General features: G+C 35.9%; 5 protein-coding genes and 1 long non-coding RNA gene across 19 annotated transcripts; 1 reads left to right on the forward strand and 5 right to left on the reverse strand.

Moving 5' to 3' along the window:
* Positions 1 to 12,702: 12,702 nt before the first annotated feature.
* Positions 12,703 to 55,092, reverse strand: LOC141517609 (coagulation factor XI-like). Of its 6 annotated transcripts, none has more exons than XM_074228795.1 (15): positions 51,495 to 55,092; positions 49,734 to 49,792; positions 46,769 to 46,931; positions 45,751 to 45,857; positions 43,228 to 43,387; positions 38,599 to 38,708; positions 31,805 to 31,964; positions 30,494 to 30,603; positions 30,176 to 30,338; positions 29,969 to 30,075; positions 28,912 to 29,080; positions 26,569 to 26,741; positions 24,487 to 24,582; positions 22,455 to 22,594; positions 12,703 to 21,745 (listed from the first exon to the last, which is right to left on the reverse strand). In XM_074228795.1, the coding sequence occupies exons 2-15, from the start codon at positions 49,789 to 49,791 to the stop codon at positions 21,587 to 21,589; spliced, it is 1,875 nt and encodes a 624-aa protein (XP_074084896.1). In that variant the 5' UTR covers position 49,792; positions 51,495 to 55,092; the 3' UTR covers positions 12,703 to 21,586. The 6 variants fall into 6 exon arrangements, with proteins under 6 accessions (XP_074084896.1, XP_074084897.1, XP_074084898.1 ...); XM_074228796.1 differs by having other exon boundaries at positions 49,709 to 49,792; XM_074228797.1 differs by lacking the exon at positions 49,734 to 49,792.
* A 117-nt stretch (positions 55,093 to 55,209) lies between these two features.
* Positions 55,210 to 84,726, reverse strand: LOC141517611 (plasma kallikrein-like). Of its 5 annotated transcripts, none has more exons than XM_074228800.1 (16): positions 84,588 to 84,726; positions 83,350 to 83,408; positions 79,604 to 79,766; positions 74,797 to 74,903; positions 73,194 to 73,353; positions 71,855 to 71,964; positions 67,466 to 67,625; positions 66,774 to 66,880; positions 66,104 to 66,266; positions 65,852 to 65,964; positions 65,302 to 65,470; positions 63,889 to 64,067; positions 63,025 to 63,114; positions 61,014 to 61,153; positions 58,075 to 58,272; positions 55,210 to 55,399 (listed from the first exon to the last, which is right to left on the reverse strand). In XM_074228800.1, exons 2-15 carry the CDS (start codon positions 83,405 to 83,407, stop codon positions 58,111 to 58,113), a joined length of 1,881 nt encoding a protein of 626 aa, XP_074084901.1. In that variant the 5' UTR covers position 83,408; positions 84,588 to 84,726; the 3' UTR covers positions 55,210 to 55,399; positions 58,075 to 58,110. The 5 variants fall into 5 exon arrangements, with proteins under 5 accessions (XP_074084901.1, XP_074084902.1, XP_074084906.1 ...); XM_074228801.1 differs by having other exon boundaries at positions 55,210 to 55,464; XM_074228802.1 differs by lacking the exon at positions 55,210 to 55,399 and adding an exon at positions 55,449 to 55,538.
* Positions 84,727 to 105,746: 21,020 nt separating this feature from the next.
* Positions 105,747 to 139,069, reverse strand: CYP4V2 (cytochrome P450 family 4 subfamily V member 2). Its single transcript, XM_074228806.1, has 11 exons — positions 138,387 to 139,069; positions 133,476 to 133,588; positions 125,990 to 126,075; positions 124,667 to 124,857; positions 124,206 to 124,275; positions 118,045 to 118,171; positions 115,564 to 115,743; positions 112,764 to 112,866; positions 111,367 to 111,501; positions 111,084 to 111,263; positions 105,747 to 107,328 (listed from the first exon to the last, which is right to left on the reverse strand). Exons 1-11 carry the CDS (start codon positions 138,601 to 138,603, stop codon positions 107,168 to 107,170), a joined length of 1,563 nt encoding a protein of 520 aa, XP_074084907.1. The 5' UTR covers positions 138,604 to 139,069; the 3' UTR covers positions 105,747 to 107,167.
* A 17,084-nt stretch (positions 139,070 to 156,153) lies between these two features.
* On the reverse strand, positions 156,154 to 234,336 carry FAM149A (family with sequence similarity 149 member A). Of its 5 annotated transcripts, XR_012476910.1 has the most exons (16): positions 233,080 to 234,333; positions 193,513 to 193,623; positions 190,291 to 190,429; positions 189,165 to 189,307; positions 187,450 to 187,572; positions 185,146 to 185,295; positions 183,447 to 183,637; positions 181,398 to 181,552; positions 173,743 to 173,834; positions 172,497 to 172,715; positions 166,990 to 167,110; positions 164,526 to 164,576; positions 163,843 to 163,971; positions 163,678 to 163,756; positions 161,234 to 161,513; positions 156,154 to 156,921 (listed from the first exon to the last, which is right to left on the reverse strand). XR_012476910.1 is itself a non-coding variant. In XM_074228807.1 (15 exons), exons 1-15 carry the CDS (start codon positions 234,243 to 234,245, stop codon positions 161,440 to 161,442), a joined length of 2,943 nt encoding a protein of 980 aa, XP_074084908.1. In that variant the 5' UTR covers positions 234,246 to 234,333; the 3' UTR covers positions 160,764 to 161,439. The 5 variants fall into 5 exon arrangements, 3 of the variants coding, with proteins under 3 accessions (XP_074084909.1, XP_074084908.1, XP_074084910.1); XM_074228807.1 differs by lacking the exon at positions 156,154 to 156,921 and having other exon boundaries at positions 160,764 to 161,513; XM_074228808.1 differs by lacking the exons at positions 156,154 to 156,921; positions 163,678 to 163,756 and having other exon boundaries at positions 160,763 to 161,513; positions 233,080 to 234,336.
* Positions 234,337 to 252,226: 17,890 nt separating this feature from the next.
* Positions 252,227 to 271,136, reverse strand: TLR3 (toll like receptor 3). Its single transcript, XM_074228810.1, is given in 6 exon segments — positions 252,227 to 253,817; positions 257,096 to 258,602; positions 258,605 to 258,947; positions 262,669 to 262,860; positions 266,611 to 267,063; positions 270,990 to 271,136. Coding segments are annotated over 5 exon segments (2,715 nt in total). The 5' UTR covers positions 267,055 to 267,063; positions 270,990 to 271,136; the 3' UTR covers positions 252,227 to 253,588.
* On the forward strand, positions 262,545 to 267,089 carry LOC141517615 (uncharacterized). The gene is made up of 3 exons (XR_012476912.1): positions 262,545 to 262,722; positions 265,385 to 265,425; positions 266,982 to 267,089. It is a non-coding gene; the product is annotated as an uncharacterized LOC141517615 (long non-coding RNA).
* Positions 271,137 to 288,358: the final 17,222 nt, after the last annotated feature.

Raw genomic sequence — 288,358 nt, forward strand, 5'->3', positions numbered from 1 at the left:
TGGTAGAGCTATAAACTGATCCAACCATTTTGGATAGCAATTTGGAACTATGCTCAAAGGACTATAAAATGGTACCTTTGATCCAGTAATAGCACTACTAAGTCTTTATTCCAAAGAGATTAATAATAAAAGGGGAAAAGAACCTAAATATGCAAAAATGTTTATATCAGCCCTTTTTGTGGTAGCAAAGAATTGGAAATTGAGGAGATTCTCATCAACTGAGGAAATACTGAACAAGGTATGGTATATGAATGCAATAAGAAATGATGAACAGGCAAATCTCAGAAAAACCTGGAAAGACTTGTATGAACTGATGCAATGCAAGGTGAGCAGAATCAAGTAAATATTGTACATAGCATCTGCAGCATTATGTGATGATGGACTATGAATGACTCAGCTCTTCTCAGCAGCACCATGATCCAAGACAAGTACAAAGGACTCAGGAATGAAAACGCTATCTTCATCCAGATAAAAAAAATCGATGGACTCTGAATGCAGATCAATGCATACTTTTTTCATTTACTGTATTCTTTTTTATCTTTTTTTCATCCGTTTCTTCTTTCACAGCTATAACTACTATGGAAATGTGTTTTACATGATAGCACATGCATTTTTAGAAAGGGACAGGAGGGAGGAAGGGAAAAAATTGGAACTTAAAACCTTGTAAATATGAATGCTAAAAATTGCCTTGAAAAGAATATGCTATTAGAATAAAAAAGAGAGAAATACTGATAATAATGGTAGAAGCTAGAGGCTGCTGGGACTTCATTGGAAGACTTCACCTATTAGTACAGATGGTACCTGCTATGCAATGTATAGTCTCAAAGAATTGCCCCTCACACACTGAAAGGCTATTTGATTTGCCCAGGATTACATAGCCAGGATGTGATAGAAGTGGACCCTGAAGTCAAGTCTTTGAATGTCAGTTCTTAATCCATTGTGCCATGGTTCCATAGATTGTATATAGGATTTAAATCTAGTACACAAATAGTAGCGCTAAACCCAAGTCTCATAACTGTGTTATACTGGTAGATATAGGTACTCTTCTCTCTTCCACTTTTGCCTCCAGAGATTTTATTAGAAAAATATGTTGCAACAATTGACTTTATTAGCCTAGAGGCAACAACCATTCGGTCTAAATCTTTATGTCTTGTGCTCTACTATTTCATGAAATTTATATTAAATGAAAATTATAGGTACAATCCTAATTACTCAGTGCCTTCAGTTAGAAAAATTCTTAACATTTAAGCTGAAATTTGGCCCTGGGCTTAATATAAATTTGTCTCTAGCTGTCCCCAGCCCCTTTATAACTGAGGCAAAATTCAGGGTCCCAGAAATATTTCGGTAAAGAAGCAGTCAGAGAATGGGATAGTGTCTGTTGAAAAGTACCAAGAGAGGGAAATTGAGAAAAGAGAAGACTTTTTTGGGGGGAACTTCTCTCAGTCTCTGGGTATAACTAATTGGCTTAAACCTGAATTTACTACTCTGAGAGACTAGTAAGACAGATGTCCCTTTTCAACCTCTCCCTGCTGTGCTGCAATTCGATTCTACTTTTTTCCTTTCTTTTGGTCTGTGCCATTGATTCTTTCTGGCTCAGTTCCTGGACTCCTCAATTCTTCCTTTCCATCTATCTTTTTTTTCCTCTATAACTCTCTTTGACAAAGAAAGATTTTTAAATTCCTGCTGTGATGAAGAAAAAAAGTTCAGCCATCAGGTCCAATTTGTGATAGTTTCCTCTTTTCACTGCAAAGAGGAAAGAAATCTGGAGGGAAATAGCACATCCAAGATCTTTAATCACTTAAGTAACCCTCACCACATAGCCAATTCACATCTTGATGAAATGACTATTACACCTATAAATAATAAGTGTATTCTTTAAGAATTTGCCAACTATTTGGCAGAAACTGATCAATACCTCTTTCTCTTTGGTCTCTCTCTCTCTCTCTCTCTCTCTCTCTCTCTCTCTCTCTCTCTCTGTCTATCTTTATCTTTCTGTCTTTCTCTTTCTCTCTGTCTCTTTGTGTCTGTCTCTCTCAGTTTCTCTGTCTCTGTCTTTTTCTTTCTGTCTCTGTCTCTTTCTGTCTATCTTTCTCTTTCTGTCTCTTTGTCTCTCTCTCTCTCTCTCTTTTACTCATTATTTGGGCACTTTTAGCATGGAATATGTTAAATTTATTTCCAACATATTTATTTAAAATTTTATTTGTTTCTGACTGCAGATACTAGATCAGATACAAAGCATGAGATTGAATTGTCTTGTGCTTAATATGACTGTATGCAAGCAGTCTGCCATGAAAACAGCTACAGCTTGGGCACTGATGTCCATTTCAGAGGATGAAGAGGAATCTTATAAAGAATTTCACAACATTTTAAGATAACTTTTAATCTGGTATTCAATACCTCCAATCCAACACAGGTGAGAACTGTGTTAGAAAAAAATAAAGTCTTGGATCAAGGAATGAAAGAGAATTAAGGTCTGATGCTATTCAGAAGCTTTACTCCAGATTATCATGAATATTTTATTCAAAAATATAATTGGGGGGTGGCTAGGTGGTGCAGTGGATAAAGCACCGGCCCTGGAGTCAGGAGTACCTGGGTTCAAATCCAGTCTCAGACACTTAATAATTACCTAGCTGTGTGGCCTTGGGCAAGCTACTTAACCTCATTTGCCTTACAAAAAAAACTAAAAATATATATATAATTGGAAAACATTTTGATGGAAAACTTGAACATCACATACACTCATATATATATATGTATATACATATATATACATATATATATATATGCACAAATACACAAATAAAATTGACTACAAATTAGCAGGCAGAAACCAATTGGTTGCAAATGTTAGCGGTCATTTCAGAATTAGCTGTCTGTGTGAAGTCAGCCCATCTGCTAGCTGGAGCAAAGGTTAAAGTAAACAGGAATTTATAAGGACAAAAATGTGAGAAAGACTGTGTGTTGTGGCAGCTCCACAATGACCTGTGTAAATGAGTTGGTGACTCCAAAAAATGTGAGATAAATAAAAGCAAGGGCATGGCCTCTATTCCAATTTTCAGTTAGATTTGACTGTGATAGAACATCCTTTGAAGAAGAGGTCAAAGAGATCTGGGCAAACAATTCATGTCCTTGCCAAGTAGAGAGATATGGTAGCTAAGGACATTGGCAATACAGAGTATAAACTTGTTGCCAAAACACTGTGGGAAAAAATGACAGATTATGTACAGCAATGTCTCACCAACCAGTAAGAAGCAGTCAAATAGAAAACAAGCCAGCACAGAAAGTTTTTTTGTCCAGGAGCATTTAGAGATGAAACTGGAAAGAGGAAAATTAACAAACATAGAATGGTATCCATCTGTGCCTGTTTTTATAATGACTTGTTCTCATCAATCACCAAATGTGAAACCACATTTGGATTCTATATGTCCATCTGTATGCTGTGATTTGGGAGGAAGTGGCACTTAAGGAAATATAGTTATGAAAAAGAACTAGACCTAACCAAGTAAGTACATGGAGGAAAATCCATACTGGTGGTGGCACACTTGCCGTGGAGGGCTCCTTTGAATGTTATCCCAAGTTCAAGGTCCATTTAGGACTCTTTTCTATTCAAATTTCATAACTCAAAAGCCTCCACCAATATCCACCATAACATAATAAACCATAGCAAAAGATTTTAATTAAATATATTGCAGAATGATTTTAAGTAAATCCCCTCACTCACACATGGATTCTATTGTAGATGTCCACAATATTACTGGAGTTGACCTCATACTGTGGTCAGCTGAATTGAACTCCATAGCACTATTTCCATTGTGTTGGTCTATGCTAGCATTTGCTGATATTCTATTGGGTTGCAAATTATTATTCACTTTTTCCTGCAGAAAGCACCTTAGATCTTTTCTTCCTGCAACCTCCAGCCATGAGCTTGGCCATATTATACCCAGAATCACTAGGAGACCTGAATTAATATTGAGATTCTTTTAGTTCTTTGTTTCTGTTTCACCTGCCACTTCCAAATCCCAAGCTATTATCTGACATAGATTGAGAAAATTTCATTGAACTCCTTTAAATACCGAAGAAGATACTCATGGGTTATGCAAATCAGACAAGAAGCTTTAATTTAAAGAGAAAGAAAAGGGTTGGATGTCTTTTTGTCCTATTCCCTCTAACCTAAAAAACTGCTGTCCTCCCTAAAATCTCAAGGAAAACACAAAGAAAAGATTTAGAGTACAAGCTTTGGAGCCAGAAAACTGAGTTCAAATCTTAAATCTTCTAATTACTGTTTAACAAATCATTTAATCACCTTAAACCTCAGGTTCCTCATCTATAAAATTAGGGACTAAATCCTTTCAAAAAATTCTTTCCTGTTCCAATTCTATGATCCTATGAAATTCCCATAGGTTTGAAGTTCATAGTAAGTTAGATTACAGTAGGAAAAATCATTGAATTTAGAGAAAAAAGAGCCATTTTAGCACTGCTTTTAACTATTTTCATAGCCTTGGGCAAGTCACTTAATTTCTCTTGGCCTCAATTTCCTCATCTCTAAATTGAGGAAGTTTCATTGGTTGTCCTTTAAGATACTTTTCAATGTTAAAATTTTGATTCTATAAAAAGCCATCCCTAAGATAAAAGGAAGCAGGCACATTAGTCATTTTGATCTTCCTCAGGTAGTTTCTTGCTACTATTTCAGCCTCTTTGGCATGACTTTACCAAGGAACTTTGTCATCTGAACCATAGACCTCATCCCTCTCTTCCAGGGAGGAGGATTTCTCTTAGGTCAAGAGATTATCCTTTTGATGCCCTGTGATATGACCCCACTGCTATAGTGACAATTGTAATGTGAGTCAAGATAATCATCAACAAGCATTTATTCAGTGTTTTACATAAGTTCTAAAAAATATTTTCTAAACACTGTGCTAAACAGTGGGGATATAAGGAAAAATGAAAAAACAAAACAAAACATGGTCCCTTATTTTAGTGAGGAAAAAAATATACACACAATTTTGTATTGTCAAGCTATATACTGGGTTACTGTTACTGAGGTAATCTCTGAGGGAAGGCACAAGTAATGGAGGGAACTGAGAAAGTCCTATAGAAGTAGGAATTTAAGTGAATTCTTGAAGAAAATCTGGGAATCTAGGAGGCTGAGGTGAGGAAGGAGATTGATTATGTTACAGAATGAATCTACCATCATTCAGGAAGTGAACTTCTGGCACTGATAGCCAGTTTCTATGTCTGTTACTGGAACTATTGCCAGTCCTGAAGACTTTTTTTCACTGAATTAATAGTATACCTCCCCATTTCCTACAATGACAGTCATTCTCAAACATTCATTCCAATGAATTCCCCATGTCCCAAGGCAGTAAAACATTTATTGGTCCCAGCAGTCTGCTGGTTCATTCTCTACTTCATAGTGAATTTCTTCCTTCCTTCCTTCCTTCCTTCCTTCCTTCCTTCCTTCCTTCCTTTCTTTCTTTCTCTTTCTTTCTTTCTTTCTTCCTTCCTCCCTTTCTTCCTTCCTTCCTTCCTTTTCTTTTTTCTTCTTTCTTCTTTCTTCTTTCTGCTTCCTTTTTCTTCTTTCTTCTTTTTTCTTTCTGCTTCTTTTTTTCTTCTTTTTTCTTCCTCTTCTTCCTCCCTTCTTTCTTTCTTTCTTTCTTTCTTTCTTTCTTTCTTTCTTTCTTTCTTTCTTCTTCTTAGTCCTTCTTTCTTCTTCTCCCTTCTTTTTTGGCAAGCTGTATTTTTTCAAATTATATATTGAAATAATTTTAACTTTCATTTTTCAAAATTGTGAATTTCAAATTCTCTCCCTCTCCCCCTTCAGTTATATGTAGTCCTGTAAAACAATTTCATTATTAGCCATGTTGTAAAAAAACAGATGAAAATGTTAAAAAAATATTTTTTAAAAATTATATTTCAATATATATTCAGATTCCATCAGTTCTTTCTCTGGAGATTGATAGCATTTTTCATCACAAGTTCCTCAGAATAGTTTTGAATCATTGTATTGCTGAGAATAGTTATGTCATTCATAGTTGATCAATGTATGATATTGATCTTACTGTGTACAATGTTCTAAGTTCTACTCACTTCACTTTGCATCAGCCTGTGTAAGTTTTCCAAGTTATTCTGAGAGCACCTGCTCATCATTTCTTATAGTTCAACAGTATCATATAACACAACTAGCTTAATACTTCCTCAATTGCAGGGCAACTCTTGAATTTCCCATTCTCTTCCTCCACAAAAAGATATACATAAATATTTTTTGTACAAATTGGTCATTTTTGCCTTTTCTTTACTCTCATTAGCATACAGACCTTGTAGTGGTATTGCAATGTCCAAAGATTTTATAGCCTTTGGGGCATAGTTCCAAATTTTGTGCTCCAAAATGATTGGCTCAGTTCTCAATTTCACTGAAAGTTCATTAATATCCCATTTTTCTCATATCTCCTCCAACATTTGCCATTTTCCTTTTCTGTTATATGTCAATATGATAGTTGTAATGTGGTATCTCAGAATTGTTTTAATTTCCATTTCTGGAATCAGTACTTGTTAGGGATCCTTGAGAACCACAGTTGTGAAATGACAAAGGTTTAAGGTTTAAAAACCCTCTTGGCCTCTTGTTGTTTTGCAAACATACTGGCTCAGTTTCTCAGGAGACCAGTATGGCACAAACCCCTTTGTTTTTCCATAAGATCAGCATGACCTAGTTCCTTTGTATCTCCTGATACTGATCAAGAATTGCATTATAGCAAGAGCAATGAAGTATGCATAAGAATGTGTAACTGTTTAACCAATATGCAATGATCTAACCAATGTGTCATCTTTAATATGTTGGTGCTTAAGCTGGTCATGAGTTGTCCACAAGTATGGAAGTAGACTAGGATATAAGCTGCTGTGTGACCCTAATAAAATCTCTGCCTTCCATCTCATTCACTGCAAGCTGAGAACAGTCCTTTGCTGGCCAAAGGACTCAAGCATCCAGTGCACCTATCAAGGAGTGATTTAGAACATTTTTTCAAATGACTATGGAAGTCTAATTTTTTCTTCTGAAAACTGCCTGTTTATATCTTTTGGTCATTTATTTATTGGGGATTGATTTATACTTTTATAAATTTCATATAATTCTCTTTATAATTGAGAAATGAAATCTTGTTCAATTTCTTTTTAGAAACAGGATTATATAAGTATTTAATTTCGTCTTTTACTAATCCAGGAAATTTATATTTTTGTAAATTACTATGTATTTGAGAAAATTACTCCTAATTTTTTCATCTTTATTGGAGGGGTAAATTCACCTTTTTCATTTTTAGTACTGGTAATCTTGTTTTCTCTTTTATTAATCAAATAACAAATGGTTTATTTTATTATATTTTTTTTATAAATCCAGATCATCTTATTAATTACTTCAATGATTATATCACTTTTACTTTTATTAATCCCCTCCTTTAATTTTTAGAATTTCCAATTCTGTTATTTAATTGGGGATTTTAAAAATGTTCTTTTTCCATTTTTAGTGGTAGTATTGTTGCTGCATGTCCAATTCACTGATCAGCTCCTTTTCTGTTTTATTGAAGTAAGCTTTTAGAGCATTTTCTCCTAAGTACTGCTTTGGCTGCATCCCATGAAGTTTGGTATGTTTTCTCATTGTTGTCATTTTCTTTAATGAAATTATATATTGTTTCTCTGATTTGTTCTTTGATCAAGTTATTTTTTATGGTTAGATCATAGTTTCCAAAAAATGTTAATCTATGTTTCTATGACCCATTTATTTAATGTAATTTTTTATTGTATTATGATCTGGAAAAGATATATTTAATATCTCTGCTTTTCTGCATTTGGTTGTCAGGATTTTTTGCTCTAATAATAGTCAATTTTTGTGTATGTGCCATGTATCTCTGGGGGAAAGATGATATTTGTTCAGTCACTGCAGTTGTGTCTGCCTTTTTGTAATCCCTTTATGGTATTCTTGACAAAGAAATTGGAATGGTTTGCAATTTTCTTCTCTAAATCATTTTAGAGTTTGGTTAGTTATTGTTCTTTGTTTTCAAAGAGGACCAAAGTGGCATCACTTTGTTAGAGTTAAATTAGAGTATCTGCCTGTGACCTACCATAGGTAGGAAACAATTAGGCCTTGTAAACATTTGGGGTGGATGCTCTAAATATGAGCATCTTACATTTTACAGATGAGAAACTGCGACTTGTTTAGGGTTACCCAGCCACTAAGTTTCTGAGTCCAGATTTGAACATAGAAGGTTAGTCTTCCTGATGCTAGGTCCAGTACTCTATCCACTGGTTCAGAGGATAGATTGCTAGACCTGGAGACTGGAAAACTAGAGTTCATTTAACTTCTGATTTTCCCTGGTTAAGGAAATGGCAAATGAGATGGTCCATGTGGTTATGAGTTGAGCACAACTGAAAAAAAGATTTGTTCCTTACTATTCTCTTTCCATTTTCTCCAGACTTATAATTTCTAACTTTGCTAAAATTCTATATATTTCCTTAACTTCCTTCTTATTTATTTATTTTTGATAGATCTATCTAGATCTGTAAAGTGAAAATTGAGGTCCCTCTTTTTCTGATTTTTAAGTGCCCTTCGATAAATTTTTGTGCCTTTTTTAAAACCATTTGGCCTATTCTTTTTTTAAAATGTTTTGTTCAGTTTTTTGTTTCTTCCTTACCAAGCTGTTAGCTCGTTTTTATGATTTTCTTGTATCATTTTTTTCTCTCTCAAGTTTTCCTCTACCTCTCTGATTTTTAAAATCCTTTCCCAGCATTTCTATTTCTCATTTTTCTAAGGTTTTGTAAAATAACTACTTCATTTGGTTGTCTTCTTCTGAGTTTATGTTTTTATCTTCCCTATCATACATGGTCCCTTTCTATGGTAATGATTTTTTTAGCTATTCTTTGCTCATTTTTTTAGCCTGTTTCTTCACTTTTAACTTTCTGTCAAAGTTGGACACTGCTGCTGGGGTAGAAGGGTCACTCTCTCAAGCTTCAGGTTTTTGTCTGTGGCTGTTTTCAGAGATAGTTCTGGAGGTCTTGAAGATCTCATTTCTTTCAAGGGGTATGATCTAAGAAAAGGTGAAATCTCTGCCCTCCAGGCCTGAGCTCTGGTCTATGAGAGACCACAAGCACTTTTTTCCACTCTACAACTAGGACCAGGGTTCTCTTTCTTCCTCTTTTCCCTGGGACCCACAATTGCATACTGGCATTGCAACAGATCTGCTCCCAATCCCAGCACAGCACCATGCTGCTGCCAAGGCTTGTTCTAGATCACACTCCACTCTCAAACCAGTGAGTCAGATTTTTCCTGCCTACCTTTCTTGTATTGGGCTAGAAATTCTATCACCTAATCCTTTTGTTGGTTTTCCCATTTCAGAATTCATTTTGAGACAAAATGTTCTTCGGAGGTAAATTTGGGAGCTTTTCGGCTACTCCATGCCTTTACTCTGACATATTGGCTCGGCCTCCTCTAAGTGAATTTTTATATTCTTTTCAGATCTCTAATGGGTAGGTTAAGATCATTAAAGACAAAGGATTGACATTTGAAAATATGTCATTTTCTCCTAGACTGTTTGTCATTTGGTTTAAGATACTCCTGTTTTTTTAGATCAACATCCTGTAGTGATTTAGCAAGCTTATTTTTAATGAATTAGCCAAGAAGGCCATAGCTATCAACTTGTGGTGTTCATCTAGTAATATATGTGTGCATTTAAGTCCTACCTTAAGCAATAGTCCAAGTTGTGAAAGATCTCTGATTAGTAGCCTGACTTCTAGGACTCTCTTGGATGAAAGAAGTAGAGAGAAAGAGAAAAGGATGATATAATTTGAAAGGGAATGTCTTGGGAAGGGGTGGGGGGAATCAGTAGACGATAGGAGTAAGCAGAGTCAACAAAACAAAATCTAATGCACAGTAACTACAATAATTTAAAAGTAAAGAGTAACTAACACACACACACACACACACACACACACACACACACACACACACACCCCAAGCCAAAAAGTGAATGTTGCAAAATAATAAAAGGAATACATGGCTCAATAGAAAAGATATGAGAAGATATTTCTTCCCTACCTCTTCTTGGACATGAAGGTTCACAAGTATTACACATTCCACAAGCTTTCTGACTTCTTCAATGTGTTTATTGGTTGTGTTAATTTTTTGCTCTCCTTTCTCTTTTTTTTTGTATTTAAGTAATATTATTTGTCATATGGGATAGCCCTCTGGGAGGGGAGAAAGGATACTGGGGGAAATTATGATGATCTAAAAAGTCAGAGATATCAATAAAATTTTAAATTTTAAAATTTAAAAAAATTTTAAAAAGTAGATGACATGTTCAAATAAGAGATAGAGAAGATCACGGGAGTTAAAATGGATAATTTTGATTACATGAAATGTAAAATGGTTTGTGCAAACATAACCAATGAAGTGAAAATTAGAAGGAAAGCAAGAAACTAGGGGAAAATTTAAGCAAGTTTCTCTGATAAGGCCTTATTTCTTAGTGAATAAATAAAAAACTGAACCAAATTTCTAAAATTATGAGCCCTTCTCCAATTGAAAAATGGTAAAAATATAGGAACACACAGTTTTCAAAAGAATTCAAAGTTATCTATAGTCATATAAAAATTCTATAAACCACTATTGATTAGAGAAATACAAATTAAAACAACTCTGAAAATCTCATACTTATCAGCTTGGTTAACATAATAGAAAAGAAAGACAATAAATGCTGGAAGGGATGTGGAAAAATACATACACTAATGAATGGTTGGTGGAGTTGTGAACTAGTCCAGGCTTTCTGGGGAAGAATTTGGAACTATGCCTGAAGGGCTATAAAATGGGATATAGTCTTTGATTCAGCAATACCACTACTAAATCTGTCTCTCAAAGAGATATCTTTGCAGTAAATTTAAACATGACCTTATTGCAAATATTCAAATTTAATAATTAATAATTAATTAATTAATAATTAAGATAGAATTTGTGGGAAGGGGCAACTAAAAAATTCATACAATTATAAAAAGGAATGTTAGATGACTTGGCTATTTCCTATCTGAGGCCCAACATTCAAGGAGATTTCACTTATTCTTTTTTTAGAATTTTGCAAGGCAAATGGGGTTAAGTGGCTTGCCCAAGGCCACACAGCTAGGTAATTATTAAGGGTCTGAGGCCGCATTTGAACTCAGGTACTCCTAATTCCAGGGCCAGTGCTCTATCTACTACACCATCTAGCCACCCCAATTTCACTTATTCATAACATGTATGAATAGTTTCTTATTTTAAAAGGGAAAAAAAATCATCCCCTCTTGGGACTTCTGATTTAAAAAAAAGAAAAACATTATCTCTTGCATTTTAAAAATTAAATTTGACTTGTCTGTTCCCCAAACCAGCATCTTTCAAATATATATCTTTTAAACCTAGAAATCACATTTTAAATCATTTTGACAAATATATATTGTTTACTTGTTATGTTACAGTCACTGTGATAGGCCATGTAAATACAGTCTAAATTAAGTAGACTTTTGCCCTCAACAGGTTTCTTCTTTAGATCCAAGATTTTCTAAGATCTCTTTCACTTTTCCATCTGTAATCCCATGACCCTATAAAGAACTAATTTGAAGAGGAAGAGAACACTAATATATAGAGAAGTATCAAGTGTTTTCTGTCTAAAATGCACAGAAATGAAGGCTGAGTAGGAAATAATATTCTGGCATCCTTAGTTTACCCTGAGTGCTGACTCAAATACATTTTCATGCTAAGTTCCAAGGATTTTAGAAATATCTAAACCTAAGTAAGATATCTAGCTTCTTGGAACAAAGGGCTATTCTTTCTGCCCAAAATAAAAGAACATATCTTATCCTAGGACTATTTTTCTATAAGGAGAGTCACTGGTAGCTATGACTAAAAACTATTAACCAGGTTTTAATAGGGAGGCCTTCCAACCATTATTTCCTAACAGGCTAGTAAATGGCCTAATAGAGATGTCATCCCAAAATTGTGGTTCTGGGAGATAATAGGAGACCATTTGAGCCCAATGGAGCAGTGGCCACCTGGGATGGAATCACCTTCAGACCAGTAGGTGCCAATGGAGCAACATACCCAGTGAAGTCACTACATCTAATTGGAAGAAAGCCCAACAACAGCCCACTGAAAATTGTTCAATATTATTATGAAGAGACATTGATGGTCCACTTGCTATACATATAACCTGTAGATGAGACCATCAAGCATAATCTAATTATGCAGGAGAATTATCCCCTAATTTACGGGGAGAAATGATCAACTGTGATTTTTCATACGCTGATATTTCATTAAAAGCCTATGTTTCTAGCAAACTCTGTTCTCTAATTGTTGAGAGGAAGAAAAAGTAAACACATCATGGGGAAATCTTGAGCTATTATGTTGAACTCACAGAATACCTTGAACTTAGTATAGCTATTCTAGAAATCCTATATGCTGAGAGGGTTGTGTTTCCATAGAAAATGGTACCTTTCAGGTCAACCTTAAAAGAAGCTAAGCAATCTAAGAGGTAAAAGTGAGGAAATAATATGTTCTAGACATGACCTTTACAAAGTCAAGAAGGTGAGATAGAATGTCAAATTTTTTTTTAGGTTTTTTTTTTTTTGGCAAGGCAAATGGAGTTAAGTGGCTTGCCCAAGGCCACACAGTTAGGTAATTATTAAGTGTCTGAGGCCGGATTTGAACTCAGGTACTCCTGACTCCAGGGCCGGTGCTCTATCCACTGTGCCACCTAGCCGCCCCTAGAATGTCTAATTTTAAGAAAAAATAAGTAGTCCAATTTAGCCTGAAAATAACAGACATGAAGGGGAGTAATGTAAAATAAGGTTGGGGGGGGGGAGGCTCAAGATAGGAAGAGCTTTAAATGCTAATGTATTCATTGGTCAGTTATGATGCTATTTCTTAGATAAGTTGTGCCTCTATATCAAAGGGTGATTTGATAAGCAGATTTTGTGATTTTATGGAGCCTGAGAATATCTTTGGTATTTTCTCTTGAAATGATTATGATTCAGTCTGATTTCTCAAATGACTTGTTAAAAAAATGAAATTGATCCCTAAGCTCTATTCCAATAATAAAGAATATGTTGAGTCATGAATTTCACAAATGCCTGAACTTACTTTCATAACTGCCTACTTCTCCTTGGATAAATAGTGTAGAAGTTGATGTTATTACAACTGTAACAGCCAATGTGATAGCAAAAGGATATGGTCACGTAATGATATTCATAAATAAATTTATGCCCAATGATGGCCTCTTTGAAGCCAGGAAGGACCTGAGTACATAGTTAGAAGCATCCTGAACTTCAGTCTTATTGACCAGTATACAGAACAAATCCAATTTATGCTTATAAGACTGAGGTACTCTATATGTTTGTCAGGAGTCTCTGAACACTGCTTTTCATCAGTCACAAATAGTGATGATGTAGAGCAGAAGAGTCAAACATATGACCAACAAATCCCCCAGAATGCCTCCTGAACCAAGATTGAAATGGAATTGGAAATCTTTATTGAAACAAATGAAAATGTAACTAACTGGCTAACTGGCACAGTGGATAGAGCACCGGCCCTGGATTCAGGAGTACCTGTGTTCAAATCTGGCCTCAGACACTTAATAATTACCTAGCTGTGTGGCCTTGGGCAAGCCACTTAACCCCATTTGCCTTGCAAAAACCTAAAAAAAATGTAATAGCAAATAGATAATGTTAATTTGTGTGTTTTTAACTCAGTATTCAATGTGGAAGCAGTGATTGGTTTCTATTTGAGTTTGACACCATTAATATACAGATTATTACAACTATTACACCAGGCGAAGACTTTAAAATCCAATCCTTGGTTTTATAGAGGAAGAAGGTGAGGCCTAGAGAGTTAAATAACATGCCTACTCTTAAGGTCATAGATTAAGAACTAGAAGGCATCATAAAAGTCTTTTAGTCTAATGCCATCATATTATACAGGAGGTCCTAAAGTATAAAGACATTAAGTGATTTGCCCAACGTCCCACAGGTTGTAAATAAGAGAGCTGGAGTGATATGTACACTAATTCCAAAATGATCCCTCTTTCCACTGTGTCACTCTGCCAAAAAAGGTCACTTGCTTAATAATAGCAGAGTTCATATCCTGTGACATTCTACCATGTTTTTAATATAGTATCTCTATCACTGTTTAGACTGAATTAGATAAGTCCCTTTTCTTCCCATCAATCTCTAGGGGCCAATTATTAGCAGTGGGTATGGGGCAGGAGCTAGCTGGGTTGTATAATTGAGATCTACAACTTAGAAAGTCTAGATAAAGCACACAAGACTGTATTCTATTTGCTGCTCCTATTATTGAAAAATCAAATCTATTTACTCTAAGGTGTCTCTTCTCAATTGATGTTGTCAGATAACACACATACAATATTTGGTTTAGGAGGTTACAAAATAAAATCATTTCAGAGTTGCAGTTAATAAGTTCAACAAATATTGATTTAAGAGTGCCACCTAGTGAGTAAAAGAAATAACTGAGTCAAAAACATTTGGAAATTTTATTAGGGGGGTGCTTTATTAATCACTTGGTTTTTCAGGTACCCAAGATACCAAAGCAAAACACTGTCCCTACTTTTGAGAAATTCATTGTCTAATTTAGAAAATGACATATAAACAACTAGGTACAAACAAGACATATACAAGATAAATCAGAAATCATCTCAGAAAGAAGATATTGGGGCAGCTAGGTGGCTCAGTGAATAGAGTACCAGCCCTGGAGTCAGGAGTACCTGAGTTCAAATCCAGCCTCAGACACTTAATAATTACCTAGCTGTGTGGCCTTGGGCAAGCCACTTAACCCCATTTGCCTTACAAAAAAAAAAACTAAAAACAAAAAGGAAGAAGATACCAGAATTAAGAGGAATCAAGAAAGGACATGCAAGAAGCCAGAAGACAAAATATAGAAGGAAAAAGTCAGATGTAAAGAGGACTGTCAATAAAAATGCTTATAATCTGGAGAGTAGTGTTTTTTGCAGGTAACAGATAGGTGCCATTGGACTGCAGACTAAATAAAGGGAATAAGGGGCAAGAAAACCAAATAGGTAAAAAGACTTCAGGTTTATAATTGCTTTAAAAGCCAAACAAAGGTTTTATAGTTGATTCAGGCAGTGATAGGGGAACTATATAAGTTTATTGAATAGACAAGTAGCATGACCAGACCTGAGCTTTAGGAGGACTATTTGGACAACTGAGGAAAGAATAGACTAGACACTTGAAGCAGGAAGACTAAGAGTAGGCCAGCATCTTTAGGTATGAGGTGATAGCATTATCAGGGAAGAGATAGGTGCATAAATAAGAGATGGCATGAAAGATCAAATAACAGGACCTTCTGATTGGATATTGAAGGGAGGTTGCTCTTCTCTGTGCATTAGAGAGAATGAGAAGTTGAAGATTGTAAGCCTGGGTGACTAAAAGGATGGTGGTATCCTCTGCACTACCATCTACATAGACAGAGAAGTAAGGAAGATTTATTTCTAGACTGACTGGAGCAGCAGGTACTCTCCATAACATCTGAGAATGTGCTGGAAAGGACACTGAGCTCAGAATTAGAAGAATTGAGTTTGAATGCCAACTCTCCTACTAACTAGCTTGTTGTTCTATAGAAGTCACTACTTCTCTGGGTCTCTCTTTCATTATCTATAAAATAGGAGAGGGGGGTATTATCATGTTTGATTATCTCTAAAGTCCTCTCTAGCTTTGACATATCCTGATCTGCTTGGATAGTTGCAACGTCCTTATAAAGGAATTCTCTACACTGTTGAATAATAGATTGGAACAAAAATGTATTCTAAAACCAATTGTCACTTGTCACCTGCCTCATTATCAATTCATCAAGCAACCATTCAAGAGTTTTTCAATAAGCATTTCTTAAATGTATTTTATGTGTCAGACACTGTGCTAGAGAGGCAGATTTACAAATATTAAAAAAGAGAGAGGAAGAAGCATATATTAAGCAGTTACTATTTGTTCATTCCTTCTGAAACAGCAGCACTAAATCTGGGTGGCAAGTTGGGGAAAGGTGATATTAAATCCAGAGAATAAACTCAATCAGAATAAGTCATTAGAGCTGCTTTGAAATTCATTGAATGAGTTTACAAACTCTTCTCACTTTCCCTGAGCTTTTAATATACTGTGGGCACTAAGAAGCAGAAGGTTTAGATATACTATCAATTTCCAATAATATAATCCTTGAAAATGGAAAACAAAAATGGAATCCATATCTTTAATTTAGTTGCGTCAATTGTTCTAAGGTCAAGCACAGTTATGTGTCTTTTACTAAATCTATACCTTCTAGATTGATGAAATACATGAGGCTATCATTTAACAGTCTAGTCATTTCATCCTAAATCACAAATGGATCTGAAAAACATATTTTCAAAACTGTTCAGTGTGAAAACTGTGTCTTGTTCAACTACTGTCATTTTGCAACCCTCTGAAATAAAATTGGTTCTAGAAAATTATTCCTTGGGCATCTTCAGTTTATCCCCTCTCACTTGTTTATATGTGTAAAACAAAAAAATATTGAAAGACACATCTAATGGGAAAAATAACCCCTTGAGATTCTAGACTTCAAGAGCAGAGCTGATTGAAATTCCTCAAATAATAGTTCTTCTGATACTGTAACTCTGGGTTCAGGGTGATTGTGCCACAGAGGAAACAGAAGGGAAAAAAGGAAGGACTATGTGGAGGCTTCCATCTAGAGTACATCATGAAGGAAAAGAGACAAGCAGGGTAGCAAGAATGTGATCGTGGTATACAAAAGTATAGGCAAGACTTGCAGGGATACACAAGATCAAGGAATAGCAGCAGACACTAATGGGTAACAGTTTTTGAGTTGTGATGATAAGGTTGTCTGCCCTGAGGGAGTGAGTGATGAAGGGTGAATTCAGAGGAACAAACAAGGCCAAATGAAATAAGAACGAGCTGTGCCTGTAGGGAAAGTTAAAGGCAATAAATGGATTTCCTTTCTTTCTTTTTTCTAAACTTCTTTAGCTGATGATAACAAATGACAGAGAGAAGGTTTAGACACACTCAAATCATTCTCCTTTCTCTGCAAAGGAGGAGAATCTTTCAATGGAAAGGGGGGGAGAAATAAAAAATGACTAAAAAGGAGGTGGACCAAAATTCAGGAAATTTTCTAAGTATAATAGAGTGCTTGACTATGAATCAGGAAAAGCTGAGTTTGAATCTTTCCTCAGATAATTTACTATCTGAGCCCTGAGAAAGTCACTTAATCTCACTCAAATTTAGCTCTTTCAACTATATATAAATAATAAAATAATATAAATGTGATTTTGTATGCTATGTTTCAATTTCCTGTTTCTACTAAGAATTAGATTCCATCTAAAACTGGTAAACATCATATCTACCACTTATATAAATAACAAAGCATTTCAGACTACATTATTATCTTTGATTTTCACAAAGACCTGTAATGTAGGGCAGGGCAGGACAGGACAAGTATTTTTATTTTTATGAGAAGTGTGACTAGGCAAAGGCAGAGTTAGAATGCAGGTCTTCGGACTTCTAGACCATTATCCTTCTCAAAATAATCCTTTAAAGGGTTTTTGAGATTTAGAAAGTTCATAGGATCTTATATCCAGAAGAAGAAAGAAACTTCTTGGTCCTTAGAGATCAGTTAACTGAACCTCTTCATTTTATAGATAAGGAAACTGAGTCCCAGATGGATTCAGTAATTTGCCCAATGTCACCCAGTTAAGTGTCTTAGTTCCTATGATTCCTAGTCCAGTACTCCTTGAACTATTTCTAAGGTTCTTTTATATTGAAGTATGGAGAAAGCTGGAAGATCAGCCAAGGGGTGGAGGTAATTTCTACTTCATATAATTACTGCTTGGTTATTAAGGGCATAAGATTAAAAGAACTTAAAGAAAAATGAAGAGACCTGAGGCTGTCTAGTTTCACCCCTCTCATTATACAGCACAGTTATCTGAGACATAGGGAGGTTAGATAGCTTCCTATGATCATAAGATTAATAAACATCAAAAATTGGATTTGAACCCAGTTCCTCTAGCCTTCTTAGGCAGTTAGTGGTCCAGTAGATAGAGCCCTGGACCTGAAGTTAGGAAGATCTGAGTTCAAATTCATCCTCACATCCTAGTTTTGTGACCTTGGCCAAGTCACTTAACCTCTGATTGCCTGACAAAATGGATCCACTGGAAAAGGAAATGACAAACCAAACCACTCAAATGTCTTTGTCAAGATAAACCTGAATGGAATCACAAAGGGTCAGACATGATTGGAACAAGTGAACAGCAACAATCTCTTGACTTCAGAACCTGACAACACATATTACTTAATTAAAGGACTCATTCAACAATATTTTGACAGTTTAGGACAAACAACCCACATATCTTTTAGAATTACAGAGAACCAGGAATTAAGAATTTCATATAAAAAATATCAGAAGTATTTTTTTCTAATTCCTAGCTATTGTCCATTTTGAGGAATATAAGTTTAGAGGTTTAACTGGTTGTTTTTTTAAGTAACTCTATTTAAATCAATAATTATTTATTGAGTAGTTTACAGTAGACTTTACTAAAGAAAATACAGTCCAAGAAATTTTGTTAGATTTAGGAGTCAGAGGATAATCCAACTATGGCTATGTGATAGTTTTAAAATAAATTGAATTTTGTAAAGGTCCTCTTGTTGATTTAATGCTTATTAAAAGGCACAGAATGATTTACACCTGAAAAAATAATCTTGAAAGAAAACATGAGAATGGAAAGGACTTGTGGGTATTATTTTTTACAAAAGCTGACACTTTTACTTACATATAACTATATTAAAGGAAGAGAATTTTTCATTGATTTTTTTTAAATTGATTTACAGGAAATAAAAATATAACTTTAAAGACTCCTCTCAAGATTTCTCCTATGTGTACAATAAAATTATATGACTTTAAGATAGATGAAAATGAAAACCCTGTCAATTGTTCTATGATATCACATTCCCATTTTGTGTCTTTCCAGTTCCAAATATCCATGCCCCTGTAATCTTCTATTAAAATATAAGCTTCTGGAGAGCAGGGATTTTCTTGCTTTTTGTATTTGTAATCCCTGTGCTTAGCACACTGCCTAGTGCTTTATAAATGCTTTTGTATTCATTACTTCATTTATGTTTTCCTAGGCTCTGCTATTTAATAATGTAATCAATGGAGATGTAAACAGCTGATGTATTCACCAAATATTATGAAAGTGATATCTGTGCAAAGTCCAAACAAAATATATTTCCTAATTGGTTTCCTAATTTCCTAACTAAAGTCTTCCAAATACACCTTCCAAATACATTCCAAATATCATTCTATTCTTCCTCCCCCCCCTCCAACACTACAGTCCCACATTGGAAAGAGATCCACAATGGGGAAAAAAACACATAGTAAAAGCCACAACTATGACAAACCATTGGGTGGGTAGCCTTTGAGTAAGTGAATATATCACTTTGACCATCTCACCAAGTTGATTCAGATGGGTTCAGAAATTAATACGAGGAGGAAATCAGTCTGCATTGCATTTAAGAAACTGCATAAACTTCTGCTATTCTTTACTGCAAAACTGTACACACCAGTATTCTCCTTCTCTGTGACTGTAGGAAAGTAAGACACACCAAGCCTCCTACCTTTAAAAAATAATGCACAAAAAGGAGTGTGCAGGGGTGTGCAATCTGAGAGGAGAAAGGTCTTCTAGAGAGGGAGAAAGTCAGACTTACCTAAATTACAGTGAGAATATTATAAGATATTGTTTGAATATGACTAGAGCCACCTACTCCTTTGCTAGCTACCTGCCTCAATCACTTTCTAATAGCAGAACTATTGGGATTTCCATTGTGCAAAGATTGGAGTCACCATATGGTATCGCTTTACCCTAAGGACATCTCTATCTAAGGATTAACAAACACAGAATAAGTATAACATTATACCTGCAAAAGATTTTAGTTATCATCTAATCCACCCCCACCCTCATTTTATAGATGAGAAAATCAGCAATGTGTTTTCAAGGGAGGCATCCTGGAAAGTAAAAAACATCTGGTACAGCAATCAGAACATCTGCCTCATTGAAGGGTGATGTGAATGCTACTTCTATTGGGCTCATATAGTGCAAATCCTGAATTTGATACTGTTTGTACTTCCCTAGTCATGGACCCCCCCCCACATCCCTGGGAGGACTAGGTGACAAAAATAATTAGTTCTGTTTTGAACATGTTCAATTTCATTCACTCCTTCTGCATCTAAGGTCATTATCTATTAAAATTGTCTTCTAAATAGGAAGTAGTCATGGATTAGGAAAGAGAGAACTGGTCTGGAAGACAAGAAGACCCAAGTTCAAATTATGCTTTGATACATGCTACCTCTGTGACCCTGAGAAAATCAATTAACTTCTCAGGACACTAAATTCCATCACATAGCTACCTGACTCATTTGGGCAACACTAGCCAGTGCAGTCTCAATTAGATGAAAATGTAGCTGGGAAATATTTAACAAAATCATTAGAAATACTCCCAAATAGATAACACTACATTTTAACACCAAGTCTACTTACTGCTGGCAGGGATTCTTTTGTGATGTTTGTCCTTTGTTCTCAAAGAAGGCCATAACATCGGGGAGCTGATGTCATCACAAGCACATAAATTGGATATGGGGGGGGGGGCATTGCTGTGCTAAGTCACCAGACTCACTTTCTCCTCTAGAGCCATCTAGGTCCATTCACCAGTTATGGATCAGGATGACTAGAGATGGCCGTGGATGTGAGGTAATTAGGGTTAAATGACTTGCCCAAGGTCACACAGTGTGAAGTGCAAGAAGTCAAATTTGAACTCAGGTCTTCCTGACTCCATAGCTGGTGCTATATCCACTGTACCACCCAGCTAGATTTGTGGCATCATTTCTATTTGCATTTGATAATACTGCTTTAAGCAACTCTGTAAGCAGAGGGTATTGACAGAGAAAGGACCACCTTGCCTTGTTCATCCAGGAATTCCCAGTATCATAAATCATCCCTAACCCAATAAAAAAACTGCATAGTACATCTTTAGCTTAATAAATATGTGTATCAGTAGTATGATCAACATGGGTACTTTAATTTTTAAAATCACAAAACAAAGGAGCTAAAAGTTGAATTCTCTCTGTCCTATTTTTTTTGCAGACAGAAGTAATCCTAGTGGTATGAGAATAGGAACTAGATCTTGGATTTCATTGTTATAGTTTATTCTCTGATAAGGAATCTTCTACTGCAATGCAGGTGGGCACCTAGTCTACAGGACTTGGAGAGTTGCTGAGAACAGGGAGAGTTTAAATGACTTCTTCAAAGTCATAGTCAGAAGATGGAAGCAGACATTGAACCCAAGTGCTCCAGGCCTCAGTCAATTCGCCATTTCCCCCATGACATTTCAAAATAAAAGCAAAGGAAAACTGATGACTTTCTGGTCTTTACTGGGACCAAGGGAAGTAATTTACTGCAAAACTCTCTTGCAATTAAAAACTTATTTCTTATTTCCTAGAGGCAAAATATATTGAGGATCCTTTTCATGTTGAAGTATTTTTTAGAATCCAGTCCACAAACTCATCCACTTTGGTATAAACCCCGGGATGTCCTGGTCGAGCACAACCTTCCCCCCAGCTGGTTATACCCACCAGATGCCAGATGCCATTGTTCTGACAGGATAGGGGGCCTCCAGAATCTCCCTGTGTGAAGTGGCAAGAGGAAAAGGCTTGTTTAAAGATGGAAGTTTTTCACATTCAAGGAACTTCTACCTAAAGAACTGATCAGAGATTTCTGACATTGTGCTTCAGTCTCAATGTATCAGGATTTCATTATTATTGCTTTTGCTTCAGTTTACATACTTCAGATATGTAGGGCAAAAACCCTACATATGAAATGGTCAAGGTTTATCATTTGAGTATGTATGTATGTATGTGTACATGCATGCATAATACATATAATATCTTTCTATACACACATACATATAAACATGTTGTTATTGTTGTTGTTTAGTCATTTCTGTCATGTTTGAGCCCATTTAGAGTTTCCTGGGCACAGATCCCGGAGTGGTTGGCCAATTTACAGGTGAGAAAACTGAGGCAAACAGGACTAAGTGACTTGTGCAAAGTCACATAGCTAGTGCATGTCTGAGGTTGGATTTGAACTCAAGTCTTTCTGACTCCAGGCTCAGACACCCTGTTATATACACATACATATTCAAATGACATGTATGTATATGTTGCTATGGACACTGCATATGTAACTCTCAATTATTGTGAGGATCAGATGAGATAATGTTGAGCTAAGGAATGCATCTCATACAAAATGTTTGTCTAGACCTTTACCCCTTGCCCCTGATTTCCAAATAGTTCATATAAGCTTTCTCATATTTGTACAACCTTCCCCAATTACCTTGCAAGTATCTTTCCCCCCTTCTCTATAACCACCACAGATCATCTGATTGGTTATTTTGTGTTCTCTGTATCTCATCTGGCAATCTTCATTGGTTATCAAAGGAATAGAAGTCTTCTGAAGAGTATCTTGTACTTTTCCTACAATAGAGAGTACACAGACCTTCGTTTTATGTGTTATAAATGATGTCCCCATGGAGGTCAGAAGAACCTTTACATTAATATATACAATGTCTGTCTGGAGAATTCTGGAATTGATCCTGAGACCTCAGAGACACTGGCACAGGATTGGTGTGCCTACACCAATGAGGATGCCATGCGTCAAAGAGGACTCCATACTCTATGAGCAAAGCAGAAACTGCAGTGGCTCAAAATAAAGGTGAAATGCTCAAATTTAGAAACATCTCCCTTCCTTGAATTATTTGAGGAAGGAGAGAACACATTCAGTTGTGAGGATTAACCTAGGCTTCCACCTGAGTTGGAACTCATAAAGAGAGGAGCACACCCCAGGCTAGGCATGGAAGGCACATCTTGTGTGAAGGGACAGAGAGAGGAAACCTCAAGTCAGGTTCAGTAGTCCAGTTTGTCTGGAAAAAAGACTGCATAAAGGAGAGAAGTTTACAGTGAAGCTGAAAAGGTAGGTTGCTGTTAGATTGCTCAATTAAGACTTTAGGTTGTTGTCACTTAAGTGAAGGGACCATGTCGAAAAGACTGCTTTGTGGGGCTCCAAATGACCTGAATTCTAATCCTGATTCAGTTGTCTATGAGTTGTTTGATCCTGGATGAGTTAATTAACTTTCAATGTATTTTCTCAGCTGCAAAATAAAGACTTGGGCTTGATGATCTTTCAAATTCCTTCCAACTCTTATCTGACAGGGCAAATACACTGCCATTCTGATACTTCCTAAAGAAAAGAGGAATTTTTTTTTTATTTTTTATTGTTAAATTTACTTTTTGCAGAACAAGGAATAATGGGTTTCAGAAGTTAAAAAGCCAAGAAATTAGGTTGCTAGAAGGGAAAATTATTAAGCAGTTACTCCAAAGTAGAATGAATGCCTTGGAAAGTAGTGGTTTCCCCCTCAGTGGCAGTCTTCTTTTTCCTATTTATTTTTTGGTTTATTTATTTTATATCATTACAATAATTTTGTTATAAGAGTAAACATAAACCTCCCTCCCCCCGCAAGAAGATGAGAAACCACAAGAATATTGAGAGAGAAACAATATTTACTTCTGTCTGTGTTCAGATTGCAATGCTTTATCTCTGGGATGAGTTGCCTTCTTTATTATAAGTTCACCAGAGAAGTTGCTTCACTATTTTTCCCACAGTTGTTATTACTAACTGTATTTCCCTCCACTCTATTCCTCCCTACTCTCATTTATTCTGTTCTCTCTCTCTCCTTTCATCCTAGCCCTGTCCAAAAGTGTGTTGTATCTGAGTACCCTCTCCCACAATCTTCCCTCTCTTCTATCACCTATTTCCCCCTTCCCTCCCCCATTCCCCCTTATCCCATCCCTTTCTTCACATTTTTTTCCTAGGGTAAGATAAAGTCTATACCCTATTAAGTGTGTATGTTATTTCCTCTCTGAGCCATTTCTGATGAGAATAAAGGCTGACTCATTCCCCCCTCGCCTTCCCTTGTACCACTCCCTTGAAAAAAGTTTTTTCTTGACTCATGTAAAATATCTTAGCTCCTTCTTCCTCTCCCTTCTCTTCTTCCCAGTACTTCTTTTTACTATATTATATCATTATATTCTGTTCTTTCCTGTGCCCTGTCTATATATGCAACTTCTAACAGCTAACAGAGCAATTTTTTAAAAAAAACTTTTATTTTTAATTTTGGAATAAAAAATTAGAATAAAGCATATATTATTCCATAAGATAGTATAATAAAAAGATGGTTGAACATAAAACTGCAAATCTACTACATATAACTTGCTATTCCTTTTAAATATACAACAAAGTTACCATGTATATTGCTTTTTTCTCTTCCTCCTATATTTTAACAGAATATATTTTAAAATACATTCATTACCTCTTTCTTTTGTGTAGCCCCAGCCAGTCACCCAGCAGTCTGTATATTTCATTTTTCCATCTCCTTTGTAAGGAAGGCATATGGGTTGTTGGAGAGCTAAAATTTAATTTGAAAGTTTAGTTATTTTGGAAAATAAATTTTCCCTATTTTTTAGAGTTTTCTATTATCTCTGTTGTATGAATCTTTATGGCAAAGAACACTGCAAATAGGACAATCATAGATTTGGAAAGGACTTTTGAGTGGTATCAGTCAGTCCTACCCTTTCTTTTACAAATGGGCATACTTGGGTCAGCTAGGTGGCACAGTGGATAGAGCATTGACCCTGAAGTCAGGAGGACTTGAGTTCAAATTCAGCCTCAGACACTAAATAATTACCTAGCTGTGTGACCTTGGGCAAGACGCTTAACCCCATTGCCTGACAAAAAAAAAATGGTCAAACTGAGATCCATGGAGATTAAGGTAAAAGTAGAGACTTGTCCAAGTAAAAGCAGAGACTAAGAAACAGAGTCAGGTTTTGAACTGAGACTTCCTAATGTTATATTTAGCTGTGTGTTTGTGTGTGTGTATCTATATCTATATATATTATATATATACATATATACATATATACATATATACATATATACATATATATGTAATGACTCAACAGATAAAGTGCTGAGTCTGGAGTCAGGAAGACCTGAGTTCAAATCTGATCTCAGAGACTTAATGGCTGTATGACCCTAGGTAAGTCATTTAACGACTGTTATCTTTGTTTTCTCAACTGCAAAATGAGGGCAGCAATGATATCTACCTTCCAAGTTTTCTGTGAAGAACAAATGAAATAGCACTATATGCTAGTGCCTTTCACGTGAAAGTAAGGATGGAGACTTTGCACAGCCCTCCCTCCCTTAAATACAATTCGCTTGAAAGTCAAGACATCATCTTCCCGATGTCACTGGTCTTCTTCAAGAAGGAAGGACAAGCAATAACAGCAACACTTCTTGAAAAAAAGTCGCTGAGCCAAGGGGCAAAAGACCTAAAAGTAAGAACAATTCCCATTCTTCTATTCTTTAAGGATAATAGAGTTAAAATGTAAGAGACCTTAAGGACCACCTAGGCCAATCTTCTTAATGTAAAGATGAAAAAACTATAGAAGAGAATGGGTATGTTTTTTCTCCAATGTCACACAAATAGTGACTTCAGGATTTGAATTCAGGTCTCTGACTCCAAGTTCAGTATTCTTTTCAATTCAACTATGTTGTCTCTACAATGTAATTTCTTTACAAAAATTCTATAAATTATGTAATACTGGGATTATTATCCCTATATACATATGAGAAAACTGAAACTCAGAGAGGTTAAGTTCTCCATGGCCTCACTATGATTAATAGAATCTAGATTTTCTGACCTCAAGTCTGGCAGTCTTCCCATGACACCATGCTGTCTCAATCACTAATTCACTATGTGACTCAACCTCTCTTTTTTGCAATATTGTTTTTCTTCTGCAAAAGGAAAGAACTGGAAAAGATAATAAAGTTCTTGTTCAGCTTGGTAATTCCATGATTCTCTATTATTTTAATAAACAAACTTTCTTCAATATTCTTTCTACAGTATATATATATATATATATATATATGTATATATATATATATATATATATATATATATATATATATATATATACCTTTCTAGAATGTTCAATAATCAGACATAAGTTTCACCTTTGAGACACTTAGTCAGTTGCCTTTTACTGGGAGACATGCACATGATCTTCAGGGCTCCCCAGGTTTTATGCCTTCCCTAATCACAAAATAATTATTGGGGCAGCTAGGTGGTGCAGTGGATAGAGCACCGGCCCAGGAGTCAGGAGTACCTGAGTTCAAATCCGGCCTCAGACACTTAATAATTACCTAGCTGTGTAGTCTTGGGCAAGCCACTTAACCCCATTTGCCTTGCAAAAAAACTAAAAAAAAATAACTATCTAGATTACCAAATTAAGACCTCATGGTTGATGCTACACAATATTACATCTAGGTAACTAACACAATATTTCATCTAGGTAACTATACAGATTATGTTTCCAAATAAATATTTACTTACTGGTAAAATTTATAGGATCTTCAACTTTCAACAAGGCAATGTCATACCCATGTTGTGCCATTTCATATTTTTCATGAATAATTATCTCTTGAATTCTGAAGAATGGGGTATTTCCATGTATCTCAGATTGGTTTAAGAAGCCAGCATAGACATGTAAAGTAGCAGCCTCTAGTCTAAATAACAAAAGTAAATTTTGAAAATATTTATTGTGGTTAAGTAGTTTAGGAAAGCATGAGTTCTCTAATTTGCCTCTCCTGCATAAATTATATTAAAGGCTCTTGGTGGACTTGGGACAAGGAAAACAATGACATGATGCTACTAAGCTTTATGGGTCACAATGTTAGGGACCAACCTCCTCCTCAAGTGCAGAAGGGACTCACTGGCATAAATTTTACACAAAGGAGAAAAACTACTACCCAGTCCAATCACTCACTCCTCCCCATATATAGGTACAAGAAACCAGGGACCTGGGCAATGAAGTAGAAAGAATGCCTGAATTCAGGAAGACCTTACTAACTGTGTGACCCAGAGCAAGTCACTTAACCCTGTCTGCCTCAGTTCCTTAGTAAAATGAGCTAGAGAAGGAAATAGCAAACTATTCCAATATCTCTGCCCAAAATGTACCAAATGGGCTCATGAAGAGTTGCACATGACTTAACAGCAATGAGAAACCTAAAAAGAAGTTCTTGTTCAAGCTCTATTCCCAATTAACTGTATAGCTTTGGGTAAGTCTCTTAGTGTCCTTAGTCCCGTTTTTTTTCTGTAATTTGAAAGGTTGACTTAGTGTGTGTGTGTGTGTGTGTGTGTGTGTGTGTGTGTGTGTGTGTGTGTGTGTTTACTGTCCAGTGCTTTGTCATGGCAAAATGTATAAAATGTATTCCAACACTGACTTCTTGGGAGAGGACCTGGATATTTTGGAGGTCAAAGATCACAAAGTCTGCCAAGAAAGTTGCACAGATACTGTACGCTGTCAATTTTTTACCTATTCTCCACCTGAAGAATCATACAACAAAGAGAAGTTCTCGTTCAAGCTCTATTCCCAATTAACTGTATAGCTTTGGGTAAGTCTCTTAGTGTCCTTAGTCCCCAGTTTTTTTTTCTGTAATTTGAAAGGTTGACTTAGTGATATCTAAACTCTCTTCTAACTTTATGATTATATAAGACTGTTTTTGTTACATCTAGCTGATCCCTAGGGATGTAGTCTAAATGAAGTCATAGTCCAGGGAATAATCCAAGGTGGGAGAGACAAATTGTGACTCCTTAAAATTCCCTGGGGCATTAACTCTCCAGTTTGGGCTTCTCTATTTTTCTTCATTAATGCAAAAGTTCCTCTGGGGCATGGCCCTGTAGGCCATAGATAAATAAGGCTCATCAAAGAGGAGCATCCCATGAGTGGATGTAGAGGGAGCTGGCTTGATACAGTGGAAAGAACAATGTCTCTGACTGCATAGGAGAAACTCTGTTGCTGGTGCTTGCTATCTATCTGTACTATACTTGGTGGTTCCTGTGTGATCTTTCTGTTTCCTCATCTATAAAATGGAAGGGGCAAAGATGGGGAGAGTTAAACTAACTGACCTCTGAAGTCCTTTCTATATCTGGATCTATAGTCCTATGATTTTCTTTTCCTCTGTCATCCAGAGAGCATAGGAACCAGTAGGAGGCAAGATTTGAAGAAAAGAGAGTATTATACGATGACTCTCCTGGACAAAAGGTGGGCTCTCATAAAACCAAGCAGCCAAACAAATAGAAATTGTCAAAAGATCTAAGGATTTGTGGGGGTTGAAGGGGGTCCTGGGCAAGGATACTATAAAATTGAACAGAAATTATTTATCCCAAGGAGATAAAGCTTAAATTACTGCTGTTGGCAGGCCCTGGATTAGTATTTTATCTTTGTTCTAATTTAATCTTAACCCAATATTGCCCTAGAGTGATGGATTGGAGTGCTTTAGAAAACCTGGGTTGAAGACATAGTTCTAACAAGTACTATGCGACCTTGCAATTTCCTTACATATAAAATGAAGGGACAACTAGATAACATCTATTTGGAGGTATAGTCTAGTACAAAGGGCATCAGAATTGGTGTCTGAATATCCAATACTTAAAGACTATTTGACCCTAGACAAATCTCTTAGCCTCTTTGGTCCTCCTTTTTTTCTCATTTATAAGATGGGGGGATAGGACCAGATGACCTCCAAGGTCACTTCCACCTCTGAACCCACCAGTCCAATGACCTCTTCTACTTCAATCATTTTATAATATGCATTTTGAAAAAGTTTTATTCATTAGAACAGATCTCAAAGGTGGGTATGACTACTGACTTGAAAAAAAAATAAAAAGACTAACCCTTCAAGGCAATGGGCAGCTGTTAATATCCACTGTTTCCCAATGATGGATCCTCCACACAGATGTTTCTGGAAAGGTGATGTGACATGCAAGCTTACCTGCCATGGCCATTCAGCAGGAACTGAGTTAGTTCCACCAACAATTTTTCCTCTAATTTTGTTTGTGCAGGCTGGAGAAATACACATATACATATAAAACAGATAAGTAGGCAGCAGGATAGATGATAGATGATTAATAAATGGATATACATTAAATCTCTTATTTTTTATTCAATATCCTCTAACTGTATACCTCCTAGACAAAAATAAATTAGTTGATGAAAAAGCATTTGTTAAGGCCTTACTCTGTCCTAAGGTTGAGACATGCATCATAAAGGAAAAAGCTATCAAAGGTGATTGTATTCTAATAAGGGCAGACAAGACATATGAGGAGTGTACAGAGAGGGGTGGGGGGGGGAATTTAGATCTGCAAAGTAACAAGGGATTATAAAGCAATGGTGGAATTGATTTTCTTATATTCCCACATCAAAAGATGGAAAATACACCAGCAGGAAGTAAAAAGAAGCTTTAAGAAGAAGTATAGTTCATAAGAAGATGGTTGGGGCAAATCATGGTCTATTCTGGAGTCAGTTAGAAATAGTGAGCTTAGACTAATCAAGACCCCATGACCCAGGGTGGAAATTCAAAGAAGAAAGCATTTTTTTAATTAAATAACCTTTCCACAGACATTTATTAAGCACTCACCATATGCACTACTCTAGGTATTAGATATATAAAGAAAAATCCTGAACAGTCCCAGTCCTCAGCAAGTTTATATTTTAAAAGGGATATAGATTGATGCATATAAAAGAAATAAAGAGAAAATGGCAGGTATCCTGTATCATTCTAATTAGAAGATAAGACCTATAGGAGAAAGTAAATAATAATGTTAAATTCTGTGATTAAGACCTGGTTAATAATCATTTTAGTTGGCAAATAGATCTTTAGTAATGTTATTATAGATATTACAATTCTTTTGGATTTCATAAGGCAAGTTGTTCAAGGGACAGGTCACTTACCATTTTCCATTTTACACAGCCTTAATGTATAGCCAGAGATGCCTCCTCTTCCATGAAGTATTTTAGTTGGAGATCCATTTGAAGACATTTTCAAATAACATTTACCTCTGATTGAAGGAATAAGAATGTCACTAGGGGAAAAAGGTATCTATGCATTTTCAAGTAATTGCATAATTTTTCTCTGTAATGCTTGAAAATCCATCTTACTTCTCTTTGTTGTATGATTCTTCAGGTGGAGAATAAGTAAAAAATTGACAGCGTACAGTATCTGTGCAACTTTCTTGGCAGACTTTGTGATCTTTGACCTCCAAAATATCCAGTTCCTCTCCCAAGAAGTCAGTGTTGGAATAAATTGTGCCATGACAAAGCACTGGACAGTAAACACACACACACACACACACACACACACACACACACACACACACACACACAGAAATGTAAGATAAAGTGCATGTAATGATCATATTTATTATAATAATTCTCTTAATCAAAGTCAATCATTACCAAACTGAAGGTATTGGTTACCTGGGACGCTGTGCCTGCAACTTAATAGGCTAAAACCTGAAAAGGCATTTTCTTTGTTAATACGGGTAGTTGGAATTCCACTTTGGGATGTTTTAAGGAGACATAAATTTCTAAAAGAAAGATTTGAGAGTGCAATTAAATTACATAATACAATGAAATTCTTGAAGCTCCAAATATTTACTATGGTACAAGTTATGACTATAGAGTCTCAATTTTCCTCCTATTTTTATGGACTGGGGTAGGTGGGGTAGTGAAGTGAAGGAAAAGAGGAAGGGAACAAATATTTATAAAGTACTCACAATATGCTACATACTCTCATTTGATTCTCACACCCAGGAAAGGAGAGGTTACTATTATGCCCATTTTACAGATGAGAAAAATGAGACAAAGATTAGTAAGTGACTTGGCCAGGAACAAGCAGCTCGTAAAGTTTCTGAGGCTAGATTTGAACTCAGGTCTTGTTGACTCCAGTCCAACTTTCTATCCAATGGGCAAAAGTTTGATAGGAGGTAATACTAATCTTCACCTATCTAATTCCTTTCTCCATAATGAATACCACTTCTTTTTCCTTAGGAATTTTGATACTTCCTGGGCCTTTCAGGTCATAAGAAGGAAAGTAATGTGTCATTTGGGACATGACTTCAACCTTAAATATAGAGATCATCTCATGAAACTAAGGAATTGACTTATTCAAGATCACAAAGGACAGAGCCAGGGCTTAAGTTCAGGTGTTTGGGTTCAGAATCCTGTGTTCTTTCAACTATATTAAATTTCATTCACATTAATGTATCCCCCTTCCACATTAGTATTTATAAAGCAGAACACAGGAAAAGGGAGCAATGATTTTTAAAAGAATGAATCATTATTTCATGCACTAAGACAGATTGGTCATTTGCTGGTAGGGGGAAGGGGTGATTTTTCTTTCTACTTCTGAAATGACACTCTTCCCAAATATAAACCCAGTACTTAGACATGAATTAGGATTGTGTTGCGTGCTAAGAAAGGAACCAGTTCAAACTTATCTGAGATTTTCTGAAGGGACAGGAGGAAGAGATGAGGAGTGGTAACTTAAATCACTTATGGACCCTACTATTACTAGAGTAATCAGGCTTGAAAATAGCTGAGTCCTCAGTATCCAGGGATATGTACCATAAAAATACAATTCTTTTGACCACTGCTAAACTTTGAATCATTTCTTTTCTTGTAAATATTTTAAAGCCAGGTTTTTAAAAGTATTCAGCAGTTTAGAACACAGGAACTTGGTTAGATTCATTATAAAAGAATTATATCCTACTGACTCTGCCCTCTCACCGTTGGGATTCTATAGGCCATTCTTTGAAAAGGAATGTAAAAAACAGGCAGTTAGGATGATGAGTACAAATTCTTTGGCACACCCAAGGATCAGGAGTGAAAAGTCTGTCTTGGTTGATATCAGCAAAGACAGTATTAGGGAAAATGTCCCGGATACAAGCTACAAAAAAAAAAAAGAAAAAGAAAAAGAAAGAAAGAAATTTATCATTGCAATCTTTCAATGACAGTGGAATTCATTCATTCAGCATTTATTTACCACATACTCTCTGCTAACCCTGGGGCATAATGCTGCTGTTTTGTCCAAACTCAGATCCAGATTGCAGTCTGGAGTCCTATACTGCCATAGTGGAGCAAAGAGCCTCCTCGCAGTTCCAGAGCAAAAGGGAATACTTGTGATCATACACAGATTAAAGCACAGGCCAGGAGAGCAGTCTTAGTCTCTCATAAGACCTTGAAGGAATTAAGGTCCCTGGAGAGGTGTCCCAAAAGCCCCCAAATCTATGATCTATGGAAGTGCATTAAAATTAGGTCATAGACTAAGGAAATGAGCAAACAACAGAAGAAAAAGATCTGACCATAGACAATTACTTTGGTCCCATGGAAGATCAAAATATACACTCAGGGGTGGCTAAGTGGCACAGTGGATACAGCACCAGTCCTGGAGTCAGAAGTACCTGAGTTCAAATCCAGCCTCAGACACTAAATAATTACCTAGCTGTGTGGCCTTGGGCAAGCCACTTAACCCCATTGCCTTACAAAAAAATTAATATATATATTTATATATATATATATATATATTTATATATATATATATATATATATATACACTCAGAAGATGACAAAGTCAAAGCTTCTGTATCCAAAGTGTCCTAGAAAGATAGGAATTGGTCTCAGGCTATGGAAGAGCTCAAAAAAGACTCTGAAAAGCAAGTAAGGGAGATATAACATATTAAAAACCAACTTAGGTCAAAAGGAAAAAGCATCCAAAAGGTCAATGAGGAGAAGACCTTAAAAAGCAGAATTGGCTAGATGAGAAAGGAGATAAAAAAAATCTCTGAAGAAAATAACTCCTTCAAATGTAGCATGGAGCTGAGGGAAGTTGATGGCTTTGTAAGAAATCAAGAACAATAAAACAAAATCAAAAGTAAAACAACTGACCTAGAAAAGAGATCCAGGAGCAATAATTTAAAAATGATTGGACTACTTGAAAATTATGATCAGGAAAATAGCATAGACTTCATTGTCCAAAAAGTACTCCAGGAAAATTGCCCTGATAAGAAGAGGGCAAAATAGAAGTTGAGGGAATTCATCAATAACCTCCTGAAAGAGATCTCAAAACAAAAATTCTCAAGAATATCATAGCTAAATTCTAGAACTCTCATATCAAGGAGAAATATTACAAGCAGCCAAAAAGATACAATTCAAATGTCATGGAGCTACAGTCAAGATAACACAGAATTGGGGTGGCTAGGTGGCATATTGGATAAAGCACCGGCCCTGGAGTCAGGAGTACCTGGGTTCAAATCTGGTCTCAGACACTTAATAATTACCTAGCTGTGTGGCCTTGGGAAAGCCACTTAACCCCATTTACCTTGAAAAAAATGAAAAAAAAAGATAAAACAGGATTTAGCAGCATCTGCATTAAGGACTCATGGAATATGGAATGTGATATTTGGGAAGGTGAAAGAACGTAGATTACAACCAAGAATCAACCACTCAGCAAAACTGAACCTCCTCTTTCAGGGGAAAAAGATAGACATTCAATGAAATAGGGGACTTTCAAACTTTCCTGGTGAAATGACCAGAACTGAACAGAAAGTTTGATCTTCAAATACAGAACTCAGGTGAAGCAAAGAGAGGGTGGACACAGGGCAAATTATGAGGGATTTAATGATGTTGAACCATGTGTGTTCCTGCATGGGAAGGTGATACTGATAACTCCTATGAACCTTCTCAAATATTAGAGCAGTTAGAAAGAACATATATAGAAAAGGCAGGAGGGAACTCAATAAAAAGGAATAATATATTGTAAAGATGGAGTCAATGGACAAAAAAGGAATGTACTGGGTGAAAGGGAAAGGAGGGGTAAAATGGGTTGAGATATTTTATGTAAAAGAGTCAAGAAAAAGATTTTGCAATGGAATGGAGGGTAAAGGTAAGGGTGAATGAGAGAGCCTTAATTGTCATTGAAAGTGGCTCATATACAAGAGAGGAAAGTCTTTTAGACACTCTCTCATAAAACTTTGAAACTAAGGACTTTAACTAAATTTTGGAGAGACAGGATTCACAGAGGGTCCCAATGAGGCAGTTCTCTTACTCAAGGTAACCTGGAAAAGAACAGAAAGGCTCTGCTCCCCGGGGTTGGAGGGGCAGCCTGCCAGAGGGGTGGCCCACCAGAGCAAAAGAACTTCAGCCTGCTGGAGGCAGCCCCAGGGTGCTGGAAGCCATGGTTCACAGCAGCTGGGGAATTTCCTGAGCTACGCCCCGGGGAGCACCGAGGACAAATTGGGGGAACACCTGTGGGACCTCTGTCAGAGCAAGCACATGAAGCCCAGCCCTCAGGGAACACAGCAGGCAGCAAGCTTGGCCAAGGCAGACTAGGAAACAGAAGCAGGCAGAGCCAGTAATCAGGAGCCCCCAGAAGCCCATTGAACTCAGGGAGGGAAGTGAAGAGAGATTGCAGAGCTCTGCCCCTGGAACAAGAATCTGGGGCTCTGACCACATTCAGATCCTGATCACAGTCTAGCCCCCCCCAATAGAACAGCAGGGCCACCCCCCACCTCAGCCCCATGGCAGAGGGGGATGCATATGGTCATTCACAGACCAGGAGAGAGGACAGAGCCTCACACACTGAGACCCTTGTGGGAGTGTCCCAAAAGCTCAGGAAGCACCCCAAAAACAGGCTTAGACTGGGAAAATGAGCAAGCAGAGAAAAAAGAGGAACATCATTGAGAAATATTTTGCATATGAGCCAAGAAGGATCAAAACACTCATTCTGAAGATGAGGAAGCACAAGCTCCTGTATCTAAAGACTCAAAGAAAAACAGAAATTGGGCTCAGGCTATGACAGAGCTCAAAAAAAGACTTTGAAAATCAAATGAGGGAGTTAGAAGAAAAACTGGGGAAAGAAAGGAGAGAGATGCAGGAAAAACATGAAAATGAAGTCAGCAGCTTAGTCAAGGAAATCCAAAAAAATGCTGAAGAAAATAACATGCTAAAAACCAGCTTAGGTCAAATGGATAAAACAGTTCAAAAAGTTATTGAGGAGAAGAATGTTTTAAAAAGCAAAATTGGCCAGATGGAAAAAGAGATAAGAAAGCTCTCTGAGGGAAACAAATCCTTCAGACAAAGAATAGAACTCAGGGAGATTGATGAATTTATGAGAAATCAGGAATTAATACTTCAAAATTAAAAAAATGAAAAATTAGAAGAAAATGTGAAACATCTCATTGAAAAAACAACTCGTATGGAAAACAGATTTAGGAAAGATAATTTAAAAATTATTGGAATACCTGAAAGTCATGATCAGGAAAAGAGCCTTGACATCATTTTCAAGAATTACTACAGGAAAATTGCCCTGATATCCTAGAAGCAGAGGGCAAAATAGAAATGGAGAGAATCCACTGATCCCCCCAAGAAAGAGATCCCAAAAAACCAACCCCTAGGAATATTATAGCCAAGTTCCAGAACTCCCAAATCAAAGAGAAAATATTACAGACAGCCAGAAGGACATAATTCAAATATCGTGGAGCTGCAGTCAGGATCACACTGGACTTAGCAGCAACTACATTAAAGGCTCATAGGGCTTGGAATATAATATACCAGAAGGCAAAAGAGCTTGGAGAATCAAGTACCCAGCAAAACTGAATGTCCTCTTCCAGGGAAAAAGATCGATTTTCAATGAAGCAGAGGAATTTCAAATGTGCCTGTTGGAATGGCCAGAGTTGAACAGAAGGTTTGATCTTCAGATACAGGACTCAGGTGGAGCATGGAGATTGGAGGAGAGGGGGGAAATATGAGGGACTTAATGAGGATGAACTACATGTATTCCTGTATAGAAAAATGACACTGATAATACTCACATGAACCTTCTCAGTTAACAGAGCAGGTAGAAGTAGCTTTTATAGATGAAGCACAGGAGAAAGCTGAATTTGAAGATAAAATATGGTGTAAAAATGGAGTCAATAGAAAAAAGGGAAATTTAATGGGAGAAAGAAAATGAGAGGGGGAATAGGCCAAGATATTTCATGTAACAAGATTTTTCTTCATCACAGTGAACTATTGCAATGTTATGGAAGGGGGGAAGGCAAGGGAGAATGAGGGAATCTTCACTCTCATTAGAGGTGCTTAGGAGAGGAAACAGGATATATATTCAATGGGGTATAGGCATCTGGAGTAAGAAGAGGGGGATGGGGGAAGGGGGGAGGATGTGAGTGATGGAGGAGAGGATGTACCATGGGGTGAGAGTGGTCAGATACAACACATTTTCTCTTTTACTTCTTGCAAGGGGCTGGGATTGGATGACTTGTCAGGGACCATAGGACCAGGTGGATGCTGGACCTAAGGGGTGGTAGGGGGGACTCGGGGCCTCTTGGCCCCAGGGCCAGGGATCTGTCTGCTGTGCCACTCAACTACCCTACAGCAGAGTCAGAGTGAAAGGAAAGAGAAAATATAGTACATGGTAGTGGAGAAATACGAAAGGAGGGAACTGCGATCAGCAATGGCAATGGTGATAAAATATGGAAGTAACTTTTGTGATGGACTTACCATAAAGAATGGGATCCACCCACCACAGAGTTGTTAGTGTTGGAACAAAGACTAAAGCACAATTTTTATTATTATTATTTTGGGGGGAGGTGCAGGGCAAATGGGGCTGGGTGGCCCGCCTGGGACCGCATAGCAGGGTGATCATTGGGTGTCTGAGGCCAGATTTGGACCCCGGTGCTCCTGGCTCAAGGGCCAATGCTCTGTCCACCACCCAGCCACCCCTACTATTATTACTATTTTATTTTATTTTGGGTTTTTTCTTTTTTGGTTTTTGCTGGGCAGTGGGGTCGGGGTGGCTTGCATGTCACACAGCTGAGTGATTATTGGGTGTATGGGGCCGGATATGGGCTCAGGTGCTCCTGGCTCCAGGGCTGGTGCTCCGTCCATTGCGCCACCTAGCCATACCTACAATTATTACTATTTTTTTATTTTAATTTTTTTCTCTCTCCTTTATTGCTCAAGCAAGTCTATATTTTTTGGCAGGAGGGGGTATTTTGTTTACTCTTAAACAAGAATATTTTATTAATGTATAAAAAACATTATTTGTACAAAATGAGAATAAATAAACATTAAATTGCAAAAGAAATGTAAAACTCAATACCTTGCAAAAAAAAGATTGGTTAAAAACTACTATTGCATGTAACTGAAAAAACCAGATAAATAAAATATTTAAAAACTTTAAAAAAATAAAGTGGGTCATAAAGGAAATACCATATACACTCAATAGGATATAGAAATCTAGCTTACCCTAAAGGAAAAAGGAGAGGAAAGGAATGGGAGAAAGGAGAGGGGAGGAGGGTATAGGTGATACAAGAGTGGGAAGATTAAGGGAGATGATAGTCAGATACAACACACTTTTGAGGAGGGTCAGGGAGAAGAAAGAAAGAATAGAATAAATTGGAGTGGGAAGGAATAGAATGCAGGAGAAATACAGTTAACAATAGCAACTGAGGGAAAAAATATTGAAACAACTTCTTTGATGGACTTATGATAAAGAATATATCCCAGAAACAGAGTTGATGGTAACTGAACATGAACTGAAGTACACTTTTTTTCTCTCTCTGTTTTTCATGGGGTTTCCCTATCTTTGGGGTGGGGGGGCAGGAGGCATTATGCTTAATTTACAGCAAGATTATTTTAGGAATGTGAAAATAAAGAAATAAATTTTTTAAAAAGACTATACCTTGGGGTGGCTAGGAGGCGCAGTGGATGGAGCACTGGCCCTGGAGTCAGGAGTACCTGAATTCAAATCTGGCCTCAGACACTTAATAATTACCTTGCCGTGTGGCCTTGGGCAAGCCACTTAACCCCATTGCCTTGCAAAAACGAAAAAAGAAAAAAAGAAAAAAAAAAGACTATACCTTTCAGAGAATGTACAAATATGCATGGGCAGAGATGTCCTCAGTGGAAGCTCCTCACACCCATGATGAAATCACAGAGCCAGATATACATAAGTAAATGAATGCAGTATATTTTGAGAAGGCAATATAATTTGCTAGCAAGAGCACTAACAATAGAGAAATCCCTCAAAAGTTCCCTAACTAGTGTTAAGAAACTTCTTTAATACAGTCATTAAATCATAGGCTAAGATGATAGATGATAGATAAGACAGTAAATATTTTTTAACTTTTAAAAGTAGTATTTCTTTGATTGGAAAGATCCCCCAATAGTCATCTTTTTATTACAGAATTCTAAAGTTTTTGCCAAGAGATATTTCAAATGGAAAACTCTTCAAGCTAAAGTTTTATCATAATATAGTACTACTTCCCTTGTATTATCTGTCTGTAGTATTACTGTGTAAAATAATTATCTGTTTACATGCCTTATTCTCTCACTGGATTGGAAGGGTAGAGTCATTGTTTCATATAACTGCTTTGAAACTGTCCTAGAACAATGCTTTGCACAAAGAAGGTATATAATAATATTTTGTTGAACCTTATCCAATTGCACTGTTGGACAATAAATAACATATTAAAATGGTAAAACAAATCAAATATGATAAAATATATATGCATATACATATTTACCCATTTTTGAAATTGCACATGATTTCAGTGAGAATCCAGATACTACATTCTCAAGCAGCTCTATTTTTGTTGGGAATCCTGTTGTAGTATATTTCAATAAGCACACATTGCTAAATTAAAAAAAGAAAAAAAAATTATGATTTAGTTAGGAATATAATAACCATGGTTATGTGACAGTGCTTTTTCTAAATATGGCTAGGATAATCCACAATGGTTGAGGTATTCTGAATAATTGCATCATCCAATTAAATCAAACTTCCTCAGCATACTTTACATTTATAGAATTTCAGGTCAGATGTCATGCAATCCATCCCAGTGGTAGAAACCCTATCTATACTATTCTGGAAATGTGGTCATCTGTTTAAATATGCCCATTGACAAGAAAAGCATCTTAATCACACCATGCTGACCATCATATTATACTTAGAAGGCTCATCCAACCCAGATCCTTTATCTTAAAAATGAGGAAAAACAGATTCAGAAAGGCTAAGCAGCTTGGCAAAGGTCACACAAGTAATATCAGAGGAAGAATTTGAATTTACTACTCCAGATCTAGCACTCTATTGACTATACTGCACTGCCTCTTTGTATCATTATATAGTCTTATACATATGCAACCTACAGGAAATTAACAGTATCAAAGGCCTTGGTCAGATCTCCAAATGTTGTGTAGAACTCTTTTCTGCTCCTGGCATTTCTGCTGGAATTATCAAGCAGCAGATACCATATCGACTCTTTCTCAGCCTTTTCTGAACCCAAAATCTCCTGAGTAGATGACCATCTTCCATATGAAGTCCTCTTAAGGATCCTGACAGCTGTGATTAAGAGACAGACCTCCTTGTGATTGTCACAGGACAATACATTTTCTTTTTCTCCATGGAGATAGATAATGAAGACATCCTTGAACTCCAGGGGGAATTACCTCTTTTTGTCATAAAACCTGGAAGATTTTAGTCAACTTTGTATGAGCAATAGAACCCCTGCCTTGTAGATCGCTGCTGAAATGGAATTGGGGTAAGACACTTTAACACATAAGAGAAGTCAAAATCTTTTCAATTGGAAATTTGATTAAAGGGGGATTGCATTCAACCTGGGGTATATAGACAATTGCTTCAGCATTGGTAAATGCTATGGAAATGTTTATTCCATCTCTCTGGAATCATTTCCTTATCACTAATCAGTGTGACTCCATCAGCACTGAGTTACAAAGATTCTCCAGTTCTATATGTGGAACCATTGGTCTCAATAAATGGAAAAATTTTGAATACTGTGGATAAATTCACTTGCTTTAGCAGTATATTTTCCAAAGATAGGCATAAAGATATTGCATTGCTAGAGTTAGCTCAGTGTTTGGGAGGCTCCAAAAGAAAGCATGGGAGAGAAGATGCATCAGGCTGAAGATCTATAGAACCTTTTTTCTAACATCATTATTATATGCTTATAAAACCTGTTTTAGTCCATCAGTACCATGCCATCAAATTGAACTTCTATTTGAATTGTCTTAGATGGATTCCCTGTCAAGAATAAAGTATTGGATGCTGAGATATCCTCTCACACTGAACTTCCAAACATTCAATCTCTATTGCAGTGTCCAAGTCTGATGTGCTGGTCACATAGCCCAAATGTCAAATTTTGCTTACCTAAAAGACTATTTTACAGAGAACTTGCACAAGGCAAGCACAGACATGGATGTTAGAAGCAACAGTAGAAAGACACTCTCAGGGTCTCTCTCTGAAAAACTTTAGTATCAATTGTGAGACCTAGGAGTCACTGGCATAGAATTGTCCAACATGTAAGTTGTACTACCTTAAGAAGGAGTTCATGAGTAAAATAGAATCACAGTAGCATAAAGGAAATGTGAGATGTGCAAATCTAGAGATATCTACATATCAAATGTTCATACTGACTGTGTCTGACCTATGGTACAGCCTTCCAAGCTTGTATTGGACTAATCAGTCATAGCTGAACACACTATACCCTGACCCCAATAGTGTGATTTCATTGGTTTTCTTTGAGTATGAAGGACAAATAAGAATAGGAGACTGAGTTAAATTTCAGCCCTAGGAGTTTATTTTATTATGCATTATACTTTTAGTAGAGTATAAACTCATTGACCAAAGAGATACTGTCTTTATATCTCTAGTGCTTTACATATAATAAGTACTTAATATTTATTGATTTTTTTTCCTTTCTTTTTTTTTTGCAAGGCAAATGGGGTTAAGTGGCTTGCCCAAGGCCACACAGCTAGGTAATTATTAAGTGTCTGAGGTCAAATTTGAACTCAGGTACTCCTGACTCCAGGACCTGTGCTCTATTCACTGTGCCACCTAGTCATCCCTATTTATTTATTTTTAAAAGATAATTGTTCTTCTCTGAGCCTCAGTTTCCTTATCTGTAAAATGACAAGGTGGACAAGATGATCTTCTACATCTTTTCAAGTGCTTTTTCAAGCACTTTACAAGCACTGGTCCCATAAAACTATAACTTACAAAATTTGGTGATAACAGACAGGGAATATAAATGCTGCATTGGTTCCCATAAAAACAAAAGAACGACAATAGCAAATCTAGAAAAAAATCATTGAATGAGGATTTACAGGAGGCCTTGTACATGCTCAGGATGAGAAGTTTTGGATAAACTGGGCTCTGCAACTAAGAAAAGAACAGAGAAAAAATGACTATAATCCAATCACAGATTTTTCAGAAAGGGAATAGGAACAAATAGGTATCAAGCACCTACTGTGTGTTAAGAGTTTTACAGATGTTCTCTCATTCAATACTGATAAAAATCCTGGAAGAGAGGTGCTATTGTTATCTCCACTTTACAAACAAGAACACAGAAATGAAGCGACTTGACTATAGTCATATGTTCAGGACTGAACTCAGATCTTACTGACTCCAGTTCCAACACTCAGTCTACTCCTAGCTCTCCAAAAATAAAACTTTCAGATTCATACAATAGAAAGCACAATTTGTTTATCAGATAATTATAGGAAATGACATCTTATTTTGATATTTAACATGAAGAATATTTCAGCATACAATACACTGTTAAAACACCAAAAAATCTTCAGTAACACAACTTTATAGAGTCTGATTTTAACATTTCTTTAACAATGAATTGGGAAGAGAAATAGATGTTTATTTTTTCTGTATTTTCATTTCAGTTCAAGCATAGAACTAAGACTGGAAAAGATTATGGTGGTCTTCTGGTTCAATTTCTTCACTTTCCAGATGAAGAAACTAAGTCCCAGAAAAAAATTAAACAATTTGTCCACAGTCATACAGGCAGAACCAGTGGCAGAACCCAGACCTGAACCTAAGTCTTCTGATTCAAACTAAGTTTTGTTTTTACTGCATCTTGCTTTAAAATCCCAGAGTGGTGAAGAAAGTTCAATGTGAATCTGATTTTAGAAAGACAATTAAAAATGAAGCACTTGTGAAATGAGAATCTGAAATTATCTATCTATATAGAGATATAGATATGGATATACATACATGTATACTTGCATATTTATACACACAAATTTATACATATATGCACAAATTCTGTTTCAAAGAAATCTTAAGATCATAAGTAGCATACCACTAATATCCAGATTTAAGTAAATTGTTAGAGAACTAACAGCATCATATTACAGATGGGGAAACTGTGGTTCAAAAAAGGGAAAATGTTATAGTTTCAGGTGCAGGACTGAAACCTTGCTCCGCTGACTCATAGTACTATGTTCTTTCCCCAGCAGTATTACTGTTCTTTTGTATGTTTTCTCATTCTCAATCTATATTACATTTTAGCTGTTTTCTTCATGGATTAATGTACTTTGAAGACATGGATTCCTTTTCTGCATCTCTTCATAGAGCCTAGTCCATGTTTCCTCTGATATTTTCAAAACTAATAATAATTGGAACAAGGCAGCCTCTCTCTATCCACTAGCATAGGAGATAGAGAACTAGACTCAGAATGATTCAGGTTGAATCTTACCATACATCGAATAAGCCTGGGGAAATGACTTAATTTCTCTGTCCTCCCAAAAAAAAACTCTCTAAGACTCCATCTTGCAGAATAATTGCTGAACTCCATTAGTACAGAATTTTCCTGATTAGGTAGCAACTTACCCAAATGGAATCATGAGTCCAGAATAAGAAAGATGAAAATAATAGAAATTATTAGCAATAATAAATTATTATATAATATTATATCTTAATATATCACATTAATGATGTTATGCTATATAATAAGATACAATATGGCATGGCAAAGTATAATAATTCAATACTGATATATTTTAACATATGATATAATTTAAAAATATATAATATAGATATGATATTAATTTAGTACTTTAGAGTTAGTTCAGTATCTTATGTATGTTTTTTCATTAGAAACTCATAGTAACTCTTTAAGGTAGGTATTGTCATCCCCATTTTACAGAAGGGGAATCTAAAACTCAGAGCGATGAGGCAATCCCCAGGAACACCCACCTACCCAGTATCAGAGGTAGAATTTTAATCTTTCTCTCTTGACTCCAGGGCTCTTTCTATATCTTGTATCACACCATGAATCAACAAATATTTCATTTTCTACTCACACATTTTGAGAACTAGAACTCAGCTTAGACTTCTCTCTCACCGATAGGCTTCACTGTGAAATGTCTGCGTGGAAAATGTAAAGAAGTGACAATGGGCATCATTGGTACATCTGTCTTCACATTCTTGGGCATTCATGGTAATGAAGGATTTGTAATTCATTCCCTTCATATCTAATCCTTCATAGGTATCTGTGTGGCAAGCTGGATATGCAAAAGAAGTTGAAATATTGTTATTGTCAAATAAGCACCAAGAAATAATGGGATCATATTGGTACCCTAGGGACTAAATAAGCTCACCCTAATTCTATTTCAGTAATTTCCCTCTCAACTTGGCATCCAACTCTACTTCCCAGCTTCCTTTCTTTTTGCACCTAGTTCAGCACAAAAACAGTTATTAATAGATATCATATATATACATATGTATATATATATATAATATATATATATGTAGATTAAGGTTAGAAAGTACTTTGTATCTCATGGCTATAATGCCAGCTAATGAGGAGATTCAGGCTGATGACACTTCTGAGCTACAGAGGATTATGCCAATCAGGTGAATTAAAGATTTTAAGAATTAAACGTCCACCAGGTTGCCTAAGGAATGGTCTTGAATAGGCCCATATCAAAAATTAAACAGATTAAAGCATCTGAGCATATCAGCATTAGGACTAGGTCCTACCTTTTCAACCTTTCTAAGATGGAGAGACCAAGTTTAAAAAATATGCTAAAGAAAGTATTTTACACAAATTTCATTATTTGATCCTCTTCCTTCCCTCTCCCATAATCCTGTGATTTAGGCAGTAAAATTATTATACCTATTTTACAGATAGGAAACTGGAAAGGGTTACTCTGACTCACTCAATTAATATTTGAAACAACTCCTCAATTAGCAATCCAATATGTTTTTCAAGGCACTGCACTGCTTCCCCAGTAGCTAAAGTATCATCTATATTCTTTCAATTTTCCAACATTCTAAAATATTTCATTCACTTGCTTCCTATTCACTTTTTAGAAGGTATGATTCCAGCATGCCCTTATGGAACTGAATGTATGCTCTGGCTCTCTGGGAGATTAGATAAGTGCTTTGGTCCTAGAGGAAATAGAGTTATCATATCTCTGATATTACTTGTACATTCAGCCCATTTTAAAGAAGATACCTTGATAATTCATTTTAAGGGACATCCTGGATAGGATTTGTCCAGGATGGAGATATAATTTGACTTAGAGAGTATTTGGACAATCTGATTCCAATCTAGCATAGGAGATAGAGAACTAGACTCCGATTCTCTCAGGACTAAACCTGGTCCTTTATGAGTCAAGAAGTCTTTGTGAGTGTGGGCACTGCCAATTTCCAGCTCCGGGCCCATTAGTAACACTACATTAAGTTAATTCATTTTTTCCTCTCATTTTCCCATTCATTCATTCATTAAATAATGCTTTATTGAATAATTACAATTTTAAGGCACTATTTAGTGGATTTAAAGGTGAATAAAACAATTTTAGCCTTCAAGAAGCTATAGGTGGCAGAGTGGATAGTGTGGGTTAGACTTGAGTCAGAAAGATCTGAATTCAAATCCTGCCTCAGATACATATTAATTTTGTGATTCTAGGCAAGTCACTTAACCAATTTATTCATGTGCAAAATGGTGGTAATAATAGCATCTACTTCATAAAGTTTTTATGTAGCTCAAATGAAAAATTTGATATTATGTCACTCAATATGTAAAAAAGTGTTTTGCAAATCACAACGCACTTCTTCTTCTTATTATTATTCATATTATGTTCAGGTCTCTGATTTATCTTATCCCCACCCCCACACTTAATCATGCAGCTATGTATCTTCTTCATTAGCATTAGCACATTCTTTTTACTTAAGTTTATACCATAGAATTAATTATCCGGAAAAATCTTTTTTCTTATTCCCTTTTACATCATATGTTTATGCTGATTCCACTGCTCCCTGAGGTCAAAGACTTTATCTCTTGCTTCTCAGAACTTAGTGCCATATTTTATACTACTAGGTAACATATATATATATATATATATATATATATATATATATATATATATATATATATCAATCTTTAACTCACTCATGATAACTGTCCTTCTGTCCATACTCATTCCCTTTGTTTTCTTATTGCTAATGTACATATTGTTTTAGAAGTCACTGAAAAATCTGAGTCTTCAGGGGCTTATGAAATATGGTAGAAGTAGAGAAGTATAGAGAGAATAAGAAGAGGAAAAGAAAATATTTATAATGGGAGTAAGTCTTCAACTCTATCTAAACATTGAAGGTATAATCAATATCCAACTTCATGTTCAGTTTATTCCTTCAGATTAAATTAGTCTTTGTAGAATTGCAATAAACTATCTACAGGACTCAGCTAGGTAACGCAGTGGATAGAGCACTGGCCCTGGAGTCAGAAGTACCTAAGTACACTTAATAATTACCTAGCTGTGTGGCCTTGGGCAAGTCACTTAACCCCATTGCCTTACAAAAACCTAAAAAAAAATAAGGACTCAGTGAGGACTGTCGTCACTGAGACACCATAATATCTTACCACTTAATTGGTGTTGACATTGTTTAAAGGAATGCCCAGATATTGCTCCTGTCATATTCACTTTTGGCAATGTTTCTGTGATGCTATCTTTCAGGAGGCAGACAAACCTGTATTTAGAAAGTAGCATAAGTCAGTGAAAGTGGTTAAAAACAAAGCATGGATCCTGAAAATTAGCATGTAGGAAACCAAGAAAAACAAAGAAATTCATTCTTGTATCTCACACTTAGCCACAAATATTTTCTTAGCAGATTGAGATGGTCTTTAAAGTGGCCTCCATTTCTACAGATCTATGAATGCATGATTCTATTCCTAGACATGATCATATGAACTCCCTTTATGCTGAACTATCTTATTATCAATATAGATTGTTGCTAATGATAGGTTGCACATCTAAATTGAAATCTCCTTAATAAGTGAATTTAGAGCTACAGTTTTTCTAAAAAAAACAGGAGATTATGATCTTTGAGAATGAAAAATAAAAAAACAAAAAACTGAAACCTCCATACAGACTATTGGAAAATAATATGGAAGCTTATCTCCATTTATAAGATGGTAACATTTTTTTCTAAATGGAACCTGGAACATGGAAATAGAACTTGGTATAAAAGTTTAAAATTGAAAGTCACCTTAGAGATCATTGAATAAATCTCCAATTTTATGTACTATAGAAACAGGCATGATTTGAGAGCCAAGGTTAAGTTAGATCACAATGATTTAGAGAAAGGACATGGCAAATGCAGCTATTCAGGTATGAATGACAAATGTCCCTTCTCTAAATCATTGTGATCTTACTCAACCTTGACTCTCAAATCATGCCTGTTTCTATAGTACATAATGGGAAATATATGAACAGATTGTAGCTATTAAATGTAGAAATGTATGCATATATTATATATATATACCAGTATATATATATTGTATGTGTATATATATATATATAGATAGATAGATAGATAGATAGATAGATAGATAGATAGTATGTGTACATATATAGACATCTAGAATCAAAAATCTTTACCATTTACTGGTATCTTTGGTTGATCTTGCCGGCAGAAAACTGAACAGTAAACACCTTGGGTGATAGGTACACACTATTTGACAGTACTTGGCAGTAGGTGTGAAAACAGTAGCCACATCGCCTCCCTGAAAATATTTGTCTTTATACAGATCAGTCATACATTCTGTGGTAGAACAAATAAAACATCTAATTAGAGAGTTTTCTTCCAGAGGAGATACAAAATAGGTCAACCCAAACATGGAATCAGTTAATCATTCAATCAACAGAAATTTAGTAAGAGCCAGCTATATTTTAGGTATTGTTTTAGCACCTAGCACAGAGTAGGATGATTAATATATATCTGCTGGTTGATTATATTGACTCAAAGTGGTTAAGGGACTTAGTTAGTGGATCTTAAACCAAAACTTCAGTCACTATTAATAAACTGATTTCTTTTCTCAAGTAGCTTAGATTTTATCAGAAGATATAGTATTTTTAAATGTTAAATATGTATAGAATAAATAAACACAGAAAAAATAAATACAAAGTCATTAAATACAAGCTAGTTAGGGAGGAAAGGGGTACTAGTAGTTGGGGGGATATTAATAATGAAAGAATTTGTTGAAGTCAGTAGGGAAGGAACTAATAGATTAGGACCGATTGAGATCAGAAGGGGGATGCTTAAGGAACATATACAATGTAGTATGTACAATAGAACATATATATAAAATCATAGATTAGGGTCTCAAGGGGTCATCCCTATGCTTTCTTTACCCTCCTTTCAGTGTCCTCTTAGCATTGATACTCATTCTCTTACATCACTTAAGAACTCTGAAATCATCCTGTCCTCAACAGTTATTCATTCTTCTTGCTATAACTGGAGAACTAGGTTATCGGTGTTGAGTCAATATATCAAGGACATGTGACTTAATCTGTATGGGCTGTTTCTCTACTAGATTCTTGTTTTAGTATAGTAGGAAGTCATTCTGTTAACCCAGAGTCCTAGTCTTTCTTTCTCTGAGTCTAGCACTCTATCTGTGACTCTCTCTAAGGAGAGTGAAAATGCATTAAATAATAGTATTAAATAGCCCATTAAAATGATAAAGCCCTCTCTAAAAATGATTAAGAAATGAAGTAGAATGTTATAATTATCCATTTGTTAGATTTTTTAATTGATTTTATAATTGAATCTTGTAAGAGGTCACAACAACTTACAGTGAGGAATCTTGAAACAATTTCTTAGTGACCTTAAAATTGGATTTATAGCTAAAAATCTCAGTTATTTGTACTTCTTTAATTTTTTCCACCATAAAATGACAATTTATTTAAATAATGATGGCCTTGGAGCAATGAAAAATCTTAAATTGCCTTCTTAATTATCAAAGAAAGATAGATGTGTTTACCGCATATTTGCTGTCAAGTGAATTTTCTTGAACATTAATTCTACCAACATATGCATGTGATTCTAATAACCAAACTCTCTGACTCACTCAAAATGTCCAATTGTTTAATAAGAAATAATCAGTGTTGGCATACTTTAGTATGGAAACAATGGTGGCATAATTAAGTTAGATGTAATTCACTTTCAGTTTTTTGAAAATGTAAGTCATATTTCTCCATTTTTCTTTAAATAAAGAATTTAAAATAATATTTATAATAATAGATATAATTATAACATCCTACTTAGCTTTTGGGGTCATGTGATTATTAAGTAGTTAACTAAATATATATATTGTAGAAGAAGTGGATGAAATCTCTCCAACAGTTAATAAGCTTGGTCCATGACTTCTTAAGGGTCTGATTAAAGAGAATGGGAGATTATAGAACTTTGGTGCATGGGATAGAAAAACACTGAGCAGTTCTTACAGATATCAGATATAAATTTGAAGAAGAGGCAAGAGGAGAAAATCTCTAATCCTCATCTCAGACAAATAGCAACAATGATAATTTTCATTTGGGAGTGCTTTTAAATTTGCAAAATATCTCCCTCTCTTCCCCTCCCCCTTGCCTTCCACTCCCCTTCCCTTCCCTTCTCCTCCCTCATCCCTACCCCTTCCCCTCTTCCTCCATCTCTTTCTCTTTCCATCTCTATCTTTGTCTCTCTCTGTCTCTCTGTTTCTCTATATATATGCAGATAAAAAAAACTGAAGTTCAGAAAAGATAAATGACTTACCAAGGTTAATGTTAAGTAGCTAGGGCCTGACTTTAAAACTAGATCTCCTCTGCTCCCAGGGCCAGTGTTTTTGCCACTACAGTATCTGACCTTAGAGGAGCTCTTGGAGGCATTCCTTCCTCTTCCTCAAGGGAAAGTGTTGACTGTATGGTAACTAGACTCAGACTTTTCTAGTAAAAGCAGGGAAACTGGATGATTCTATTCTTACTAGGAAGAGATGAAGTGGAACTCCAATACTGGATTGAGAAAGCAACAGGTGCTATCTTCAACAGCTGAGAAACATGGTGGACAGGGAAGAAAAATTATGACATCCTCAATAGGAATCATGAATAGTAAGAACCCAACTAATGAGGGCCATTTGAAGATGACTAAGACTACTGACAATTGGGAAATTTTACTAAGTTATTACTTTCTAGGGTTTTGATATTAATTGCTTGTTTTCTTTGATTTATTAGCAAACCTGTTCATTCTTTCACCTGTGAACTTGCATAAGTCCCCTAAAACTGCTTTTATGTCAGGGGCAACCATTGATCGAAGTTTAAAATTCTAATAATTATGTTTTATCTCATAGTACCAGCAACTCAATTCCTGCCACAATCCCTGAAATAGACCAGCTCTTCTGAGTAGAACAACAAATTCTGGAGGAACCTTCGACGTACAACTAACTTCCAGAAGAATAGAAATTTTCTCCCATTCTTTTAAATCCCTAGAATACTTTCCTCTACAAATGTTGAGTTTCTAACCTATAGATTAAAGAATCTGCAAAATTCTGCTCCAATAATATTTACCTTTTTAGAAACAAATCCTACTTACCACCCGAAATCAAAGCAAATAAGACAGTGAAATGAATCATTCGGTAAAACCAAATCATTCTGAAAAGAGAAACATGTAGCTTTGTTTGGGGAGAATAAAATTATTAACTTTTGATAAACTCATCACTATGCTTATCAATAGTTGCAGAAGCTGAAATGAAAGAACTGAAGAATTTTGGGGCTGGATTCTTTCTAATTGCATGAGCAATAATCTGATATAGTTTGTGTGCTTAACTCTTTCAGCATTTCAAAGAATTCAAGGAACAGGAAAGAACCTAAAAAGGTCAACTGATTCTCCATCTTACTGAACATAAATGGCTATCAACACTGTTACCAAAGCCTGTGGCACCTCATGTCAAATAAATACTTTTCTTTCTTCTTTCCTCCCTTCCTTCCTTCTTCCTTCCTTCCTTCCTCCCTCTTTCCCTCCCCCTCTCCCTTCTCTTCTTCCTGTCCCTCCCTTCTCTTTCTTCCCTCCTTCCTTCTCTCTCCTTCCTTTTTCCTTCCTTTGTTCTTTTCTCTTCTTTCTTCTCTCTTTTTTTGTTCCCTTCCTTCTTTCCCTCCTTTTTTGAGCTTTTATTCCATCTCCCTTAAGAATTCATCAATTAACTCTCCACTCTCCCTGTGCTACATAAGTAGAGGACTTGTCCCTAAGAAGTACTGTACATTTTTTTAAAATTTAATACCAACAGCAGTCCTTAAAGGCCAACATAGAATAGTAGATATAGAGCTAGCCTGAAAATCAGAAAAAGTTGGGTTCAAGTGCTAGTTGTGATGCATTCTATACATATCAGAGGTCTCAAATACACAGCCCATTGGCCATCAACACTCCTGAGTGTAACCTGAATTAGATTAAAACGTAATTGGGGGGCAGCTAGGTGGCACAGTGGATAAAGCACCGGCCCTGGAGTCAGGAGTACCTGGGTTCAAATCCAGTCTCAGACACTTAATAATTACCTAGCTGTGTGGCCTTGGGCAAGCCACTTAACCCCATTTGCCTTGTAAAAAAAAAACATAATTGGAAAATATTAAAGGACAACAATAACAAAACAAATGATAATACATAGACATAGTTAGCATGTGGTTTTGTAAATCCACATAGAGCTTTAGGGATATAATTCAGTGTCCCATTATTATTTACATCACGAGTCCTTATTCCCCTGGGGAAGATAACCTCTCAGTGCCCAAGGCAAACCTGTAAGACAATAACTTTAAATCAGGTGCCTATTTGCTTTAGCAGAAAAAAAAAAACTCTCCAACAACCCAGATGAAATCACAGACCTGGTCCAAAGAAAGAGTAGTGGTGCTTAAGCTTCAAAACCGGAGCTGTGCTAAATACTGCTTTTATTTCCTGGGAGAGTTAAGGAACTTTCTCTAAGTGTTGAAATCAACTTTTTCTATGAGAAGGGGACAAGAAGCCAAAAAGGAGAGAATCCCTTAAAACAAGAATTCTTTTGAGTTTAAAATTCGAAAAACACCTTCCCTTCATTCTAGTTATTAGTCATAAGTGATGCTAACACTTCCAATTGGCTTATCCAGTGCAGCAACCCTTCTTAAAACTTGGCTTCTTTGAGATTAACTTTTCTTGTAAGAAATACTATGTCCCTTAGACCAAAATGAATTCTACATCTAAATGAATATCAGGTCAGTTAATGGTTGGTAAATAAACTAGTTAAGAACAGTAATGATATAGCTAGCTATATTTCACTCTAAATTTTTTTATATTGCTCTAAGAGAAAAATAATTAAAAAAAAATCTGTACCTGAAAGCACAGCTGTGTTCCTATTTTGCTTTTTAACAGCTCTACAATGAAGAGGTTTCCTTTCTACCAAAAAAGCACGCAAAAATCTCTTCCCAGAATACTCAATGTGCTCCTCCAGGCAAAGTTCACTTGAATTAAATATTTGCTTTATGGAGTCACCTGTGCTATGTAAACAGTGTATGTCTCTGTTGTTTATGCCTACTCAGTTCTGTGGACAGAATTGCCAACCTCAGACTGCACAATGTTTTAAGGGGAGAAATAGCCTCCTGGCATTTCATGCTCCAAAATGGAAATTGACTGGCCCTTGACTGTATCTTCTATAGCAAGGTGATCAGATTAGACTGGGCACTTTCTGGGGAGATCTCAGGGAAAGCCAAGAGGCCCACAGGTGTAGCAGCAATACATCTTAAAAGAGGTGTCTATTTTCTGTCTTAGCATACAACCCAGGGTATTTCTGTGGCAACTCTCAAAAGACTGTGTTGAATTTCTGATACTATTTGATAGTGTGAAGTTCAGATTTCAGGAAGAAATTCTCATACCTTTCGGAGAAAATTCACAGTTCTCCAAAATGTCTGGGAAAAAAACCAAACAAAACAAAAACAAGCAGGACCCTAATTCCAACCTAGAAGGCAGCAGAAAATACTCTTTCTGTTTTGGAAACTATAAAACTTTAATTTTATCTTGACCCAAGATCTTAGTAAAAGGGAATATACATGAGCATGTGTGTGTATATATGTGTATGTGAACATGTACATGTATATATATATGTAGTGGGTACCAGAGCCAGTGTTCAAGGATCATTTATTTATGAGAAAACTGTCCCCAAAGCCATGAAATTGGCAGATTTCAAAGGACACAATGCCAGAGGCAGAAAGACCCCTAGAAACCATTTAGACCAATTCCTTCATTTTGTCAGTGAGGAAACTGAGACCCAGAGAGAAGTGATTTTCCCAAAGTCAGTGTTCTTCCCAAAATCCATGATGGGCCTCTTCCAAATCATTTGGGGGAAAAAACCTGATTCCATTTTGACTCAAGTACATTTGATATGGTCACTAACTCTGATTTGATAGATTACAAACTATAAAGTCACCCAAAAGATGGTAGTGGATCAGATTCTTAAGGAAATAGAATGTAAAGAAAAGAATTGTTATAGGAGGTAATGAAAAAGACATTGAAGGAGTAATTTTTTTTTTAGTTTCGAACAATTATACAGCAAGAAAAAAGCTAAAGAAGCATAATCAAAAGGACCACCCCTACCTCTTAGAAGTGAATGTTTAGACTGCTCAACATATTTGGCTGTCAGCACTATGACATGAGAATACAGAGGCATGAAAATGATGGCTGAAGAGTATTTTTTTAAAAAAAAATGAACAGTCAACTCTTTTTTTTTTCCTGACAATTAGTCGATAACAAACATATGTGCCAAGTGCTAGGGATACAAAGAAAGGTCACAAATGTCAAGGAAATCCCAGTCTAATGAGAGAGACACAATGCCAACCTCCATCTTGAACTAGAGATAGATCCAGAATATATTGGAAGTAATTGACAGAGAGAAGGCTATGGCATTAAAGGGAATTGGGAAATGCTTTTTGTAGGAGGTTGAATTTCTCTCAAGGAAAAGTTGAGGATTAGGATTTTGAAAAAAAAAGCTTTTACATGCAGAATGTTAAAGTATCTTGGGATATTGGTGTGGAAACCAGTGAGTCAGATATTTTCATTTGATTTGTTGCTATTGTCCACAGACATCTTGGCATGAAAGTTCCTCATTTAAAGAAGCTTAATTTTCTTGGGAAACTCAGTTTTCTTGGGTTTCTTTCTTTTGTTGTTCGTTTGTTTTGAAAAAGAAGAAATTTAATCTATTCCAATCTCACAAAAGGGATATTCAACATCAGTGCATTTATATGAAGTCTCAAGGTAGGTTGACAAGCTCTTTGTGCAAAAAGATTTTAAAAGAAAACTGATATGTGAGATTAGATAAAAATCATTATGTTCTTACAGCTTAGAGAGTGTATTTGTGCATCTATATTCAAACAACGGTGAAAAGGAGGTAATTTTAACTCTTCTACCACTGCTCATAGGAACAAAAAGCTTCAGAATAAGAGAACTTTAATGAGAAAATGTTTAGATTTTTCTATAGAAACTTTTAACTCAAAAGTTCCTCCATTCTGGAGCAATTCCCCATCACGACATTCAGTTTATATTGACTTCTAGAGGGTTAAAGGAAGGGGAATTAAGTATTAGAAGACAAAAAAAGTCATGAATTTGGACATTGTTCAGTCATTTCAGTCATGCCCAACTCTCTATTACCCCTTTTTGAGATTTTCTTGGCAAATATCCTGGAGTGGTTTGCCATTTCCTTCTCTAGCTCATTTTACAGATGAGGAGCTGAGGCAAAAAGGGTTAAGTGACTTGCCCAGGATGACACAGCTAGTAAATGTCTATGGTCAGATTTGAACTCATGAAGATGAATCTTCCTGATTCTAGATCCTGTGCTCTATCCACTGAGTCAGAGGTAGAAGACCCCAAGTTCATTCCTACCTCTGTCACTTACTATTGTGTGACTGGCCCTGGCATTCTGCTTCCTTCTTTGTAGAATGAGGAGGTTAGACTGAATGGTCTCTACTCTCCCTCTCATCTCTCAGTTTTATTACACAATAATCACACTGGTTAGTAAATTGAAGCTTCCTTCCAATGGCATACCTAGATTCTTTTCAGTTATAGAAATTCATGAAAGTGTGGAAAGAATTATAAACAACATTAGTAGGTACATATTAATTCAATTAATTTAAATTAAATCTCAGCTTCTTAAACTCAGTTTGATAGAAGAATCTTTTGGTATTTGGCAATAAAATCTCAAAACATCAATTTTTCTATGTTATAAAATATGAAAAATGGTTTCTAATTCCATAGAAAAACCTTTTGGAGTGAATAGAATTTTCAGGATTTTTCACAGAATTTACAATAGTTAACCTCACACTTCTTAGAGCTTCAAATGGCAGCCCATTGCTGGATATAGGTTGAATTAGATCTCTGCAGAGCAGCTAGGTGGTGCAGTGGATAGAGCACCGGCCCTGGAATCAGGAGGCCTAGAATTCAAATCCAGCCTCAGACACTTAATAATTACCTAGATGTGTAACCCTGGACAAGTTACTTAATCCCATTGTCTTAAATAAATAAAATTATTTTTTAAAAAGAGAACTAGGTCTCTGAAATCTCTTCTAGCTCTGAGATTCTGGGTAGGTAAGAATGCTCTGCAACTCTACAGTGGAAAGTGGACAGAGGAAAGAATGCTGAATCTTGAGTAAATCACAATTTCTTTGGCCTCATTTTCCTAATGTATAAAATGAGGTGTTGGAGTAAATGTCTTCTTAGGTCATTTCCAGCTCATATCAAGAATTATCTTTTTACCCCAGAGACAATAGAAAGTTTATCATTGGGAATAACTGTCTTAGAAACATTGATAATTGACTTAAGAAGCAGGGACAACCAGTCATTTAAAAAAAATACTGAGCTATGGCTAGAAATACCCCTCAGGAATAAGTTCCATAGGGTTGAAGTTTGAATCTAGGAGGGCAGTCTTATTTTCTTCTTGTCACAGAACTCCACCACTATTAAATAGAATGAAGTGTTTATCTGCCATAGAGCTGACCACTCCAAAGGTCAGGTCAAATACAATTTACAAACATCAAACACAAACTGGAGATAAAAGAACCCCAAGCAATGACTTTATTTATTGTTTAATTGAAAAACAGCAAGGTTCAGAGTTCCAGATCTCAATTACAGGTTGAGATAGCGACATCTTATTTTTGATTTATTGTAACCTCCAAGACTCCTGTTTGTTTTTGGCAGAGTTAATTGTTCTTGTCTCCAACTCTTGAGCTTTCAGTTTCTGATTGTTTCTTTGTCTGTGGATTAGACAGACCTTTAGTTCATCATCTGCTATTCTTGCCTTGAAGCCACTTCAGTGTTCCTTTTTATACCATCACAGTATGTAAAAGAATAGGAAAAAAAAAGGAAGGAAGGAGAGAAAGAGGGAGAGAAGGACTAAAAAAGGAAGGAGCAAAGAGGAAAGGAGAAAGGGCAAGAAGGAAAGAAGGAGAGAAGAAAGGAAGGAAAGAGGGAAGGAAGAAGAAAAGGAAGGAGGGAGGCAATAAAGGAGGGAAGGAGAAAAGGAGGGAAGAAAAGAGTAAAGGAAGGAGGGAAAGAGAGAAGGAAAGAGGGGGAAAAGGAAGGAAGGAAGGAAAGAGGGAAGGAGGGAGGGAAGGAAGGAGGGAAGGAAGTAAGAAGATAGGATGGAGGGAAGGAAAGAAAGAGAAGAAAAAGAAAAAAGAATTCAGAACACTTCTAAGTTCAACCACTTGGAATCAGTTGGGATAAAAGATTTGTAGGTGAATATAAAAACCATCAGAGTATTTCATTTAATAATAATAATAATAATAGCTAACATTTATATGGTGCTTATTATATGCTAGGATCAATATTAAATATTACACAATAATTATCTCATGATCCTCACAACAACCACAAGAGAGGGGTACTCTTGTTATTCCCATTTTAACATGGGAAATATTTTTCCATATTACCTGTAGATTTGCATTGTCCTTTCCTATTCCCTAGTGTCATGGATAACCTAGGTTGATCTGATATAGCATTTTATACTTTTTAAAATGTATTTCTATTACTATTATAGAGTTCAGTTATCCCAATTTAAGTCCCTTGATACTAAGAATTTCTGTTACTACAAGGAAAAAAAATTCTTTACTGTAATTTGTAGGCTACACAATGAATTTATTGTACTATGAGGAGACTTCTGTCCTTCATAGTCACTGGTCTCATTATTTTGTAGACCTTTATTTCCTTTTAAGAATGAAAAGTTCCTCATTTAAAGCAACTATGCCCAGGCATAGTTTGGAGACAACATGTAATCCCCAAATTCCACAATCTATTTAGTAATAAGAAGACTTTTTGGGAGGTTGTAGCAATTAAGGCACATTGGTGCACTATTGGTGGACTGGGACTGGGAATGACCCTTTTGAAAAGTGATTAGGAATTATTTACAAAAAATTCCTAAACAGTTTGAGCCAATTAACCCAGCTATACCACTGTTTGTCCTATACACAAAGTAGATGGAAAGAGGAAAAAGTCCTCTCTATATAGAAAAGTATTTATAGTATCTCTTTTAAGGTGGCAAAAAACTAGACACTAAGAGGATATCCATCAACTAAAGAATGACTGCACATTGTAATATGATATGGATATGGATATATATATATATAAATGTACATATACATATATAAATGTGATCAAATACTATTATGCTATAAAGAAGAAAAAAGATGATTTCAAAGTAACATGGCAAGACTAAGTAAAAACTGAAACTGAGTAAAAGAAGCAGAATCATAAATATTATGAAAATGTATAACTTATAAACTGGAAACAACTTATAAATTTTATAAACTGATAAAGAATGAGATAAACAGAAAAAGAATTCATTCTATAACAGTATCAAAAAGATAAGCACCTTTCAAAACTTTAAAATCTCAGATATATTTAATAACCATCCAGGATTCCAAAGGACCAGTGATGTAACACGGTATCCATCTCCTGATAGAGAGATAATGCATTATGAGACATGGGAATGTTGAACACAGTCACAATGAGAGAATTTGTTATGTTCCCTTCAATAGTGCAAGTGATGAGAGGGAAAGAAAATAGAAATTTCTGATGATAAAAAATAAAACATGAAAAAAGGAGAAAAAAATAGAAGCACAAATGTGATTTCATGCCAAGTGTCAAAGGAATGTTTATTAGAATGCTTCCAGATTAATGTTGGAATCCTGCGATCTATGAAAAGAAATTCACCTGAGTTAATATGGAAGGGCTTTAATAGTGTTTTGAAGAAAATAGTTGTTTGCTGGCATGGTGACACAGATTTTTCACAACAAAACCATGGTGTCTCTGCCCAATACTTTGGGCAGCTTAGACTTCCCCAGAGAAAAAAATTAGTAAAGGAGAACAAGAAGAATATCCAAAAACACCAAACTCCTGGTGGGCATGCCTCTGCCATGAAAAAAGACTCTGTCCCTCCTTCAAGGACAATGAGTTCCACATGCCATCTAAAACACAATCCAGAAAAATCAGAGTCCTATTCCTCCAAGCTTTTATGTACTGTCAGCAAGGCAACCCCAATATGGAAGAAAGGCCACTGTCCTCATCAGCTGTTTTGATTATGCTTAAATAAACCTTGGTTCAGGGATGGGGAACCTCTGGTTGAGGGCATTGCCAAGACAACTGAAGGCAGGACTCAAAAATCAATAAATCAAAATGCTTTTTATGGGTGAATTAATTAAATGTTTGAGTAAATATAACCCATGAATGATATTATAAATATTCAAATGGTCCTTGGTAGAAAATAAAGTTCTCTACCCCTGGCTTAGATGATCCATCTTTTATATTCCTAAATATTAGAAATCTTCAGATTTGATTCTGCTAAACCAAAAGAATAAAACGGAGGAAATAAAACATTCTTCCCAATATGTTACTATATTTGATAGCCAACATATTTGTAAAAGACTCTTACCATTCACAAGCAGCTTGCTTCATCAAAGAAAGTTGATCAGTTTTGTATGATCCCAAAAATCCAGTCCAGGTATGTATGTACTTTGGTATAAACACCAGGGTGATCCTTTTTAGCACAACCATCTCCCCAACTGGTGATACCAACTAGATCCCATTCACCATTGCTGTCCTTACAGGACAAGGGGCCACCTGAATCTCCCTATCACAGGGGTTAGATAAACAAAATAGAAATTATTTGTAAGAGGTGCATTCAAAGCCAGTTCATATGTGTTTGTAGTTTGAAACATAAAAACATTTGGACAAAATCCCTTTCCTTTGTGCTTGACTTGACCTTACCAATGAATGCCAAATCTAATGGACAATATAGGTTTGAAAATAACAATGTAATTATATTATCCCAATAAGAAAATGACTGAAAACTCAAAAGCTTTCATATAGTGGAACTATAAGAACCTTTTCCCAAACCTTTTATTTATCATAATAGTCAAAAATTCCTACTATATTACTAATTACCATTAAACAGACTTTTTCAGAGCCCATTATTGGGTGACTTGATTACCAAAAAGACCTAATTATTAGGTGGTTTCACTAATAAGAAAATTTCCCATGTATGCTCAAGAAAGCATTACTGTAAAACTCCTCCATAGTTCATTCCCCCCCTCCAAGATATTTTTGTTCAATCATAGAGTCATATACAACTCTTTGTGACCCTGTGGACCATGGGATCAAGCCCATCTGTCCTCCACTGTCTCTCTAAGTCCAAGTTCATGTTCTCCTGACAACTAGCATCTATTTCTCCAATTGACCCCACCACCCCTCTCCTGACTACAAATCCTTCCTTGCTCACAATATACTTTCTCCTCTACCTGCTGCCCAATATAGCTTTTCTTGAATATTTATCAAATTGCTGGGTGATTTCACAAATCTTCATCAAGAATAGTGGAAGCAGATACTTTTGATAGATTAGCTCTTTAAGTATCCTCCAATCACCCTGGCAGTCAACTATTGCTTCAACCCGGATTATCCCAAACTAGTATGACACTGATGTGAGTAGATGTTCTAAATTAAAACTCCAATGCTGTTATTTAAGATTTTAGTAAAAAAAAATAGCTTGGTTTGCTCAGATGGGACTGGAGCGATGGGAGCTCATGAGATATCCATGGAACATTAATGGAATATCAGTCAGTTTAAATGAAGGACCACCAAAAGGAAAATTATAACCATATCATAGTTAAGTAATAGAGATGCACTGTGGCCTGGTGAATACAACACTGCATTTGTAGTCAGGGAAGCCTGGATTTAAATTCTGCCTCTGGCACTTGCTAGATATAGAACCACAGTCAAAACAGGTTATCTCTCTGATTTTTAATCTCCCTAGCTACAAAAATGGAAAATTAATATATGTAATGCTTCTGAAATGTTCTATAATTGTCAGTTAATTTTATTGGCTGAAAAGTTTGAGTAGATTTTGGGGGGAGGGGTGTAAAACTTAAACATTAGAAGTTGGTTAACCAGGTTTTTGTGGTTTAATTTGTGGTGGCATCACACAAGTAATCTAAAAGTCTGCATAACAGTCATGTTAAAGGAACTTTCTCCTTACGAGGAGAATTTGATCTCAATGAAAACTATATAGTATAAAGTTGACAGGTTGGATAAAAGTCTAAGGGGATACCCAGATATGCAAGGATAGGGTTTGGTATTATATTTTTGTTGTTCAGTCAGGTCCAACTATGACCCCAAGAACCATATCATACCAATATTATCCATGGGTTTTTCTTGGCAAAGATGATAAAGTAGATCAAGACAAATAGAGGTTAAGAGACCTGTCCAGAATCACACATGTAAGTAGGTGTCTAAGGCTGGATTTGAACTCAAACCTTCCTGACCACAGGGTCAGCATTCCACTGAGTCACCTAGCTGCCTTTTTGGGTCTTAACCAAAGAGTGAACAAAGCCAAGTTGGGCTTGGAGGGTGGCCCAAACACTCTCCCTCAGCAGGATATACACTGAAGGGCAAATAATTCAACTCATTTCAACAACAAGGGGGTGGGGAAAGTTTCAATAAGGGCTTAGACTTCTTCAAAGTTCTTCAGGAAAGGAGTGAGAATGAGGATAGATTTTTGTAATCTAAATGGCATAAATGTCATTGTATTATTTCCCTGTCCTATTCAATAACCAAGTTTATCTGGTCCAGATCTCAGATCAGCAACAACAAAAAAAAAAGGAATCCAATAATCATATATTTTAATATAAATATAACCTATTCCAATCATATATCATCATAGCTCAAATAGTTATAGAATTCAAAGGTTCATAAAATGCTTTGCTTACATACATTCTGCCATTTAATTATACACACAGTACTTATCTGAGTACTTGTCTGAACATGTATTAATGTCAATGCATTCTATGTTGCTTTTGTAACAAACAGCTACAAATATTTAAATGGAATTTGATAAAAATAGCTTGGTTTTTAATTTGTAATTTTGGTTTTTAATTTGTAGACATAAGTCTAAGGACTTATGTAATCAAGGACAAGGCACTTAACTAGTCCTCATTTGTAAATTGAGTGTTTTGAACTCATATGTCCCCTTTCAATTCCAGTTCTATACTCCTTCATGTCATATTCTTTCATCTCTGAGGGGAGGAAGAAAAGAAAATGAACATTTATTGAGCACTATACTAAGTGTTTTACAAGTATTATCTTATATGATCTTCACAACAATGTTTTAGATGCCATCATTTTCCTCATTTATAGTTAAGGAAATTGAGGCAGCAGTTAAATTACTCACCCAAGGTCACAAGTAAGTGTCTGAGGATAGATTTGAACTCATCTTTCTAGCTTCAGGCTGGGCACTCTATCCATTGCTCCACCTAGCTAGATGCTTTTGCTTAGTAGACCCACTCCAATTGCCAATATTCATATAATAGATTTTGTTACCTTACAAGCATCTTTACCCCCTTCTTTGTAGCCAGCACAGATCATCTGATCAGTTATTTCATATTGACTGTATTTTTCTTTGCATTCTTCAAGGGGGATTAGGGGAATGTTGACCTTTTGGAGAGTATCTTGGATTTCGCCTAACAAAATAAAATGAATATTGAAATGTGTATCAAAATCAGTGAGAAATTGAGGCAGAATTAGAATTCTGAATTCTCTATTAGGGTCCTTTGGGTAAAACTTGGACATTTAAAATTGGGTAAACCATATTTTTGTGGCTTAATTTGTTATGACATACAAGTGATCTGAAAGTCTGGCTAACAGCCATGTATTAATCACCTAAGTGCCAGGCATACAAGTTATATACAATATAAAACAATTTAATGTATTAAAAACAGAATATAAACAGAAAATAATCAGCAAAGGGAAGGCACTAGTATTTTCCCCTTTATCCTAAATTTATTTCTCTTTTTGTGGTGAAATACTATTTATTTTCTAATTATTTGTAAAGATAGTTTTCAGCATTCATTTTTCATAAAATTTTGAGTTACAAATTTTTCTCCCTCCCTTTCCCCCTTCTCAAGGTGACAAGCAATTTGATATAGGTTATACATGTGCAATTGCATTAAGCATCTTTTCACATTAGTCGTGTGAAAGAAGAAGCAGAACAGGAAGGGGAAACCATAAAAAAAAATAAACAAAAAAGTGAAAATAGTTTGCTTCAATCTGCAGTCAGACTCCTTAGCTCCTTCTATGGATTTGGATAGCATTTTCCATCATGAGTTTTTCAGGATTAAGGCAATAACATTAAATAGAATTGGGAAAGGCTTCATGGAGGAGGTGGGGTTTTAGCTGCAACTTGGAAGAGTCGTTGCCCAGGAGGGTTGCCCAGGAGATGAAGGTGAGGAAGGGGAGCATTTCAGTTATGGGAGAAGTCAGTAAAACTACCTGGAGTCAGGGGTGGGTTGTCTTGTGAGAAGAAGATTAGAGACCAGTGCCACTTGATCATAGACTAAAGCTCTGGCTTTGCCATTTAGACATTATTAAACTACCTTCAATTTCTGGTCCACCATCTTCTTCCATAATTATCCATGGTTTAAGGCCTACTTAGAACTTCAAAACTCATCATTTTCATTTACTGCCTATAATCTCTCATTCTAGTTTTTTCCACTGTGCTGGAGGACTGGACTGAGGCAAGAGGACCTAGGTTTGAATTCTACCTCTGACATTTATTCTGAGTTCCTTCCTCTGTAATATGATGGGGGGGGGGGACAGTAACAACAACAATAAGCACCTGCAGTACCTATCTCTCCATCTCTCAACAGTCCAACTCTCAGCTCCAGGCAGTTTCTCTGGCTGTTCCCCTTGCCTTAAATGCTCATCCTCCTCATTTCAACCTATTGACCTTCCTCACTTCCTATAAGTCTCAGTTAAAATTCCATTTTAGAGGAAGCCTTTCCAAATCATATAGTAGGCACTTAATAAATGTTTATTGATTGAAGGACTGACTACCTCAGAGGTTACCATGAGAATCAAACCTTAAAATAGTATATTGACATAGTGATCATTACATTAAAGAATTTCAAAACAGAGAAGAGGATATTGATAAGATTATGCAGAGGTAAATATATTTTGAAGGAAAGGAGAATGTGTTTCTCTTCTTTTTGTTTTTTTAATTTGGACCTGTGATTTCACTGATGTAAGGTATGCCCAGTGAAGAAACCCCTCCCTTAGAAGAACACATTCACCTCTACTATTAAAGAGTTGCCTTGGGCACCCACAAGCCTTGAGTTACACAACAATGTATATGTGTCTGTGTACACACACACACACACACACACACACACACACACACACAATTGATCCTCTAGCTACTACTCCTTAATGCTTGTCATTTCCTTCTAAATTAGGGCTCAATTAATCTGAAATGTCCCAGATTTTTTAAAAATTTCTTTGATTTTATAGCTGAAGCCCACTTTAAGAGTATTTATTTTAAAACATCATTTCATACCATTTTCCTGGGTGAAGCCCCATCCAGTCACCCAGCAACTGGTGTAAGCTTTGTCTTCTTTTTTAGGCAAACAGATATGCTTTGGGGGATCTGGATTGTAAAAGAAAAAATTCTGATTTTATAGACATACACACACGTACACAATGCTATGTTCTGCTCTAGAAACCTAAGAATGAGGTCTCTCCACTTATTGTAAAACTCAATAATGCATTAGAAATAATGGTACTATATGAGGACATTATGGAAATTAGAAACTCCACCCAGAAGCCTGGGGCTCCAGTTTACCATTGGGGAAATTTCTAATTTCTTACTTCTTAAAACTTATTCAGAATTCAGTATCCATAGCATAACTCCAAACCAATCTCTTTCCTTCAGTTCTATCTCAACTCAACCATATCATCTGCTGCTTAGTTGGACAATGGTCTCTGCCTCATTAACCTCAGCCTGCTTGAGGAAGTTTCTCCATTTAAGTACAATAACCAAATGGTAAGTTAATATGGTTCTATGCTTGAGACAACCACCAAGGTAGATTTTGTTTTTCTAGTACCTGGGATGCATCATCTTCCTCTGACTTTAAACTCAATAATTTATGAGACAAAACATGTCATACTGAGAGTTCCACCTGACAGTAATCTCTAGCCTCTTATTCTGAAAGCCACATTATCTCATCTGAGACTGACAGCATTTTAAGCTTAGAAAGAAGACATTTCTTCCCCTTAGGGAAGGAAAAAAAAGCATTATTTTTCCCTTTTCAAAAAGTCAAAGGCTGGCATGAAAGGAGTTATGTCTTATGCAAGCAAAATGCTGAAAAATTTAAATCTAGAAAACTCAAATAGATAATTTCATAGTAAATAGTCCACATACCATTGTAATTCACTGGAGTTTCAAGTGTGATTAAGGCAATATCATGTCTCGTTTTTGAAATTTCGTATTGAGGGTGAATATCAATCTTTTTAGCCCTGAAGAAAGGTGTGTTTGCCTGTATTTCTGACTGATTTAAAATGCCAATATAAATTCTCCAAATATCAGGTGATGATGGTAAGCTAGAAGTAGGGAAAAAAACCTTCATAAAAATATTTAAATGTCCAGAATGCCCTATTTACTCCCAAATTTCCAACTTTGATCTTTTTTAGCTTTTTTTATCTCCTTCCATTGACAACCTACTGACCAACTGCTGACCCCAATGAAAAAAATGAGGAAAACAAAAATAACTAATTTTTTTCTGCATCATGTTTTGGTACTCTAATTCTGTTATTAGCAACAGTCCCTACTTTTGCAGTATTGCAATTTGCAAAATGGCATCTCTCTCTCTCTCTCTCTCTCTCTCTCTCTCTATATATATATATATATATATGTATATATATATATATACATATATATATATATATAATTTCATTTGATTCTGAGTTCTAAAGGAAACCTTTCCTATCCCTTCTTAATTCTAATGCCTTTCTTCCTTTAATTATTTCCTATTTATCCTAAATAGAGCTTGTTTGTATATATTATATGTATATGTATATATTCTTCTGCTTCTTGACCCCTTTTTGCCTCTTTTCATATCCCCAAAACTTCCTGGTCCAAAGCAGATACTTAATAAATGCTAATCTACAGATGGACCAATTCAATTGATTGTCACAGCAACCCTTTAAGACATTATTATTACTTCTTTTTTGTAAATAAGGAAATTGAGGCCAAAAGCAGTAAAGAGACTTGTCTAGAAATCAGGTAGTGATAGTAAATCAGAATTTTAACACAGATCTATCCCCAAGTCCTGAGTTCTAATCATTACTAGTAAAAGAAGTATGAGATGTTTTAATTTACAGCATGTTTATTGCAGATTAGTGGAAGCTCTCTTTGCTCCTCTTCACAGTTCTTTGATTGCCTTCATAAAGACTTCTGAAGCTCTATACTAAAGGGAGCTGTTAATGTTGAAAGCAATAGCATCCTACTGTGGAAAAATTATACTGTCCCTGTAGTCACAAAAAAGTTTGTGTTTGCAGAATTTTCCTCATTGGTCCTCATTCCTTCTTTTCCTCTCCCCCACTTAGTTGATGTTAGGGATCCTGCACTATTTGCATGTGAAGTACAAATCAATTCTCTAAAATATGGGATATCTTGGTGCATATTTAAAAGACAACAGCAGACAGTATGAAGGCAAGAAATGAAGGAAAATCATGTCCACCATGGGTCTTAAAATAATACTGACATGATGATAGTCAAGCTTTCCCCAATATTCTTTCTCTTTCTATTGGAAAAACAGTGAAAGCTAATACTCACTCATCAAAGCAATGAGCTGCTGTTATGATCCAATTAGTCCCAAAGACTGAGCCTCCACATACATGACTCTGTGTTCTCAGTTTGACTTGTAAGGAGGCCTGCCATGGCCATTCTCCTGGTGAAGATTTAACACCTCCAATAATCCTTGATGCTTTCTTCATTGGGCAGACTACAAGGAATTATAATGATGAGGAGAGGTGACATGCATGTAACATTTTCATCATATGCAAATTTTACTATATTATCTCATCTGAGGCTGAAAACAAATGAGTTGGATGGTATAAATCTAACTACTGCCATTTTATGGAGAAGAAAAGAGTTAGCAAGGAGGGCCTCACTCCAGGTCACAGAAGTATAAAATTGAACTTGACTCAGGTCTTTTATTGGTGAGAAGTGCTGAAGCCAGTGTCCAAAATTAGGCAGTAAATCAAAGAAACTTCACTCTCAAAGAAATTCAAAATAATGGACACAATAAAAAGAAGAGACTAAGTGAATTATGATAAAACACTGTATCTCATTACACTTAATAAGAAAAATGAAGACTACTTACCAAATTTTATTAAATCTTTACAGAATCTTAAAGTATAACCAGAGGTACTTTTTGTCCCATGTACTATTCTAGTTGGGGAACCATCAGAAGATATTTTTAAGGAACATTTACACCTAGAAAGATATATAGAAAAGAAAGGAAGGAAGGGAAAGAAACAAAAGAACCATATTTTAAAAGATGTAGCCCTTGTAGAAATAGTAAATATATTCAATAATTTTGTTAACTAGTTTGCAAAAGAAAAATTGATTGTACTTGTTTTCCTTGCAGTCTCCTTGGTGGGGTGTATATGTGAAAAACTGACAGCGTATTGTGTTTGTACAGCTTTTTTGACATTCATTAGCATTTTGAACATAGATAACTTCCAACTCATCCCCTTCAAAGTCCATATCAAAAAGATGTTTGGAATAGCATCGTTCTGTACTGGTCACAGATATGGAAGATGAAAAACACGCACAAATAATAATAGCATTTATATAGCACTTTAGGATTTGCAAGGTGTTTTACATATATCCTACTTTATCCTCACAACAATCCTTATCCCATTTTCAAGACAAAGAGCAGTTAAGTGACTTGCTTAGGGTCACACCATTAATAAAGGTTCAAAGTAAGATTTGAACCAGATTTTCCTGATTTCAGGTTCAGTCACCTATCCACTACAGGCCTGTCTGATTTTATTTTACTATTATTACTTCTCATCCTGCTATTACCACTTCTGTCTCTGTCTCTGTCTCTCTCTTTCTGTGTCTGTGTGTGTGTGTGTGTGTGTGTGTGTGTGTGTGTGTGTGTGTATCGCATGTCTGTGTGTCTGTGATGTCATTCTGCCTCTCTTCTATCTCTGCTCTGGTCTTGCAAATCCTATCCAATCAAACTTTTTCATCTTACTGATGCACCTCAGTTATTGCATGTTATTGTACCACATTACCAGGCAAATCTTTGCAGTTCAGAAGACTATATCCTGAGATAGCATTGTCCTGTGGTATTTCAGAGCTTGGTTTTCCACTGTTTGATGTTTTAAGAAAACACACATTTCTAAAAACAAATTGAAAATATCATAAGAAACACAAAGTAGGAAAGCATCTAAAATTGAACAGAATAATTTTGTAAAATTATGACTAGAGGTACTTCAAGGACAATAGTTTTGTGACATTGACAGAAGATAAGTACCCGTTCACCTTGGTCTCACAGAAAGCTTTGCTGAGATAATTGCACATGGGAGAACAGAAATGAGGGACTTTGGTTGGAGGAATATTGACCTATTATCCTAACTAAGCCTCTAACATGTTCTCCTGCTCAGAGTATTATTGTAGATAGGTTTTGATCCAAGCCTGTACTTTCATTAGAATAGGGAACTCGAGCTATAATAACACCTTCCACAAAATGAGCTAGAAATTTGTCTGTTATTTGTAGTCAAAAAAAGTTGCCTGGGACGTTGGAAAGTTAAGTGACTTACTGAGGGACACACAGGTTATGGTGGCCTTGGCCTACAGCCATATAAGAGTTTTTAACTATAAGACATCCATTCACAGCACCATTCACTATCTTTGAGAAAGACCAAGTCTCTAAACATGCAAATTATAAAATTTGTTATAAAATGAAAGCCAAAATCTCACATACCTTTGTGATTCTATATGGAATGTACTTGTATAGAAAGTAAAAAATAAGCAATTTGGATGATAGGTACAGATAAGCTGGCATACTTCATTATTTGGAGCCATAATTCTGGCAACATTTTCATCAGAAAATGACATCTGTTGAAACGTATTCATTTGGCAACCTGTGAAGGCACATTAGTCCTTTAACACTCAGAATTTCATATGCTTTGTTTCCTAATACAGGAAGAGATAATCTCCTTCCCCTCCCTCCCTAAGCCATCTAAACCCTTTCCCCAATCTCTCATCTTTATAAGACTCTGATTTCCATTATGCTGGAAGGAACTCAGAATTCTTTGTCTCACTGAGACCCTTTCCAGTAGTTGGGCTCCAGTGCCTCCAGGCTCTCCATCCTGCAGAGTGAACTCTTAGCTGCATCCTAAAGATTCATGGGTCTTAACATTCATCCTGTACCTCTAGGACCTTTGGGTCTTCCCATCAACCCTGCAGATGCACCCTCCTGCGTGTGCTGTCTCCTCCAATTAAAGTGTAAATTCTTTTAGAATAACAACTGTTTCTTTTTTTTATCTTTCCAGATTGAATAATACTTGACACATTCTAAAGACTTAATAAATGCTTTTTAACTCATTAATAAATTACAATAACATTAAAATTATATTGGATTCAGATCTAAGGATACTATTATTGAAAACATTAATATGTGAGATCACTGTTCCTTTGAAGTTCAGTTCTCAGAGGACAAGAGACTTGACTGGAAGTGATTGTATAAATCTATAATTCCAATTTCTGGGAATGTTGAGATAGGCAGATCTCTTGACTATAGAAATTTTGATTTGCGAATTATACAGGTGTGGGTTCCACATTAATTTTGGCATTAATTAATTAATAACTATGCAGGGAGGCCTCTGGATTACACAGGGAAGAGTAAACTGACCTAATTTGGAAACAGAACAGTTCAAAGGTTTTGTGTTAATCAGAAGTGTGATCAGACCATCAGTAATCCCTGTACTTGGACAAGTTGAAGAGATCTAGTCTTTAAAAAAAAAGTATCAGATCTAGAAGGCAACCAGGTATGCAGTGGATAGAGCACTGACCTTAGAGTCAAGAGAACAGGAATCTGAATCTGGCCTCAGACATTTATTTATTAATTGCATGACCTTGGGCAAGTCACTTAACCCTGTTTGCCTCACATCCAGGGCCATCTCAGTTGACTCTGGAGGAGAAAGTGAGACTAGTGACTTAACACAGCACCCCCCCACCCAAATCCAAATCATGTACTTGTATTGGCATCACCCATGATGTTATGGTCTTCTTCAATAATGAAGGATAAATATCATCATCATTAGAATTAGAGGAGATCTAGAGTTAGAGGAGATTAAAGAGTCTATGAAGTCCAAGCCTCTGAGTTTACAGATAAGGAAACTGACGTGCTCTGTGTCCTACACATCAAAAGGGAGGAAGGATTTAAACCCAAATTCTCTGATTCCAAGACACTACTCTTTCCACTATAGTAGACTACAAGCCAAAACAATCTTTATTTTTGTTACATCACTTGAAAGAAGACAGAATTGTTCGTGTTTGCAAAGCAAACAAAGTCTTAAATTTCTAAGGTAGGCAGATTTTTTTCAGGGAGAGTAGACTATTGATCCAAACTCTCCTAACCCCATCATCCTCTCTAAAATTTTTAAAAGTACTAGTTACTTCCATCTGTCAAATACTTAATTGTCCTTTGCATTAGTCAGACCCATGGGCTAGGTAACTGAGAATATGAACTATTGTTTCCTTGGAGTTATTTTTCTACAACTATCTATGATTCTTCTCTGACATACTCCCTCAGTACCCATGGCTATTCCTGCAAAAACCAGGAAATGCTAGTTTCTGCTGATCTGGAAAGGCTTCAAGTAAATTCTCCATTAGGTGATATGTTTTCCAAGGATAGAAAAACATAAAGACAGTCTACTAAGGAAAAGATATCCATTGGTGGAAAAAATACCAACAATAATGGTCATGATTTTTGAAATATTATATAACTTATCTGGTACATATGGAATAAGACAAAGTAACAAAGTGGCATGCTGGATTAAGTACTGAATTTGGAACCAGCAAGATTTGGAATCCTGCTTCAGATACTAACTGTATGACCCTGAGCAAATCACTTAACCATTCTCAACTCCAATTTCTCCATCTACAAAATAAAGAAAATCGAAACAGTTATCTCTGAGGGTATTTTGTCAGGAACAAATGAGATAACATATGATGTAAAGTGTTTTGTCAATCTTAAAATGTTCCATAAATGTTAATTATCACCCCACAGCCCCTTACAGCTGTAAAGTTCGGAGACTTTTCAGTCTTTATGATACTCAACAAAGAGAAGCATAAGATAAATACCTAAGAGTTTATAGATCCTGAAATAAGCAAATTTAGATTAGATCAGAAACAAAGTTCATTATGATATCATTCATGTCATTTTTATTAAACTCATTTGTTAATTCCATTTTCTTCTTTTTAGTTCTTATAAATTCTATTAACCTATATATAACTATCAATCATAATAAAAATCACTGATAACAATTATGTTTTCTCATAGGGAAAACAATACCAAACTGTGCATAGCTTAAATGCCAGTGGCTTATGTTGTCAGGCTAATTTGAGATGAATTAATTTATATTTGTAATCCTCCTGTCTGGCACATAGTAGGCCTTTAATATATACTGATTCAATATATATTTACTGAATGTCTTCTATGTGTTAGTCAAGTCTAGTCAACTCAACAAGCTTTATGAAGCACTTACCATGTTTCAAGCACTGTGCTAAGTGCTGAGCAATAAGCTTCTGGCTATGATATATTATCTATTTTCATTATGTCCTCCTCAACCCTCTTTAATGTCATGGATTTTGACTTCTATCAGAAGATCATAGGTTTTGAGTTGGAAAGGAACTTAATAAATTCATTTTATAGATGAGGAAATGAAACTCCATAGGGAGCCTTGTCCAGAGACAAACTTCAAAACCAGTTTTTAATGACTCCAAAGCTAGTACTCGAACCACTATCCCAATGACCACATTATATACATAAATATACAGATGTACATATACATATACATATATTCAGACATACACACATAGGGAAAATTATTCTATACATCTCTTTATCAGTTCTTTCTCTGGATGCAGAGTGTCTTTTGTCATATATTTTTATAGCTTATTTTGGCTTTTTAAAAATATTTTAATGAACAGAAAATCCATTCTGACCCACTAGAAAGATTCCTAGAAGTGGAAAAACCAAAAGAAATTTCTGTGACAATCAGTGAACCAGCACTCTCCTGGGTGTTTGGTCATGCCACTTCTCAGGACTTTTGTTCCATGTTACTCTGTCTGCATGTTCCAACATACCTTCTGGGCTTTCCCTTTTTGGATCTATGCTTAGCTCTAGGAATTTTGAACTGTGAAATTTGAACCTGTTCCCCTTCTCATGGTTTAGTCTCTTTTAAAAAACAAACAAGCAAATGAGCAAAAACAATACAAACAGCAAAACCTAAGAAATAACCTAACTCCCTTAGTTGGCCTGTATTTGCAACCAATATCTAATAATCAAATCTTTTTCCTGTCTACCACAGAGAATATAGTATACTAGATAACCAAAGCACTCTTCTTACTGACAGCTATTCCCCCAGATCCTATGACCAGTGACCTACCTTCCTTCTAGTTAGCACCTTGCATCACGGATTCCCTTGAGTCAAAACATCAATGTCATTCTTAAAAAGAGGTCATATGGTGCAAAGGAATGAGGATTGCATCTGGATTGCAGATAGAGGTTATGGTTTCAAATACTAGCTTTGCTAGGTCACTTGTATGAACTTGGGTAAATCACTTAACCTCTCTGGAACTTGGTTTCCTTGACTGAAAAATAAGGGGATTCTACTGGATGCCTTTTGGGGTGCCTTTACAGTTCTAATTCTAACATGCTGAAAACCTATTTCATGCATTCTTTGTTAGTAATATCATAATTTGTGTTGATCCATCATCACTCATTAGGGATAGGAAATTTTGAGTATGGACAGGAAATTACAAGGACATCCCAAGCAATTTTTTCCAGAGAAGATTGTCCTGGGATAAAGATAGTGAATGATAACAGGGCCCTTGCAGCAATTTCTCTGGCTTTAGTAATGTTACTATCATTAAAGTTATCTGTAGCTTAGTGAGTTAAAATAAACATTAGAGATAATCCTCTCAATAATAAAGGTGAATTATCCATCCATCTCAGAAGTTATTAGCCATTAGTCCAAGGTAGAGGAACCTCTGTTCTCTGCCACATTAGGTATAAACTCTGTCCAAGAGTTTCTTGTTTTCTGTACAATAAATCGTGTGGTATGGTGTATATAGAAATAATTACCCATATCAGAAAGTCCACAGGGCTTTAGGGAGTATCCTGACACCAAGCCATGCACCATCTTGATAGTGTCTGGGTTTCCTGATTGGCTATGCTTCAGTAGACATGTATTTCTGAGGAAGAAGGAAAGAAAGCTTATTATTGATTTTGCTTCATATTTATTCTTTGCTTTTTTGATCGTTACAAAATGAAGTAAGTTACATTCAGCAGCACAATGAACAATTCCAACTATAGCATGGTTTCATTTCCTCCTTTGGCAAAATTCCATTGAAAATTACAGTAATGATAATCATGGCAGTAAGACCAGGAGACATGAAAGAGTTAGAAACTATAACATGGGTAGAATGATGGAAAGAACCAAAGAATAGATAGAATAGGGAAAGATATGTGTTACATACATAGGTTTGTAACCATGTCCAAAATTAGATGACTAAGCTAAAGTTAAAAATCTATGTACTAATACCATACCCATAGACCTTTAACAACATTACCATGCCTAGAACATAACCTTGAACAAGGCCTTAGCTTAGCCTGGAAGAGAGAAGAAAAATCATCTTTTATGTTTGAAAGGATCTTTAGCTGAAGTTAAAGACAATTTAAATCCTGGCTCCAGGTCATAATAGGTGACCAATTTTAGGAAATGCACTTTACTCTGGTGTACTTCAATTTTTCTGTCTGTAAAGTGTATAATACACATTTATATTGTCCATAGGGTTTCTTTAAGATTCAACTGAGATGGCAAAATATTTTGCAATAATAAAGTAGAATACAAATCTTTGAAGGTGGAGATTTGTTTTTGTATTTGTCTTTATTGTTCAGTTTTATTGTTTCCCAATCCTCCTTCATGTTAGTCCCTTTTCTGTAATTTATACTGTCTATGTATTATTTGTTCATAGTTGTTGCCTATTATTTCCCCCTTTAGACTATGAGCTTATTGATGTCAGGGACATTTGAAAAAAAAAACCTGTCTCCATCACTTAGCAGGTTCTTGATCACGTGTTTTGTCTTGATTTGACTGGTGAATTTTCCATCTATTAACTAGGACAGAATTATAAAATGAACATTCCTTGACAGAAAGGATGCTGAAATGCTTTCAAGTCCAATAACAAAGCATGTTTGACCATTTAGTTTGGACATTTAAGACATTTATTGTCCTCTTAACTATTCTGTCTCCCATGGGAGATATCATTGAGACATGCTCACCCATAAAGATAGCTGATATATCAAGAATACTAAGAAAGAGAAAAGGGAGACTGGATGGTACTTTTTTCTATTTGAAAAAGAGTTAGTTCAGACTTAAGTTAAATATTTAACAGAATCTTTCAGGAAAATTGTTGCTCACCGAAACTCTGGACTGTGGAATGTCTGTGTGGCATATGTGTAAAATTGGCAGAGGGCATGATTTGTACATAGTCTTTGACATTCTTCAACAGTGTTCACCTTGGATATGTTGAAATTCTCCCCTCTCATATCAAGTCCTACATGCTTCTCCTTACTACAAGCTGTAGATACATAACAAACAGAATTGATGCAGTTTCTTAATTAGAATAATAACTTCTTTAATCAATGGTCCTTGAAAGAATTTCATTTTTATTCACCATAAGAAAAATCTCTTTTTTGTGTTTTATTTTATTATATTTTCAATTTCTGGAACAAAATAAGCATTTCCATAGCAGTACAATAAAAAAGATGATTGTTCATGAAACTGCCAATCTACCATATACAACTTACTATTCCCTCCAAATATACAATAAATTGTCATGTATATTTCTTTTTTTTCTTCCTTCCCTCTCCCACCCTAGAGATGGCTACCATTATATACACATACACATTCACACACATATATTTAAAATTATTCTATACATACTTCTATTTATCAGTTATTTCTCTGGATGCATTTAACATCTTTCTTTATATGTCCTTTCTTTTTTATGTATTAAACAAATTTTCTTTTATTTACTCCTCATAAGCTAGTTATAGCTGATACTAGAAAACTACTAGAAAATAATGAAATTTGCTAACTGGATGACTCTAAGTTGCTCACTTCCTCATCTCTAAAATGGAGAAGGCAGTTTTGGTATAGTATAAGAGAGCTATCAGAATCAGGAAAATGTGGATTTAAGTCCCAGCTCTGCCAGTGACTATGTGACCAAGGTCTAAAATTGGGTGACTAATGTATAGCAAGATAGCTCTTCAGCAGTGCTGTCCTTGTGGCCTTGAAAAACATTACCATGCCTTGAACAGTGTTTCAAACACTCTGTGCTCAATTAATAGTTAGAAATTACTTGACTCCTACATCACTAGTCATCATGGACAATTTCAAGAGGATCCTTCTCCTTTCGATAGGAAGTAGAAGAAAAGAAATTCAAACAAAAGCATTCAATGTTTTAGTCATTGAAAGATTTTTCCTCATAGAATATCTCCTTTTGCTTTCCTTTGTAGATTGGCCAGTAAGGATTGTCTATTGCCTTTCTTTTCATCCCCAGAATTTAGCACAAACTCTGGACAGAGCAGGTGCTTGATTAATATTTCTTGATTGAGTTAATATTGAATGTAATATAGTTTTTATGTGTTGATTAGTTTTGCAGATTTTTTCCTTGTTTTTATTTTTTATTGTAAGGATTGACAGGGGTAGAGAGGAAATATGGACAATAATATAAGAAATATACCATAAAATCTATTCAAAACAGAGCAAAAAATAAATCCTCAGGGAATTGTCTTCCAGAAATGTATGGAGTCTCCATAGCCAACTGGCAAGGAAAAGAAAGAAAGGAAAGAAATAAAAATGAGAGAAAGGAAAGGAAGGAAGGAAGGAAGGAAGGAAGGAAGGAAGGAAGGAAGGAAGGAAGGAAGGAAGGAAGGAAGGAAGGAAGAAAAATAAAAGTTAGACAAAGTTTATTATAATTAAGCTACACCAATTGCAATTTCAATAAACCACAACTTACCACTTCTTTGGTAAAAACATGGTTTTAAAGAATATCCAGAAATTGCATTTGCCTTATTAATTCCTGGAAGAGTTCCAGTAATGCTGTCTTTTAAGAAGCAACCAAACCTATGGGAAAGGAGCACATCACAATGAGAATAGATAAGTATGTGAACAGGTACCTTATAATTACGTAAATTATTATATCTATATAACTAGTCACATGTTTAAAATTTCTAATAAGTTTATATTTAATGTGTTTTAAAATTTATTTTATTTTTAATTTATGGAATATAATAAAATGATGATTACACATGGAACTGCAAATCTACTGTGTACAATTTGCTATTCTTTTCAAATAAAAAAATTTTCATGTAAATTTCTTTTTCTCTTCCCCCCAAGGCTACCATTAGTCACAAATATACATAGACATGCATACAATAATATATATATATACTTACATATGCACAAATATATAAATGAATATACACACATAGGTAAAATTATTCTATTACGCCCTCCAAAAGCATTCCTTTGTGATCAATTGACAAGTAACAGGTATCTCTGAGCTTAGAAGGGTAAGTTTCCAGACTTGAAACATATTTTAGCTCTGGACTAGTATTCAAAGTGTTGCTACATTCCAGGGACCTACCAGAAGTTGAAGAACCTGTGTCATCTTCAAGCCATGATGAATCATCAGAGCATGACTTAAGTGTCTGTGGTGGGGGGTAGGAGTGGGAAGGAAGGGGGTACTCCTATCATCCTTCCCTATATAATGGTTTGTTTATGAATCCATTTATCAGTTCTTTCTCTGAATGCAAAGAGTGTCTTCATTTTTTTATAGTTTATTTTGGTATTTTAAAACATTTTAATGGACAGAAAATCCATTCTGACACATCAAAAAATAAAATTTACCATAAAGTAACATTCTATTAACTTTAATTGTATTCAATAAGTTTCTGGAATCAGAAGATTGAACTAAAGAGGATAATAAATTTAGACAAGGCATGGTCCTGTTTTCCAGGAGCTTATAGTTAAGCAGGACGATATATTCTATATACCTATAACTATAATGAACAATAGTATATACTAAATACTGTTTTTCTTTTTCTTTGCATTCCAATCACTTAGATCAATAATTGATACTTAGTAAGTACTTAATAAACAAATATTGATCAACTTATTTTATAATTGTACATTTGTTTGTATACTATCTCCTCCATTATGCTGTAAGTTCTTTAAGGATAGAGACTTTCAGGTACCTCTTTTTATATTCTCAGCATTTAACACAGTGCCTAGTACATAATAGATATTTAATAAATGTTTATTGGTTAATTGAATAATTGATTAGAATGGCATAATAGAAATTGTCATCTAAGAAGATGGAACACAAGGCCTTTCCTGACTGAGGGGAAGGGTAAAGGCCCTGACAAATTTGCTTCAATATTTTCAAAGATATATGGTTTCATCACTTTGAACTTTCTACAGATCATAAAACATCTGGCAGAGGAAGAAAAACCCTTAATTAGAGTCTAAAATTCTTGTGAAAATCAGAGCTTAATGAGATAAATCTGACCATTCACTATAAGATCAAAGTAGACAGAAAACATATTAAAATTAAGAATTGTGAATTTTTGAATCTCTGGTGTGGTTGTGGCCCTGGGGGGAGGGGACTCCTATTATCCTTCCCCATATAATGGCTTGTTTTGAATTATTAAATGTATAAATAGGGGCTAGGATTGAAATGGGGACTATTGATACAAGAAGTTCCTTGTTCTCAAGCAAGCTTGTTCCATTTTTGCAATAACTATGAAGTCTTCTATACTAAAACAGTTACTTAAGGGACTTGTTCAAGAGGTGTCCAGCTGGTATGTGTCAGAAGCAAGTCTTGAAACCAGGTCCTTCTGGTTCTGAGATCAGCCTTCTATCCATGACACTGTGCTGACCTTCTTATGAATATTTATCACATGTTGAAAAGGATCCATTCCCTAAAGTCCTAGACTTAAGATCTCATAATGGCATGGAAATAATCCGGACTCTCACGTATCTTTTCTCAGTGAAGGATGATTACTTCTTCTGGGACTCTCCCATATTTGACACTATTGAACATACTTTCCTTTATATGCTCCCTACTCTCTAGGTTTTTGTAACATTAGTATCTTCCCTCTTCTTAGTCATCTTTGTTGAATCTTCCTCCATGGTCATGCCTACTAACCATGAGTAGGTTGTGTCCTATGTCCTCTTCTCTTCTCCTTTTAGACAATTCTGCTTGGTTATCTTATCTGTCATCATGGATTCAATATCAACTGTATGTAAATGATTCTCATAGCCATATGTCCAGCCCTAACCTTTCTCCTGGGCACAATTCCAAATTCTTCTTGAGTATCTTGCACTAGTTGTACTGTAGACATTTAAAACTTAACATGTCCAAAGCAGAAGTCATGATTAATTTCAATAAATCCTCATTTCTTTCCTACCTCCCTATTCCTGTCAAGGATGTCACTATTCTCCCATTACTTTGGAGTCATTCTCAACCTCTAATTCGCATTCATCACCACTCATCAGATCTATTACCCAATTATTTTTTATTTCAATCTTCACAATATCTCTCCTTTCCACTCATATTGCTACCACCTCAATTGAAACCCTCTTTGTCTTTTTCCTAGACCACTGCAAAATCCTGGTTGGTTCCTTTGCCTCACACAGGATCACTTCCTTACTCAGTAAATTTCAAAGATCTAATGTAAAATCTTTTGTTTGGCATGTAACATTCCTATCAATTTATGCCCTCCTTCTCACACTTTACTCCCACAAATTCTACAATCCAACAAAATTGGTCTTCATGCTGTTTCTTGGGTACAGCATTCCATCTCTGATCTTTGTGCCTTTTTTACTAAATATTCACAGGCCTAGAATGCTCTCCTCTCTATGGTTTTTATCTTCAATACTCAGTTTATATTTCTTCCTTAAAAGATCTTTCTAGGTACCATCTTCCCACCTAGTATGGGATTACCTTCCATTTACACTGCATATGCTCCATATGTAAAATTTTGTGAATATTAATCACCCCTTTACCCATTAGAATGTGAGCTTCTTATAGGCAGTATCATTTTTGTTTGTTTATTCTGCCTTTCTTTGCATTTCTGGGGCTTAAGATAGTGTGTCACTAATTAGTAAGCACTTAATAAATGTTGTGGCCAAGTCAAACCAGTTTTTAAGATAGTCAATAAGTTTTTAGTAAAGGCCTACCTAGTAGATACTTGGGAAACAAATTCAAAAATAAAAGAAAAAAGATAGAGATGATTGACTATGTGTCTATAATACAAAATTCATCTGAGATTAAATTCAGCCCATTTCTAGGCTGTCTATCATATGGCTACGTGTCTATCCTCTTCCTTTCCCTATCATGTGACTGGGGGGGGACAAATATGGCAACATGAAGGGCTAAGAGCTGCATTAGGAGAGGAAGCAGTCTCAGGAATGAAAATAAGCTTCTTTTCATAATATCATGTACTTAGTCTAACTTCTTCATTTTAAAGTTGAGCATACTGAGGCAGAGAGAGGCTAAATGACCTGCCCAAAGTCACACATGTAAATATAGAAATGATGTATTCAGTTTCCCAAACCAATGCTCATTCCATTGACCACATAGATCCCAGGAACATAGATCTGCAGCTAGAAGGGACCTAGCATAATAATCAAAAAACTACAAGAGATCACAAAGGCACTGACCTTGAATCTGGTCCCTCTAATTTTACAAAGGAAAAACTAGAGGAACTGAGATGTTAAATTACTTGTCCATGGTCACATAGCAGTTTTATGTCTGTGGCAGAAACAGAATGGATATCTGCCTGTCTCCAAGTCTAGCATTCTGAAGACCATACCAGTGCTGGGTACTGCTAAGCACTAAATGAATACAACCTAATTACTAGTCTCAAAATATTTTCAATCTAATTAGGTGTGGGAGTGAGAGAGGAGGCAAAAGTGGGTTACCTGTCACAGACTAAGATGATTCTACTTTATCACTGGTGTTAGAAGATCTGTTTTGAGTTTTTATTTATTTGTCATGGATAGGTTACAATAAAACATCTATACTCCATGTATCTGCTATATAACTTTTATTTTGCTTTTAACCTATCTTGTGAAGATTGAAAAATATTTATGAAATGACTAACTAAAGTTGAAGACATCTGAAGTTGAGATTGAAGCATATTTAATTGAAAGCTAATAGAAATTAATATGGTCACCATATGATCTTGCACTAGTCAATTTTTCATCTCTAGGAATCGGTTTTGTCATCTATAAATGAAAGAGGTTCCATTAGATTCTCCCTCCCAGTTCTATATCCTATGATATTGGCCTCTTTCATTCTTTTTGGCTCAGACACAGGAACAGGGAAATGGCATTGGATCTGTAGTCATACCTAGGTTCAGATCCCATCTCTGATACTTCCTTTGTTACTTTGGCTAAGATATTTAGGGCCAGAGGCATAGAACTGAAAGGAAACTTAGAAATCCAGCCCTCTCATTTTTTAGATAAGGAAACTAAGGCAGACAGAAGTTGACTTGCTGCGTGACCTACGTAGTTACACAGCTAGTAAGTGGAGCAAGATTTGTTCAAGTCAGTGCAAGATGACTCCAGGGTCATCACTCTATCCAGTCATTTATCTTAACCTCCCTGGAACTCTTCTGTATAAGGAGGATTTATGATTTTTATCTCTTAAGGAGCACAAATATAATTCTTGTTCTGTGCTCCTTAATGAGTATTGTTAGGTGAGGGATGAGGTGGTGAGGTATCAGTTTCTCTGATAATGAATCCCAAGCCTTTACCTTTTGTTCTCATCATTAATGGAGTTTGCAGGTAGAAAACTAAACAGTGTACACCTGGGGTGGAAAGTGCATACTTTCTGGCAATGCTCAGCAGTTGGGGTGTGAATCGCATCCACATCTCCTCCTTTAAAGAAGATGTTTTCATTAAACTGAGTCACACACTCTGGAAAGGAATCAAAGGAGAATGTTAACCTTGGAAAACCTGCAAGAATGTGCTCTAGTACCTTCTTATTTACTTTTTCCCCAAAAAAATTATTACCATCACCCACCCTGTCCATTCTTAGCAATCCTCTCCCTCCTAACTCCCCATTAATATATGGTTGTGATTTCCTAGATAGAATGAAATTATTGGGCAGTAAGGTGAAGCAATAGATACAGAATGGGTCCTGGAGTCAGAAAGACCTGGATTCAAATTTCAGAATCTACCAGTTGAGTGACATTGGGAAAAATGTTTAAGCTCTAATAGCCCCTGTAAAATGGGGGTGTTGATAATAATAGTATCCGCCTTCAGACAAATGAGGTCATATCTGCAAAGCACCTGACACAGCCATCATCATCATCATCATCTAACCACCCATCTGTCCAGATTTCTTTCATATAACTTCCCTTCACAATCTGCTTTTCCAACTAAACTGACCTAATAATATTTAGCATTTATGTGGTTATATACATACATATATATATATATATATATATATATATATATATATATATATATATATGTCAAATCTCATTTGATCCTTACAATAACTCTGGAAGACTGATGCTATTATTATTCTCTTTTGTGAATGAGGAAACCAAAACTGAGAGTGACTTGCTTAGGGTTATACAAGCTAGAAAATGTCTGAGGGGCAGCTAGGTGGCAAAGTGTATAGAACGACCAGTCTGGAGTCCAGAAGACTCCTCTTCCTGAGTTCAAATCTACCCTCACATGCTTACTAGCTTTGTGACTCTCGACAAGTCACTTAACCCTGTTTGCCTCAATTTCTTTATCTGTAAAATGAGCTGGAGAAGAAAATAGCAAACCACTTCAGTATCTCTGTCAAGGAACCCCAAACAGGGCCACAAAAAGTCAGACAACTGAAAATGACTCAACAAATATCTGTTAGCAGGAAATGAATGGAGATCTTCTTGTCCCCAGACTCCACACTTTAATCACTGTGACATGTTCTCCAAACTCATCATTTTGTGACCCATCTCCATCTCTTCTCCTTGCCTGGAACTCACTCCCTTCTCATCTTTACCTCACAATTCTCAACTTCCTTTAAAACACAGGTGAGGGCAACAGTTATGGGAAGCTTTTCTCAGTCCCCCTAGTTCATAGTGTTCCCAGGGGTGTGCTTTTAAAAAATGTTTAACAGCCTGACATCCAAAAGGAAAAAAATATATGCCATATACATTTTAAAGCTGAATCTACTTTATTAACATTTTCTTCATTACTTTGTTAAGTCTAATCAATCATTAAAACAATAAATCAAGTCCTGGTTTGTAGTTTTTGTCAGTTCCCGAGGTGTGAATGTTCACTACAAAAATTTAACAACCAGCTCACCCTTGAGTTTTCTCTAGCCTTTGAAATTTTTTTGCATGTACTTACTGTTAAATATCTTACTTACTGTTGTCTCTGTTGTAAAAATCTTATAAAATATAAGCTTCACAGAGTGAAGACTTTTTAGTTTTACCTTTGTACCCCCAGCACCTAAGATGGTATCTAGCAAATATAGCAATAACTACATAAAAAAATTATTGAATTAAATCAAAGTTCCCAGTTATCCTTTCTCCTTCTAGATACAGTAAAGGAAACTTCCCTCTACTTAATCCAACAATTGATGTTGGTTTCCCATATGCTAGAAATCATCTACTTAACGAAAGCTTGCATAGAGTACCAGAATGAGTTATGATTTCTCACAGAGGCTGGTAACTAAATAAAAGATATATGTGTGTGTGTGTATGTGTGTGTGTGTGTGTGTGTGTGTGTGTGTGTGTGTGTATACACACACACACTATGACGTACATATCCATACACACATATATTTTCCTTAGGGTTAAGTTATTTGTACATAATTCCTAAATATTCATGGAGAATATATGATCTTTCATCTACTAACATCTAGAAGTGTGTCCATGAAATGACCAACATGGAGGGAGGGCTGGTAATGGATAGGTGAACATCAGTCAATCAGTCTACAAGCATTTACTGGCCTTTTGCCAGGCACTACACTAGGCACCAAATATAAAGAGTGCCCTTGCCCAGAAGGCATTTACATTTCACTAGAGAGGCATATACAAAGCATATTCAAAATAAATACTAAGTATTTTTTGCAGGGGTTTGGAGATTCAAATACTAACAGCCAAAAGAAACAGAAAAAAAAAAAAACATATAAGATCTGAACTTTGAAAGAAACTAAGGATTTTAAGGTGGGAGTGGGAGGGAGGGCATCATAGATATAAGAAATACGTTGAGCAAAGGCATGGAATTACGAGATGGAGAATTATATGTGAGGAACAGAAAAAGGACTGATTTGGCTTTAACGCAGAGCGTATAAAGAAGATACATATTTCGTAACCGAAAAGGCAAGTTGGAATCAGATTACAAAGATCTTTAAAAGTTTCACAGAAAAGGATACTATACTTTGATATTATCAATAGGGAACAGGGAGCCACTGGAGTTTATTGAGCAGAGGAATAATACACTGGATCTGTTGGGGGGGATTGTTTTTGTTTTTTTGCGAGGCAAATGTGTTTTTAAGAATATAGATGAATAGGGGCAGCTAGGTGGCATGATGGATAAAGCACCGGCCCTGAAGTCAGGAGTACCTGGGTTCAAGTCAGGCCTCAGACACTTAATAATTACCTAGCTGTGTGGCCTTGGGCAAGTCACTTAAACCCGTTTGCCTTGCAAAAACCTAAAAAAGAAAAGTAAAATAAAAGAATATAGATGAATAATTGAAGTGGTACATTGGAATCCCTGATATGTGGAGAGGCAAAGAGACAAAGAGACAGAAAGACAGAGAGAGAGAGAGAGAGAGAGAGAGAGAGAGAGAGAGAGAGAGAGAGAGGGGTGTATGATCTGGGATAATAATGTGGGTGACAATATGGATCCATCAAGGATTTTATTATTGTTTTGGGGACCACTTGAGTACAGTCAGATTCAAATTGTAAAAATAAGTAATGATTGTCACATAGATGTAGATCCAGAAGGGATCTCAGAAGTGTAGTGAATAGATCTAGTTCATGAAGATGAAGAAACCAAAGTCAATGGAATTTTGGTCCAATGGTCATACAGGTCAAAAACATCAGAGTTAAGATTTGAACTCAGGTTTTCTGCCTTCAGAGTCGGTGCTATGCTACAGTGAAACAAAACTCCTAAAAATAGACATAGCTCTGTAAGTATAGTTCTTGGTTTTGTTCCTGAAGCCTGTGTTGTTTATTCACTTTGAAGATCTGATTTCTTAGATTAGCAATCTTCCCCTCCTACCTGATTTTTCACTTCTAGGCCCTGCTCCTTGCTTCATGATAAAAGACAAGGAAAGGAAATCTAAAGAGCAGTTCAGCAGGTTCATGCCTCTGATCCCTTGAAGAAGAGTCAGATGATCACAGAACCAGGAGAAGACTCCTTTTTAGTTTTCTGTTCTCCCCAGAGAAATGAACCCTCTTCATAGACTTGTGCCTAGGACATCCAGCCCTCTCAACTTTACCAACCATGGAAAATATTCTTTGGGTAAGATATGTGTTAAAGCTGAACTCACCACTGGTCACTGTAGCAAAGAAGAAAAGGAAATAAACTGCTTCGCATGGGAAATTCATCCTAAAATGATAAAACATATGAACAAGTCTGTAGTATCTTCCAAGAAAGCGTGGCCTGAAGTTTTGATGACCAAGTAATCTAACAAATCAAAAATATGATTATCTATTGCTTCCGTGTTGATAGATATTAGCTATGAATTCTTGACAAAGAATCTCACAAATTAAGAAGAGGGATCATTAGTATTGTATATAATTTATCACTTGGAAAAAACAAGATTCAATGCACTTCAAAAAACATGGATATAACAGTAGTTCACATCTCCCAGTTCTTGGCATCACGTCTGACATATATGTATATTTATATGTGTGTAAGTCCGTGTGTGTGTGTGTGTGTGTAGTATGTGTGAAGGTGCTTAAGAATGTTTATTAACTTGACTTAGCAGCCCCCTTGCTCCAGTTTCTAAATTTCATGTAATATATTATAGAGTATCATCTATTATTAAATATCAAATAACAACATGACAAAATATTATATTATAACATAGTGTCTTATATAGATATTTATGTAAAAATACACAATATCTATAGTTTTACAGATAGATAGGTAGATAGATAGATAAGGTATCAGCATAGCTTTATTATTGTTAGTGGAGAAGGGAGAGGGACAGAGAGGGAAATTATATATGTAGATGTGGAGATAAAAATCTACCTCACTCTAATGTGTGTGTATATATATATATATATATATATATATATATATATATATATATATCATCATGCAGCTGTTTAACCCTATAATTATTGTTCATCAGTGATACAGCTTGTGATCTCATAGTGAGGAAACAGTATGGGAGATTTCTGCTAAGACTTGATTTTAAATTGTATTGATGGGGAAGAAGCATATTTAAGAAATGCATAAATGCTTTAAAATGTAAAATCTTTACAATGACTTCCACACACAGAGAAGAGATTTGCACTTTCATGTACAATCCTCTTTTTATGTTCTACTTTGTATATGTAAAATGCAAAATTTATTTAGTGACAAGTGAACAAAAACACATTCTATTTAAAAAGATGACACACATGCTATCTTTACTGGCTCATTTTGACTTCCTAAATATGCCGTATTTAGAATCAAAACATCGCTTCACTGAGTTAAAAAAGCAAGTAAACAAACAAAACATAGTCCTTTCAAACAATGACCTTTAGAAAAGTTATCAGTATAAGAGAGATTCTCTACCTGAAATTTTGCAGGTTTCAATGGCTCAGGAAGCAAGAATTAGGTCTTCTTTCCACCTAAAAAGATGAATGGTCCTCCCTTCATACAGAGGACTGTGGCAATGCATGTAGTATTTGCTTGACTCTAACACTGACTCTGATCCTCTGCCAAATGACTGTCAACACTTTTCTCTGCCAACATTTTTCATAAATGTCCAACCTCCTGTTTTCCACTGACCTCATTAATATGTCAGCGATTTTGCTTTGTGACTGTGGTTCAATTATTTTGTGTTTTGGAGAATTCTTTGTCATTTTTAGAACAAGTTAGATTGATCTTCTTTATACTTTTTCATTGCAGAAATAGAAGATTGGAGAATAGAATCTGGCGGTGGTGGAGATGGAATTCTTAGAGCTAGATTGAGAGTCATAGAATCATGGAACTAAAGCTGGAGGGGAGCAAGAGGCATTTGGATTTTGGTAACAGTGTGGATGGGTAAATGTTTAACAGCAAATACTTTGGGGAAAAATGTACCCATGACACATTTTTTATGTTTAATTTGCAGAATTAAATTTTCCTCACTGGTTTTTTAAGCCTAGAAATCCACAAAACATAAATCAAACCTGGATTTGTAGCATTTGCCCATTTCTTAGGCATAAATACTCTTACTGAAATTTCAACAAGCACTCTAGCACAAACAAGTTAAAGCTGACTCCTCACTAATTGAATGCAAATGGAATTTGTACCCACATTGTTTGATCTCAGACCCAGTGATCTTTCTATAGGATCCTGCTGATTGGGTGCCTATTTCACCTCTGACTTACTAGCTGTGTAATCATGAGTGATGGCTCAAACCATCAACAAACATTTACTTCTAATATACCAGGCACTAGACTAAGTAGGGATATCAAGAAAAAAACGTTTAAACACACTTTGGTTGCAAAAGACCTCATGTTCTAAAGGGAAAACAACATGTGCATAAGTAGATATATTTAAGAAACATACAAACTAGATCTACGATAACCTTAGAGGGAAAAGCATAAGCAGCCAAAAGGGAGACAATGACAACGTGACTGGCAAAAGTTTCTTGAGGAAGTAGGTACTTGAGGGCGGCTAGGTGGCACAGTGGATAGAGCACTGACCTTGGAGTCAGGAGTACCTGGGTTCAAATCCGGTCTCAGACACTTAATAATTACCTAGCTGTGTGGCCTTGGGCAAGCCACTTAACCCCATTTGCCTTGCAGAAACCTAAAAAAAAGTAGGTACTTGAGTTTTGTGATGAAGTCAGGTTGTTAATAAGTAGAGGCAAGAAGAGGGTATATTTCAGGTACTTTATAAAGGCACCAGATATAGCAGATTTGACATTGTGATTGAAGAACAAGTCATTTGACCCATATGACTTACTATAGAGTGCTTGGAGAGAAGTCTATTTAAGAAATTGCCAAGATGGGAAAAGACTAGGTTGTCCAGTGACTTAAATGTCAAACAGATGTATTTTGGAACCAATGGAGGTTACTGGGTCAGAGGAGACCCTCTAGGAAAATTACTTTTCCAGCTTTGTGGAAGATGTATTGGAGTGAAGAAAAACTTGAGTCAGAGAGTCCAATTAGAAGGCAGTTGCAATAATCTAGAGATGATGAGGATTAGAACTAGGGTTGTAGCTATGTGAATGGAAAGGGGAATATATTTGGGAGATGTGGACATAGAAACCACTAGATTTCCAAACTAGATGAATATGCTGAGTAAGCATTAGTAAGGTGTCAAAAAAACACTACCACCACAAAAATATCAAGGTGGTGGGCCTAGGTATCATAATCATACCCTCAGAAGCAATGTGGAATTCACCTGATGTCTCTGAGTCTGTTTCTTCATCTGTTAAATGGAGATAAAACTACCTGTTATAACAACCTCACATGTTTTTGATGGGACTTATTTGAGACAATGAATTAAAAAGTGCTGTGTAAGTCTAATGCAACATGAATAAGTAGTCTCTTGCCCAAGAAATTGGAATGCCATTGTAAGGGGAGAGAAATCACCACATCTCAGCACAAAGATAAAGAAATTAAAGGGAAATAATGAAAAAAGGTAGGAAAGAAGCAGTATCAGATCTTGAACTATAACACAAAGAAATAATCATCTAAACAATTTGACACAGGTAAAAAAATAAAAAAGTTGATCAATAGAACTGATTAGAAACAATTTACAGAAGCAAAATAGCACAGTGGTCTGATATATAATAAACCCAGATGATTCAACTATTATTAGGACAAGAACTCAGTATTAAATTAAAACTGTTTAGGCTAATATCTTTCACTATATATCAAAAGAAGTTCTAAATGGATACATGACAGGTATAAAAGATTATATCATAAACAAGTCAGAGGGACACTGAAGAGATATCTGCCAGATCAATGGATAAAATGAATGTTCATGATCAAATAATAAATAAAAAAGGATCACAAAAGTCATAATTGACAATTTTGATTATATAAAATTTGAAAGGTTTTGCATACCAACGCATTCAAAATTAGAAGTTGTTTTTCATTCGCATTTAACACTTTGTGGATGAGAAAACAGAGACAAATACAGTTAAGTGACTTGCCCAGGGTCACACAATTAGAGTCTGAAGCTTGATTAAAATTCAGGAAGATGACCCTTCTTGACTCCAGACCTAGTACTCTATCCATTGTGCTGCCTAGCTGCCCAAGGAGAGAGCAAGTAAATGGTTCTTTTAGGTTTTTGCACAGCAAATGGGCTTAAGTGGCTTGCCCAAGTCCACACAGCTAGGTAATTATTAAGTGTCTGAGACCGGATGTGAACTCAGGTACTCTGCACCACCTAGCTGCCCCAAACAGGCAGTTTTAGAGGAATAAATCCAAGCTATCAATAATTATATTTTTAATGTCCTATAAAACTAGAGAAATATACTCTAAGGTTCAGTCTCATACCCATTAGACTTGCAAAGTTGACAAATAATGGGAAAAATGACAAATTTCACAAGAGCTATTGGAAATCAAATGCATTAATGGACTGTTCACGGAACTGTGAACTATGAACTATGAACATAGAACAAGATATTCTGTAAAGTAATTTGGAGCTATGTCCAAAAAGCTATTAAACTATGTATATCTTTGAAACAGTGATACCAATACTAATTCTATGCCCCCAAACAGATCAAACAAAAGAGGAAAAGAATACATAAGTTCTAAAAAATTTATAGCAGCTCTTTTTTTGTGGTAGAAAAGCAGCATGGTACAATCAAAAGAGCATTGCACTTTGCATTCAAGTCCCAGTTTAGATACTAATCATATGAGTCTAGCAAAGTCATTTTATTCTCTGAACCTCAGTTTCTACAGCTATAAAATAACAAAACTAATATGTATACTCCCTACCTGAAAAGGTTATTGTGAGGAAAGTACTTTATGAAGCTTATAGAATAAATAAATTAAATTTAAACTAATAGAACATTATGCTTTATGCTGAACCAAAATCAGCCTCATTATAATTTCTGCCCATTGGTCTGAGATTTGCCCTCCACTCCAAAAAACTTTTTATGTATATTTGTTTATGATATCCATTAAAATATTTTTATACAGTATTCATGTTTTGATTCTCAATTTCTTTCCATAGATAAGTAGTCCAGTTTCTCAGTCTTCCCTTCACAATCAATATTCTGTGACACCTTTGCATATTGGACTTCTAACTTGGTATCAGGCATGAGCATCCTGGAGCTAACAGAGAGAAAAGTCAATGAAAATGACTAAAGCTGAAAGATGGAATGTCCTCTCAGAAAAAAACAATAAGAAAAATCAAGGTCACTGGATCAAAGATAGAAAGGGGGAAGTGCTGCTTATGGCAACAACACTTTCATCACAATCACTGAATTTGTATTATTATAACTGAGTGCTAATGCTTATTTGAGATGGACCAGGGAGACCTGGAGAATATAATATCCAGGAGGTAAAAGTTTAGTGATGATGCCTGATGCCAAATGGGAAACTCAGAGTGGCAAGATGGATGAGATGCTCTGCTTTACTAAGAAGGTATTTGTATAATATACAATGGATCTCAAATATAATAAGATGAAACCTAATAAAAATAAATATAAAGTCTTCAAATTGGGTTAAAAATATCAAACTCACAAGGACAGGAGATGTATGGATAAGTAATATGGTATAGGGATCTTAGTGCACTGTAAAAATGAGTAAAAAATCTAATGCAATCTTAGAATGAATTAATAGAGGTATAGTGTTCAGTGGCAGTTAGGTGGTTCAGTGAATAGAGTCCTGGACTTGGAAGACTTGAGTTCAAATCAAGCCTCAGACACTAGTTATGTAATGTAGTTTCCTCTTCTACTGATCATACTGCTTCATTATCTTTGCCAATGAAAGCCCACATGGAGTCATGAAGAATCAGACACTATTGAAATTAATGAATGAATGAATAACAAATCAAATTCAAATAAGAAAGGCGATAGTTCTGTTCCACTCCTTTGCTACAGTATCTAGGAAGAGATAACCCTTCATCTTGCCAAAGGACCTCAATTCTTCCTTGGTCCTTTGATCCCCTTTTCTCCCATTTCTTCTATTAACACGACTCTAATCATTCCTGTTCTCTCACCTGGTCTACTCACTATGTCTTCTTTATTTCCCAGAAATACTCCTTGAGTCATCTGTATTTGCAGCCTCTACTGCTTATCTACCTCCTGCTTCTCAAATTCTCTCCATCACTTTTAGTCACTAAATCTGATGGGGGGGTTTTGTTGGTGTCATAGTGTACAGAGAACTGAACCAAGAGTCAGGAAGACCTGAATTTGAATCTAACCTCAAGCACTTACTTTCCATGTGACCCTGGGTAAGTCATTTAATCTTTTTGCCTCTATTTTCTCTGTGATAAAATGGAAATATTAATAGTACCCACCTCCTAGAGTTTTTCTGAGGAATAAATGAGATATTTGTAAAGCACTTGGGCCTATGGTAGGTACTGCATAAATGATAGTTATTATTATTATTATTATTATTATTATTATTATATAGCAACAGTTATCACTCTGTCCCTTTTCAGATTACCTTAAATTTTATTTGCCTGTCTGATAATGTGGGTACTCTTTTAGAAGAGGGATTGTTTCATTCTATGTATCTGTATTCCCAACATCCAGGAAAATGCCTGGCAGAAAGTAGACAATAAATCTATTTGCTGATTAATATATATCTGTCCATATTGCATCTCTCCCATTCTTGCCAGAATGTATCCCATTCTCTCCCAAGCTCCCTGTGGATAGGAACTGTTTCTTTTAGTCTTTAATTCAGTATCTAGCATAGTACATGGCTATTAATAAATTTTGAATAGAATGGGAAAGAAGAGATGGAGGCTAAGTGTTAGAAAAAAATAGGAAAGTTTGGAATCCTCTTAGCAAGGAGGGAAGTGTGCATTTCAGAGAAGACTATATGAAGAAAGGGACACTGGAACTCAGTCTTTTCATTTATTTTTTATTCTCATTTTGTACAAATGTTTTTTTTTTACATTAATAAAATATTCTTGTTTACAAGTAAACAAAATACCCTTCCTCCCCCATGAATATAGAAAGACTTGCGTGGGTGAAAAAAGTAAAGGGGAAAGAAAAAATTAAAATAAAAAAATAATAGTAATAATTGTAGGTATGGCCAGGTGGCCCAATGGACGAAGCACCAGCCCTGGATCTACGAGCACCTGAGTCCATATCCAGCCTCATAAACCCAACAATCACCTAGCCGTGTGACATGCAAGCCACCCAATCCCCACTGCCCTGCAAAAACACCCCCCCCCCAAAAAAGAAAAAAAAGACCCAAAATAAAATAAAATAGTAATAATAGTAGGGGTGGCTGTGTGGCAGACAGAGCATTGGCCCTTGAGCCAGGAGCACCAGGGTCCAAATCCGGCCCCAGACACACAAAGATCACCCTGCTATGTGGCCCCAGGCAGGCCATCCAGCCCCACTTGCCCTACACCCTCCCCCAAATAATAATAACAAAAAATGTACTTGAATCTTTGTTCCAACACCAACAACTCTGTCATGGGTGGATCTCATTCTTTATGATAAGTCCATCACAAAAGTTACTTCCATATTTTTCCACCGTTGCCATTGCTGATCACAACTCCCTCCTTTCTTATTTCTCCACTACCATGTACTCTATTTTCTCTCTCCTTTCACTCTGACTCTGCTGTAGGGTCATTGACTGGCTCAGCATACAGATCCCTGGTCCTGGGGCCAAGATGCCCTGAGCCCCACTACCACCCCTTAAGGCCAGCATCCACCTGGCCCCATGGTCCTGGGCAGGCCTTCCAATCCCAGCCCCCTGCAAGAAGTAAGAAAGAAAATGTGTTATATCTGACCAGTCTCCCCCCATAGTACATCCTCTCCTCCTTTATTCATATCCCCACCCCTTCCCCCTGCTCCCCCCTCCTTCTTACTCCAGATGTCTCTACCCCATTGAGTATATATGCTGTTTCCTCTCCTAGCCATCTCTGATGAGAGCAAAGGTTCCCTCATTCCCCCTTGCCTCCCCCTTTCCATATCATTGCAATAGCTCATTGTAATAAAAAAAAAATCTTATGTGAAATATCTTGGACTATTCCCCCTCTCCTTTTTCTTTCTCCCATTACATTTTCCTTTTTTTCTATTGACTCCATTTTTACACCATGTTTTATCTTCGAATTCAGCTTTCTCCTGTGCTTCAACTATAAAAGCTCTCTCTATCTGCTCTATTAACTGAGAAGGTTCATATGAGTATTATCAGTGTCATTTTTCTATGCAAGAATGCATGCAGTTCATCCTCATTAAGTCCCTCATATTTCCCCCCTCTCCTCCAATCTCCATGCTTCACCTGAGTCCTGTATCTGAAGATCAAACCTTCTATTCAGCTCTGGCCATTCCAAAAGGAACATTTGAAATTCCCCTGGTTCACTGAAAGTCCATCTTTTTCCCTGGAAGAGGACATTCAGCCTTGCTGGGTAGTTCATTCTTGGCTGCATTCTAAGCATTTTTGCCTTCCGGTATATTGTGTTCCAAGCCCTACGAGCTTCCAGTGTAGTTGCTGATAAGTCCTGTGTGATCCTGACTGCAGCTCCACGATATTTGAACTGTGTCCTTCTGGCTGCTTGTAATATTTTCTCTTTTGACTTGGGAGTTCTGGAACCTGGCTATAATCTTCCTAGGGGTTGTTTTTTTGGGCTCTCTTTCTTGGGGGGGAATCAGTGGATTCTCTCCATTTCTATTTTGCCCTCTGCTTCTAGAATATCAGGGCAATTTTCCTGTAGTAATTCTTTGAAAATGATGTCAAGGCTCTTTTCCTGATCATGACTTTCAGGTATTCCAATAATTTTTAAACTATCTTTCCTAAGTCTGCTTTTCATATCACTTATTTTTTCAATGAGATATTTCACATTTTCTTCTAATTTTTCTTTTTTTTTGTTTTGAAGTATTGATTCCTGATTTCTGGTAAATTCATCAATCTCCCTGAATTCTATTCTTTGTCTGAAGGATTTGTTCTCCTCAGAGAGTTTTCTTATCTCTTTTTCCATCTGGTCAATTTTTGTTTTTAAAGCATTCTTCTCCTCAATAACTTTTTGAACTGTTTTGTCCATTTGACCTAAGCTGGTTTTTAGCATGCTATTTTCTTCAGCATTTTTTTGGATTTCCTTGACTAAGCTGCTGACTTCATTTTCATGTTTTTCCTGCATCTCTCTCCTTTCTTTTCCCAGTTTTTCTTCCAACTCCCTCATTTGATTTTCAAAGTCTTTTTTGAGCTCTGTCATAGCCTGAGCCCAATTTCTGTTTTATCTTGGAGTCTTTAGATGCAGGAGCTTGTGCTTCCTCATCTTCAGACTGAGTATTTTGATCCTTCTTGGGCTCATTTGCAAAATATTTCTCAATAGTCTTCCTCTTGTTTCTCTGCTTGCTCTTTTTCCCAGCCTGGGCCTGGTTTGGGGGGTGCTTCCTGAGCTTTTGGGGCACTCCCACAAGGGTCTCAGTGTGTGAGGCTCTGTCCTCCCTCCTCGTCTGTGAATGACCATAAGCACCTCCCTCTGCCATGGGGCTGAGGTGGGGGGGAGCCCTGCTGTTCTATGGGGGGGGCCTAGACTTCGATCAGGATCTGAATGTGGTCAGAGCCCCAGAGTCCTGTTCCAGGGGCAGAGGACAGAGCTCGCAGTTTCTCTTCACTCCCCTCCCTCAGCTCAATGGGCTCATGCCCTGGAGGCTCCCGCTTACTGGCTTGCCTGCTTCTGTTTCCGGGTCTGGGCTGCAGAAAGACCAAGCTGCTAGCTGTCCGCCCTGAGGGCTCACTCTGGCAGAGGTCCCCCACTGTTATCCCACTTTGTGCCCGGTGCTCCCCGGGGTGCAGCTCAGGAGACTCCCCCGCTGCTGTGAGCTGAGACTCCCAGCACCCTGGGGCTGCCTCCGGGAGGCTGAAGTTCTTTGGCTCTAGCGGGCCACCCCTCTGGCAGGCCGCCCCTCCGACCCGGGGAGCAGAGCCTTTCTGCTCTTTTCCAGGTTACCTTGAGTAGGAGAACTGCCTCACTGGGTCCCTTTGTGGGTTCTGTCTCTCGAAAGTTTAGTTAGAGTCCTTAGCTGATGAGTTTTATCAGAGAGCTCCTAAGACTATATCCCTTCTTGTTGCCATCTTGGCTCCGCCCCCTGGAACTCAGTCTTAAAAGAAGGAAAGGAATTCACCACCTTGGAAACAGCAGGGAATGTGTTCTAGGCAAGGGAGCAGTCAGTCATAAGAATCAAAAAGGCAGAAGGGAGAACAATAGTATAAAAAACAACATGTCATCCCAGATGGCTCTTGAGTACATGAAGAAGAAGAATATAACAACATGGCTAGAGGAACACATTGGAATTGGATTGTGGAAGGTCTCAAATGCCAGGCTAACTTTGGAAGAAAATGATTTTGCACAACTCTGTCTCACATAAGATCACTCAATAAAATGCTTGTCTGTTAATATGTATTTGCACATATTGTGTCTCCCCCACTCTCACCAGAATGTAAGCTTCCCTAAGGAATGGTACTATTTCTTTTGTCTTTGTGCCAAGAATCTAGCATAGTATATGATTCTTAATAAACCTTGAATAGAATGGCAAAGAAGAGATTGAGGTAAAATATTGAAAAGACTAGATAAGCAAAAGACATCTAACTTCTTTCCATTTTTACTCTGCTTCCCTTAAAATGAGTTACATTTTTAAAAAAGGAAAACCTGTAGATATGAAGTGCCTGTTATCTAGCATTGAAGTGGATAAAATTCTGGGCCTGGAGTCAGGAAGACTCAACTTGTGAGTTCAAATCAAGTCCCAGACAATTACTAGCTCTGTGACCCTTGGCAAGTCACTTAAACCTCTTTGCCTCAGTTTATCATCAGTAAAATAAATTGAAGGAAATGGTAAGCCATGCCTGCATCCCCAAACTTAAAAAGGGGGAAATCTTAAACTTCTATGCTTTTATGAAGAATAAAGTTAAATTTCAGTATTTCTCTTAATAAAGCAAACTGATTTGCTTGATTTATTTGGGTACACAAATAGATGAAAACAAATTGATCTATATTCTCCAGGGAAAGGTTAAACATTGACTAGGTAGGATAAGTACTACTTCATATAGGGAATCAGATAAAAGGAATAAAGGAAGTATGAAAATACTTCAGAATTTTGATGCAAGAGACGAATAGAAGCTCAATAAATGTCAAAAGTGGGTCTGGACAGGGTCAAGTAAGCTGTTATGGGGAGTGTGATAGTCTATCAGAGTTGAATAAAAGTACTGTCATGCATTGTTTAGCAATCATCTAGGGTACATGACATATCTCCATCTTGGACCTAGTTATCATAGAGAGAGAGATCATGGAATTTAAGGATTTGATGAATTGAGAAGGATACAGTGCCAAACAGGTTGTCAACTTTAATAAACAGTTGGGGTTCAAGTGGAGAAAAATATTGTGAACTACTTGCTGAAGTGACTGAGGGAGATAGGGACAGTGAGTTGAATATAAAGAGAAAGTAATGAAGGAACATGGAAGTAATCGCCTGCCCTATATCTGTTGTACAAGTCAATGATGATCCTTCTGGGATCTACTTTGGAAGAGAATTTCAGGAAACTATCACAATATTGGAAGAAAAATTGTCTATTGGAAACTGATGGAATGCCCATCAATTAGGGAATGGATGAAGCAGTTAATAGTATATGAATGTCATGGATTATTATTGTTACATAAGAAACAATGAATGGTCAAACACTAGAGATGTTTGGAAAGAATTACACAAACTGATGCTGAGCAAAGGGAAAAGAACCAAGGGAACATTGTACAAATTAACAACACTTGTGAGTTAATCAACTATGATGCAGTTCCTCTCAGCAGTTCAGGAAGCTAGGATGACCCTGTTATGGACAACACCATCCATATCCAGATCAAAAAAAAAAATACAAACAAACCAAAAAACACAGAATCTGATGAATACTTTGTTCACTTATTAAAAATTTTCTCTTATGCTTTTCCTTCCTATCCCATGGTTTTCTTTCTTTTCCCTTAGTCCTAATTCCTCATACATAAATTGAATAATATATAAAAACATGAAAAACACAAATGTACATGTAAAACATTCAGTAGACTATTTATCACTGAGGGGAGGGGGTAGGAAGGGAGGATAGAAGAAAAGTGCAATTTATAATGAAGTGACTTCCACAGGTTTTCCTCATTTCTGTATATGTAGTCCAAAGAAGTCACCTGTTAAGACTCTGAAGTCAGAAAACCTGGATTCAAACGCTAACTCTGATGTTAATTGTGTGACCTTGAACCTTGACCTCCATTTCATCATCCTGAAAATGAGAAGTTTAAATTAGATGGTTTCTAACATTTTTTCCAACTTTAAATCCACTATGTTATGCCTTGTAAATTTGCTAAATTTGTCTTTTTCAAAATTTGCTTTTAAAAGAATATTCTCAGTTGATGGAGTTGCAAACTAATCCAACCATTTTGGATTCTAATTTGCAACTAAGTCCAAAGGGTAATAAAACTGTGCATACTTTTGAGAACTATATTCTAAAGAGATCATGAAATTCCACATGTGCAAATATATTTTAGCAGTTCTTTTTTGGAGTGTCAAAGAATTAGAAATTGAGGGAATGGCTGAACAAGTTATGATACGTAAGTGTTATAAAGAGCTATTGTTCTGTAAAACAGTATCAGCCTCTGGGCTTTATTAAATCATGGGAAGATTTTCATGAACCGAGCTGAGTGAAAGAAGCAAAACCAAGACAACATTGTATACATTAACAATATTATAAGGACTTCTGGCCAAGATGGCGGAGAGAAGACAGGCACAGTTCTAAAGTCTCCTGATCTCTTCCCCATCTATCACATGAAACAAACCTCTTAAAAGAATTCCGAACCAAGAAACCCAGAAAGAAAAGACAGGAGAGGAAAATCTACCTCAGGATTTGTCTCCCGCAGCAGCCTTGGCTGAGTACCGGCAGGTGACTCTGGGCTCTGAGGGAAGATCAGCCCGGGATCAGCCAGATTGACAGCTGAATTGGAACCAGGAGTCTGAGGGCCAGAGAGTTGGACCTGCTGGATCAGTGGTGGGTCTGGAAGAAGGGGGCTTGGGTCCGTGGGGAAGCAGAGGCGCTGGTGTTGGTGCTATCCCCCTGGAGCTTGGGGAAGGGGCTGCGGGGAGAGGTCTGGTGCAGGAGAGCTGTGGAAGCCATCCCTGGGCTCCTCAGGTCTGAGAAACTCTGAGTCCATGCCTCCATTGCACAGAGGCCTCCTCCCAAACAAATGCAAACTAATTCTGCCTCAGGCCCAGGTGTGTGAACAGAAGAACCAGCCCAGCTGAGGAATGACCTCAGGGCAGGGTAAAGCCCACCATTGATTGAAGGCAAAAGAATTCAACAGTTCCAACTCCTCCCTTTGGGCAAAAGGAGAAGGCCTCCCAACCAAGGTCACAGACAGTCCAGAGAGGGCAACCAGCACCTCCTACTGGCCAGCCAGAGAAACAGCACTCAGTAAAGCTTTTAGCGATCCCAAGCCCAGGTGAACCAGCCCCCCCCCCAACTCAAGGTCTTAGCATAATGAAGAAGGGTCAGCGGAAAGGTGGATGGATAGAAAAATTCCTGGAAGGGAAAGACCCCAACTCAGAGAGACCTGGAACCTCTGAGAAGAATACAATCTGGTCTCCAGCACAGAAAGACTTCCCTGAAGAAATAAGGAAGGAGCTTAAAAATTTGGGAGAGACAATTAATACCTTGCAACAAGAAAAAAAACCTTAGAAAGTACAATTGGACAAACACAAAAGGAGAATAAATCTCTCAGATCTTCAAATGAGCAAATGCAAAAAGAAATTAATTCTCTCAAAACCTCAATTGGTCAAATGGGAAGCTCTTTCAAAAGTAGAATTGACCAATTGGAAAAGGAGTTGCAAAAGGTTAATGAAGAAAACTCCTCCCCCGAAAAAAGGACAGAGTCTACCGAAACTAATGACTCCATGAGACAGCAAGAGTCAGTTAAACAAAATCAAAAAATAGAAAAAATAGAAGCAAATGTAAAATACCTCATCAACAAAACTACTGACCTCGAGAATAGATCGAGGAAGGGCAACCTGAAAATTATAGGACTTCCTGAAAACATTGAAGAGAAAAAAAGCCTGGACTTAATATTACAGGATCTAGTGATGGAAAACTGCCCTGATATCATGGAATCGGAGGGCAAAGTAGTTATTGAAAGAGTACATCGATCCCCACCAGAAAAAGATCCTAAAATGAAAACACCAAGGAATGTTGTGGCCAAACTGCAGAACTATCAGATAAAAGAGAAAACCCTGCAAGCAGCCAGAAAGAAGCAATTTAAATATCAAGAAGCCACAGTAAGGATCACGCAGGACCTGGATGCATCAACTTTAAGGGATCGAAGGGCCTTGAATGAGATATTTTGAAGAGCATGGGAGCTTGGAATGCAGTCAAGAATCTACTTTCCTGCAAAGCTGAGCCTTCTCTTCCAGGGAAAAAGATGGACATTTAACGAAATGGAAGAGTTCCAAAAATTTCTGATGAAAAGACCAGAGCTAAAAAGAAAATTTGGATATCAAACAGGAGGTTCAAGAGACACATGAAAAGGTAAAAAAAAAAAAAAAGAGGGGGTGGTAAAAGGGAAAAAAAGCAATCCAGTAAGTTGAAACTGGCTATATTCCAGCATGGTGGGGGGGAAGAAATCTCATAAATCCTGAGAAATATAACTCTAACACAGAGAATACACCTAGCCAGAAATGATGGACATCCATGACCTATCCATGAGACTGCTATCTAATGGGATGTAACTGGCTTTAACCCCACTTGGGAGAAAGACTCTAATAACTCTCAGGAATTTTGACTCTATCCAATAGAATTTACTGAACTAGAAGGGACAGACACTCAGAATTTTCTATGACCTAGATAGAATGATGTAAAAAAATACACTACCTCCCTAAAAAGGGGGACAGGAAAGAGACGGGAGGAGGGAGGGGATTGAATGGGACAAATCTTACTACACTAAGAGGTACAAAAAACCTCTGGTAATAGAGGGGAAGAAGGGAGCAGAGGAGAAACACCTGAATCTTCTCATGAGACTTGGCTTAAAGTCAACCTACACATACTCAGTTAACTCATAAAACATCTAACCTTTCAAGTATTAAAAGGGGAAAAGAGGAGGGGGTACAGAGAAAGGGAAGGGGAGTGGGGGAAATAAGGGGAAATAACAAAAGAAGGGAAGGGAAAAGGGAAAAAGGGAAAGGGGAAAGAAAGGGGAGGGTGTGATATAGGAGGACAAACATACTGAAGGGGGTGGTATTCAAAAACAAAATACTGGGGAATATGGATAAAAGGGGGGGGAAGGAGGAAAAATACAAACAGAGGGAAGATAGCACAGAGGACAATAAAGAATTAGTAACCATAACCTTGAATGTGAATGAGATGAACTCTCCAATAAAACGTAAGCAAATAGCAGAGTGGATTAAAAACCAGAATCCTACAATATGCTGCTTACAAGAAACTCATTTGAAGCAGAAAGATACATATAGAGTAAAGGTAAAAGGTTGGAGAAAAATATATTTTGCTTCAGCTGAAGTAAAAAAAGCAGGGGTAGCAATCCTTATCTCAGACAAAGCAGCAGCAAAAATAGATAGGGTTAAAAGAGATAAGGAAGGAAACTTTATCCTCCTAAAAGGTACCATAGACAATAAAGCCATTTCAATATTGAATGTATATGCACCCAGTGGGACAGCACCCAAATTCTTAGAGGAGAAGCTGAAAGAATTACAGGAAGACATAGACAGCAAAACTCTACTAGTAGGAGACCTCAACCTCCTGCTATCAGATCTAGATAAATCAAATCATGAAACAAACAAGAAAGAAGTTAGGGAGCTAAATAGATTGTTAGAAAAATTAGATATGGTAGACTTATGGAGGAAACTGAATGGGGATAGAAAGGAATATACCTTTTTCTCTGCAGTCCATGGAACTTATACAAAAATTGACCATGTACTAGGACATAAAAACCTAATGATCAACGGCAGAAAGGCAGAAATAGTGAATACATCTTTCTCAGATCACAATGCAATAAAAGTCATATGCAATACTGGGCCAAGGAGATATAAACCCAGAGCAAACTGGAAACTGAATGACCTCATTTTAAAAAATGAGTGGGCCAAAAAACAAATTATAGAAAGAATTAACCATTTTATCCTAGATAATGATAATAATGAAACAACATACCAAAACCTATGGGATTCATTCAAAGCAACTCTCAGGGGCTATATTATAGCTCTAAATGCTTATATGAATAAATTGGAGAAAGAGGAAATCAATGAACTAAACATGCAACTAAAAAAATTAGAGAAAGAACAAATCAAAAATCCCCAATCAAATACCAAATTAGAAATTTTAAAAATTAAAGGAGAAATTAATAAAATTGAAAGCAAAAAAACTATTGAATTAATAAATAAAACCAAAAGTTGGTATTATGAAAAAACCAATACAATTGATAAACCTCTGGTCAATTTGATTAAAAAAAAGAAAGAAGAAAACCAAATTGCTAGTATTATAAATGAAAAAGGTGAACTGACCATCAATGAGGAGGAAATTAAAGTAATAATTCAAAATTATTTTGCCCAACTCTATGCCAATAAATTTGATAATCTAAGTGAAATGGATGAATATTTATAAAAATATAAGTTGCCAAGGGTAAATGAAGAAGAGATTAAATACCTAAACAACCCTATCTCAGAAAAAGAAATTCAACAAGCCATTATTGAACTCCCTAAAAAAAATCTCCAGGACCTGATGGATTCACAAGTGAATTCTACCAAACATTTAAGGAACAATTGGTTCCAATCCTATATAAACTCTTTGGAAAAATAGGGAAAGATGGAACTCTGCCTAACTCTTTCTATGAAACCAATATGGTACTGTTACCTAAACCAGGAAGAGTTAAAACAGAGAAAGAAAATTATAGACCTATTTCCCTGATGAATATAGATGCAAAAATCCTAATTAAAATCTTAGCCAAACGATTACAACAAGTCATCACTAGGATAATACATTATGATCAAGTAGGATTTATTCCAGGAATGCAGGGTTGGTTCAATATTAGGATAACTGTTAGTATACACAATTATATCAGTAACAAACCTATCAGAAATCATATGATCATATCAATAGATGCTGAAAAAGCTTTTGACAAAATACAGCATCTATTCCTATTAAAAACACTAGAGAGTGTAGGAATAAATGGATTGTTCCTTAAAATAATTAGCAGTATCTATCTGAAACCATCAACAAGCATTATATTCAATGGGGAGAGACTAGAGGCATTCCCAATAAGATCAGGGGTCCAACAAGGGTGCCCATTATCACCACTACTATTCAATATTGTATTAGAAATGTTAGCACCAGCAATTAGAGAAGAAAAAGAAATTGAAGGAATTAGAATTGGGAAGGAAGAGACAAAACTCTCACTCTTAGCAGACGACATGATGGTCTACCTAAAGAATCCCAAGAAATCATCTAAAAAACTACTGGAAACAATTAGCAATTTTAGCAAAGTTGCAGGTTATAAAATAAACCCCCATAAATCCTCAACTTTTCTATATATGTCTAGCAAGAAACAGCAGGAAGAGCTAGAAAGAGAAATCCCATTCAAAGTAACCTCAGACAGTGTAAAATATATGGGAGTTTATATGCCAAGACAGACTCAGAATCTTTTTTGAAAACAATTATAAAACACTTCTCACACAAATTAAATCAGATTTAAATAACTGGGCAAATATCAACTGCTCATGGATAGGGAGAGCTAATATAATAAAAATGACAATTCTACCAAAACTAAACTATCTGTTTAGCGCCCTACCAATCAAAATTCCAAAAAAATTACTTTGATGAGTTAGAAAAAATTGTAAGTAAATTCATATGGAGAAATAAAAAGTCAAGAATTGCCAGGAGCTCAATGAAAAAAAATGCAAATGAAGGTGGCTTAGCACTATTATATTATAAAGCATCAGTCATCAAAACTGTTTGGTATTGGCTAAGAAACAGAGTGGTGGACCAGTGGAATAGACTAGGTGTAAAAGCAGAAGATTATAGTAATCTGCTGTTTGATAAACCCAAAGAGTCCGGCCACTGGGATAAAAATTCCCTCTTTGATTAAAACTGCTGGGATAATTGGAAGTTAGTATGGAAGAAACTTAGATTAGACCAACACCTCACACCCTTTACCAAGATAAGATCCAAATGGTTACAGGACATAGACATAAAAAACAATACTATAAGCAAATTAGAAGATCAAGGACTAGTCTGTCAGATCTATGGAAAGGGGAACAGTTTATGACTAAGGAAGAGTTGGAGAACATCACTAAAAACCAATTAGATGATTTCAATTACATTAAATTAAAAAGCTTTTGCACAGATAAAACCAATGTAATCAAGATCAAAAGAAAAGTAGTAAATTGGGAAACAATCTTTACAATTAATGATTCTGACAAAGGACTCATTTCTAAAATATACAGAGAACTGAGTCATATTTTTAAAACAAAAAGCCATTCCCCAATTGACAAATGGTCAAAGGATATGCAAAGGCAATTTACAGATGAGGAGATCAAAGCAATCCATAGCCATATGAAAAAAAATGCTCTAAATCATTAATTATTAGAGAAATGCAAATTAAAGCTTCTCTGAGGTACCACCTCACACCTCTCAGATTGGACAATATAACCAGAAAAGATAATGATCATTGTTGGAAGGGTTGTGGGAAATCTTGGACACTATTACACTGTTGGTGGAGCTGTGAACTCATCCAATCCTTCTGGAGAGCTCTTTTGGAACTATGCCCAAAGGGCAACAAAAATCTACATACCCTTTGACCCAGCAATACCACTACTGGGTCTATACCCTGAAGAGATGAAGAAAAAGGGTAAAAACATTACTTGTACAAAAATATTTATAGCAGCCCTGTTTGTGGTGGCAAAGAATTGGAAATCCAGTAAATGTCCTTCAATTGGGGAATGGCTTAGCAAACTGTGGTAGATGTATGTGATGGAACACTATTGTTCTATTAGAAACCAGGAGGGATGGGATTTCACGAAACATGGAGGGATTTGCATGAACTGATGTTTATTGAGTTGCAGAACCAGAAAAACACTATACACCCTAACAGCAACATGAGAGTGATGTTCAAGCTTGAGGGACTTGCTCATTCCATCAGTGCAACAATTGGGAACAAATTTGGACTGTCTGCAAAGGAGAGTATCATCTGTATCTAGATAAGGAGCTGTGGAGTTTGAACAAAGTACAAGGACTATTCCCTTTAATTTGGAGAAAAACCCAGATATCTTATTGTCTGATCTGGTTACCTATGAGAATTCTATTCTCTTTAAGGATATGATTTCTCTCTCATCACACCCAATTTGGAGCAAGGTACAACATGGAAACAAAGTAAAGACTGACAGAGTGCTATCTGTGGGGTGGAGGTGGGGGGTGGGAAGCAAGATTGGGAGAAAATTGTAAAACTCAAATAATATCTTTAATAAAAAATTCCTACAGGAAAAAACCACAATATTATAGGGGCACCTAGGTGACACAGCAGATAGAGCATTGGCACTGGAGTCAGGAGGACCTGAGTTCAAATCCAACCTCAAACACTTAATAATTGCCTAATTGTATGACCTTGGACAAGTCACTTAACCCCACTGCCTTGCCAAAAAAAAGCCCCATCAATATTGTGAGATGATCAGCTATGATGGGTGCAGCTCCTCTCAGTATTTCAATGATTAAGGACAATCCTGAGAGGCCTTTATGGAAGAAAATACCATCTACATCCAGAGGAAAAACTATGGAATCTGAAAAAAGAGCAAATCATACTAATTTCACTTTTTAAAATTTCTTTTATGTTTTTTTCTTTATTTCTCATATTTTCCCTCTTAGTTCTAATTCCTCTTTCACAAAATGACTAATAGAAATATGTTAAACATGATTGTACATGTACAACTTTTATCAAATTGTGTGTTGCCAGGAGGACATGGAAGGGAAGGGAAGGTAATAGAAAAATGTAGAACTTATAAATATGTAAATGAATGAATGTTGAAAACCACCTTCACATGTAATTAGAAAAATAAAATAAAATAATAAAGAAAAAAGAATCTTCTATACTAATGATGATGAATCGGTTGATGAACTTATGTAGTAAATTGAGTCAGGACATCAAGGTTCTCAGTAGCATCAAGGGATGGTTTGTTACATTCATTCATTCATACATTTGCTTGCTCATTAATTCATAAATTTATTCATTTATACATGTTATAGAATATTTTGTAAGAAGGAATGTGTCCTACACAATGCCAATTCAAAGAAATTCTATATTGTCTTCATAGAAACCATAATCATTCTCAGTAAAATCTACAGAAAATTATGTTGTATATAATTGATCTCACAAATTTATAAGTGGAAGGGACTTCAGACACCAATTTCACTCCCTCATTTTACATATAAGGAAACTGGGAGTCAAGGAAAGCAACTTGCCCATGAATGGATCAGAAATAGTATTCAAATCTAACTTTTGTGACTCTAGAGCTAGTTTCTTTCCATTGCTCCATCTACCTTCCTTAAAAATGAGTCAAATTTTAAAAAGAAAGAAAAAAAAAAGAAAAAAGTAGATATGAAATATCTGTTATCCAGTCTAAGGCAGTTAGGTATTGAAGTGTATAAAATCCTGGGCCTGAAATCACAAAAACTGTTCTTCCTGAATTCAAATCTAGCCTCAGACTTACTTGCTGTGTTACCCTGGGCAAGTTACTTAACCCTCTTTATCTCAGTTTCTTCATCTGTAAAATGAACTAGAGAAGGAAATGACAAACTACTCCAGCATCTCCAGATTTAAAGAAAAAGGGATTTCTTAAGCATCTATGTTTTTATGAAGAATAGAAGTTAATTTTCAGTATTTCTCTTTTTAAAAAGAAAAACAATGATTTGCTTGTTTTATTTGGATTTATAAATAGATGACAAAAAATTAATCTATAGCTTCCAGGTTGAGAAACTTGTCAGTTGCTCATTCTATGATTGACATCAATGACCAGCTGAGGAAACAGTTCAAGAATTGGGTAACTATCAACTTTTGTTTGGAGAATTAATATACCCAAACTCTGCTTTCAGAGCTTTAATCATGAAGCCATTGAAAACAAACAGATCACACCTTTGATATGAGTCTCCAGACTCATAAATGTAGAGGATCAAAAACAAAATTCCTGAGAGGCCTTTATGGAAGAAAATACCATCTACATCCAGAGAAAAACTATGGAATCTGAAAGAAGAGCAAATCATACTAATTTCACTTTTTAAAACTTCTTTTATGTTTTTTCTTTCTTTCTCTTTTGGAGACAGTTTTCCTCCAAGACAACTTGAGAGGACCTCAAAGAAAATTCCAGAGGCTGAAGTCTGGCCTTAGAGGAGTGTGGATGTTGCAGGTCAACTCCTGAATTAAAGGACAGCAGGTCTAAGTCAGCTTGGTCTAGAGGCAGACTAGGGAACCAGAAATTTTATCTCACCTTTCACCTCTGGCCACAGGAACTTTCATCTCATGATTTGTTACCTCACAAACTTTCATCTAAAAAACAGCAAACAGTTGAGTCAGGGAAGACTGAAGGAACCCCACTGTTTATTTTGGCAAACTGAGATTTATACCAGGAATATAGGAATGGTTTAACACAAGGAAAACCAGTTCCCTGTTCTAATTTCTTTATTTCTGTATCTTCTCTTTACTATTACTGCTAGGATTTCAAATACAATATTGAATAATATTGATGATAGTGGGCATCCTTGTTTCACAACTAATCTTACTGGGAAGGCTTCTAGTTTATTCCCAATAGAAATAATACTTCCTGATGGTTTTAGATAAATATTGACTTTTTTATTTTATCAATTCAAAGAAAATTCTATTTACACATTACTTTCAAGTTTTTCTAATAGAAATATATTGTTCTTTATCAAAAGCATTTTCTGCATCCATTGATATAATTGTATGATATTTTTACTTTTATTAATGATATAATCAATTATGTTGATATTGATATAAACTATATGTGGTATAATTGATATCACTTATGTTCCTACCCACCTCCTGACAGACAGATACTGAGCTCAAAATACAAGATCAGATAAGTATTTTTGGAGACAGTTAATATGAGAATTTGTTTTGCTTGACTATACAAGTCTGTATATTGTGGAACTTTATTATATTTAGAAATATGTAATATATATAGTATGGATACATATATACTGTGTGTGTGTATGTGTGTGTGTGTGTGTGTGTGTGTGTGTGTGTGTGTGTTTTGGAGCAGTTAGGTAAGATGTGGTTAGAACACTGGGACTAGAATCAAGAGATCAGATCTAGTTTTAGACAATAGCTATGTGATTCTAGACAAGTCATGTAACCTCTTTGCCTCAGTTCCGTCAACTGTGGCAATTAATTATAGTACCTGCCTCTCAGGTTGTTGCAAAATTGTTATTATCTCATTTTCAAATAAGTTAATAATTTTAAAACACTTATAATGTACTATGTAAATGTTAACTATTATTATTTCCTATAGATGTTTTCTTTTTCTTTTTTCCACTTTTTTCAGTAAGATAGGTGGAAGAAAGAGAAGCATTTAGAGATTGAAAAAAATGACAAAACTTTATTTCCAAAAGTCAGTGCCTTCATTTCAATATTTCATATCCCATATATAAGTATTAGACAATCCAGTAGGTATATGATAACTATGATCATGTTAGAATGAGAAACAAAACTATTCTATTTACATTTTATCTATATGTATTAATTAACCAAATCCTACCCCAGTAAGCAACAAAGATTGAAGCATTTCCCTTATAATTGCAAGGAAATTTTGCATATTTCTGTCTTCTTCCTAGTTTTATTCTTTTATAATATCAATGCACTTTCACTAGAATTTTGATCCTCCCCCTCCTGAACCACACACTTTATGATTTTCTGTGGACTAAAAAAATTAGAAAAACAATTTTTTTAGAATTATGTGCAAAATAAAAATCAATCAAAGCTAAAATACATGAGCTTTAAGGCATTGCTTGGTGACTTTTGTTTTTGATTCTTGAGATCTTTTTGCAACTTTTCAGGTAATGAATGGCTTTCTTGGGAGTAGGGGAGAATTGGTAAAGATTGCCAGAAGCCTCTAAGATCTCATTTGTCTCTAAAACTGCTGTATTTTTATGTAAATTATGAATAACTGACAATGACTATTAAGTGCTTTGAAAATATAAAGTGCTTTAAAATTATTTTACTGCAAACAAAATTACAATTTCCAAAATTATTTTAAAATTCTTGAGATCAAAACAAAATACTAGTTTTTTTTTAAAATATCAAAACAAAATAGATCTTTCACTTCAAAGGAATTACAACTAATCTTTAAGATGGATCCTATCAGTGAAAGTATAACATAAAGAAAAAAGGATTCCTTAAGAATCTCTGGTTTTTATGAAGAATAAAAGATAAAAATAAAAGATCTCTTTTTTTTAAAAGTTGATTTTGTTGAATCTATAAACAGATGACAACAGATTGATCTATATGCTCCAAGTTGGAAAATTGTTACCTGGTCATATTGTAAATTACATCAGTGATCACCTGAGGAAAAATTTCAAGAAGGTGGTCACTATCAAGTTTTGGATTGATAGTTACTATACTCAAGCTGTGTTTTCATACTTCTAATTCTTAAGTCAATGAAAACAGACAGATTGCACCTTTGAAATGGATTTTCTATGGGGTGGTTAGGTGGCGTAGTGGTTAAAGCATCGGCCCTGGAGTCAGGAGTACCTGGGTTCAAATCTGGTCTCAGACACTTAATAATTACCTAGTTGTGTGGCCTTGGGCAAGCCACTTAACCTCGTTCGCCTTGCAAAAAAAAAAAAAGAAATTGAAATGGATTTTCTACTAGAGGAACTCCAATCTAACATCAAGAATTTTATAAGTTCTCTCTCTCTTTCTCTCTCTCTCTCTCTCTCTCTCTCTCTCAGTGATGAATTGCCAATAAAATTATTTGAATTTGAAGTTCCCTCCTATGTTCTCCTCTTCAGCTTAATCCAGATGCCATTCCTAGGCCGAAGAATCATCTCTCCCACAAGGCCAAGTTCTTCTCTTTTTTGAATGGATTCGACACAAAACCGCCTCATCATACAGGAAATGACAGTCTTTTCTTCCATCATTGCAAACCTCTGACCTTAAAATGTAATAGACACAAGAGCATTTCAAAGTTTATTCATAAGCAGATGTTTCAGTGATCTCTGTATATGTCTGAAATGTCTTCCCCCCCATCCTCTTACCAGTTGACTGCCTTTCAATTCAATTTAATAATTATTTATAAAGTATCTACTGGGTATAAGGCACTGTACTAGAAGGTGTGGATCCAGGAACAAAAACAAAATAGGAGAAAATGGAAAAAGCATTTATTACATAATTACCATGTACTAGATGCTGCTTTTTACAAATATTATTTCATTTGATCCTCACAATAATCTTGAGTAATGGGGTTCTTCATTTATAAATGAGGAAAATGAGGCAGGAAGAGATTAAATGATTTTCCCTGGGTCATATAACTAATAAGCATCTGAGGTCACATTGGAAGTCAAATCTCCTTGACTTTAGGGTCAGAATTTTCCCCACTATACCATTAACCTATTCTAGAAGTGGGTGAGAGGAGAGAATATGCCATATACATACAAATGAGTAAATACATGAAGGGGATAGAGAGATAGGGTTTTCAAATACAGGAATGGGAAAGGTGAAGGAGAATAGCAATCAACAGCTGAGTCAAGTCAAGCCTGAAGAATGTTATGAACTTTAAGACACAGTGGTAAAAAAAAAATACCCTCTGGGTATGTGTGAAAGCATGGAAAGAAGAGAAAGGATTTAAAGTTAAAGGTCTGCCTGTTTTTTCCCCTATTTATATGGAACATGGAGTCTGTGAAGGGAATAATATGAAATATATTTGAAAATGCAGGGCAGTGAAACTAATTTTGACCACAGGGAGTAACTGTAGGTTTTCTGAAAATATTCAGAATGTGTTTGGAAAATATCAATCTGGCAGCTTTGCTGAGGAGGGAAAGAGACTCTCTTACCACCTTTTCCAGAAAACATTTCTCAGTTGGTGGCAATTCCTGGTACATATAAATATATCCTAATAAATGACTGCTGTGTAGATCGAATCCACCCAAGTGACAAAATCTTTCCCTTCAGGATTTTAGCTTTGTAGTTCTTTGATGTTGACAAACTCATCATATTATCTATTATAACTACATTTGTTGAGGTATTTTCTCCCATTCTAGACTGTACACTCCATGAAGGAAAAGACCCAGTCACCTTCACTCCTAGCACATCAGAAGCATTTGAATCATATTAGGTTACTATATTCTTTTTTTTTTAGGTTTTACAAGGCAAATGGGGTTAAGTGGCTTGCCCAAGGCCACACAAGCTAGGTAATTATTAAGTGTATGAGGCTGGATTTGAACTCAGGTACTCCTGACTCCAGGGCCAGTGCTGTATCCACTGCGCTACCTAGCCTCCCCAGGTTACTGTATTCTAATAACATTTTCTTGATGAGTGCTTTCCATATAGACAACTAAGACATACTTCTTGAATATATACATCCATAATACTAGATAGCATCAAGAACATTGAGGAAATGGAAAGCAAATTCTACAATTAAATAATAGTACAGCTTAGAACTTTATTATCCATCCTATACAATGCTATGTTCTGTTATGCATGATATAATAAAATATGATATAGCATATTTTATTGTTTTATTATATTACTTTACATATTTCAATTATAATAAATTATGTTATTTTATATATATGTCTGTTCAATAGATAGAGCTAGGTGGCACAGTGAATGGAGTTCCAGGCTTGGAGTCAGGAAGACTTTTCTTCCTAAGTTCAAAATCTGGCCTTGGACATTTACTAGCAGTGTGACCCTTGAAGAAGGAGATGACAAACCATTCTAATATCTCTGCCAAGAAAACCCCAAATGGGTCATGAAGAGTCAGACACAACTAAACAAATCCAAAATCAAATCATATAATTAGGTAGCTATGCAGCATTCTGTATAGAGTTCTAGAATTGGGGTCATGAAGACTTGAGTTTCAATATGGCTTCAGATATTATCTAACTATGTGACCCCAAACAAGTCACTTGTTTGCATGAGTTTCCTCATCTACAAAATGAACCAGAGAAGAAAATGGCCAACTACTTCAATATCTTTGCCAAGAAAATCCCAAATGGGGTCACAAAGAGTTGGACATGACTGAAATAACAGTATATCAACAATATCATATAACTGCATTATATTATACTGTATCATATCCAGATAAGTTATATTACATTATAGCTATAGTATACTATACTATAACATTCTTATGTTGTTATATCACGTTATGCTATACTATATTATTATTTATATAATATTATGTTATCATATATGTCACATATTTAATAACCATTATACTTAAATGCAAATAATTAGTACCTATCCATGTCTTACCCTTTAAAAATACTTGATGCTTTGGTCAAATATTAAATGATAGTTGATAAACTGATTTTGTTAAACATGTTTTAAATAAATTAGCATGTTTATTAAATTAATAAAATAACTTAAATAGTTTTAAAAACAGGGTGACCCCAAAGTCCTGATTCACTTTAAACTTTTAATAGTGTAAAGTTGAATGAAGAGTTCTGAGTTCTGGCACACAAGAGTTCATTATTGTGACTTGTAAAGGTATTGTTATTTTCTGTGTGTGTGTGTGTGTGTGTGTGTGTGTCCATTTCTTCTTGCAACTAATGCTGAGTGAAATATGCTCACTTGTTTCCAGGGCATCTGTAAACACTCATCCTCTCCAATCCCTACCCATTACAAGAAACACTAAAGCTGTTTTTTCTATAGACATTCTTTTCCAACAGACTAAAAAAATCAACTTGAAGTACTTTTCTTTTGGAAATAACAATGTTTTCCTGATTTTCTATGCTTCCCCATATCTTTCTCTCAGTATCAAATGCCCTCCCTTTTCCGCACAAACTCAGATAACCTAAGCTAAAAATAGTTTTCTTTTAAAAGTAATTGAGAAAAATTTAGAAAAAAGAAGCATTATAACTGAAACTCTTACAAATTATGTAACTATCACTAGAAGATAGAAGTCAAAGAAAATTTTAAATTCCAATCCTAGCAAATTTATAGTTCCATCTGAGTCCGATTTTTTCTTTGAACCCTAAAGTTAATCTCTGATAAGATCAAGGAGTATAACATTATTGACCCATTGTAGTCTAGTCTGATTTTTAAATAGTAATGAGTTTTAAATTAGAAATGAGCACTCTACCCTTCTCAATCTCAGTTTCTTCATATGTAAAAATGAGGATAATAATAGCAGGCTCAGATTAAATAATAGATGAAATAATAGATAGCAGGCTCAGATTAAATAATAGATGAAATAGATGAAAAGCACTTTATAAAACTTATAGAACTATATAAATGCTAGATATTATTAATGCTATGATTAAAATCTGAAAGAGTTGTTACTTCTGTTGGTTCAGTACAGGCACTAATGAAATCACATATGCCTAAATTAGTAAATGCTATCACAGTGACCAAACTTTTTTAGAAGTAATATTTCAAAGTCACACTTTGTTATTGCTTAGTAGGTAACCAAACTAAATTGTGATACTTGCTTTTTTGATCACTAGAATTTAAAAAAAGACACTAGAATTTTAAAAAATTCTATGTAAATGGTGATACTATTGCTACTACTACTACTACTACTACGACAATGATCACCACAATTATGACAACCACTACAACTATGACTACAACTACGACTACGACGACGACTACTACTACTACTACTGTATTTCAAACAAAATAATAGTGTGATTCCTACAAAAATGTTTTTCACAAGTTTCATTCTAATTCAGGTACTGTACATACCAATACAGTTTCTGGGTCCAGCAGAAAATGGAATATATGCATAAGGATGTCGACCATGAGCATTCTCAGGGAAGAATCGCTCAGGCTGGAACTCTTCAGGATCTGGAAAATGCTTTGGATCTCGGTGCAGGGAATAGGGTAAGACAACTGCTTCTGTCCCTTTTGGAACCTTGTGACCACCTATGTGGAAAAAGTCAGAGAGACCAGAACAATCTGACAACAGGAGCAAACTATCCAGATGAGACTGTTAGTTCTCCTCTCAGCCTAAGCATGAGATACTTACCAATAAAGCAATCTGAATTGAGAGTACGGGCAAAAAAAGGAACAGAAGGAAAGAGACGAAGACTCTCCTTGATGACACAATCCAAATATTTAAGTTTTTTCAGATCATCCATAGTAACAGGGCGATCAGATTTTCCTTATTTACAAAAACAACAATAACAACAAATAAGTGAAAATGAATAAAAGATTAATTTAAACACATTAGGCTAAATATTCATGATTAAAGAATAACATGGTTAATAAAACCTAAATTAGAAATCAGCACAAGATAATTACTATGAAGTGCAAATGTGTATAGGAATAATATTATTGTTATCATAATCAGAAACAGAGAATAGTTCCTCTTTGAGAAGGCAGTAGTTGGGGCCCAAAAAAAAACTTAAGATGGCATCAACCTCTCTCCTATCTAAGATTTCCTAATGGTAACTAATAAAGGCCTTGGGGTAGGGGCAGCTAAGTGGTGCAGTGAATAGAGCACCAGGCTTTGAGTCAGAAGGGCCTGAGTTCAAATCCAGCCTCAGACACTTAATGATTACCTAGTTGTGTGACCTTGGACAAGTCACTTAACCCCATTGCCTTGCAAAAACCTAAAAATAAATAAAACAATAATAAAGGCCTTGGGCTACTAATCTTTTTTTTTTAGTTTTTTTTAGTTTTTGCAAGGCAATGGGGTTAAGTGGCTTGCCCAAGGCCACACAGCTAGGTAATTATTAAGTGTCTGAGGCTGGATTTGAACTCAGGTACTTCCTGACTCCAAGGCCAGTGTTCGATCCACTGCACTACCTAGCCACCCCCTACTACTAATCTTTCAAGTCATGTCTTATATTGTGGTTGTATGGTTGATAATGCTAGAAGAAGGGAGAGAAAAAGAACAGTTGAACTCTCTCTGGACATTGTATAGTAGCTCTGGGGATTCTGGTTTTTCTGAATTAATTTTTGTTTTTGTTTTCATTCTCTGTCACTGTCTACTCTTCTAGAAAAATCTTGTATACTAGGCTTGGCTGAAAATTACCTGAAGTCTATACAGAAAATACACCTAAGGACTGGATGATAATTTTTACTATAAAGTCAATTTCAGCTGCTTTTTTCAACAACACTAACTGAGACCTTTCCTAATCTCCCAGTTAAACCTTCATTAGAGGCTATGAGCTATGAGTCAGAAAAGGTCTGTGGTTCATGCTACATCAGGAATCTTCTTGAAGAGGACCTTGTTTCTTTTCCTCAGTTTTTTCTCCTCCTTAAAATTAGGGGATGGACTAGATGACCTTAAGGTCTTTTCCAATTTTAAATCTGATCACGTAATCCAAGTATGGTGTTCATTTTCCTCAGTAAAAGTACAGGTATGTACATTAACTTTATACTCCTAGGTCAACTAATAAGTGAATAAATCTAACATACCAAAGACTTCATCCAGTTCATTTTGTACTTTGCGCTGAACTTCTGGGTAGGAACCCAACAAATAGATGACCCAGTTCGTAGTTGTTGCTGTGGTGTCATGACCCTAAGAAGAAAAACAAAAATAATGGTGGAGATAATAATGGCTGTCCTTTATTCTCAAAGAAAACCACGACAAACACATGAATTGGATTTGAGTGAGGGGGTGCTGTGCTAAGTCACCATCCTCAACTTTCTTGAAACTCCAGTGTCGTGACCAGATATGAACCAGGATGACTGGAGATGACCCATGAGAGGCAATCAGGGTTAAGTGACTTGCCCAACATCACACAGCTAGTACATGTCTGAGGCTGAATTCGTGCTCCAGTTCTCCTGACTACAAGGTCAGTGCTCTATTCACTGCACTACCTACCTGCCCTTGATGGTGGAGAAACAAGGGGGAGAAGGTAGAAGGCAGAGGCACAAAACTGTCTTGTAATGTTATTTCAGATGGAGTAGGACAAGGAAAAGAATAAAATAATGCAGAAAGCAATAACAAGTCTAATATTATGACTATAATGAAGAGGTAGCATAAGACAAAAATGATGATGGAAAAACAAGAAAAGAGAAAGCAGAAGTACAAAAACTGCCTTATAATGTTATTTCAGGTGAAATAGGACAAGGAAAAGAATAAAATATAATTAAATGCAGAAAGCAATAACAACTCCAATACTAAACTTAGAATAATACTTGATGAAGAGGTGGCAATTCTCCTTCCCAAGACCATCCCCTCCAACGGGGATATTGATTTCATCCCATCCTCTCTGTCTTCTCTAGAAGATCACCCAACTGTTTTCTCATCTCACTAATCTTTAACCTTTCTTTACCTAGTGGCTTTTTCCCTGATTCCAAAAACTTCACCAATTTTCTAATATTCTTGATAAACCTTCACTATACTCTAACATCCCCATCTAACTACTAGCCTTAATTTCTGAGTTAAAGCTCTTAGAAAAAAAATCTCATTCATTTTCTCATTTCTTTTTGTTTTTCTCCTTAGGATCATGACACCGCCAGGAACAGCTACTCAACACACTTCTCAACACTTTGTAATCTGGCTTCTGAGCTCATCATTCAAATGAAACTGCTTTCTCCAAAGTTATCAATGGCTTTTTCAATAGTCAGATTTTATCACCTTCTCTTGGTCCTCATTCTCCTTTACCTGTCTATCTCACAATACTAATCTCTGAAGATATTCTTTCCTGCTTGCAATTGTTCTCTCCCCCTAACTCTCTGACAATTCCATCTCAGTTTTTCATTATCAACAATAAAATACTCCAATCACTACTTACTGAACTATCAAATAGGGACAATTATACACATAGGAAGGAATTTTTAAGTTTCTCAGGGGGAAAAATATCTTTATTTTATCAATCTAAGATAACATGATGAGATTCCTTTTGATTTAAACAAAAAACAATTACTCTCCTTTTGTGGATTAATGATCCATTTTAGGTTTCAAAAGCTTATCAGGGGCAGCTAGGTGGCACAGTGGATAAAGCACCAGCCCTGGAGTCAGGAGTACCTGGGTTCAAATCTGGTCTCAGACATTTAATAATTACCTAGCTGTGTGGCCTTGGGCAAGCCACTTAACCCCATTTGCAAGCTAAAAAACAAAGTTTATCAATCTAAAGGAAGAAGAATGGTGTGCAAATGACAAAATTTTGAATCTGCTGAGTCAACCTATCTCTGTTCTCTGCCTCTTTAGTATCTTTATATAGCTGAGTTTAAGGCTATTCTGAATACAGCAATTCTGACCAAAGAACTCAGAAGTCAAAAAGAGTGGCAACTACATCTGGCTCCTTTGTTAAACTTATTTAGGAAAGGCATCTTGACATTATATATTTTCCTGGATTTGGCAGGAAAATTGATATACAATAAAATATAAATAGATGTGATGAATACAAAATAGATAGACAGAGACATAGATATACTTCTAGACAATTTTGTATGTATACATATATTCTCCATATTTGTATGCATATACCTGCAAATATATACATATATAAACATTTACTGTTGACACATACATATGTATGTATGTAAGTATATAGGTAACCAAGTGGCAGATTGGATAGTACACTGGGTTTGGAATTAGGAAGACTCATCTTCATGAGTTCAAATCTGGCCTCAGCAGACACTTCCTAGCTGTGTAACCTTGGGTAAATTACTGTACTCTGCCTTAGTTTCCTCATCTGAAAAATAAGCTGAAGAAGAAAATGACAAACCGCTATAATACTTTTGCCAAGAAAACCTCAAATGGGGTCACAAAAAAGTTGTATACCATGAAATGACTGAACAACCATGTATATGTATATGTGTGTGTGTGAGTGTGTGGTATATGTGTGTATCATATGCACATATATACACATAAATATTTCCATTATAGGTGTGTATATCACAAGGTTCACATATATCAAATGCTCATATCACTTTATTTTTTTTATAAAGAAACAAATGAGTGGGGAAATTTGTTTTTAAAAATCTAATATAGTCTGATATAAGAAACTGGAGAAAGGGGGCAGCTAGGTGGCATAGTGGATAAAGCACCAGCCTTGGAGTCAGGAGTACCTGGGTTCAAATCTGGTCTCAGACACTTAATAATTACCTAGCTGTGTGGCCTTGGGCAAGCCACTTAACCCCATTTGCCTTGCAAAAAAAAAGAAACTGCAGAAAAAATGTGATTATAGGTTTAGAATAATACTGCATATGCTAAGAATCCCTTCAATGGTATTTGGAAAGCCCCAGATATGACACAAAAGCTTACTTCAAACATGAAAGTATCAACTTCTTCCCGAATGTCCTGATGACTTAGTGAGTTCCCATCTTCATCCTTTGTATTTAAAAGCAAGTCCAGAAAAGCCTGCCTCTTGATGGGTTTTGGTTTCATGTCACCATCCTTCTGTGACTCATATTCCTTCATTTGACTGGAGCGTTCTTCAATAACCTTTATAATGGAAAAGAAAAACACTTTCATTTTTATATATTCTACAGTTTAAACAATATTCCTACACAAAGAGTAATGACTTCAAGAAACCCCAAGGAGGAGTACCTGAAAACTTTTTCTTAGAAACTATTCTAAAAAACCACAAATGCATAGGTTTCATCACATTTACCAATTTCCCTAACAAGAGAATACAGCTCTAATATATCAATACAGTCCAATATACATTATTGATTACCAGTAATATATACTAATGCTAGACAGTGGGCAGACAAAGGCAAAAACAAAAGCACCACTCAGTCTCTGTACTCAGGCAATACATTCTACTAGGAAGAAAGAAAGAATGAAAATTTCTATGGAAATATTAATGTGACTACATATAAGGCAAGTAAACTACAGCCAAAATCAAATAAGTCTTGACATCTAAGCACAATCTTTGATGTGACACTATAAGACAGTCCATAAGTCACTTTACTCTCTGTACCTCAGTTTCCTCATTTGTAAACATATTAAACACATTAACATCTAAACACATTAAACAAAAATCTATTAAACTATACACATTAAACTAAACACATACCCATACAGTATACTATATATTTCACAGGATTATTATGAGGAAAACACTTTGTAAATCTTAAAACTTTCAATCAGGTAGTTATGCACATGCATTTTTGTTTCCATGTGTGTATGTATGTTTGTATGCAAATTTGAACAAAAAATATAATGATCAAGGCTGACCATGAAGCATAGAGGAGAAAGTGCACCTCTCTCCCTTCTTAATACAGGTAAGGCATATTCTTTTAGATTTAGTTGATAGGTCAATTTGTTTTCCTTAATTGTCTTTTCCCCATTCTTTTTTATTTTTTTTTTTGTTATAAGAGATGGATCAATGGAGAGGAAAGGAGAAGCTCTATTTGTAAATAAAGATGACATAAAAATAAAAGATATAAATAAACATTTTTAAACAATCTTAAAATTCATTCAGGTCCTATCCCTAACTTTCTGGATTTCCATATCATGTCTTCTCAACTGATAGTTCATCCTGGAACCTGCTTCATCCTCAGCACCTGGTGCCACCTTGCCCTGAAACAGCCTACAAGCTCTGCAGTGTGCTCAGCCTGTATTATGCCTTCAGGAGACCTTTTCCCTTCTCCCACTTTTCTCCTCCCCTCTTTCTCCCTATATTCTTTCTCTGTCTCACCATCTCTCCCTCTCTGTCTCTGTCTTTGTTTCTGTCTCTCTCTGTCTCTCCATATGTCTCTCTGTGTCTCTCTAGCTCCCATCTCTCTATCTGCCTCTTGTCTGTTGGTCTGTCTTCCTTCTTTTGGACCTCCCCGTTAGATATCAACCTCACTAGAATGGAAGGTACTCAAGGACAGGGACTATCTTTCTTTCCATTTCTATTTGTACCCCAAGAATTAGCATAGTTCCTGGCACACTTAATAAAAGGCTTATTTCCTCTCTTTCTTTCTTTCTTCCTTCCTTTCCTTCTTTCCTTCCCCCCCATTCATTTCCTTCAGTTAATAAGATATTAAATAACTCAAGTTCACACCAAGCAGATAAAATCAATTGCTTTTCAATAGAATATCTGTTAACTTTTTACCTAGGTTGCTGATCTAGTACTGTTAGAAAATGGATTAATGAAACTGTCAGCAAATTAAATATATGAAAAAGAAAAACTGACATAAAACATAAATCAAGATAGCAACTACTTCTTTTAGATTAGAATTCACAATAAAATGTATTTAAATATTAAATAGTTCCTGTGTAGTTAAATGTGATTTTTAAATAAAAAGTTAATATGCCACCTCTTGCTCACCCTGCCAAAATCAACTAACATTCAGTTTTTCAGATTCATACATTTTATATAAAGTGAAGTACATTTTAAAAGTATCCCTATCACTTTTTTAGTTGACTCCAATCAGTATATCATTTTGGAGCTTGGATATTTTCTCAGGTAGTACATCATAACTAGAAAATCCAACTTCTATTGCCCCTGAAAACTTTGAGATATATATATATATATATATATATAAAACACATACGCCCCTGCAAAGATTTTATCTCAGTCTATTTAATTTTTATCATCTCCTATAGGATTCAGAATGCTATCAAAATGGAATGGGGGGGGCAGCCAGGTGGCACAGTGATAGAGCACCAGTCAGGATGACCTGACTTCAAATCCAACCCCAGACAATTAATAATTTACCTAGCTGTGTGACCTTGGGCAAGTCACTTAACCCCACTGCCTTGCAAAAAAACAAAAAAAAATGGAATGAGGAGAAGGGAAAAATAACATACTTTATCTGTGAAATCATGTAGGATCTTCAGACTTCTCTTGTGTTCCCATCCTTCTTTAAACAAAAGATAGCACACATCAAACCAAAGCCAAGGCATCTTGATTCTACGAAATATTATATCAGTCATCCTATAATAGAAGATGAAAAAAATCAGCTAAGATTGAGACTAGGACAAAATCCAACAAGAATTCTTCAAAGAATCTATCACATTCCCTTATATATCTTGAATGCTAATTATTTATAATTAATAAGTTATAACTAGGTTATGGATATATGATTATTACAGTTACTAACTTATAGTTACTAAGACAAGGATAAACATGGGGCATCAGGCTGGCACCAGGAAGACTTGAGTTCAAATCTAGCCTCAGACATATACTTGCTATGTGGCCCTGGGCAAGGCAATTAATCTCTGTGTTTCTCAATTTCCCCATGTATAAAATGGGAATAATAGTGACATCTACCTCCCAGGGTTGTCAGGATAACATTTGGAAAGTGTTTTTTTAAATATTAAAGAGCTAACTATAATAGTAATTTTTTTTTTTTGCAAGGCAATGGAATTAAGTGGCTTGCCCAAGATCACACAGCTAGGTAATTATTAAGTGCCTGAGGCCGGAATTGAACCCAGGTACTCCTGACTCCAGGGCCAGTACTCTATCCACTGTGCCACTTAGCTGCCCTTGTAATAGTAATTATTATCATTATTATTTTAAGTTTAGCATTAATGTAGGTTACTTGAAAAGAAGCAACTTCATCCAGAATGTGTTTTCAACAAAAAAATCCATAAATGAAGTCAGTTTATTTTTGTTCAAACTTTTTATAATTAGAATTTGTTTTTGAGAAATCTTACATCATTTTTGAATTATTTTACTTATTGAAAAGGATACATTGGGGCGGCTAGGTGGTGTAGTGGATAAGGCACTGGCCCTGGAGTCAGGAGTACCTGGGTTCAAATCCGGCCTCAGACACTTAATAATTACCTAGCTGTGTGGCCTTGGGCAAGCCACTTAACCCCATTTGCCTTGCAAAAAAAACTAAAAAAAAAAAAGGAAAAAAGAAAAGGATACATTGATAACAATAGTATTTCACAAGGTCATTGTTAGGATTAAATATACAGAAAGGAGTTTGCAAATAATCAAGCTATAAATAAATGTCATGCAAAATCTTTATTAGTATTGTCTCATTCTTTTTGTGAAGATTAAGATAGAAATGACTCACTTCTGAAAGCCAAGATGGCAGAGTAAATAGTAAATTGCTATAATTAGCTCATATTCATCTCCAAACCATTTTAGGAAGAAAGGAAGAGAGGGAGGAAGAAAAAAACTGGAAATCAAAATCTTGTAAAAATGAATCCTAAAAATTGCTCTGACTTGTAATTAGGAAAAACAAAGTTCTATTTTAAAAAGATAAAAATTACTCAAACAAATTATCATCATTGTCGTCATCATCATCATCATCATCATCATTGTCCCATGCTCATCTTTTTCCAATGAGGTTCACATAGAAATGGACCTGAGACAAGGCACCATTTTGTTTTTATTCTTTTATATTTAATGTTTTCTCAACAATTGCACAGGTAGTTAAAATAACTGCTTTTTAAAGTTGAATAAAAGTATTAGGAAACAAGGAGTTTAGACCCTGTGGGACTCACTGAAGACATATTTGGCATAGAAGTAGTAGCAGATAGATCACAGGGACAATGGGCACCTCATCCTACTCCCATGTGAATTTGACCTCTCCTGCTATGTCATTATACTTTTGAAGTTTTTCATTCTATGTAGTTTGAAAATAACGAATATGTGGGATGACAATCAATTAGAAATATTACTCTTAAATTTTTATGAATCAATGTATATTTAACAAATTGTGGTCAACCATTAAGCCTATGTTTCAAGACTGGTATAATCTTTTGACTAAATTATCAAGATGTTTTAGATGCTATTTATTGCAACTGTCAGTTCATAAAAGATTGATAGATTCTGATAAATAAGGCCACCATGTTTTTCCCAATCATTCAACAGATTTTTTAAATTTTTTTTAGAATTTTTACTTAAGGAGCAATGGGATTAAGTGACTTGTCCAAGGTCACACATCTAGGCAATTATTAAGTGTCTGAGACTGGATTTGAACTCAGGTCCTCCTGACTCCAGGGCCAGTGCTCTATCCACTATGCCACCTAGCTGCCCTAGTAAACAGATTTTTATAGCCTTCACTGATATGTACCAATAGATTTTCCAGTAGATTTTCACAGTCTTCAGTGATATGTAGCAAAATTTCTATTATTTCCCCACAAAGCAGACAGCAATCACTAAGTTTAGTCTCTGTATGGATAACCCTTCTTTAATTCCTGGGATCAATGACCTGGTCATGAATTGCCATCATGAAACCTTTTGCTCTCACAAATAGGTGTACATGACTTAGTCTTTGTTTTCCATGTTTTTGTTTACACTGTTGGTTGAGTGCATGTGGATGCTGCCCAAGGAAGGCTTTCTGATTCTTTTCTTAGTTTTAATCAAGGTAAACCACTTTCAGATACACTTAATTAAGGTTTTGACCTGCTTCTTCTGTGTTTTGGGAAAAATCTAATCTGAATACTATTCCCCTTTATGAGTGAGGAAGAATTAAACATTCTATCTTAAGATGAGTTTCTGGGACAGCTAGGTGGTGCAGTGGATAGAGCAACAATCCTGGAGTCAGGAGGACCTGAGTTCAAATCCGACCTCAGACATTTAATAGCTGTGTGACCTTGGCTAAGTCACTTAACTCCATTGCCTTACAAAAACTAAAAAAGAGAGAGAGAGAGAGAGATGAGGTTCTGAGTTCTAAGATGGCTTCTGAGTTTCTTAATACAGTACAGATTTTAATAAAATATTTTTCAAATCCTATCCTAATTTGCTATTGTCTATCCATTTTGCATATGGATTAAAGTTAGTTTCTCTTTATGTGCATCCCATTGAGTGCTTTTGTTATCATTATATTATTTTTATTACTAATAAATCATGACAAAGACTCATTTGATTCTTGGTCTCATTATAGATGAGTGGAAATAAACATAAAACTAATTTTCACAGTAAATGTTTTTATACATTAATTATATGTGACTATTTTAAGTATGTGTGTGTATGTATAAATATGTTTCTGTGTTATTATGCCTTTCAAAACAATCTCATTTTAGGGTTGTGCATGATAGTATAGCAATATAGCCTTGTTTTTTTCCTGAAATGAGACTAAGATGAAAATAATAAGGTTCTTACTGACTGACCAACCTAAGGATCTACAAGTTATATATCTGTAGAAATAGAGAATTCACAGAAATTGATGGAGAAAGGTGAGGAGAGGAGAATCAGGATTAAAATCTAGCCACTATGAGACTACCTCTCTCAACGACCATAACTGCCTCATTTATTCTAGAGATGCTGGAAGATTTGAGATTTCTAGAAAAGCTAGATGGAAACTTAGAGATCATTTAATCCAATCCCTTCATTTTCCATGAAAGCCATAGGTCAGAGAGTCTATGTGCATCATAGGTCAGCAGTTAGTATCAGATCTGGTCACTGACCCCATGCATTTAATCGAATGCCAAGTTCAATGCCCTTTCCATTACTTAGAGATTATCTAACATTTGAAAAAATGGTCTTTTCTGTGAAAATTCTGGATAAGCTATTGCAGATATGAAGCAAAATGTGCTTCCTGAACTTTTATTGTTTCAACTTTTTGAGGAAGAAAAATTATCTTTAAAAAATGACTGATTCTATTTTGGAGGTACTCATTTCACTGTCACAGTGAACTATCAGGAAACAATCAGGAACAATCAGGAAAAGCCTGCTTCTATAAATTGTGGCCTAAGATCTTTTAAAATTGTTTATTTTGATAAATCTATTTAAATATAATTGGTTCCCTTTATACTTTTATGTATTCCAATTAATATGTTTAAAAACATGGTTCTGAAAAGGATTTTGAAACATAAGCTTCATTTGACAGCCATAGGGTCCATGTTAGGAGTTCCTGCTCTAACTCTACTAAAGCAATTTTCCTAACACACAGGGCTGATCACACCTTTCCCCTATCAAAAAAACAATGATTCCATCATCCTAATAAGGTCACTCTTCTGCTCAAGGACTTTATTGGCTTCCCACTGTCCACTAAAGAAAGTATGAATTCTTTAGCCTATAGTTAAGGACCTCACAAGTCTGACTGCACCAGTCTTATCTTGGACAGTTCCCCTAGAGTTATTCTATGTTGCTTACAGAATGGGATGCTCACCATCTTCCAGTCTTGCCTGACCCTTTCTCTTCTGAGTCACGTTTCCAGGGCTTCAATTTTCTCATCTGAAAATAAGAGACTTGGACTAGCTAGCCTCTGGGGTTTCTTCCAGGTTTAGACATATGATCCCATGATCCATTTTTGGTATGTACACTTCTTCATTCCTACTTCATCCTACCACATTACAACTGTTAAAATGTCTGCCTTCCCTTGGTATCTAGGATAGGTGATCAAATAGCAACCCTTTCCTTCAGGAAGCTTCCCCTGATTGCCTCAACTAATCTCTCCTCCTCAAAATTTATTTTTCCAGAATATAATTTTTATTAAAGTTTTTATAATTAATAGAAAGTTATTCCCATTCTTCCATTCCCATTGAAAACACGAAAATGAAAAGAAAAACAAATTCCTGTAACAAATAAGGAGTCAAGCAAAAGAAATTTTCTCACTGGTTACATTAAAAAAAAATGTATCACATTTTGCACCCTGAATCCTTACCTAAATTTCTCATAACACTTTGTCCTGACCTTTCCTTTGCATTTATCACATTCTTTATTTAATAGCTATCTCATTGCCCCATTTGCATCATAAGATTTTTGAGTAAAAAGGTAGTATCTTATTTAATCCTGGTATTCCCAGGGTTTAGTAGTTTCTCTTCCTCATCTCTCCTTTCCATTCAAATCCTGTGAATTCTCTGCTTCAAAATGAATAGTCACATTATTTTCATCTTAGATGCATTACAGGATTATATAATATACTATGTGTACTAACAGTCAGAATCCTAAAATAAGATCTCTTTGAAAGACAAACACACACACACACACACACACACACACACACACACACATACACTTATACCTGGAACCAAGATAATACTTGTTAATCAGTCAACAAGTATTTATGTAGTACGTATTGCAACTTGATGCAAAGATTAAAAAAAAACAGTCCTTGTTCTCATGGAGCTTATATTCTAAGGAGAGAGACAATTTATACACTTATAACTATGTACATAATATGGAATATGTAGGTATGCAATATGTAGGAGCATCTAGGTGGTCCAGGGATAGAGTGCCAGGTCTAGAATTAGGAAGATTTATCTTTCTGAATTCATAGCTGATGGGTGACCCTGGGCAAGTCATTTAATCATATTTGCCTCCATATCCTTATCTGTAAAATGAGCTGGAGAATGAAATGGCAAAACACTCTTGTATTTCTGCCAAGAAAACCCCAAATGGAAGAGTCAAACATGACTGAAACAGCTGAATAAAAGATTCTGTTTGGAAAGGTAATTAAGTGGAGCTGCAGAGAGAATGCCAGACTTGAGGTATAGGAAAACCTGAACTAATTCTGCCTCAAACTCAGTTCTCTTAACTTCTGTGCCTCAGTTTCCTCATCTGTAAAATGGGGAAAATAAAAGCACTTATCTCACATACAGATGTAAGAGTCAAGTGAGATAACATGCCAAGTGTTCTGCAAACCTTAAAGTGCTATACAAATGTTAGCTATTATTACATATATGTATATATATATGTATATAATGTGTATATACTATATATGTATCATATATTTATACAGCCTATGTGCAGCCTTTGAGAACCCAGGGTCACCTCCACTCCAGAAGGAAACGTTGAAGGAAGGGCAGTTGGGGGTGGGGGTGGCAAAACAATAAATAATACATTGTTCTTAGAAGAAATAGTAGATACCAGAAACTTAAGCAATTTCATAAAATAAATTTAAAATACTTAAATTAAAAAATATTAATTCAATATGCAGGCATACTAAGGACCCAAAAGAATGTCAAAAAAGGAAATGTCACATACATGATTAAAAGATCACTACTGGCACTGACTTTAAAAAGCTTAATAAATAATAATCTTTGAAAACTCAAAGATATCTATTTACCTAAAAACTGAGCGGACATACTCAGAATCACCATTGGCCTGGGCACCAATATTTTTACCCATAGCAGTTTCTAGAAAAATGGAAGAAAACACCTGAGTTAGATTCATGAGAACATCCATCAATTGAGTGGGGAGCAGGAGTGGTTTGATGATTTACTATTTTAAAAATTTTGTAAAGTTTATTATGTTTTTCATTTGTCCTTTGCCTTCCATGTTCCCTTCTCTTCCCTTCCTTTATTCACTCCACCCTCTTTTCTCCCTCCTCCTCTTTCCTGTTTCTCCTTTTCTTTTGTCTTTCCATCTGTCTCCTACCGGTCCCAGGAGTGAATATAAATTGAGGAGAGAACCCCCAGATGAATTGGTGTTATAATCACCCAGTTCTGAGTCAATATCATGCTAGGTCCAGTGACCTAGGCTTCCCCCATATCTGATTACCATAATTAAACAATAATAAGAACTTACCACAGATTATGTCTAAGGCACAAAGAGTAATGTCAAGAAAACAGTTAAAAGCTTCTTGGTCAACGTGTTTTTCAAGCTTATTGATTAAGACATTAGCTTGTTCATTCATGACATCTAAAAATTCTTCCAGAATCGTGAAATGAAAGGTTGGGGTCAGCATTTTTCTCCTAGACCGCCATTTGCTTCCAGTACTAGAAATTTGTTACAAATAAGAAGGGGGGGGGAAAGCAATGAATCTCAGAAATTTTGTTAAACTTTTTGATCTGGAGTTCAAATTTAATAACTAATCTATTATAATTAATCTATTGATAATAAATATATAATTAATGTAATTAATAATTAATCTATAGATACTTAAATGTTTTATAAGAATTTCAATGAGTCAATCATAATATTTTTATAACCATGATACATAAAATTTTTTTATAAAATAATACTGAATGATTCTAGAACCTTCAGAAATATAAGGTTTTATTGTCTTATCAGCCATGCAGTCCTAGAATGCCCTGACCTTGTTAAATTCTGCACCTTTCCTTAAAGACCTAACCCTTGGGCGGCTAGGTGGCATAGTGGATAAAGCACCAGCCTTGGAGTCAGGAGTACCTGGGTTCAAATCAGTCTCAGACACTTAATAATTACCTAGCTGTGTGGCCTTGGGCAAGCCACTTAACCCCATTTGCCTTGCAAAAAACCTAAAAAAAAAAAAAGACCTAACCCTCCAGGCTACCAAATCCATGAAGCTTTCCCTGATTTTCTGTCTACTAACTACTTTCCCCTTCTGATATCATAGAGTAGCTGGTTTTGTTCCTTTCTGGAAAATATCATATTTTTACACATTTACATCTTTTACAAATTTTTTGATAGTGATATCTTTGCCTCTACTGGATCCTAAATTCCATATTGGCAAAGAAGTAGCCTGAAAATTACTTATCTATGTAACACAGAGACTTGTATACAGTAGACACTTAAAAATTTCTATTGAATTTTAATATAGTGTTAATCTATAGAAATATTACAATTTAAATATTTTATGTTAATTGCCATTGAAAAAACTCCTTAATTTGAGATGGACAAGATATCTAAAATCTCAGAAGTCCAAAATACATTTAATTTAGATTCATAACTATAAAATTAATCTATAAAAATGAGTAGTGTTTTTAAAACATGGTTGTAGCAGTTACATTATATATTGAATATCTGAATAGTAAAGACTTCATAATTATCACAAGAACTTTCTTCATAAAAACTTTAAGGTAGATAATGGTAACTTCTGAAATACTCAATTCTCAAAGAAATAGGATTGATATCTTTACATTAGAATACCTTGTAAGGAGTCCAAGACCAAGCCAGGGTTCCAGGAACTTATACATGCAGGATTTGTCTATTTGCTTTGAACTTGATAAAAGTGCCTTAGGAAAGAAAAAAAAGGAAAGAAAAATGTGTTTCAGATTACAGATAGCTTAGGAGAGAGTGGTGGAGTGGCCTTGGATTCTGGAAGACCTCAGTTACAACTTTGCTCTTATAGTAGCTGTGTGGCCCGTCATTTAACCACTCATTCCTCCCACAAAATTCTGTGAGACCAAAAATGACCCAGGAGTCAATTATACTATGTGAGTAGAGGGAATTTCTTCTCCCAGAATTCTTTACATCAATGAAACCATAGGCCTAACTCAAAACTATACATCGATGATGCAGTCTGGACTCTCATCCAAAGGGTAAAATGTGAAGAACACCCTTTCCCTATACTGGATCCTGAATTAGGTAGAAGATGAAACTTAAGGAAATTAGGATACAAATTTTACATTAAACAATGAATAAATGGTACATCAAGAATAGGGATCTCCACCTAACTGGGGCAGTCTAAGATTACAATTGTTCCTGTTACAATCATAATTCTCTACTTCTAATCAATTTACATCTCAAGAGTAGTTGGTAGTCAATTTACATCTCCACCCAATTTCTTTCTGTTAACATTCACAATTCTCTCCATCTTTCCCCTGCATCTTTGATACAGACCTGTGTTTGTGCATGTGTGTGTATCTATACACGTGCATATGCACAAACAATAGATTGATGGCTAGATTAATTATTTTTAAATTGATATTAATTTGTGATTTCATTGGCAAAGTGAATTCAGATGTGAGAGTTCTTCCAATATAAGACCATAACCAAGACCATACAATCGCCCAGTTCTGACTATTATGCAGCCTTAGTCTTAGAGAGTTTTCTTGTGTCTTGAGAGGATAAGTGAGTCATGCAACCAGAAAGAGTTAGAGGCAGGATTTGAACCTAGGTTTTTCTGGGCTTCAAAGCGAGCTTAGAGGCTGACTCTACACAGATTCTTGCTACACTGCTCTCCCTCCAACTCCTTTGTCACTCTCTCTTTGTCTCTGTTTCCTTCTCTCTCTCTCTCTCTCTCTCTCTCTCTCTCTCTCTCTCTCTCTCTCTCTCTCTCTCTCTCTCTCTCTCCCCTCCTTTCCTCTCTCCCTTTACCTCACCCTTATTTCTCTCATTTTTCTGTCTCTCCTTTCCTCTCTCTCCCCTCTCCCTCCCTTCATCCTCTCCCCTCTGCCCCCTCTCTCTATATAAAATACAAATATAATTATAAATGTATCATAAATAATATATATTATATGTACAGATAGTGGGAAAGCATGGAGGCTGTTTTAAATGCTAAAACATATATATATGGCAGTTTAAAACTAAAACAAAAATGATAGGTCAAAGTCTAGAGGCAATTTATTAATTTAGGGGCACAATTTCAGATTTCTCTCCAATATTTAATCAGTTCACAGTTCCACCAACAGTGAATTCACATCTCAGTTTTTCCAAAGCCCTTCCAACATCTGTGTCTGTCTGATGACATTTGTGTCTGATGACAGTCATCCCTAGGGCAAAGTGAGTAGATGTTACATGATAAATTATTATATATATATATATATATATATATATATATATATATATATATATATATATACCTTTATAAAAGAAATAGCAAGTTGTACATAATAGATTTGTAGTTTCATTCACAGGAATTTCTATTCCACTATGTTATATAAATACTTGTTTTATTTCTTAAGTTCAGAATAAAATAAATGAAAATATTAAAACTTTATAATATTGAAGTATTATAAAATGCTTTCAAGTACAAATGAATATTTACATTTATTTCAGGTTGTTCTCAGACTATCTTTGCTGAGTAAAAAGTCTTTGGAAGTTGCCATGAAGCTAAAAAGGATTACAGCAATACACTGTGTACTCAGAATAGCTATGAACAAAGGGTCTGAAGGCCTAAAGGCCTAAAGCAGCTGATGATATATTTTGGCCAAGGCATTTCATAAAGAACCTAAAGGAGGAGACTTGGGAACCTGGAAGCTCATTCAGGAAAACTGGACTCCTTTATTAAAGAATTCCTTAGAAAAAGTTTTTTCTTAGAACCTTAATGGCATAGCTTTGTATCTTAAACAGTTAAAAATAATAAAAATTAAAGGAAACCATATGTCTAAAGCACATTAAAGCTTACAAAGCACTTTCCTCACAATGATCTCCATATAGTAGTGTCAAGTTATGAAACCCATTTTACAGGTGAAGAAACTGAGATCCAAAGAAGTCAAGGGATCTTTCCAAGGTCACACATTAATAGCAAGACTTGGTATCTGACTCAAAACCCAATGCCCTTTGCTGTACACTGGACTGACTGGCCCATAAGGCATCAATAGGATTTTGAGAACATGTTTGTTTGACCCAGAGTTCTTTTAGAGTACTCAGAGTGCTTTCAATAGTTTTGACAAGTAAGTGTCGGTGAGGGCCAAGAGACAGTTTGGCCCCTTTATCTGGGTTGTTTTTTAACATGTGGCCTAATACTCTGAAATATAATATGTTGCCAAAATGAAATAATTCCCCCACTAAAAAAAAGTTGTTTTGATTTTGTTTCGCTGTTTGTTTCTGATGAGAAGCATCAAAGCATTTATATGTGTATGTGCATGCGTGTGTCTGTGTGTGTGTGTCTCAGTCTCAGACCACATGACATTTGAGAGTTTTATGTCTTACCTCTGATTTTTGAAGAGGTCAGTGAAAAATTAAGAACTCTAAAAAGTTAGGCAGTTGTCCACACTGATCAGAAGTAACTCTGCTGGGGTTTTTTGTAAGACTCTATAGAGATTTTAGAAATCTTTCATGTGGGTCTATTTTCAAAAGAAAAAAATTGTTTTACACAGTTTTGCAAATATCTATGATTTCTTTTATATCAGGAGACAGCTAGATTTTTTTATCTCCTGCATACAATCTGTTGCAATAGATTGGTTGAAGTATATGATATGACGTATAATATATGGATATGCAGTTGGAAAGGAAAGGAGTATTTTAAACAGAAAATAATGTAAATGTTATTAGGAAAATAGTTCTGAGAGGTTCTCAGAAATCCCCAGGTCATATTTTTGATAAACAAAATATCAGCATAAGAAAATAAGGAAGATACAAAAGGGACCAGGCTGGGAAGAAGGAAGGAAGGAAGGAAGGAAGGAAGGAAGGAAGGAAGGAAGGAAGGAAGGAAGGAAGGAAGGAAGGAAGGAAGGGAAGGAAAAAGAACATTTATTAAGTGCCTAGTCAGGTGCCAATTGCTATGCTAAATATCTTTCCAAGTGTTATATCATTTGATCTTCACAACAACCCATCAACATTTATATAGTTTCTTGCATACTAGGCACACAGCTAAGCTAATCCTTTACAATTATTATCTTATTTGACGCTCACAACAACCCTGAGAGGTTGGATATCCCCATTTTCAGATGAAAAAGCTGAGTCAAATAGAAGTTAAGTGACTTACCCAGGGTCACAGCAAAGGTCAGATTTGAACAAGGGTCCCCTGAAACCTGGGGTCATCTAGGTGGCACTGTGGATAAAGTGCTGGACCTAAAGTCAGGAAGACTTCATGAGTTTAAATCCAGCCTCAAATACTTACTAGCTATGTGACCCTGGGCAAGTCATTTTACCCAGTTATTTCATTTTCCTCATCTATAAAATGGGTTGGGAAAGGAATGGAAAACTACTCCAGTATCTTTGCCAAGAAAACTCCAAACAAGATCACAAAGAGTTGGACATGAATGAGAAATGACTAAACAAATCCCTGATTCCAGATAGAGTTCTCTATCTCCTGCATTACGTAGCTGCTTCATATAGATTGGAGGTGAACAACTGCTTTTACTATATACTAGCTGTGCCTCAATGCCATATAAACTATGGACAAGTTGCTGAGTTGCAAAGGTGGTAGTAGCTTCCACTTATTCTCAGATCCATGGATTTTCTTCCACTTTCTATAACAAAATCCAATGAGGTAAGAAGTACAAGAATTATATCCATTTAGAAGATAAAATGACAAATAAGGCAAGATTGCCACAAATGACCTCCTACAATCACTTTTCTTATTGTCCATCACCTAGAAAAATATGTATCAAAGACTGATAGCCTACATGAGAGATCACTTAAAAATTTAGGGAAATTAATGCATAAAGAATAAAATTGAGATGTATGTCCTAAGGTTAGGTAGGACAATTTGACGGTTGTCTACAAATATGTGAAGGACTGTTATATGGAAAGGGAAATACACTTACTTCTGTTAGCCCCATAAAGGAAAAAAGTGGCAAAGAAGCAGAATAGAGATTCTCCTCACTATAGGTCTTCAAGGCTTACAGAACTTGATGATTACTTATTGAATATTCTGCTGAAGGAATTCAGTTAGGGCTTTTGCTTAGACTAGATCAAAGATCTTAACTGTTTTTGTTTCATTGTTGCTGTTGTTGTTAAGTTGTTTCAGTTGTGTCTGACACTTCATGACCCCATTTTGGGTTTTCTTAAGATACTGGAGTGGTTTGCCATTATCTACTCCAGCTCATTTTACAGATGAGGGAACTGAGGTAAATAGGATTAAGTGACTACTCTAGGTTCACTCAGCTCCTAAGTGTCTGAGGCCAAATTTGAACTCAGATTTTCTTTTCTCCATAAAAGAAAATTTTGGCAGTTTCAGAATGATATTTAAAATGTAGGTTTAAAAAGGAAACCAATTATATTGAAATAGATATTTTTAAAATACCTTTCTTAAGCTTTACTCCCCTCAACATACTCTGTGACCCAGTGCACTGGTCTCCTTGCTATTCGTCACATATAATGCTCTGTTTCCTGAAACCATCCATCTTCACTGGCTATCTCCCATATCTGGAATTTTCTTCCTTCTCTTCCCTACCTCCTTGCATCCTTCAATCCTAAACAAAACCACAACTTCCTGGACCCTCTTAATGAGAGAACCATCCCTCTGAGATTATCTCCAATTTATCCTAAATATATCTTTTTTTTTATATATAGCTGTTTGACTGTTATCTCCCCTGTTAGACTGTAAGCTCCTAGAGGGTAGGGGAGATTTTTTTGTGCTTGTTGTTTTTGTTTTTCTGTATATACTCACTACTTAGCACCATGGTACATGTTTAATAGTAGATATTTAATGAATGCTAGTAGATTTGACTTATTCTCAGACACCAGATTAAGAACACTTGCATTAAATAGTCCCTTATGTCTTTGACATTCTATAAGCCTCTCAAAGCCTGTATCATCAGAGATGAAATGTTAACCCTGGTATTCTCAGTTTGAAAAACAACACTCTGTCTTGTATGCATTGCTCCATAAAAAATGTGGAGGGCAAAATTTTCAAATATAATACTTCTGGTTTAAGTAAATTGAGAAACAGTATTCCACCAATCTTTCATTTGGCTGCTAAAAATGTATAATTAACTTAATTTATACTTGAAGAAAAGTGAACTGAGAAATCAAGCTATGGTTACACAGGGATTTGAACTATTTAGTCACAAATCTCTATTTTCTCATTTTCATTCTTTACTAAATCACATTTTCAAACTATAAAAAGTGTTTCAGAACATCTGTCCCATCAGACTCAAAGTTCCTTAGAATTAGACAGCAAATGATATAAAGAATAAAGCTACAGATCTGGAATCAGGAAAAAACAAGTTCATACTAGCTATATGAGCTTGATCAAATCACTTAACCTCAACTTCTTCAACTGTAAATGAGAATAATTATTAGCACCAACTTCCCAGGGTTATTATGAGGGTGAAATTAAATAACATTTGTAAAGTTCTCAGTACAATATCTGGCTCATAGTATATACTTAACTAAAGCTTATTTACTGAATAATTACAATAAATAATCAATTTAATATGATTCTCCCAAATTGATATGTATAAAATTATAATTTGTTAAATGTTTATATATAAAGATTAAGACAATATATCAATAAATAGCATGAATAATTTGTATTTTATAAAAGCCCATTCCCTCTCTTTAAAATGACAAATGCTAAAAAAGAAATAAAGAAATAAAGAAATAAAATGACAAATGTTTTAAGAAGATGAAGATTATTAGAGATAGAACTGAAATGGAGAGAAAGGAATACAGAGGTAATCCTGAGAGAGAAAGAGAGAATGGGGAGAGGAAAGAAAAAGACTTTTCTGTTTATGCACTTTCTGAGCAAGTATGGTGGACTGTAATGCAAGGTTTGGAGGACCTGCTGATTTCTTGGTCTCTGTATTCCTGAGGTGAAGTGAGCTAGACCAGTTGGGTGATAGAGCTAAGTCAAAACATCAATATGTTGAGCCCCAGTGATCTATCAAGTTGCTTAAAGAGGCCCTGAACCCGGGGCGGCTAGGTGGCGCAGTGGATAAAGCACCAGCCCTGGAGTCAGGAGTACCTGGGTTCAAATCCGGCCTCAGACACTTAAAAATTACCTAGCTCTGTGGCCTTGGCCAAGCCACTTAACCCCATTTGCCTTTCAAAAAACCTAAAAAAAAGTAAAATAAAATAAAAAATAAAAAAAGAGGCCTGAACCAGGCCAGGATGGAAATATGGAGTATATATCAAAGTTTCCATGCTGATCAGGGTGGAATTAGGACCATGGATGGCTGCTGTACTTCTGGTCTGGGCAAAATAAACTCCAATCTTAAAAACTAAATAACAATTCTAAAGGCTGTCTATCTAAATTAACTATAATCTCCTTAGATTTGAATGCTAGTAAATTAAAGGACTATGCCTTTTCATAGCAATAGCAACCAAAAAAAACGGAAATAAAGAAATCTCATTTTAGAATATTTCATTGATTTTTTTTTCTAATTGAAAGTATCATGACTGATGTTCATACACAAATACACATGAACACAAAGAAAAAGTACTAAGTCTTGAGTTGAAAGACATGTCTAAATTTTTTTCTATAATAAAGGCAGCTAGATAGGGTAGGGGATAGAGCCCTTTACTAGCAGTTAGAAAGACCTGAGTTCAAATCCAACTGTAGACACAGTGTGACCCTGGGCAAGTCAGTTAGCATCTCTGAGCCTCAATTTCCTCTTCTGTAAAATGGGGAAGTTATTCTGCCTAGCTCCAGGCTTTTGGAGATAAAATAAGATAATGTTCGTGAAATTTCAAAGTACTATATAGATGATACTATTATTATTTTTAATAATACTATCTAACTGGTAGTAGATAATACTTCCTAGTATTATTTACCATCTAACTAGTATTATCTAATTGGTTGAACATACTGTCTAGTTGAATTTAGACAACTCATATCACATCTCCAGAGAGCCAGAATAGTTGCTTCCCAGTATCCCCATATCGATGCTGCAGTGTATTAAAAGATACTTTTAAAAACATAAGTAATGAACCAAATAGCAGAGAGCATTTCTGATAGGTATTTCATTAGGATTCAACAGGTTCTTCAAATTACATGTTTCTGTTTGAAATATAAACTCACCTCCACATTATCAGCATGATACAATGCAACCATGGGCACTGGTCCTAGCCACAATTTTAGCAGTGGTTCCTGTCTGTATTCTTCAGAATAGTAAACAATCTGTTCAAAAAATTCTGGGAAATAAATGTTTTCAGTTAAAATTCAGTCAATAAGAGCATTTGGGTAATTAAATGTTTGTAAAAATCATGGATCTTATAAAATATCTCTGATTTTCTGAAAAACCATTGAGATCTGTTGGAATTCATTTTTTAAAAATAGAAATAGGAAGAATGACTTCCTGTATGATGGTTAAAAACAGAAACCAAATTCTCTATATGGGCTTATATGCTAAAATATGTTTTTTTTAATTTTTAAAAATCTAACTTTTTTAATGTTTGGGTTATATTTTCAATATCTTCCTATGGTGCAAGATGAGAATCTGGTTTTTTTTTTTCTCATATTGTTAGCCATCTTTCTCCAAATATTCTTTTTGGTTTGTTTTTTTTTTTTTAGGATTTTGCAAGGCAAATGGGGTTAAGTGGCTTGCCCAAGGCCACACAGCTAGGTAAATTATTAAATGTCTGAGACTGGATTTGAATTCAGGTCCTCCTGACTCCAGGGCCAGTGCTTTATACACTGCACCACCTAGCTGCCCCAAGGATCAGCACTTTTACTACTAAACCATACTACCTCTCAAAAAACAAAATTGTTACTCAACACAAAGAAGAGCAGAATTATGATAACTAATGTAAGAGAAGGTCATATCCCTTTGGTGGGAAGAGAGGAGAAGATTAAAAGTCTCCAAGAAAAAGGCATTTGAATTGGACTTTGAAGGATTTCAACAGAAAGGGTCAGGAAAAAAGATCTTTAATAGGTCAGAAATGGCAATTAGCAAAAAATACAGAGTCTAGAAATCAGAAAAAGATAAGATGGAAAGACAAGTTTGCTTGGAACACTGAGTAGGTAGCAGGTCATAGTTTTGGGATAAAAGCAGAAAGTTAATCAATTAGAATCAAGAACCTATATCCAGGGGATGGTTTTAGAAAGGAGAATCCTTCTTCCCTTAAGAAGAATAAAAGGAAGAGAAATATAGACAATGAAAATGAAGCTTTTTCTGAAAGGATGCAGGGTACATGTGGAAAAGAAGAGGAAGAAGTAAGAATAGGACAGAGAAGACATAATACAAATTTGTAGTGAATCTAATTGATGAAGTTTCCAGTTAATTTCAATTAATTAATTAAACCAATTAATTAAATTTCAATTAGTCCATTTAATGAAATTATATGGAGGAAAGGTGCAGAGGAAGTTCAAGATCATTCACCTCAATAAAAAACCAGGCAGATGGAAATAAAAATGGAGTTTCCTTGAGGAGGGTAGGAAAATTTTCAAATAGTTATTTATGTTGGTGGGGAATGGTAAAGTAGAAAGGATACATTTAATTGTTGTTCAATCCTGTCTGACTCTATGTAACCCTGTGGGCTTAAATCAATAGAATTTTTTTGACAAAGATACTAGAGTGACTTGTCATTTCCTTTTCTCATATATCCCTATTTTACAGGTAACAACTGAGGCAAATACTGGTTAAATGACTTGCTCAGGATCACATATCTAATAAGTATGTGAAGAATTCACATTTTCCTGACTCTGGGATTAGTGTTCTATCTATCTACTACACTAACTAACTAGATGCCTCAGAAAGGACACTTGCTCTGCAATCAAGAAACAAGAGTTCATATTTTGCATCTGATCTATGTTATCCTGGACAAATTATCTAATCTTCTGGGTTTGTTTCTTCATCTGTAAAATAAGAGGATCAGACTAGATGGCCTCTGAGGGTCCCACCTTTCTCTGGAATTATGATCCTATGTTCACATCAAAGAGTGTTGGACACAGAGCAGAGATAACATAATCTAAATCTGTAGTGAATTCATTAAAAAAAACTTCAGTTGGCCTAGGAGTTGAGAAAATCAATGGTGGTACTGATATTTATTTGTTTATTTCCCCCTAAAGATCAAAAGAACCTTGAAGGCAGGAAGTAAATCATATTAATTTTATATCCCCTATAGTACCTATGCTTAGAGCATTGCCTAAGTACTATCCCTAAGGTAGCCACACACACTTCCCCAAAAAATTATAGAACTATTTTAACTAAAATTTTAAACTTGTTTTTTTAAAAACTCACCAATAACAAAAAAGATCCTAGTTCTTTGAGTGCATTATTATAAGAATATACAGAAATAAGTAATTGTTTATTGATAGCAAAGTCATTCCTGGGAAGCCAGCATGTTCCCATCACACACATAACTGCTTCAGATACTTTATCAATTCATTTCTTATTTTAAAACTGTACCATTCACTAGAGGTTAAAATTTTTATACCAATAATTGCCTTCAAAGTTCATAGCTTATGGGGGGAGGGAAGCAAGAATGGGGGGAAAAATTGTAAAACTCAAAATAAAAAAAATCTTTCTAAAAAACAAAAATATATGTATATGTGGATGAATGTTGAAAAACTTTCATAGCATGTATTTAGAAAAATAAAATATCAATAAAAAAAAGTTCATAGCTTATGATGGGTGGTGGAGGTGGGGGTGGGGCAGAGAAATCTGTATTTTTTACATGACTATTTTAAAACAAACTGCCATAAAATCTGGAAAAGAATCACAGATTTAGAACTGGAAGGGATTCAGTGGACAGCTGGTCCAAATCTCTTATTTTATAGATAAGGAAACTGAGATTAAAGTGACTTGTACAGGTTACATGGTAGTTAAGTGTTCAAGGTAGGATTTTTACAAAGGTCATAATTCCAGTATGCTTTCTGGATTTGTTATTGTATTAATTTCCATGGTTCTCTTTCAAAAAAAATGTTTTCTGTTAATCTCAACATATTCTATACATCATGAAAAGATAATCTTAAGCTGATAAAAATTTTCTAACATATACTTTTTTTGCAAGGAATTGGTGTTAAATGGCTTGCCCAACATCATACGGCTAGGTAATTATGAAGTGTCTGAGGCCATATTTGAACTCAGGTCCTCCTGAATCCAGGGCCAGTGCTCCATCCACTGTGTCACCTAGCCGCCCCTAACATATATTTTTGACTAAAGATTAATGAGAGGGTAAAGTTGACAGTATTTTATACAGGCAAACAAGCTAAAAGTAGTCAACTAACATTTCAGCCTTGAAGCTGAATTCAAGATAAACATTTTCTATCAGACTATTAACAGTAAAGTTGGGGGCACTGCACTAGAAAGGAGTTCAGAGGTTCTAGCCCTGATCTTATCACTAAAGTTTCCACTTGAATTTAGTCCAATAGTCCAATAATAACCTCAAGGCTCCTAAATTTTTCTACTGCTAGAAATGAAAAACAATATACTGGCCCAGCCTAACTTATGCAAACATTTTAAGGATAGCAATAATAATAGCCTTTGAAGACATGCAAAAATAGATTTAGAAGAGTTCTATGATTTATTATTAAAGACCCTTTGAAATATTACTTCTACTAAAATAGAACTGAGATCTTCCAGCTCTTAGTAAAGGTTTATAAACAAGGACTTCTGGCATTAACAAACAACTTTTCTAGCAAATTTCCCCCAGAATTCAGCTAAAACCCTCAGTCAGTCAAGTTCAGAGATGACTAGGTCTGAAGGAAATGAATATTGTTGTATAACCCCCTGGATCATGTGTCAATGAAAGGGGAACCAACATAGGAAAGTAGAACATGGCTTAAAATGTTACATCTTAGGTCCTAAACCAACCTACATATTATTTTGGGGGGTTCAAAGTTATACTGGAGTCCTTAGTATATGGGGATGAGGAGGAAATTAAGGTATTTGTCTAGTTTTGTGTGAAAGATCCCTTCTGGCTTGAAACAATTATTGTGACAAGGGCAATGTTTCATGAAAATGAAACTTTTTTCTGAGATGAGATGAGTGTATTTCAGAAGGAAGAGGAAGTAAGGGTAGGGCAGATAAGACATAGTCTAAATTTGTAGTGAATCCAAATAATGAACATTCTCAACTATAACTCAAGAGCTGAGAAAATCAACGATAAAGATGGCTATTTTCCTCACTAGAATGAAAACTTTGTTAAAGGATGGTTAAAGCTAGAAGGGACTCCAGACAGCAACTCACAATTTCATAGGCTTTATTGTACACAAGGTGTGTTCCAAACAATTTTGTGAGGTAAATAGTGCAAGCATTATTATTCCTATTTTACAGTTTTTTGAAGCAACTGAGTTTTGGAAAGGTCAAGTGCATTGCCAATGGCCACATAAGTAATTAATGTCAGTTCTGGGAGTTGAGCCCAGGTCTCCTTTCTCTAGTTCCCGGGTTCCTGCCAATCCAAGTCCCTAGTTTACTAGATGAGAGGGCTGAGGCACTAGAGAGAAAGTTCAAGAACTGTAAGAATCGGCTTTTGACTCCAATTCCATCTCATATCAGGAAGGCTCAAGAACAGGAGGAAGCAGATCACAAGGAGCACAGAGAGCCAAATCAGAAGTGCACACAGGGTACTCCAAATCTCAACTGCAGAGCAGGCAACCGCTGGAGAGTTTGGAGATTGTTAACTAGCACTTAGGAGTGGTAGAGGTTGCAAGGACTGGCAGATAGGATGCAACTTACTTAAGGAGGAGATAAAAGGGATCAAGAGAGAGGGGAGAGAGGACAGAGAAACAGAGAATGAGACAGAAGAAAGAAAGAAGGGAATTTGAGGGTCGGGAGAGACTAAGGAAAGGAGAGAGAAAAGAGGGAGATGAAGAAAAGAGCGCGAGGATTCAGGAAAGGGGAGATGAGGTGCGATAGAAAAAGTAAAGGTTAAAGAGCTAGATGAGGATGGAGAGCGAGAGAGTGGGTAAGTGCAGTCATATTGCCTGCAGACTGAACGGAGCGAGGGGCCAGTTGCCCGGACGCAGCAGACCTGCCCATTTACTTACCTTGGCTATCAGATTTCATCAGCAGGGAGTGCCCCAGCAGCGGGTACGCGGTGGCCACCGTGGGGATGGATTTCATCTGCTGCCATTTCCGGACATAAGCAGCCAACATCTGCAACAGAGTCAGCGCGAGGATAGTGCCCAGAAGGGTAACCGCGCCCGTGGCGCCCCAGTAGAGTAGCTTCTGCCCGACGGGCACCAACCACATGTCTCCTCCCATGGTGGCCTGTTGCTACTCGCAGCCCCAGCTGCAGGGCCAAGGCAATTCTTCCCGGACAGACTAGGCTCGCTTTAGGCCAATCTGGTTTTAGCCTGGCAAGGCGGCCAGGGGAGCTCGACCGGGTCGTCCGGGGCTCGGGGCAGAGGAGGAGGGATGCTGCCAGCCTGCTACGACCCTCTCAGGAGCTGGCTTCCCCAGAGTTTAATTTGCAAGCCTATCTGAGCAAGGCGGGGCGGGGGAGGAGGAGGAGGAGGAGGAGGAGCTGGAGCTCCTGTTTGCTCCCTAGGCGCGGCTGAGGATTCTGAGGGCACCGGGAGAACAAAAGAGGTCTACAAGGCGATCAATTCGAAAACTGAACTTTGCGCCCCCAACCCTTAGAAACGCTGCAGTCCCACTGCAGTGCGAGGCGAGGCCCGCAGAGCCCTCCGGGCTCCAACGGCCATGTTTCAGGGCCCAAGCCCCAGGCGAGCCTGGCTTGGCGTGTCTGCGGAGTTTGGGGGCCAGTCAGGCTGGAGAGGGAGAGCTGTTTACTGAACTGGGGCGGGGGTGGGGGGAGTGGGGAGGGGGAGGAGACTCAGGCCCCGGGGCGGGGCGGGACGAGGAGGAGCCAACTTGTGTGGCGTCATCAGCAAAAGTATGCTTTCAAGGTTTTGGAAACTGGCTCTGGAAAGCCGGTGTTGTCAGACACGGGCGCCACCCTCCTCCAGGACATCTAGGTTACCGCAATAGCCTGCTTCGGGGTCGACCCACCTCGAGTCTGTCCCACTCCAGTCCCTTCTCCATTTGGATCCTAAAGGGATTTTCCTAAAACTCAAATCTGGTCAGAACACCGCCTACTCAGGAAATTCAACTGTTTCCTATGCAGCCGGTGCAAATTGTTTCGCTTGGCATTCCAATCCCTTCAGAAGCTAGCCCCCACCCATCTTTCTAGTCCTGACACTTCTTCCATCCAGTGACAATAGCCTGTGACCCGAAAAAGTCCCTCCATCTATGCTCCAGACGTCCGCCCCGACTATCTTCCATGAGGGGAACTTAGCTGCACTCTGACTATGGGCCTCCCTGGCTTTCGTTTAAGTCCCAACTAAAATCACAACTTTCAGAAGCCCTTCCAGTGTCTTCCTCCTTTCATTGTTTTCTATTTATTCTATAGTTTGCTCGATGTTTATTCATGTATAGCTGTCTCAGCCATTAGAACCTGGGGGACAGCGACCGTCTTGGGCCTATTTTTCTATCCTCCACTTTTGGCTTTTGCATTTAATAACTATTATTTGAATGATTTATTTGAAAGGGACCCTAGTTAAAGTCCAACCCCTTCATTCTACAGATTAGGAAACTGATATGCTAAGAGATGATTTAACTTGCTTAAAACTGATTACTAAGTGGTAGAGTCTGGGTTGGAATTTAGGTGAGTCTTTAGTCAAGTCACTGCATTAGATACCTTGTGGTTAGTTTACAAACAGATCTCAGGGGTGGCTAGGTGGTGCAGTGGCCCTGGAGTCAGGAGAACCGGAGTTCAAATTCGACCTCAGACACTTAATTACCTAACTGTGTGGCCTTGGGCAAGCCACTTAATCCCATTGCCTAAAAAAAAAAAACAAACCCAACAACAATTTAGCAGATCAGATATAAACAGATCTCAAATTCAACCTTTTGAAATTCAAATAGTACTATCAAGAGTGATTTTCATATTGTTTATTACAATGTGTAATGAATTTGATAATAATACCTTCTTCCTAAAGACACTTTTTCACAGGCAGGTTCTGGATCTGAGAAAACACTGACAACAAAATATCCAAAGTAATTTGCTTTAATCCTGACAGGTTCTACATTCTTTCTCTGGACTCAACCTGCCTGTTTTAACTATATTGATTGGTTTCAACTGTACTGTACAATAACAAGGCATTCCCAAGAGTATACAATCAACTTAGCCAATCTCACAGTACCAGGGGACACCCGTGTTAGCCTACTTGGACGGTTAAAGGTGTTCCAATTGTATTGTCCTGCACACTGGGCTTGTCCTGGAAAGATAACTCAAGCCCCCAAAATGATTTTCTCATATATACTACAGTGCAGCAAGGCAGAGCTTAAAGGAAGAAGTAATCCCATGATTTGCAAATGGGTTCCTTAGAAAGAAAGTGATTATTAAACTAATGCTTTATTACTGGCATTCTGTCTCTGGTCTGACTACCCAGGTATGTCTTGACTTGATTCAGTAAAAGTTCTATCAACAACACACACACACACACACACACACACACACACACACACACACGCACACTTAAGATAATAGTTGATATTGCTTAAATGTCCGGGGGGAAGGATGTGACCTACAGAAATAAAGACATAAAAGTGTATGGGGATGGGTCATCATTATGGAAAAATTAGTATTCTAAATTTAATCTCAGGTGGCACAGTGGATAGAGTAATGGCCTGCCATCAGAAAGATCTGAGTCACTTTATGTTGTTTGCCTCGATTTACACAGTCTGTAAAAGGAAACATAATCTGTAAAATGAATTGGAGAAGGAAAAGGCATGATACTCCAGTATCATACAAGGAAGCCCCAAATGGGATATTGAAAGCCTGAGTTTTGAAGTCAAAGCAGCTCCTCCAAGTTTACTTCAAGGAAGACTTGATTAGTACAAATCATTGAATTATGTACAAATTAGTGCAAATCATTTTATATTTGAGGAAATTGAAGTCCAAGGTGTTAAGTAACCTGCTCTTGATCATTCATGTAGTAAGAGGTAACATAGTATATAGTAAATGATGATGAGGATGAGGATGTTTGTCCTTCATTCTTTTTTTAGCATCTTTATTTTTTTCATCCAATATGCTCATGTATATTTTTAAGTTACAAAATTTCCTTCCACCTTCCCTTCCCACCCCCTTCCTCTCTGAGGTGAGCCATTGTACGTTACCAGGTTACCATTGTATGTACATATTTTTGATAAACATGTTTACAGATTAGTCATTTTTGGTATGAGGAATTAGCTTTAAGAGAAAGAGATACATAAGAGATAATTTTTACAAAGTGTTCATCAGATTCTGAAGGGTTGCTTTTTTGTTGTTTTGTTTTTCTTCCTCTGGATGGGGATAACATTGTCCATATCCAGTCTAATACCCTTGTCCTTGCTCTCTGAACTGCTGAGAGGACCTGCTTCCATCAAGGTTGAGCATCTCAATATTGTTGGTAATGTGTACATTGTTCTCTGGGTTCTGCTCCTTTCACTCAGAATCAGATCATTTAACTCATTCCATGCTTCTCTAGAGAACAACCATTTATAGTTTCTTATAGAACAATAATATTCCATAGTATCCGTGTACTATATCTTGTTTAGTCATTCCCCAAATGATGGGCATCTCCTCAATTTCCAATTCTTTGTCACTACATAAAGAGCTGCTATGAATATTTTGCAATATGTAGGACTTTTCTCATTTTTTTTATGATTTCTTCTGGATATAGGCTTAGAATTGGAATTGCTGAGTCAAAGGGAATGAACTATCTTTATCACTCTTTGGGCATAGTTCCATATTGCTCTCCAGAACAGTTGGATCTATTCACAATTTCACTAGCAATGAATGCATCAATGTTCCAATCCTCCTACAACCTCTCCAACCTTGGTCATTTTCCCTTTTGCTCATCTTGGCCAATCTGAGAGGTGTGACGTGATACCTCATAGTTGTTTTAGTTTGCATTTCTCTAATCAATAATAATTTGGAGCACTTTTTTCATATTATATATAACTTTAATTTCTTCATTTGAAATCTGCCTGTTCATATCCTTTGGCCATTTATCAGTTGGGGAATGATTTGTGACCTTATAAATTTGATGCAATTCTCTCTATATTTTAGAAATGAGGCCTTTATCAGAACTCCAGGTTCCCAGGAGTTTCCCTACTTTCTGCTTTCCTTCTAATTTTGGCAGCGTTGATTTTATTAGTGCAAACCTTTTTTAATTTAATATAGTCAAAAGCATTCTTTTGCAGTTTATAATGAGCTCTAATTCTTGTTTGGTCATAAATTTATCCCCTTTCCACAGATCTGATAGAGTATTTCTTGATCTATTAATTTATCTATGATGTTACCCTTTATGTCTAAATCCTGTACCCATTTTGAACTTATTTTTAATATAGAATGTGAGTTGTAGGTCTATGCCTAGATTTTGCCATATGATCTTCCAGTTTTCCTAACAATTTTTGTCAGTGAGTTCTTATCCCAGAAGCTGATGTTTTTGGGGTTGTGGAGTAGTAGAATGCTGCAGTCATTTACTGTGGTTTCCTTTGAACCTATCCTAATCCAATGATCCATTACTCTATTTCTTAACCAGTACAAGGAAGTTTTGATGACTGCCACTTTATAGTATAGTAGTCCTTTACATCTTTTTTTTTTCATCAGTTCCCTTGCTATTCTTGACCTTTTGATGCTCCAGATGAATTTTGTTACTATTTTCTCTAGCTTGATAAAGTAGTTTTTGGGTAGTTTGATTGGTATGGCAATGAATAAGTAATTTAGTTTCAGTAGAATTGTCATTTTTATTATATTAGCTCAACCTAAACATAAGCAATTGACATTTTTCCATTTATTTAGATCTGACTTCATTTGAGTGAGAAGTGCTTTATAATTGTGTCTATACAGTTTCTGGGTTTGTCTTGGGAGGTATATTTCCAAGTATTTAATGTTGTCTATAGTTACTTTAAAGGAATTTCTCTTTCTATCTCTTGCTCTTGGGCTTTGTTGTTCATATATAGAAATACTGATGATTTATGTGGGTTAATTTTATATCCTGCTACTTTGCTGAATTTGTTAATTATTTCAAGGAGTTCTTTGGATTATTTTCTTGGGTTCGCTAAGTATACCATCATATCATCTACAAAGAGCTTGCTTCTTCATTGCCAATTCTGATTCCTTCATTTTCTTTTTCTTCTCTTATTCCTACAGCTAGCATTTCTAATACTACATTGAAAAGTAATGTTGATAATGGGTATTCTTGTTTCACACCTGATTTTATTGAAAATGCTCCGAGTTTATTCCCATTACATATAATATTTGTTTGTGGTTTTAGATACTATTTATTATTTTAAGGAAAATTCAATTTATTCCTAAACTTTCTAATGTTTTAAATAGGAATGGATGCTGTATTTTATCAGACTTTTTCAGCATCTATTGATATAATCATATGATTTCTGTTGGTTTTGCTATTGATATGTTGTTGAATTATGCTGACTGTTTTCCTAATATCGAACCATGCCTGCCTATCCTGCTCTAAATCCTACCTGATCATGGTGTAATATCCTGATAATAACTTGCTGTAGTCTCATTGCTAAAATTTTAAGATTTTTTCATCAATGGGGAGATTGGTCTATAATTTTCTTTGTCTGTTTTAGTTCTTCCTGGTTTAGGTATCAACACCATGTTGGTATCATAAAAGGAGTTTGGCAGAACTCCATCTCCTATTTTTTAAAATAGTTATTGTAAAATAGGAATTAATTGTTCCTTAAGTGTTTGACAGAATTCACTTGTAAGTCCATCTGGATCTAGAGACTTTTTCTTAGGGAGTTTATTGATGGTTTCTTCCATTTCTTTTTCTGAAATGGGGTTATTTAAGTAATGTATTTCCTCTTCTGTTAATTTGGGTAGTTTGTATTTTTGTAAATATCATTCATTTCATTATATTGGCATATAGTTCAGCAAAGTAGTTTCGAATTATCTTTTTAATTTCCTCCTCATTGGTGGTTGGCTCATGCTTTTCATTTTTGATACTGGTAATTTGGTTATCTTCTTTCTTTTTTTAAATCTATTTTATTGGCTTTTTCACAAAAACAACTCAGTTTTACTTATGTGATCAATGGTTTTCTTGCTTTCAATTTTATTAATCTCTCCCTTGGTTTTCAGAATTTCTAATTTGATATTTAATTGGGGATCTTTAATTTGTTCTTTTTCCTAGTTTTTTTTAGTTGCATACCCAATTCATTTATCTCCTCTTTCTCTACTTTATTCATATAGGTATTTAGAGATATAAAGTTTCCCCTCAAAACTGCCTTGGCTGTACCCCATAAATTTTGGTATGATGTCTCATTAGTATCATTTTCTTGGATACAATCATTGATTATTTCTACTATTTGCTTTTTGATCCAACCACTGGGTCCAGTGGCCAGATATGAATCAAGAAGACTTGGGGTGGCTAGGTGGTGCAGTGGATAGAGCATCCACCCTGGAGTCAGGAGGACCTGAGTTTAAATACAACCTCAGACACTTAATAATTACCTAGCTGAGTTGACTTGGGCAAGTCACTTAACCCCATTGCCTTGCAAAAAAAAAAAAAACCTTAAAAAAAAAAAAAGACTGGAGATGATCCTGGCTGTGAGGTAATCAGGATTAAGTGACTAATCCAATGTCACACAGTTAGTATTTGAGTTCAGATTTGAACTCAGGTCCTCCTGACTTCAGGATCTGCATTCTACTCACTAGCTATTCATATAGTATATAGAGAGATCTCCTTGAAATCAGGAAAACTTGGATTCAAGTTCTGTCTCAGACACATAACTGGCTGTTTGATGACCCTGGATAAGGTATTTAACTATTCTGTGCTCTAGACAATTCTCTAATAAAATTGCAGAGAAAATGCCAAATTGCCTTGATAATAGATAATTTCCTCACCAGTAAATTCTCTATTTTTGTTGTTCACTCACATGCGTCTCTCTGTGATCCCATTTGGGATTTTCTTGGCAAAGATAGCGGAATAGTTTGCCATTTTCTTCTCCAGTTCATTTTACTGAGACAAAACAGGGTGAAGAGACCTATCCAGGGGCACACAACTAGTAAGTGTCTGAGACTGAAGTATTCCTGGCCCCAGACTTGGTTCTCTATCTGCTGGTGCCACCTCAGTTGCCCTAATAGAATTCTTTGTATTACTGAAATGAGGGTTCCACTTTCTATCCCACAAGTGTCAGAATTCTAGGTTCTCTAACTCTTAAAGCCATTGTTCCTGGACTACCTTTAAGTACCTGCATCCTGAGAAAAAGCCACTGTTGTGTTTCCCTGTTTCAGAAAAAAAAAAAATCATATAGCCACCCCCCAAAAAAAACCCTAAAAGTGTTTGAATTTCCTGAATATTCAGGATTTGATCTTGGAATTCTTTGATTCTTCCAAATTTCCTCAAGACCACAAAATTTCAGCTTACTAGAACAAGAGTGACCATATATCCAACCAGACAAACAGAACCAGATGGGAGAAGAACAGTCTCTGTTTCCCTGCTCCCTTTCTTCAACCTCCAATCTGGGCTAGATGGGGACCACTTAGCAAACAGATCATGGTAGTAAAGTGTCTTCTTGGTTCTAGAGGAGAACTTGATAAAAGTTTTTTTTTCTCCTTAAATAATTCAATATTTATTGCGCACCTTAAAGAAACTCGCTAAGTCATTTTAGGTTTGTAATAGAAATGGATTGGATTTGAGTGAAATGGACTGAGCTAAGTCACTAGCCTCACTAGTGGCCAGATCTGAATCAGAATGACTGGAAAAGGCCCTAAATGTGAGGCAATCAGGATTAAGTTACTTGCCCAAGGTCACACAGGGAATTAGTATCAAGTATATGAGGCCAGATTCAAACTCCCATCTTCCTGACTCAAAAACCAGTGCTCTGTCCACTGTGCCACCTAGCTGCCCCTGATAAAGTAGATTGGACCTCTAGGTATGATTCCTCAATTTAAGATTTTTGTGATTCCATGAGGAAAACCCCTCCCTCAAAATGTATGGATTTGTAAAAATACTGTCAGAAGATCTGGGTTCAAATTCTGCCTCTATTACCAACAACTTCTCTGGGCCTCAGTTTCCCATTACTAAACCAGCATAAAACTATTTCTGTTTAAGAGAGGCAGATTTTGACTGAAAAAAAAAAGGTTAAAATTTGAAGTCTTCAGAAATGAAATGGGTTTATAGAGGTCTTCAATCAAAGACTGGGTGACCATATATTTATGAAGTTGAAAAGGAGTTACTTGTTCAATTATAAGGCAGTAATTTCTTTTCTCCCCAAAACTAAAACCTCAGAGTCCAGTCTTCTGATGAGTTTCTCCACACTGGATTAAGCTTTCTGATGACAGATGAACAACATTCTGTTGGCATAATCTACAAGAATCTGGAGAGTCACTTCCACTCCACTGAGACCTTAAAATAGACTGGGGAAAGATTTCAAAGAAATATGAAATCTCATGGCAGTCTGGTCAGTCAACAGTATTGTGAACAGAGGCATGGAACTATGTTGGTTCTGGGAACATTAATGAAAGCAAGTGCCTAGGCTGGACCACAAGATTTGAATTGGAGACTAGTAGACTGGAGCCAAAACACTTAAGGCTAAGAATTTGGAGTTCAAGACAGTGGGAACCACTGAAGATTTTTTAAGCAAAGAAGTGAGATGATTTTAACAATAACTGACAGATAGTACTTTCAACACTATGGGGCAAGTAGTGTTATCATTGACCCCCATCTTAGAGGGGAAAAAAAAATCATAGAGATTAAGGCACTTGTTCAAAGTCACGCAGCTATTTAGGATTTAAACCTACTTTTGTTTGTTTTATTTCAAATAAAGTATTTTTTCCACTATACCACAAACATTGTATAATATATTGATGTACTGATTTATAGATGTGATCTCACCTATTAGAATTTAAACTTCCTGAAGACAGGAGCTATTTTTCCTTTTTTCTTTATGACTAGAAATTTGCAAAGTACCTGACATATATGGTTAGCATTTAGAAATTCTTTATTGATTGATATAGATAAGATTAATAGATTAATTATTTTCATTTCAGTTCTTTGGTACTATATATTTTCTCAATCAATGAATGTTAACAAAACACTTTCTAGTGCTTGGAAGGGGTATTATTTTTTAAAATATCAAAAATATCCTCATACTTGAAAAGGTTGAAAACCATTGCTGTAGACCAGAGATGTGAAACATGCAAATAGTAGACCACAACCCTGGTCTACTATGGTCATGTTAGCCTGAATCACATTAAAATGTAATGGGAAATATTTAACAAAATAAACAATAGCACAATAGAACATACATAATATAGCTTTCTATGTCAAAAGGGATCTTTATTATATGGTTCAATGACTCCTTTCTATCTGAGTGTGCAATCAGTGCTCTATATCAACTTTTTTGGTTCCTCCATTAAAATATGAACATCCCTCTTATGAATATGTTTACTTATTTATAAATTATATGCATATCCTAGTGTACTACTAATAATATAAATTATGCAAATTACACATTTTGATATTTAAAGTGAGGTGCTAAGAATGGAATAATATGGTCCTGAAAGAAATAGGGACCCATTGGAGTTTGTCTAGAAGACTAATTTGTTCATCAAGGCATCTAGGGTTGAAGTAGTTAGAAAGTGATTAGAGTCAAGAAGACTTATCTTTCTGAGTTCAAATCTGACTTCAGTCACTTATTAGATGGGTGGCCCTGGAAAAGTCACTTAATTCTATTTGCCTCAGTTTTCTCATCTGTGAAATGATCTGGAGAAGAAAATGGTCAACCATCCAAATATCTTTGCCAAGAAAACCCTAAGTGAAGTCATATCTGAAAAACAACTCTACAACAATAAATACTATAGGAAGATAATTTTGTTAGTTCTGTGAACAATGGACTAGAGAGAGGAGGGATATGAATCAGGGAAATAAATTAGGAGATTATGACATTAGTGCAAACCATAGGTGATGGTGCTGGACATGTGAGTAGAGAGACAGGATGTGAAGAATATGGAAGTAAAATCAATGATTGGACAAGGGGGTGAGGAGATAGAAGGGTCTTAACACCAAGGTTATCCTGGGTGACTAGGAAAATGGTGGTATCCATTGATTCTGATGGTGCTGCAATGAGTTAGAAAGATTGGAAGTCAAATTTGACCTCAGACACTTGCTTGTTTGACTCTAGGCACATCACTTAACTTCTCTGTGCCTCAATTTTCTCAGTCGTAAATTAGGAATAATAATAGCACTAACCTCCAAGGCTGTTGTGAGTATCAAATGAGATAATACATATAAAAAGCACTTAAAACCCAGTAGCACTATGTTAATTTCTTTATCTTCTCTCCTTTCCCCTTGACATTAATAGGGAAGTTTGGAAGAAGTGTCATTCAAGGGGAAGGGGAGGAGGGAAGAAAGTGTAACAAGATCTTTATGTAGGTCACAACCATTCTAAGCTTTCTCATCCTGTAGGATTCCCTCTTTTCCACCCAAAATAGAGGTGAGTTTTTGTTCACTTGCCACTAACTCAATGTGGCCTACCTTTCAAAGGATGCCTTGAGAAGCCACAGGGTGAAAGGGAGGATTGTATGGAGGAGGGGCAAAAATCTCCCCAAGAGCACCTGTGCTACTACTGTTGAGGAACAGTTAATTTAGGTTATAACTGCCCTGGGAGAGCCAACACCTGCAGGGAGGAGGTGACTTGGAAGGTTACCCAGCAGAAGAAGGGATTAGAGTGGGTAAACGTGAGAAGCAACATAAATAACTAGGTGTAGTTGTGCTGGAAACAAGTCTTTGGATTGGCAGTAATAACTGGGTTCAGATGCCCATCTAATTCATTGATCTTCTTAGGGTCAAATGACAATCCTCTTAAGGTGATGTCATATTCAGCCTAGAACACCTCCCTTACTTTGAAAATCACTTTACTAGACCATGAAGACTTCCAAATTCTGGACTCTCAAGTAAAAACCTCTAAAGGCAACTTCTCTAAATAAAACCATCAAAAATGCCCTTGTGAAGTACATGGAAGTCCCCTCCTTTTTTAAACTTCCAAATGCTGCAGTGTTCTATTACTGACTTTTCTCTGAACTGCATTTACTATCTATTATCTGTATTGATCAGATTAATGAGATCCTTTTCAAAGGTGCATTTCATCTAGTGTTGAGTAGAATAGTGCTTTGCTGGCTCATATTTTAAAGCAGGCATAGACTTCCCTGGACCACAGTGTCTTTTCTAGGAGCATGGTAGTAGGCACAATATCCCATGCTCCTGACTCCATTCAAGACAGGCTAGTTTTTCCTTTAAAAAATGTGGAGACCATTCTCATGGATCTGATTGAGTCAGGGGACCAAAGGCTCAATCTGTTAACATCCCTTCTAGATTATTCAAATATGCATGAAGTACCCTCTTTGAAGCTTGGCTAGGAAACCCAATGGCTAGCTTGGGTAAGGGGGCTTCACTCAGCCAAATCAATTTAAATTTCCTCAATGCCTATGCTTATTGGGATGTCTTTCTGCTATAGCTAAATAAATGTCCTTTGGTTAACTGCTATGAAAGTGTAATTTTGTCCCAATATCAAACAAAAACCACTAGGCATCTGCAAATCCAGTCCAGAATTTCCCTTGCTTCTCAAAGACCAAGATATGCAACTCTCTAGTCATCATTGATAGGAAGTGGAAGTAGTAATTCCAACTATTTGTATCCCTTCCTGACTTAAGCCCAAAAAAACCAGAAAGAAGATGCTCAGTGGGCCAATGACTAGGTAATTGTTTTTGATTAACCTAAGTTAGGACCAGTTATAGACAGAATTGAGACAGGACACTCCATCTCCTCATTCTTCACCTCTAAAGTCATGATTTCTGACTAGTGCCTTCCAGCTCTCCCTTTCTTCCTTAATCTTCTTCCAATGGATATATCTCTCTTGTGTCATTCAATTAACATTTCACTTGTGAAAAACTGTTAATAGCCTAACCTATGTTTCACCTACCAAGGGCAAGTGTCCTTACTAACTCTGAGAAGAAGCATCATAGTGTAGTAACTAGGGTATTAGAACTTGAGTCAGGAAGGCCTCAGTTCAATGCTGCCTAGCTGTGTAAACCTAGGAATATTTAACTTCTCTGAGTCTTGGTTTCCTATTCTGTAAAATGAGTGATTAGATTCAATGATTTCTAATATTCCTTTTTCTATAATCCTACCTTTTAAAACTTTAGGTGGGGATACCAGGGAAGTAGATTGAAATAATTTTGGCAGTTTTCAAACTGACAACCTTTCATTAAAGGCATAGTTAATAGTAAGGATAATAGTGAGAATACTTTGTAATGGGGCATGGGGAGGAGAGCATTTTGAAATCAGGTTAATGGAACTTGCTCTATTCCACTGAAAAATGTACAGGGTAAGTGCAGTAGGGCAAAAGGAGACAACAATAATAGGGAGAGGCAAAAATAAGAAGCCCCATCAATTTACAAACTGAGCATTTAGAACTTATGTAGATACAAGCTAACTGGATCATTACTTACCACAGTGCTAACACATAGTATGTGCTCAATAAATATGTTTATTATATTGTATTATGTAATAGGGGCAATTTCACATCCTTCAACCTCAATTAATGTCATATATCTTTTATATGACCCCTTGTCTCCTCTGACACTAATGCTGCCCTGGTGCAGACCTTTATCACCTCATATATGAACTACTACAGTAACCTCTCCCTGCCTCAGATCTTTCCACTCTCCAGGTCATCCTCCATTCAGCTTAAGATAAAGTTTGATTCTGTCACTTCACCCCATACCACTCCCCTATTTAATAAACTCTAGTTCTGTATTACTTCTAGAACAAATAAGAAATCCTCTATTTTGACTTCAAAATTCTCTATAAACTGCCCCCTCCTAGCTTTCTGATTTTTCTTTCATTTTAATCTGGAAGACTGTCCCAAACTTTTGAGAGAATATTTTTATGGCATTTCAGTAAATATTTCTCTTGGAAAGTTTAGCTCTGTCTGGCTAATTGACTTTGAGGAATTCAAGAGATTGGGGGCCAACAAATAGTACTAGAAACTCCTCAGAAGCTTAAGATTTTCCCTAGAATCTAGATCATGGAGAGGAACAGTAGTCAGTTTGTCCTCTGGGGTCTCAGCTGCCTTACATGAGTGGAAGTTGGGGAAAAAAAGCCTCAGAGGAGGTGCTACAGTTATAAGGGAAAGCTGAGTCATCATTAGAAAGAGATAGTAATGTTAAAAAAAATAATAGGTCATCGATAAAACTTTTGAGAGAGTTGAAAGCCATGGTGGCCACCTTTACAAAGATGGTAAGTTTTAAATATATATACCTTAATTTTTCTATCTTCATCAGAATGTTTGCCATACTTGGGAATTCTTAAATGATAATAGGTAAAGCATTTGGGGCTAACCTAAGGAGCCATGTAACCACATAGGGTCCAAGCACTTCTATCCCCCTTGCAAGTTAGGTGATAAGATTTGAAGCTATGCTTGAAATTTGTTTATCTTAGTGAACTAAAAGGTTTTAGCTATTTTCATCACTTCCTCATTACTTGAATATAAACCTCATGTATCTCCATTCTTTCTCTTAAGCATGACAGTTAAACTATATTGGGTAACACAGAAGCTTCATTCAGCTAATCAATTCACTTTGCCTTCCCTGAGTTACTTTGTAAAATATTTTTTTCCTTCCATGGCTTAGTAAATCCCCTTTTATTAACTGCTATATGATCGATGAGTGCTTACTTTTTTTCTAATTATTGAACCTAAACTATCAGGGGACCAACCCTGACTGACTGAACCTTGAACATCATAAATGAAAAAACCAACCTTACAGGTCACAAAGTATCCAGTGCACAGACATGATGAAAGCAAAGAAATCATTTATATTTAAAAAAAAAATTTAGGGGGGTGGCTAGGTGACACAGTGGATAGGGCACTGGTCCTGGAGTCAGGAGTACCTGAGTTCAAATCTGGCCTCAGACACTTAATAATTATCTAACTGTGTGGCCTTGGGCAAGCCACTTAACCCCATTTGCCTTGCAAAAACCTAAAAAAAAGAAAAAATTTAGAGACAAAGACAGTTGTCAATGATTTTTTCCCATCAGAAAGAAAACATTAAGAATTAAATATATGACACAAATTGTATATGATGTTGTACAAACTGAATATACCATAAAAATGCCATAAAATGAATTATGTATCTTAATCTATGTAGCTACCTCATTTGACTTTAAATGACTACAGTATAATTATTTTCCTTAGAGATGAACCAAGTAGTTCATGGTAATATTTCATTATTTTATTTCCTTTCTTCCTTTCCCTGCTTTTGCCCTCCACTGTTGATCTGTTTGATTATGACTGAAGGTCTTCTTTTTCTCCTCTGAAATAAAACATTGGAAATTAAACAATATGGCTAGTAATTGAAATACAAAACTATACCTAAAATAAATCAAAACATTGTCAATTTCCTTAGAATAAAAATCCTTTGGAATGAATTAGTAATTTGTTAGGGAGGTTGGTTTATGAAAACTATATCAAGTGCTTTCTTTTTCAAATTGTTTTTTAACATTTTTACTTAATGTTTTGAGTTGCAAATTATATCCCCTCCCTTCTTACTTCCCCCCACCATGGTAAATAATCAGACATATGTATTTACATATGTAAAACATTTCCATATTAGTCATTTTGTATAAGAAGACTCAAATGAGAAGGAAAAAAATCAAAGAAAGTGAAAATAGCACATTTCAGCTTATATTTAATCAATATTACTTTTTTCCTCTGGAGGCAGATTGTATGCTTCATCTTTAATCCTTTGGGATTGTCTTGGATTGTATTGCTGAGAATGACTTTGTTATTTACAATTCTTAATCAACAAAATTGCTGTTAAAGTATGAAATATTCTCCTGGTTATTGTTTATATGACACCCTTGTTCCAAGGGCTTCAATCTCATATAAACCTTGGCTCACTTCTCTTTCAATCTCACAGTGTCTTATGGCTCTGGGTAAACACATGTCTGTTTTATACAAGTAGGAAACAGGTAAACAGCTGGAAGATATTAACTTCATTTGTCAGAGGCTGTCAGGTCTTCAGTCTCAGCCCTTTGATTCACCTTTGAAAATGCTCTTTTTTTATTTTTGCAAAGTAATCAATATACATAGTTTTCAAACTAACTGTTAACAGTAGTTAATATTTTAAAATTGTTACCCAATTGGCAATAGGCATTTCAAAGACATAATTTAAATTCATGGGTCCTCCAAATTATAAGTGTATGTATGAGTCAATGTGAGAGTGTTGTTGTTACTGTTGTTAAATCGTTGTCCAGTCATGTATGACTTTCTAGGATCTCATTTGATGTTTTATTAGCAGAGATACTGGCGTGGTTTGCCATTTCCTTCTCCAGATGATTTTTACAGATGAAGAACTGGGGCAAAAAGGGTTAAGATTTGTTCAGGATTGCACAGCTAATTAGTATCTGAGGTGAGATTTGAACTAACAAAAATGAGTGCCCAGAACTTTATTCACTGTACCACCCATGTACCCCAAGAAATTTTACTGGTCTTATTGTTGCTGTTCTTTCATGTCCAACTCTTCATGACTCAGATGAGGCATTCTTGGCAAAGATGCTGGGATGGAGTGTCATTTCCTACTCCAGTGGATTAAGGCAAATAAAGATTAAGTAACTATTCAAGTTCACATGGCTAGTGAGTATCTGAAGCTAGATTCAAAATCATTTCTTCCCTGATTCCAGGTCCAGTGCTGTCTAATTACACAAAAATGTGTATCAGAAATGGCACATATAATGAAGACTCATTTGAACTGAAATTGAGGGAAATAATAAGAAACAGAAGAACAAGTTACAGAATCCCCACAATTAGGTAAATATAATAAGCACCACTAAAAGACTTCAAAACTCTGATCAAAACAGAAACTAATTGTATCTTCAGAGAATTTAGTGGGGAAGTATTCTTCTTGCTTATGAGTAAAGAGATGATAAACTATAGGTAGAAAATGAGATGTTATTTTCTATATGTCCAATATATTGAATTGTTTTGCTTGATTGGACATATATGTAATAAGGGAAAGTGCTATAGGCGATATGGTACTTATTTATCATTTTGTTCAATTATCTAAAAACATTATTCTGAGGAATCCATAGGTTTAGCCAGAACACCAAAGAGGTCATATGTCCAAAAAAGGTTAAAAATTTGTTGTAGCAAGTTTCTGTGACCACTGAAGGAATTTGATATTTGGCAGAGATGAGACTTGAACCCAGATCTTCTTGACTCCAAGGACCCTGGGAATTCCCAGGAGACTTTCATTTTGATAATTATTCTCTTAATTTCAGAATTATTTTTTTCTTAAAACATTGCTTTCAATGTCATCACCAAAATTAAAGTACAAACATTCCCCAAATTCTTTGGTCTGCATCTCCTATCCCCCCAGGAATTACGCATGGAAAAGAAATCATATGGATGTTGATTTCTTGGTTCTGCTTATTCTACTTTGCATTTGTTCATTCATACCTTCCTAGGACTTTGTGTTCTTTGTATTCATTGTTTCCACCAACACAAAAATATTTCTGATACTTTTAAGCCAACATTCCAACGATCACTTCATTTTATTACAAATCTAAGTTTCCCTTTACACTCTCTCTACTGGAAACCAATCTTTCTACTCATCTCAACTCATAGTTGGAAGGGTCAGTATATCCTATAGTCTTCTGAGACATTTCTGTTTTTATATGTATATGGTGAATTCTTTGAGATATATGCTTAAATGTATATTGATATAGATACATATATAATACCTACATATAAAAACAAATGCATATATAGATAATTATTATTAATGGTACTTATGACTTTAAGTCATGTACTGGACTAAAGTACAGATATCTGCCTCACAATATTATATATATATATATATATACAAATATACATATATAGAACACTTATTACACAGTATTATTAAGTAACAAAAAATTGGAAACAAAATGGATGCCAATCAAGGGTGAAGTCCAAAAACAAATTGTAGTACATGAACATTATGGAATATTATTATGTCTTAAGTGCTAATGATAATAAAAGATACAGAAAATGTCTTGGTTATGCTGTGATTAACAGCAGTTAAGCACCCTGCAAAAGTCTAAACAACAATTGTATACAGTTTTCTTCTTCTGCAAGGAAATGAAATGTGAATCCTAGTTCAATCCAGCTGGTGGTAAAGTTCACTAAAACTGACCCAAGTTTGTTCCTTATTTTTCTTATTTACAATGGTCTTGACTGGTATTGTGGAAATGTGAGGAATTAACTTACCCCTCCCCACTTCCATTAGTTCCTGACTCACTAAACAGAAACAAGGAAACCCCTGAACTGACACAAAATGAACTAAACAGACCAGGAAAACAACAATCACATTGACTTCAGCAATAAAAGAAAGGATGATAAAAACAAGCATCAAAACTGAATGTTATATAGCTATAAGGAATTTTGGCCCCAGATATAAGAGGAGATATATGAATAAAATACTTCTGGTCTTTGCAGAAGTAGGGAGTTATAGATGTGCAAAACTGAATACATAATGACAGACTCAATGGATGTGTTGGTAAATTTAGCTGGGTTCAGTTTTTCCCCTCTTTTTTTTCTTCATAGTTATTAGTGATAGTTTTCTGTGGGAGGGAGATACATACATACATATATATATATATATATATATATATACATATATATATATATATATATATATATATATATATATATATATTGGAAAATGAAGATGCTGCCAAAAATATTAATTTTTTAAAAACTTCATTGGTCATAGGTAGAGCATCCTAAACGGGAAGAAAAATGATTTTAAAAAATCCCAAATTGTTTCTAAAACTAGCCACTGTCACCTTTCTTACATGGATATATGTATTGAGCCAACTTAAAAAAATTAAGAAACTTAGTACATTAGATTATTCAAAGGCTGTCACATGTCACACCTGGCCACCACCAAAGTCCTCCTCTGAGAATACATATTCATAAGCTAAGAGACTTGTAATTCTTGAAAGCATCAGAAAGTAAGCTCTGCTATGTTCTAATCTGGAAAGGTTTTGAAAATAAATCTGTTGGGGGTGGGGGGGTGGAGCCAAGATGGCAACAAGAGTGGATCATGTCCTAGGCGCTCTCTCATAAATCTTTGAAACTAAGGATTCTAACTAAATTTTCGAGAGACAGAACCCACAGAGGGACCCAATGAGGCAGTTCTCCTAATCAAGGTAACCTGGAAAAGAGCAGAAAGACTCTACTCCCCGGGGTTGGAGGGGCAGCCGCCAGAGTGAAACAACTTCAGCCTCCTGGAGGCAGCCTCAGGGTGCTGGGAGCCGCAGCTCTCAGCAGCAGGGGCAGTTTCCTGACTTACGCCCCGGGGGAGCACCGGGCACAAATTGGGGGAACAGACGGGTTACCTCTGCCAGAGCAAGCACTTGAAGCCCAGCCCTCAGGGCACACAGTATGATGCTTGGACACTGCAGCCCAGATCCAGGAAACAGAAGCAGGCGGAGCCCCCAGGGCATGAGCCCATTGAACCTAGGGAGGGGAGTGAAGAGAGAGAGACTGCTGAGCTCTGTCCTCTACCCCTGGAACAAGACTCTGGGGTTCTGACCACATTCAGAACCTGATCGCAGTCTAGCCCCCCCCCCCCCCATAGAACAGCAGGCCCCCCCCCACCTCAGCCCCGTGGCAGAGGGGTTTGCTTGTGGTCATTCACAGACCAGGAGGGAGGACAGAGCCTCACACACTGAGACCCTTGTGGGAGTGTCCCAAAAAGCTCAGGAAGCACCCCAAAACAGGCTTAGACTGGGAAAATGACCAAGCAGAGAAACAAGAGAAACACCATTGAGAAATACATTATCTATGAACCCAAGAAGTATCAATATACTCAGTCTGAAGATGAGGAAGCACAAGTTCCTGCATCAAAGACTCCAAGAAAAACAGAAATTGGGCTCAGGCTATGACAGAGCTCAAAAAAGACTGAAAATCAAATGAGGGAGTTAGAAGAAAAACTGGGAAAAGAAAGGAGAGAGATGCAGGAAAAACATGAAAATGAAGTCAGCAGCCTAGTAAAGGAAATCCAAAAAAATGCTGAAGAAAATAGCATGTTAAAAATAAGCTTAGGTCAAATGGATAAAACAGTTCAAAAACTTATGGAGGAGAAGAATGCTTTAAAAAGCAAAATTGGCCAGATGGAAAAAGAGATAAGAAAACTCTCTGAGGAGAACAAATTCTTCAGACAAAGAATAGAACTCAGGGAGATTGATGAATTTATCAGAAATCAGGAATCAATACTTCAAAACCAAAAAAAATGAAAAATTAGAAGAAAATGTTAAATATCTCATTGAAAAAACAACTGATATGGAAAACAGACTTAGGAAAGATAATTTAAAAATTATTAGAATACCTGAAAGTCATGATCAGGAAAAGAGCCTTGACATCATTTTCAAGAATTACTACAGGAAAATTGCCCTGATATTCTAGAAGCAGAGGGCAAAATAGAAATGGAGAGAATGCACCAATGATAACAAAAAACCAACCCCTAGGAATATCATACCCAAGTTCCAGAATTCCCAAGTCAAAGAGAAAATATTACAAGCAGCCAGAAGGACACAGTTCAGATATCGTGGAGCTGCAGTCAGGATACACAGGACTTAGCAGCAACTACATTGGAAGCTCGTAGGGTTTGGAATATAATATACTGGAAGGCAAAAGAGCTTAGAATGCAGCCAAGAATAAACTACCCAGCAAGGCTGAATGTCCTCTTCCAGGGAAAAAGATGGACTTTCAATGAAACAGGGGAATTTCAAATGTTCCTGTTGGAATGGCCAGAGCTGAACAGAAGGTTTGATCTTCAGATACAGGACTCAGGTGAAGTATGGAGACTGGAGGAGAGGGGGAAAATATGAGGGACTTAATGATGATGAACTGCATGTATTCCTGCATAGAAAAATGACACTGATAATAATCATATTAACCTTCTCGGTTAATAGAGGGAGCTTTTATAGTTGAAGCACAGGAGAAAGCTGAATTCGAAGATAAAATATGGTGTAAAAATGGAGTCAATAGAAAAAAAGGGACATGTAATGGGAGAAAGAAAAAGGAGAGGGGGAATAGGCCAAGATATTTCATATAATAAGATTTTTCTTTATTACAATGAGCTAATGCAATGGTATGGAAGAGGGGAAGGCAAGGGGGAATGAGGGAATCTTCGCTCTCATCAGAGGTGGCTAGGAGAGGAAACAGCATGTATACTCAATGGGGTATAGACATCTGGAGTTAGAAGGAGGGGGGGACAGGGGGAAGGGGGGGATGTGAATGAAGGAGGAGAGGATGGACCATGAGGGGCGAGTGGTCAGATATAACACATTTTCTTTTTTATTTCTTGCAAGTGGCTGGGATTAGATGGCCTGTCCGGGACCATAGGGCCTGGTGCATGCTGGGCCTAAGGGGTGGTATGGGGGCTCAGGGCCTCTTGACCCCAGGGCCAGGGATCTGTCTGCTGCACCACTCAGCTACACTACAGCAGAGTCAGAGTGAAAGGAGAGAGAAAAATATAGTACATGGTAGTGGACAAATACAAAAGGAGGGAGTTGCGATCAGCCATGGCAACAGTGGAAAAATATGGAAGTAACTTTTGTCATGGACTTATCATAAAGAATGTGACCTAGTTGCAACAGAGCTGTTGGCTTTGGAACAAAGACTCAAGCACATTACTATTATTATTATTATTATTATTATTATTAGGGGGTACAGGGCAAATGGGGCTGGGTGGCCCACCTGGGACAGCATAGCAGGGTGATCATTGGGTGTCTGAGGCCGGATTTGGCCCCAGGTGCTCCTGGCTCAAGGGCCAATGCTCTGTCCACCACCTAGCCACCCCTACTATTATTACTATTTTATTTTATTTTGGTTTTTTTTTTTTGTTTTTGCAGGGCAGTGGGGTTTGGGTGGCTTGCATGTCACATGGCTCGGTGATTGTTGGGTGTACGGGGCCAGATGTAGGCTTGGGTGCTCATGACTCCAGGGCTGGTGATCTATCCACTGCACCACCTGGCCATACCTACAATTATTACTAGTATTTTTTTCATTTTAATTTTTTTCTCTCCCCTTTACTTTATTGCTCAAGTGAGTCTATATTTTTTGGGGGGGAGGGGGTATTTTGTTTACTCTTAAACAAGACTATTTTATTAATGTATGAAAAAACATTTGTACAAAATGTGAATAAATAAATATTAAATATTAAAAAAAGAAAATAGATCTGCTGGCAGAAAGTGTGTCTGTCACTAATTTCAAAGGGGTTCTTCACTAGGAGGTTAGTCATCAGAAAGTGAAGACTTGGGATCAGAGTGATTCACAAGACTATCTACTAGAATGAATAATGTTTCCAGTTTATACTGTTGGGAAAAGCACATGCTGATGAGGTCACAGATCTCCGAAGTCATCACAGGTAGATGAGCCTTTTGAAAAAGAGATGCTAAATTAAAAGAACTGGAAGATACCACATCACACTTTTCAGATTGACTAATGTGGCAGAAAAAGAAAATATAAATGTTGGAAGGGATGTGGGAAAACCAAGATACTAATGTGAGGATATAAATTGATCTAACCATTCTAGAGAGTAATTTGGAACTATGCCCAAAGGGTTATAAAACTCTGTATGTACACTTTGATCCAGAAATACCACTACTAGGCCTGTATCCTTAAGAGATCATAAAAAAGGGAAAAAGACCCATATGTACAAAAATATTTGTAGCCACTCTTTTTGTAGTGGCAAAGAATTGTAAACAGAGTGGGTGCCCATCAATTGGGGAATGGTTAAACAAGTTATGGAATATGAATATTATACTATTGTTCTATAAGAAACCATGAACAAGCAGACTCTAGAGAAGCATGGAAAGGACTACACAAACTGATGTGGAGCAAAGGGAGCAGAACCAAGAGAACACTGTGAGTTGATCAGCTATGATGAATGCAACTCCTCTCATTTGGGAGAAGTGTTATGGACTACACTATATACATTCAGGGGAAAAAAATAAAACAAAAAAAAGCAGAATCTGAATGGATATTGTGCTCGCTTTTTAAAAAAAATTCTCTTATGTTTTTCTTTCCTATCTCATAGCTTTCTTTCTTTTCCTTTAGTCTTAATTCCTCATTCACAAAATGACTAATATGCAAATATGTTAAACACAAATGTACAGGTACAACTTTTACCAGACTGTTTTCCATTGAGGGGAGGGGGGATGGGAAGGGAGGATGGTAGGAAAAGTGTAACATAAAGATGCAAGTGGATAAAACTTGAAAAACTTTCCTAACATAGTTGGAAAAATAAAATAAAATATCAATTAAAATTTGTTTTTTGTTTTTTTCCTTTTCATAGTTTTTGCCCTTTTGTTCTGATTCTTCTTTTCAACATGACTAAGATGGAAATATATTCAACATACATGAATAACCTAAATCAGATTACATGGTGTCTTGGGGACAGGGGAAGAGGGGAGAGAGAGGGAGAAAAATATGGAACTCAAAATCTTACAAAAGATGGAAAAAATAAAATAAAGAGAAAAATGCTATAAAATTTTAGTGAATTGTGCTTCAATGAAAAAACAGTAAGTATAGTTAGATAATAAATTATAAAGGTGGCTTGTTATCTTTTTTTAAAAACCACACATCTTGTATATGAATCAGAATTAGAGGTCATTCAACAGTTTCAAAATGATGGATTAGGGATTAGGAGGGATTAGGTGATTTGTTCAAGTTCATGTTGTCATATCTTTGAACATAAGAAGCAGAGTCATGTATCCCATACCCCATATCCCCAAAGTTTGTGTTTCTTTGGATTGTGACTTACTGATAATGCAAAGTTATGGCACATCCCAGTTAAAAATAGACTTGTTTATTAATGATTGGTTTTCTCCAAGATTCCTGTCTCCAGGACCAGACAACAAAGAGACACATCAAGATAGCATAATACTTGCTGTTATTTCTCAAGTAATAAAGAGTAAGTTGATACTTGGCAGATTTCACTGAGTACAGTGACTGACCAGCCAAGTTATATCAGGAAGCCACTGGCAATCTCCTTCTTGAAGTTGAGGTATTTCTTTGATAAGATTTAGGCAGATGCTGTGAACCTGAAATCACAAATAAAAGGAAAAGTCTAAGAAATGGCAAAGATATCAAAAAAAAGAGGTAATCTTACATTTTTGTAGGTCCTTTAAAGGTTTTTCTCACCAGAATCCATTAACATTTTTACTGAGGTAATATTGATGACATAGTGAATCTTTTTTTCTTTTTAGTCCTGACCTCTAATTTCATCATTATGTGTACATATAACATTGTAGGCCTGGCACATCATAAATAGTAAATAAATACTTGTTGACTGCTTGACAGTGGGAAACTTCCAGTATGGAAACTCCTTCCACCATATATTGGGTCAAGATTCAAAAACTTAGAAAGTTGCTTGGATAGTGGATATACTAACATGACTATTACTAGCTAGTTTTATTGAAATGTTTTCTTTTCATTAGAAGGGATGAAAAGGCATGTGATGGTGAATAGAAGGCCAATCTCAGAAACAGGCAGATTTGGATTCTAGTTCTATCTATGATGTACATTGACTGAATGAACCTGACTTTAAAGTCCATATATAGGGGCAGCTGGGTTCCACAGTGGATAGAGCACTAGCCTTGGAGTCAGGAGGACTTGAGTTCAAAAATGATCTCAGACACTTAAAATTACCTAGCTATGTGACTTTGGGCAAGTCACTTAATCCCACTGCCTTGCAAAAACCAAAAAAAAAAAAAAAGAAAGTTCATGCACATGTTTATGTGTTTACAAATGACATACAAAGACCAACAGTCAATACATAAAAAGTTTAGAAACTTAGAAAGTTTTCCATGGATTTTCCAGATCATGGAGACCCCTCAATGTGGAAGAGATAACTTTATTTCACAACAGCCCTCAGAGGTAGATGCTATTATTATCTTCATTTTATAGTAGCAGTAACTGAGGCAAATAGAGATAAATTGCTTGCCCAGAGTCACAGAACTAATAAGTATCTAAACTCATTGATTTTTGATTACAGGCTGTACCATCAACTACCCCCTATATTATTAAATTACATACTGAAATTTCTATTTATTATTATTTACTAAGGCAGAAATTCTAGTCTGAATAGTTTAAATATAAATAATATTAATAATTAAAAGTGTTTACTGAAAAATAGTATGATCATACTATGTCTGGAATGATAGAATGCCATTAACCCATTGGCATGCTATGGTGAGAAAAATTAATGATCTATCAATATATACATACAGATAGGGTTAAGAACTAGTCCTGGGATCTTGCTGACAGAGATAGCTCTCAGTGAGGAAATTTACTCTACAAACTCAAATCAGAATCTTTTCTGCTACAAACAATTTTACAGAGTCACCTGAAGAGATGACTTACCTAGGGTCACATAAACTGTAGGTTTCAGAGGTAGGGCTTAAACTCAGGTCTTATTGGCTCTAAAGCCAGCCCTTTATCCACTATGCCATGCTTTTTTATTCAACATATACCTATTCCATATTTTACAAAGACACACACATTTAATATCTTAATAGTTGGCTCCTGTTTTTCTTAGTTCATATGATCATAGAATTAGAATATAGAAGATAGCCAAATCATATAGACCAACTCCTTCATTTTGCAGATGATAAAGGTGAGAACCAGACTTGACTTGTCCAAGCTCAACCCACTTTCACTTAGGGAAGAAACAGAACTGGGGTCTAAAGCCAAGGCCTCTATCTTCAGCTCTAACCCAATACCATGCTAGCTCTCTGGTTGTTCTGACAAGAAGTCATAGAGTTCAGTACAGTAGATGAAGATGGAAAGCAATAAAATCAGATACCAATCACAAAGGAAAATTGGAGATTGTTATTTCCCCAGTAGAGCCAGCTAGAAGATTTTGACATGGGGCAGCTAGGTTGCACAGTGGATAGAGTACCAATCCTGGAGTAAGGAGGACCTGATTTCAAATCCATCCTCAAACAGTTGATAGTTACTTAACTGTGTGACCTTGAGCAAGTCACTTAACTACATTACCTTGCAAAAAGAAAAAAAGTAGAATAACTTGACAGAATAATTTTGCTCCTAAAATAAAATGCTCCTTTGTACTAATTGGCATTGGTTCTTCCTGCCCTGTAGAAAAATGTGATTCTTAGGTAGCAAAAGGTTATAAAAAAAATTTAAAACCAATCAGAACTACTTTTGAGTTTTTTGAGATGTGTTAAATTATAAATTTTTTTTCACCTGTTAAGAAACCCTGACCTGTCCACATGTGGTTTACGAATTCCATTGGTGTCAACGACCTTTTGTGAGGAGTATCAGACTGTTGAGAGAAAATGGAGGAAAGAAATGTTTACAATATTTCAAATTTTTCCCCCCAAAAAATCTTTGATTGGAACTAGAACCTACCCTGAAGGTATGAGTGGTGTTAGGCCTTGAAAATTGCTCAGAGATAACAGTCCTTTCTCGAAGAGGTGGTCTTTCAATATTTCCAGGTACAGCACTTAACACTCGATTTTGAGGATATCTTCCTCTGTGCTTTAATGAAAAACAAACCAAGTGTAAATTCAAGTTTACAACAAACTTCATCATTAACATAGCGAACTGAACAATCATGATAGAGCCACTTAACTCATTCATTTTATTCATTCCACAAGCTGTATTGAGCCATTGTGGGATAGCAGAAATAAAACTGAGCTTGGAGTCAGAAAATCTGTATTTGATTCTTTTTTTTAATGGCAGTGGGGTTAAGTGACTTGCCCAAGATCACACAGCTAGGTAATTATTAAGTGCCTGAGACCAAATTTGAACTCAGGTCCTCCTGCCTCCAGGGCCGGTGCTCTATCCACTGCAGCACCAAGCTGCCCCTCTGAATTTGATTCTTGACCATAATACTCACCACTTGTGTGACTTTCACCTCCCTGGGCCTCAGAACTGAACTATATATTTTCTCAGACCCCCTCAAAACTCAAAATCTTAAGATCTTATGACCCTATGTGAATCATTTATTAAACACATAGTACATATGAGATTCAATGTTAGGCTTAGTCTTTTAAATAAATTTGTATTCCTATCTTTTGTTTTAATATTACCAATATTTCCCCCATATCCCTTCTTCTCCTTTCTTCCCAGACAGGTATCTTCTATAACAAGGAATTTAAAACAACAACCGAAAAGAGAGAGAGAGAGGAAGAAGAAAAAAATTAATTCAGCAGATTAATCAACATATTTTTAAAAACTGTTGTTATATGCAAAGTTTTATAACCCATAAACCATATCTCCCTTCAATCTCTGCAAAGCAATATGGGGAGGTATCTTTCTCAGCTTGCAAATTATAATTTATGTAACCAAATATTAACTCTGATGAAAGGCTAATGAACCATAATTATTTAAAGGCTTAAATTTTGGAATAAAAGGGAAGATACAATTTATTTTATTTTTCATTGTTAATGGATAACTTTTGTTTTTTAGATTATTTACATTTCCTAACATAGATGTTCTCCCTTCTCTTACTCAAAGAAACATCCTTTAATGTCTTTAATTTTTTAAATTAAATTAAATTTATTTAATTATAAATTTATTTTAAAAATAAAAAAAGTAAAACAAAAAATAATGGAGCAGAGAAGAACAACAGTTTACTAAGATGAAATAATTTTTGTAAGTGTTCCACACCCACTGTCCTCAACCTCTGAAAAGAATGGGAGGAAAGAAATGCTTAAGCTCATTTTAAAAATAACTTACATCTCAAAACCATGTTAGCTGGGCAGCTAGGTGGTATAGTGGATAAAGCACTGGTCCTGGAGTCAGGAGGACCTGAGTTCAAATTTGACCTCAGACACTTAATAATTGCCTAGCTATGTGACCTTGGGAAAGTCACTTAATCCCATTGCCTTGCAAAAGCAAACAAAAAAGAATAATTAAGTCTAACCCTCTCATAGTTAACTTGACTGTTCCCAACTGAGGGGAGGGGGGTGGGAAGGGAGGGTGGAGAGATACTTTGTAACTTGGGAATATGCATGTACAAATGGATGAAAATAAATAAATAAAAGGATCTGAACTAAAAAAAATAAAAGCATGTTAGGTGTCTGTTACATTTTGAGAATCATTATCATAATAACAAGAACCTTGCTATGTGCCCTACCCTGTGCTAATTATTCTCTCTTTAATCTGCAACAACTTAAAAAATAGGTGTTTTTATTATTCCCATTTTACAGATAAGGAAATTAAAACACTCAACAAGGTCACACAAATGGCAAGTGTCTAAGAGTGGATTTAAACTTTTCTTCTACTAGAGTCCCCGATTTTCTGTGGCCTTCCCTCAACTCCTTTCATAACCTCATTTCATGCCATAGATTTATAACAATACATGTAAACAAACCTTGCAAGTCTTGTCTAAGCTCAGTAGATAATATGTTCCATTAAGCATGAAACTCCCCCTTCAGATTCCTGCCCTTTTCTCTAGTCCTGGATACTGGTGATATTGACTGGTTGTGCTTGAGAAATATAGCACTAGTCTAGAGAAATAATTTGAAACAAAAAAATGCTTCTTAAACTAACAGTCTCAGATTACAATTACAGTGGAAAGATCCCTGGTTCCTGGTCTGGTTATCTGTGTTTAACTCTCACCTTTAATGCTTGCTACCTTTGTAAAATTATAATCATTTAGTCTCTCTGGACCTCAGTTTCCTAATCTGAAAAATTGAAGGGATTGGATTAGATAATCAGAGGGTCCTTCCAATTCTAAATCTATAATCTTGGCCTTTTCAGAATAGGTTGCTAGATTGTATGAAGATGTCTCCACTGAATATCTCCATTGAAGAGTCAGTCCATAGAATTAAGGATTTAGAAGTGGAAGTTTATCTAGTCCAATCCCATCATTTTACAAATGTGGAAACTGAGATATAGGAAGGGTAAATGATTTGACCAAGGTAACACAGGGAATAAGTAACAGACCTGGAATTTGAGCCCAGGTCCTCAAAACCAGGTCTCTAAAACCTACTTTCTTTTTACTGGATCACAGCATTTCCAGTTAAATGAAAACTGTCTGTACTTTTATAAAATGGACTTTTGATGGATATCTGGACAAGTTAACTTGAGTCTATGATTTCATTGACCTAAATCAGTGTTTTCTTTCATTAAAAATAATATAAAATTAATTGATTTTTTCAAGTTTAATTAATTTATATGTTGCTCCCCTGAGAAGTTCATGGAAATGATTTTGAGTAGAGGGCATTGTAGCATTCTGTTTTGTTATTGATTTCTATTATACACATTTAATTCTTCCCAATGCTCCATTAATAGTTACTTTGTTTTTGGTTATGGTCTGGACTTGTGATTTCAACTGTGTAAAGAACTCCCAGTGTGGAAATTTCCCCTGGTGCAGACAAGCACCTGCACCTTAGCGTCTTAACAGGGTTGCCTAAAGGGTGAGATGACTTACTTGCTCAAGGTAACACAGTCAGTTTGTTTCAGTTCCCACTCTGAGGATGGCCTATTTTCTTCTCTGCCCTACTGCCTCTTAAAAGCTTCATTAGTATACACTAAAATAAGTGTTACCAAGGATTGGTGGGATCCAGGAGTAGCAACATTGTGTTCACCAGTTTCTGAGTTTATAGGTGGCAGCCTGTTTCGAGGCACTTGAACCGATGGAGAAGACAAGCAGTCTGAGCCAATTTGCCTGTTAAAAACCAGTCACATGACAAATAAGGACTTATTAACTACCTACTATATACAAGGCATTATTATGTGCTGTGTCTCCCACTAGATAATGAGTTTCTTGAGATCAGGGGTTACCTTACTCTTTGTATGCTTTACAAAGGGTTTTGCTCACAGTAATATGGGCTTGATAAATGCTTCACTCATTTCTTGTGGATAAGGAAGCAGAGACATAAGAACTACGACACTGAAGAAGTAACCTACTTTATAAAAATTTGCTTTTGTGACTAAAATATTATTTAAAAAGAACAGATATCAATATGTTTTATAACTATTTTAAATTATTGACCTCTTTTAGGACACGAGTTAAGAGATTTGCTAGCTTTAAAGAACACACACTAAAGATTCTAGGGTTCCTGTCAAATTAAACATTTATTTAGTGTTCTCTATGTCTTTAATGCTGCCGGATTCTACAGGGAATGGGAAGGACATATATAACAGCCCTTAGGATCAAAGAAATGGCAATTTACCTGGGAAAGAGAACTAACCATATATGAAAGATTTAGAGAATTTAGGAAGACATTATGTTATTAGTACTAAATTGATGTTGTTAGTACTAAATTCATATTAACATTCTGTAGATCAGGGGTTCCAAAACTTGTTTTATGTCATCAAATCCCTTTGGCAATCTGGTAAATCCAATGGAATAAAGATTTTTAAATGTATAAAATAAAACACATGGTATTCCAAAGAAAAACAAGTACATTGAAATAATCACACACATACCCTCATATTTATATATTATATATTACTCATATATTATTCATAACTATATATTCTCACATATTTTATACACATTATTTTCACATATATTATATATCTAATATATGTGAATGTATGTATGTATGTATAAAGTTTATGAACCACAGGTTAAGAACCACTGCTAGAGAAGAAAGGAAGGCTCAAATCAGGGCAGCATTATGGAAGTGCTAGATCTTGAATTGTGAGATGAATGTGTATAGAATGTAAAGAATGTGGGTTAAAAGGAGAAAGAAAAGAAAAAAGGTATTTCATAACAATGGAATAAAATAAACAAAGGCACCAAAGAGAACATGGGACTGGCAGTCAAGGGTCCTGAGTTCAAATCTCAGCTCTTCCACCTATAACCTATCTGATCATGTGCAAGTCATTTAATGTTTATTGGCCTCTGTTTTTGTCATCTCTTGAATAATCTTTTAGCTCTGAAATAAAGCTTTCATCATATTCAAGGAATAACTATTAGTTGTCACATAGTCCAGATTAACTAGGCATAAAAGAAATATTCTGAAGATTCTTCTGATGAAAAGAAAATGATTATCCTACAGGACAGCAAAGGAAAAATAAATGTCTGAATCCAGGGCAAACTGTTCAACATCACACTATATACTACATTTTAAGTAATGGGAAATTTGAAAAAAAAGGTATAACAGAGGTCATCAGGAAAATATATTATCTACTTTGCCTGCTTTTTTTTTACATTTTCTCCAGATGCCTTTGTCTTAAATACTTTCTCATTTCAAATTATATTACCTGAGTTCCAAACTTGCTTCAGACACTTAGTGACTGAATTGTCCTAGACAAGTCACTTCACCATCTCAGTTTTCTCATCTCAATGGCCTTTAAGATACTTTCTTGTTCTAAAACTGTGATTCTAGGACCTATGCTGGAAGAGGTCTACTCATTTAAAGAAAGAGCTATTAGCTAGGAACCATATGTCTGAGAGAATCTATGTATGAATAGATTTCAAAGGGGTCATGAAAAAAAATTACATTATGATTTTCACTATACTTGATATTCTTTTAAATATATGAATCCATTGTTTCCCCCAGACTTCCAGAAGAGTCCATCACACACCACACACACACACACACACACACACACACACACACACAGACACACAAAACACTTATCAAGAACCCTTGAGGATGGGATTTCAGAAAAACCTAGAAAGACTTGCATAAATTGATGCTGAGCAAAAAGCAGAAAAACTTTATACACGCTAACAACAACATGAGGTCATCCATGATGGATTTGTTCATTTCTGCAATACAGTAATCAAAATCAATTTTAAAGGACTTGTGATGAAAATTACCATCTGTATCCAAAGAAGGAACTGTAGAGTTTAAATGAAGATCAAAGCTTATTATCTTCAGTTTTTAAAAGTTGCCTTATGTATTATGTAAATTTGTTATCTCAAATGTTTTCTTTCTTCCTTTCTTCCTTTTGGATCTGATTCTTCTCTCACAACACATTCTAATTTCGATCTAGGTTTAACATGGTTACAAATGTAAAGCCTAAATTAGTTTGCTTTCTGTCGGGGTGAGAGGAGAGGGAAGGGAGGTAGGTAGAACAACTGTAAAACTTAAAACCTTGCAAAAAAAATGACTGGTAAAAAGTGCCATTGTATGTAGAAGGGAAGAACAAATAAAATATTTAAATAATAAAAAAGAACCCTTGATTTAGAAGCATTTAATCAATAAACCCCTCCTGGATCACTTCCTTATTGTGATAAAGGAGCTTACACAGCTCAATGAAACTGTGAGCTATGCCATCCAGGATTACCCAAGATGCACAAGTCATAGTAGAAAATTTTGGGGAAGGAAATGGCAAACCACTCCAGCATATCTGCCAAGAATGGTAATGGACAATATTGAAATGCTAAAAGATATTACACTGAAAATGAATCCTTCAGTTCAGAACATGTGCAACACATAATTAGGAAGAACATAGAGTATCCACAAATAGCTCTATAAAAAAGTGAAGCAGCTGGGCTAAAACCAAGAGAAGTTCAACTGCTGGTGTGTCTGATGTCAAAAGGAAAGTCGAATGCTGTAAAGATCAATACTGCATAGACTATAAGATCTATGAACTTGGCTGGATGTCATCAAAAAGGAGATGAAAAGGTTAAACATCAAAATCTTGGGTGCCACTAAATATAAATTTCCAGGAATAGGTGAATTTAATTCAAGTATTCATCAAATATACTACTATGGACAAGAGTTGCTCATTAGAAATGAAGTAGCCCTTATAGTTAATAAAAGGATGAGAAAAGCAATCCTGAGGTACAATCTCAAAAACAACAAAATGATATCTGTTTGAATCCAAGGCAAACTGTTCAAAATCTCACAGTAATCCACATCTGTGTTCCAACTAATGCTGAAAAGGCCAGTTACTCAATTCTGTGAAGAATTAGATCTTCTAGAAATAACAACACATAGGGAATTAGAATAAGAAAATCAAAAAATAATTAGAATACCATGCAAGTTTGTCCCTGAAGTACAAAATGAAGCAGAATAGAGACTAATAGAATGTTGTCAGGATAATTCATTGATCACAGTAAAAACTTTTTCAAAAGCTCAAAAGAGATGGACAAGATGGAAATCAGATTGATTATATACTTTGCAGCCAAAGGTATAAAAGTTCTATTATAGTCCATTAGAATAAAACATGGAATTGACTGTGGCTCAGATCAGAAACTTCTGATTGCAAAATTTAGACTTAAATTGAAGAAAGTAGAGAAAATTGATGATTTCATAAATAATATCTTTTGGGAATATGTAGTGAAAGTTGTGAAACAATTTAAGGGATTACATCTGACAAATATACTGGTGGGTCTGATGTCAAAAGGAAAGTCGAATGCTGTAAAGATCATTACTGCATAGACTATAAGACCTATAAACCAAAAATCAAAAAGGAGATGAAAAGGTTATACATCGATATCTTGGGTGGCAGTAAATATAAATTTCCAGGAATAGGTGAACACCAAAATTGCAAGGAGAAATAAAGTTTTCTTAAATGAGTAGCACCAAAAAAAGGGGGAAAATAAAGATAGAATGTTTAGATAGATATCTTCAGAAAAATTGGAAATACTAAAAGAATGTTCAATGCAAAAATGGTATGATGGAAGGAAAAAAATGGCAGGGACTTAATAGTAGAAGAAATTAAGAAGAGTTGGTAAGGGGAAGCTAGGTGGCACAGTGGATAGAGCACTGGCCCTGGAGTCAGGAGGGCCTGAGTTCAAATCCAGCTTCAGACATTTAATAATTACCTAGCTGTGTGGCTTTGGGCAAGTCACTTAACCCCACTGCCTTGCAAAAACCAAAAAAAAAAAAGATTCTTCAGCAATATATTACAAAGAAATTAACAGAAGTATAAGCTGACTTTGGAAGAGGCAGATGAACTAGAGAACAAATTGTCAACATTCACTGAATTTAGAGAAAGCAAGAGTTCTAGGAAAAAACATTTACTATAGCCTTTGACCGTGTGGATTACATCAAACTGTGGCAAGTCCTCAAAGAGATGTCATTTGTCTCCTAAAGAATCTGTATTTCAAGAAGAAACACTTAGATCCAAACATGTAACAACTAATTAGTTCAAGATTGGGAAAGAAATATGGCTAGGTTATATATTGCCACCTTATTTATCTTATTAGCAGAGTACATCATGTGAAATTCCAGACTAGATGAATCAAATATCAGAATTAGCATTGTTTAGAGAAATATTAACAATTTTGGTGAAGAAGAATGGGCTCAAAGATCACTGTGGGTGGTAATGGCAGCCATGAGATTAAAAAAAAGTTTGCTCCTTTGAAGGGAAGCTTTGGTAAATCTGGACAGCATACTAAAAACCAAAGACATCATTTTGCCAAGAAAGGTCCATATAGTCAAAGCTATGTTATTTTTCCAGTAATAAAATATGGCCAAAAGGATTAGACTATGAGGAAAGCTGAACACCATAGAATTGATACTTTCAAATTGTGGTACTGGAGAAAACTTTTGAAAGTCCATTGGACAAAGACAAGAAGATCAAATCAGTCAATACCTAAGATCAAACACTGAAGCCAGAGTTTAAATACTTTGACTACATAATAAGAGGACAGTATTTATTGGAAAAAACTCTGATAGTGGAAAAGACTGAAGGAATAAGAAGGGCACAGAGGAGGAGGAGATGGATTGAAGGAATCAAAAAAAGCTTAAACAGACTTTGGGAGATAGAGGAGAGAAGAGCCTGATGGTCCCTGAGTTCACATGACTGAACTATTGAACAAAACAATCAATGAGCATCTATTAAGGACCTACTATGTGCCAGACAATGTGTAGGGATGAAAAGAAAGACTAAGAAAAACCAATTCTTGCACTTAAGGAGTTCAGTGTCTAATGGAGGACGAGGACATGACATGCAAATGGCAATGTACAAATAAAATACATACAGGAAAAATTATAATTAATCTCTGAGGGAAATCACTTGATATTTCAACTCTTTCAAGATAATATCTCAGTTTTTTCCTCCCTTTAGCCCTAATGGAAAACAAAAATATTTTTCCTTAAGTTAATATTCAGTTTAACAAGAAAGAAAGAAACATGGCTTACAGCTTGGTGCTCCTGAGAACTTTATCATTGGAGGTTTTTGATTGATGCAGATCTGAAGAAAGAGATGGAAGCCTCCTGTGAGCAGGTGTCTTCCTTGCAGATGTAGGCAGTGCCCGTGATGAAGAGAGAACACTGTGATCTGAAACTTGCCCCAGCCGATTCCGAGTTGAAGAGAGAACACTGGACCCTACAATCTGCAATCTGTCATCTTGATCATGCCTAAGAAGAAAGCTCAAATTATATACTGCTGCCATCTAGATCAAAGAACCCTTGTAGAAATGCACTTGGTTTTTCATTATTTACAAACAACAAAAACAGCACCCAAAAAAGTTAAGACAAAGATTGTTTTCTTTGGTCTCCATATTAAGGTCTTCATTTTTCTCCACTTTTTCCATCTCCTTCTTATGCTATGGGTTTCATAGGAAGTTATCCTCCAAGGCTGTGTCAGTTATCAATTGTCTCTTCTCTTAATGGCCCACTTTACCCTGATATAGGTCTATCATTTTATGTTACAAATTTTTAGTCCATAAGACTACACATGGATCAAGAGAAGAGGTGAGAATAGAAGTTATGAGGTAAGACAGCATAGATGAAAAGAAGAGTACTTGATTGGGGGATTAGACTAGGCCTGGGGTTTTAAAGTTTTGTTAAATGTATGGGTCCCTTTTTTTTAGTTTAAACCTGTTAATTCCTCTAAATGGTTTTAGATTCATAAATATATATATATATATATAATATATATATTTATATGATTACAAAGGAAACATTATATTGAAATAAAGATATAATTTGTCTTTATCCAAGTTCCCAAACAGCCTAAAAATCTATCTATGAACCCCAAGTTAAAACCCCTGAGCTACATAATTTCTATGTTTCTTTACATCAAAATTCCATGAGATCATGAGTTAAGACATTTGAGTTTGGGTTCTGGCACTACCACTAGATGAGAAATACTGGGAAAGTCTCCTAATTTCCCTGAATTCGTTTTCTCTTATCTGTATAGTTAAGGGTTTGGAGTAAATGGTTTCAAGTTCCTTCTCACTTTGACTTTCTATGACTCTTTGACCTTAGTAACAACAAAGAAACACACACAGGCATAAGCTTATTGAACTTTGCAATCCCCAAGCTATGTTTTAGCCAGGAAGTTTGGCATATTTGTTTACAACTAAATGATATGTCTCATAGCCATACTATCCCCAAGGGCCTTAGACACAGGAGAGTTGAGACTGTTATTTCCCATACTTACTGAGTCCTGTCTGCAAAATGCATATGTCTCTGTTGAAGGGGTTTTGCTTGAATTGTCATCACACCATTTAAATCACTGTAAAAACTACGACTCTAGAGAATGAAATAAAAATAAAAGTTGTTTGTCAGTTTCATACTGATATAATCCAAAGTGAGAATAATAATAGCTTGGTGGTGATAAGTCATTCTACATCTAGCCAGGGTAGTCCTTGATTAGCAAGCACAGTCTTTTGTTGGATTTCCCTTGTAACCTTTCCAACTTTGGGGGACATATTAGAGTCTTCTAGAACCCAGGGCCATGATCCAGTATCAGAGAATGGAGGGGGATTGCCCAAGAAATCTAAAACTTCAAGGGAATCTAGTGCTTGTGGTATGGGGAGTATTTGAGAATGGGAGGTGAGAAAATAAGAATGGGATTGGACAAGAATCAAACATAATGAGAAGTCATGGAGGAGTTTCAATCAGTATCAAGACTGATGAAATTCTGGATATGCCCAAGCATCAAAAGATTTCAATGTCACAATAATGTTGAGATGAATAAATTATATCTTTTGTTGTTTTGGGGTAAAATCTGATTCTTCATAACCTCATTTTTCCTTGGCAAAAATACTTAAGTCAAAAATGACTTAAAAAGTCATTTCCTTTTCTGGCTCATTTTACAGATAAGGAAATTGAGGCAAACAGGGTTAAGAAATATACAGCTATGGACAGAGCACTGGCCCTGGAGTCAGGAGTACCTGAGTTCAAATCCGGCCTCAGACACTTAATAATTACCTAGCTGTGGAGTCTTGGGCAAGCCACTTAACCTTATTGCCTTGCAAAAACTAACATATATATATATATATATATATATATATATATATATATATATATATATATATATATATACACATATAGCTAGTAAATATCAGTGTTCAGATCTGAAGTCAGATAAGATGAATTTTCTTGACTCCAGGCAAGTTTCTCTAATTATCACATTATTAACAGCTCTGAAAAGTTATTTTTCCTTTGCTTAAATCTGCCTTTCCAAGGAAATCATCAGAAGAATAATTTAATAGTAATGCAACAGTATTTCTTTACATTCTATTTTAGTTCAAGGATCTATGAAACCCATCTATGCTGGGTATCTGTGGGAGGGGGGAAGGGTGAGGTGAGCCAATAATAGACATGAAAAATACAAGATTTAATTGCAAATTAATTAGTTTCATTGTAAACAATTATAGTTTAGGAGATCTATTGATGTTCATTATTCAGTTTTTAATAGATCACTTAAAGTTAAGACAAAAAAGAATAAATATAATCACTGCATAATAATAATAGCTCACATTTATGTAGCTCTTGAAAACTTGCAAAACACTTTGCATATATCTCATTTGATCTTCACAACAGTCCCATGGGTTAGATCATTTTCATATCTCCATTCTATTACATTTAACCCTCACTTCATATGCAAAAAAATTGATAGAAACCAAAATCAGTACTGCTTTGTATTTAATCAATCCTCTGAGCATCCATGTATGCTAGGCCTAGAGTCAGGAGATCTGAGTTCAAATCTAGTTTCATATACGTAATACCTAGGAGATACTGGACAAGTCACTTAACCCTATTTACCTCAATTTCCTTAACTGTAAAGTGACCTAGAAAAGGAAATGGTAAAATTTACTCCAATATCTTTGCCATTACAGAGTCAAATATGATTGAAACAACTAGCAACAACTTTGGGTGGGGGTACATAAATGTGAATGTATATATGTATATATACATATATACATATAATGTTTATATAAAATATAACTTTTTACACATTTTTAAGATAAATTATTTTCTAGAATGAGACAGTTTGGTGTAGTCCAAAGATGTCAAGCTCAAACAGAAATGAGGGTCACTAAACCATGCATAAGGCTGCAGATTGCCTTAGAAAACACATATAGGAGCTACATTTTATCTTGTTTGGACCATAAATAATGTGTTTCATATTTGACAACTTTGGTATAGTTGCTAAACTGGCAGGGGAGCCAAGAAAATCTGAGTGCCACTAATAGGCTAGCTGTGTGACCCTTAGGCAAGTTACTTCAAGTCTTAGTGTCCTGAGCAACTTTTAAAGAGTTGCAAAGGAGATACTTATTTGCATTAGTAGAAGGAGATAACAGGTATAATTCTGTCTCAGTTCTAATTTCCTTAAATATTTTAAATATAGAGACAGTAATATGGCATATTAGATAGAGAGCTGGACTCAAAGTTAGGAAGACATTCTAGTGCTTAGCATAGTACCTGGAGACAATAGATATTTAATAAATGCTTATTGACTGATGGATAGTGATTGACTTCTGATGTATATTAATTGTGTGCCCTTCAACAAATTATTTAACCTTTCCATATCCTGAACAATTCTATAACAGTGGAAGGCATTCTTAATTTGAGATTCATGAGCTTAAAACAATTTTTAAAATATTTCTTATTTTTATATTTATTTAATACTTGATATTCTGTATTTAATAAAATTGGTTTTCACTGTAATCCTATATATTTTATTTTATACATTGGAAAATATTATTGTGGAAACAGCATAAGCTTTACAAGACTATCACTGGAGGTCAGGGGACGCTAAAAAGTTGAGAATTTCTGAGCTAAGAATAAACTGCAAAAAAGGTGTCAATCTACCTTGTTAAGCCTAAGAACTCTGTAACAGAGATAAAATCACAATCCCAGTCAAAAGAGAATAAAAAACAAGCAATATAAAGAAACATTCTGAGTTTACAGAATAATGAGACAGCTGTATAATGCCATCCCTATCTTCCTTCAAGTTATTGTATATCCTGTTTTTAAAACCTCATTTGTAAGATTATCATCTTAAATATGCAACAAAGAAAATAACAACACACTACAAACAATATGGGCAGCTCCAAACCCTTGCTGCCTTGTGACAATGCCTGTCATGATTGGTCAACCCTGGATCACTCTCATCATTCACTAGCTGTCCACCTCTTCCTATGCTAGTAAAGAAGTCACAGTATTTTGCTGAGGAGGGCAAAGCACATTCAGATTATCTGTGCCCATCTTCATTCTTAGTGATGCCTAGCAACCCCTTTAAAAATCCTTCCCTAATTTACACAAACTCTACAGAAGTGATTATGAAATTTTCCTCTTTTTTCCAACTTTCTATTCTTCCCTCATCCAGCTTTCACAACAAATGACTACCTTCTACTTAACTGATAAAACGAAGATTGGCCTTTATGAATTCTCTCATCTCTCTCTTCTTCCATATGTCAAAAATCACTCAATACTTTACCTACTCTTCTTTTATGCCAATCTCTAAGAAAGCTGCTTCCATTACTTTTCATAACAACTAATATTAGTAGAACATTTTAAGATTTGAAAAGCACTTTACAAATATTATTTCATTTTAATCTTACAAAGACCCTGCAAGTTATATGATATCATTATTCCCTCCTCCATTTTACAAATGAAAAAATTGAAGCAGAGAGAGAGGTTAGGTGAGCTAATAAATGTCTAAAATTGTAATTAAACTCAAGGTTCCTGAATGCAGGTCTAGAACTCATCTATTGTATTACTCAGCTACCCAGATCCTTCTCATCATTTTTCACTTCTTCTAGGAGCCTGCCTTTCTACCATTTCTTCTATTATTATCTCTTTTAGAATGGCTGTTTCCCTTCTTCCTGAAAACATGTCATAGTCTTCTTCATCTTTAAAACATTTTCATTTGATAAATTCTCTTGACATCCATTCAAATCATTATCATGTATCTCTTCTCCTTTTCATGCCCATTACACAGAGATAGTTGTCTATTCCCACCACATTTTCTTTCTCGTCACCCACAGTTTTCAATCCCTTGCCTTTAGGTTTCTGACCTCCTAAATAATAGAAGTTTCTCTCTTCAAGGTGACAACTGAACTCTTATTTGCCAAAATCAAACACTTTTCCCCAATTCTTTCTTCAAATTCTTGTGACATTGTTGATCATATCTTTTCTTTTTTTTTAATTTTTTAAGGTTTTATTTTTGCAAGGCAATGGGGTTAAGTGGCTTGCCCAAGGCCACACAGCTAGATGATTATTAAGAGTCTGATGCCAGATTTGAACTCAGGTACTCCCGACTCCAGGGCTGGTGCAATATGCACTGCACCACACCTAGCTGCCCCTTGACCATACCTTTTACACCTTCTACTATGTTCTTGATTTCCATGGTAATGCTCTCTATCAATTCTTCTTGTATATCTATTACTTTACAAACTCCTTTGCTATATCCTCTATCTATTGCTCTTTAAACACAGTTTGACCTTAAAGCTCTCTTCTGGGTTCTGGTTTCTCTTTATATTCTCAATTAGTGATTTCATTTGCTCCCATGGGATCAATTATTATCTTTGTGCATATGACTCCCCAATTTATATATCTAGCATCTCATCACTAGTCCCACATGGTCAATTGCCTGCTAATTATTTCTAACCAGATGGTTCATTGAATATCAAACTAAACTGTCTAAAATAAAATATCTTTCTAAAAATGCCCTTCTTTCAAACTTTTCTGCTGAAGGCACTGATATTTCTTAGAATCTAATCTCTTAATCCCAACCATATTTGACATTTCCCTCTCTCTGATTTCATAAATCCTGTCAGTTTCTAAGAGAGAATTATTGGGAGTCATATGCATAGAGATAGTAATTAAATCCATAGTAGCTGATTTGTCTTTTCACCTTGCCTATTGTGACAGTCACCTAATTATTTTCCCTGCTTCAAGTAGTTTCCTTCTTCAATTCATTCTCCTCACAGGTAAGAAAATAAAAATAAAAATTCTTACAATGGAACAACTATGACCATATCCCTTTTAGAATTAAATTCAAATTCTGGTATTTAAGACCTTCCACAATTAGAACAATGAAAGAATTCTAAGTATTCCAAGAGGTGAAGGTATAAAAGGAAGAGTATTTCAAATATGGAAGATAGTTTGGGAAAAAGCATGTAGCTAAGAGATGAGAAAGAGAGAGTTGACAGGTTGTATGGACCATTGCAAGCATTTGTGGAAGTTAAGTCAGAGAAGTTGTGCTTTTATACTAAAGTCAAAGGAATACCTCTAAAGTTTTTGCACATAAAAGTGACACAGGAGAAGGCATTAGAAATATTAATTCATTTACTGTGTGGAGACTGGATTGAAGAGGACACTGAAAGCATGGAGATCAATTAGAAACCCTATTAAAATAGTCCAAGCAACAGAAAATTAGTACCTGAACTAGTGTGGCTGTGATGTGATTAGAGAGAAGGGGATGGATATGAGAGATTTTGAAGAGGTAGAACGGATAACACTTGGGAAGTTATTGGATAATAGAATTTAATAGAGAGAAGAGTCAAAGACACCTTCCAGGTGATATACCTGGATAACCAGAAGAATAGTGCCAGTTCTTAAATAATTAAGGAAATGCAAAAGAAAAGGGGAAAGAAAATGAGTTCTGTTTTGGATATTTTGAGTCTGCAGTGCCTATAGAACATAGTGGTAGGGATGCTCAATACCCATTAGAGGGATGCGACTGGAGCTTAGGATAGAGATAACTATTAAATAATGTGAGTCATCTACATAGAGATGATAGTTAAATCTATAGAAGCTGAGAAGATCACCAAGAGACAGTGTTCAGAGTAGGAATCATCAATGTTTTGTGTGTCATGGACCCTCATGAAATCTATGGACCTTTTCTCAGAATAATATTTTTAAATGTGTAAAATAAAATACATAGAATTACAAGGGGAAACAATTGTGTTGAAATGCGGCTATCTCAAAATTGTTTTTAACAAACTCACAGACTCAAGGTTAAAAACTCCCAGTACAGAGTGAGAACAAGGAGAAGGAGAAGGTAGTTGACAAAGAGCAAAGAAAATCTCCCTCTCCTATGATACTTACCCTCTGTTACAGTCTTTGATCCTGTTTCATATGTTTAACTCATTTCCCCAACTGAATTGAAATTTTCTCAAAGAAAAAGAGACTTTGTCTTTGCTTTTTCTGAATTCTCACTCAAGAATGAATTCATAGCTGATACTTAATAAACACTACTGATGATTGTTTTCCTTTTTCTGTCCAGTTTTTAAGGTTAGAGATTATTCTCTCCTTCCCTTGCCTAAAGTAGATAGAGTCCTAGAACCTAGAGTCAGGAAGAATCCCTAAGTTCAAAGAAGGTCTAGCTGTGATCCTGGTTAAGTTACTTAACTTCTGCCTGCCTCAAATTTCTTCAACTGAAAAATGGGAATCATAATAACTCCCCACTCTCTCAGGTTTGCTGTGATTCTCAAATAAGATAATATTTATAAAACATTTTGACACAATGCCTAACATAGTAGATACTTCTATAAATGCTTATTCCTATCCTACCTCTTTACACCAAAATAATAAAAAAAAATCACTTTAAAAATAAAACATTCTCCACCTCCCTCGCTAACCAAAACAAAGAAAAAGAAACAGAGAAGTAGCATGGCATAGCAACTAGAGTGATGGCCCTGGAAAAAAGAAAGCTTAGGATCTACCAACAACACTCACAATTCTGTGATCGTAGACAAGTCATTATCATTCTTCCTGACCCCTGCCTTGCCCCTGGACTCATTGACTCTAGAGGAGAGCTGATGATGTTTTACAGCCCTGACTCACTTAAATCCAATTCACTTGCAAAGTCAAGACATCATCCTGCCAATGTTAATAATCCTCTTCAATTATGGAGTATGAACAGCAACCTAAGTCTCAGTTTTCTTCATCCATGAAATGGGGATAATAAATCATGCTTGTAGTACCTACCTCACAAAAGTAAGGAGTGAGACTTGATAAGATTCTATAAAAGTTCTATATAAATGTCAGTTATTGCTGTTAGCAGAAATGTGGGGATCCAGAAATACAATTTTTCCTCCCAGTTCTATCAGACTAGTTATGTGACTTTGGACAAGTCATTACAGTTCTCTGGATCTCTACTACTTCATCTACAAAGTGATTTAGATGATCTCTATAGTCTCTTTCATCCTTCAAATGTAGAATTCTATAGCCTTTGTATCTTTCAATCAAGAAGAAAATTCTTCCATTTTTTTCATTGTTTTTGTCGACAAATATCATATACTGGTGCTTTGTTTAGTTTCTCTGGAGCACCAAGCTGAACTCACTGATATGGGAGGAAAACATCACACTCAGGGATGTCCAAAATGGGGCCCACAGGCCACAGTGCAATTTAATGCAGCCCCTGTGGGTTTACTAAATGCTTTAGTAAACAAACTTGAGCTACCACAGAGCTCTCACTAAAATGACAAATCAGACTATGCTGTCTATTGTTTCAATAAAAACTTTTAAAAGTAAGATCGGACAGCCCTGGTCTAGACCATCACTAAAAGTCCTGTTTCCTATCAAATTAGGCCATGGGAGGAAATGGTTCTAGTAAAGGCAAGTGAAAAGGATGTCTGCACAACACTCTCTTTCTTCACTATAATAAATATAATTGTGCAAATTATGTCATGTATTTATGACAACACTGCTTCATTTACAAAGAATAAACATCATAAATAGATAGGATTCAGTAAGATCCTATATTTAGAAGATGATTCCAAAGAAACGATCTCAACTGTAGAAAATAAGAAAAGCTTCCAGGACAGAAGAACAACATTTAACAGAAAAGTAACTGACCTGAGAAAGACCCAGATGAGAACCCAGCAACATACTGTGGGTCTCAGAACCTCGGGAAGGGGGAACACTTGATGGATTGGGTTGAATACGGAAACTTGATGGTTTTGTCAATTTATGTCCAGCTGTCTTCAAGTTTTCTCTCTCTGTACTTCCTCCTGTAACAAGTATAAATAGCAAATAAAAAATATAACCATTTATCCAATTCTGCAAAATTTTAGCAGTTTTCCAAATTCTACCAGATAAAAGCAATGTCAACTTCATCTTTGTTAGCAATTCAATCCAATTCAACGAACAATTATTAAGTACATGCTATCTTAAAGGACTCGTGTGATGGACTAGACCTATAACAAGGAGCAAAGAAGTAGTTACTGGTGCTTTTTGCCATCTGTACTCATTTTGAAGAGCTATTAGGTGGGAGAGTGGATAGAGCACTGGGCTTAGAATCAGAAAGACTCTTCCACAATTAATTGGTAAATGGTCAAACTATATGGATGGTTTTCAGATGAAGAAATCAAAGCTATCTATAAACATAAAAAGAAGTACTCTAAATCACTTTTGATTAGAGAAATAAAAAATTTTTTATTAGATACATCTCATACCTATCAAATAGGACAATATGACTAAAAATGATCAATGTTGGAGAGCATGTGATAAAATTGGGTCACTAATGCACTCTTGCTAGAGTTATGAACTGTGATTGAAACATTCAGGAAAGCAAATTAGAACTGCCCAAAGGGCCACCAAACTGTCCATACCTTTTGATCCAATAATTATATGTTTATATCTCAAAGAGATCATAAAAAGGAAAAATAACTTACATGTGCAAAATATAGCAGCCCTTTTCATGTGAAAAATGAAGGAATACTCATCAACTGGAGAATGATTGGACAAACTGTGGCATATGAATGTAATAGAATAGTATTGTGCTATAATAAGTGGTGAGTAGGCAGATTTCAGAAAAACCTGGAAAGACTTGTGTGAACTGATGCAAAGTAAAATGAGTAGAACCAGGAAAACATTGCAAACAATATCAATAATATTATAAACTTATCAAATGTGTTGCTTTTCTCAGCAGAAAAAGATATCCATCTAGATAAAATCTCATGAACTTTGAACACAAATTAAAGCATATTTCTTCACTTTATCATTTTTGGTGATATTCTTTTCGCTTTTAATCAATTTTTTCTTTCACAATTGAGACTAATATGAAAATATGTTTCACATGATAGCATTTGTATAACCTACATCAAATTGTCTATCACTTTCAGAAAAGGGGAAGGAGAAAAATTAAAAATTCAAAATCTTGTAAAAATTAATGCTAAAATTTTCTTGGTATGTAAATGCCATCAAACTCCAGAATCAGGAAGATTCAGCCTTGTAAGTTCAAATTCAACCTCAGACACTTACTACTTGTGTCACACTGGGTAAATCTTTTAACCCTGTTTGACTTATCTGTAAAATGAGCTGGACAAGGAAATAGCAAATTACTCCAGTATCTCTACCAAGAAAACCCCAAATGGATGCTCAAAGAGTTGACAGACTGAACATGACTAAATAAGAACAACAGCAACAACAATCCATTTAAAAAGAATTGGTTTGATGTATGATGATGTTATAATTTATGCATAGCCCTCCATATCTTTGTGGAAGTCTATTTTTCTCCTTCTGGAGGAAAAGAATTGGAAAATTTGCTTTTTGATCATCAAAATAGTTCACTGATTTGTAGCATGCCAATTTTTGCCACTTTATAGATTATAAAAGTCAGTTATGACTTTTTTGATCAAGTAAATTTCCTGAATTGTGCCTCATCACAACTCCTCTAGTTCCAGTATAACTATTGTACATAATAATCAATAAAATCTTCTCTCATTGAGAAAATATTAGAACCATTACTTTGAGAAGAAAGAATGCCTAATAGAATAGGATGTGCCTAAAACAGAAACTGGATAGACCAGTTTCTTTTTATACATATTTTTAGTGTTTTTGGTTGGTTGTTCTATTATTGTTGCATTATACTGAAGTCTCACATAAAGGGTATTTCTCAAATACCTTGAGGAGCAGTTTCCCATGTTCTTCTAACCAGTTCTTCTAACATTTCAACTACATTTCTCCAAGCATGATCAAAAACTTCAGCAGCTGCCGCATCTTTGATACAGTCCTCAGGGGAAATGGGAGGGATGCCATGCTTATTACTTTGTCGCCTGATTATAGTCTTCTTGGATTCCAGATTTTCATCATCACTTAAAAGGAAAATAAGGAAATTCTTGTTACTAAAATAAATTATTGTTAATAAAAATAATTTCCCTTACAAAAATATTGAAAGGGTCAAATATGCATTTATTTCACAAGGGATTTGATTATAAGTAAATCACAGACTAATAGTAAACTAGATACCTAAGATTTAAAGATGAGTTTTGGGCTAGCTAGGTGGCACAGTGGATAGAGCACTGGCCCAGGAGTCAGGAAGACCTAAGTTCAAATTTGACTTCAGACTTAATAATTACTTAGCTGTGTGACCTTGGGCAAGTCACTTAACTCCATTGCCTTCCAAAAAAAAAAGATTAGTTTCAAGTCAGTAGAACATCACCTGGGTGAATAAAGAGGCCATTAGGAAATTTTAAAAAAATCTTTACCATCTCAATGCTAAGCAAAACAAATCAGAACTATTTCTATTTGTAATACTAATACTTTTATATATATTATTGTTGCAGCTTGCCCCCATTAGAATGTTCAAGGTACCTTCAAAGTAGGAACTATTGTGGGGCAACTAGGTGATGCAGTGGAAAGAGCATTGGCCCTGGAGTCAGGAGGACCTGAGTTCAAATGTAACCTCAGACATTTAATAATTACCTAGCTATGTGACCTTGGGTAAGTCCCTTAACCCCACTACCTTGCAAAAAACCCCCAAAAGGTAGGAACTGCTTTTTCTGGTGTCTGATATATGGTAAGTGTTCAGTAAATTAATTTATTGATCATCATGAGAGTCAGAGTGCCACTGTGGATAAAGGAAGTCAGGAAGATTGAATTTTAAATATCATTCTAGACAAATACTGGATATGACTCAGAACAAATCACTTAATTTCTTATTGTTTTAGGATTTCTAAGATTATAAAGTTGCATTTGTACCAAAATTTTTCCACATTCAGGAGTTGCCTATGTCAATGAAATATAATGCAAAAACTTCACCATCCCTATTCTAAATATAACAAATTAGAACTATTCCTATTTGTAACACTAGTGCCTTTCTTGTGAGCCTCCCTCCAAATTACCCTGGATATATATGTACAGAGCTGTATTCCATTAGAATATGTTCCTTCTGGGTACTGACTTTTTTTTCTAGTGTCTGGTATATGACAAGTGCATAATAAACTGACTTATTGATCATGAAATAATCAAACTGAGAGGGACCTGGGGAGGAATCATGTAATCCTCCTTATTTTACACAGGAAGAAATCAAACTCCAGAAGTTAGTTAACATTTTTCAGGTCACACAGCTAGTTGACTAGAGAGGCAATATGGAATGAGTCTCTAGCACATGCTCTTCTTAGCAAACCTGTGTCAAATTATTTTGCAATAGAGATGTATGTATAACTATTTTGTCTTAAAAACAATGAGTGTTTCAAAAGGGCACCCTAGGAATTTGAGAATTATGGAATCATCTTGGTAAACAAAAGAATTTGGAGACAAACTCAAGCTAAATAATGTCACCCTTGAAATTTTGTCCATTTTAGTGAAATGTTTTACTTACAGTTCTTTTTTGTCAAAAGCAAAATACTCTTCAATTTCTCCATCCACATCATAGATCTCCTCTTCTAGGACTGAAGTAGTTATGTCAGAAACAACAGAAGAAATCCTTGTGTAATCTTCTGGGACAAGCTTAGAACCTGATATGCATAGCCTATAATAACCAAAGGCAATAATCATCATGTTATACTTGGAAAGATGTTCCAATAATCCTAGGCCATTGCCTGAATGGTTATGATGATTTCACTTCTGTTGAGATAACATTGATGCCAAAGGGAAGGATCAATCAGAACAAAATTTATTTTTGAAGAAGTAGTATATTTTAAAGTAATATATATATATATATTATATATATATATATATACACACACATAGATGTTTGTGTGTATATTTTGAAGAAAAATGCATTACCATATATACAGAAATAAATATACTTTTAAATGTAAGTTAAAACCCAAATTTCACCTATCATAAAACAAAATCCTTAAGAGACTTTCTATGAACCCAAACCACTCTGTGAGATCAAGGTCTTCTTTCCTGATCCAGAGAACTTTATTTGGAGAATTCTATTTGAACAGTACCCAACCATACCCTTCCCTCATTTCAAAGGAATATGGGGCAGGAATAGACTGTGAGGCAGGTTTTATCCTTTACTCCTGTTTCTACCTTCCCTTTGTGATAAATTGAAGCAGCATCACCCTACTCCTTATGCACTGTTTCCCGTAATATATTTTAACCACTTCATCAGGTAACCAAATAGAGTGGGAAAATTGGAACTTTGTTCCAGGAAGCTGACATAGGGGAGAGGCATTTCTCTTTAACCATAATCCTCAGGATACCTAGACCATCTCACTATGAGATCCCAACATTACAATGGGCTTATTTTCCTCTCCTCTTCCCAGTGATTAGCAGAATTAAGTGATACAGATGAAGGGATCTTTTAGAATGAGAAGAAGTCAGCTAACCAACCTCCTCATTTTACAGAGAAGGAAACATAGAGGTGAGCATCTTGCCCAAAGGTCACCTGGAGAGGAAGTGGGAGAACTTGAACCCAACGCTTCTGATTCCAAAGTCAGTGATTTTTTTTCTCTTTAGAATGCTACTTTTCCTCATCAGGATGGGGATAAGGCTCTTTGAGAGATATTCCCCTCTCCAGGCACAAATGATCCTAAGTGAGGTTAGATTGGTCTCTTTTCCATCTTCCTCAAGTGAATTTTTCTTGAGTACCAGAATTCTCTGTTACAGCATTACCAGGAATACTCTTCTTCAATCTTTCTAAGACAGGGTTATAAGTTAAAGTCATTTAACTGCACACACACATGCACGCATGCGCACACACACACACACACACACACACACACACACAGTCTAACTTAGAGCAGGGATTTTTAAGAAGCTGCTCTCTTTCCATCTTCCCTCTAAATCCAAATTTCCTTCAGTGGTGCAGCTTTCTGATGTGTTGGTTTGCCAATAGTTACTAAACATCAATGAAGCCTTAACTCCTAGACAGAGAGATGATCACAAGTAAGATAAATATAAGGGAAAAAACCTTTCTAGAATAACTCATAGGAACAATGATAGTGTGAAAAAAAGTACTCCAAATGTGGTAGAAGCAAAATTATAACCCTTCAACCCCAGACACATTAAGCTTGGAAAGGTAATGACTCCATCTTCAAGATTTGAATGACTCAAGTGACTAAAGCAGTTATTTCTATGACTTTCTACTCACCTAAACAGAAAAAGCCACAAAAATGTCTGATGCTTGACTGACAAGCCACAATGGACAACTCAGAATCTTAGGAATATCACTCGATTGAATCAATTCAGAGTGTTCTCAATATATATCCATGTTGAGTATGTTTCCCTTCCTCCCTTAACTAAACAAATCTCCTTTTACTTCCTGATGACTGATCTATGATTGGTCTCATTTCATTCCAACATCAAACCCAAACTACCAGGAAACTGACTTGAATCAGGCTCAGTTCAAAACAGCAAGAGAATAGTATCTGTAAAGATTACAATAATAAAATAAAAACAGAACTCAGATAAATGACAATGGCCAATTTTGGTTATAGAAAATAAATGATGAAATACATTTCTCTCCTACTGTTGCCAAGGTGGACAACTACAGAGCTGGAATGATGTATGCATAATAAGGTGACATTCTTATAACTAGGGTTACTTCAATACTTTGCCTGGTACAAAGGACAGATCTATGACAGAGGGAGAGGGGCCAGATAAGATAATGACAAGTGTTTCTCAGAAGGGATCAATAAAATTTAAGGGAAAAAAAATAAAGAAAACATACTCTTTGAAATTGTTATTGCCTTCATAGAGATCAAGTGAGGACTTGTGGATAGAATTAGCAGTATTGCTTGGAAAATGTTGAAAACCTTCATCTGTTGGAAACATAAGCTGTTTTCCTAGAACCCTGTGAGATACAAAAAAATAAAAAATAGGTAATACTGGGTATTAAAATATTCATAGAAAGAATATCATTTTGAGTTTTTTTAAAAATAGAGAACATGGTAATATCTGAAAAGCTATTGAAATTTTTTCCATAGAAATATAGATTTGGAATTAAATCAGAACTTAGAAGTCACAGATCAATCCCACCCTTTTTCAGATGAAGAACCTGAAATCTAGAGAAGACTTGCCCAAGGTCACACAGTAAGTAGCAGAAACAAGAGTTGAACTCAGGTCCTCTCTTCCAAACCCATAACTGTCCCTGAACTATGCATTGGTACAAGTATATGATTTAAAAATAAGGAAATGTAAGAACATAAACAAAGTTCATAGACTTTTTAAAAACATATAATTATAGCTATCACTTCTATAGTATTTTAAAGTTTGCAAATAACTTTATATTTCATTTGAACCTTACAACAACAAAGCTGAGAAGAAGGTGCTGAGGTAGACATAGCTTAAGTTTCTTACCCAGTGTCACACAGTTGGCAAGTGTCTGAGAGAGCATTTGAACTCAGTTCTTCTGACCTTAGGCGCATTTTCTTCAACCATTTTGCTACCCTATTTCTAGGTATCCATTCATGGACTTTTTGGATGTCTCTGACTATTTGGAATGGCATTTACCTATTCCATGTAGCATACTTGAATGGGGTAATTATAAATACATTCAATTTATAGCTACTAATTTCTTTTACATACTTAAATCATACCCCCTAGGCCATGAGATAGAGAGATAGGAATGGGGCTTATAATATTATGAAGACACAAGTCTTAATACCTAGACAAGATAAGCTATTAGAGCATATATTTATCCAAATAAAGAAAAATAGTAAACAGGACAATGAAAATTAGTTTGCAGTGTTTGACCCAGCTTTTATTCCCATAGTTACCTTGCATCTGTTATGCATCATCACCAAATATTTATTTAGTGCCTACTGTGAGTCAGACACTGTCCTAGGCTTGGAGATTCAAATATAACTAATAAAACAGAACTACCTATGGGAATGCTTTCTCCTCTGCTATACTCAAAGTCTAGAAGTGCAGGAACTCTTTCTCTCTTGTCACTGAATCCTCAGACACAAATGAAATGACTGAAATATAAAATGTTCTGTTGTATTTTTTTTCTTTTGTTAAATATTTCCCAATTTCATTTTAGTCAGGAAGCACTTGAAGGAAGACTGAAAGCATGTTGGACCCCTATATTACATTATTTCAGTACAACATGCACAAATATTTAGATATTTCAATATTTTCTAAGATTTTGCAATAAAGGGAAGAATCAGGGCATCTAGGTGGTGCAGTAGATAGAGCACTGGTCCTGGAGTCAGGAAGACCTGAGTTCAAATTTGACCTCAGACACTTAATAATTACCTAGCTGTGTGACCTTTGGCAAATCACTTAATCCCATTGCCTTGCAAAAGCTAAAAAAATAAAAATAAAAAAAATAAAGGGAACAATCTGTAAAGCTTACATATATTTCCTGGCTTATAGGGTTCTTTCACTAATGTTTTTAAAGAGCACTCATTCCAGAAAAATCACACTCAACATTTCTCTTACCTGAGATGAAGTGACCTTCTGGTCCACTCTTCACATTCTGCCTGTAGATTCTGGCAGTGAGGACTGATCTTCCCTTCAAAAAGCATCTCATCTACCTCTCGGAATAGCTGCTGAACTTTTTTTGTTGTGGCTTTATCAAACTCCTAAAGAAAGCAACAAATGTTAGTTGGTTGGTTTGTTAAAATATCCTTAGGAAGGAAACCTGAAAATGTACTTTAATTTGGTGGAGGTAATAATTTCTTAAAAGATATCACAGTCACCATCAAGGATGTACCCAATTCCCTTTACATGTCAAATAGATACAATTTTGTCCTGAAATTTCTGCGTATATTGGAACCACCTGGGTCTTTGATCTAGATCTGGAAGGAACTTAGGGGTCATCTATTCTTAGGATTCTAGATCAGAGCCAGAAGAGGTATCAGGGGGCCATGTAAGACATTCCCCTCATTTTTCAGGTATCTAGCTGGTACTTGAGTAGAACACTCAACCTGGAATCAGGACAAACTGAATTCAAATCTGATGTCAGATACCTACTTAACTATGTGACTCACAGCAAGTCACACTGTCTGCCTCACTTTACCCCTTTGTAAAATGAGAATAATAGCATCAACTACCTCCCAGGGCTGATTGAATTAAGGATAAATAAAATGATATTTGTAAAGTATTTTACAAACCTTAAAGCTTTATATAAATTCCAGCTATTGTTACAAAGGAGGAAACTGATGCCTGAGGAGGTTTAGTGACTTGGTCAAGATAAGAGAGGTAGCAAGTGTCAGAAATTTGAAGCCACTTTCCCTAATTTCAGAACTGAAATCTTTCCCACTGTATCATGCTGCTTCTACTTCTGCATTCAGATCTTAAGATATGAAAAAAAGGAGGGAAAAACCAGGAATTATACTAGATGCTGTACAGATATCATCTCATTTGATCTTCACAAAATCCTATGATGTAGGTACTAGTATCATTTTACAGTTGAGGTAACTGAGACAGGGGGCAATTAAGTGGTCTAAACTCAGGAACATACAGCTAGTAAGTATCTGAGGTCAGATTTGAACTCTGAGAACTTTCCTGACTCCAGGGTCAGTGCACTTCCTCTTACTAAATTACAAAATACTCATCAACATACATCATCTGTCCAAGAAGAGACTGAGCTTCGTTCAGTGGATGCACTTCTTTCAGTAGTAACACTTTGTATTCCAGACCAAGAATTATTCAAGTCTGTAGGGGTAGTATTCTCACTCGAAGAGAAAGATGAAACAGATTCACTGTAGAAATTAAAACAAATTGCAAGAATAACATTTAGAGAGAAAAGAATGCAAGGGTAACTTTATTCCTTTTGTGGCTCATTTCTTTTTTTTTTTTTTTTTGGACATTAATTGGGCTCATTTGTCTACCAAATCAGCTATATCCTTATCTATCTGCAATCTGGAACTGTACCTCTTTAACTATATCCTCCACCTAAAGACCCAATTTTTCATTATAATATGGATGTAATCTTATAAGACTACACCAACAGTAGGCAATCTCCATCAAGATCCTAGCAAGTAGGAAAGGTGATGAACATGGAAATGACAAGGTTACTGTGTCTGTTATTTGAGATGGTACCAACTGTGGTTATTTAAGAATGAATCATCACCAGAAGGCTGACCAACAGTCATTAAGGTTTGTCAGCCACAAGTAACCCATGAAGAAATATCGAAGAGGAAAAAACAAACTTCTCAGCAAGTGGATATTTACATGCAAGTATGTCTAAAATTGTGTATCATATATACTTTCAAAATTCAGAGTTATTCCAAAAAAAGTTGAGCATTTTAAAAAATATATTACCTAATAACTAGCATATATTTGAATATATGCTAAGTTATATTTCTCAAAAATGAATTAGCATTTATTATGCCAAGCATTATGTTAAGTGCCAAGAATATTTTTAAAAAAGGCAAAAAACATTCTCTGCTTACAAAAACATTCTCATAGTGTAAGGAGGTAATGATATGCAAAAAAAACTATGTATAAATAAGTTTAAAAGGATACATTTGAAATGATCAACAGGAGAAAAGTACAAAAATTAAGTTTTTTTTTAATGGGAAAGGTTTTCTATAGAAGGTGAGCCTTTAGCTGAGACTTGAAAAAAAAAAAGACAGAGAAACTATAAAACAGAAATGAAAGAAAATGCACTCCAGGCCTGGGAATGAGCTAGTGAAAACTCTTGAATTCAAGAGATGTATGTCATTTTCCAGGAGCAAAGGAATAAGGTATAAAAACACTGGAAAAGCAAAAAAGGGTCAGTTTAGGAAGAGCTTTCAACAACAAAAAAGATTTTACGTTTGACACAGGAGGATTATATGTTCATATGTTTTCTGGTTATTGAAGAATAAATTCCAGAAAGTGTTGAATCCTTTATGAATTTTATCTCTATTTATTCACATACATAATTCCATATCTAGAACCATCATAAAAGAAAGTTAATAATCTAAAGTAGGGGCTCTTAATCTTGCTGTGTAATTGACTTCTTCCTTTAAATGGGCAAAATAATCCCAAATAATCACAAAAGAAACCAAATTATATTAAACTATATTTAGAATCATTCTGTAAGAAATCATAAGTAGCTAGACTTTAGAGAAACACGGAAAGACTTGCATGAGCTGATGGTGAGTGAAGTGAGCAAAACCAAGAGAACGTTATATGCTCTAACAATACCATTGTGAGATGATCAACTATGCAACTCCTCCCAGCAGTTTAGTGATCAAGGACAATCCTTAGCGATCTGTTATGGACAATGCCATCCCCATCCAGAGGAAAAAACTATGGAGTTTGTATGCAGAGCAAACCATACTATGTTCATTTTTTTTAAAAAGTTTCTTTTCTTTTTTCTTTTTTGCTTCTTCCTTAGTTCTAATTCCTCTTTCATTATGTAAACTTTTCTCAGTGTTTGCTGCTATGGGGAGGGAGAAGGGAAGGGAGAGTGGAAGAAAAATGTGAAACTCATAAACTTGCATATGGATAAATATTGAAAACTAACTGCATGTAACTGGAAAAATAAATAAAATTTCAATAATATATATACATATATATATATATATATATATATATAGTTAGCAAAATACTTTTAAAAGTTCATTGATGGGGTGGTTAGGTGGTGCAGTGGATAGAGCACCAGCCCTGGAGTCAGGAGGACCTGAACTCAAATCTGGCCTCAGACACTCAGACACACACCTAGCTGTTTGGCCATGGCCAAGCCACTTAACCCCATTTGCCTTGCAACAACCTAAAAAAAAAGAAAAGTTCATTGACCCCTCCCCAATAAGGATTCCTTATCTAGATCTAGTTCTCCATTTATAAATAGTTGAAAGGCTGGGTGGTTTAGTGTGTAGAGAAGTGGCCTCAAGGCCAAGAAGATCCTGAGTCACCTTAGCTCTCATCGATCCCAGTAACACTCTAAGACTATAAATTGCAAAAAAAAGATGCCAACCTCCATTGGTAAAAATAATTTTCTCTCATTGGAAATACCTTCCACCAATGAAATCACAGATCCAGAACCTATAGACAGAATTAGATTTGAGAGTATAACCTCTCTGACCCAGTTTTCTCATTTTTTTAAAACAAGGGAACTGAACTTGATGGTGTCTGGGATCCAATCCAGATATCTGGATAAGATTTCCAGAAAGGCAGTATGATAAAAACTGGTCTTTCAATAAGGAAGAACTGGGTTCAAGTCTTGCTCTGACATACATTTTTACTCACAAGTTTGATAAATGTATATAAATGTGTGTATGCATGAATGTATGTATGTATGTATATGTGTGTGAATGCATGTGTGTATATTCATAGGCCTGTATATACACACCAATACATATAGAGCTATATGTATACACATGTTTGTGTTTTTGTGTGCATGAATATATTTGTTATATGTACACTCACATGAATGTGTGTATTGTACATGTTTACATAGTTCATTCATATATGCTATTTTATATTTTATATATTATATCCACTATAATATATATATTTACTCAGATATATAGTATACTATTCTCTTATTATACTCTAATGTACTCTACTATTATTATTATTACTATGCTGCTAATCTACCTTCTATAATAGATATATCTACCTTATTATTCTATACTATATTGCACTGTATGTTATTATATTATTTTTCTAGGGTTTCCAAAAGCCTTAGTAAAGTTTTCAGTTTTAATAGCTTAAAATTGTTTTCTAAAGATTAGGGGGGGGAAAACTATGACTTTTATAAATATAAGGGTCCATCTAATATTCCTCCCTACCACATAACCAACATACATTTCTCTATTCTCAAATCTATAAGAGGTCACTGTGTTATTCTTACCAGTTATAATTATGAATGGCTTCCTGCACATTTTTGGTGAAATGCTTAGGAAGAGGATCCCTGCTCTTCACAGTAAGACCTTGCTCTCCAGGATCTTCAGTCAATCCTTTTCTGGGAAAAACAAAAACAAAATATAGAAAAAGGGGAAATGGATGTTAATATATTTACCATGCTTAAGCATCTGAATTTCTAGGAAATTTAATTGTCTTGTATTATATGATTGATTTACAAAGTTTGGCAGAGAAACATTTTTTAACAAAGTATTTCTCTTGCTTTTTAAAATTTTTAAAGTATTTTTATTGATTTTAAACTTAAATATAAAACAAGAAAAGAAAAAAAGAACATTTCCAGGTATTCACAGAATTCAATATAAAAGAGGACATAAAAAAGAATTCAGTATAAAACAATAAATTTCTATTTCAGACTGTTTATTTTTTGAAAACCTCTGTAGCTATCTAACTTTTCCATGCTTCCTTTTAAGTTTTCTTTTGTTCTTTGTTTTTTCGGTATACTTTTTATTTTATTTTTTCCTTCCTCCCTCCTCATCCCATTCTAGAGATGGCTAAAATGAAACAAAAATCTCTACATGTGTGTATATATCTATATACATGCATATATATACACACACATACATTATACATATACACATAACCGTATGACCATATTATACAGATTTCTATTTGTAACTTCTTTCTCTGAAGGTGAAATGCATCTTCCTTTGTAAGTCCAAGCCATGTTTTTCTACAATCAACTTGATCATTATTTCTCATATCACAGTCATACATCAAAATCATATACTACAACTTATTCAGACATTCCCCAATTGAAGGGCATTTATTATTTTAACCAAAGTTGTTTTAATTTTCATTTCTCCAGTCAGTAATGATTTAAAGTATTATTCATTTTACTATATATGTTTTGATTTCTTCATTGAAAACTACCTCTTTATATCCTTTGATTATTTATCAATTGATGAATGATTTGTATTCTTAAAAATTTGAAAAAGTTCTTTATATCTTTGAAAAATTAGGTCTTCATCTGAGAGGTTGCCTATGGACATTTTCCTCCCTAATTTTCAGTTTCCTTCTAATCTTGGACATGTTGGTTTTATTTGCATAAGAAGTTTTAAATTTAATATACTCAAAATTATCCTTATTACTTCTTAACTTCTCTGTCTTTTGTTCTTCATATATTATACTCCTATCCATGAATCTGATAGGTAATATATTCCATAGTCTTATACTTTTCATATAACATCGCACTATATTTATGTCATGTATTCATTTTGACCTTATTTTGATGCATGATTTAAGATAAATAGTTCTGCCAAACTGCTTTCCAGTTTTCCCAATAATGAATTCTTATCCACCCAAATTAAAATTTTGTATTTGTCAAACTCAAGATTCTTATATTCTTTTACTACTCTGAATTATATGTCTACTTTGTTCCACTGATCTACCTTTCTATTTCGTAGCCAGTAGGAGATACAGTCTAGTGTTGCTGAATCTACTTCCTTTACATTATTTCCATTAGTTTCTTGGCAATTCTTGACCTTTTATTCTTCCAAATGAACATTGTTATTATTTTTTCTAACTCAGTAAAATATTTTTCTTAGCAATTTAATTATGATGAAGTGCTTCTTTTGCCATAATCATTCCACAGGAGTGTTTATCAAGCACTAGCAGAAATGCTAGCAGAAGCATGGTTAAAAACAAAACCAAAACAAAACAAAACAAAATACAAAGTCTATACCCAATAAGACACTGACACTAAGGCAAAGCGTTAAGACCTAATAGAGTCTTGTCTCTACATAAAAGGATGCAGATACCCAGGATGGGTCTGATCCACTGTACCTTCATTAAGAAATGCTATGATGCTAATTTCATGACTATAGATATTCACTCATTAAATTTCAGGACTTGCAGCATCATGTAGTTGAAAACAATCAATCAAGTGATTAATCCATAAATGGGTATTAATTGCTTGACATGTATGTGGATTAAACATCAGAGATAAAAAGAAAGGCAAAAACATTGTACTTGCCCTCAAGAAGGTCACACTCTAATTGGGGAAACAAAATGTTAATAATCAGGTATGCTTAACATGCACAGATTACCCAGAAATAGGAAGACTTGAACTCAAATTTGGCCTCAGACATTTACTAACTATGTAATCCTGGGCAAATCACTTGAGCTCTATTTGTCTTAATCCACTGGAGCAGAAAATGGCAAATCTACTTCAGTATCTTTGCCAGGCAAAGCCCAGACAAGCTTGCAAAATGTCATGACTGAAGAAAAACAATCTCAGAGAAGGCAGTGGCAGCTGGGGAGACCAAAAGGCATCCTTCAGAAAACTAATTTTAAAACAAGCTTTGAAAGAGGCCCTAGGGTACTTAGAAGTCAGAGATAATGAGAGAGGGTATTTCAGACATGGGGCATATGCAAAGGGACTGAAGATGAAGCAACCTTACCAATGACTGTAGGTGGGTCATATCATGTGTTTCAAGGATTAAATGTAAGAAGACTGGGAAGATAGGAAGGGGCTAGGTTGATAAAGGCTTTAAAGTCAAATAAGACTTTTCAATTTTCCCTTTAAAAAAAGGAGCCATTGGAACTTTCTGAAAGGTGGGAATGGGAGAAATCTGATCAACCTTAAGCTTAGATTTAGAGTAAGGAGTCATTCTAGGTTCACTATGTGACTGAACACATCACCTAAACTCTCTGTCTCAATTACCTTGACTATAAAATGAAAGACTCAGATTAGATCTCTAAATCTCTCCAGTTTGAAAATTCTATAAATTCAGATACATGGATATCCATGCTAAGTATGTCTTTGTTAATGTTATGAAAACATAAGATTATTCAGGTCATTCTTGTAATAATCCAGCTATCCAGGAATTAGTTCTTTGGAATCAAATATAGAACACAATTTAGGACATGCACCCACTACATGACTTGAGATTGAGACCCTTCTAGGTCCAGATTTATGATTTGGAAGAAAGTCCCTTGAAGAATATCCCTCTACTAATGGAGGCCCACATCATCTTTTTTATTCTTTTTTTTTTTTTTAGGATTTTTGCAAGGCAAATGGGGTTAAGTGGCTTGCCCAAGGCCACACAGCTAGGTAATTATTAAGTTTCTGAGCCCAGATTTGAACCCAGGTAGTCCTGACTCCATGGCCAGTGCTTTATCCACTGCACCACCCAGCCAACCCCACATCATCTTTTAATTAATAATTTCAGAGAGTTGCTTGGGGCACTGAGAATGAAGAATTTTCTCAGGGTCACACAGCTAGTAGGTATAAGAAACACAATTTGAACCCAGGTTTTTCTAGCTGAGATCAATTTTCTAATCACTACTTATACTCCCTTATTATTAACTCAAAAAATATGATTAATTAAGATAAAATAGTAATTTAAAAAACTCCATCTCTTAAGTCATGGAATAAAATACTTGTCCACTGGAATGCATTCATTGTTAATCATTAAATGTCCTTCTGATGAACTTTCTGAAAGTTTCATTCCACTTAGTTAAATACCTGGTCAGTATGTACTAATAAAAGTAGTTTCCAATGCTATGAAAGTTCTATGATTTTTCATAGAATAAAACATATTCATATGCCTACATACATACACACATATATATCATATAGATGAGTGTCAAGTACATACTCAGCCTTTTTCTTACTTCCCAATCTTCCAGTCCCTCATGTCCAGTTGCCTGCTAAAGTCTCCTTCAGCACATGTCTCACAGACTTACCAAACTCAACAGGTCCAAGAAAAAATTTGTTCTTTTTTCCCCTGAATTTACCTATCCTTCTTCCTAGCTTCCCAGTTTCTATTGAAAGCCCATCTTTCCTTTAGTCATTCATGTAAACAGCCTGGGGGTTCTCTTTCAAGAGACATATTCCTACTTAGATCTAAAATAGATATGTGTGCATAGGAAAACTGAAAGATTCAAGGAAGTAGATTATAAACTCTTGGGAGCAGGAAAGCCTATTTTTTCTATCCCAACTCCTAGCATTTTACATAGCAATATTAATATTTCATGAATGAAAGAATGAAGAGGACACTTTTCAGTCATCTCAAAAGTCACCATGAAGCAGAAATAATCATGACAATTGCAATAAATACCCTACCAACTATTTTTCCTGCCCTTGTTTTTCTCCCCCAGATGCCATAAATACATGATATACCTCACAGTTCAATGTAAAATCACCCCCACTGTGTTAGTTGTACAGCTTCAAGCTCATAGAAACCTTGAAAAATCATTCAGCCTAACTTTTTCATTTTACAGATGTGCCATCTGAGGAGAGGAAATGAGAGGTGTCTGGCCAAACAAGTTAATAGCTCCTTCTGGACTGGAAGCTAGTCAAGTCTCCTGATTCCCAAGATAGAGTTCTTTCCACTGTACCATGATGTAAGTTTGAATTAAATATGAAATCTTACACAATGACCAGACATTGGTTCCATTTTTAAATTGCTATTTTTCTACTGCTGTACAACTTACCACAATCTGTATAAAGGTCTTTGTGTGTTTATTAATGGGATTTTTTTATTGACTATAGATTATAAATTAACATTGAAGGAACTTAAATTGATTTTACATAGTATAATTGAGGAAGAAATCTCTTTTTTAGGTAGTTTCCTCCTTAAATAAAAGAAGATAATTACTTACAAAAGGCATGGATTCTTTTCATTCATTACAGTACATCTCTTCAAAGAGAAGCATTACTACTTATATCTAAGATAGATATGTGTACATAGGAAAATTGAAAGATTTAAGGAAAATGATTATAAATTCAACTAAGTACTTCAGTACTATATTATAATGATGAATTGTTCCCTGATCCCTTCTAAGCCAGTGTCTCCCTTCCCAACCTATTTTGTATTTATTTATATATGTATGTATCTTCTATGTGAAAAACAATATCTGGCACATAATAAACATTTAATAAGTTGCTTGTTGACTAATCCACTGTTAGAAAGACATTTCTAGGTAACTAGGTCACACAATCATAAAACCCTGGTTTTAAATCTAGATTCAAATACTTACTAGTTATGTGACCCTAGGCACAAAAAATGAGAATAAAAGCAACACCTACCTTCTTGGGTTGTTGTGAAGCTCAAATAAAATCATATGTGTAAAGTGCTTTGCAGACTTTGAGTTTCAATATAAATGATAGCTATTACTAAGTTTTAAAACAATTAGATCATATTTTGCAGGAGTTCAAAACAACCTTTGTAGGAAACATCTTTAAAGAGTACAATGAATCCTTTACTTTTAAACTAACAATCTAAGGGCAGAATAGAGCACTTGATTCTTGTGATGTCTAAGGATGCATCTAGCTTTTAATGTCAATGTATCATCATCATCATCATTAATGAGAATTATTAAAATTATTGATAATATATTATTGTTGATAATGTTGTTATGTTTATAATAATCTATATTATTATACATCATTATTAATAACAATATGTACCTGAATTTCAGCATGGAGTGGAGAACCTTAAGACATGAAACCTCCCTTTCTTGATGAAAATCAGCATCTCCTCCACTGATTAATTTCAGAGAATTGCATGGAAACACTTAGAATTTAAATGTCTTGCTACAGATCTCAAAGAGAATATTGTGTCACAGCCAAGACTCGAAGACAATTTTTCCTGATTTCAAGTCTGACCTCTCTCCACTGTTTGCCCTGTGACTTCATACTATTAGTATTAAGGAGATTATTTGGACATGTATAGTATTTGTCAAATTCTTTGAAAACCTGAAAGTACCATATAAAGTTTAGCTATTATTATCATATGATAACTGTAAAGTCTTCCTTTTAAGTTGTGCCCTCATATCTCATCAAGAAGTGGAGAGGTCATCCAAGTTTTGGAAGGCTATGGCCACAATAAAAGTGCTGATAGATCTTACCAAGATTGAAAAGGCTTCTTGATTGGGTTAAGTGATCCATCATAGCTCTCACACCAAAGGACAAGCCTAGTTCAGATAGGAGGAGCTCATCAATGGACTAGCCACCAAGTAATAACTTAGATGACCTGTCTAAGGTCAACAGTGTGAGGCTGAAGTTGGCAAATAGTCATGGCTCACTCCATGAAGCTATGATTTGATCAACAGTGGTCATGTCCCCAATACACCTTAGTGGCATGAAGATGCTTCATGTTCTATCTTTAAATAAGCTCTCCAAACTGAGTAAGAAACCACCACCAACCTTTTAAGCTGATAATATCACCCAGAACATCACCATTCTGTTATCATCATCATCATCATCATCATCACTACCACCACCATCACTAGTATTTATTAGATCAAAATCCTTTACAAATATTATTTTGCAACAGTAACCCAGAGTCATGGGTACTATTATTATTCCCCATTTCAAAGATAAAGCTTTGAGGTTAGTGACTTGCCTAGAGTTACAAAGTTACTAAAAATCTTAATCTGTATCTGAACTGAGCTCTTCCTGACTCCAGGTCCAGCAGACCTCTATCCATCTAACTGCCTTTAAATTTACTTTTTGCTAACAAAGACTGAAGTTGTGTTGGTAATATGTTTAGATTGAAGATCTGTGGCATTTAGAAAGGTTCAGGAGACATAACTTCCAGGTAACTAAATTATTTTATTACTAATATCAGCATCTCTCTCTTAGATCAAAGACCGTCATGATGGTGGCCTCAGGTTTATATATGCTTTGAGAGAAGTGTACAAAAGGATGGCAATCAATTCAGATTGTTAAATAATTAATGAGAGATTGAATATTACAATAAGGGGACTGATCCTTATTATAGATTAAGCTATTTGCTTCTTAAACCAATCCCAGTCTTGGGCAATCTATTCAAAGAAATTATGCTCCAAGTCAAGCTTGAGCAGAACACAGTAGCTAGCCTGAACAAGAACAAGAAAGTTAGTCCAATCTCTTTATCACCAATATCCTTCAAGAGACTGAGCTTTTAAAATAAGGACTTATTTCAGAAAAAAGGGGGAGAGGGAACCTGGATATCCCCAAATCATGGATTAATAATTAATTTATAATAAGTATAAAATTATATAATAATTAATCATTTCTCTCAGGGCCCGTAAGGCAAGGATACCTCTTTTTGTGTCCCCAGTGCTTAAGTAGCACACTGTCTGGCATAAAGTAGATGCTTAATAAATATTGATTGATCGAGCCCCAGATACACTTCTGCCTGAAACCTCACCCATTTGGAACTCACCCATTCTTCAGGGAGAAATACAATTACTACAACATGAGAGGTAAGACAACATGATAAAACACTGATAAATCAAGTCAGAGGATTTGGGTTTGAAATCTGAATCTTCCCCTTAATAACTGTTTAACCTTGAACAAACTTCTCCAGAGACTGGTTTTCTCATCTGTAAAATGAGGGGGCTAGAGATGACTACTAAGGTCTCTTTCAACTCTAAATCTATGATTTTGAAGATTCTATGAACTCTAAAGATCAAATATTTTTGTTGTTATTCCTATACTAGGACTACTCCTCTCTCTCTCTCTCTCTCTCTCTCTCTCTCTCTCTCTATATATATATATATATATATATATATATATATATATATATGTATGTATATATATAATCACAGTGAGTGGAAGGAATGCCAGGGACTAGCTAAGTGCTATAGAAATATTTCCCAATATCCTCACAATAAGTAGCATATAAGTACATGGTCTGAGACCAGATTTGAATTCAGGTCTTCTATACTTCAAACCCAGTGTTCTAACCACTGAGCCTCTAACAACCTAGAAGTCAGATGAACAGTGCCACTGTTGCATAACCTTGGATTTCAACTTCCTTGTCTGAAATGAGAAGGGGTTTATTAACTCAGTTTTCTATTCTATAAAATAAGAGGAAAGAAACATACTATAATGGGGAGGAGGGAGTGCTAGGTGTGGAGTTTGAGGACCTGAAATCAAATCCTATGTCTATCATTTATTTACTCTGGACTGGAGGAAGCCGCCTCCCTTACCTCTTTAAGATTCTGTATCCTGTTCTGTAAGCATTTTCTTGAAGGTCCCTGACATTTCTAATCTGTGATTCTAATACATGTAGACTCATTCTCTGATCCCATGGGTAGGGGAAATCTGAAAGCTGAAAACAAAAAAAAAAAAAGAGGGGGGGAGGGAGAAGGGATACTCATAGCATTTTGAATTGAACTGAAATATGCAATTAAGAAGCAGTTGATGAATGGAGAGTTGCTTCAGAGGCAAGAAGATCTGGGTTCAGGTTCTACCTATAGTTTATCCTGGTTTTCTCTGCCCCAGAGAAAATCATAGGTTAAGTTCTGCTGGACAAGGCTTCTAGGAGAGACCAAAGAATTGGAGGGAAGGTGCAGATCTACCTTGCTACAGGAAACTTTCCTAAAGAGGAATGCCCATACCAAGAAAGTCACAGGTCCAGTCCCGTTCCACAAATATTGCTTGTAAGAAGGGAATGTTATGCTTTGGGCAAATCTTAGACAGAGGAACGCTTCTCAGAACAAATAATTGTAGACATGACCCAAAGATGCTAGTCAGCATGGTTTCTCACACTTAAGGGATGTATAGATGAGTGTGAGTTTTGTAAACACAAAGAAATGCAAACAGCTCTTCCCCATCTCTCCTAAGATTATATCAGCAGAGGAAGACCTTAGAGAGGCCTCTAATCTCCTGCCCCACCCCAGCTCCAGGATAAACAGCTAAAGCTTGCCCTTCGGACTTACCCAATGACAACCAATCCCTTTCTGCTGCTGCTGCTGCTGGTGGTCACTGGGTCCCGGACCTGCTGATCGTTTCTGAGGTGCAAGGCCCGGGAGCGGTGCCAGCCCCCACGGCCCCCATGCATGAAGCAGGCAGCTGGTGTCCCCAGGCACGCCCGAGTTCAGGACTTTCCAGCCTTCTAGTCCCCCGAGCTCCACCCCCATTCCCCGCCACCTCTTATTCCAAGGCTTACACCCGGCTCGGGATATGTGACTGTCCCTTGGGCGTCCAGCCCTGGCTAGCCCTGGACATGGAACTCCCCAGCTAGGTCCAGGGGAATGCGGCCGGGAGCAAGTCCACCGTTCCGAACAGGGGCTGCCCAGAGTCCAGGAACTGGTCAGCTCCGGCCATGGACTCCGGAGAGCCTGGCGGGATAGCCTTCACCTTCTTCTCCGCAGCCCGTTAGCCCAGGGGCAAGCTCTCCTCCCCGCCAAAGGGGCGTGGGAAGGGGCCCGCACCCTTCAGATTCCCACCCTCCTCGCCCCGCAAGGACCCGAATATTCTCCCCGGCTTCTCCTGGGGCAGCTCCTCTGGGTTCCCCAGTCTCCTCTGCCCCAAAGCTAGCTGACCGCTCCCTTACCTTCCCCACCCCCATCCCCCGCCCCACCTCTGCCTCCCAGGCTCCCTCCTGAGACTCCCTGGCAAGCTGCAGTCTTCTTCCAGGGACTCTCCATTTGATCAAAACATCCGCCGGTCTTTCCCTCGGGGGCAAGAACGAGGAGCCTCACCTAAGTAGATGCCAGATTTCATAGTCAAGTGACTGGCAGGCGCTCTGGCCTCCAGCCCCAGGAGGCACTGCCTGCCTGGTCCGTCCCTTCTCTCTCGAAAATCCCCGACTCCAGAACTCCTTTGGCCTTCGGAGGTAACAGCCCACTGGCCCGGGGTGGGGATAAAGCACTCAGGACCGAGTGGGCAATGGAAAGAACAATGAAGCAAAGCCAGTCCTGCAGTTTCTTATATCCCAAGAGGAAACATGCCCAACTATCCAATTTCCCAGGAGGATGTGAATTCAAGAGGAGTACCCCCCCACACACACACACACAACACACACACACATACACACACACTGGATTTGTCTTCTTTGAATTGGGTCAACCAATCTGCTTCTGCCTCAAAACCTAGTAAGAAGTAAGATTAACTCCGTCCAAAAGGGGTAGAACTAAGATTTTTATTAAGCACCTATCTATCCTGTGCCAGTACTGTGGAGGGTTTATATCCTATAGGGAAGGGAGGCAGGGAGGGGGTGTAGGGGAGAAGCTCTAAAGAAAGGCGTCCTTGAACTGAGTTCCAAAGATAATTAGAGATCTAGTGTTCTTAGACCAGAGGAAGCTTCTTAGAACAAATAATTGTATGGCTGACCCAAACATTAGTCTGCATGGTTTCTTATATTAAATTCCTATGGGATGTATTGATGAGTGTGGGCTTTGTAATCATATAGAAATGCAAGCAACTCTTCCCACTCCTCCAAAAAATTTAAGATTATATCTGCAGAGGAAGAAATTAATCGCCTGCCTGACACTTAGACAACCAGCATTTCTCAAAATGTGGCAGTTGGGCCCCTCTGGATCCCCAAGACCCTTGGGGGGGTCTTCTTGTATGAAATTATTTTCAAAACTCCTCCCTTTTCATGTCTGTGTGAGGCCAGATTCTTCTCATAGTTCAACCAAAATCATCACAGCCATTTGGAGATTTATCACTCATCACAAACCACTTGGAGATTTGTTGTTCATCTCACTTTTTTGCTTTGAAGAATATAATTATTTTCTTTAAAGCATTATTTATTTTAATATGTAATTTGTTATTGATATTTTTAAATGAATTCATATATTTTTAGAATTTATCAGGTTTAATTTTGAGATATTAAATTTCTATAGTCATAATCCATACAAACGAAAGTTTTATAGGCTCCTTATATTTTGAGAATTATAAAGGGGTCCTTAAACCAGCAAGTTTGCCAACTGTTGGTTTAATGCCCTTACTTTTTCTTAAATAAAGAAACTGAGGCTACTAGGAAAGATTATTTATAGTCTTAGGATCATAGATTTCATGGTGGATGAGATCTTAGGGGACATTTTACTCAATCCCCTCATTGTAGAGTTGATGAAATTGAGTCTCATAGACTTTTTAAAGTCAGTTAATGATGGAGCTGGAACTGGAAGTTGATTCCCTTGTTTCTTGGTTAAAAAGTTTGTCAGTTTCCACCACCTTAGTTGCCATTAATTTGCCTCACCTACACTGTACTTAAGTATCTTCCTACCTGCCTCCACTCTGATAACTTGTGTCCTAGGTACATATAAATATAAATACTGAGTACCTATGTCTGATCAAATGTCTAAATCAAAATATGCATTTTTAGAATGATCCAATTACATCTGGATCTAAACAAATTGGATTGATCTGATCTTTTTTTTAATGTCAGAAGAAAAAGGGTGAGTGAGATCACACAACTGGGTAAAGATATATCAAAATACCATGGCCAACAGTTCTGCATGTGATAATGGCCTCATTGCCATACAGCTTATATAATGAATTTCTAAGGATTATTATCATTATTTATATTTCTTTTATCATCAACTATAATCACTATTTTGCAGCTAGGATAGAGTGCTGGGGCATGCAGACAGGAAGACCTGGGTTCAAATGTGACCTCAGACAATCCTTAGTTGTGTGATCTCAGTTCCTCATCTTTTTCTTTTTCTGAGATAATTGGAGTTAAGCGATTTGCCTAGGGTTACAAGAGAGATTTGAATTCAAGTTCTCTCACTTCAGGGCCTGTGCTCTATCCATTATGATATCCCACTGTCCCAGTACATCATATTTTAAATGAGCTGGAGAAGGAAATGACAAAGCACACCAATATCTTTGTCAATAAAACACCAAATGTGGTATCAAGAGTTATGATTTTTATATTGATTAATATGATATATGTGATGAATTTAATAATAATTTAGTTTCTAGAGATCCTTTTCACAAGCCAACTCTGGCCCTGGGAAACAATGAAAACAAATTTGCAGAAGACATTCATCAATCATGACAAGTCCTACATCTTTTTCCCAGACCAGACTTGCCTCTGTTATATGAAGTGAATCAGTATAACCTGTTCTGTATCCAAATAATGGGGTATACTCAAGACTATACAATCAATTTAGTCATTCCCACAGGACTCAAGAACATCTCTGTGTTGTCCTCCTTGGATAGACACAGTTGATGTAATGTTGTATTGTCATGCATGGTGGGATTATCCTGGGAAGATCACTCAAGGCCCCCAAAATGATTGTTCTATAATATATCTTTCTCAACCCTTTCTTCTTATGGTCATGTATATAATATCTGATTCCACAACAGTAAGGTGGAGCTCCAAGAAAGGAACAATCTTATGATTTGCAAATCAGTTCCTTTCAATCAAATTAATTAATAAACTGCTACCTGATTATTGGCATTCTGATGTTTTATTTCACTCAGCTTAGAGACTGGCTCAGTAAAAATTCTGTTAACCAGGATCATGACAAGTCAGAACCACTGAACAACAATACCAACGCCAGCCATCGCTATTATCTAGGCTACAGCTTGATTCCAATGTAAATGAAACAATCTAACTATCAGACTATCCTATTTTACATGCTCATCACAGGATATCTCTGGAAGTCTTCTGGGTAGTGTAAATTCATTCTAGAGTGAACCCCAGAACACTTCAGTTACAATGCAAAAGTAAAACCATTTTCCTTAACTCCCCAATCAATGCCTCCTTTGCCACATTTATATCAGTAACATCAATTATCCACATTCATAAGAAGCAGAAAGGTTATTCATATCTAGTTTCAAATCCTTCCTCAGACACTTATAAGTTATATGACCTTGTGAAAATCACTTAACTTTCTTGGGACTCAGTTTCCTCATCTATCAAATGATGGGATTTATGTAGATAACCTCTAAGATCCCTTCTAGTTTGAGATCTGTAATCCTGTTCTTCTATTTTCTCCCTTAACCTCAAAACCAATCTTTCAAAAAGCATTCATTAAGCACCTACTTTATTTGATGCTAGGGATACAAGTAGAAGACTATGAAGTGATACACCCACTCTCAAGTATCATGAATTCCAATCTAAAAAATTCTGCTGTTCCTGTCTCTTAATATGAGTCCTTCCCTCTCTTTTCCCATGGCCCTAATTACCATCCTGTTGATAGATATCTTCCTTTCAATCATATGTTCTCTCTCTCTCTCCGTGTGTGTGTGTGTGTGTGTGTGTGTGTGTGTGTGTGTGTGTGTGTGTGTATGGTGTATACAAACATACATTATATAGCTTTTATAAAACACTTTAAGGTTCCAAAGCATTTTACACATATTATCTCATTTGAATCTCACAACAGCCCTGGAAGTCAGGTACTTTTATTATCCTCTCTTTACAAAGGAGGAAACTGAGGCAGAGACCTATTCTGTTAAATGGCTTATCCAGAGTCACACAGCTAAGTAAATTCTAGGTGGATTTGGAACTCAAGTCTTCAACCTACCTATCTAATAATATATATCCTAGTATCCTTCTCCACTCAGATTCCTAAAGTTTTACATAGTTCCCTAATTACAAAAGTTCAAACTTCTTATTTTGTCAATCAAGACCCTTCACAGTGACCCTTGACTACTTTCCTCTACACTTTTCTTGTCTGTTACAGAGCACATGTGTCTGCAGTATTGCAAGACCACCACTAGGTGTCCACCTTTGCTTCTGGAGGGGGCAGTTGTTTATAGATGTTAGGTTTTTGTTGTTTTTGTTGTTGCAAGGCAAAGGGGTTAAGTGGCTTGCCTAAGGCTACACAGTTAGGTAATTATTAAGTGTCTGAGACCAAATTTGAACTCAGGTACTCCTGTCTCCAAGTCTGGTGCTCTATCCACTGAGCCACTTAGCCACCCCAATCTTAGGTTTAAAAAACAAAAACAAATGGTAGAGTCTTAGTTCCCATCCCAATGCTCTTTTCATTATTTCATATATGTGGAGATGGATGATATTAGAATATTAATACTTATGTATTTCTGCCTTGTAATTCATTTTAAAGTGATGTTAAAACATTCTCCCCATTATTAACTTCTATGAATTTCTATGAATGCTTCTTTGGTCAGTCACTAATTATTTGTGAAGCATTTACTACTGGAAATACAAAAACCCCAAAAAGTCAAGGGAATGAGAGAGAGGAGAAGAAAATGGAAAGGAAAGTAAGAAAAGAGAAGGGAAGGGATTGTACAGTTTTCATTTTGTACATATTAAATAATGTAATATACAACATAAATAAAATATATTACATATCATATTATGCCATGTATGTTGACATGACAATGTAATGTTTAATGTAATTATATCAATTTTTGCTTCATATAAATTTTATAAGCATATTATATCAATAAAATAATCACTTCAGAGAGATAGAAGACCAGAAATGAATTATTAGAAGTTGAGCTTCCAGGGATAAGGAGGTAATCATTCCTCCCTGATCAGACAATATCTGGAGTATTGTACTCAGTTATGGACCTCACAGTTTGATCATTTGGAATACTCTGACTGAAATACCTTCTCTATCCCATCATTTTGAAACAAATCCCCATTTAATCTCATTCTGGTTTGCACTGATCATATCTTTTTGTGAAAGTATATCCTTGACTCACATTTGTGAATGGGCCATTCCCTTGATTATCTAAGCAAATAAATGTTCACCTCTACCCAATTCCCTTTTCTTTTAAATGAATCCCCCTGGGTTGATACAATAGCTGTTTAACATTTTGTTTTTCTGTTAGTTACTTCAGAAAGTACAGAGATAATTATAATCTGTATTGGTGGGAGGGAGGACATCTGGAAAATCTTGGATATTATATTAATGCAAACTCCTGGAGAGCAAGGACAGTTTCCCTTTCTATTTTATTTAAATTCCCAGTATAGTACCAGGCATATCATACATGATCCATAAATAATTGACTTGACTTTCAATGTCAATGATCGTTTCTCAATCTTAATTCTCTTTAACATCTCTGCAACCTTTGACACTGTCTGTCACACTCTCCTCCTCTATACTTTCTTTTCTCTAGTATTTTAGGTGTAAGGTTTTTCACCTACCTATCTGACCACTCCTTTGATTCCTTGCTGTATCCTCTTCTAGGATCTCTAACCATAGGAGTCCTTGAGGGTTCTATCCTGGATCCTCTCACCTACTCCCATGGATTTAATGATCATTTTTATTCTGATGATTCTCAAATGTACCCTTTGAGGCCACTGCTATCATTATTCCCATTTTACAGAATAAGAAATAGGTTAAAAGTTTAAATGACCTGCCCAGAGACACAAAACTAATGTCTAAGGTGGGATTTGAACACAGATTTTCTGTCCTCCTCCATGGTTAGGATCTTTGCAAATATCTTGTTCAGAGACCAAGTTCACATTTACATTAGCACTTCTTTACTGCCAATGATGCCTAAATAAAGGTAGCTAGGGGATACAATGGTTAGAATGTTGGCCCCTGAGTCAGGAAGACCTCAGAGACTTGCTAACTGATTAATGCTGGGCATGCCAATTAACCTCTTTCTGCCTCAGTTTCCTCAACCATAAAATTGTTGTGAGATTAAATAAAATAATATTTCCAAAGTATTGGCATAGTACTAGCTTGGCACATAGTAGGTTTTTTAATAAATGCATGTTCCCTTCTCTTTTCTATGGGGGCAGAGATCTTAAACTTTGGATTCTAGCAGCTTGATTCCTTTTTCAATATGTATTATTGTCCCCTCTTCTCTCCTTTGCCTCAGCCATTCATTCAGATTGACCATTCGGTAAAGCTAGCTGAATGAGGGACTTAGCTACTGTTGCTAAGAAAACCAAATAATTTGAAACAAAACTTGTAGTCAAGAGACTACTAAAGGAGGATGTTTATTAAAAGGCTTTAAGTAGTGATGCTATTGTCTAGAATCATATTTTAAATTCTTATGAACAGACTTTCTTTATCCTTTCCCAAAGTTGGTTGGTTGTTGTCCTTCGATCTCGAAGAGGACAAAAATAATAACACTATGTTTGTGTCAAAGTTCAGTGGCTAATCAGGTCAATATGAGCTCACTACACTCCTACCACAGGTCAGATCCCAATAGTTTACATGTTTCTTTTGAGCTAAGACAATTCTGCCTTACTCATACAGCACCTTCTTTGTTGGAGCACACAGTGCTAGGTGGTCTTTTGCCAAGGTCTCCCATGTCTCATAATTGTTCCAAAGTTTTTCAAAGAGGTCTTAAGAAAGTCCTTGTATCTATTCTTCTGACCATCATGTGAGCATTTGCCTTGTGTGAGTTCTCCATAAAAGTCTTTTAGGCAAGTGTACATTTGGCATTTAACAATATGACCAGTCCACCAGAGCCGCACTTTCTACAGTAGAGTTTGAATACTTGGCAGTTTAGCTGAGAAAGGACCTCAGTATCTGGTATATTATTATTAGACCAAAATTAGCACAAAGAGCAGAGAATCAATCCATACTTTATTGCATTTCATCCTCAGAGGTTGCATTGAGTGCACAATCATCTATGAAGGAAAAGTTTCAGACCAACTCTCCTTCCTCTTTAGACTTAACTTGCCATATTTGGGGAAATCAGAGGGGTGAGCCCTGTGAATGAGACTCAACTGGGAAAATCACCTTCATGTTCATGGAATCACTCCTACCAGGTAAGTCTCAAAGAATGGAACAATGAAGAGAGTGCTGAACTGAGTCAAAAGTTTTGAGTATGAATCTTGACAAGGCAACATGACCAACTACAGGATCACAGGTGATTCATTTAACTTCTTGGACTTCAGTTTCCTCATTTGTAAGTAAAAGATGTTCCCTTTTCAGTTCAAAAGGATTCTGGGAATTCATATTGGTACTTATAATAATAATAATTTATAGTTGCATAGTAGAACTTTAACATAAAGCATTTATATGTATTATCTAATTTAACCCTTTCAACAAATTTTCAGGTATTAAAGTTACTATTACTTCTATTTTTACAGATGAAGAAACAAAGGTTAGTTGGTTAAATGGTTGGTTAAAAGTCAGTGATGTTAAATGATTTGTTTATGATCACATATTTAGGAAACTTTGGCAGTGGGTCATGACGTCAGGACTTTTTTCTTCAAAACTCAATATGCTCCGTGTGTGTGTGTGTGTGTGTGTGTGTGTGTGTGTGTGTGTACACCTATATCTATTTATTTGCATACAGGTAATATATACATGCCACATGTATATGTAAATGCATGTGGCATGTATCTATATCAGATACACACAGTATATATACACTATGTATATAAGATACATTGTTATATATATACACATACATGTATATGTAATTATAACTAGGATTTGAAGTTTTAGGACTATTGGGGCAGTTAGTTGACACAGTGGACAGAGTGGAGTCTAGAGTCTGGAAGCCCTGAGTTCAGATCCAGCCTCAGACCCTCTGATATTTATTAGCTATATGATCCTGGGTAAGTCACTAGACCTCTGTTTGCCTCAGTTTTCTTATTTTTAAAATGAGGGTAATAATAGCACCCATCTCCCAAGACTATGTTGAAGATCAAATGAGATAAAAATTATAAAGCATTTATGTGTCTGAAACATAGTAGGTACTATATCAAATGTTAGTTATTATTATTATTGTGAGAATACAAACACCCTTTCTTTTCCTTTCATTTGTCATTTCCTCCCCCCATTCTCCCTTGCCCTCTCTCTCTCTCATGCCACCTCTGTACCTTTTTCAGTTATGATTCATCTCTCTCCCCCCCACTCCTATCTTGATACAAATTTAGTGCCAAATGACTTTCCTCAAGTGAAGACCTGATCATGTCAGTTGCCTAACCCAATGAACATCAGTGCCTTCTTATTAACTCTAGGGTCAAATATATACTCTTCGGTTCATTCTTTAATGTCCTTTCCAACCTGGAATCTCACCTTTTTTTTCCCCAGGCTTATTGTATATAATTCTCTTCTACAATCTGAAATCCAGCAAAAAAATGTCCTTCTTTCCACACTACAATTCCAGTTTCTGCACCAGCAGTCCCCATTGCCCTGTATGCAATTTCTCCAAATTATAGAATTCCTTTCCTCCTTTAAGAGGTAGCTTGAACACAGTTTTCTATTAAAAGTCTTTCCTGATTCTCCCCTCCACAAATACTAATGTCCTCTTAAACTAGCTAATACTTTACTAACTTATTTAATGTTGAAAATTGAAATTTTGCAAAGCTGAAGGTCAACAGAGAAAAAGACAGGCATGGAAATATAAGGAAGAAGCCCTTTCAAGAGTAGAAAAAACAGTCCAGACCTAGAAAAGGCTTGAGGATCAATTAACTAGATCCTGAATCTGGCCTCTATGAAACAGACTATTTGTAAACTTGACCCGAATAGGATTCTAGGAAATTATGATTGCCTAATTCATGTTGTTATTGTCATTGTTGTTTAAGTTAATGTTCAGTCAATTTAATCCTGTTCAACTATTTGTGACTCTATTTGTGGCTTTCTTGGCAAAATCTAGATGGATCACCAAAAACAACATAAAGGTTCTTGTTAAGGGAATTTGCTTTGTATCAGGAAAGTTGACAGAAGAGGAGTGGCAATATTTCTCACCATTCCAGACTTGAAATGAGCATTTCAGAGCCTAGCTCTTAGGAAAATCAAAAAGGAGAAAACTGGATTAATCTGTGACAAAGAGTCATGGAGCATCATAGTTTAAGAAAGCATCATACCAACCAGTGGCCAGAGAAAGTAAAAGATTGTGATTGGTCATCAAAGAGTAAATCCAGGGAATCTGAAAGATCAACTGCTTTATCAGAAGAACCCAACAGGTCAACATTCTGGTCAGTCCAGAATGAGAAACCATAGCTTAGCATCAGGGCAACCAGTGTCCAAGCAACCCTACCCAGAAGCAGTTAAGTCTGATAAGGAGTCAGCTCAACAACTGGTGACCTATTTTACCTAGTAACAAGGAGTTACTTGTTAAAAAGGAGTACACTGATGGGGGTTCATGAGCTATAAGTAAGGAGGATAATCACCCACAGCATTACCCACTAGAAGCTTGGGAGCAGATAACAGTACTTCTGAAGGACTAGAATCCCAGTTTGGGAAGTGAGCTCAAAGTAGTTCTTAAAAGTGTTGTTTTTATATTTATTCTCTACAACACATATTTTTGATTTAAGTATTTGTTGTCTTTTGCTGTTAGAATGTAAGATTCTTGAGAGTAGAAATTGGTTTGGTCTTCATTTTTGTACCCTTCAATTAATAGTACAATCAGTTACTAGTCAATTGGTTCTTAGAAGAACAAAATTTTCTCTTCTTGAAACATAACTCCAAAGGAGATCTTGCTAAGAAAAAATTTTAAATTTTACAGTGTCAGACTCTGGTCCAATAAATTCAAGCAGTATCAGAATGCTAAACTAAGAAGGTGGAAAGAATTCCTTATAAACATAGTTAATTCTAAGTTGAATCTAAGGCTTCAGGTTCAGCTATTAATTATGCAAAAGGATTAGGGACAGTGCCTCAAACATTTGACATTGATTATGGGTTGATGCAGCTTCTTTAGTCTACAGGTGGATTTTTTAATGGACTCATTTTTTCTTCCTAAAGTATGTAATTTTTAACTAATGGCCAACCTTCTGTACCTGAACCTCTAGGAATTGCGGGGGGGGGGGGGTGGGGTCTTGGGGACAGATACTCAATCTATCTCTCAGCTGATATTCAGAAGCCTTTTCAGCTGACTAGGACTTGCAAGAACTTATGTTTGACTGGTACTGCGTTCAGGAATCCAGAGTTTTCCTAAACCATGATGAGACTTAGACAGAAATTCAACTTTAACATCATTTTCAAATCTATAGACATCTCAATGTTCAATAGCTAAAAATCTTCAAAAGGGTTTAATTTTTATTAGTAACCATGAAGCAATATCCAATATTTCATTACCCAAGTGAGACAAACATCATTCTCTCCAAACTTGATAAACTTTCAATCTGAGCTCACAGGAAGGATCTTAGTTATCAATATTTTATTATGGTGCTTCTCCTAAACACTTAAGTGGAGTCTTCTAATTAAAAAATGCTTATGTATAGGGATAACCTTTCCACCAGTAAGTGCCATATCTAATTGCTTCTTCTTTGTCTTTTTTTTCTAGAAAGACAATACATTCTCATTGCATGGCTTCCTGATATAAATAAAATATTTGATTTGCTATTAAATGGAATCACAGATTATGAAAACTGGAAAGCAATTCAGTGACTATCATGTATACATAACTTTTTTCAAGTAATAGTTATATAATAAGGTTAGTAAAAAGAGATGGTTTACAAAATGAAAGATTTTATTTAAGTGTTAAAAAAGTTTTAAAAGTTATTTTCTCATCCATGCATATTAGAACTTATTTAATGAAGCATTTAAAATATTTTAGATCTAATTTATATTGTCTATGTTTATATTTATATTATTAATTTTATTTCTTCTTTATCTTATTTTATCTTTTAAAGGAAGACTACTATTCTTAAAGACCAAATCTATTTTAAGTTTGACTAGGAGTAATTGAATATGCTGGAGCCAGCTCCAACCAGCTCAGGAGATATAATAATTTTTCAATTTTCAGTATGAGCATTGGTATACTAAAAATCAAGGTTTGACCTAAAATTTTGATCATTAGACTTAAGAAAGTGATGGAGATATAACACTCTTTAGCTTCATAAGTTTACAAAATAGTTTTCTCAAATGCTTGTTAGTCACTGTTTTTATTAGATTACTAGCATTTTTATTCTTGAAAAACTAATTAAAACCACATTCACATAAATAATAATGTTGTACATTATTCCTTTTAATTTAGTAAAATCCTTGGGCAGTCTTTGATTTATCAGCTTAAAACTCCTTTTGAAGATCAATTCAGACCTTGAAATGAATTATTTGCTTAGTAAAGGGTAATCTTTAGAGCATTAATATTTCCAAAGAATTAAAATGGAATTTCACTCAGATGTCAAGGAAGAGATGTATGTTGAATATGGCTAGGCTTCAACATATAAGGATTAAAGCACCTCAATGGAAAATCAAAATAGAAGATGCCAACAGAGAAATAAAAGATGATTCAATCATGTGCCAAGAGTGTAAATAATCAATTTCTAGCCTATATGCTCCACAGAAACCCTTATTATGTCAAGGGAAATTGAGGATATCCCTATTCTACCCCACTATCCCCTTTTACTTTGGGTACTCATCCCTCTATTCAAAGTGAACTTAGAAAAAGAACATGGAAGGGGCAGCTAGGTGGTGTAGTGGATAAAGCACCAGCCCTGGAGTCAGGAGTACCTGAGTTCAAATCCGGTCTCAGACACTTAATAATTATCTAGCTGTGTGGCCTTGGGAAAGCCACTTAACCCCATTTGCCTTGCAAAAACCTAAAAAAAAGAAAAAGAACATGGAGAAGAGTGACTCAGGATGGGCCATAATGAATTGCATCATTGGAGGGAACATTCATAAAGATGCAAACATAGGTCCCTTTGAATATTTGTATGTTTTAGAGCTTTGAATAGTTATTAAAGTAATTATAATTCATCATTATTTCAACTGTGCATTTTGCTGATATAAAATGATAATATCTTCATTAGGAGCCTTACCTTTCTTTTAGACCATTACATTTTATAGACATTTATTGCAAATTTTTGACTGACTATGCCACTTTTGATTTTTGTTTGCTAGATTCCCAACTCAAATAACCTGAATGTGGGCAGAATTAATCCAAATTGTTGTGAACTGATTTATCCATTATGTAGAGCAAATGAGAACTATGCCCAAAGAGCTATAAAACCATGAATACCATTTGACTTGGCAATAATACAACTAGGTCTTTATTCCAAAGCAATAAAAAAAAACTAAAAGGAAATGACATAAATGTACAAAATTATTGATAGCAGTTCTTTTCTGATGGCAAAGAAATTGAAGAAATTGAGAAGACACTCATCAAATTGTACACAATAATAGTAATTTTTTTAAGGTGATCATCTGCGGATGATTTTACCATTTCTTAGCAATACAGTGATTTAAGACAACTCTAAAGGATTTATGATATAAAATGCTATCCATCCCCAGAGGAACAAACCAATGGAACTGAATACAGATTGAAACATTAAAAAAAAAAAAGGAATCCAAATTATTAGCTTTTACTAGTAGATTTCTGCTTTGTGTTAAACTACTGAATGTTTATTTAAATGACATAAGTTTAATTCATTTCCAATTCAATTGTTAGTCAGTAAACATTTATTAAATGTAGTGCAGTTGAAATAGTATTGGATCTTATGTTAGGTCCTTTAAGTCACTCAATTTCTCTGGGACTTAATTTCCTGATTTGCAAACTGAGGAAGCTGAACCAAATGACTTCTAGTCCAGTTTAAAATCTATAATCCTATGATGTACAATTCCCAGAGCTAGGTCCCAGTATAGCTACATACCAGATTAATTTTCCTTTTAACATATATTCAGAAATAAACATATTCAAACCTTCTGTGCAAAATATTTTCTCCTAAAAACAAAATAATAAAAGAAAACTATAGTGTTTCCATCTAATTTATTGCAACATAAACTCAATTTAAATTGAAAATTTAAAAGATCTTTAGTAAATATAGGTTATATTCCCCTTTTTAAATTATTTTTACTAAGTATTAATTGTTCCCTAATCATCTATATTTTCCTCATTATTCTTTAAATAGAAACAGTATGGCAGAAGCCTACAGGTAGAAAGTGTGCCTTAGAATATGGAAGGTCTGGGTTTAAGTCTTGCTCTTTATGCATACCAATTATATGATACTGAGCAAATCACTAACCTGTTATAGTGCCTCCAGGCAACCCAGTTAATACCCCATGTTATAATGGACTTTGTTGCTGAGTTGCATCAAAGGAAAGAATTTCCATGAAAGAAGTTCCTTATATCAATGGAATCATGAACTATATCATCCCAAACCCCTGAAAATAAATGCAAACACCTTTTGAGTTTAATAACACCAGTTGAATATATCTACCTGCCATTAAAGTTTAATACTTTCACTTCATTAATCCATTGCCAAATCTTATTGTTTCTATCTTTATAACCTCTGGTCCACTCACACAGCTTCATTCAGGCCTTTATTTCACCAGCTTTCACCAGGACAATTACAATGATCTTCTAAATGGTCACTTTGCTTCATTTCCCCCATCACCCTTCCCACATCCATCTGCCCCTCAGCTCACTAAAATGTATGACCCTACTCATCAGACTACAATGGCTCCCTAATACTTCCAGGATCAGAATTAAAGTTCTCTGTTTCATCTGTAGAAGCTCATCAAATCTTTACCCTTTCCTATTTCCCCATTCTTTTGGCACTTTTTCTCTGCTCCATTCACTCTACAAGAAAGCACTGCACTGGGGTGGATCCCAGATGGTGACAGGAGAAGAGCCTCTGTTAGGTGCTCTATCTATAATATTTCAAAACTCATAAAACAATGATTCTAACTAAATTTTCGAGAGACAGAACCCAAAAAGGGATCCAGTGGGGCAATACTCCAGAGCAAGGTAACCTGGAAAATGGTGGAAAGGTTCCGCTCCATGGGGTTAGGGGGTGGCCATCAGAGGGAAGGAACTTCAGCTTCCTGGAGGCAGCCTCAGGGCACCTGACCTACACCCTAGGGAGTACCAGGCATAATTTGGAAGATCAGCAGGGGGACCTCTGCCAGAGCTAGTGGGTGAAGCTCAGCCCTCAGGGCACTCAGTGAGCAGTGGAGGCAGTGGCAGCCCAGATCCAGGAAAAGGAAGCAGGTGGAGCTGGTAAGCAGGAGCCCCCAGACAACTGAGCCTTGAGGGCTCAGCCTACCAAAGGTAGGGGAGTGAAGAGAGACTTCTGAGGTTTGTCCTCTGTACCTGGAACAGGACTCTGGGACTCTGACCACATTCAGATCCTGATCACAGTCTAGGCCTCCCATAGAACAGCAAGGCCCCCACCCCACCTCAGCCTCATGGCAGAGGGGTGTGCTCCCCCAGGAGGGAAGACAGAGCCTCATACACTGAGATCCTTGGGGGGGGGTATCCCAATAATACTCAAAAGCTCAGGAAGCACCCCCAAACCAGGCACAGGCTGGGGAAATGAGTAAACAGAGAAAAAAGAGGAACATCACTAAGAAATACTTTGTCTATGATCCCAAGAAGGATCAAAATACTCAATCTGAAGATGAGGAAGTACAAGCTCCTGCATCAAAAGACTGCAAGAAAAATGGAAATTGTGCTCAGGCTATGACAGAGATCAAAAAAGATTTTGAAAATCAAGTAAGGGAGATAGAAGAAAATTTGGGAAAAGAAATGAGAGAGATGGAAGGAAAAACATGAAAAAGAAGTCAGTAGCTCAGTCAAGGAGATCCAAAAAAATGCGGAAGAAAATAACATTAAAAACCAGCATAGGACAAATGGATAAAACAATTCAAAAAGTTATTGAGAAGAAGGATGCTTTAAAAAGCAGAATTGACCAGATGGAAAAAGAGATAAGAAAGTTCTCTGAGGAAAACAAATCCTTCAGATGTAGAATGGAGCTAAAGGAAGCTGATGACTTTATAAGAAGTCAAGATACAATACTTCAAAACCAAAAAGAATGAAAAATTAGAAGAAAATGTGAAACATCTCATTGGAAAAACAACTGATCTGGAAAACATATTCAAGACAACTTAAAAACTATTGGAATACCTAAAAGTCATGATCAGGAAAAGAGACTTGACCTCATTTTTAAAGAATTCCTACAGGAAAATATTGTCCAGGGGGTGGCTAGGTGGCAGCAGTGGATAGAGCACCAGCCCTGGAGTCAGGAGTACCTGAGTTCAAATCCAGCCTCAGACACGTAATAATTACCTAGCTGTGTGGCCTTGGGCAAGCCACTTAACCCCATTTGCCTTGCAAAAACCTAACAAAGAAAAAGGGAAAAAAAAGAAAATATTGCCCAGATATACTAGAAGCAGAGAACAAAATAGAAATGGAGAGAATCCACCAATCTCCCCAGGAAAGTGATGCAAAAAAAAACCAACAACCCCCAGGAATATTATAACCAAGTTCCATAATTCCCAAGTCAAAGAGAAAATATTACAAGCAGCCAAAAGGACACAATTCAAATGTCATGGAATTGCAGTCAGGATCACACAGGACTTAGCAGCAACTACATCAAGGACTCATAGGGCTTGGAATATAATATTACAGAAAGCAAAAGAGCTCAGAATGAAACCAAAAACCAGCTACCCAGCAAAACTGAACATCTTCTTCCAGGGAAAAGATGGACTTTCAATGAACCAGGGGAATTTCACATGTTCCTATTGAAATGACCAGAACTGAACAGAAAGTTTGATCTTCAAATACAGGACTCAGGTAAAGCATAGAGACTGGAGGAGAAGGGTAAAATATGAGGAACTTAATGATGATGAACAGCATGTATTCCTGCAAAGAAAAATGATACTGATAATACTCATAAGAAGCTTCTTATTTAATAGAGTAGGTAGAAGGAGCTTTTATAGTTGAAGCACAGGAGAGAGTTGAATTTGAAGATATAATATATTGTAAAAATGGAATCAATGGCTAAAAGGAGAGGTGGGATAGGCTAAGATATTTCATATAATAACTTCATATAATATTTCATATTTCATATAATATTTCATAATTTCATATAATAATATTTTTATTACAATGAGCTATTGCAATGATATGGAAGGGAGGAAGGCGGGGGGGAGTGAGGGAAACCACTCTCATTAGAGTTGACTTGGAGAGGAAACAGCATATATACTCAATGGGGTATAGACATCAAGAGTAAGAAGGAGAGAAGGGGGATGGGGGAAGGAGGGGGTGTGAGTGATGGAGGAGAGGGTGGACTGTGGGGAAGAGTGGTCAGATATAACACATTTTCTTTTTTACTTCTTGCAAGGGGCTGGGATTGGAAGGCCTGCTGGGACCATAGGGCCAGGTGGGTGCTGGGCCTAAGGGGTGGTAGTGGGGATGGGGCCTCTTGGCCCCAGGGCTGGTGATCAGTCTGATGCACCATTCAACTACCTTACAGCACATTTAAGAAGAGGGACAGAGTGAAAGGAGAGAGAGAGAAAAATAGTATATGTAGTGGAGAAGTACAAATGGAGGGAGTTAAGATCAGCAGTGGCAACAGTGGAAAAATATGGAAGTAACTTTTGTGATGGTCTTATCATAAAGAATGTGATCCACCCATGACAGAGCTGGTAGTTTTGGAACACAGACTGAAACACATTTATTATTTTTTTTATTTTTATTTTTTCTTTCCTTTCCTTTAGTGCTTATGAGGGTCTATATTTTTTGGGGGGAAGGAGGTATTATGTTTACTCTTAAACAAAAATATTTTAGCAATGAATAAAAAAAACATCATTTGTACAAAAATAAAAATAAATATAACAACCCCAAAAAAATTTTTTTAAAAAAATAAAATAAAAAAAAGAAAGTACTCCACTACTTACTCTTCCTCCAGCACATTGATCCATCTTGTTTCTCAGAGCCTTAGCTTTGGCCATTTCCCTTATGAGAAGTGCACAGCCACAACACCATATCCTTTTAGATTCCCTAGATTCCTTTACGACTCAGCTCAAATCCTGCCTCCTCTAAGAGGTCTTGTCTAGTTCCTCTTCAGTGCCAAATGCTATTTCCTCTTCTGTCACCTTCCTTCCACTCTCTATTTATCTTGTAGTTTTGTGCATGTTGTTTCCTACATTAGAATGTAAGCTTCCTGAGGGTAGGGATGGTTTTTAATCTTTCATATGTTGGGGGAAGTGGATGAAGGTAATCTGGGTTAAATGATTTGCCCAGGATCACACAGCTAATAAGTGTATGAAGTAAGATTTGAACTTAAATCCCAACTCTAGAACCAGTGCTCTATCCACTGTGCTACATAACTGCCCCTGGTTTTCCTATTTATTTTTTGTATCACCATGCTTAGCACAGGCTTGGTACACAGCAAAAGCTCAGTAAATAGATGCTTTCAGTTACTTTTCAGCCCTGTCCAACTCTTTTTTACCCAATTTGGGCTTTTCATGGCAAAGATACTGGAGTGCTTTGACATTTCTTTTTCCAGTTCATTTTACAGATGAGGAAACTGAGGCAAACAGATTAAGTGAGTTACTCAGGTTCACACAGCTAATTAAGTGTCTGAGGCCAGATTTGAACTCAGCAAAATGGTTCTCCCATTTTCCAAGCACCTAGTCGCAAAGTGCTTTATAAACAGGACTCAAAAAGATGAGTTCTGATTTCAGACCAGCACCTTATCCACTGTGCCACCTAACTGCCCAAATATTTGATTATTGACTGATTAATGTATGAAGTTATCACACAAAGCAAATCAATTGTAATCTAGTTTTCCCACACTGTATTTTGGAAGAATACTGTGATCAGCAGTAATAACCTTAAACTTTTGAACATGCCAAGAAAAGGATGAAATAGAGGATACTTCATGTAATTTATTGAGTTCAATTCTTCAATGAGTTCATTTGAGCAAGTGAGGAGGGTCATAGCTTGCCTTCCTCTTTAGGTCATAGGGGTGGGAGAGTCCTGCTAAAGTGCTTCAGCTCCACCTTTACTGCATAAAAGTATTTTTTCAAGCCCTTTCATTTAGGAACATTTTCACATTGCGTCACTGTTACTAGGCATGATGAGGCAATGTGCTCTTTGTTTTTTTAACTCCTTAGAGTATTTCTGTTTCCATAGGGAATGAGACATCATTTGTTTCCATTTAGTATAGTGGTTAATTGAATCAAGCTAGCAAGAATTTATATAGCACTTCAGGGTTTACAAAGAGTTTTGCAAATATTATCTCATTTGATCCTCATGACAATCCTGGGGGGTTCCTCATTTTACAAATAAAGAAACTGAGGGCCAGTAAGTTAAAATGACATGCCCACAGTCAAACTAATAAGTAATCTGAAGTTAGGTTTGAACTCAGGGATTCTTGACTCTTGGACCAGAACTCATCTGAGCCACCTAGCTACTGGAAGGGACCTTAAGCTCATCATTCCAAACCCCTCATTTCATAGATGAGGAAGCTGAGTCACACAGAGATTGAGTAGGATTTGAACCCAGGTTTTTCTGCCTCCCAAGTCTAGTACTCGCTCCACTATACCAAGCTGCCTTCAACAATTATACTGTCACCCTCACTCATAGACAACTACTTGTCTAATATTTATGTATCATAGTTAATACTTAGTGTCATAGAAGAACCTTATGCTGGGAATGATAAATATTATACAATGACATTACTATCAATGATCAACCTGACATATATGCTTCCTTAACACACAGAGGCAAAAATAGTATTCAGGTTCAAGTGAATTCTCTTTGAAAAGACTGAAATTTGGCCAGCTGTGAAACAAAACTTAAGGTTTCAATTTCATGTATGAATATTTTGCTTCAAGATATGCAACAAGAGACTACCAAGCAAATCCAAATGAGGAAGATTTAATAGTAAGAAATCTTTTTATAGGACAAGAAAAAACAAATTCTTGTTTTCTCTTGACGAAAACATAACACCCTTGTTAGAAGCCTACCTAATCGAAGTCATTACTATCCTTAAGAATAAATAGAAAATCATATGATTATCCGGAGGTTGAGTTCTCTTGCCAACAATTCCCTATGGAAATACAAGGTCCCAGCAGAAAACACCAGGAACTTCATAAAATCTCCCAGGCAACCAAACAAAAAAAAAAAAACCAAGATAGTAAATGTTATAAATGAAGGAGATTTAGAATACCCTTGGGTTTTAATGAAGTAATCAGAAAGGGAGAAAGGAGGATTCTGGGGAAAGGGAACTTTCCTACTTAGTATTTTGTATTGTTAAGGTAAAGGACTGTGTTCCAGGGCTAGGAATTATGTTTCCTACAATCGAGGTTGTCAGCATCCTTCTTTTCTTCTCTATTCAGTTATGGTTGACTAGTCAATTCTTACTACAACAACATGGAGCCTCCTGAGTATTCCAGACCAGACTTGTGATTTCATTGTGGGAGGGAACTCCCAAAGAGGAAATGCACTCAGCAACAGCTCTGAAGTCTGAAGAACTAAGACCTAAGTCTGAACTAAGGAACTCTTGTTGAATTTTGTTCACAAAGCAATTAACGGGCAAAACTTGAAACATATCTTGGGGTCTCAACTTAACTTTCTGCATACTTCACTATATTATTTCTTAAAGCTTTGGGAAATATTTCTCTTCCACTCTCAAAATTTTAAATAAAAAGGATGTTTAAAAATTATGATAAAAAAGAAAAGAGAAAGCAGGCATAGACAAAAATATTATGAGCTCAATGATCTTAGAAAAACATGGATACTTTCACTAAATAATGAAGAGTTCATAAGTAGAACAATAGCAGCAATATTGTCTTAAGAACAACTTTGAGTTAAGAAATCACATTTGAATGAAAAAGTATTATTAATACCCAAATTAACTGCAACAGATATATGAAGAAAGATTCCAACTTCAACCAGAGAAAAAAAGCATGTATGGGGCATCTAGGTGGCACAGTAGATAGAACCCTCAGACATTTGATAATTACCTAACTGTGTGACCTTGGGCAAGTCACTTAACCCCACTGCCTTGCAAAAAAAAAGAAAAGAGTATGTAGGATATGTATGTATAAAAGTATATATTTATAGAATATATGTCTAGAAGTGGGTATGGAATAATTTTACATATATATATATATACATATATATGTATATATATATATATATATATACATATAAAGGTAGCCATCTGTAGGCAGGGACAAAGGCATGGAAGAGAAAAAATAAATTTACATAATAACATACATAATAACCTTATTATTTATTTTAAGAGGAATAACAAGTTGTACATATAGATTCGCAGTTTCATGTGCAATTTTTAAAAATTATTATATTATGTTACAAAATCATTATGTTATTCCATATATTAAAAATGAAATAAATAACATTTTTAAAAGAAATATTTTTCCTCTACCCCCAAATTAGAAAACCAAGTTTCTGTTTATGAAATATCATAAATTTTATACATTAAAGAGCATCCCTGCTCTTTAATTGACTTGCCCTTTCTAAGTAAGCAACATCAATGAAAATTCCTCTCATTTCCCTATACCAAGGAGCATATGTTCCCACAGTATAAGATCAAGGAGATAGAATTGAAAGGGACTTTTCAGACCATCCAGACCTTTAGACAACCTCTTATTTTACAGATAAGAAAGCCATCGTCTAGAAAACTTCTACCTCATTGTTCCTCCATTGACAGTCTCTGTCCCTGTTCTTTTCCAAGATGGAAGCACAAGCAAGGCATGACAATTGCTATTGCCTTTTCAAAAATCTTGAAATGATGAAAATGATCAACACTTCAAAACTGAAAGCCTGTTTTGTAACTGTCTCTGCCCTGGGTTCTTTTAATAATTCAGTGGATCCATGAGCTCATCCAAGTAAGTACTCTCTCCAATCTATGCAGTTCATACCTGTTTTTGTCCAAATATATCCTCCCAAACCCTCCATAAATGAATAAACACAAAAATTCATTTTAGAAGTCCTTGCTATATGCCAAGTATTGGAGATCATAGAAATGCAAGACAGTTTTATGGGGGTGTTTCTTCTAATGGGGGAAGAAACAATATACATTGGAAGAATCACATTGATTGGGGTTCCAGAAGACAAAGAATCAGGACAGTTTTTTGAGGTAATTTCTTTTTTCTGTGGGGGGAGATCACATAGCTTGTCCCTCATTGCTGGAGAAGAAGAAACTAAAGGGTTATTTTATGGCATTAATTGCCCCAGTAAAAGAGTTTTTGGAAGTGGAATTCATGTCAAGGCTAGAAAGTGCACTTTTTAAGGTCAAATTGTCTCCTGAGAAAGAGGACTAAGATGCCAATGTCAACATTTACTACCTGTATGACTTTGGATAAACTTAACCTTCCTGGGCTTCAGTTTCCTTTTCAAGAAAAATTAAATGCTTTAGATTAGGTTGTCCCTTTAGCTCTAGAACTCCTGTGTTCCATCCAAAGATCTACAGCATTCCACTGCTTTCCCCTTATAAGAACTTAGCTCTAAAATAAAGGCACAAGGTAAATATTATCACTGGAAGATTTCTGTATTTACTTCTATCATTGTTTATGGTATCTCTATGCAAGAATGTACATGTAGTGCGTTTATTTCCAAGAGTACTTGCTGTTCTTCAGTGGTCTAGAGTAGAAACCTTAACATCCTCCAAAACTGATTCTCAAGTTTGTTTTTAGACTGCTACTACTACTACTACTACTACTACTACTACCACTACTACTACTATTAATAATAATAATAATAATTATTATTATTATTATTATTGTTATTATTATGTAACTAAGTGATGCAGAACATTGGGGCTGTAGTCAAGAAGAACTGAGTTGAAATATGGCCTCAGACATTTACTGGTTATATGATCCTGGGCAAGTCAATCTTAATCTGCTTCATTCTCATTAACTGTAAAATGAACATATTAATAACACCTATATCCCAGGGTTTTGTGAGGTTCAAATGAGATTAACTGCTAGTTGGTGATAGTAGTAGTAGTACTAACTATAAAGGTAGAGGCAAAAATCAGGGAGAATCTTAAGGTATGTATTTATGGGTTTCTTCTTTTCTATTGTTCAAGGATCAGTTAAAAGATTTTCAGATCATTTCAGTTTCTTTACTAAACCAGAACATAACATTTATTTATACTGCACTTTTAAATTTGCAAAGCCCTTTTCAACAATGGAAATTGCCATGGGTTCTCAAAAACTGTACCATTGGAGTTCAAGACATGACAAGTCTGTCTACATGGAACAAATATAGGGTTGATGAAAGATGAAAGGTCACTCACCTGAAGACTAGTTTCTTTAAGGGAACTCATCACCAAAAGCCTGGCTCACAGACGACAATTTATTTTCCCCCAATAACTCATTGGGGGAAATGGTGGTCTGTCAAGGGCCAGCTCCTGAGAGTGATTTACACATATTTTTAGTGACCTTTGCCACCAGAGATATGTATGTATTCCTGCTCATTAAATGGAATTGTTGGCTCTCCAGTAAACTCTGAACTGAGACATTCTGTGGTATTCTGTGGAGGTATTTTTAGGAGGCTTTTCTGATAAGGAAGTTTGCAGATTTCTAAGGATAAATATTATAAATTAACCCAAGAAATTATGCAGTGGGAGCTTGTTTAACCTGTCATTCCTGAGATAAGTTTTTGTTATAAAAGTCTGAGTATACAAGAATAAAGCAGTAGAGTTTTTATCACAACCTTGTGCATATCTATATTTGACACATGTAACCCTGGCATTGGTAAAAGTTTTACAATGGATTTTTTGAAATTATTATATGTATATATATATATACATATATATATATATATATAAAACTAAATTCATAGAGAATCTTATTTTCTTTTTGAAAATAGGAGTGAAAAAAGAAAATAGGAGTGTGAACAAGAGGAAAATAATCTTATAAAATAGAGATGCGCAAGAAATTTACGCATAACAGATATTCAGTTATAAGGTTAACTTTAAGAGAATGAAATGTCAGCATGGAAACATGTTTTATGCAAATTAAGAATTTAATGCTTAATTGTAAAGAAACAAAATGATAAATTCAGAAGAAGGTTGTATAAGAGATTGGGAAGTTTATCTTAACTGCAATGACTTCCAATAATACTGAATAAGTGTAAGAGGCTTTGAAAACTGATTGGGAAATTGAAAATTATTTATTCCATATTTAGGTAACTTACTGATAAGCAAGATGTTGAAAGATTATATGATCTAGTTTTGTCAATACAAGCTATTTTACTGTAATGATGTCAAAGCCTGGAGTTAATGATTGACTGCTTTGTAAAGGTAATGAGGGAAAATACCCAAAGTTATGAACCTCTGAGTTCCCTGAAATTTTTAAACAATGTGATGGACCTTATTCTAGACTAGTAGGTCCAAGCATAAATGCAATAATAGAAAAGAAGTTGCAAACTACTTTTAAATCAAAATGAAAGGATGAATTATATGCCCAATTAATGGTGTTAAAAAATAGCCACAAACCCTTAACATTTTTACAGATATTAAGTATAGTTATCATGTGGTCAGACACATAAAACAGCTTTTATTAAACATAGCACTGATGAAGAATTACATCAACTCCTAAAGAATTACAAGAAGTTATAAGAAATAGATAGAAACAATTTCTTTTTTATTGAACATATAAATTCCCACACTGGATTGCCTGGGCCTATTATATGAAGATAATCAAAGAGTAGTTGATTAATTAACCCTTCCACTTCTTATAAGCTTAGTAGAAGAGTAAGGCAGTCTCACAAAAAAAATTTCACCACAATGGTTCTTTACTAAGGAAAGAGAACAAGCAAAGAATATAGTAAAATCCTGTCAACAAAACATTCCATATTTACCTATCCCTCTAAATTATTCTAAGAATCCTAGAGGCCAGGTTCCTAATGAGTTGTGGCAGATGGATGTGACTCATTATGCACCTTTTGGGAAAATGAAATTCATCCATGTTACTGTAGATATATTTAGTTCATATACAATGGCAACAGCACAACGTTCAGAGGCTACACAAGGTGTGAATGATCATTTATTCCATTGTTTTGCTATTGTAGGGATACCAAAATCCATAAAAACAGATAATGGCCCTGTATATACTTCTATGGCATTTAAACAGTTCTGCCTATATTACAATATAAAACACATTACAAGTATTCCCTATAACCCCACTGGTCAAGCTTTAGTAGAAAGGAAACAAAGATCTTAAGAGATTTCTAGAAGTACAAAAGAAGGGGCAATATATAGGAACAAAAGGGAAACAAAAGAGGAGAATAAATCTTGCTTTATATACCATGAATTTTTTAACATTGAATGATAAACAATTAACACCTGTAGAAAGATTTTTTTTAATTAGGATATGCAACATGAAGAGAAGGACATCAACAATGAAAATGACTAGATCAATTATTAATCTGGGTTCCAGGGTATGTTTCTGTTTTGTCCACAGATGGAGAAACTGTCTGGATACCAGAAAGAAACATCAGACCATGCAGACCAGATGAATCAAGTAATGCAGAAAATTAATAACTTACACTTAAGAGCTAGAAAAAGAAAAGATAAGAGGAGAAGGAAGGACAGACCATGCAAAAGGAGAGCTCAACATGGACTTATACGACAATTTTTTATGATGCTTATATTACTCATGAACAATTTTGGGACTGTAAAAGAAACTGAATATTGGGAGAGAGTGTGACTGAAATTGTATTAATAGGGGAAGCAAATTATTTGAGATATAACAAATCCTACTGGAGATATCAAAGAAGAGATGCTGAGAAGTTAGGCATAATTTTTCTGGTTTAGATACTATGATACCTTTATGTTTTTGTAGAACCATGTGTTAAATTAAGTAAAACTAATCATTCAACTCATCCAAATATTTATAGCATGGGAGCATTTAGGACCTTAGAAATATCAGGAATTCCATTTGTAGAAAATACTGAAAGTAGGAAAATATTTCCTACAGAACCTCCTTGTTGAAATTTACATGCTTGGGATTTCAAACATGAACGTTTTCCACCCTGGGTTGCCTGTCACACCTCCAATAGAAGAATTTATGATCATTCTATTTTGCGACAAATGTGGAATTCTTCTGGTAAAGTTATTTCATGGGGTATTCCAGGCTACATTAAACCAATTGTACCACCAGAAATAGGATAATTCAGAGATATGGAAGGCTATGGCAGCAATAGATGAGATAAGGTATATACAATGGAATAAGATGTTAGGCAAAATATCTCACACAGAAAAGAAATTGTCTATGGCTGCATGCACAGGACTAAATATTGCTTTCATGATAGGATCTTTCAAAAAATGTCAATATTACTAGAGAAAAAAGAAGAATATAATGTTGACTGTTACAATTGCATTATTCAGACATGTGTAAGGAAAGAAGTGATGAATAAGAAAAAAACAGAAGAAAATATATTCAAGAATTATCAAAAGATGTTACTAGAGCATTAAAGGCTCAGAAGAGAATTAATGAAGATCTTGATCGTTTGATTAATGCATTACAAACCTCTGTAATGAATATAGGCGATCATGTGGATGCAATAGAAATGAGATTACAATTGCAATGTGATTATAGATTTTCTGCTATTTGTGTTACTCCTCTAAAATATAATACTTCACTTATTCCATTGGATAATGGAATATAGTATAATGATTCTATAATATGGATATGAACCAATGGCATAAAATTGTTAATGGTATTGCATTGGCACCTAGAATGGAAATGGACTCAGATATTGATAATTTGTTTAACTTTGTTGATAGGTTTCATCCTTTTCATTTTATGAACCTATTAGTGAGCATGCTTCCTGGTATCTTTGCATCATTATTGATATTAATGTTTTATTCCCATTTGTCTCAAAAGTCTTTTTTTCTCTAGGACAAAATATAAATGTCCCAACACACTGTCTAAAGCTTCAGCATGCCTAAGAAGGGGGAATCTGTCTAGGACAGCTCCTGAGAGTGATTTACACATATTTTTGGTGACCTTTGCCACCAGAGATATGTATATATTTTTGTTCATTAAATGAATGTGTTGGGTCTCCACTGAACTCTGACCTGAGACATTCTGTGGCACCCAGAGGTGCTTTTAGGAGGCTTTTCTGATAAGGAAGTTTGCAGATTTCTAAGGATAAATATTGTAAATTAACCCAGGAAATTATGCAGCATAATTCCTGAGATAAGTTTTTGTTATAAAAGTCTGAGTATCCAAGAATAAAGCATTAGAGTTTGTACCATGACCTTGTGTATATCTCTATTCAACCTGACTCTTGTCAAATGTTTAGACACACACCAGAACTATTGCTGGTGATAGATAGTGGTCACAGGGAGGAGTTCCAGTTTATCTCAGTGTATCAGTAAATGGAAAAGTTACACTTACAAAATTGTAGGTTTTTAAAAGTATATGAGATTAAAGATTCATCCTCCTGACTCTATTTCTGTTAACAAAAGTACTCTCTCTCTCTTTCAGGCCTGAAATTTTATAATTTTCATTGACTTCTCTTTCTCTATAATTTTCTTACCCTGTCCCTGACAGGCAATCATTGTTATATCTTAATAATTCTACCTCTGTAATAGCTCTCCTTTTAAATCCCAGTGGTAATACTTTCATTACTTCTCATCTGAATTATCATACTTCCTAAATGGTCTTCTGGACTTCAACATCTTTTTTGTTGTTGAATCATTTTTCAGACATATCTGACTATGTGACCCTATTGTGGGTTTTCATTGCAAAACTACTGAAGTAGTTTGTGATTGCCTTCTCCAGCTCATTTTACAGATGAGAAAACCAAGGCAAACAGGATTAAGTGACTTGCCCAGGACAAGTAGGAAGTGTCTGAGGCCATATTTGAATTCAGGAAAGTGAGTCTTCCTGATTTCAAGCTAAGTACTCTATTCTCTGTGCCACCTAGCTGCCCATAGTAAATCTGCCCAGCAATAATAAGATTATAGATTTATAGTTGCTACCTCTTCATTTTACAGTTAATGGAAATGAATCACAAAGGTTAAGTGACTCTTCCTCACACAACTGGTGTCTCACAAACATTATATGATCCAATCCTGACTTTAAGTCCAGTGCCCTTTCCTCAAAAGTCCCCTTTTCATGTAATTCATCAAAATATTGAAATTCAATTCACTCTCCTACAGCACAGTTTTGATTATATCACAGCCTTCAGAAAACCCTTAAATGATTTTCCATTATCTCCTAAAATGAGATAAATTATAGATAAATATAAAATGGGACAATATTTATAAAGTGCTTTGCAAGCCTTAAAGCATTTTTTATAATGCCAGACTATTATTACTAAATAAAATTCAAGCTCCCCTTTCCTTGTATTCAAAATCTTTCATGATTAGACCATAATTACTTTTCCAGTATTTCTCCCAGTACTTCTCTTTACTCAGCCTACAGTCCAGGCAAACTGGATTATATATACTATTCCCTGTGTTTGCCCTGAGTTTTTCTACCATGCTCCTCATGCTAGATTACTTACTCTAAACTTACCTTCTTTTTTTTCACCTAGGATTCAATTCAAATAAAAAATACTGATTTCTATGGGGGGGGGGCACATCACCAAATTATGGTTTTTATGCCATGTTATAGTTAAATTTAAAATATGTGCAAGGTGAAGTAGAAAATAGTTTCTGACCTCAAGATGCTTACTTTCTAGTAGAACATATGTTCAAATTAAATCCTAAATGAGTCTTTTCTTAGTTTCTTATCTATAAAATGAGGATATTGGACAAGTTGGATTCTGAGATTCTTTTCAATTCCAGAGCTTTGGTCAGCTCTGTTCAATTATTCAAAAGAAACCTTCTTTAAGAAGTCTGTCCTGCACTGATGCACTGTTGGTGCAGTTGTGAACTGATTCAACTATTCTGGATGGAATTTGGAACTATGTCCAAAAGGCAACCAAACTGTGCATACTCTTTGACTCAGAAATACTACTTCTAAATCTGTAACCCAAAGACATTCCCCCAAAGAGAAAACATCTATTTATACAAAAAATATGTATAGCAGTTCTTTTCATGGTTGCTAAAAATTATAAATCAAAGGGATGTCTATCAGTTAGGGAATGGCTAAGCAAGCTGTAACATATGATTGTGATGGAATATTATTGTGTTATAAGAAATGACAAACAAAATGATTTCAGAAAAATCTTAATTGATTGCAAAGTGAAGTGAGCAGAAACAGGAGAGCATTATACACAGTAATAACAAGGTTGTGAGGTGAAGAACTGTGAATGACTTAGTTATTCTCAGCCATGCAAAGATCTAAGACAATCCCAAAGGACTAATGATGAAGAATCTGCTTTCGGAGAAAGAATTGATATCGTCTGTTCCATTTCCATTATTTTTTTTTAAACTAGAGTCTCCTTATAGAAAATGATTAATATGGAAATATTTTACATGATGATATGTAATCCATATCTGATTGCTCACCATCTCAGGAATGGAGGGGCAAGGGAGGAACTCAAAACTTTAAAAAATGTTAAAAATTACTTTAACATGTAATTGGGGAAAATATAATTTTATATATAAATATTTTAAAAACCCTGAATCTGTTCTAATTCAGTGGTTAGCCAAGTATATGGCACATGATAGATATTTAATAAATGCTGGTTGATTTACTGATTCTCTGTCAAAAGTCCTCCCCTTTGGTCTCATAGTACTTTGTAGCTCTTAATACACTGCACATTCACCTTCTAACCTGTATGTTTTTATTTATGTACAATATACTTTCCACAAAACAGTTTACCACTCCATGAGGACAAAAAAGCTTTATATTTAACACTCTTTGCCTCCAAGGAAGGGAGGAAGAAAAGAGGGAGAAAGGAAAGAACATGTTTGATGATGAGGAAAATATCTCCATTCCCAAAATTATAAAACTCTAAAGAGTATACTGTTTAGTAGTATAAATCCTTTTCAAGTCCCATACTGAATATTCAACATTTCTCCCAAAGAGCAGTCAGATCACAGTTTAAAGCAGGTGTATAGCTCTGTTTACTCATGAAACATTAATACTATAAAGGCTAAGGACCAGTAGACGAAAACAAAGATCTTGTTCCTGAGACTCTCTCATTCAACTTCTTAAAGGAAATTGTCTTAGAAAATGGTTCTGGTTCTTTTGATGGAAATCTTCTTTATATACATTGTACACTTACTTAGGCATACATAGAATTAACATTTTAAAGGCATATTTTAAAGTAAAATAAACAAGACATTTAGTAGTAAGAAAACATTTTTTCCCCCAATGTGAATTTAATTTCTAATAGGAATTAGTGTTCGATTGCCTTTCTAGATTCCAGGGAGAAATCTTCATCTAAATGAAGATCATTCTATCTAATATACTTTTTGCTTTTCAAATTGTATGTGGAGTTTTTGAGGGGTAAAAGTTTCTGTGAATACTAAATGGTTTCCCTTTTTTGTACGTAAAAGTGACATTTAATTCAAAATGCCTTACTTGTGAAGTAAATTCTAAATGAGATTCTGCAAGAAGCATTGACTGAATTGAGAGCTGGGGAGGAAGAGAGAGCAGGAGGGAATATACTGAGATCTGCTTCAAAATTTGAACTACTGAAATTCTCTCTATCCAGGTGAGAAAACTGCCATAGTTGCCTACTTCCAAGTAAGTCTAGACCTATTTGGGGGTAAAAACTAAAAGGTTTGTTTTTCTTTTTCTTTTTCCTTAAACTGGAGATATTTTGTTTGTTTTTTCAGGGAATTTAACATAGTCAATGTTTGTGTTTGGTTACTCGGGATAAAAGTCACTCTTGCCAATTTCCAAGGAAGAGAAATGGTTTCTCCAAGCTTTGGAGCATCTGATAAAGGCCCAAAGCAAACAAGAGGACAAAATAAATTTAAGTAGGAAGTGTCAGGACATAAGAGTCAGTTTCAAAAAACAAACAAATGAAACTTCTTTCCCTCTTCTTCTTGTCTCCTCCCTTCTGTCTTCTTGCCTGCCCTCCAGAACACGGGGGGGGGGGGGGGGGAGTGGGTAGGAGAGTGGGGGTGGTAAACTTGGAAGAGAAGAGGTCTGGGTAAAATCTGGAGACACCCTAAAACTGAGGAGAGCAGGAGAGAAGGATTTATAGGTCAGTTTGGGACTATCGTGTTCATTGGGACCTGCGGAAGCGAGGTTTTGGGGGCAGATCCTGAAAGACCTGGGGGCGGGGGAGAGAATCTGAGAAAGGTTAAAAGTAACTCACGTTTCACCGCTGCCATCGTCCTCTGACTCAGTGTCAGTCCCCCGCTCCTCGCCGATGTCCGGGAGGGTAAGGAAGAGAGTCTTGGGCCAAGCATTGGGCTCTCGTTCTCCCGGGCCTGCTTGGCGCGGAGAGCGAGCCGGGCTTCCCGCTAAGCCGCTGTGGCCAGCACCGAGGCCCGTAAGGGGTTGCAAGACCAGCCCGACCCCTCCGGGAGCTGGGGGCGGCCGCCACCAGGAAAGGGGGAGAGCAGGGGAGCTGGCCCCGCTATTGCTGCAGCTGCCGCCTCCAGCACTGTCTCGCCGCGTCAGGGACTGGACAGGGGAATGGAGATGGGGGGAAGGCAGGGACTGGGGCTGGAGTGGGGGGAGAAAGTGCTGTTGGGGCTGGGACAGGGGCTGCAGCTGAGGCTGAGGAGGGCATCGGACTTGGAGCGGAGCCTCAGCGTGGGACTGCGAAAGGAGCTGGACCTGAGTCTGCGGGAGGGGCAGGAGGTGGAGATGAGGCTGGGGAAGGGGCTGCGAGGGAAGCTGAGGGGGAGGCCGGCAGAGGGCTTGAAGCTGGGGCTGCGACTGGAGCTGGGACAGAGGCTGCAGAGGAGGCTGCGAGGGACGCTGCGACAGGTGCTGCGGCTGGGTCGGGCCGTGGGCCAGGAGCTGAAGAGGGGGCTGGGAAGAGAGCTGGGAGAGCGGCTGGAGCGGAGGGTGGCAGCGGGGCTGGGATGAACTGCGGGACGGGGACAAAGGGGGAGGCAGGGCCAAGGACTGCGGAAGGGCTTGCAGCCTGGCTGCCCGGGGGCTACTGGGCAGGGAGAACGGGGCTCCCGCGATCTCTGCTGCTTTCCTCACGGAGGAAACCCTAGGATAGGAGGCGGTAAGGAGAGGATGGAGGGGCGTCGCGGAAGGGAGCGGGACAGAGGGTCCCCTCGGGGCGCCTGGGGATCGGGGAGCCACGGTGGGGAAGAGAGGGACGGGCTGAGCAGCACTGAGGCTGGTGCTGGCGGGGCCACTGGCACTACCCACGCCGGAGCCCGCCGGACCGGTCGCAGCCGCCGCCGAGGCGCCGCCGGACGAAGCGGAGGCTGCAGGGGCCGCGACCGCCGGCGGCTGCACAGAGGCTTTAAAGATTTTGGCAAAGAGGGACCCCAGGTCCAACACTGCGCCCTTCATGTCTCCGCCCTGGGAGTCCGTGTCCCGAGGAAGTCCCGAGTCACATCACAGCGCACAGAGCCGCCCCTTGGCAGCGGAGGGCCATCCCGCACCGGGCTCCCTGGGGGAGGGGATGTCGGGGGGCCCCCAGCTGGGTGGCCCCGCGGAGCTCCCGGGCTCAGTCAGGGCGCGGGGCTTCTCCCGCTCGCGGCAGAGTTGGGCGCCTTTCTGTGCGCATCAGTTCCTCGGATCTTTGCACAAAAGCCCCAGCTTTAGGACACCGGTCTTCTCCCCAGTACCCCAAGAAATGAGAAGAGCGGGGATGCGGGAAGGCAGCGGCGCAGCTAGGCGTCCTCTTTCCCCCGTCTTTGCCCAGGGCAAGGGCCCCGGGGAGCAGCTAGCTGCCGTTGGCTGGCAGGGAGGTGAAAACCCACAACTAAGGCTGCAGGAAGTCCTGGCTGCGCTGAGCGTGCCCGGAGGGACTGGCGCTTGCAGCCGCCCTGAGTCCTGCTCTCTCCGCGGGCCGCCACAGGTGACACCCAGCCGAGGGAAAGGGAAGGCGGTTGCTAAGCTAAACAAAAACGGAACTCACCGCTAATTGGGCACCAGACCTGAAGTCCGCCGTGGATGCAGAGACCTCCCAACTGGATTCGGATGCTTTACAAAAGTAGCAACCAACTTAGCCAGTATCTTACCCTACTCTCCATAAGGGCCCTTTTGGGCGCGTGGGGTGCAGCGGGGAGTTGGCACAGGGTCCAGCGTGAATGAAGAGAAGAATCTGGACAGGAGAATCGAATACTCGGTTTTTCCCTGGCAGTATAGTGCCAGAGGGGCTGTCATAGTCCGTCTTCTTCCATGACTTCTAGTCTGGAAAGGCCAAGGTTTAGGTAGCTGATGGAGATGGAAAGAAGCTAGCTCTTAGGAAGCAGAAGTCCATCAGCAGAAACATTGTTCCTCGGGGTTCTTCTTTGCAATTATATATTCTTCCTTCCCTCAACATGCCCTACTTGTGCTGCCTGTTATCATATAGTTTATCTCTCAGATTCATTCTGCTTCCTCCCACGTCCATTGATCATATTTGCTTTAGTTCAATATCCTCTTAGAAGCCTCAACTCACTTCAAGGCTCAGTTCAAGTGCCACCTCCTACAAAGAGAGCTTTCCTGAAATAACTAATTATTAGTGTTCTTCAAATTATTATTTGTACAGTACCCCATCTAAAGTTATTCTCCCAAAAATACAATGAAAAACTGGGTCCCCCAGAGAGATGGCAGCTACTTTGGGTGCTCAGAATAACCCCCTAGGATGCATATTCTCCTAAGATGAGGATAGCTCATAAACCTGATCCATATGCTTCTCTTTAACAATCATCCAGTATGTTCAATTAGACTTTTAGAATAAGCATTTATTTGAATGGAATATCAAGAATAACAATCATGAAGCATTTCCTCCAAAATGTGGGGCATATTCCCTCCAAAATGTAGAGTAGGGGAGAAAGTGGGAATGAATTTAAAAATGCGATGAAAGCAAGTCACATATGTAGGGGACACATGTGACCTTAAGTAACTTAACTCCAGAAAAATCGGGACCTCAATGACCTTTCTTTCTCTGTAGAGATTACATACAGTTTACTGTTGGTGACAGAAGAATCATTCTTCAGCTAAACTGCATTTATTTCTCACATGCTGTAGCATCCCTTCTGGACAGCTCCATCTTCTGCAGATGGTTCCTTACCTGATTGGTTCCTACTGGATTAGACAGAGAGCAAGTTACCTGGTTGCTGGGTCATGAGTGAGTTTATTCTAAGTTGCTAAGCCAATATGTTGTTGCCAAATTGGGCTGAAAAGGTGGTTCTATCAATAAGATGTTCTCTGCTGCCTGAGTTGAACTCCTTGGGGTCCTTCTTCTATGTTCAATTCCAATCTTTTACAGTCTCTAACTTCTGGCTCAGATGGATCTTACTGTGCTCTTTTGAGCAGTGGTGTTCTTTCTCCAGACACTAACACTTAATATTGGCAGAAGCCTCTCCTCTTTGTTTCCCTCAGGTCATTAACTCTAAGGTTCATCAGTTCCAGGTAGGAGGTACAAAGCAAAATGTTACTTCAGATCCAAAGAAAAAGGAGGATTGAGAAGGAAGTGAACAATGATGTTTTTGATATACAATATGTATTTTAAAATGCTTGACTGATTAGAGTTGGAATTCAATAGGTATCATAAGATAGGATTTTCCAAAGGATCAAAGACTTGAAATTGTAGGGAGAATTTAAGAAACAAAATATTTTCTTGACTGGACTCATGTTAACTCCGAGTGTGGAAGGCATTGACTATAAAGAAAAGAAATTTATATGTGATTTTCCCCTCTCCCCTGAAGATATTACTTCAGCCATATTCTCTCTTTCCTGAGTTCCATTAGCAACTATTCAATGGAAATACTTTAAAAAAATTTCTTTATTTAAAAAAACTTTTAAAAAATGTTGCCAGGGATTGGTGCTGCCAATTTAAAATTGAGAGACTTTGAAAGGTAAAAGAATTCACTTACATCCTTGGGATTTTAAAACCTTCAGGATTATACAAGCCCAAAAGTATACATTTTAAAATCTTTTCTCCTGGAGAAACAAGAAGCTGTTGGTAAGCCATTTGAGGGCAGGAGAATAACAAAGACTAGTCCAAGTTTTAGTGAGAGAGAAGAAAGTGAAAAATGGAAATAGCCAAAGGACAGACAGTCATAGGGGCAGGCTTAGTCAGGCCACATGGCCTAGAGGTCCATTGTTTGCCAGCAGGGCTAGGCCAGGAGCATGGCCTAATTTAGAAAGAAAGAGAAAGAGATAGCCATCCTTGCAAGATGAAGGTAGGGTGAAGAAGAAGAACAAAAGTAAAGGTGTTTCCTCTTCCAGACAACTTAAATGTACTTCTGTAGTGGGTTGGGCAAGGGTGGTGCTTGGGGAGTGATCCAACATCTGACTCCAGGTATTCTATATCAAGAGGCAAGCTACAGGGTGGTCTTTCCTGTCCCAAGGTGCATGACTTCTAAATCCAACATGCTATTTTCTATCACACCTGCATAAGTTTGACCCATCAATGGCTAAGGTCAGGTAGACTGGAAACCAGAAGCTAGGAAAACAAGGAAGGGAAACAAGCTAAAACCATCTTGATGATTTCACATTTATCAGTGGAACAATGGGAGTTGATTTACATTACAAGAGCAGATAATATATCTAACTAGACAAATAACATGTCTAACTAGACAAATATTTCTTCTATCTTTCCCCTTAAAATTTAACAATGTAAAAATTGAAAAATTTGTTTCCAGTTGCAACATTACTAGATCCATAACTCCCTGCATAACTACTTTATGAGAAGTCTCTTGTAACAAAACAAAATAGTAAAACTAATAATAGTGACTTCATCTGAAAGTACATATAACATTTCACATATGTATGTCTCTATTTGGAAAAAACCTCAGAAATCTGTTTGCTCTTTCTTCTAATTTCCATACCACTAAAAAAGTAGAAGAGAAAAAAATTAATTGTAGCAAGTATGCAGATTTAAGCAAAACAAATTCACTCAATATTTATTAACAAAAATATATCTCATTAACCTTAATCTATCCCTTCTCTATAATGGAGGAATGTCTTCCAAATCCTGAATGATCATTATAGATTATAGTTCTTGTTTCTACAGTAGCATTGTTAATGCATAAATATTATCCTGGTTCTGCTCACTTCACTTTTTTCATTAGCTTGCAAAAGTATTTATATTTATTATATTGAAGTTGCAATATAAATTGCTCTTCTAATAGTGCTTTCTTCACTCTACCTCTATTCATACAAATCTTTCCATGACTTTTTGAAGTTATCAATTTCTTCAATTAATAGGCTTCCCTATAATAACCAGGGTTTGTTTGGTTTTTTTTTACTGCAAAAAATAGTTACTATAAATATTTTTGTACATAAAGGATCTTTTCTCTTACTTTGATCCCTTTGGAGTATTGGCTGTTAACCATTATTTCCCTTTGTCTAAAATGCAACAAAAATTTTAGTTTTATAAATGAAGTCCAATTCTCTAAGATCTTACCAGAACCCCTGGGTGAAAAGGTGTTAAAAGGAAAGAATTTATCTCTTGCCTAGATGACCAAAGCAGTTCTCCTGCCTTGGAAGGATGATCCTCCATCTGAAACACAACTTGAAAGCCATTCTTTGAGATGCACATTTCTAAAGGTCTGCACAGACAAAATCTTTTCCTTTTGATTGATAAAAAAGGACAGACTCTGTGAAAGGAGAAGAGATAAACATTCTGAATCTATATTCCTTTTTTCAAATTTTTTTATTTTTTATTAAACATTTTATTTTTTTTTACAATATTACCCCCAATCTTACTTCCCCCCACCCCCCACAGAAAACAATTTGTCAGTCTTTACATTGTTTCCATGTTGTACATTGATCCAAATTGACTGTGATAAGAGAAATCATAACCTTAAGGAAGAAACATAAAATATAAGAGATAACAAGATCAGACAATAAGATATCAGGTTTTTTTTTTCTTAAATCAAAGGGCATAGTCTTTGTTCAAACTCCACAGTGTTTTTTATTTGGGTACAGATGGTATTCTCCATTGCAGACAGCCCATCAAGGTTGATCATCACCCCCATGTTGTTGTTAGGTTGTACAGTGTTTTTCTGGTTCTGTTCATCTCACTCAGCATCAGTTCATGCAAATCCCTCCAGGCTTCCCTGAATTCCTGTCTCTCCTGGTTTCTAATGGAACAATAGTGTTCCATGACATATATATACCACAGTTTGCTAAGCCATTCCCCAATTGAAGAACATTTACTTGATTTCCATTTCTTTGCCACCACAAACAGGGCGGCTATGAATATTTTTGTACAAGTGATGTTTTTACCCTTTTCAATCATCTCTTCAGGGTATAGACCCAGGAGTGGTCTATTGCTGGATCATAGATCAATCATAGAAATTTAAGAAGATAATGAGTAATACAATCACAAATAATAATAATAATTACAGAGATCAATTCTTTTCCTTATTTAGACACATATCACATAGATAAAAACACACAACAGTGAGGAAAGATGTTTTTTAAGTCCACTTCTTCTGTAACACTTGATGTAGTTCTGTAGCTTCAGATATTTCTTCAATGCAGGTTACTTGTAGAGGTTTTTTCCCCTTTTCTGTTGAAACTTTTTACTAGAAAATGAAATCCTGTAATCCCTTAGATCTTGCTGATTTACAATTTGAACTAGAATTCATAGAAAATTCAGTTACATACAGAGTTTATAATCATTATTTTTGTTATTCCCTATTTGAAGAACATCTTTCCATTTAATAGATTTTCATAGGTTATACCAAATTAATTGAACTATTTTAAATTAGATAAATGTAGGGCATATTTACTTAAATTTTTAAACCTGGTTTTAATATTGATTGTCTGATATGATCATAGCAATTTACCATAAAAAATCAGAGACATACAAAAAAGGAAAATGGTCCCTTATGTATTTTAGATGTCTGTTCCAGGTGGAGGTTGTCTAGGGTAGACAAGTCTCAAGCCAAAGTTCTCATTCTGCCAGGTGAGAGAATTTTTTTTCTGAAAATGCCACATTGATGGGAATTAAATCAGGAAGAAGTCCAGTCTCAGATCAGGCTAAAAAACTGCTTCCTCCACTCTCTTACCCCGAACAACCTTTTTTTTTTTTTCCACCTGTAAATTTCAACAAAATCCCTCTTGTGTCTTTCTTCTTTTGACTTTATGGACTATGGCCCACCAGTCTTTTCTTTTTATACCTGAAGTTCATACTTAAGATAGGAAGCCAATTTCAGTCTCATGACATTTTTATAGCACTTTTCTATAATCAGACAGGGATTCATCTTTAAACATCATAAACTAAAGGATCAGAAATAATGTTATATTTTGATTATGATCGTATAGTGGTAACAATCGTGAAATGTTAATCAGGTTGCACAGGTGATTTTACAACAAAAAGGTAGACACAAAATCTCTTTAATATTTTCCATTAATATGCTTCACCACATGAATATATAAAAGCACACAGCTGTTCTGAATTAACAATGCAACAATCAATATATTGCAGGATAATTGGAGAAAGTAAAATGAGAAAAATTTTCTTTCCTTTTCAAAAATATGATAATCCCAACTGGTAAGTATATATAAGTTGAGTATATTAATCATAATATGTTTGATTATTATAGAATATCTACTTCCCTCTTTTAAATGTAAAACTACTGTTAAAAAATTATACTATCAATCATGCTAAATCTTATGTCACTATCACTTCATCACTCCCCGCTTTTTGGTCAAAGGGGCACATAATGCCACCTGCAGACTAAAAGAGAGAAAAAGAATCTTTTCATCTTTACATTTCCTCAGATGATATGGGGGGGGGTTCTTTTAAATATTCCTCATGTGACCCTGGGATATCTATCCTTTCCATCTCATTTGATATGACTACAGATGTCATAACCTTATTCACCAAAGTAGTCTCAGGAACTTAATGTCATACATGCTAATTTCAAAACACAGCAAGAACTCATCAATTTGCAATATTTAAATGCTCTTAACAGTAATCCAACCAATGGCTAATATATATATATATATGTATATGTATATATGTATGTATACATATATATTTGTAATATAAAACATTTCTATGGCAGCCATAAATGAAAACAAACATATTATTTATTGTAAATTAGGTTACAGATTTGAAAATTTAGCAGAACTTATACAAAAGTCTTTCTGAGTCTTGCAATAAATATTGCTGATGTTAAAAGGACAGTATATGAATTATGAACTTGTAAAATGATTGACATCTCTCATTCAATTTTAAAACACCAACAAAAACTTGAAAGTGGAATTTATCAAACTTGTAGTATAAAAATTTATTTTTAGGTATTATAAATTAATCCCACAAATTCTTTACAGTAAATAAATTCCAATTACCACAGAACTTCTAAGTACCAAATTCCTTGAACTTGAGGGTGTATACAAAAAGGAAGAGTCTGTTGGATTAAGCCATGGAGAAATATACCTAATTAAATTATCCTTACAAATAACTCTAAGTCAAATTTCTTCCAAATATTGGCTTTAAAAAGTGACATCACATAATTAACCCATTCATTGGTGATTGAGGTAATTAAAATTACTAAAAGCAGGTAGTTAAAATTATTAAATGTCCATCAGACCTCTTTACAGAAAAATTCTTGATAAAAATGAATAACTTAGGGGGCTGCTAGGTGGCACCAGCCCTGAGTCAGTAGTACCTGAGTTCAAATCCAGCCTCAGACATTTAATAATTGCCCAGCTGTGTGACCTTGGGCAAGCCACTTAACCCCATTTGCCTTGCAAAAGCTTAAAAAGAAATAAAAATAAAAATTAATTTAAAAAATTAATGATTTGATGGTTCTAAAAATCCTTTTTCTTTATAACTACAAGATTTTTTGTTCTTAATCTTAGGAAATTCATGAGTCAAATGTCAAAAATTATGGTTACAATAAGCAACAAAAATGCATAAGAAATTTAGTTTTCCTTCATTCGTGTTGTTTGTTAATAGCACAATCCTAAACTCCCAATTATTGAGCAATATTTCTTAATGTTAGAACATTTATGAATATCACAATATCATAATTCAAATTATATATTTTTCAACTAAAAAGACTTCTCAATTTAATGTATAAACTTAATAATGTACAGAAAATCAATCCATGCATGATTATCTCATTAAAAAGGTGATCATATAGCTTGAATACATTTCTTAATTTACATAATCCTGTTATTTTTTCCTTCCGAACTAAATTTTGTATTAAATCAACCCAAAATCTGGAATTCCAAGTCCTTAACATATACATATAAGTTACAGAAACTCCTCTCTTTTATTGTTAATTTTTTAAAAACAAAACAAAATTCTTCTTTCTGCAATTTCTAACTAAGAAAGAGTACTAGAATATGATTTTCAGTTTCCATTTTTTATTCTGGAATCAATACTTAATTATTTTATGAGAACTAACCAAACCAGCACTGTTTAGAGATCAGAAGTTGTACACTGACATCCTGTGTTGGAAGATTTTAGGGGCTCTGGTCTAGCCCTCCCAAATCTCCAAAAAGGCCAGTGACCTCTTCTTAGATCTCCTGGTCAGAAGAGAGGAAAGAAGAGCTGCTGGGGGAGCCCTTTAAATCTAAATTATGATTATGATTATGATTATTATTATTATTAGTTTTTTATTTTTTAGCATGCTAATTAAGACCAGTCAATGTAACTTGTCAGACCAGTAAAAAAAAAAAAAACCCTGCTAGTCAATCAGACCAGAAAAGAAAGAATAGGAAATAATAGAAAATAATAGAGCCCTCTTCCCCACCCCAAAAAAAAACAGCCATGATTTTAAGGAAAATCTGTTCCCATGGTGCCAAATCATGAGTTTTGGGGAAAGAAAAAAAATATATTTTTGAGAAGGAAGACTGGAAAAGAAAATTGGCCAATCAAAACATGGATTCACATTAGCAGACCTGACTATGCAGAGAGACAATTGAGAGCTTCCCTCTGCCTGTAATTCATCACAAACACATATAAAACACATAAAGAGCACTTTGAACCAGAGAGGCCCCCGGAACTCCAGGGAAAAACACTAGAGGGTCCCCTAAACACTACATAGACAAAGATAAAAGGGTGCCAGGCAATTCCTTTATGCTTATCTAAGACACCTCCCCCAGCAAACAAAAACAAATACCACACAAATCTCCTACAAACCAGAAGTAAAAATTCAGAGAACATCACATTTCCAGATAATTGAGTTGAGCCTCATTATATTCCAAAGCAAATTTTAAAAACAAGTCTATCCACACAGATTGCTGACCTTCCCATTTGAAAGCAGAAATATATTTACTGCTAGAAAGAACAGGCATGGAAAAATAGTCATTGCATGGGTCAACCATGATGAATACAACAGCAGAGGAAGGATTGGACACCACAGGAGAGGGGAGGCAGGATAGTAGCTGAAACTGGTTCTGTCCAAGGAGGAGAAGAAAGAGGAGTTTTAAAAACTTGAAAAGACTGAGGAAGGAATTCTTAATTTCTGGTTTTTACTATTTTCTGGAAGGGAACTACATTGTTTTTTTTTTTTTTTCCTGATGTGCAGGCTTTTTGCAATTATGACAAACTCTGGCTGCCTGACCCTCAGACTACCTCCTAGCTAAAGAAGTGTCTTGCATGGGCAGAGTCAGCTGCTTGAGTTGCAGAGTCAGAATCTTATTTTTCTTTGTCCTTAATTCTCTCTTTTCTTGGAGATCTTTTTTTTTTTTGCTCTATTAAATTTTGACTCAATTTCTGAATCAATTCAACAATGCATTGAAGAGGTTTATCTTGCCAAGTGACTCAGTTACCTTAATATTCCTGGACAGAGTAGGTTGCAGATTGTTAACAAAATAAGAGAGAAATGAAATCTGTCCTCCTTCCTTATCACGCTTCAATCCTCAATTTGCATCGAAGGCTTCTGTTTATCTATCAAAATATTGAAACACTGTTTCATCTTCCTTCTGAATAATAGTTTTAATTTTTGAAAGTTTTATATCAGATACAGCCTATGCTCCATCCACGGGTTGAACAGCCTGAGGACATGGTGGGTTTATTATCTTGAAAGGATGGACCCCCACTAATTCAGCCTTCTGGAGCTGGGGAACAGATAAATGAGACTGAAGGGTAAAGAGTGAACAGTCAAGGAAGAGGGAGGAGGCAGATAATCAGGAGGGGGGCTGAGAGAATGAGTTAGGAACAATGCTCACAGCCTGCTCTCCTGGCTCAGGAGGGGAAGGGGCAGAGACCTCAGCGGGAGAAGAGTCAGAAACCGATTCAGAGGAGGCTTTTTGCCTCTTCTGTTTTATCAGGGGTAAAGGATTTTGAAGAAATTTTTCTTCTAGCTCTAAATGAGGCCTTCTCAAATTTTCTTTCTCTTTCTAATATTTCTCTGTACCAAGTATAGAAGCATCACCATTCTTTTTTTTTTTAGGTTGTTTTTTTTTTTGCAAGGTAAATGGGGTTAACTGGCTTGCCCAAAGCCACACAGCTAGGTAATTATTAAGTGTCTGAGACTGCCCCACCTAGCCACCCCAAAGCTATACTATTGAAAACATATATTAAGTTTTTGTTTTTGCAAGACAATGGGGCTGTTACTTGCCCATGGTCACACAACCAAAAAAGAATCAAGTATCTGAGGCTGGGTCTGGAACTCAGGTCCTCCTGGTTCTAGGGCTAGTACTCTAGCCACTGGCCACCTAGCTGCCCTGGATACATATATTAAGTATTAAAATAAGTTCATTGTCTATATTACTCTTCAGAAAAATGTGCTTTTCTTCTTTAGCTCAATTAAATTTATGCTTTTCTGTTGCCTTGTGTGAAATCATAATTACAATCCCTATTTGTGTGTAGGTGTGTTTAGATGAGGCATAATAGATTTTGTTCTGATTCTTTATTTAAATCAAATGTGAGTGTTTATGTTTCAAGCATGTTTCCTGAAATCACATAGTTTGAATTTTTATCTCTCTTTTATAGATGAGTTCATTCTATTCACATTTAAAATTGTTAATTTTCTTTTGATATGCATGTTATTCATAGCTACCATCAAATCAAAATACTAGTACCCATTGTCTTCATGCCCTTTCCTTCTTCAATGAATTCGGTAATTGCCTCACAATTGTTCTCTCCTTCCCAAGTCCTGCCTGAATGCTAGGTTGTTTCATATGTTGACTGACCCTCAAACACTGAAACCACTTAGTTCCTCAGCCTACTTACTTCTCATGACTTACTTATCTACCCTATGTCAGCTATCCAAAAAGAGGTCATATTTTGCCATCATAAACAATGCACCACTTCTAAGAATTCTGAAATGCCCTTAACTGACCATTATTTCTTGCCTCCCTACTTCTTTCTCTGCCATCCCTTACTGAACCTAAACTGTCCTCTTTTCATGAGTCCCTGGCCACCTTATTTTATTGATTGTACCTGCCAAGTCTTATTCTTGTGTAATTCACTGCCTTTGCTACTGCATATGTCCTGCTGAAAGTATGTAAAGAAAATCACACAATCATTCCATTTGTTTGTTTGGTTTTAATTCTAAAATCTATCAGCTTCATCCTACTCCCTCAGGAAATTGCTTCCTGCTGAAATAGTTAAGGATTTTAAAAGGGCAAGACCTCCCAAGAGCTGCCTGAAGGTTTTCACTTTCATCAATGGGTGCATCTAGAAGATATTTATGATTTGTCTAAGAGATGAGTTATTTAGTGATCAGTTTGTTTAACAGTGGGATATAGCTGAGCTAGACTGCTGCTTTCTACTCCATCATCTTGGATAAGTCTAATTGAGTGTTCTATGATAATGATACTCATCCTTCACAATCAAAGAGGTACATGTGTTCATGTTCATGATGATATGACTTGTGCATTATGGTTATTATAATGAGGGGAGTATTATTGATGCTACAGTTGAAGTTTTGTGAGCTTAAATAGTCCAAAAGTTTTGCAAGTGTTTGCTAACTTTTTTTAAATCAAGTTGGCAGCTTTCTAAGGCAGTCTCATACACACACACACACACATAAGCCATATGTTAAACAATTAAACTTAATTATTATTATTATTTAAGCTATTAAGACTTTTGGGAAACTATGTGTATGTAAATTATATATATATATACAAGAATATGTATTATATATATATGTATGTATGTATTTTATGTTGATAGGTCTATAACTTTTCTGGTTTAAAAATCTGGTTTAAACATGACTGGACTGAATGCTCAGGAAAACCGCATGATTTTTTCAGGAAACAGATGTTGCCTTAATGTTTAGGGAAGCAAATTTAGTTTCACATGTCTCTGTATCAGAATGTTTATAAATAGTCTGTAAACTATCAAAGAGAGAAACGAACCCAGCCACCTGCCTCTCCTACCATAATACTAAAAGACATAGTATATTTCCATATGTCTCTCAATAATTATTTGACTCAAATTCTTTAAGGTAAACAATTATTTAACCACAGTCCTGACAATAGGCATCTGGAACACAATATGTCTAAAACAGAATTTGCTACCTCTCCCCCAAACCCACTTCACTATTTCCGCAGTTTCCTCTAGTCTTCTTGTCTCCCAGGTTTCAAAACTTTAGTCATTCTCCACTTTTCACTCTCTTTGATCCCTATATCCAATCCCTTTTTCCATCTCATATACTGTACATCCACTTTCTCAAGTAACTATCTTCTTCTGTCCACTCATAGTGCTACTTCTTTGGACCCTATCCCTCTCCAGAGCAATTGAAGCAGACTTACCATAAGTTTTCCCCTTCATTCCATCTCCACACAGGTACCAAATTGTTATCCCTAAGAAACAGATATGAGTAAGTATCTTTCTTGCTAAAAAAGAAAAAAAAAAGCTCTAGCACTTTCCTATTGCTTCTAGAATAAAATGCACACTCCTTTTGTTTTAGTATTTAAAGTTTTCCATTATCTTACTCCAGGCTAAAAACATATTGCATATTGTTCACCTTGATGTTTCTTATATTTAGCCAAACTGACCATGTTATTCAGCTTTGTCCTCATGCTCAAAATTTGTTCCCTCCTCAATTCTGACTTTTAAAATCCCTAGCTACATTCAAAGTCTAGATCAATTATTTCATGCATGATAGCTTTCCTGATTCTTACTGCTAGCTCCTTCTCCCAAATTTTTTTGTACATATTATATAGACATTTTATATAAATTTTTTCTCCTTATTGAATGTATTTTTTAAAGGTAAACAGTCTTTCATTTGCATCCCCAGCATCTAGAATATACCTGATTAAAATATGTGTTGTTAGATTGATTGATCACATAACTTGAAATTTTTTGGAATCTTTGGAATCTACTTCTCTCATTTACAATTCCTAAACTGTTGCTTCCAGACCATCCCTTTACTATTCCATCCTTCCCATTCTGATGTCCAAACAATCCTTTTATATTACCTTTTCCCCTCTTCTCTAAAGCATAGATATCTTTCACCCTCCAATTTACTTACCAGACTCTCACTGAACTGAAGTCATTGCTGTTCAGTCCTTTCAGTTATATCTAACTCTTTGTGACTCCATCTGGGATTTTCTGGCAAACATACTAGAGTGATTTGCCATTTCCTTCTCCATATCATTTCCCAGATGAAGTGACTGAGTCAAAAAGGGTTAAGTGACTTGGCCAAGGTCATCCTGCTAGTAAATGTCTAGAGTTATTTTTACTCAGGTCCTCCTGACTATCCTCCACATCACCTGGCTACCCTGGGTCTTGACCTGAAATTGGCAAGCAATATGGTCAAGGCTACCACAGCTATCAAAGCAGACTGACGGCTGAGGTGGTGACTTCATGACGTAACTGGCCATGGCCTTCTCTTATCCCCATTCTCAAAGCCCATAAAAATGTTTGGAGGTGATTTTTCCCCCCTTCATCTAAGCCTACTTAGGGAAATGATGATAGCTATATTGTTGAATCATTTCAGTTATATCTAACTCTTTGAGATCCCATTTGGGGCCTTTATTGGTAAAAATATTGGAATAGTTTGCCATTTCCTTTTTCAGATCATTTTACAGGTGAGGAACTGGGGCAAACAGGGTTAAGTGACTTGCTCAAGGTCACACAACTATTATATGTCTGAGGTCAAATTTGAACTCAGGAAGATGAGTTTTCCTGATTCCAAGGCCCAGTAAGCTATTTACTACACCATCTCACTGTCCCTCTGCCCTCCCCCTCAAATAGCTAGGTTCTACCCAAATGCAGAATTGTCCAGAATTTTAGAAATTCCAAAATTAAGATATAATATTTCAACACAGTCTTGCCCCATGTTATATGTAACATAAGGCTAAGAAAGTTATCAAAAAGATAAAGATGAACAAGATTGATAATTCTAGCAGGACCTAGTTTAGCAGGCAAGCCTAGTTGGATCATCAAAAGCACCCTGGTGGTATGTGCCAAGCAGGTGAGGCTACCATTTCCCCTCAGATTTCAGTGGAGAAAACCCAGGACTCTGAACCTGAGAGGATGGAAAATGTGAATGATTACAGTACATTGCCCTCAGTGATAATCCTGGAAAGCAACCCCAGGGATGATGCAGTCTGGCAATTGCTCCTACAAATACCATAGCCCTCCCTTGCTTCATTCAGCCTCACTAATTATCCAATATTAGTATACCTGTTTTCTCCCAAGACATCCAGTAACTACCATTTTCCTCTATTTTTTGGTAATTTTTGCCCATCTTAGGGATATGAAATAGAATTAGTATTGGTTTGATTAATAGTCCTCTAATAATGGTTTGTACATTTTTCACATATAGATTAGATTTTTTTTTCTTTTTGAAGACTACTTGTTCCTTTATCATGGAAAGGTTCTTATTTTTATAAATTTGCATCATTTTCTTACATGTTTTGGATTTAAGCTCCTTATCACTGAAATATTGCACAAAGCTTTTCCATAGTTAAATTTTTCTATAAAATTTCCCAATTATAATAATAGTGGCATTCTCTTCTTAATCTTTTCCCATGTCTTACTCATCTGTCGCACAATAGATGTTCCTATCTTTAAACTTGCCATCATCATCAAATGTATCACCTTCCCATCCAAGAATTCTGAAATTACCTTTTCTAACCATAATCTACTGACTTGCTCCCTCTCCCTCTGCTTTTCCTTACTATTCATTAATCCTCACTATGACCTCCCATCTCTTGACCTCTCCAATGTCTCTCTCAGGCCATCTCCCTTATACTAAGCACTTTCTTTACTCCATCTTGAACCCTTGGTGAATCAATTCAACTCTACACCTCTTGAGTACTTTAATCCCTTAATTATTTCCCCAATTAAGCCATGTGTCAAGCCTCAACCTTAGATCACAAACATTGAATTTACTGCAGCATTCAACACCACAGGTCAATTGCAATTTCTTTCTCTCCCACAGAACTTCCCAATAATTTCCTCTTCTACATGTCTATTATGGCAGCATTCTACAACTATACTAGACATGCCAGTGAGGCACTTGATTTTGCCTTAATGCCAACTCATTTCACTACTTTATGCTTCACAGATATGAAATATCATCATTTCATGACCATTGTGTTGATTTAGATTATTTCAGTAATCTGAGGAGTAGCTTAGCTAAATTTTCAGTCTTTTGATCAGAAAGCTAGCCACTGATGATTTTTGGTGTGGCCATGGCAAGCCAAAAAGTTTACAATGCTTATTTTTAGAGAATTAGAGGTTAGAGGAGCATATACTGAACAAAGTCACTTAGATTTAAAGCTATCTCTCTTTCATATTCTTTCTGGCTCTGGCTCCCTCTCTCTCTCTCTCTCTCTCTCTCTCTTTCTCTCTCTCTCTCTCTCTCTCTCTCACACACACACACACACACACACACACACACACACACACACACACTTTTGCTGGCAGGCAGGAATACTTGAGTTTAAATCTACCTTCAGATACTTACTAGCTCTGTGACCCTGCACAAGTCACTGAACATGTAATGCCTAGACCTCCACCATTTAGTTTCTTCCACTCCCTTACTGTTTTCATGCCAAAATACACAGTTGACAGCAACTGCAAACCCTCTGTGACTCTATGGTACCCCATGACCAGGTTGACTTCCATTATATATTAGGGTTTTTTTGAAAGGCAATGGGGTTAAGTGGTTTGCCCAAGGCCACACAGCTAGGTAATTATTAAGTGTCTGAGGCTGGATTTGAACTCAGGTACTCCTGACTCCAGAGCTGGTGCTCTATACACCGCACCAACTTGCCGCCCCTTACTTCCATTATATTTTTACCAATGAAAAATGCATTCTATTTGCTAATATCCCTCAAAACCTTCCCCAACATAGAATTAAAATTAATAGTTCCTCGTCTCAGCTGCCCCACACAGCAACATTAAAGGAGAGCAAATGTTCTATTTATTTTTAGGGGAAAGAATGATATCTACAAACTATAGGCTTTAAATCTTTTTTTTTGCAAGGCAAATGGAGTTAAATGGCTTGCCCAAGGCCACACAGCTAGGCAATTAATAAGTGCTTGAGACCAGATTTGAACCCAGGTACTCCTGACTGCAGGGCCGGTGCTTTATCCACTGCATCACCTAGCTGCCCCCTAGGCTTTAAATCTTAGCAAAAATCCAGGAAATGCTGTTAAGAGAGTGGTTAGTGAACCTGTAGAAAAACAGAAGTAGTACTTCATTTCCTTTTTTTTTTTGACAGTTCCTAGACTTTTATTTAAAGAAATTTTGTAACTCTAATTTACCTGAATTTTTAGCAAAGCATCTGATTCTTTTTTATCGTATTGTTGTGGACTAGCTAGAAAAAAGATGAAAATTAAATATTAGCATGGTTAAGGTGGATTCGGAAGCAGTGGAATGGCTAGATCCAAAGTTACTGTTCAGTTATTTCAGTTATATTCAACTCTTCTTGATCCCATTTGGGGTTTTCTTGATAAAGAAACTGAAATGATTCGCCATTTCTTTCTCCAGGTCATTTTACAGATGAGGAAGCTGAGGTAAAGAAGGTTAAGTAACTTGTCCAGAGTCACACAACCAGTAAGTGTCTGAGGTCAGATCTTAATTTAGGTCTTCCTGACTCCAGATCCAGTGCTCTATCTACTGTGCCACCTAGTTGCTGATCAGGTACTGGAAAGTCTAAATGACTTTGAAAGCACTTTCTAACCTTGAAGGTCTATTTACCATGCCCAAGCATCTGGGCACATGAATAGCTAGATGGTGCCTCACTATCCCTGACAATCCTGAACATTCTAATTCTTGACTTCTAATCATATGGCTTAAAAACTATATTCATGTGTGTTTGTGTGTGTGTATCTCCCTGTACCAAACTTGTGATTTCATTGGATTAGGGAAGGAGCTTTTTCTATCAATATAGATATGTGCGTATTCTGCTGTTCTTCAGGCTTGAGAATTGATTTCAACTAATAGCATTGCTACATATGTGAGAGAAGATCACATGACATTGCATAAGTATGACTCTACAGATCCATAAGATTACATTTCATTGTTTCAGGAGAGAGTTTATTATTTGGATTGAAAAGAAGACCAGAAATGTGAGGTGAAAGCTTCTCAATAAGGATGATGCATTTGCTACATGTTTGGAAATAGTAAATCTCAGTTCACTTGTAAATAAAATTGTTTTATTTAGTTAGCACTTTTGTAATCAATTAAATATTCTTCAAACCATGATTTTGTGAATAAAACTTACTGGTGAAATATTTTCCTAGATAAGAAAATATATTTAAGTTTAATTTAGTTCAGGCTGTTCAACCACAGAATGACTGAAAAAAATTTTGGTATATGATTGCAATGTGATATTTTGTCCTAGAAGAAGTAAGGAAATAGATCATTTCAAAGAGATAAGGGAAAATTTGTATGTACTGATACAGAATAAAGTGAACAGAACCAGAGGAACAATTTATATTAAAATATGAATATTATAACAATGAATGATTGTGAATGACTTAAGATCTCTTCTCAATTCAGTGATCAACTATTCTGGAGGTTTGATAAAGAAAAACTTTTCACCTACTGAAAATGAGATGATAAGCTAAATATGTAGAATAAGAAATGATTTTTGTATGTAAACAATGTGGTATTTTTTTTGCTTTGGCTACATTTTTATAAAAATTCCTGTGATCCTCTCTCCCTTTCTCCTTTCTACCCTTCCTTCCTTCCTTCCTTCCTTCCTTCCTTCCTTCCTTCCTTCCTTCCTTTTCTTTCTTTCTTTCTTTCTTTCTTTCTTCCCCCTTTTCTCCTTTTTTCCCCCTCCCTTTCCCACCATCCTTCCTCTCTTTCGTGGATTGGAAAGGGGGGAGGAAGGAAAAAATGAACATTGATAAGTGAAAAAAATAAAATAATAAAAATTTATTGTAAGATTGCTTACTGTTCTCTTTGTCTGAATTGTCTGCCCTTACCTTCTTTGATGGAGTTTTAGGTTCAAGCAGTTGATAAAAGAATTCACCAGAGATCATAGACTCAAAGATCTAAGAGACTTATAAATTTTATTACACTTTTCAAGTAGAATGATCCTTTAAGGCAAGAGTAGGGAACTTTTTTCTACCAAGGGTCATTTGGATATTTATAACATCATTTGAGGGTCATGTAAACTTATCAAATATAGCCTGCCATATTTGGTCAAGCAATTAATTCACTCCTAAAAAAACTCCTAGATTTATTGAATTTTGAGTCCCACCTGCAGTTTCCATGGCAGCACCAGACCAAACAATTTTCAGGCCTTATATTCCCACTGGCAGGATATTCCCATCCCTGCTTTGAGGGAACATACAAAGGAGGGGAATTATGCTATGACATATAAGGAAACAGGGCATAGAGGGACAGCATCTTATGTGATCCTAGCTCCATGTAACTGGATCTATGTTGATCTAAACCCAGTCACTATTTTATGGCTATTTCCTTTCCCTTTCCCTTTTTCCCCTTTCCTAACTTGACTGTAAGACACTGGCACAGGACCACCCAGCATGATGCGCCCTCATCAGTGAGAATGCTGCACCCTATGAGGAAGGCAGAATTGGAGCAGCTCAAAGGAAATGTGACATCCATAAGTTTAGAGTACCCATCCCAGGTGTTCACATGAATTATTTTGTGTCTTACCTGTAGTCTGATCAGCCACAGTAGAACACACTGTAATTTGTCTTAAACATAGTTATGTCATTTTGGTCTTCTTCAATAACAAAGGACAAAAACCAACCAGAGAACCAAAGGGGTGGAATGAAGTATACATTGCTGCTGTTGCTGCTGATAATAATAATAATAGTTCACAATTATTTAGGGCTTAAAGATTTGCAAATGCTTTTCAGTTCATTATTATCTCATTTAATTAATATTTATTTTTAGTTATCTCATTTGATCCTCACAATTATCACCTCCATTTTACAGATGAAGATACTGGGAAAGGCAGAAGTTAACTTGCCCAGCATTATACAATTAGTAAGAACTAAAGTGGGATTTGAACTTAAATATTATTGATTCCAGATCCAGCTCTCTCTATCCACTGCACTAAGTTAAACACTTAAACCAGTCCATTTTCTGTTTTTGATTAAGTATACTTTGTTATAAGGGAAGGGAGTTCAATGGAAAAATCAATTCAATTCAGTGAAAAAAATAGTACTAGAAAAGCATTAATACAATATTTTATAAAATGCAAATAACATATAAGAGTTAAAAAAAGTAAACAAATTGTGGAAGACAGTGTCTGACTTACAGTACAATTCAAATTTATTCCAGAATCTAGGATGATAGGAAATACTCTAACTTAAATATTTCATCTTTAGAGTAAAGAAATTCAGTGTGCTTTATTTCTCATTCCAAGAGCAATTTGTAATTTCTGGTAGAATGCATGGACACGTTCTTTCTGAGCCGGCCAATGCAAGATGCAATGAGACTTAAACATTCCTCTTCTTAAACAGAGGGCATGATTCAGTTTATAATCTGGAATGTCTTCAAGAAAAATTAGTATGATGGAATCCAGATTTTGTTCAATTGCTTGCTGAACTGCATGGTGTACCTTGAACCTGAAATTAAAAAGGAATAGTTAGCTCAAGTTTTCCTTCAAAGCTTCAGAGGCGTCATTTTTAATTAACATGAGTTCTTCCTCAATTAACACAGCTCATAAGCTATCAATAGTATTATTATATATTATAACCACAATAAACATTACTACTACTACTACTATGACTACTAGCTCTTTACCATGCACTGTCTAATCTTACTGAGTTTTGTTGTTGAGGTTGTTCAATCATTTCATTCATTTTCTTGCAGTGATGCTCCATGTAGTTTTCCAGCTCATTTTACAGAAGAGGAACTGAAACAAGTAGGGCTAAGTGACTTGCTTAGGATCACATATCTAGTAAGTGTCTGAAACCAAATTTGAACTCAGCAAGATGAATCTTCCTAATTTCTGGCCCAGCATTCTATCCATTGTACTATCTAGTGAAATGTAATAAACTGAGCTTACTCAGCCATATAGTTAGAGTGAGTCAGAAGCAGGATTAGAATACAGGTCTTCTTGAATCTATTGCATGCCCTCTATTCACTATACCTCTAGTTTTCTAATATGCAATACAAATCTCTCAAATCATTGCTGTTCAATATATTTCATCATGGGATCTCAGATGTACACTATAAGAGAATTTAGAGTACATTTAGTTCAGCTCCTTCACTGAGGAAACTGATGGTCAGAGAGGATTACTAGTTTGCTTAAGGTAATACAGGTAGTAGGTGGTGGAGCAGGAATTTAAACCCTGGTCTAAGTCCCTAACAGTCTCTCAATCTGTCCCTGCCTTCCCTGCAAACCATTCCTATTTTAGACACACTTTCCTACCTGAATTGTCTTGACTGTATTTGTTAGCTAAATCAACTACAGATTATGATCTGTCTTTGCATCTCATATCCCTTTGTCATTCATGCCTGCCAATACTCAACCAGGGACTACCCCCTCTGTTCTTCTGTATTCATACTACCCAAACTTGTGAAAACTACTAGAATGAGCCACACACTAATGCAGTTTCACTACAGAGTGATGGTATCTATTTTCTATGGAGCCCCCACTGTTTTATATCATTTCTCTTATTCCTCTTGGATTGACTTTATCATCATTCCCCAAGCAACTATTCCAAAACCTCTTTTACCTCTTCAAGACCAAAATGCTAACCCAACTTGCTAACCAGCTAACCTTATTGAGAAAGGCATGGTCATTCATCCATTGGGTGTGTTCTCATTTTCCCAGAATCCCTCTTATTTTTTAACAATCTTTTTTTTTTGGATCCACAATGTGTGAAAAAATGGTGTCACTCCCAGTGAGCAAGGTTAATTCTTCTCCAGCTATATCTTTAATCCCATTATTTTCTGTCTCCTCTGTTAACTTTTTTCATCTCCAATCACTCTCTATTTATACAATTTTTTTCTTGCATCCTATAGAAGGGATCACTTCCTTATTTTGGCATCTCTTCAAACTTTGATCTATATCTCCCCTTTTTTATTGCCAAACTAAGTCACCCACAAAAGTTACCTTTACATGTTCACTCCACTCTCACTTTTAACCCTTTTGCCTTCCAATCCCACCAAGTGAGCTCTTAAAATATCATCAATGATCTCTTTATCTTTAAAATCTAATGGTTTTCTCTTAGATTTCAACCAATGGCACTTTTGCAGGTTTTGATACTGCTTATCATTCTGTAACCTTGAATATTCTTTCTTCCCTTGATTTCTTTCTTCTTTTTTCTTTTTTGGTTTTTGCAAGGGAGTGGGATTAAATGACTTGTCCAAGGTCACACAGCTAGGTAATTATTAAGTGTCAGAGGCTGGATTTGAACTCAGGTCCTCCTGACTCTAGGGCTGGTGCTCTATCTGCTACACTACCTAGCTGCCTTGCTCCCTTGATTTCTTATTCTCTTCATTCCTCATATACCCATTTTACCATTCTTCACTTTCTTGGCTGTGTCATCTTCCATCTCCAGCATCAAAAGAATATGCAACTCCCAAAGCTCCTTATTGAAAATCCTTATCTTAGAGATCTCATATTATCTCTTGGGTTTGTGTATTATATCCACACAAATGACTTCTAAGATATATATATATATGTATATATATACATATATATATATACATATATATACATATAGGTATATACATATATGGATGCATACATATATATATATATATAAATTGTTCTAGTTATATACAATATAAATATAAATTTGTCTCCTGAATTGTGATCTGACATTTTTGCCAAACATATGCAATATATATCAAACCATTTTCCCTTCAGTATCTTCTTAAAAAAGAAAGTTTTGAATTGCGAGAAATGTATATATGTATGTATGTATGTATGTATGTATGTATGTTTGCAAGTAGTGCAGTGGATAAAGGGTTTGACCTGGAATTAGAAAGACCTGAGTTCAATTCTAGCCTCAGATACTTACTACCTGTACAACTCTGAACAAATTACTTAAATTCTGTCAGCCTCAGTTTCTACATCTGTAAAATGAGACAAAATAATAATAACCCATCTCACAAAGTGATTATGAGGATCAAATGAGATAATTGTAAAGTGCTTGGCACAGTGTCTGGCACATAGCAAAATGTTATATAATTGATAATTATGATTGCTATATATAGCCTATGTATATGTATTTGTATGAATATATTATGCATAGATACATGTGAGTATATATGTAAATATTTACATAATATATTATAAATAAGAAATATATCATGTATATCTACATAAATGTGTGTATAACCATATAAATATATATAGGGGGAAAAGGAAAAAACTTTTATTAAGCACAATATGACAAGTATTTTAAAAATAGTATATCATTGAATCCTCACATAATGCTGAAAAGTAGGTTATATTATCATTTCCACTTTAGAGGTGAGGAAACTGAGGCAGACAGCGATTAAATGATTTGCCTGTTAAATGTATTGAATCCAAGTTTGAACTCAATTCTGCCTGACTTCAGACCTAGTCATCTTTGCAAAATAGCACAACCTGTTTCTATGGGGCAATGGCGTGCTAAATTGAGAGTCCAAAGATGAGGTGTCTTGAGTGCAAAACCACCCTCAGTCATTTACTGGCTATGTGACCCTGAGCAAGTCACATAACCCTCTTTGTCTGAGCCCCTTAACTTGAAAAATAAGCTGGAGAAGGAAATGGAAAACTATTCTAATATCTTTGACAAGAAAACCCAAATGAAGTCACAAAGAGACCTAAATGACTAAACAATATTGCCTCTTTGAAGATAGATCCCTAAAAATCGTGCATATTTTCCCATAAATATCAATTTACCTTTTACACAATGGGTCTTTTAAGAGATTTCGTGTTATAACAAAAATAATTTTCCTGCTCCTTTTTATGCTGCGAACAATTGCTTCAAGTTCAGGTATGCCAGCTTCAAAATCCCTTTCCTCTAGACAGAACCTGAGGGTATGATCTTTTTCTTCCATGGGAGAGAAATGCTTCCATATCCATTCTGCATCTTCTCGGGCATGGACCACATAAGCCGCATAGTCAGGTTTCTCTGCCTGGCGATCTATCTCTTTGAATCCAAGGACTCGATGTATGGTCACATTCCAGTAAAACGTTATTCTCCAGCCTTGAAAGCGGACAAGCAGGACAACAAAGATCAAAGTGAATAGGAAACTGGTGTTTATCACAAAGAGTATCTTAAAAGGGGCACTGTCTTTGCAAGCAGAAATATCGAAGATCATCACTGAGGTAGCATGATATTGTGGTGGGGTATTACAGAGGTAATGACTGGGCAGATCCTCAATATTTGTGCGAGTCCCATTAAGCCAATTAGCAAACCAAGCTATACTTTCACAGGTGCAGTCAAATGGATTGAAACTCATATCTAAAACATTCAGATTCTGGAAAGCTGGTCCAAAAACATTCTCCTCAACAGAAGTTATAAGGTTCTTCTGCATATTTAATGACTTCAGGGATTTCTGATCATCAAACAGAGAAGCTGGAAGTAAATTCAGATTGTTTAATCCTAAATTGATTGTCTTTAGTTGAGACAACCCTTTAAAGACATCTACTGGAATTTCATCAAAGCCATTGGACTCCAAATTAAGTACATGGAGGTGAGAAAGATCTTTTAGGAAAAGAACAGGCCCACCAGGATTGGCACGCTTCCAAAGTCGAGCCAAGTTATTGTGCTGCAGATCCAGAATTTCCAGCTGATCAAGTCCTTTTAGCATTTCATTGTTCATATTTGCAATGTTGTTGTTGCTGAGATCTAGAATGGTCAGATTTCGAAGAGGATGGAAAGGAGATGGAGATATGTCCAACTGCTTGCAAGCTACTCTGCGCAGCATCAGTCTTTTGAGGCTTGGGACTGAAGCAAATGAGTCACTGGTCAAAGTCAGATATTTGTTGTAGGAGAGGTATATCTCCATGATGTTTTTCAGACCTATCCACTCTTGGCCTGTAAGTTCTTGACTAATTTCATTCAGGCCCAGGTCAAGGACCTCTAGATGGTTCAACCAAGAGAAAGCTCCACTCTCTATTTGAGAGATTTTATTTCTAGTCAGGTTAAGAGTAAGTAAGGGAGAATGAGCAAGAGATGAGAAGGTAGCATTGGTTAGAGTCTGTAAATTTGCAAAGGAGTTGGACATCATTAGAGTCCTCAGACTTGTTAATCCTGTGAACATATTGAGGGTAATGCCTGGAAGGCTGTTATCCTCTAGGCTAAGATATTCTAAACCTTTTAGCCACTGGAAGGAAAAATCATCTATTTTAGGAAAGGAAAATACAGTATTTCTTGGTTTAGTGAAGGCTTTTTTTAAGTTTAGTATTTTACCTTGGAGAGTCCATAAAAGGAGTGAGAAGATAGGTGGCCTATGTTATTATACTCCAACTCAAGCCATTCCATGTGTGGAAACCAAGAAAAGGAGTCATTAGCTATCAATGACAAGCCATTATGGGAAAGGTCAAGCATGGTGAGATTTGTCTGGTTCAAGCTTCTGAAAGTCGTGCTGGAAATCTTGTTAAGTTGGATGTTGCTCAGAGAAAGGTTCTGAATACTTGTGCCTGATAATTCTGAACAAAGTGTCTCTATGAGTTTAGGTTCAAACTGAACATTGTTTAATGAAAGTCCATATAATTTTCCAATTGATTGAAAGCATCCTTTAGAAAGCTAGAAAAATAAAAATAAATAAAAAAGTTAGTGGTTGTCTTATATAACAGCATACCCAAATAGCCTTTCAGAGAAAGGAAATTAAGTGATGCAAAGGATGGATTTCTGGACTTGGAGGCAGGAAGTTCAAATCCTCTATCAGACATTTACTAGTTGTATGACCCTGGTTGTCACATAATCTCTGTTTGTCTCAATTTCCTCAATTATAAAGATGGGGATAAAATAATGCCTACAACCCAGATAAAGATCGAATGAGATAAAAATGATAAAGCACTTATCACTGTGCCTTGTCACCCAGTAGGTGTTTTAGAAATGCTGGCGACTTGGTCATAGCTTGGTCATAGCTTCACTATACTGGAAAAGTGATCTCCCTACATTCACAAGAAATTACCCTGTGTAGAACTGAGAAGAAAGCTGAAAAGTGGATAGAATGTCATCCTTGGACTCAGGACAGATTGGGATTCAAACATCATCTCTGGCATCCATTAGTAGATCCCTCCTTAATGGTTGAAATTGATGTGTAATATTAGTGTTTCTTAATTGGAAGGCAGCATAGTACAGTAAATGGAGAATCAGTTTCTGAAACAGAAAGTGCTTGGTCCAAGGTCCTTCTCTGGTATATACAGTTTGTGAGTTTGGGTAAATGAGTCCTCAGATAGTTACTTAAAGTGTGACTGAGCAAATCACAACTTAATCTTTCTGGGCTTCAGTCTCCTCATCTATAAAATTTGTGTGTGTTTGTGAGTTTGTGTATGTGTCTGTGTGTGTGTATGTGATGTGTGTGTGTGTGTGTGTGTGTGTGTGTGTGTGATTTAATGGTCTCTAAGGTCCCTCCCAGTTCTAAAATCCATGACCCTATGAATTGAAAAGCAGGTATTAATCTGAACTGGAGGAAGGAATTCCTTCCCTGAGATTCCCCCCCCCCCCATTGATAAAATCACAGTCCTGGGCCTAACAGCATCCTTTCTTTTGAAAGAAAGAAAGAAAGAAAGAAAGAAAGAAAGAAAGAAAGAAAGAAAGAAAGAAAGAAAGAGAAGGAAAGAAAAGAGAAAAGAAGGAAGGAAGGAAGGAAGGAAGGAAGGAAGGAAGGAAGGAAGGAAGAAAGAAAGAAAGAAAGAAAGAAAGAAAGAAAAGAGAAAAGAAGGAATCAGCTTATTTATCTTAAAAGATAGCTTTGAGAAAGAGCACTTTATGAAACTTAACGTGCTAAAAGAGACAAGTCATAATAATTATCACAACTCCAATAATCTGAGCACAATCTTGCTGGTAATCTGAAACAAATAAAAGATGTTGGTTCTTATATATTACATCTAAATACAGCATCATTCATGTAGTTGAGGAAGTTTTTTCCTAGTAATTTAACCCTGAGTAGGTTCCTTATAACTTCTCTAGGCCTAATTTCCTTCAAACTTCAACCAAAATGCAATTTTATATACTAAGACCTTCTTTCCTATTCCTTGTAGCAGCTAAGCGTATCCCTTCCAAAATTACCTAGTATCTGCTTTGCTAATGGTTTTCCTATACATAAGTATGTCTGTGATCTCCCCAGATGAATTGTAAGTTTCTTGAGGATAGGGCCTGCTTTTATTTTGGCTTCTGTTTAACCCTGTGCTGGACCTAGAGAAGGCCCATAATAAATACTTCTTGACTGATTGATTGTTTGGTAGTCCAGGGCAATGAGAGTCTATATGTGATTGTGTGTGTGTGTGTGTGTGTGTGTGTGTGGTTTGTGATATAGATTTCAAACGTGTGTTACTTCAGTTTTCTATATCAACAGGAAACAAATAATAAAGGAAGGAAGGAGTAGGTTTTGATTTCCTCAGAGGAACTAGACTATAATTAATTTGATCCTACCATTGTACCTGGTTCTACTTCAACTCAAGTACTAAAGCTTCCATGGTGTATATTTAACATTTTACTAACAACAGATAGAATTATATTGGAGCTGTCCATTTAATATATTCCACAGTTCTCTTATAAAAAATTTTACCTTTTTACCAGGTATTTTGATATCTAAGTCCTCTTGGTTGGAGTTTCAAGTATACTCATCTCATACCAAAATTTCTTTAAGAGCAAATAGTGTCATAGCATATTCCAAACTCCACTGTCTTTGTTTTCAAAGAGCTGTACTTTCTTTCTCTAATTTTAACTTTTAAAGGATTTTACTTCCCTGATGTTGATCAAAACCTTTTAATTCCCAAAGAGCTACTAGCTAGCATTCATATATTGCTTTAAAGATTACAAAGCACTTTACAAATATTCTCTCATTTGGTCCTTTCAGACTTGGGGAGCAAAGCAAATACTATTCACACACCCAAACATCAGTTAGCAGGTTAATTTTTTTTTCAGAAGTCAACAAGGAGAGAAATGCAATATAAATACAGTAGATAAAAACCAGAGAGAAACTTCTGAATGTGGTTAATTTAGGGTATACTAAATGGGAATAAAAACCTTTTTAAATTAAAAAAAATAAATTAAATTTTAAAAAAGTTTAGAAAGGCAATGTGATATTCTAAGAAGAATGATGGATTTAGAGATAGAACTTGTCTCACTTTGTGAAATCTACACCTATTTCCTCATTTATACAATAAGTTACTTTTTGTAGATCAGAGGTTCTTAACCTGGGATCCCTGAGCTTGTTTTTTTTTCCTTTTGTTTTTAAATTTGATATATGAATTTCAATATCATTGACTTTCTTTTTAATTCTATATACTTTACTTTTTGTATTTAAAAACCTATTTGAAAAGGAGTTCCCTAGTCAATCAATTTATTAATAAACAAGCAATATTAGGCTTCTTTAAGCTTTATTTATTTATTAGGCTTTCTTTGGTCTATTCTAAAAGATTTGTGATAGAAAATATCATCCATATCTAGGGAAGGAACCGTGGAGTTGAAATGCAGACCAAAGCTTACTATCTTCAATTTTTAAAAGTTGTCTAACAAATTAAATATTTTTCTTTCTAAAGTTTTTTTTCCAATTTGATTTGATTCTTCTTTACATGTATAGCCTATATATTAGACTGCTTTCTTTCAGGGTGAGGAGGAAGAGAAAGAATGGAGAGAGAAAAATATAAAACTCAAAACCTTACAAAAATGATCATTGAAAACTAATATTGATTGCAATAACATTGGAAAAATTAATTAACAAAATATAAAAAAAGAAATCCTAGTCTCAAGAGTTTTCTCTAAGATCCTTTGCTAATCCCAAATCCTATTTCACTTGGAAATTTTAAATATATATGTAAACTAATGAACAAAGTGGGACAATATTCATTCATAAAGAGCAAGGAACAGAACAAAAATAAGTTACTTTGGAGGAGAAAAGGCAGAAGAGAATGTTGATAGTGATCTTTTATCAGGATTATAGATCTAAGATAGGAAAAAGATTTTTAAGATCATCTAATTTAACTCCCTGGCTTCTAAAAGACCAAGATGTCATCATTTTCATTTTAAAATTAAAGTAACTTTGGACCAGAGGGAGTGAAAACTAAGACCACAGTAAATAGGGAAACAAAATAAGTTATCTGCCTCTCTTTCTAGGTGGTGGTTACTCAATTATGATGAGCATTCTCCTGAACACAACACAATAGGAAACAAAGCATTTTGCATAGTCATAATAGAGGCTGTCTCCCCCTTTATTAAGCAATAAGCATCCTTAGATTTTCATCAGTTGGCCTTCTTTACACAGAACTCAACCTAAATCAACAATGCCAATTCTTACCTCTTTCAGTTGATTTGAAGACAAATAAAGTTTCTTCAACGATGAATTGCCAAGGTAACAAAAATCTTCTGTTTGTAATGTGTGTATTTTGTTATTAGTTAACAGAAATTCCTGGAGATTTTCTAGTTGCACCTGAAGTCCTAATTTTGCAGATGATAAACCACTGTGAGATAGGTCTAATATGCGTAAATCCTAAAGGGAGAAAATTGAAAACAAAAAAAAATGCCAATGTGTCCAATTAAAAACAACCTTAAAGTACACTTCATAATTATCCTTCAAGTCAAAGCCTGACCCATCACTAATTACTCAATACTTCATGGTTCTATTATCATTATCAATGTGGGTGGGTACTCCCTCCATCATTACATTTACATAGCAGATGGCCTTCATGGGATCATAGATTTAGAAATGGAAAAGGCCTTAAAGGCTAAGTCCATTCCCTTCATTTTACAGAGGAGGAAACTAAGGCAGAGAGGTTAAATGACTGGTTTGAGTTTACCCAGCAAAGAAGTATATGAGATGGGATTGAATCCATATCTTCCTGACTCCAACTCCAGCTTTTTAATACACTATTCCACATTGCCTCTCTGAAGGTTAACATGTCTAGAAATTTCATTTTAATTTTGCCAACTGCAGGGTTTTAAGCATTTCTATATTTAGCTGAGCTTACTGTTATTGAAAGACATGCATATCATGTCTATGCAGTTTAGTAGAACCTTCTAGAGTTTGCATGTTTTCCAGTAGAAGAAGCCATGATTGCAGTCATGATTATTACTAATAAGGAATTGAAAAGGAGTTTAGTGGAATATTCTATTAATTAATCAAAATGCCACACTATAGTTTAAAAATAACTTAATAAATGTAAGTTTATTGTAAGTTGAAGTAAACTTCTGGCTGACAAGTGTATACAATTCTTTGACCTGTTAAAGATGCCATTTTCTTAAAGGATTTAGTTTCATTTTGCATCTTTTCCCAGAAGAAAAAAAAATTAAACTTAGTAATTATTTTAAAACACTTTCATTGTGTATGAGTTATCCACTTAGAGTATGAAATACTTGAAAAATTATATATGGATAATGCTGAATAATGACTAAGACATTATTAAATCCAGATTGAACAAAAAGCAAATTAAAACCATGTAACATCATAATTGAAAGAGCAATGGTCTTAGAGTTAGAAGATCTGAATTTGTATCTTAATTCTAGGACTTTGGGCAAAATAGTTAATTGCCCCAAATCTATTTCCTGAGTTCTACCTGTACATTAGGAGATTGTAAAACTTCATTCTCAGGGCAGCTAGGTGGCATAGTGGATAAAGCACCCGCCCTGGAGTCAGGAGTACCTGGGTTCAAATCCGGTCTCAGACACTTAATAATTACCTAGCTGTGTGGCCTTGGGCAAGCCACTTAACCCTGTTTGCCTTGCAAAAAAAACCCCCCAAAACAACTTTATTCTCCAACTGATAGGTTGTTGTGAGGAAAATGCTTTGTAAACTCCCATGCAATGAGACAGCAAGGTAAGGTAGATAGAGGGCCAACACTGCTTAGTTATATGATCCTGCACAAATTATTTAATTTTTCAATGACCTACCTACTCTGCAGTCTTGGAGAATCATCTTCATAAACCATTGTTAATATACAAATATATTATGAACATTGTACAGTAGGTTAGATTCAATAAGAACTAAAATTTGCTTTAGGGTCAGCCCCCAAGTCAATTGACCAGTCTGCATGGAGAAGAGTACTTCCATGCTCACTACAACCAACACTCCAGGCTAAACAACTGCTTTGATGCAGTATATGCCAAACCACTTTAACTAATCACCTCTATACAAACTATGTAGAAATAACTAAAGATCCTGCTTTTAGCCTGTCCTCAGTAACTGACTTCTAGGGGAGTGACTCTTACGGAGAGGTCACCCAACAAATACCTCCTCAATAACCTTAGCAAATAAAGTTCTCATTATCAAAATTCATGGCATAGTAAAATTTTTCAAATAACGTGTTTTATCAATGGAAATGGCATTTTAAATCATGAGTTTGGTAGAGATACTGGAGTGGTTTACCATTTCCTTCTCCAACTCATTTTACAGAAAAGGAACTGAGGCAAACAGAGTCACATGACTTGCCCAGATCTGAGACTAGATTTGAATTCATGAAGATGAGTCTTCCTGTAATAGTGATCTTTACTATACTACCTAAATAAATACCTTCAAATTTGTTGTTTGTTGTTGAGTTGTTTCAGCTGTATCTAACTCTCCATAATCCCATTTGAGATTTTCTTTGCAAAGAATGGTTGGCCATTTCCTTCTCCAACTCAGAGATGAGGAAATAAGGCAAACACGGTTAAGTGACTTGCCTAGGGTTAGACAGCTAGAAAGTGTGAAAGGCTAGATTGGAACTCAGGTGATTCCAGGGTCAGAATTCTTTCCACTGCACCACTTAGCTGCCCTTCTATATCCACTAGTTCTTAGTGTAAGTGCTTAACAATTTTCTTTAATTCATTCAATCATTTCACTTCAATATTCTTTGATTCCTATTGAAAAGAAAACACTATAAGTATGAAAATATACTACTTCAGGTGAGAACCACAAAAAAGGAAATTTTGAGGTATCTGTTTTACCTCATCAATGTAAATTTTTCACTACCCATATTTGAAGGTAATAGTCAGAAATTGCTATGACTTCCTCAGTGGTCTCATCATCCATCACTTCACAGGGAGAATCAACAACACTGAAGTTCCTTCAGCACCTTATAAGGTAAGATTTGTTTAACATCTATCTTCCACTCCTAGTTTTATGACACTTTTTCTTGTCTCCAACTCTAACTTAAATATGATAATAGGAAAACTAGGGGTTTTTTTGTTTGTTTGTTTGAGGTTTGGACCCCTGAGTTCTTTTAGTCCTGCCTCATTCTTGTTCAGATTCAAAAACAAGACCAGAGAGATATAGCATGGGACAAACATAGGGCTTCTGACTCCAAAGTCAGGGCTCTTTCCACTATTACACACATCAACCAGTCTTCACATTTGATTATCCATTGTCAAAAAAAACAAAACAGTTCTAAAGACAATCCATTCTTAAAACTTTCTTCTTGAAACTGATAAATGGTATAACAGCAGTGTCACACTCTAATAGAAACAGATTTCTGCAGGCTACCTATTGACTTAGAAAACCATAAATCAGCGTTATCTGTGTTGTATTTTTATTTATTTTCTAAACATTTCTCAATTAATTTTGGAGTTTTTCATGGACTTAAAATCTAGAAGAACTGGACTTGAAGATGGGAACAATAATATCAATACAATAGTAATAGCATTTTCACAGAGCAGTTGGGTATCAGTGAATAGAGCACCAGACCTAGAGCCAGAAAAATTTGAGTTCAATTTCAGGCTCAGACACTCACTAGCTATATAACCCCAGGCAAGTGACTTAACCCCTGTTTCTTCAGTTCCTCATCTGTAAAATAGGGGAAAATCAGAGAAAGAAATGACAAACCATTCTAGTATCTTTGTCAAGAAAACAGTCACATAAGTCAGACACAGCTGAACAATAACAAACATTTATGTAGGAATTTAAGGTCAACAAAGTGTTACACATATATTATCTCATTGAATCTTGAGTTTGAAAGGAAGAACAGAGTTTGAATACTGCCCAAGACATTTACTGACTTGGGGCTTTGGGGAAATCATTTTATTTCTGTTATATGTGACCAAAGTTGTTTTGACTATAAAAAGGTAATAATGATAATGTAGAACTGTGGGAATAAAAATTGGTAATCTATATAACACATTCTGCAAACCCTCAAACACTGTACATATATATATATATATACACATACATATATATATGTGTGTGTGTGTGTGTGTGTAGATGTTAAGTATTATTATTGTTATTGTTATAACTATTCATGATATCTTTGAAAAAAGTCTAGATTTATATTACCATTAAATTTTTAAAAGGGTTGTTACTGATTTTCTGAAATGAATTGAACTTTAAATGAAGTTCTGTAAGACGTATGCAGTGGGCAAACATGTCATCAGAAAGCTGGGACAACTCGTTATGTTGAAGGTTCAAAACTTCCAACAGAGGCAGATTTTGACACAATTCTGGCTCCAACTTTGAGATGCTATTGAACCCCCCATCTAAGATAATGAGTTGGTTGTATCTTGTAAGATTCATAGCTGGCAGTCTTTTGAGTTGATTGTGGGTAAGATTCAAGGTTGTGATGCTGGTTGGGAGATTAGGAGGAATTTGAGTCAACTTCAGGTGACTGCAATCAGCCACTTCTTGTCTGACAACACATTTTTTTACAGATTGTGTGCACACCATCTGAAGGGGCAATATTCCAAGAAGAAAATAGTTCCAACAGGACAAAGATCTTTCCATGACTCTGCTCTGCAAAAGAATTCAAAGCAAATTTGTACATGATTCATATATGATTTTCTAAATAATTTTCAAAAATTACTTGTTATACATATGATCAAAATAACTTTGCCTATTTTGATCATGTCACAAGAGTTGCATAATGGATAAAAATGATTCCTTAGAATCAGGAGGGATCTGTGTTCAAGTCTCATCTCTAACAAATATTGACTAGATGATCATAGATAAGTCAATTAACATCTCAGAATGTCACTACTGACTCATTTAACCTGGTTGCTACAAAACAAGTATCAATTTGCATTAGTAAAGGAAATTTCTCACCCTATATTAATAAAATCAAAACTCTAATTACTGTCCCTATTTCCCCCCACAAATTACCAAATTGAGAAGCAATGTGGTATCACAAATATATATAACTGCACTGTTCATTATAGCCCTTTTCTCCACACCTCTTCCCCTTTAGCAAACTTCTTCCTATAACTGCACACTTCATCTTCTGAATCTGAACACTTTCATTAGTTGTGCATATCTGAGATTAGGGGAAAAATTGTAAACCTCAAAATAGTAAAATCTTTCTTGAATGAAAAAAAAGAACTAAAATTAAGAAGCAAACTCTAAGCTCATCATATTGAATTATAAAGGTTTTGCTGATCTCACTTTTCCAATTATCATTATTGAATAAACATCAATAAAATGGTAAGCATATATACTGTGTTAACTGATGGGTTCAAATTCAGTTCAACAAATATTTATCAAATATATATCATGGACAGAGATTGAAAGGAGTAATTGATTTATATCTAGCCTTAAAATCAGAATGTCTGATACATTACGACTGACTCTGGACAAGTCATTCAACTTCTTGAGTTACAGGTACCATCTGTGATATGAGAAGTTTTTCAAGAGTGACAGGAAAATGTTTGGCAAACCAGTATATAATTCCATTGAAACATTTCAAAAATAAGGAAATTAGTGAGAAAAATGTATGGGTTAGAGAGAGAACTGTATGAAAGAAGTAATTAGAAAAGAAAAGAATGTTATGTGTATCTTAAAACATATGAAGGATATTGATACAGAAAAAATTCCTATTGAAAAACCAAATGAATGAGGTTTGTATATAAAACTATTTTCAATTTAAACCAGAACAAATAATGCCAATGACCCAGTGAACGGATAGGGACCTAATTGATTTCTACAATACCTCAAAACTCTAAAAAATTATTTCAAATTGAAGAAGTCAGAAAATGTCTGTCCTACTACTGAAGAAGCATGCTCCATTCTTATTAGATGTGGTTTTAATTTCAACTTGTCTTCATGAATCATGACTCTCAATCCATCCTCTTCTCAGTCAGATCCAAAGCAAAGGAATAATTTGGAGATCAAATATGATATGTAGATGTATCTATTTTAAAAATCATACTAAGAAAAATACCAATGGTTGATAAGAAGCCAAAGGAATAATTCATTTATTTATGTTCTGATAAACATTTATGATACTAAACAATATTATGTGTGAAATAGTTTTCTTTATGAAAAGTGAATCACATCTTTTCTCTTTTGTGCATATATATGATACATGCATACATATATATATATGTATATATATACATATACATATATATATATATAGATAGATATAGATAGATAGATAGATATAGATAGATATATCTACCATATACAAACATAGACACTTTGGATTTTAGTTCCAATGAACCTGGAATCAGAAACACTCATCTCTCTGACTTCAAATCTGGCCTCAGATATTGAGTAGCTGTGCAACTCTGGACAAGTCACCTAATCCTGTTTGTCTCATTTTCCTCATCTGTAAAGTGTATTGGAGGAGAAAATGGCAAACCACTCCAGAATCTTTGCCAAAAAAAAAATCCCAAATGGGATAACAAGGAGTCAGATATGATTTTTAAATGACTGAACAACAACAAAAGAATTTATTTCCATTCATATTGAATGGTACAGGAAGGTTTACTAAAAATCCAAATATAGGCACAGTATTTTCCTTGGTAGTATTTTCTTACACCAATGAAATTAGGAGTCTAATACAAATGTATAAGATGTATAAGTTCAAGGGCTAGTCACTGCAAATTTAGAGATGAAAAATGACAATCTCCCTCCATAAGGGATGAGAAAAATACAAATGCCTTTAGGACAAATTAGATATTATGAAATACAAAGGAAAAGTCAAATAGAGTGAGAGATTTAAAGTAAGGAGAACCACTACCAAATGGCAAGGGTGAGGTGGATGAAAGATGCTTTGAAGGATTTGGCATCTGAACTAGATATTGAAGGCTGTCGCTTAGCAATGTTTGAGGATAAGATGTTATTGGGGAGTTTTCATTCAAGGCATGATGAAGGACACAGACAACAGTATAAAGATGAAAAAAGGTAGGATGAGAACAGAGAGGGGGAGTAACCAATGTTGCTTAAGTAAAATGTTGCTGTAGTATGAAGTATAAAGAGGAATACTAAAAAAGTAAAACTAGGGAAGAAGGAAAACTAAACATTTATGCAGCACAGTACAATGTGCCAAATTTCTAAGTGGAAACTTTGGAAAGGATAGATGAGGAGCAGGTTATGTTTTACTTCTTCCTGGGGAAATATTTTTGCATGCCATTTTCAAATCTTTCCCCAACAGGTCCATGGTGATGGTTTAGGTGTGAGAGCAAGAAAAATATTACGCACCCTTTAAACAAGCTACCCACTTTGCTTCCTATTTTAGTTTATCCAGAACAATCAACCTGGAAGTAAATAGTACTCAGCATTTAAGTTTTACACTACAGTCTTCATCATTAGTCACAATTTACTGTCTTAGAGAGTTGCTTGAGACTTTGAAGGATTATAATTTGGCATGAGTCACATAGCCAGTATCAGTCCAATGAACCCAAATCTTCTCTCTGAGGTCACTCTAGCTTAGATGTACACTGCAAATTATTTCCCTCAATGATTATTACCCTTGCCAAGCATTTGAACTATGCCCCTTGGTCAAGTTTTCCCTGAACTGTTTTTCAGGGCAGTTTTCTCACCTCTTCATTCATCTATATCTCCTAATATAGTAATAAAAATAGTATCTCTGCCACTAGAGGTTTAAACTGTGTCTAAAAATCCTGGAACTTGTATAATCTTGGGCATATCACAACCTCACTCAGTATCAGTTTCCTCACCTGTAAAATGAAAGGGATTGTACTATTTGACCTCTGAGATCCCTTCTATCTCTAAGTCTATGATTCTATGGTGCTGTTGTTTTTTCTCCAACTTACAAGAATAGGCAGTTTTCTCAGATAAATTTTCACAAGTCACTTGTTTTTAAAGTCTTCCCCCTTCTTCAGGGTCTTCACAAAGGGTATAGAAAGGAGGAACAGAAATCATTTCTTCTACACCTGCCTCCTCTCTGCTACTCCTTCCCCTCTTCCTGTCCAATATCCCTTAGATCTAACCTAATTTCTTCCTTTCCATGGCATCACTTTTTCCTTTTATTTGTCAGTGAAAGAGATTTTGAAAGAAAGTAACTCTCCAAATTTATATTGCTAAATGCACTTTGAGTTTCACTTCTATTTTTATCTCAGTCTCTGATAATAACCATTTTTTCTCTAAACATACAAACAACTATTATTGAATCATCATTTCCTTTCAACCATCATTAAATTGGAGAAGGATTTAGTGAATACTGCATTCCTGGGTTAACTGTTTTTATTCCCAGGCAGCCTCTCTTCCTGCAGAAATAAAAATAGAAAGTTTTACTGTCTTTTTCTCTTGCAGTAGTAGTTCAAAGTTCAGGACTTTGCTCTGTTTACTCAACTCTGGGAAATGAAACTACAGAAATTTTTAATAAAGGAAAAGAAAAGAAAAGAAAGAAAACCCAGACAATTTCCATTTTTACTTGGATTTATCTGTGGGAGAGGGGGAGTAGAAGCTCAGCAACTTACCGTTTCAAAAGAGTAGTCCAGAATTCTCAATTATCTGCCAAAAACTCCTCTCTTTGACTTCTTTACACACTTTCTCTACCCTTTGAAGGGAACGATCCTGCTGTGTAAATGAAAGTTCAGGGCAGGTCACAGTCCCATTGGGTTGGGGCAGGGCTAGGACCAGAAATGGGTACACAGATATAAGTCACTTCCTCTCTTTGGCATATATTCCTGAGTAAAACAGAAATCAACAAATCTGAACCATAGTAAAAAAACCAATTTATTGTGAATTTTTTATGAAACACCTTTTGGTGATTTAGAGAGGTAGACAGTATTAACTATTAGGAAAAAGTTAGTTCAGAAAGATAAGGAAGAAAAACATGAACACTCTATATGATGGGGTAGAAAAAGAAGTGTGTGGGGGAGTTAGGGAGTTTAGGTTTCAAAAACCCAAAAATGTTCAGCTTAGTTTTATAACAGAAAAAGGATTTTACAGCAGCACACTTATATTCACTGAGAAAACTGTTAAAAAGTATTATAGTAGCAAAAGGAAAGATCACTGAGTTTCTCTTAAGAATAATATGACCAATGCTATTTTTAAAGTTTTTACATTCTCATTTGTTCCCTTGTTCTATCCTTCAGTTCCAGAGACTTACCTAGGTGGACCAACCTGCCCTTGTCCTAGGTCTCCAGGACATGGGAAGGTAATTTTATTTTCCTCCACAGTTCAAAATCTACCTTCACCTCTGCTCTGTAGTTTTCCTCCTTCATACTCCATCACCTACCTCTACACTACCATCCCAACAATCCCATTGTCACCTCTCTCTTGGGAATCATCCTCCTTTTCAACCCACATTAGGGAATGAGTTGTTCTCTCTCCTGGTGCAAGCACACATATGGTCAGAATATCCATTTTGCCACTAACAGCGCTACTGCCTTACCAGCACTCTCAAACCATATTTGCTCCAGGTGAACAAATTCTTTTTTTTTTCTTTTTCTTTTTACAAGTTCTTAATTTAAAGTCTGTTCAACATAGTTTTGGGAGAACTGTAAGGACTATCTACTACTATCTACTACTATCTGTTTCCAGATCCCATCTAGCCATTGACCCTCTCTGTCTTCTTGCCACATGTCTTTGTATTTCTAGAGACCACGTCCTGGGGGGAATTGATCCATTCAGCTTTGGAATTCCTGAATCATCCTAACTAGTGTTGATGCCACTTCTATCTACCTGATCTCAGACTAGATTATGCTTCATAGTTCATCCAGTCTTAAACCCTGACCACACTCTCACCATGACCACTCTAGTAAGTTTCTTCTACCTCTACCCCTCTCTACTCTTGTTCTGCAAACCTGGCATCACCAACTACCTTATTGGCATTTCAAACTTCTTGTCCTATAGGTTTCTCAAATCCAATAGGTCCAAAGTATGTCTTTTCCCTAAGGTCACCCTTTTCATTTCTGTCAAGAACATTATCATTCTATGAAATATGAAAGACTGAGATCTTCTCAGAAATACAATGATCCAAGACAATTCTGAAGGATTTAAAGATGAAAATGCTATCCATATCTAAAGAAGGAATTGATGAATGCAGATCGAATCATATTTTTTTATTTTCCTTGAGCATTTTTTGTGTTTTCTTTCATAATTTGACTAACATAGAAATATGTTTTACCTGACTGCATAAATAATCTATATCAAATTGTTTGCCTTGTTAATGAAGGGGGGAGAGAGGGGAGGGAGGGAGAGAACTTGGAATTAATTTTTTAAATGAATGTTTAAAAATTGTTTTTACATATATAATTGGGAAAAAATGGAACATTAAAGAAAGAAAGTATCCCCTTATCCTAGTCCCACAGATTTGCAACTACAATATTTCACTCTCTTTTACTCCATATATCCAAACCAATTGATATTGTTTCTACTTCCATATTATCTTTCATGTCCATGCTCTTCTATTTATACAGACCCAATCATCTCAACCAGAATATTTTTAAAGTTTCCTAAAGTCTCTGTCTTGAGTCTCTCCCCTCTCTTACTTGTCCTCTAAAAGATTGTTAAGTGATTTTTATTAAGTATCCATAATGTTAATAATAATGTCATACCTTTTTTTCAAAATTTATTGAATATCTAATGCCTCCAGAATAAAATAAAAACTCATCTACTTGACATTTAAAGCCATTAACTTGTCCATAAATACTATTCTATGGTCAATTTAAACTGGTCTTGCTGTGGATTACACATGATATTTCACTATCAGTACTTGAAATATACTCCTTTCTAAACTGCACATCTTGGAATCTCTAGTTTCCTTTAAGGTACAACTCATCTAGCATTCCAATCCACCATCATTTGCGATGCCTCCCTACAAAAATGACTTCTTATTAATTTGGTATTTTAAATATATACTTTAAATGTTCACATTGTTTCTCACAATAGAATATATGCCTCCTTGAGGACAAGGATTATTTCATTTTTTTCTTTGTATTCCCAATACCTCATCCCACACCAGTACTTGACTTTAGGACATCACCAATGACTCACAATTTGTCATTCTCAATTCTTGTCATCATCCAATATTCATCCTCTTTCTTACCCCAAAAGATAATCAATTGCCATATTTCATATATTCTTCCTCCAAAATATGCCTCATGTTTTTTTTTTCTTTTTACTTATGCAGCCACCACCAAAATGAAGTCCTTTATCACCTCTTTTTGGGACTATTCCAAGGGTCTCCGAATTTGTCTCATGGTTGCTGGTAAGATACTCATCAACAAGCATTTATTAAGTTTTTAAAATATGTCAGACTATCTCATTAGCACTGGGAATACAGAGAAAGGGAACAATAGACCCTGCATTCAAAGAATTTTCAATTCTAAAAGAAAAGAGAGATAAGCAAACAACCCTGTACATACAGGATGTATTCAGGGTAACTTGTAAGTAATCTAAGAGGGAAGCATTAGCATTAAGGCTGCCCAAGAAAGACTTCTTGCAAAAGATGGAATATTAACTGGGACATGAAAGAAGCCAGGGAAACCACTGAAAAGGCATGGAATAAGGAGATGGAGGAAATAAGACTTAGCAAGAAGGCAATTATCAATATTCTTTTAATGAAATCATTCCATCATAGTCAACAGATACCCAAGCCCTCTATCTATATATACTTCTTATAATTGTCTTAAAGTTTTTATGAGATATTTATCATCCTTCCATGTAGGGATGTAAACATTTTAACCTCACTGATCCCCTTATGGTTTCTCTCTTATGTTTACCTTTTTATATTTTTCTAGTCTTATATTAGAAGGTCAAATTTTCTATTCAACTCTGGTATTTTCTTGAGAAATGCTTTGGGAGTCCTCTATTTCATTAAATATCTATTCTTCTCCCTGACATCAGTTTTTCTGCATAGGTTATTCTTGGGTTGTAATCCTAGCTTTTATTTGCCTTCCAGAATATTATAATCTTCTTTAAGGTGGAAGCAAGCTAAATCTTGTGTGATCCTGACTGTGGCTACAATATTTGAATTGTTTCTTTCTTACTGCTTGTTTTATTCTTGAACTGGAAGCTCTGAAATTTGGTTACAATATTTCTGGGAGTGTCATTTTGAGATTCCTTTCAAGAAGTGATTTCAATTTCTATTTTGCTCTCTGGATCTAAGATATCAGGAAAATTTTCTTTAATGATTATTGAAATAAGATGTCTAGGCTCTTTTTTCAAGTTCTCAAGTTGTCTAGTAATTCTTAAATTATATTTCCTCTCTCTGTTTTCTAGGTAAGTTGTTTTGTTAGGGAAATATTTCATATTTTCCTTCCATTTTCCCTTTCTTTTTATTTTGAGGGTTTTTTTTAGTTTCTTGAAGTGATTGGCTTCCACTTGCCCAAATCTAAGTTTTAAGGAATTATTTTCTCAGAGACTTTTTGTGCCTTTTCCTGCCTGACTAGTTCTATTTTCAAAGGAGTTCTTTTCTTTGGTGAATTTTTATGCTTCTTTTAGCATTTTTTAAATATTTATTTTTAGGGTTTTTTTTGGCAAGGCAATGGGGTTAAATGACTTGCCCAAGGTCACACAACTAGGTAATTATTAAGTGTCTGAGGCTGGATTTGAGCTCAGGTTCTCCTGACTCCAGGGCCTGTGTTGTATTTAGTGTGCTACCTAGTTGCCCATCTTTTACCTTTTTTTTTAAGTGAATTTTTTTCTGTATTTTTTCTGCCTCTTTTACCAAGCTGTTCCTTTTCTTTTCATAATTTTCCTGCATCACTCTCATTTCTTTTCCCAATTTTTCCATTACTACTTTAATGCTTCCAGGAATTCTTACTGGCCTTGGGTTCAATTGGCATTTTCTTTGAGCTTTTGCTTGTAGCTATTTTCACTTGCTGTCTTCTAAACTTATGTCTTGGTCTTACCTACTACCACAATAACTTTTTATGGTTGTTTTTTCATTTTTTCTTGTCTATTTCTTGACTAAAAAATTTATATTCAAAATGATGAACTCTGCTCACTTTGGGGTGGGAAGGTACTAACCCCAGTGTCAGACTTTTTTCATGATACTCTTCTCAGAGTTTTTTTCTGCAAATTTTTGGTGATCCCAAAATGGCATTATCTTGAAAGAGATGTGGGTACTGCTTTCTCTGATCTTTACACAGGATGAGTTGTTGTTTCTCTGCAGCCACAAGTGCTAATGTTCCTCTTGGCCCTGGAACTGAGATCAGGGTAAATCCTTTGTGATTGACCAGAAGGACTCCTCTCTACCATGGAACTGTGACCCAGAACTATGTATGGGCCTTAGTGTTGCCAGTTAATTCTAGTTTCACCCAATGACAGCAAAAGGTCCCTGTAATCTCTTTTTGACTAGTTGTCCAACCCCCTTGCATCTCTGGGTTGAGAGATACTGCTGCTGCTGCCACAGCTGCCTCCAAGGCCCAGAACTGGTGCTTCTGCCTTGATGTGGACCTGAGTTCACCCCCATTTATAGACCTCACCTGCAAACCTACTAAGTTGTTTTAAACTTGAAAAAAAAAAATGGTTCCCTTTGCCTGTTTATAGCCTCTCAAAAACTTAATTTGAGGATTTATTTTAAAGTTATTTGGAGGGGGGCAGCTAGGTGGCCCAGTAGATAGAACACCAACCCTGGAGTCAGGAATACCTGAGTTCAAATCTGGCCTCAGACACTTAATAATTACCTAGCTGTGTGGCCTCACTTAACCCCATTTGCCTTGCAAAAACCTAAAAAAAATAAAAAGAAAGTTATTTAGAATGAAATCTTGGAAGAATTCAGCTGGGTTCTCTGCCATCTTCACCATGTCCCACCTTATCAGATGCTTTTAAAATAGAGATATCAAAAAATTACTTATGATATGAGGCTAGAAGGAGTGAAATTAAAAAGCTTGAGAAAATCCATCAGATTTCCTTGTGGGATAAAATGGATATGCAGAATTTTTAGCAGTTTGCAATAATGACCTGAGTTATTGGTATATTCAAATATGGGCATTTCCACTTTCCATCTATTCTCTCATGAATTTTCATCTCAATTCATCAGGAAATCAGATACCTGGTAGCAATTAGCCCTAAAGCACTGATCATAACTTTCAGGAGACACTTGAATTACTGGAAGCAGCAGAGCCTCTCACAGCCAACATCAATGTTTTCACACCAAGGCACTCCATCATTTCTGGATTGTATCTGGAGAGTAAATCACAACTTCCATTCCATAAAAAACATAGCTTATTTCTAAAATAAATAAACCATAAGTACCACACAGCAAGCAATTATTTAGACAAAAAAAAGACACGTCCCTTCTCCACAATAAATATAAATGCTATTAGACTGAAAAAAAAGGATCCTTATTTCTTACCCTTGAAATGAAATTAAAAGTCTGAGAAAACAACTCCAAAAATCCAGGAATACTTCCCTTCAGTCAAGAAACATCTCTAGATCAAAGTTGGTGTATTTATCAAGTAACATCTCTTTTTTTCAGCAGTGGGAGACTATTCTCCAATGTGCATTATGAATCTGTCCCCCAGACTTCTCCATAAATATATCACAAAGTCAAAATGAAATTGCACATGGGAAGCAGCACTTGACCCATCAGCCCAATTTCACTTCCTCTGTCCTATGTGTAAGCCATAGGCCATTGAAATCAGACTTGAAGCAAAAAGGCTATCCCCAAAGTCTTAGTGCATATTTAAACTCTTGAACCTAAGTAATTATTATAGTTATAGAAAACTTGGATTTCTTCCTTTGAAAACTGTCTTTTATATTTTTGACAAATTATCTATTGGTCTATCTTATTCTTATAAATATAGGACTTTTATTAGTAAAGTTTGCCACAAAAAATTTTCCAGTTATGGTCTCTAACCCTGGATCTTTGAAAAGATCTCTCAGGTTCAAGTAAAACTGAGTCAAATTGGGGTGGCTAGGTGGCGCAGTGGATAAAGCACCAGCCATGGAGTCAGGAGTACCTGGGTTCAAATCTGGTCTCCAGACACTTAATTATTACCTAGCTGTGTGGCCTTGGGCAAGCCACTTAACTCCATTTGCCTTGCAAAAAAAACCTAAAAAGAAATTGAGTGAAATGATGAATCAGATGATTAATAAAATTGTTTTCTTTCAAGACTTCAATTAATTCTCCACAGAAAGGAGAAAAATGATTTCTGAAAATTATGGTACAGTTCCTTCTGCCAATTCTTGTAAGGTGACTTTGTTTGCCAGCATTATTTCTTTGAGATCCTCAGTTGAATAATTTTTTCAATATATTCAGTTTTTTTTGGCTTACATTATTTCCTTTGGTTTACTCACTATCAGTCTCAGGGTCTAAGGGTTATGGAGCATGGAATTATGCTTGGTTAAAAATGAGAAAATGCTATTAAACTTGGAGATAAAAAGAGAATTGGAAATTATGGAGAGTAGGCTCTTGCCATAGGTTTCATGCCCTCTCCAGGACTCCAAAAGTAAAGGTGACTCAGGACCTTCTAATGATTATACTGTGTTCAGAGATAGCCAGAATGCTAGTAAGATTATTTATATGCTTTATGATCAGGACGAATACCTGAATTTCTACCTAACTATTTGAAAAATCAGTGGTCTACATCTCTCACAACTTCTTTGGCACCTGCCCTTCCAGTTTTAAATAGAACTGAGGGAAATGAGGAGTTAAACATGACTAGGGGCTTGAGTTTGAGGGATGGGGAAAGAAAGAGGATGTTTGCATCAGCTTAATAAAATTGTTTTCTTCTGAGAGAGACTGAAATTGATTCTCCAGAGTATGGAGAAGAAAAAGACAATTAGTTCCTCCTAATAAGCCCACTTGGTTTACAAAATAGTAATAATTTTGTTAAATAGTTCATATAATTGTTACTTATTTTAACTATTATGACTAGTCTTTGCATGATCTTGCATAGATTTTACCATTCTTGGACTCCAGTTTTATTTTTAGAGAAATTTTATTTGACACTCAAAAAAATCAGTCTTTTTAAAGTATTTTTAAATTATTTAATTAATTAAAGTGTTTTTAAATTAATTAATTAATTTTGAATCTTACCATTTTTACCCTAATCTCACTTCCCTCCCCCCACCCCCCACAGAGGGCAGTCTGCTAGTCTTTACATTGTTTCCATGGTACACGTTGATCTAAGTTGAATGTGATGAGATCATATCCTTAAGGAAAAAAAATAAAGTATAAGAGATAGCAAAATTACCTAATGAGATAACTTTTTAAAAAAATTAAAGCTAATAGTCTTTGGTCTTTGTTCAAACTCCACAATTCTTTTCTGGATACTGATAGTATTCTCCATCATAGATACCCCAAAATTGTGCCTGATTGTTGCACTAATGGAATGAGCAAGTCCATTAAGGTTGATCATCACCCCCATGTTGCTGTTATGGTATACAATGTTCTTCTGGTTTTGCTCATCTCGCTCATCAGTTCACGCAAATCCTTCTAGGCTTCCCGGAATTCTCATCCCTCTTGGTTTCAAATAGAACAATAATGTTCTATCCTATACATATACTACAGTTTATTGAGCCATTCCCTAATTGATGGACATTTACTCAATTTCCAATTCTTTGCCACCGCAAACAGGGCTATTATGAATATTTTTGTACAAGTGATGTTTTTACCCTTTTTCATAATCTCTCCAAGGCATAGACCTAGAATGGTATTGCTGGGTCAAAGGGTATGCACATTTTTGTTGCCCTTTGGGTGTAATTCCAAATTGCTCTCCAGAAAGTTTGGATGAGTTCGCAGCTCTACAACAATGTATTAGTTAGTGTCTCAGTTTTCCCACATCCCTTCCAACATTGATCATTGTCCTTTCCAGTCATATTGGTCAGTCTGAGAGGCCTGAAGTGGTACCTCAGTGATGCTTTAATCTGCATTTCTCTTTATTTATGCATTTTAATAAAAATTTTATCAACTGTTAAGGCAGTGACTTTGAGTTTCAAATGTCTCTGAGCCAGCAACTGGGGCACTTCGGGCCAGCTTCCTAAATAGAATTGCATCAGAAGACTTCTTGAAGAGCATAGTGATCTCTATTCTGTCTATCACATCACCATCTAGTGGCTCTCAGCTGCATTTACAGCCTGAGGGGACAGTCCTCTTGAATTTGTCCCAGAACATTCTAGTGATATAATGGCATAATCAGGCTAGTTACAATGGTGTCTATTGCTCACTCCCAATCCAAAGGGGAAGACATTGTGAGGTAGTGAGTGAGATCAGCACTAAATTCAGAGGGACTGGATTCAAACTTCAGCTTTGCCTCTAACTAGCTTTACGACCTTGGACAAGCCTCTATAGGCCTTGGTTTATTTGTCCATAGACATGAGAGATTGAACTAGCTAGTCTTTAACAGCACTGTTAGAGGTCTTTTGTTTGAGTCCCATTTTTGATATATAGTATATTAGAAAGTAGATAAAGCCTATGATTAAAACAACATTTGATATTTTTACAAAATGATAGACCTATCAGAGTTTGCAATCAACTTGCATTTGCTCTGAGAAGCTAAGTTCACCTGCACAACAGAAAAAGGCACCTGCCTTGCTAACCAGACACTTTTCTGAAAGGTGGTAGGGAAGAGAGGCCATGTCTGCCAGGGGGCTTGTCTTTATGGCAGGCTTGAGTTAAGAACCAGCAGGTTTTCATGGTTATTATTCTACAGGAGACCACATTTTTACCAGCTCACATTTGAATAAAAGATTCAGAAAATACAAGATTTCCTTGTGACCTTAGTCTGGTCACATACCTTTGATGAGATGCAGTTTGCCTTTGACATTCCTTCCTACTCTAGGTCCAACATATTATCACAGGAATTTTATTGTCCTATGATTTTTTATGGCTGAAAAAACTCTCAACTCTAAAATAATCCATCTGTCAATCTAATAAGCTTTGAAGTTCTTACTATGAGCTAGGCAATGAGCAAGATGCTGAAGCTCCCCCCATCAACTAAAAGGGTTTTGAGAGTTGTGTAGATCTACCCTCCTTGCTATTCACTAAATGACAGAAAGGTGCATTCAAGATGCAGAAGATGTACATTTTCCAGCACAGTCAACTGTATATTTATTTTGCTTATTTGTTACAAGAGTTTGTATGTTTTATTTTTGTTACTCTAGAATGACCAAAGGAAGGCATGCCATGGTACTGATGTCTAGAGACATTGTGGATGGTGAAAATAATTTATTTACTTGAACCCATATTTCAAACAGGATTGATTATTGGATCATAGATTTAGAGCTAAAAAGGACCTTGGAGGTCATCTATTCTAACCCTTTCATTTCCTAGAGAACTTAACATTAAAAAACCAGATTCCTCAGATGATATCTTAAAGTATTTTTACATTTTGACCCTTCAAGTCACAATTGTCCAATATCACTCAGGTCACAACTTTCAGAATTAAGATTTAAACCCAGATCTTTTGATATCATATTTAGAATTTTCCTACTATATCATAATATCTCTCCTCTTTTCCTCTGATGGGAAAGAAAAGTAGAAGAGTCAAAAAAGACAGATGATTTAAGCCAGGGGCAGTAAGATGGTGAGTTTAAATATGGTCTCAGGTACTCACTAGCTGTATGACCCTGGACAAGTCACCCTATTTGCCTCAGTTTCCTCATCTGTAAAATGAGTTAGAGAATGAAATGGCAAACCATTACAGTCTCTTTGCCATGAAAATCTCAAATAAGGTCACATAGAATCAGACAAGATAGAAACATTTCAACAACAAGAGTAGGTAATTTTGTCATTGTCACTCTATAAATTAATTTCACAAACTTCTCATTTCAAGAATCTTTCTATTATTGAAACCATATATTCCCAAATATGTACCTCTTAAGAATTCATATATATTTTAATGTTTAAATGATAGGAAACAATGTCTGCAAAGAGACAGATTTCTAAGATACCCATCTGTATAATGAGTGAACTCATTTTGAAGAAAACATCAAAGCAGAGTCTCATAGTAAGCATGGTTATTTGTGTTCTTTGTTATCCCATTGTTGAAAAATTTGAATAACATGAAAATTTAAATATCTGTATAAATTATTAAAACACATTGCCAAGAGGTAACTCAAAGTGAAAAACAGATAAGGAGAAAACCCAAATCCTTTTCTGAAAAGAGCACTATTAAGAATAAATACAGCTTCTGAAAGAATAAGCCAGTTCCAATTTTATCTTCTTCTGGGAATACATAATGACTGGCTCCTCCTGGGCACATTCTGGAAGTGCAGAACCATGTGTGCATAGCATACAAGTGATATTGTCCTAATTTTAGCTACATAAGAGATCTATACAGAAACAGATTTGAACCCAATGAAACATAGTCAATAAGGTTAACAGAGTTGCCAAAGGATCACAGGGACAACATAATCACACAGCGAGTAAGTATTAAAAGGTGTCTGGGAATTGAAACCAGTATTTTCTGTACTCAATTCACTACATTTCAGTTTACTATTTTAAAATAGTGGGACTGAGGGAGGTAGAGCTAAGATGGTAGAGAAAAGACAGGAACTTTCTTAAGTTTTCCTGGGTTTCCCTGAGAAACAACATTAATCAAGGCTCCAAATGGATTCTGAAATGGCAGAATTGACAAAAGAACAGAATGGAGCATTTTCCTGTAAAGTCTGTCTCAGGTTGGGATGGGAATGTGACCAGGAGCAGAGAATTGAAACCAGTGAGCAGGCAGGATGCAGAGGTCACCAATGGAAAGTTCTCAGTCACAGGATAGATCTATAGCAGAGACCCCTGGAATCCCAGCTCAGCAGACCAATGACAAAGCAGGTCCCCTGTTTAGCCTGCACAACTGGGCTTGATGCTGAAGCCTCTCAATATGGAAAGTCTGCAAGCAGGCCACAACACAAGGAGTTTGCCACAGTGTCCAGGAAGAAAACTCAGAATGAGTAAGAAAAGTCAGAGAAAGTTACCTTAGAGATAAGGATGGACAAAGTACCATCTCAGAAGAAGATGGCAGAAAAAGTACTATATATAAAGCTGCAGAGAAAAATATGAATTCATCTCCAGCCCCAAAAGATTAAAAGTCAAGTAGAAAAATTGAGAAAAGAAATTCTAGAAAAAATCAACATCTTGCAAGAGAAAATAATTCCTTCGAAAACACAATTGTGGACAAATGGAAAAAAGATAATGGCTCCTTTAAAAAATAGGACTAACCAAGTAGAAAAGGAGATGCAAATGCTAACTGAAGAAAATAATTCCTTGAAGAATAGACTTGGGCAATGACTCTATGAAACATCATGAATCAGTCAAGCAAAATCAAAAAAATGAAAAAATAGAAGAAAATTTAAATGCCTCATTGGAAAAACTATTGACCTAGTAAATAGATCCAAGAAAGATAATTTAAGAATTATTGGACTTCCTGAAAATCATCATCAAAAAAAGAGCCTAGGCAGCATTTTTTAGAAAATCATCAATGAAAATTGCACTGATGTACTAGAAGCAGAGGGCAAAATAGTCATTGAAAGAATACACTGATCACCTCCTAAAAGAGATCCCAAGGAATATTATGGCCAAATTCCAGAATTATTAGATCAAAGAGAAAAGTCTACAGGCAGTCAGAAAGAAACAATTCAAATACCAACGAGAGACAGTGAGGATTACAACAGGATTTGGCAGTATCAACATTAAAGGATGGAAGGGCCTGGAATATGACATTCTGGACAGTAAAGGAGCTTGGTTTACAACCAAGGATTATCTACCCAGCAAAAGTGAGATACTTTTTCAGGGGAAAAGATGGGCATTTAACAAAATACGTGATTTTCAAATTTTTCTAATGAAACTTTGATCATCAAACATGAGACTCAACAGGAAAAGAAAAAGTATTCAATGACTAAATTGGTTACATGGGAGTATGATATTCATAAATCTTGAGAGCTATATCTCTATTAGAGGGAGTATGATTAGACAAAAGATATGAACATAAGTTGATTTTGATAGAATGGGGACCATGATTTTTTTAAAAAAATTTAGAAATTTAAATTTAGAAATTTAAGATTTAAAAAAATTAAGACATTAAAAAAGACATTGTACTGGGACAGGAGGAAAGAGGAGGCAGAATGGATTAAATTACATCACAAGAAGAGGTGTAAAGGACATTACAGTAGAGGGAAAGAAGGGAGGGAATGATAATTGCTTGTATCTTGCTTTCATCTGATTTGACTCAAATTGGGAATAGCACTCAGTTGGGTTTTGAAATTTATCTTACCCTTCAGGGTAAAGGGGAAGGAAAGGAGAGACTGATAGAAGGGAGGGAAGAAGGGAGGGGGGAAAGCAAAAGCAAAAGGACAGAAAAGGGAGTGGAACCTGATAGATGGCAGGCAGATTAAGGGAGGCAGTGTTCAGAAACAAAACACTGGTGAGGAGGAATAAAGTGAAAGGAAAAAGAAAAATACAAAAGGAGGGGAGAAAGGATGGAGAGTAATAAAGGGTTGGTAATTATAACTGAATGTAAATGGGATAAACTCTCCCCCCAAAACAGAAGAAGATATCAGAATGGATTAAAAACCAGATTTTATGTTGTTTACAAGAAAAACATTTGAAGCATAGAGAACACACACATAGAGAATATAGAGTAAAGCTAAAAGACTGGAGCAGAATATTTTATGCTTCAACTGAAATGAAAAAGGCAAGGGTAGCAATTCTTATCTCAGACAAAGTAAAAGCAAAAATGAATTGCATTAAAAGGAATAAGGGAAAAAACTACATCTTTCTTAAAGGTACCACAGTTAATGAAGCAATAGCAATACTAAACATATATATATATATATATACATATATACTAAATGGTATAACATGCATTTTCTAAGAAGAGAAACTAAATGAGTTACAAGAAAGTCATAGATACAAAAACTAAATTAGATAAATCTAACCACAAAATAAAGAAGAAGGAAATTAAGGAAATGAATAGAATTTTAGAAGAGTTAAATATGATAGACCTTTGGAGAAAACTGAATGTGTATAGAAAGGAATATGCCTTTTTCTCAGTGGTCCATGTATGTGGGGTAAAATTACCCTAAAAGAAATTCTCAGAGACTCAGTCTGAACAAAAGAAAGTTGTTTATTTACGAGAGAGAGAGAGACAGAGAGAGAGACAGAGAGACAGAGAGACAGAGAGACAGAGAGAACACATTCACAGACAGAGAGCCAGACTGAAAGAACAAGTTTGGTTTTTATAATTTCTAAGTTCCATTTCCCCCTCCCCTTTCTCCTTAACTCCACCCCCCCCTTTCAGTCCTTTGGCTGAGTTGTTTTTTTGGGAGGCGGGGTAAATACACTCAATTCATGGATATCTATCCTAGCAATAGACACAAAGAATGGAATGTAATAGTTTCAAAATATGTCTCTCACCAGATGGTAGGGTGACTGGGTCCTAGTGACCTCATATAACTTATTTTGACTAGAAACAGAAATAGTAATAGCAAAGTTTTCATGGTCATGAAAATTAGTTGGTAAAACTGTCTTGTAAAAGCAGGATGTACTGAGTCCCTTGGAATGCAAGGTTTTTCTTGACATAAACACGTCTTTAACCCTGAGAGGACTTCACCAGAAATTTACCACAGAAATTTTCCATACACATGGTTCCCACACAAAAATTGATCATGTTATAAAAATCACATGTAAAAAAGGACCATGGAAAGATAAATTAAACATTAATTGGAACAAAATAGACTAAAATCATCAGCAAGCATTACATTTAATGGGGATAAACTAGAAGCATTCCCAGTAAGATCAGGGTGAAACAAAGATGCTCTTTATTACCACTACTTTTGCAAATTGTATTAGAAATGCTTGCTTTAGCAATAAGAGAAGAAAAAGAAATTGAAGGAATTAGAATAGGCAATGCAGAAACAAAAGTCACTCTTTGCAGATAACATGATACTTAGATAATCCCAGAAAATCAACTAAAAGCTACTTGAAATAATTAGCAACTTTAGCAAAGTTGAAGTATATAAAATAAACCCACATAAATTATCAACATTTCTATACAACACAAACGAAACACAACAGCAAGGAAGAGAAAGATAAATTTCATTTAAAATAATTGTAGACAGCATAAAACATTTGTGAGTTTACTTGCCAACACAAGCTCAGATAGTATATGAAAACAATTATCAAATATTTGACACAAATAAAATCAAAGACAATGTCTAAAGACATTGAATGCTCATGGATAGACCAAACTAATATAATAAAAATGCCATATATACTAGTTTATATACAAAATTAGATTACTTATTCAGTGCCATAATAATCAATCAAAAATTATTTTATTGAATAGGTTTCTATTTTTAATAGGAAAAATACTAACAATTCATATGGAGGAGCAAAATATCAAAAATCTCAAAGGAATTAATGAAAAAATATGCAAAGAAAGGTGGCCTTGCCATACTATATCTAAAATTATATTATAAAGCAGCAGTCATCTAAACTGTTTGGTAGTGATTAAGAAATAGAGTGGTGGATCAGTGGGATGCATTAATTACAAAAGACACAGTAGTAAATAATCATAGTAATCTACACTTTGTTATTATTTTTTTATTTTTTTATTTTTTATTTTTTTATTTTTATTTTTTAGTAATCTACTCTTTCATAAACCCTAAGATTCCAGCTTCTGGGATAAAAACTGCTGGGAAAACTGGAAAATAGTGTGGCAGAAGCTAGACATAGACTCATACCCTATACCAAGATAAGATAAAAATGAGTACAGGATTTAGACATAAAAGTTGATACCATAAACCATTTAGAAGAACAAAGAATAGTTTATCTGTCAGATTTATGGAATGGAGAGGGGTTTTATGACCAAAGAAAAGATAGTGAACACCATAAGATGCAAACTGGATAACTGATTACATTAAATTAAAAAAGGGTTGCACAAATAAAACAATGTAAACCAGATTAAAAGGAATGTAGTAAGTTGAGTAACAATTTATACAACTAGTATTTCTGACAAAGGATTAATTTCTAAAATATTAAGAGAATCAAGTCAAATTTGTAAGAAAATAAGTCATTCCCTAATTGATAAATGCTCAAAGGAGTGAACAGGCAGTTCTCAGACTAAGAAATTAAAGCTATCTATATTCACATTAAAAAAAAAGTTCTAAATCATTATTGAGTAGAGAAATGCAAGTTAAAACAGCACACCTATCAGATTGACCAGTATGACAAAAAAACAAAAACTAAAACCAATCACTATTGTGTGTGAAAACTGGGACACTAATGCATTGTTGGAGTTGTAAACTGATCCAACCTCTCTGGAAAGCATTTTGGCTCTAAGTACAAAGGTCAATAAAATTGTGCATAACCCTTGTTGCAGTAATGTCATTACTAGGTCTGTATTCCAAATAGATCATAAGAAGAGTAAAAAACCCAAATGTAAAGAAATTTCTTTTTGGAGTGACAAAGAATTAGAAATTTAGGGGATACCCATCAATTAGGGAATTGGCTGAAGAAATTATGGTAAATGAATGTAATAGAGTCTTATTGTTCTGTAAGAAATCAGGAGTGGGCAGAACTTCAGAAAAGCCTAGAAAGACTTACATGAACTGATGCTGAGTGAAGTGAGCAGAAACAGAAGAATATTGTACACACTAAAAGCAACATTGTGTGAAGATCAATTATGACGGACTTGCTCATCTCAGCACTTACAATAATCAAAAACGATGTCTAAAGACATATTCAGGGCGGCTAGGTGGTGCAGTGGATAAAGCACCGGCCCTGGAGTCAGGAGTACCTGAGTTCAAATCCAGTCTCAGACACTTAATAATTACCTAGCTGTGTGGCCTTGGGCAAGCCACTTAACCCCATTTGCCTTACAAAAACCCTAAAAAAAAAAAGTTAAAGACATATTCAGAGAAGGAATGATAGAGTCTGAATGAAGACCAAAGCTTATTATTTTTGATTTTTAAAACTTATTTTGTGCTTTATGGTTTTCCCCCTCTAATTTTTTTCCCTTTTTGTTCTGATTCTTCCAGTGTGATTAATATGGAAATATATTTAACATAGTTATACGTGTATAACCTCTATTTGATTGTTCTCTGTCATGGGGAGGGAAGGGAGGGAGGGAGAAAAATGAAGAACTCAAAACCTTTCCAAAAAAAAAATGAATGTTGAAAACTGTATTTGCATGTAGTTGGAAAAATAAATAAATAAAATTTAAAAATAAAAAAAAAATAAAATAATGGGTCTGAACTGGTCATTCTTTCTCTGTCTCTCTTTGTCTTTCTCTGTCTCTTTCTCTCTGAACATGCCTCTCTTCCTCTTTCCCTCCCTCTGTCTTTCTCCTCTTTTCTTTTTTTTCTGTCATTGTCCTCCACCTCTGACTCTCTGTTTTTCTTTCTCTTCCTCTGTTTCTCCTCTCTCTCTCTCTCTCTCTCTCTCTCTCTCTCTCTCTCTCTCTCTCTCCCCCCTTTCTCTGATTCCTTCCTTCTTTGTCTCTTTTCCCACTTTGTGTTTCTCTCTGTATTTCTTTCCCTCACTTTTCTTTCTTTTTCTGTTTTCTTTCCTCTATACTTCTCCCTTCTGACTTTGTTTCCCTATCTCGGTTTTTTTCCTCTCTACCATTATTCCCTCTTTTCTTTCCCTACTCTAATCCTTGTTTATACAAGATAAAGGCACTCAGAGCTGATAGAATTGAACCACTTTTTCCACAGACCTGCACAGCCTATGTAACTCAGGCAGTGAAGAAAGGCAAAATTCAGGATTGTAGCTTTGTACTTTGCCTTTACTAAGTTCAAGGACTCCCTAATTGGTCCAGGGATTTCTCTGTTCCTCCCACATTGCAAAGTCATTACTACATGCCTGCATCTACTGACTTTGCCTAAGAACTTTTCACAACTTACTATATGCAAAACACTATACAATGATTCAGAGAAAAGCTATTATATAATATAA

The sequence above is a fragment of the Macrotis lagotis genome, chromosome 3, assembly GCF_037893015.1.
Source record: "Macrotis lagotis isolate mMagLag1 chromosome 3, bilby.v1.9.chrom.fasta, whole genome shotgun sequence".
NCBI classification, from domain to species: Eukaryota; Metazoa; Chordata; class Mammalia; order Peramelemorphia; family Peramelidae; genus Macrotis; species Macrotis lagotis.

Coding starts and splice junctions, on each gene's coding strand:
- LOC141517609 (XM_074228794.1), bottom strand. CDS start 47,007: ATGTTTGGGTTGACCTATTTTGTATCTCCTCTGGAAGAAAACTCTCTA. Junction 31,965..38,598: donor ATGTGCAATTTCAAAAATGG/GTAAATATGTAT, acceptor TTTTTTTTGTAG/CTTGTATCCGGGACATTTTC. Junction 22,595..24,486: donor GGGCTACACAAAAGAAAGAG/GTAATGAATGTA, acceptor TCTCTATTGTAG/GAAAAGTACAAGATACTCTT.
- LOC141517611 (XM_074228800.1), bottom strand. CDS start 83,407: ATGAATTTCCCATGCGAAGCAGTTTATTTCCTTTTCTTCTTTGCTACA. Junction 66,881..67,465: donor TTCCATATAGAATCACAAAG/GTATGTGAGATT, acceptor ATTTGTTTTTAG/AAATGTGTGTTTTCTTAAAA. Junction 58,273..61,013: donor GGGGTAAAGATGCTTGTAAG/GTAACAAAATCT, acceptor CCCCTGTGATAG/GGAGATTCAGGTGGCCCCTT.
- CYP4V2 (XM_074228806.1), bottom strand. CDS start 138,603: ATGGGAGGAGACATGTGGTTGGTGCCCGTCGGGCAGAAGCTACTCTAC. Junction 118,172..124,205: donor TATGTCCGCTCAGTTTTTAG/GTAAATAGATAT, acceptor CTTCTATTATAG/GATGACTGATATAATATTTC. Junction 111,264..111,366: donor CAATTCAGATTGCTTTATTG/GTAAGTATCTCA, acceptor TTTTCCACATAG/GTGGTCACAAGGTTCCAAAA.
- FAM149A (XM_074228807.1), bottom strand. CDS start 234,245: ATGAAGGGCGCAGTGTTGGACCTGGGGTCCCTCTTTGCCAAAATCTTT. Junction 181,553..183,446: donor ATGGGAAACTGCTCCTCAAG/GTATTTGAGAAA, acceptor TACTTGTTACAG/GAGGAAGTACAGAGAGAGAA. Junction 163,757..163,842: donor ACACCACTCATACCTTCAGG/GTAGGTTCTAGT, acceptor TTCTCTCAACAG/TCTGATACTCCTCACAAAAG.